The 262,642-nt window shown below is 46.4% G+C and overlaps 6 protein-coding genes and 1 pseudogene across 23 annotated transcripts; 4 read left to right on the forward strand and 3 right to left on the reverse strand.

Moving 5' to 3' along the window:
- Positions 1–4,446: 4,446 nt before the first annotated feature.
- On the forward strand, positions 4,447–15,216 carry LOC137232139 (ubiquitin-like protein 7). Of its 2 annotated transcripts, none has more exons than XM_067753415.1 (6): positions 4,447–4,585; positions 4,845–4,894; positions 5,140–5,307; positions 5,890–6,012; positions 13,927–13,971; positions 14,896–15,216. In XM_067753415.1, exons 1-6 carry the CDS (start codon positions 4,555–4,557, stop codon positions 14,983–14,985), a joined length of 507 nt encoding a protein of 168 aa, XP_067609516.1. In that variant the 5' UTR covers positions 4,447–4,554; the 3' UTR covers positions 14,986–15,216. The 2 variants fall into 2 exon arrangements, with proteins under 2 accessions (XP_067609516.1, XP_067609526.1); XM_067753425.1 differs by having other exon boundaries at positions 4,454–4,585; positions 14,840–15,216.
- A 13,304-nt stretch (positions 15,217–28,520) lies between these two features.
- Positions 28,521–29,037, reverse strand: LOC137232518 (large ribosomal subunit protein uL11-like; annotated as a pseudogene).
- Positions 29,038–42,026: 12,989 nt separating this feature from the next.
- ARID3B (AT-rich interaction domain 3B) lies at positions 42,027–110,266 on the forward strand. 10 transcript variants are annotated; one of them, XM_067753462.1, is made up of 13 exons: positions 42,027–42,151; positions 44,744–45,392; positions 74,097–74,168; positions 74,378–74,450; positions 87,134–87,317; positions 88,542–88,822; positions 88,941–89,195; positions 90,627–90,728; positions 93,482–98,911; positions 100,729–100,805; positions 102,543–102,670; positions 105,019–105,224; positions 108,309–110,266. In XM_067753462.1, the coding sequence occupies exons 2-9, from the start codon at positions 44,823–44,825 to the stop codon at positions 93,643–93,645; spliced, it is 1,701 nt and encodes a 566-aa protein (XP_067609563.1). In that variant the 5' UTR covers positions 42,027–42,151; positions 44,744–44,822; the 3' UTR covers positions 93,646–98,911; positions 100,729–100,805; positions 102,543–102,670; positions 105,019–105,224; positions 108,309–110,266. The 10 variants fall into 10 exon arrangements, with proteins under 10 accessions (XP_067609563.1, XP_067609545.1, XP_067609572.1 ...); XM_067753444.1 differs by lacking the exon at positions 102,543–102,670; XM_067753471.1 differs by lacking the exon at positions 100,729–100,805.
- A 4,177-nt stretch (positions 110,267–114,443) lies between these two features.
- On the forward strand, positions 114,444–128,790 carry CLK3 (CDC like kinase 3). Of its 4 annotated transcripts, none has more exons than XM_067753543.1 (13): positions 114,444–114,591; positions 118,240–118,391; positions 119,113–119,329; positions 121,210–121,306; positions 121,584–121,650; positions 123,939–124,055; positions 124,711–124,877; positions 126,134–126,228; positions 126,319–126,448; positions 126,700–126,782; positions 127,351–127,430; positions 127,622–127,712; positions 127,921–128,522. In XM_067753543.1, exons 2-13 carry the CDS (start codon positions 118,240–118,242, stop codon positions 128,179–128,181), a joined length of 1,557 nt encoding a protein of 518 aa, XP_067609644.1. In that variant the 5' UTR covers positions 114,444–114,591; the 3' UTR covers positions 128,182–128,522. The 4 variants fall into 4 exon arrangements, with proteins under 4 accessions (XP_067609644.1, XP_067609653.1, XP_067609635.1 ...); XM_067753552.1 differs by lacking the exon at positions 114,444–114,591 and adding an exon at positions 114,597–114,634; XM_067753534.1 differs by lacking the exon at positions 114,444–114,591 and adding an exon at positions 115,163–117,451.
- A 413-nt stretch (positions 128,791–129,203) lies between these two features.
- On the reverse strand, positions 129,204–181,381 carry EDC3 (enhancer of mRNA decapping 3). 2 transcript variants are annotated; one of them, XM_067753579.1, is made up of 8 exons: positions 181,247–181,381; positions 180,440–180,534; positions 164,348–164,558; positions 161,084–161,400; positions 151,242–151,577; positions 137,947–138,100; positions 134,099–134,316; positions 129,204–131,628 (listed from the first exon to the last, which is right to left on the reverse strand). In XM_067753579.1, the coding sequence occupies exons 3-8, from the start codon at positions 164,509–164,511 to the stop codon at positions 131,294–131,296; spliced, it is 1,524 nt and encodes a 507-aa protein (XP_067609680.1). In that variant the 5' UTR covers positions 164,512–164,558; positions 180,440–180,534; positions 181,247–181,381; the 3' UTR covers positions 129,204–131,293. The 2 variants fall into 2 exon arrangements, with proteins under 2 accessions (XP_067609680.1, XP_067609672.1); XM_067753571.1 differs by lacking the exon at positions 180,440–180,534.
- A 31,781-nt stretch (positions 181,382–213,162) lies between these two features.
- Positions 213,163–221,087, reverse strand: LOC137232195 (cytochrome P450 1A1). 3 transcript variants are annotated; one of them, XM_067753600.1, is made up of 8 exons: positions 219,944–221,085; positions 219,612–219,711; positions 216,244–217,108; positions 215,562–215,688; positions 215,384–215,473; positions 215,167–215,290; positions 214,935–215,021; positions 213,163–214,771 (listed from the first exon to the last, which is right to left on the reverse strand). In XM_067753600.1, the coding sequence occupies exons 3-8, from the start codon at positions 217,078–217,080 to the stop codon at positions 214,486–214,488; spliced, it is 1,551 nt and encodes a 516-aa protein (XP_067609701.1). In that variant the 5' UTR covers positions 217,081–217,108; positions 219,612–219,711; positions 219,944–221,085; the 3' UTR covers positions 213,163–214,485. The 3 variants fall into 3 exon arrangements, with proteins under 3 accessions (XP_067609701.1, XP_067609693.1, XP_067609709.1); XM_067753592.1 differs by lacking the exon at positions 219,612–219,711 and having other exon boundaries at positions 219,944–221,084; XM_067753608.1 differs by lacking the exons at positions 214,935–215,021; positions 219,612–219,711 and having other exon boundaries at positions 219,944–221,087.
- A 12,931-nt stretch (positions 221,088–234,018) lies between these two features.
- LOC137232557 (cytochrome P450 1A2) lies at positions 234,019–240,754 on the forward strand. Of its 2 annotated transcripts, XM_067754853.1 has the most exons (7): positions 234,019–234,084; positions 235,385–236,224; positions 236,809–236,929; positions 237,401–237,490; positions 237,773–237,896; positions 239,049–239,135; positions 240,069–240,754. In XM_067754853.1, exons 2-7 carry the CDS (start codon positions 235,394–235,396, stop codon positions 240,364–240,366), a joined length of 1,551 nt encoding a protein of 516 aa, XP_067610954.1. In that variant the 5' UTR covers positions 234,019–234,084; positions 235,385–235,393; the 3' UTR covers positions 240,367–240,754. The 2 variants fall into 2 exon arrangements, with proteins under 2 accessions (XP_067610954.1, XP_067611046.1); XM_067754945.1 differs by lacking the exon at positions 239,049–239,135.
- Positions 240,755–262,642: the final 21,888 nt, after the last annotated feature.

The raw sequence follows: 262,642 nt of genomic DNA on the forward strand, positions 1-262,642 counted from the left end.
CCCATGCTCCACAACAAAGAGAAGCCACTGCAGTGAGGAGCCTGCACAGTTGCAAAGAAGAGTAGCCCCGCTCGCTGCAACTAGAGGAAGCCTGTGCGCAGCAATGAAGACCCAATGCAACCTAAATAAATAAACAAAATAAATTTATTTTAAAAAAAAAGTATGCTTAAAAGGAATTGGTCCTGGGGTTCTTGGTAAAGCAAATATAAATCCTTTTTGGAGCAACACTACCAAAACTCATGCCATCCAACAGGAAAGAAGAAAGCTAAACTGAAGATTTCACAAAAAGAATTAACAAATATTCATGGAAGAGAGAGCAGAACAAACAAGTCACAACACCAAAAATGTTAGATATTAGGGAGTCAATTAAAAAAGATGTAAAATAAGCATGAAAAAATTTATTAAAGTCACTGAAGAAGCTATCAGGACTTTAAGAAAGAATAACACATGATAAAAAAAAGAACAGGCAGATTTGAGAAGAACCAAAAAGAACTTTTAGAAATAAGAAGTACTGTCACTAAAATTAAGAACTTAACAGATGTAAGTCCTTGTCAAAAATGTATATTGTGAATATCTTCTCTCAGTTCGTGGCTTGTATTTTTATTCTCTTAATGGGATTTTTAAAAAATTTCTTGAAAGTCTAATTTATGAAATTTTATTTTGATGGGTAGAGCTTTTTGTGTCCTATTTTAAAAATCTCTGCCCTAGGGCTTCCCTGGTGGCTCAGTGGTTGAGAGTCCACCTGCCGATGCAGGGGACACGGGTTCGTGCCCCGGTCTGGGAAGATCCCACATGCCACGGAGCGGCTGGGTGCGTGAGCCATGGCCGCTGAGCCTGCGCGTCTGGAGCCTGTTGCTCCGCAACGGGAGAGGCCACAACAGCGAGAGGCCCACATATCGCAAAAAAAAAAGAAAAAAATCTCTGCCCTAATTATGGAGATATTTTCCTATGTTTTCTTCTGTAAATTTCATCTTTCACATTTAGGTCTATGATTAATTTCATATTAATTTTTATGTATAAAGTGAGAAAGGAATCAAGATTCTTATTTTCCATAGGGTATCAATTGATGAGAACTACTTTTTTTTTAATCCCATCCCCACTGAATTTTACTGGCAGCTTTGTCATAAATAAGGTGACTGTTATCTATTGGTCCATTTCTGACTCTATTCTGTCCCACTAATGTATTTTTATATCCTTATGCCACTAACTGTGCAACTTGATTTCTGTAGCTTTAGAGTAGGTCTTGGCATCTGGTAGCATAAGCCCTCCAAATTTATTTTGCTTTAACATGGCTCTATCACTAATAGAGGACAATTGTTAACTTTTTTAATGTTTCTAAAAATATAATTTTATTGAATTAAATAAATTTTGTATTCAACAAAATTTAGATTATACTGCATATGTTAGTAAACTGCATAATTCACTTAACTTGAATATTTCCCCATGTGCTCAAATCGTCTTTGAGAATGTGATATTTTAAAATACTTTTATTTTAAAGTCGTTTCAAGTTTACAATAAAGTTGCAAAAATAGTATGAAATAATTCCCTCTTAACCACCCAAAGTCCCCAACTGTTAACATTTTATAACATTTACCTTATCATTTTTTCTCACCCTCTCTCTGTATATATTATTCTCCCACCCCCATCCCCAAGCTGTTTGAAAGCAAGTTGTAGATATGATGCCCCATTACCCTTAAATATTTCAGTGGCTATTTCCTGAAAACAAGGACACACTCTCCTACCTACCACAGTACAACCCATTAGAATCAAGAAATTAATACAGTTCTACCATCTAATCCACAGATGTAATTTAAATGTCATCAACTGTCGCAGGTAGGTGGAGACTGATCACCTCACTGCTGTTTTCATAAATTATTTGGGAGATTTTCACAAAGTTGGTCATATCAGTCATTAACCCAAACACTTTTGGTTTCTTTTAGTGGTGAATAGTATTTAGAATCCAAGTCTGGGTGTGTTTATTGTCCCTGAGATGTCATTATTTCCAGTTCCTCTCAGTGGATAGACCTATGAAATACATATTTACACACACAAACCCATTCATCTATATTTCTGTTTCATATATATGTTACATATATGAAATAATATGTATATGTTCTTTTTTCATTAATTTTTGTTGGAGTATAGTTTGTTATATATGTTCTAATACCAATACTTCAAATTCCAATTCAGCCCTACATAGTCTTTTCTAGTCTTCCCCTCCTCTATAATTTTACCTTTAGTCTCCAAAATGGCTCCCATTTTCCACAATATATTTACCTGCATTTGCTTATATTGAAAACCATGGTAACCATCACAGTGGAGCCTCTTCAACTTGTGGCTGAGTCATTTTAACACTTAACCTAAAATTTTCTAATCATTGCCTTACTATCTGGCATGACAAGAGTTCCAGGCTCATCTTTACATTTCCTGCCCCAAACACAACAATGAGCCATTTCTTCAAAAAGCTCAGATGGGGACTTCCCCAGTGGCGAAATGGATAAGAATCCGCCTTCCAATGCAGGGGACACAGGTTCGATCCCTGGTCCGGGAAGATCCCACATGCCGTGGAGCAACTAAGCCCACGAGCCACAACTACTGAGCCTCCGTGCCACAACTACTGAAGCCCGCACACCTAGAGCCCATCCTCCACAACAAGAGAAGCCACCACGAGGAGAAGCCCGTGCACCACAAGGAAGAGTAGACTCCACTCGCCACAACTAGAGAAAGACTTCATACAGCAACGAAAACCCAACACAGCCAAAAATGAATAAAATTAAATCTTTATAAAAATAAATAAATAAATAAAGCAACTATAGGGCTTCCCTGGTTGCGCATGGTTAAGAATCCCCTACCAACGCTGGGGACACGGGTTCGAGCCCTGGTCCGGGAAGATCCCACATGCCACAGAGCAACTAAGCCCAAGTACCACAACTACTGAGCCTGTGCTCTAGAGCCCATGAGCCACAACTATTGAAGCCCGCGCGCCTAGAGCCCGTGCTCCACAACAATAGAAGCCACCGCAGTGAGAAGGCCACGCACTGCAAGGAAGAGTAGCCCCTGCTCACCGCAACTAGAGAAAGCCTGCGCAGCAACGAAGACCCAACGCAACCAAAAATAAGTAAATAAAATAAATAAATTTATAAAAAATAAATGAAGCAACTATACACCAATTTTTTTTTATACCCCAATTTAAAAAAAAAAATTTTTTTTAAGGGTACAGTACACTAACAGGTCCGAACTGAATTGCAGTTCCAGGTTCACATGTGAACAAACCTTCACCCCTCAGTGAACCAGAGATTCTAGGGATCCAACAGGCTGAGGTTAACCCAGGGCCAAATTGAACATTCAGGGCAGTTAGCAAAGTGTTGAGCTTCATAGCCTGAGCATATACATCTCTACACGTGGATTAGAGCCTGATCAGCTCTAAAGGGGACGGGGGGGTGGGCGGAATAAAAAAAAATTTTTTTAATTTAAAAGCTCAGATGGGTTTTAGTGGGAAATTGAATTTCAAGAACACAATCTGGGCACTAGGGATGCTTATTTCTACTGGATTGGTCATTATTTCTAAGCTGCTTCAGTGGAGAGAGCTAGGGAGAGAGATAGATCTATATCTATATATAGATCTATGCTTATAAAGATAGAAATAGAGGGCTTCCCTGGTGGCGCAGTGGTTGGGAGTCCGCCTGCCGATGCGGGGGGCGCGGGTTCGTGCCCCGGTCTGGGGGGATCCCGCGTGCCGCGGAGCGGCTGGGCCCGTGAGCCATGGCCGCTGGGCCTGCGCGTCCGGAGCCTGTGGTCCGCGGCGGGAGGGGCCGCAGCGGTGAGGGGCCCGCGTACAGACAAAAAAAAAAAAAAAAAAAAAAAAAAAGATAGAAATAGAAATAATTTATAGTGCTACTTCAAATTCAAGACTACAGGGGTTTATGTAACCTTTTGTATATTACATGTTTCTTTCCTTTTCCACACTGAGAATCCTAGTTCTCAAGAAAATAGGGGATTCCCACTAGCTATTTTACACATGGTAGTATATTTAAAACCTAATCTCCCAATTCGTCCCACCCTCCCCTTCCCCCACTGTGTCCACATGTCCATTCTCTACGTCTACGTCTCTATTACTGCTTTACAAAAAGTTTCATCTGTACCATATTTCTAGATTCCACATATATGCGTTAATACACGATATTTGTTTTTCTCTTTCTGGCTTACTTCACTCTGTATGACAGTCTCTAGGTCCATCCACGTCTCTGCAAATTGATATTTTGTATACCAAATTATAAATATATTTTATACTCTGCTATCTGGAAAGGTAGGAAGCGTGGCGCAAGTGGCGGGGCGCAAGATTAGATGCTGCCTGGGTGAGTGAGGAGTGTGCGGCGCCGCAGGAAGTGCGTGCAAATGGCTCTGCGGGTCCCGGGCTGTTCCTACGGGGAGGGGAGCGTGTGGGTCTGGGTGAGTGTGTGAGTGTGCAAGCTGCCACGCCAGAGAGAGCTGTAAGGCTCAAAGTACGCCGGGAGCCAGTAGCCACAGCACAGGGGCGACTCCTCTTCCCGGGGCATGCCCTCCAGCTCGTACCGGGATATGCCAGGTGAGCCCCAGGACAGTGGAACGCAGGCCCCCTCGGGAGCGGGCAGTGGTCCAGGGGTTTGCTTTACTCAGCAGCTATGTATAGTGCTGGCAGAGGGCGTTCCTTGGGAACTCTCAATTTGAGTCAAGGAGTGCATCTGTCCTGTAATTTTCCAAGGGGAGAGATGAAAATACGAATTTGGAGAGTAACTGGAGCTGCGATTCTGGAGCTGCGCCTCTGCCTCTGTTCTTCCTCCTGAAATCTGTTCTCCCTCCTCCAGGTGGCTTCCTGTTTGAAGGGCTCTCTGATGATGAGGATGACTTTCACCCAGTAAGTGGCCTGGCTGCCTGCCATTTGGGGGGGATGGCGCTGGGGATGCACCTCTCCCTGGGACCTGGCACGCCCCAGCTGGGAGGTGATCGGAGGCCCTTTGGTGACCCAGCTATGTCATACTATTGCTGTCTGAACCTGGCAGGTTGGGGAGGTTCCCCAAGAACTGTTCCTGGAACGGGGGTGGGCTTCATCTGAGAGCGTCACAGGCTGCTTCCCTGATGCTTGGTGCCTCTCTTGTTCAGAGCGCCAGGTCCACGCCCTCGAGCAGCACACCCAGCTCCCGCCCAGCTTCCCTGGGGTACAGTGGAGCTGCCGGGCCCCGGCCTATCACCCAGAGCGAGCTGGCCACCGCCCTGGCCCTGGCCAGCACTCCGGAGAGCAGCTCTCACACGCCAACTCCTGGCACCCAGGTATGGAGAGAGGGCGGGAAGATCAAGGCCAGGCCCCTAAGGGAGAAGGTCCCAGTGGTAGAATGGATTGACCTTTGCTGATCCTGGTGCTGGATCTGCTTTGAGCCGAACTCTACCTGGAGCCTGGTGGGTTTCCCGCTGCAGCTCAGGCGACCTCCCGTCACCAGCCTTTAGGGCTTAGAAGTCTGGGCCTGATTTCATCACGGGCCTGATTAACTCCTGCCAGCACTTTGGAAGAACCTTCCGTCACATAAGACACCCTTACTTGTCCCTGAAAGTGGCCAGACGTCACAGGCTTAAGCGTTCCTGGTGACGGTCACTCCAGCTTGCAAGGCCATGTCTCCCAGTGCTGGGTCCTAGGCTAGGTCGGGGGCTCCATTCCATCTCCCTGGAGCAAAAGAGAACAGAACCTTTCCCGCCCACATAGCTTTTGGGTACCTCTGTGTGGTTGTCTCATGCAGGCCCCTGCTGGGAGGCAGTCGTGGGGCACCCAGGGGCACCCTGGGTGATGTGACAGCAGTGGGTATGTGCTGGGAGACTGAGGTGTCTCTGAGCGTGGTGCTGACCCTGGTTTGTCTCTAGGGCCATTCCTCAGGGACCTCCCCGGTGTCATCCGGCGTCCAGTCAGGGACGCCCATCACCAATGATCTCTTCAGCCAAGCTCTCCAGCATGCACTGCAGGCCTCCGGGCAGCCCAGCCTTCAGGTCAGTCTTCCCCACTCCTGATGTTCACATGGCTTCTTAGTTACTTTGGACACTGAGCTTTCTTCTGCTCTCTGGAGGCCCTTCCCACTTGGCCTGCTTTGCTCCAAGAACAGCTGGGGCGTGGCAGTGTGACAGGAGAGGATGCTCCCAGCACGGGCAGTTGTCCCTGTGGCTTCCACTCCTGCACCCAGTGACCACGGCCTGGCTCCGCTGACCACCTGGCTTGAATACTTGTGGCAGTTTTAATTGAAGAGACAACTCATCCATTCTGTGAGCGGTGACTGAGCCTTGAGCACATATATACCGGGCCTGGGTCCAGCTCCTGGGGTAGAGACGAGCCAGTGCTCATCCCTGCCATGGAGGGGTGCCAGGCAGTTGCTGCAGTGAGGGAGCAACAGGGCGAGAAGCCCAGCCCAGGCTTGAGGTGAGGGCCTAGGTCAGGGAAACCTTTTCTGAGGAGGGGGTGTTTGGACTGACTGTCAAAAAATTAGTTAGAGGTTAGCCAGTCAGGGAAGGGGTGTTTGGTTGAGGGGGCATGGTGTCCAGGCAGAGGCAGCCAACCTTAGAAATGGCCTGTGTCAGTCCACCTATGACATTCCACCCCAGAGACTAGTTTGAAATCATGGTGTCTGCCACACTCTGGATATTGTTGATAGGGTTAATAATGAAGCTTGGCTTAATGTCTCATCCTATATCTAAATTCTCAGCCAAATTTATCACCCTCAGAAAAGTAATTTTTTTTTTTTTTAAATTTTGGCTGTGCTGGCACGCGAGCTTTGTTGCCCCACGGCCTGTGGGATCTTAGTTCCCCAACCAGGAATGGAACCTGCGTCCGCTGCATTGGAAGGCAGATTCTTAACCACTGGACCACCAAGGAAGTCCCCTCAGAAAAGTAATCCTTATTTTTTTCCTGGTATCATTATCAGAAAACTCTGGTGAAAGTTAATCAGGCCATGAGTCTTAGCTATATGGTCCTAATGTAGCTATGATTTTTTTTTGGCTGCGTTGGGTCTTTGTTGCTGTGCCCGGGTGGGGACTACTCTGCGTTGCAGTGCATGGGCTTCTCTTGTTGCGGAGCGCAGGCTCAAGGCACGTGGGCTTCAGTAGTTGCAGCTCTCGGTCTCGGTAGTTGCAGCGCAGGCTCTAGGGTGCAAGAGCTTCAGTAGTTGCAGTGCATGGGCTCAGTAGTTGTGGCACACGGGCTTCAATAGTTGTGGCTTGTGGGCTCTAGAGCGCAGGCTCAGTGGTTGTGGCGCACGGGCTTAGTTGCTCTGCAGCATGTGGGATCTTCCCGGACCAGAGGTTGAACCTGAGTCCCCAGCATTGGCAGGTGGATTCTTAACCACTGCGCCACCAGGGAAGTGCCTCATCTCACTTTCAGATTGAGTGTTGAGGCACTTTCCACCCCAGAATTCCATACTTGGGTGGAATTTGATTTGCACATTACTTCTCAATAGCCAAAAGGTAGAAGCAGCCCTAGTGTCCATCAATAGATGAATGGGTAAACAAAATGTGGTATATACATACAATGGAGTATCATTCAACCTTAAAAAGCAAGGAAATTCTGCCACATGCTACAACATGGATGAACATTGAAGACATTATGCTAAGTGAAATTAGCCAGTCACAAAAAGACTGTATGATTCCACTTCTATGAGGCACCTAGAGTGGTCCAGTTCATAGAGACAGAATGTAAAATGGTGGTTGCCAGGGGCTGGGGAGCAGGGAGAATGGGGAGTTGTTGTTTAATGGATACAGAATTTCAGTTTGGGAAGATAAAATAGTTCTTGAGATGGATGGCGGTGATGGTTGCAAAATAATGTGAGTGTACTTAATGCTACTGAACTGTACACTTAAATGGTTAAGATGGTAAATTTCATGTTATGTATATTTAACTGCAATATTAAAAAATACATAGAAGACAACCCAACCACCACCAGAAAAAGGGAACACATCAAAATTTGAATGATTCCACCCATCTCTCTGCTGGAACTCCTCCAGCCCTTCGCTTGAGTGGAGCCTATTCTGTAACGGAGATTATGAGTTCACTAAAATGGTTGTAAAATATAAAAATATGTCTTGCTGCATATGTGGGTCTCTTTCTTCTCCTAGAGCCTGAAATAAAAATGGGCAAAGAAGAAATTACTACCTTTATGGCTGAACATTTATTTCACAAATGTTCAAGTGCCTACTTTATGCCAGGAGCTGTGGAAGGTGTGAAAATGAAGCATATACGAGAAGTTCACGGTCTAGAAGGGGAAATGTCCATGCATAAATTTTTCCGTGAATAATTTTAATATCAGATATAAAATGTGCCCTTTTCTGCGCCCTTAAAGCACCCTGTACTTCTCTCAATTATCGTTTATGTTTCACTATATTGTCATTAACTTGATTTTTCTTTCTCCCACAAGTTGTAGATTGTGTTGATGGCCCAATTCATCATCCTCCCTAGATCCATGCCCTTTACCACATAACTTTGCAGTGCCCGTGAGCGGAGTAACCTGCCTTCCCCTTGATTCTAGCTTTCACCACATGACTTGCTTTGGCTAATGGAATGTTAGCAGGTATGATGAAAGCAGAGGCTTGAAATGGACTTGAACATTGGGAGCTGCCCTTTTGCACCACTGCCATCACCAGGAGAACACACCTGGGTTAGCCTGCTGGAGGACACGTTGCAGAGCTGAGTCTCCTAAACTGCTCTAGCAGAGGCCAGCCTAGGTTAGCTGTCTATCAGACGACCTATAGACATGTCACTCAGCCCAGCCAAGAAAAGTGTACAAATTATCATTTGTATAACCAGATGAATTTTTTACAGAGTGTACACATCTATATAATCACTACCCCCCAAAAAATGAGAATTTAGCAGCACTCAGAAGCAGCTCGCAGGCTCCTTCCCAGTCATTACCCACCTCCTCCTCCAGAGGTAACCATTACCTTGACATCTAACCATAGATTAGCTTCTGCCTGGTCTTGAACTTCTTCTAAATGGAATCATACCATATATAGTCTTTCGTGTCTGGCTTCTTCCATTTAACATCATATTAATGAGATTCTTCCAGTTTGCTGTGAATAGCAGTAGTAGTTCCTTCATTTTCATTGCTTTATAGTATAACATGGTTTGGATATAACACAATGTACTTATTAATTCTACTGTTGATGTACTTTTGGATTATTTTCCAGTTAGAACTATTAGGAATAATGCTGCAATGACTATTCTTACATATGTCTTTTGGTGAGCATTTCTGTTCCATACATAGTTAAGAGTAGAATTGCCAGGATATAGGATAAATGTATGTTCAGTTTAATACATATTGCCAAACAGACTTCCCAGGTAGCTGTACCACTTTACACTCCCAGCAGAAATGTTGAGTCCCACTTTCTCCACATCCTTGCCAACACTGGGTATTGTCAAGGCTTTAAAAACATTTTTTGGAACTTCCCTGGTGGCGCAGTGGTTAAGAATCCACCTGCCGAGGCAGGGGACAGGGGTTCGAGCCCTGGTCCGGGAAGAACCCACATGCTGCGGAGCAACGAAACCCTTGTGCCACAACTACTGAGCCTGCGCTCTAGAGGCCACGAACCACAACTACTGAAGTCCACATGCCTATAGCCTGTGCTCTGCAGCAAGAGAAGACACTGCAATGAGAAGCCCACGCACCACAACAAATAGTAGCCCCCGCTGGCTGCAATTAGAGAAAGCCCGCGCGCAGCAACAAAGACCCAATGCAGCCAAAAATAAATAAATAATTAAATTTAATTAAATTAAAAAAAAATTTTATTTTTGGCCACACCGTGTGGCTTGTGGGATCTTAGTTCCCCGACCAGGGATTGAACCCAGATCCTCAGCAATGAGAGTGCAGAGTCCTACCACTGGACTGCCATGGAATTCCCAAGTCTTTTTAATCTTAGCCATTCTGATGGGTATGTAGTAATATCTCATTTTGATTTTAATTTACATATCCCTTATGACTAATGCGCATGAGTATATTTTCATATGAACATTTGAATATCCTCTTGTGTGAAGTGTCTGTTCATGTAAGATTCAAGTTTGTACTGCATAGACTCTTCTACTGTAGGATCAAAAGGGCAGCTAGGCGGGTCATGAGGCTCACAGCAAGAGATCCTGAAGATGAAAAAGAACTTTGCATCAGCTCTAACCCAGCCTTTGCATCATTCCAGCATCAGGAATGATACAGTGGGATTCCTGCATAAGACCCTGAACTCTAGGAAACCTCAAATCAGTAAGCAAGAAGTAGACAATGTGGGGATCTTCAAGGAAAACCCATTGGCTTGTTGCTAATAGACTCACAAGTTGTCAGATGTTCTGGAAACACCAGGACTTCGGGGTCTGGTCCTCAGCCACACAGGCTCAGAAAAGAGCTTTTGCTGACACAGTGAGTCAGCAATTAATGAAAAAATCAGAATGCTGAGGAATTCCCTGGCGGTCCAGTGGTTAGGGCTCTATGCTTACACTGCCGAGGGCCCAGGTTCAATCCCTGGTTGGGGAACTAAGATCCCACAAGCCGCACAGTGCAGCCAAAAAAAAAAAAAAGCAAATTTAAAAATCAGAATGCTGATGTCTTAATTCCCATCATGAACCAGAATTGCCAAGCATTCCAGTCTCTGATTAAGATACTCCCTCCCTGTAAGAAAACAACTTGGGAGGTCAAATATAATCAGAAGCCTGCATGGTGAGCTGGAGCCAGAGCACCAGAATGGGAGTGGGGGGCCGAGAAGAGCAGGAGTGTGCTTCCAAGACCCTCACAGTAAAAATGGATCTGCCACTGGAACTGGACAGGATATGACCTGGGATGAGACTTCCCTGTCCCCAGCCAATGCTCAGATGAACACTGACAATGTCGCTTCAGAGACCCTCCTTTTTTTCAGTGTTTCCACTGTTAACTAATCCCCCTTCTGACTGACTCCTTCTTCTTTAGCTACCCTAAGGACATATGTTGGTTGTCTTCTTATTATCCATTTCCCCACCTCCTTCCCCAGAGGTCCCTGGCCCCTTTTCAATAGACCATACTTTCCATTGGGGAATCCGATCCTTGCAGTTCCTGCAATGGTTCCATCCTAGATGTAGGTTTGGAGCTCACCACCTAGGCCAAGCCAATCCGTGCATTCCATCCTCTGAGCTCAGTGATGGGCTGAGCATGTCAGCTACAGATGCTGGGGTGCTGATAGTCTATATTTCCCACTGGGCATGAATGAGAAAGCTTGTGGCCTTGGGAGCCATCTGAGGACCACAAGGGGAATCAACCTCAGTTCATTCTGACATGGAGGAAGGCAGAGTGGAGAGCTGAAGAGAAACCGGAGTCTTAGTGATTTTCTTAAGCCATTGGATCAAGTAAGCACAGCTTCCGGACTTTTTAGTTACTTGAGCCAAGATATTCCTTTTCTTGTGTAAAACAGTTTGAATTGGTCTGGCAGAACTAACTGATTATCCAATATCTAGTTTCTCTCTCTCTCTCTCTTTTTTTAAAAAATAAATATTTATTTATTCATTTATTTATGGCTGCGTTGGGTCTTTTTTGCTGCACGCGGGCTTTCTCTAGTTGCAGAGAGCAGGGGCTACTCTTCCATGCGATGTGCAGGGTTCTCACTGCGGTGGCTTCTCTTGTTGCAGAGCACAGGCTCTAGGTGCACGGGCTTCAGTAGTTGTGGCTCGCGGGCTCAGCAATTGTGGCTTGCGGGCTCTAGAGCGCAGGCTCAGTAGTTGTGGCGCACGGACTTAGTTGCTCCGTGACATGTGGGATCTTCCCGGACCGGGGCTCGAACCTGTGTCCCCTGCAGGGGACAGGCGGATTGGCAGGCGGATTCTTAACCACTGCGCCACCAGGGAAGTCCCTAGTCTCTTCTTCTTTACTTACAGAACCCCCTTTTTATTCGTAGTTTAAAAATATTTGTCTCCCCTACTTCCCTGGAGCTAAGCGTGGCAATGTGGCCAAGAAGATACTACTGAAAGTCCCTGGTAATACTTCTGGAAAAGTGATTTATTTCCTGATTAAAAAAGAAAGAGGGCAGATTCAACTGGCACATGCATTGTGCCTTTCCCAAGCCCCTTTTTCCTGCCTTCAAAGCAGGAAGAGTAACAGCCAAATTATGATCTTGAAGCCGAAAGACACACTAAGGATGGCAGAAGAAGATAGAAGGAGCCTGATTCCTTGAGCAGCTGTACCAGTTCCCAGACTGCCTATACCAGACTCCTTGCAACATGAGAATAGTAAACCCCTTATAGGTTTAGCCACTTTGTTGGGTTTCTGTTAAATGCAGCCAAATGCATACTGACTTAGAGAAGTCAGTACACTGAAGTGGGATGCTGCAAGTAATATAATCTGAAACGTGGATTTGTTGAGTGGCAGAGAAGGGCTTTTGGGTTCTGAGTGTACGTGCGTTACAGACTGGAATGCCAATGACCTTGCTAGGCAGTGGTGGAACATTTGGTCAATTTGTTCTTCTATGGGAGATACCCCACATGCCAATCAAGTCTGTTGTGTTAGGGAAAATAGCTGGAATGATTCAGATTGTTGGCACGTGCTGGTGACTTCGTTCTATTTTCAACAAAGTCCTGAGAGAGACCAATGAGCTAGAGTTACGCAGCCTGAATAAAAAAGGTAAGGAAGTACCGCTTCACTAAGGAAGGCTCTCTGGCTAGGGCCTGCAAATTTCCTTTGAGTGAACATCTCATAATTTGGAGACTTGCAGGGCTGAAAAAGATCATTGCTTCTGTTCTCCAAATAGAAGATGAGACTGGTATCCTGGGCCTTTCCTAAGCACCTTCCTTTAAGAATCACCACTCCACAGAGGAAGTGGACTCTGCAAAGTGTTCTCCTCCTCCTAGAGACTTTTGTTTCCAGTTGTCTCAAGTCAGTGAGCATTAAGTTGAAGGCTAGAAGGATAAGCAGAGCACAGAGGCCAACACGTAATAGAGGAGGGTTTTCAGGTTTACAGACTATGGCTACATAGGAGCTTCCGCTGTGGTTACTCACACATAGGATTGAAGAAGAAGCAAATAGACTGGAAGCGTACAACATTTTTGAGGGAATCATATCACCAGCAATGAAAATGTAAGGACCTGACCCGCAAAACCTTATCATTTTTCAACCCCAGGCCCCCGAACACACACAACAGAAAGGGCATCCACCCCAAAGTTACACTTCAGATATGGTTCGAGTGGATAATACACAAGAAGTCATCTCAAAAGCAGACGGAACTTGGACCATGGAGCACAATCGAAAAAGTTCCACCCAAGAGAGTAGGTTGGCTGAGTAAGGAAATTACTGTCCGGCAGGGAGTCCTGGCTGCTCCTGTCTAGCAGAATCCGGTATTTGCCCATAGCTCTAATATTTGCAGTAGCTTTGATGTGTTTCCCATTCTTCCCTTTCCCATGTGGGAGTTTAATTTTGTTCCTTCTCCAATATTATATATGGGATATGTTGGGGGAAGATAACTTGGCTTTTAGTTTGTAGGTTACTGGACTTTGTATAAGGATTCACATCAGGGCTAAGTGGAGAAAACTGCATATGGGATAGAGACTCTGGTTTTTGAGATGGATGCAGTGTCTGGCTGAGACTTTGGAACTGTCCACGTCAGGGAGGGAGCATATTCTGTATATGGAAGGATGGATACCCTAAAGGGTGGACTGTGGCTGTCACTGCTTTCTTTCTACCCAATAAGCAGCCACTGCTTTCTTTCTACCCAGTAAGCATTCTCCATGTCTTCTTTACCATCAGAACCCTGAATTTGTTTAGGAAAGCAACGTGCCCATCTAAACATCACATCCAAGTTTTCTGGCCATTGAGACATAAGCAAAACTCTCCCAAAGATATCTCGAAAAGCTTTGCTTTCTGGTTATAAGTATCACTACTTCTCTCCTTTTCACTTATTTCTCCTTTTCTTGCCTGGAACCAGATGGAAACTTTAATCTTCAGGAAAGAATGCAGAGCATCGGAAATGGTAAATATGTGGATAAACGTCAAAGACTACTCTTCCCTCTTGATTTCTTTAAATTGCATGTGGCTATTTAAAAATAATGTGGGAGTTTCTTTTTTCTGTGCTCTGGAACTTTTTAAGTAGCTTTGAAGGTTTGGTAGATTCTCCTATGAATTCTTCTGGGCCTTGTGAATTTTTGAGGAGTAATTATTTAATTTGTTTAAATTTTTTATGTTTATTAGGGTCAATTTTGGTAAACAATATTTTCCTAGGAAGTTATCTATTTAATCTACATTTTCAGATGTCTTTGTCTAGACTCGTGAAAAGTAGTATCTTAAGATTTTTAATTTTTCTTCTCTTTCAATGGTTATTTCCTTGTCATTTCTTACCTTGCATACTCATGCTCTTTCCCTTTTTTACCTGATTAAGTTAGCTAGTAGTTTGTCCATTTGACTGATTTTTCTTTTTTTTCTAAGAACCAGCATTTGGATTTATTTATTCTTTTTATTTTATTTTTCTGTTTTCAAACTCATTAATTTCTGCTTATATCTTTAATAGTTCCTTCATTCTGCTTTCTTTTGGTTTGCTTTGCTTTTATTTTTGTAGCCTTTAAATTGATGTTTAATTCTACCTAGATATTTAGTGTAATACTCTTCTAACAACTACTTTTGCAGCATCACATAGATTCAGATAAGCTGTGTTTCCATTATTGCTATTTTATAAAATTCTGCAGTTTTGGTTTATATTATCTTATTAACCCAAGAGTTGCTTAATACAGAGTTTTAAAATTTTCTAGGTGAAAGTTACTTTTTACTTTTAATTTTGTTATTAATTTATACTTTTATTGCATTGTGATTGGAGAATGCTGTTTATATTATTGCTCTTTTTAAAGTTATTGAGGACTCTTCCCTGGTGGCGCAGTGGTTGAGAATCTGCCTGCCAATGCAGGGGACACAGGTCTATCCCGGATCCGGGAAAATCCCCCTTGCCGAGGAGCAGTTAAGCCCCTGTGCCACAACTACTGAGCCTGCGCTCTAGAGCCTGCGAGTCACAACTACAGAGCCCACGTGCTGCAACCACTGAAACCCGCACGCCTAGAGCCTGTGCTCCGCAACAAGAGAAGCCACTGCAGTAAGAAGCCCGCGCACTGCAGCGAAGAGTAGCCCCCGCTCGCCGCAACTAGAGAAAGCCGGCGCGCAGCAACGAAGACCCAATGCAGCCAAAAGTAAAATATAAATATAAATAAATAAATAAATTTACTGAGATTTTCTTTTGTGACCTAATATGTCATCAATTTTCACGAATGTTCTTTTCGATTACCAAGTAGCCAGTGCTCTGATCCACCGAGTCTCAGACCTGACCTCAGTGTTTCCCCTCTCACAATAGGATTTTCTCCCTCTGGGATAATTCTAGCTGATGTTGTGGCTCTGCTGGTTTCAGATATTTCTCTCTCCATTTACATGTAAATTGAGGCTCAAGGTACTCTCCCTCTCCTAGGATGCTGTAGTGAGGGCTGGGGTGATGTAATTTGCTTTCCTTGTTGATCTGTGTGGGTTTTGGAAGATTGTGAAGGGATTTAGGCATCTGCCATTATTCTACAGGAATCAGGAAGTTCTTTTTTATCATATCTCTGCTGCTTTCTCTTCATCCCTGCCTTCCACTGGCTGAAATTTTCTCTTTTGCCCTTCCCTTCTCATTGACATTGAAGTCACAGTTCTATTTCTGTTCTCTTAGTGGTAACCCTGAAAAATGTAGCGTGCACATTTAGCTTAGCAAAGTCTAAAATTAATCAATATGCTACCTTCCTTCCAAACAATATAAAGACCTTAGAATGCTTTAACTCCCATCAGCGCCCTCTCATGTTATTATTCATTCACCAAACAATTTTGAGTTCCTACCGTGTGCCAGGTTGATATAATAATGAACAAAAGGTATGTGTCTGGCAGGTGCGGGGCACAGGGGTCCCTTTTCTAATGGGTTTATATTTTAGCGGGGAGACAAACAAGATACAAATTAAAAATATAGTATGTAGTATAGCAAAAACTACTACAGTAGAAGCAAAAAATTAAGCAAGGTAGGGGTATATGAAGTCTCGTGTGTGTGTGTGTGTGTGTGTGTGTGTGTGTGTGTGTGTGTGTAGCTAGTCATGCAGATATCTTGGGGAAAGAACATTCTAGGCAAAGTGAATAGCAAGTACAAAAACCCTAAAGGACTTCGTGACATGTTTAAGGAATAGCAAGAAGGAGTGTGAGGGGCTTCCCTGGTGGTGCAGTGGTTGAGAGTCCGACTGCCGATGCAGGGGACGCAGGTTCGTGCCCTGGTCCGGGAAGATCCCACATGCCGCAGAGCGGCTGGGCCCATGAGCCATGGCCGCTGAGCCTGGGCATCTGGTGCCTGTGCTCCACAACGGGAGAGGCCACAACAGTGAGAGGCCCGCGTACCGCAAAAAAAAAAAAGAAAGAAAGAAAGAATGTGAGGCTACAGTGAAGTGAAAGAGGGGAAAAGTGGTAGGATTTGAAGGTCACATGCAGAGCTAATAAGGAAACCAAAGTAGAACCTTACAAGGACTACAATGTGGCCTACAGTACATATTAAGGATTTTGGCTTTTATTCTAAGATGGGCAGCCATTAAGGGGTGACAGAGGAATGACGTGGTCTGGCATATGTTGTACCAGGATCACTCTGATTGCTGTATTGAGAACAGATTGCTGAAGGCAGGCCAGTTAGGAGGTTACTGCACTAACCACATGAGAGATGACGATGGCTGGCCCAAGATACAGCAGAGGTGGTGATGGGAAGTGGTTGAATTCTGAGTGTGTTTTGGAAGTTGAGCTGATAGAATTTGATCACTGACCGGTGAGGTTTGAGGAAAAGCAAGAGAACAAGCATGACACCCAAAATGTTGTCCTGAGCAACTGGAAGCCTAATTCTTAGAACGTCCCAAACGCCCCTTGCCCTGGTATAATCCCCTTTGAATGAGCTCACTCCTGTGATTATGTTATGTTATATGGCAAAAGGAAGACTATCTAGGTGGACCTAATGTAATCACAAGCCCTTTAAAGGCACGGGTTTTTCCAACTGGTGGGCAGAAGGGGGAGTCAGAGAGATTCAAAGCGTGAGGAGTTTGGGGGCACACGAAAAGGAGTCCAGGCAGCCTGTAGGAACAGAGAGCAGCTCCCAGCTCCCAGTCAGCCCAGAAACAGGACCTCGGAGTCGTAGCCATAAGAAACTGGATTCTGCCAACAACCTGAATGAGTTTAGAAGCAGGTTCTTCCCAAGAGCCTCCAGGTAAGAGCCCAGCCCAGTGGACACCTTAATTTCAGCCTTGTGGAACCCTGAGCAGAAAACCCAGCCAAGCCCAGGCTTCTGACCTACAGAGCTCTGAGATAATGAGTAGGTGTTTTACGCTGCTAAGCATGTGGTAGCTCGTTACACTGCAATAGAAAATGAATACACACACCACTCTCAAGGAGGCCGGGAAATGGTGTCTGCGGTGGGACATCCATGTGCATTGTTAAACTTGGGGGGGAAGGAGGGGGCGGGTTTACAGTGAAAGAAAGAGAAAAATGAGTACTGGGGAGATGATAAGATGTCTTTCCACACACTGAAAATCTACACTATCCAATACAGTGGATACTAGCCTCATGTGGGTATTGAGCACTTGGAATGTGGCCAGTCCAAACTGAGACCTGCTGTAAATGTAAAATACACACTAGATTTTGAAGACCTAGTATGAAAAAAATGTATGTAAAATGTCTCATTAAGTATATATTGTTTACATTTTGAAATGATAATATTTTTGATATATTGGATTAAGTAAAATACATTCTTAAACTTAATTTCAAACTATTTTTTACTTTTAAAAATTTGGTTACATGTGTAAGTTAAAATTTAATTACATACGTGGCTCCCATTAGAGTTTTATTGGACGGTGCTGCTGTAAATTCTTTTGTCTCAATTTTTCTTTACATGTACATAAATTTTTAAAAACATTATTTCGTTTTCTTTTCAACACTATAGGTTTAGAGAGGCAATGTTCCCAAAAGAAATAATGGCAAAGAAGGGAGTTCCTAGTCACAACCAGTGAATCTGTTCTCCCAGATGCCTTAATAAACTAGTTGATGCATGTACGTGTATAGGAGAGGTTGATAGAGGGAAGGTCTTGGAAAGAAAAGAAGGTTAGGACATTAGATAACAGCATCATGGAGATGGAAATGGTGCTTATACCATCATGACTCATCCTTTGAGGCTGGGCACTCCACAGTCTCGAATAAAATCAAAAGGGGAGGGGTAGCTGTTATGTAGGTAGATACCACAACCTATCATTATGGGAGGGTGAAGGAAGGACCGGCTGTCACAGCTCCGCCTCACCAGGACACGTATGTAGTGCCCTCTGGTGGACTATGGCGGCACTTGAGTCAGACGGGTCAGAATCCCCCACTTTTTTTTTTTCTTTTCTTTTTTGGTTGGCGCTACGCGGCTTGTGGGATCTTAGTTCCCCGACCAGGGATCAAACCTGCGCCCTCGGGACTGAAAGCTCAGAGTCTTAACCACTGGACCGTCAGGGAATTCCCCAGAATCCCCCATTTCTTGCCACCTCTGTCACCCTTGTCCAAGTCACCATCATCTCGAGTGAGAATTATCCTAAGAGATTCCTAATTGGTCTCCTTCCTTCCACTCCTGTCCACCAGAATGATCTTTTATTACTTTCATCAGATCATGTTACTCCTTTGCTCAAAACTCAGGAATCACTTTTCTTCTCACTCACAGTTAAAACCAAAATCCTCACAACACAACTACCCCTTACTCACTCACTGGGCTTCTTGCTCTTCCTCTGATCATATAACACACCAAGCATGCTCCTGCTCTTACGTTTGCTAGCTCCTCTGACTGGAATGCATGGATCCCTCTTCAAAGCGATACTCAAATGTCACCACATCACCTTATCACCCTAAATAGAAAAGCAACCCTCCTCCCAGCATTCTATATCCCTCTTAACTGGATTCTTTTTTTTTTTTTTTTTGGCAATAGCATTTAACACCATCGGATATATTACATATTTACTTGTGTTATGTATTATATATTTGTTTATTACCTGTCTCCCCCTACTAGAATGCAAACTGCAAAAGGCAAGGACCTTGTCTGTTTTGTTCACAGCTGTATCCCCAGCATCTAGAACAGTGCTTAGCATGTGGTAGGTGGTCAACAAAAGTATATGTTGGATAAAGAAATGAAACAAGATCTGAACAATGAACAGGCATTGAATGCCTTCATTGTTTCATTCTTGGGTATGTCACACAAAGGTGAACTTTACAAATTTATGTAAAATTAATAAAATTCCTATATAATCCCCACATATTTCTTTTTAATTGGATTAAATTATCCTAAAATTCATTTGGAAAGAATAAAGTACCTGTGAATAGCCATTAAATGTAGGAAGAAGTACACTAAAGGTGCACTTGGCTTACCAGATATCAGAGGACACTATAAAGTTACCATAAAAAAATCCATATGATAGGGATAGACAAATGATCCAGTGTAACAGACTAGAAAATCCAGGAACAGATATCTGATTATAAGAATATAACATATGAAAGATGAATTTTTAATTCAGTGACAAAAGGATGATTAAATAATAAACAGTGCTGGGCTTCCCTGGTGGCGCTGTGGTTGAGAGTCCGCCTGCCGATGCAGGGGACGCGGGTTCGTGCCCCGGTCCGGGAAGATCCCACATGCGGCGGAGTGGCTGGGCCCGTGAGCCATGGCCGCTGAGCCTGCGCGTCCGGAGCCTGTGCCCCGCAACGGGAGGGGCCACAACAGTGAGAGGCCCGCGTGACGCAAAAAAAAAAAAAAAAAAAAAAAAAAGCTAATTTCTTCTTTCATCAGCCCTGGTATACAGAGGAGAGCTACCACTTAACTTTTTCAGAGATTCTGGTAGCCTCTCACCAGCAAATTTTTTATGGCCTTGGTAAATAGTGTGTCTTTGGGTTCTTTTCATAGAACATAATTATCTGGCAGGTCTAGTTATCCATAGTCTATTCAGCATTCTCACTTATCTGAGCCTTTTAACCCCACCTCCATCAACTTCCACAGCAGTCCTAACTTTAAGCTTCCTTTAGCATGGGTCATCGCTTTTTCCATGCTTCTAGGATCCATCCTAGTGGTGAGTTTGCACCATCTCCTGGTTTTTGCCAGGACATTGAATCTTGTAACTCAAGAGAGGGATCCCAAGTCAATAAACTCTTCCATTTCCAATTTTATGTTGCTTCCCCCTTCATCAAGTACCCTCAGAATCCAGTTCCATATCTATCCTCTCTGGCTCCTGGGTACATGCTGGCTAGACCTTGCTGTTCCTATGGGTCACAATTCCTTTCTTCCCTTATCAGGCTCAGCACTTCCATAGCTCGGTTATGCTGCAGCTAACCTAGTATAGGTCAAGTGGCTAGGAAGGGAGTAGGGGCAGATCATGACAGGGGTACTTGTTGCTTTGTGAGGGAGGGGCATCTGCACTGTCTCTCAGCAGAAAGGGAAAGTTGGCTCTTACTAGAGAGAAGTGGGCCACTTCTGCAGGCTCAGAAGATTCAAAGGAATTCGTGGAGTTAAAATCTTTAGGGATATCCACCTTGATATCTCCATTCCATGTGCCAGAATTTCAGGTTTTTCCAACCAGGACCCTGACTTTAGCATGAGATGTGCACATCCAGTTGGATTAGCAATACATCCAATCCATCATCCGTATAGCACTATTCCCTCCACACAGCTCAAGCATCTGGTACATTGTGCCCTCTATTCCATTGGATAGAGCATTCCATTCTATCGTTTCACCCTCCCAATTCACCCCTGGTTGTGCTCCACCTACCTCCAGTAATGGGGTTCTCCTTGTCAGATGGGTGGTCATCAGTTTCCAAAAACCCATCTTATCATCAGCTTTCTCATCCACTTCTGGTACCAACTGTCAAAGGTCAAGTTCTCAAGAAGGAGATGCTGAGATAGAGTTTGGGGTGTAAAATGCTTATTAGAGATCTACACCTGTGAAAGGAAGGGAGTGAAAGCAGGATTGGTAGAGGGAAAGTCAACCTGTGCTGCAGACTCAGAAGAGTCTCAGCCAATCAGCTCCTCACTCTGGAGTAAGAAATCCCATCAGATTTGTCTAGCATCAAGTCTAAATGGTTGGACCTTTATACCCCTACTTTGCTCAGTCACCAGATTCAGGCTGCCCAGCAAGGGGGTGATCTCAGGCAAGGCGGCCCTCCGTAGGCTCTGAGAGAATTAACAGCTGGAGACTCTCTGCTGACCACTCTTGCTGCAGCTGGGCAGCAGGTCCTTCCTCGCAGGGCGATCTGGAAAACACACCACCATGCATGCCACAATAATATATATACATAGAAGTGCATAAATCCCAAGTGAACTCACCCAGGTGACCATCACCCAGCTCAAGAAACAGAAATTACCAGCACCACAGAAGCCCCATTCATCCCTCCTTTCAGTCAGTCTCTCCCCCAAGGTAGCCACTATCCTTCTATCACCATAGATTCATTTATCTGCCTTTTTTTTTAAACTGTGGTCAAATACACATAACATAAAATTTACCATCTTAACCATTTTTAAGTGTTCAGTAGGGTTCAGTACATTCACACTCTTGTGCAACCAATCTCCAGAACTCTTCATCTTCCCGAACTAAAACAACCCATTAAACAACTCCCCATTCCTCCCTCCCCCGCAGCCCCAGGCAACCACCATTCTACTTACTGCTTCAATGACTTTAACTACTTTAGACCTCATGTAAGTGGAATCATATAGTATTTGTCTTTTTGTGATAGTCTTATTTCACTTAGCATAATATCCTCAAAGTTCATCCATGTTGTAGCATGTGTCAGAATTTCCTTCCTTTTTAAGCCTGAGTGATTTCATTGTATGTGTACACCACATTTTGTTTATCCATTTCTCTGTTGCTAGACCCTTGGGTTGCTTCCACCTTTTGGCTATTGTGAATAACACTGCTATGAGTATGAGTGTACTCATTTACCTGTGTTTGAGCTTTATATAAATGGAATGAGTTACAGCATGTGTATTCTTTTGTGGCTGGTTTCTTTCTCTTGACATTATGTTTGTGAAGTTCATCTATTTTGTTTTGTATAGTAATAATTTCTTCTCTCTCATTGATATATAGTATTTTGTTGTGTGATCACAACTCAATTTTCTTATCCATTCTACCATTGATGGACACTTAGGTTGTTTCCAGGTCTTAGCTATTATGAAAAGCACTGCTATTCACGTTCTTATTCGTGTCTTCTACTGTACACATGTATGCCTGTCTGAGGACACATACGTAAGAGTTAAATTGCCGAGTCATAGACATACATAGTTTTACTAGGTACTGCCAAATAGTCTTCCAAGTGGCTGTACCAGTTTACCCTTTTAGAAGCACTGAATGAGTGTTCCACTTGTTTCACATTCTCAGCAGCACTTGATATCATCAGTCATTTTAATTTTAGCCATTCTCATTGGCATAAAGTGGTATCTCATTGTGGTTTTAATTTGCATTTCCCTGATGACTAATGAGGCTGAAAACTTTTCATGTTTGTCAGTCAATTGCATATCCTCATTTGTGAAGTATTCATGTACTTTGCCCTTTTCTTAATCGAGTTGTCTAGTTTTTTTCTTATTGATTTTTTTGTATTGTAGCATGTGTGTATATTTTTCAAAGGGTGTTTAATTCTCCACTGCAGATGGCATGGGTTTGCTCTAGAACCCCAAGGACCCTTCTTGGCTTGCCACAAATTACACAATTACAGCATCTTCTCCCATCTTCCCCCCACCCCCACCCCATGCACGTATACGTATTGATGTGTGTGTGTGTGTGTGTGTGTGTATGCACGTGCTCTTGGTGTCTGTTGTCAGATATATGTATTGCATGTACATATATGCAATATATGGCTTGCCTTTTTGCTCACTGAATGGAGTCTTTGATGAACAATAATTCTTCATTTGAATAAGTTTGAATTATCAGTTTTTTCTTTATGCTTAGTGCTCTCTGTGTTCCTCTTACAATTTATTTTTTAAATATATACATAAGAATAAACACGTCTTTACTGAAATAAAAATATACTTTTGTGACCCACCTAAGGTTAAATTGTGTAACATCATTCCTTCTCACACAGCATGACGTTGCTAACCCACCACCCTGCCTTTGTATCAGCAGTTCTGGAATCAGCAGCGTGTCAGGGACCAATGCAAAAACTCCTTCTCCTCTTTCCCACCAGAGCCCTGATTTTGTTCAGGTGCCGCCTCCCTCCATGTAGTCCTGTGCTTCAAGGGAAGATGGCCCCACTCTGAGCTCCAGGAGGGGCATCGTGATTGCTAGTGACCTTGGGTGAATGACGTAATGTGGACATCCTTGGTGGATTGTGTGTGCAGGGCCAGCTTCATGGGTTAGTGGCTTGTGCTGTCACATGAAGCCCCATGCTCAGTAGGATCCCCTGCTTGGTATAATGTTCTGCTGTTACTGTTTTGAAATTCTTAATAACTTATGAACAAGGGGCCCTGAATTTTCTTTTCACAATGGGCCCCCCAAATTATGTAGCTGGTCCTGGCAATGTGACATTTCTCGTCTCTTTGTTTTTCTTCATTTGCCCTCTCAATCTTTGAATCTTCATAGCTTCATCTTCAAGACTCTAGTCTAGATGCCTCATCTGCATAACCCACCAGCTTAACTAAAATGAGGAGGTTGGACCATTCATCAGCTGATCCCTAAGGAGACTACCAGCACTGCTAAGAATTCAGCTTCCCCCATCCCATTTTGGTAAGCAACGACTTTTCAGTATCCCAAAAGTGACTTTTACAAGGCAAAATCCAAGCCCCTTTGCCTGGCATTCTGTATCTTTTTCTTTTTTTTTTTAATTTAATTTTATGTATTTATTTATTTGTATCTATTTGGCTGTGCCGTGTGGCTTGTGGGATCCTAGTTCCCTGACCAGGGATCGAACCCAGGTCCCCTGCAGTGGAAGCTTGGAGTCCTAATCACTGGACCGCCAGGGAAGTCTCATCGGTATCTTTTTCAAAATTAAAAGGTTTTGTCTTTTTCTCGTGTCACTCTTTCAACCTCAACCTCTGTTACTCTCCAGTAGGAATCACCCACTTCAGCCAAAATGAACATAATAATAATAATGAAAATAATGTATTCACACATAAACAATGCAATAATGACAACAGACTGTATTTATACATATTACAACATTTGACCCTCACCATAAGTCTGTGAGATATAATTTTGAAATAATTACTCTGCACCTTTATTCTATTACAAATAAAATTTGATGATCAGCATTATATTTAGAAGTCACAAACTTAATAAGTGTAGTTAGTTACTGGTCACTTTTACAAACTTTTTATTCTTAAAGAATTTCAGACTTACAGAATGGATGCATGAAAAGTACAAAGACCTCCCATATACCTTTTATTCAGATTCTCAAAATGTTAACATTTTACCACATTTGCTTTATTGTTCTTTCTTTCTCTCTCTCTCTCACATATATATGCATGTATGTTTATGTGTATATAAGTATATATATATATATATATATATATAAAATATATAACTACTTCCTGAACCATTTGACCATTTGGGAGTAAATTGCAGATATGATGCCCTTTCACCCCTAAACACTTGAGTGTATATTTCCTAAAACAAGGACATTCTCTTATATAACAATAGCACAATTATAAAATCATAAAAATATCATTGTTACAATAATACCATCTAACCCACGGATTTTATTCAGATATCATTAATTGTCTCAATATTGTCCTTTGTAGCAACAAAGAAAATAGTATTTTTCTGGTTCAGAATCCAATCCAGGGTTACATATTGCATTTAGTTGACTAGTCTCTTTAGTTCCTTCAGTCTAGATTCATCCCTCAGTCTTTCTTTGCCTTTCATTACCTTGTCACTTGAAGAATACAGGCAAGATATTTTGTATAAAGTCCTTCAATTTAGGTTTATCTGTTTTTTCCTCATGATTAAGTTCAGGCTATGCATTTTTGGCAGGAATATCACAAAAATGATGCTGTGTTTTTCTCAGTTCATTAAATCAGGAGGCACAAGATATCTATTTGTCCCATTACTGGTGATGTTTTTTAACTTTGATCCCTAAGTTAAGGTGGTGTCTGTCGGGTTTTCCATTGTAAACTTATTCTTTGTCCATTTGTAATTAATAAGTATCATGTGGGGAGATATTTTTATACTATACCTTATTCCTCATAAAACTAGTTTCAGTATCCCTTGATGCTAAAGTTAATAATTCCTTGCATTGAAAAAGTATACATGACCCAATGGTTAAAAAAAATCCAAATAACATACATACTTAATATACAGTGAATATAGTGAATAGTACTGTGAAAAGTAAGTCTTCTGATTTCAGATCCTCAGATTCCCTCCTCCTGTTACCTTTTTGTGTATGTGTCCTGTGGCAGAGACAATGTCAACATGACATTGAAACCCATTTTGTTTTCTTCTTCCTGGGCATGAAGAATGACAATATTTCCTACCCTGCCTGGTAGTGAGGCAGGGCTCATGAGACTAGTTCTACTTCAAGAACTATAAACAGAAGTGATATGTGCCCTGCTGAGCCAAAGCATTTAGTGCTAATGTGTGACTCTCCAGCTCTCTCTCCCCATGCTGCAGCAATTGTGGAAGCCATGCCTTTAGGTGAGGAAGCCACAAGATGGAAACAGCCTGGATCCCTGAGTTACCACATGGAGAACAGCTGCCCTAAAAGAGTTGCCTGTCTCTCAATGGACACGTGTATGCACCAGAAATATAAGCCTTTTCTGTGGTAAACAACTGAGATTTCAAGTTTAACATGTTGCTACAACATAATTTAGTCTATCCCAATAAAATTACCCTGGAAATGTTCCTCATGTATTAAAAAACATGTAATTATGTGTAATTTTATTGTATGTAAATAGGTACATTATGAAATGTTCTGTATCTTCCTTAACAACATCTTTGAGATATTTCTACATCAGAATTTTTAGTTCATTCTTCTTAAGAGTTGGAAAGTGCTCTATTGCAGGAATGTACTTCAATATACATTTAGAAGATTAATTTCTTAAATAGCTACTACATATATATATAGTTTAAAATTAAAACAGTTCAAAAGAGTATATGTGAAAAATTCTCCCTCCCACAGCTTCCCTGTGCCAACAAATTTCCCTCCAAAGGTAATGAATATTTTCTGTTCCATCTGTATACTTCCAGAGATATGTATAGATAAGATGCTTAAATGAACCTCACTTAGTCTCAGATTTGGCTGAGACCCCAAAACAGTAAGGTCATATTCAAAGTTAGATGCAAATTCACCAACACAGGATTTGCAGAGGGAGAGTGTAGAAAACCAGCTTTTTACTCTTAGTTCACCACCTACCTCCAGCTTACAAAAGGCATTGGAGAGGCTGAAAAAAAAGATAGGAGAGTCAAGGTTTTTAGAGGAAGCTGTTGTACTTTGTACTGAGTCATTGCCACCATCCTCAACCTCATCCTGAGGTGTGTATGCCCTTTGCCTCACTCACACTGATGTAAGGAATTTTGCTGGGAACACACAGCAATATGTAATATTGCTTCCTATCTGAGAGACATGGTGGCTGACGTCTGAATTACATTTGGGATATATAAAAGGTAAAGGACTGGCTCAGGCATCCTGTGGGGTAGAGATGAGGCTATGGTTTGGAATATAACAGAACTGCCAACAATAGGTCAAAGGAGCATGTTTTCTCTAGTCCAAATGTGGTACATACATGCAAGAGCTCTGGAGAAGCATTGTCTTGGATCCTGTTCAAGAAAGCTGCCAAAAGAAGTGAGTGGACTTCAGCAGAAGGAAGGTGCAGTCGTATCACCAGATGCCTGGGGTCTCAAGAAAGAATTGTTAACAAACAACCACAAAAGCAATGTACTCATCTATGCAAAGGAAAGTACAGAGATGAGATCCCCAAAGATGGAATGATGGAGTTTTAAAGGACTCAGAGATACAACCTGCAAAAAAAAGAGTAAGCTTTAAACCTCTGCAAACCCCAGAGAATGTAGATGCCACTCATGACAGTACTGGTCAAGTACAAACATTACGGTCTCCCTTGTGACTTCCTCCATATGTTCCAACCTTAACAGGCTTCATGGTTGTGTAAGTTATTCACTGAAAATGGCACCTGACTGTAGGTGCTAATGGGGGCTGAAATCCAACCTGCTTTCCACTCTCCAAACCATATGCCCTGGCACGGGGTTGTGTCTACTTGGAGGAAGAGTTGCCTTTTCCTACTTCACACAGAGGTGCAGTTCTCTCACCATGGGGTTGCATTCACCCAGAAGGGAGAACCTTTTTCTAATCTATCCAAAGACACCAGAGGAACTAGCAGCCACCCAGCTTGGAAAGATTAGAGACAGTAGCAACAAGATGAGGAAAGTGGAAGCATTGAATGAAGAAAGAATGAAACTGATCACACACGCCTTTTCCATAGGAGGTGACTCACATCCTAGAGGCCCACGCTGGGAGACAGGAAGAAGCCTCAGTCTTAAATCAGTTTTAGAGTGATGACTATTAGAGGGGGCTGGGCATTTCTGTTACTTAACTGATGTTGTTTGGGAGCCTAGCATTTCAGGAGGAATCTTAATACGTAAGAGTAATTAGCAAAGTTGATGGATTTGACCAAGGTGAAAGGGGCAAGGGAAAACCAGCCATAGAGAGTAAACTAAAGGCCAGTGGAAGACAAAAATTAAGGTGCTTTCTGATTTACACCCTGTAATGGAGACCTCTAGCTCCCTACTTATATACATTCTGTCCTTTACAATTTGATATAACCTCTAGACTAAATTCTCTGTAAGGGGATGTAAGATGGATTAAGGTGTAATCGATGGGTGCCACTTCCAGGACTGGCCTAGTAAACACCTCCCCCCATACCCACACACAATGAAACTCTTTCTTTCCTCTCCTCCCAGATGGATGCAACTGGTGACAGAGCCATGAAAGATGACAGACAGAAGGAATCTTGGTCCATGAGTGACAGGGAGGATGAGAGCTGCCCCACCAAGCTGAACACCTGTTCAAGACTGCTAGGTGAGCAGAATCTAAACTTCTATTTTGTTAATTCGTTGCATTTTAGGTTTGCTTGTATTAAAGGAATCACAATTCTTTCAAATCTAGAAAGAAAAACAAACACACAAAATTATTTATTTAAGAAATTATTTCTTTCCAGGCAAGGGAGAACTGTAAGGAGACAGATAATCTCTGTGAACAAAGTAAAAGATAGGGTTTATATAGGGCTTGGGGGAAATGTGGGGTTTAAGTTAAATATGAATGACTGGCTATGACTGGCTCAAAATGAAGTGGGGTTAGTCATTGATTAGGTGGATTTCAAGAGCAGACCTATTGTAGCAGGGTTTGGTTTTCTGTGGGTGATTCAGCCCAAGACTGATATTGAATGGTCTTTCCTTTTCCCGTTTAAATACCTGAGGACATGAGTAACGTTCTTCAGGCAAGAGTAGAATTTTCTTTTTTTTGGTTGTCAAATAACCCTTTATTTTTCTTTGCAGTTCTTAACTAGTTGGGCATTCCACTGCACCACTGTTGATGTCATCTATGATGTGAGGGTGGCGGCCATCAACATTGCAGCCCACAGACTGGATGGCCCCCAGGATCTATTTAATGGTTCCAGAGAGTTCTCTAGCTAAAGATCGATACCGCATCTGTCAGGCAATGTTGACAATCTCATCAAAAGTGATGTTTCCACTGTGCTTAATGCTTTTCTGCTTCCTTCTGTCTCTTGGCAGTTCCTTGGGGCATTGATGATCAATCCTCAACCTGGGCTTGTCTGTTCTGAATGGTCAGTTTCACAGTAATCCTCAGACCCTTCCAATCACCAGTTGCCTTGGCGATGTCATCACCAACCTTTTTTGGAGACAGACCCAGGGGGCCAATCTTGGGGGCCAGGGCAGATGTGGCACCGACTTCCCCACTGGTGCACCTCAGGTACACAACTTTGATCTTGTTGGGGTCAAACTTAGGCAACATGGTGGCAGCTGGTGTCGGATGAACCCGGATTCGGGACAACTGAAGAAAGTTGCACCTTGGCCTCCTCTGAGCCAAAAGGTGGAAGTCTTTTTCTTTTTTTTTAATTTTTCTTGAAGTATAGTTGATTTACAATGCTGTGTTAGTTTCAGGTGTACAGCAAAGTGATTCAGTTATACATATACATGTATCCACTCTTTTTTAGATTCTTTTCCCATATCGGCCATTACAGAGTATTGAGTAGGGTTCCCTTGTGCTATATAGTAGGTCCTTGTTAGTTATCTATTTTATATATAACAGTGTGTATATGTCAATCCCAATCTCCCAATTTATCTCTCCCCCTACCCTTACCCTGGGTTAACCATAAGTTTGTTTTCTACATATGTAACTCTATTTCTGTTTTGTAGGTAAGTTCATTTGTACCCTTTTTTTAGATTCTACATATAAGGGATATCATATGATATCTGTCTTTCTCTGTCTGACTTACTTCACTCCGTGTGACAATCTCTAGGTCCATGCATGTTGCTGTAAATGGCATTATTTCGTTCTTTTTTATGGCTGAGTAATATTCCATTGTATGGAATATTACTGGAAGATGTACCACATCTTCTTTATCCATTCCTCTGTTGATGGACATTTAGGTTGCTTCCATATCCTGGCTATTGTAAATATTGCTGCAATGAACATTGGGGTGCATGTATCTTTTTGAATTATGGTTTTCTCTGGTTATATGCCCAGAAGTGGGATTGCTGGATCATATGGTAGCTCTATTTTTAGCTTTTTAAGCAACCTCCATACTGTTCTCCACAGTGCTGTACAATTTACATTCCCATCAAGTGTAGGAGAGTTCTCTATTCTCCACACCCACTCCAGCGTTTATTGTTTGTAGACTGATGATGGCCATTCTGACCAGTGTGAGGTGATACCTCATTGCAGTTGTTTTTTGTTGTTGTTGTTGTTTTGTTTTTTTTTGCAGTTGTTTTTTAAAATAAATTTATTTATTTTAGTTTTGGCTGCATTGGGTCTTTGTTGCTGTGCGTGGGCTTTTCTCTAGTTGCGGCTCACAGGGACTGCTCTTTGTTGTGATGTGCAGGCTTCTCATTGCGGTGGCTTCTCTAGCTGCGGAGCATGGGCTCTAGGCGCACGGGCTTCAGTAGTTGTGGCTTGTGGGCTTATTTGCTCCGCAGCATGTGGGATCTTCCCGCGCCAGGGCTCGAATCCATGTCCCCTGCATTGGCAGGTGGATTCTTAACCACTGCGCCACCAGGGAAGCCCCTCATTGCAGTTTTGATTTGCATTTCTCTAGTAATTAGTGATGTTGAGCATCTTTTCTTGTGCTTTTTAGCCATCTGTACGTCTTCTTTGGAGAAATGTCTATTTAGATCTTCTGCCTATTTTTTGATTGGGTTTCTTTTCTTTCTTTTTTTTTGATATTGAGCTGCATGAGCTCTTCATATATTTTGGAGATTAATCCCTTGCTGGTTGCTTCGTTTGCAAATATTTCCTCCCATTCTGAGGGTTGTCTTTTCGTTTTGCTTATGGTTTCGTTTGCTGTGCAAAAGCTTTTACGTTTAATTAGTTCCCACTTGTTTAGTTTTATTTTCATTACTCTAGGAGGTGGGTTGAAAAAGATCTTGCTATGATTTATGTCAAAGAGTGTTCTGCCTGTGTTTTCCTCTAAGACTTTAATAGTATCCGGCCTTACATTTAGGCCTTTAATCCATTTTGAGTTTATTTTTATGTATGGTGTTAGGGAGTGTTCTAATTTCATTCGTTTACATGTAGCTGCCCAGTTTTCCCAGCACCGCTTAAGAAATGGTCTTTTCTCCATTGTATATTCTTGCCTTCTTTGTCATAGATTAGGTAACCATAGGTTCGTGGGTTTATCTCTGGACTTTCTATCCTGTTCCATTGATCTACATTTCTGCTTTTGTGCCAGTACCGTACTGCATTTTTTTTTTTTTTTTTTTTTTTTTTTTTGGCTGCGTTGGGTCTTCGTTGCTGTGCGAGCTTTCTCTAGTTGTGGCGAGCAGGGGCTACTCTTCATTGTAGTGCACAGGTTTCTCATTGAGGTGGCTTTTGTTGTGGAGCACAGGCACTAGGCACACGGGCTTCAGTAGTTGTGGCACGTGGACTCAGTAGTTGTGGCTCATGGGCTGTAGAGTACAGGCTCAGTAGTTGTGGTGCACGGGCTTAGTTGCTCCGCGGCATGTGGGATCTTCCCGCACCAGGGCTCGAACCCATATCCCCTGTATTGGCAGGCGTATTCTTAATCACTGAGCCACCAGGGAAGCCCCATACTGTTTTGATTACTGTAGCTTTGTAATGTAAAGAGTGGAATTTTCCAGTCTCAGCTCCCTTTTGGTCCTCATTGACAGATCATGGAAGAGGCTATTAAATATTGTGTAGAACAAGAATGGGCAATTTTTTAAAAAGGTACAAATGAACTTATTTACAAAACAGAAAGAGACTCACAGACATGGAAAACAAAAGTATGCTTACCCAAGTGGGGAGTGATATATTAAGAGGTTGGGATTAACATACACACACTACTATATATAAAATAGATAACCAACAATGACTTACTGTGTAGCACAGGGAACAATACTCAATATTTTGTAAAACTGATAAGAGAAAAGAATCTGAAAAAGAATATACATATATATATGTATAACTGAATCACTGTGCTGTACACCTGAAACTAACACATTGTAAATCAACTATACTTCAATTTTAAAAAAGATATTAAAAAAAGAATGTTAAAATAATATGTGCACAGATATGATAGGACACATTTTATTAAAAATCAGAAAAACAGAATGGTCAATTATTTTTCCTGCAAAGGACCAGAAGGTAAATATTTTAGGCTTTGCAAGCCATCCGGTCTCTGTTGCAGGTACTCAGCTCTGCTGTTATAGCACAGAAGCATCATGGACAATATGTAAACAAATAAGTGTGGTCATGTTCAAATAAAACTTTATTTACAAAAACAGGTGGTTGGCCAGATTTGATCCACAGGCCATAGTTTGCTGACCCCTAGTCTAGAATTCTAGATCTAATCTATCTAGGTTAGATATGGTTTTGGTTTTCCCTGCTGGGTGAAATGGTGGTTGTAGTGATCATCATGATTTCATTTTGTTTTTGACTCAGGATCATCTGTTGCACTATCTGATGAGGCAGCCACCACATAGTAGAGTTTAATTCCAACACCAACTACGTAGAATATGACTGCAACATAAATATACAACTAGTAGAATAAGGAGGGACTGGAAAGTTCACCAAAGTCATAATTCACATTTTCACAGATTAAACCGCCAGATAAGATCTTCTTCTTCTTTTTTAAAAAAATATTTATTTATTTATTTATTTATTTTTATTTTGGTTGCGCCGGGTCTTAGTTGTGGCACTCGGGATCTTTGCTGAGGCATGCGGGATCTTTAGTTTTAGCATGTGGGATCTTTCTTTTTTTTTTTTTTTTTTAGTTGCGGCATGCAGGCTTCTTAGTTGCAGCATGCATGCGGGATCTAGTTCCCCGACCAGGATAGAACCCAGGCCCCCTGCATTGGGAGCGCAGAGTCTTACCCACTGGACCACCAGAAAAGTCCCAAGATCCTCTTCTTGACCTAAGTTATGGTAATAAGACAAGGAGTATAGACCAGGTTGTTACCTTCTGAAATTTTTTGAAGTTTCTCTCACTTTTTTGATAATGTTAAAACCTGTCTGAGAGAACTTTGGGAATACAAGCTGCTTCAAAGCAAATAGATCTGAAGTTTCTGAGGGAACTGTATTGCCAAAAAACCCCACAAGCCTGGCCTGAATAAATAAGTAAAGCCATAAAACAACACTTGGGTCTCCAACCCTGCACCATCGGGAAGCAGGCTGTCAAAGCTGTATAGTCCCCAAGGAAGGCATGCTCCCACTTCACGTACAGCCAGGGAGAAAAATGGCTGAGGGAGGACTTGCCAGAGGGCAGAACCAGGGTAGGAGAACAATGACAAGAGAATTCTTCTTCGAGAGCAAAATTGGGTCTAATATGAGAACTTCCTTCACTGCCCAGAAAGGGTGTCTTTTTTTACCCGCCCCATTTAACTTTTTGTTTTCATTGAAGTATAATTGACCTACAACACTGTGTTAGTTCCAGGTGCACAACATGGTGATTTGATATTTCTATACATTACGAGATGATCACCACGATAAGTCTAGTTACTATTTGTCACCATGCAAAGACATTACATAATTATTGACTATACTCTCCATGCTGTTCATTTTATCTCTGTGACTCATTTATTTTGTAACTGAAAGATTGTACCTCTTAATCTCACCACCCATTTCATTTATTCCCCCCCCACCCCCCGGCAACCACCTGTTTGCTCTCAGTATCTATGAGTCTGTTTCCATTTTGTTGTTTGTTCATTTGTTGTGGTTTTTTTTAGATTCCATATATAAGTGAGATCATACAGTATTTGTCTTTCTCTGACTTATTTCACTTAGCACTATACCCTCTAAGTCCATTCATGCTGTTACAAATGGCAAGATTTCATTATTTTTTAGGCCGACTAACATTACATTGTGTGTGTGTATGTGGAAGGAGATATATATATAGAGAGAGAGATAGATATATAGATAGATAGAGAGACATAGACAAATAGATCCAAAACACGACTCAGCAAAATAGTTTATTTCTCGTTCACCTAATAGTCCTGAACAGATATGGTTGATTTACAATGTTGTGTTAGTTGTCTTTTGATAATACCTATTCTGACAGGTATGAGGTGATACCTCAGTGTGGGTTTTTTTTTTAACTATTAAACTCATTGTGGTTTTGATTTGCATTTCCTTAATGATTGAGCATCTTTTCATGTGTTTCGTCCAGGCTAATTAGAAAAGACTGTGATCCAGATATTGATATGAAATTCAATAATTGAATGGGACTTTTGTCTTCTCCCTTGGGGGAAGGGTGAATATATTTGGTGACCAGAGAGGCTGACTGTAACAGAGACCTTGTCTGTCTACCGAAAGCTATTAGTCTCTGGGACTACTAGAGTAGCTTCCCATATTCCCATTCAATTTGGGTGTAGCCATATGACCAAATTTTCTCCAATGGAATGTGAGTGGAAGCAATATCTACCACTTTCTGGGGATGGTAGACCACAAGATGAACAGATCCAAGGACCCTGAATGACAGCAATGTAGGAAAGCTTCCTCCCTGACCTGAATAACTGTCCAGGGCTATTAGGTGAGCAAGAAATAAACAATTTTGCTGAGTCGTGTTTTGGATCTATTTGTTGCAGTAGTTTAGCCTGCATTAACTGATATACACCCCATGAGTCATGCTTGTTCAACATAATGATTATATATATGCATCCTCTTTAAACATAATTATTAATAGTATCAAACTAAACATCCTGTAACGAGCCTTGCTTTTTTCATTTAATGTCTTGGAAAGTGTTCCATATTAGTACATTAAAAACTTCATTTTTATATTCTTTCCTGTTTGCCTTTTGACAGCTTAAGTACAATGTTACCTAACCAGTTCCCTACTGATGGACATCTAGGCTTTTTCTAATCTATAGCTAGTGTTCTATGTTGCAGTTCTTTCAGCTGGTACTCTGCAAATGCAAGGCACAGTTCAGCTTCAGGTCCAGCAGTGTCTGGTTTTACTCTCTGAATTAGGACTTTACTTAGTTTCTTTTAGACAAATTACAAAGCTAATATTTGACCATATTGATTCTCTGTGGCCTACTATTGTAAAATTCAAATGGTTACAAATTCAAATACTTACATTGATGGGAGGAATATAGCATGGTGGTTAGTAGCACGAATTACAGTCAGACAGCCCTGGATTCAAATCCCAGCTCTGCTACGTGTAACATGTAACTTAACCTTGGGCAAGTTGCTTAACTACTATAAGCATTAGTTTTCTCACCAGTAAAATGGGGGTTATTTTGAGGATTAAATGATAATGTAAGTGAAGTGCTTAGTGCATGACAACCATCAGTTAATAAGCACTGTAGAATTTTCCTTAATGTACAATTTTTTTCTAATTACCAAAGAAAGCAAAAATTAACCCTGAGTCTAAGGTTAGGACATGTATCATAACTATCTTTATTGTTAAGATGGGAAATTGTTTTTTAAAAGATTACATCATTTTTCCTTTTTCAAAATGATTTTATTTTACATACCTTTCTGTAACTTGCTAGTCTCTTTTTAAATTCTACAACTGACAACTTCCTATGTCAGTAGAAATGTACTGACTTCATTCTTTTTAAAGCCTGTAATTTGGGGGGTGGGGGATGATTCATTTTTATTGAGGAGAGACTATTATTGAGGAGTGACTATTCATTTGAATTTTGTATCAAACTGTCAGGGTTAGATTGTATTGGGTCCAGGCTGATGCTATATTGCAGGTTCAGGAAATTCAGTCATTGCAGATGCCATAATTAATGTTAAAGCAAACAACACAGAGGCTTCATTGAGTTGGAGAGTGAGAGGGAAGTAGCTACAGAAAACATACACAAACGTAAATGCCATTCTCCTAGCACTTGAATTCCAGAAGTGAAACTGGAGGGTTCGACTGTCCATATTAGGAAATGACTGGTTGCTTGATGACCACAGTGTTAAGCTAAGTATTTTGCCCTATTTACTGTGAGGGTAGGAGGAGGCATGAAAGGGAATTGGTCAGGAGGACATTATTAGTAAATCAGTTTTAGTAAAACTAACAATTTTATAACCACTCTATTCTCTTCCAACCTAATCTCAGTGCAGTTATAAGCATTATAAAATCAAACTTTCACTTTAAGTGGAGAGACTGAAAACCGAGCTCAGTTCTTTAAGACGAAGTTTCTGAAACAGATTCCCAAATGGGGTTATCTCCTATTCCCTGAAATTGCAGCAGAGTTAAGAACCTGTGTTAAGATTGGTTTGAATCCATCAAAGCCTTCAACATGTGCTCTTGCCATAAAGTAGCAAATGAAGGCATGGAGAACAGACAACCTTTTCAACTTCTCTGGCACTGAATATATTTCACCTTAACAAAATGTCAGGAACTCCCATTAAACTATACTTGGTTTCCTTTAGCTCAGATTCAGGATTAACTAGCATTAAGCTTGCAACAGAAACACAGCTGTGGTGCACGTGCTGTGTGGGAGCAATACATGATGAACCCGGTGCCCAAACATCACAAAAGCAAGTGCTCCCCTCCCTATATTTGGGAAATTTCTTTTCCACTGAAGTTTCTTCAGTATACCTTGCATCTTCTGAGCTCATGTTTCCAAGATCCTTGCCTAGTCTCCTCCATAACATCTGTACACTTGTCTTGATTTTTTTTCTTTTAACATGGAAAGGACAAGAGTCCTGGCCAACCTTGACAATAGAAAAATGTATATTACTATTCTTGAGAACTCAACCTTCAGTGCAGGTGCTTGGGAGTAAAGATTTTTGATGGATTAAAGCCCCCGGGCATGTGTAGGTGTCTGTGGACACATTTACAGGAACCAGTTGGACCCACAATTCTCCCAGCCAACCAGCCTCACTGGCCGGCCAACTTCAGCTTGGGCACCCTCTCCTCTTAGTCTCACCAGCACTTGATGGTGTCTGGTTTATAACAGCTCTGTTGGATGCGGGGCCACATGGCTCCCAAAGAGCCCTGACGAGAGGCACAGACCTGAGACCAGATGTCTCGTTCTAGGACAGATGGCTTGAACGGCCTCCTGTTCCTTTTTGCTCTGGAAGTCTACAGGACTGCTGAGTGCCAGGGCCACCACAGAAATCTGGGTGCAGCTTTGCAAAGACAGCTTTCAATTCAGTGTCAACAAGAGTGAAATGATCCAGTGTTTTCAAAGATGAAGCAATTGCCTTGGAGGTCTGACCTCTTCTATTCCCAGGTGAGGGAAAGAACTACATAGTCCAGTTCACCAAAATGTTGGCAAATCCCAGAATCACAGGGTTGGAAAGGACCTTTGTGGTGAGAGCAGGCTGAAAGGGAATGTGGCAAGAGAGCTGCTTCCTGAAGGGGAAGGCTGGCTGCCCCCCCCCACCCCCCAGGAGTCCTCAATAACTAGATGCTGGCAGTTCCTCAGCGTTGCCTGGCTTGTGGAGGCTGACACATCACAACTCGAGACATCAGACACCAAATACCAACTATCTGATTTAAAAGATGAACAACAACAACAACAAAAATACAAACAGTTCTGTGAAATAAAGGACCCAGGAGTCAGCCTGATGGGCATACGCCCCTCTGTAGGAAAACACATTGGAAGCCCAATCAGGCTGCAGGTAACGTTACTGGTACATCCACCACCACAACAGCAAGGTCCCCTCATGAGTGTGTGGACTGGATATACCTGCCTTCAGCCCCCTGGCCTTGGACTGTCACATTCTTTCCTTATACACAGTTAATACCAGTTACTCATGAGAGGCTTTACACGTGCTAATTGAGGTTCCTGAGGCTATACCTTGATCTCAGTACAAGAAGAATCTTAATCATCTGTTACATTTTAATTTCCTATTACAGTAAAATGTATAGTAACTGCCTCACTGCCCTTCTGCCTTACCTGAAAAACCTCTTGTAGGGCCAATGCAAGTCGAAAACGTAATCACTGTTAATTTCAATGGGAAAACATTTTATACGTTTCAAGTCCCCAAACTGACATCCATTCATGTGAAAACACCAGATCTCTTTAAGATGGACACAATTACATCAATAATTAACATTGGTTATCATAAACACATAAAGGCATTTTCTCTTCATTAATTATTACTAATTACACTATTATTCTATAATATGGCCATTTACCTGTTGTTTCTTAGCTTTTATGCCCTGTACTATTTAAGACTAAATTTATAACAAAACATACATACAAATGATACCCAATATTTATACAATTCAACTTTTATTTTTAACAAGAGAAATAAAATCAATGAAAACCATGCAAATGATATCACCTTTATTGAACAGTTGAAATAAAAGAGACATGATGTAAGATTATCCCTGCTATATTTAAGCAAAACACTAAGAAATGTGATGGGAGAACCTAAGGTAACATGGGCCAGCTATGTGAAGATGATACACGGTGACTCTCTTCTTCAGCTCTAAGAATTACACCAAGTAAATCCAACCTGATAGATGCAAAGAAATGCCTTGGGTATCAGTTATCTTTCATTGCAAAATAAACCATCTCAAAACTTATTGGTTTAACTTTAAAACAATAAACCTAATTTTTCACTGGTCTATGGGTTTGTCGATGGGCTTCTTCTGGTCTCGGCCAACAAAGCTGGGCCTAGATGGTCTACAATGGCCTGGCTCACATGTCTGATGGTTGGCAGGCTAGTTGGTCTACGGAGCCACACTCATATGTCTGGCAGTTGCTTAGATGTCAGTTGGGGTGATGACCACATGTCTTTCATCATTCATCAGGTTAGCCAGGAGTTTTTCACAAGGTGGTGGAAGAGTTCTCAGCAGCAAGAGAGAGCAAGCTATAATTGTAAGCACTTTTTAAGACTTCTAGTATCAGAAGACTGCTAATATCCCATAAAACAAAGCAAGTCACATAGCCAAGCCTAGATTCATAAAATGGAGAAACAGACTCCACCTCTCGATGGGAGAAGCTGAAAATACTATGGCTATTCTGTTCAATGTACCACACCTTGGAAGCCAAAGTAGCGAGATTAAATGATATTCCTTGTAACCAGAATGGGTGAATATCTCAGGATTTAAACACATTACTATGAAAGGGGAGGGGGGTGTTTCTGTTTCAACTACTGAGGTTATCTAGTAAGGCTGCCCTCTTGGGTCCTCTACTACATGTGAGGCAAGGAAATAAAACCAAAGAGGTAGGCAGAGGCTAGGGCTCTGCAGGCCACATGATGGAATTTAGGTCTTGATCCCAAGAGTAATGGGAAGCCATAGAGTGTTTTAAGAAGAGAGATAAGATCACTTGGGCTGCAATGAGGGCAGTAATTCTAGAAGCTTTGCCAGGAAGGGGAATCTTGAGATAAGGCTTTAGTCACAGAATATGGGGTCAAAGGAAAGGGTTTTTTTTTGTTTTTGTTTTTTCAAAGCAAAAGATGGTTGAAACTGATGGAAGGATCCAATACTACAAGAGGTTAAAGGGAGAACCCTGAGAATTGGGAAAGGAAACTTAAGCATGCATGGAAAGTTTGGTTTAAAAAAATTATCATACAATAAAATTGATTGTATTTTTCTTATACAGTTCTATGGATTTTAACACATGTATAGACTCATGTAACTACCACCACAGTCAGAATACAGAAGAGTTCCATCACCCCAAAACCCTTCTTTTTGCTATCCCTTTATAGTCACTCCTCCATCCCTAATTCCTGGCAACCACTGACTTATTCTCCATCACTATAGTTTTAATATTTTCAAGATTTTCATTTTGAGACTAGCTTCCTTCATTCAGCATGCCTTTATTGTTATGTTGTTATAACGCCAAGTTGTTGGGTGTATCAATACTTCTTTCCTTTTTATTGCTAAGTAGTATTCCATTGGGGTCAGCTTCTGATAGAATTCCCCAGGTAGTAGTGATATCACTATTCTACCAGTTACTTGGGGCAAAAACCTTGATCACCCTTGACTCTCTTCTCTAACCTATACATAATCCATTAGTAAATCCTGTGGCTTTACTTTCAAAATACACCCAAAATCTGACCAGTTCTTACCACCTCCAATGCTGTCATCTAGTTCAGGCCACCATCATCTTCTGCCAGGACTAGTGCTTCCACTCTTACTTCGCTACCCTCATTGTCTATTCTCCATACGACAGCTAGAATGAAACTTTTATTTTTTCATTTATTTATTTTTGGCCATGTGGCATGCGGGATCTTAGTTCCCCAACCGGGGATCAAACCCATGCCCCCTGCAGTGAAGCTCAGAGCCCTAACCACTGGACTGCCAGGGAATTCCCTCAAATGAAACTTTTAGAGACTTAAATCTGGTCAAGTTAGTCTTGTGCTCAAAACTCTTCAGTGGTTTAAGCGGTAACGATCTGAAGTTGTCACCATGGCCTACAAAGTCCCACATGACTGGGCCCCTGGCTACCTCTCTGATGTCATCTCCTACCACTCTCCCCCCACTCACTCTATATCAGCTATAGTGGTCTCCTTGCTAATTCTATAGCATGTCAAGCACGCTCCTGCCTCAGAGCATTTGAATTTGCTGTCTCCTCTGTCTGGAACATGCTTTCCCTAGTTATCCACATGGCTTACCCCCATCAAGTCAGTTCCAGTTTCTGCTTAAGTGTCCCTTATCAATAAGTCTTTCTCTGACTAATGTCTAAAATGGCAGCCACCTGAGACCAATGTCTAACCCTTACCCTGCTTTGTTCTTCTTAGAATACATATATATATATATACACATATGTATAAAAACAAATATATATGTATTGTTTTTCTGTCTCCCCACATTAGGAAGATCCTTGAAGACAAGGAATTTTTTTGTTTATTGCTGAACAAGCACCTAGATGAGTACATGAGTGCCTCATCTGGCATACAGTGGGAGTTCAATGAATTTTTTTTTTTTGGCCGCACCGCACAGCATGTAGGATCTTAGTTCCCCGACCAGGGATGGAACCCGTGCCCTCTGCAGTGGAAGCATGGATTCTTAACCACTGGACTGCCAGCGAAGTCCCTCAATGAATAGTTTTGATTGAGTAACTTATAGGAGGAAAGGACAGATGGGAACATATGTAGATTTCTAGATTTTAGGGCATTCTACATTTTCTATTACTTATACAGTAAGATAATCAGGGGAAGGGGTACGGGAAGCATAGGGGATTAGAGACTTGCCGATAGTGGAGAGCAGGTTAACTAGAAAAATATAATGAAATTTCCAGGCACTGTTCAAAGCCCATTTAAGGCTGACATTATTATATTTAGTGATGCCAATCTGTTCAGCAGGACAATTTACTATGACAAGGTACAGGCATTGAGAAGCATGTTAGTCCACCCGGGGTGGAGGACTTAGTTGGGGAAAAGAGGAGGGCAGGCTTAAGAGTAAGTAAGAGGGGGATTGTAATGATGTACCATTGAATCTAAGATGGATAAGGAGGGAACTGAAGAATGAGAATTAAGTAGAAGCTTTCAACAGATTGGAGGTTCTGATAAAGTAAAAAAGACAGTTATGGTGAAGTTCTTAAGCAGTCAAGCTAAAGGTTATCAGGCTGTAGTTGGACAGAGGGATGTTCAAACTACTGATTCATAACAAGATAGGGTTTCTAGTGACAAGGTCCAGGTTTTTGACTGGGATTGGGAGGTTGATGTAAGGGATGAGGCCTGCATGTTAAATGAGTTGTCCACAGTGACTCTGAATTTATCAAGATGGAAGATGGTTAGAGAAGAGAAAGTAAGACAAGGACCTGGATGCACATATTAGCAGATCATCTCTACAGAGGCGGTTAAATGGGCGGCAAAGTCTTACAAGTAAGCGTCAGAGAAGCAAGGGTTTTTACAAGAGGTGACAGTATATGGCACCTTGCCCCCACTTTTGGAACCTGGGAAGCGAGAATACTAACCCATGTGAGGGAGCTCCAGGGGACGCAGCATCCTTAGAGAACAGAGAAAAGCTGATCTGGAAGCGGGAATCTCAGAGGAAGATCGGTTTGAAGGTAGGAGGTTGGGGAGGCGACCGAAGCAGCAGAAAACCCTGACACTCCTTGTCCTTTATTTACCTTCCTCCCAACCTACCGCCCGCCCACGCTACACCAACCTCCACAACTAGAAAACACTCAGAAAAGAGTGTAAGCACACCGGCTCTTTTCAACTCCCCGCGGAAGTACTCACACCGGAACTCCTCCATGTCTGCGCTTCCCCATTGGCGGAAGCTTCCGCCAGCTTCTACTCACTTCCGCCCACGACTCAGTTGGGCGGGGCTTTCCCTAGAAGTCACTTCCGCCCGACCCCGCCCCTCGTTCCCTTTTTGGCCGTTTCCGGCCTCAGGCCCCGCCCCATACCGTGTGACCCCGCCCCCTTCCCGCCCCGGGCCGGCAACCCGGCCCCGCGGCGCCGCTTCCGGTGCGGGCCCCGCCCCGGCTGTGGCCCCCGGCTGCGGAGAAGTCCGAAACGCAGCTGCCGCGCCGGGCCCTGAGTGGCTGCCTCTTCCACCGCTGGCGGACCCGGAGCGCCCCGTACAGGTAAGCCGCGCGGTGCCCAGCTCCCTCAGCCTTGGCGGGAGCGAGGGCTGTGGCAGGTGGAGGGGACGGCGTAGTAGGAGGAGAGGCAGGTGTGTAGGGGAAGACGTGAAGACGCGGGCCAGTGGAGCACGGGGGCCAAGGAGGAAAAGTGAGAGCGCTGGGAGGAGCCCGGAGGCGCCCTCGCCCATTAGGGTGATATGAGATAAAGGGATGGGAAGAGTGAGGGGCCCCTGGGAACTGAGAGGGCTAGAATAGGTGGGGTTGGGACAATCTAAGAAGAGCCGGCGGATTGGCTGGGAGGGCTCAGTAGAGGTAAAAGTGATAGAGTTGGGTTGTGGGGGTATAAAGAATGCCGGGGGGTGGAGGTGTGGGGCTTAAAGGGGGCTGAGGCCAGAGGGATCCGGCAGCGAAGGTAGAGGGAATGGTGGGCGAGGCCGGCTTCAAAGCTGCAAGGAGTCCGTTGCGCCGGGCTTAGAGGTTCGGGAACTTTAGGGGAAATGGGGGAGGGAGCCGTGTGAAAGGATGGAGTGGTTTAGATTTCTGAGACCCAAGTTTTCTAAAAGTAGGCAGGTGGTATTGTTGTTTGGATCAACTAGCTGCTTAGGGACAAGGGAAAGATAGGCTCTTTGGGGGAGGGTGTGTGTATCGAGTTGTAGAACTGAGTCATCTCAGTCTTAACTAAGGAGGCTGTGAGACACCACCCCCTCTGCTGGGGACAGCATACAGAGAAGATGGTGCCACAAGATGAGAAGCAGTTGTTCAATGACTGGCAGGACTTGCATGAAAAATTATCCCGCTTGTGATTGATTGATGTTATAATGTTGTAAGGAGAATTAAAATGACCACGGAATTATTTTCTTTATTCTTTGGTTTACTTTTCTTTGATGCAAATTGTTTTTATTTTAAATGAACACTTTTGGCAACTGGATTTAATGTGGGTGTAAATCTTTTCATGCTTTGTTACACTATAAAAAGGGCTATAGCAGAATGAAAGTATTGCTTCCGGCATAACTCACTTTCTAAAGTGCCAAGAGAGGAAGTAAAGGGAGGAAGAGGAAAATTGGAATTTGAATCTTTCACAGAATGCAAAAGACAAAAGCAGTGCTTCTAAGATTAAACAGAAAATGAGGATTTAAAAATTTCTACTTTTTTGCCTAACTTTAAAAGTCCTACCTTTTTTCTCTAACCCGGTTTTTAAAAACTGCCTAAATCCAAACAGTTTTTATTGCTAGGAGTGTGATTACTTCCCCATGAATTTTTGAAGATACCTAGATATTTAAGTTTTTGGGTTTTTTTTTTTTTTAAATCTTTCTACCCAGTCCTAAAACAGTGGAACAACGCAAATATCAAGTCCCAACCTGTGCAGTGCAGCTTCTTCTTTCATGTGATGACAACATTGTACGCCATGTTGCAAGTCCTGTTAACCTAAAATTTGCCCATGCATAGTAATCCATTCAGTTATGGAGACTTGCTGAGGAAGCATAACTCAAGTGAGGTTTGCTGGGGATGGGGGCCTGGAAAGGAGGAAGGGAAGGGGGGTTGGTTAGAGGAGGAGAGGGTGTGAAAGGGGTGTGTGTTTGGAGACTGATTGGTAAGAATGCTGATAAACCTGCCCCCAGAATACTTTTGGCCTGAAAGCCTTTTCTTTTTGTATTCGTCATAGAATGTCATAGAAGTGAATCAGAAAGAAAGGGGATGTGAAGAGATTTACTAGGCTGTTTATAAAAAAGAAGCTTTGCCTCGTTTACACAATATTGATACCTGTTTCCAATTAATTACCTTAAAAATCTCCAGAGGAATTCCCCCCTGTTTGTTTTTTGAGTGCCCATTGCAATTTGAAACTCTTGCCTCCTTGCGTGTTTCTTTCTCTCATGTTGTTGAAATTGGATTCTTTTTGAGGCTATAATGTCTGGTTAGCATTGGCTCAGCCCACTCAAAAAGCAGGCTTGGCGGTTTGATCTGGGAAATTTTAAAAGTTTAAACCTAAGAGCAGTTTGCTAGGTTCTGCTTTTCTATGAGAGAAATCTTGCCGTCTGCCTGATAGCTCTGTGTCTTGCTTAGATGGTAATACCTTTCTCTGATGGGCCTGGGAACCTAAGCAATATTCTCTTTCTTGTAGGCAGGCCCTTCTTTCCCTTTTTTTAAATGATGGTTTTCATACTCGCAACCTCTGTACAGTGTAAACCCAGTTGCTTTTTCAGTAGTAAACAGATTAATGTTTGATAATGTTGAGGAAGAGAGATCAGAACACAGATGTTTGCAGACTCAATGTCATCTGGATTTACTTCGTTTTAAACCCACAGTAGTCCACCGCAGCTGAGATTCATACTGTATTTCTCCTCTTAAATCCTGTTCCTCTTCTGCATACTTTTCCTTACCCAACTCCCACCACCCCCTACCCTGCCCTACCCCCACCTCAAACTCCCACCACTTACTCATCTTAAAACTCAGGTTTACGGGCATATGTTTAATGCTCAGAACTCATACCCTTTACTGGAGAAAAGAAAACCTTTTTATACCTGCTTTACATTGTTGGTTTTTTTTTTTTCCTTTTTCTTTTCTCCTTCTTTGTGGTTTCTATTAATCACTTAGAGGTTTACACCCAGTGTGCCTGCCAGGCTGTGCCCAGGTTCAGAGCCATGCCAATCGGTGGGTGAAGCTTGAGGCAGTGATGGAGCCACTGCAGCCTCAGCAGAAGCAGCAGCCGCCGCAGCAGCAGCCACCGCCGCCGCCACAGCCACCACACCTGGCTCCTCTGCAGATGGATGCCAGAGAGAAGCAGGTTCAGCAGATGAGAGAAACTCCGTTCTTGTATGCCCAGAAGCTGGTGACACAGCAGACTCACCTTTCTGCCACACCTGGGAGGCCTTCTGGCAGCCCTGCCCTGGGTCCCTTAGCCAGAGTTCCACCAGCCCCAGCAGTGGCCCGAGTGTTTGAACGGAGCAAGGTGAACTCAGAGCCTGAGAAAGAGGAAGGAGGTTTGGAAGATGAGGATGGGGATGATGAAGTTGCAGAGGTGGCTGAGAAAGAGACCCAGGCTGCTTCAAAATATTTTCACGTGCAGAAGGTGGCTCGCCAAGACCCCAGAGCCGCACCCGTATCTGGTCTGCTTCCAGCGCCAGGGCTCCCGCCACATGGACAGCAAGCTAAAGAAGACCATACCAAAGATGCTCCTAAGGCCTCAGCTTCAGTCTCCACAGCAGGGCAGCCGGGCTGGAATCTGGATGAGCAGCTCAAGCAGGTCAGTCTTTCTGGTATGGGGGCATTATTTGTTCTCCCTAAAGGCTAGCCAGGGAGAGGTACTGGACTGCCAGGGTCTGTGCCAGTCTGTGCCTTCTCAGCCTACTTCAGTGACCAGCAGCCTAGACGTGAATAGACTGAGTTTTTTCCTCATAGTTGTTTTCTTGATTAGAGCAGTGAAATGTGTAAGTTACTCCTAATATAGATTGTTCCAAGTTTAATATGAAAGACCAAGTACAGTCTTCTTTTGTTTAAAGGAAGAATGAGGTTGCAACAGTGTTATGAGGGATATCTAAAAATGAGATGTGTGGCTCTAATTTCAGTTTTTCTAGTAGTAGTTTGATAAGAGAACAGTCTTGCCTAACACAGTGTCTTAGCTCCAGGCTAACCCAGGATCATGCTTTTTAAGGTCAGTTTTGCTGTTTTGCTCCTAAACATAACTGATGAGAACCTTTTGCATTGTGTATATTTTCCAGCAAAGAGCCTTTAGACATGATTTCATTTCACCCTTGTATCACCTCCTTTGAAACAGGGCAGGGTAGACCTCACAATTCCCTTTTAATTTTTTTACTTTTTTTTTTGCTGTGCTGTGCGGCTTGCAGGATCTTAGTTCCCTGACCAGGGATTGAACCCAGGCAGTGAAAGTGCAGACTCCTAACCACTAGACCTCCAGGGAATCCCTCACAATTCCCTTTTGAGCCAAGGCAAGCTTTGGTGATTCCCAAACATGGCAGAGCATCAGAGTCATCTAGGGAGTTTTTAAAAATATAGATTCCAGGGTCCTAATGAATTATCCTAGGGGGTAGAGCCTAAGGAACCTGTGCTCTTTGCCTTCTAATTCTTCTTGTGTTTCTGACTTGCCATGCCGCTTTTCTTCACCCAAAGAATGGGACTGATGATCAGTTCTTCCAGGCTAAGTGACTTGTTGGTGATTAGGCAGGGAGTTCATAATAAAGCCGGTAATATTTGGGTACTCCCCATAAGCACATACACTCCATGTGGTCCAGTGGTGCTGTTGAGGAATTAGTTGTGAAGGGCTATGGATTTACACAGGGCATCCGAGAAGTCATATGAGAAAGGTCCTTTGCAAACTGAAAGCTCAGCATCTTTCTATCAAGGCGCCCTGCCTATGCAGTTGATCTGAGTTTCACAGTAGCAGTGTTTGTAGTAGATCCCAGAGCCAGCAAGGTGGGGTTCAAATCCCATCTCTTCCATCTATTACCCTTGTGATCCTTTGGTAGGGCTCAATTCCTTTGAGCCCTCTGTGAAATCAAGATAACGAAGCCTACCTCCAAGGATGTTGTGAGGATTAACAGAACCAGCATGTGGTGGGTAGTAGTGCTCCAGGTGCTCTTTCATGCAAACAGTGCCATCCTCTGCTGCACCCACACAGACATGCTCGGAAGCAGGCGAGACGCTGAGACGCACAGAGGTTTTCCCTCAGATCACCAGGGAGGTAGTGGCAGAGCTCGGACTAGGATCAGAGAATGCCAGCTTCCCCGACAGCAGCAGCCTGGCCGCCAGCCCAGATCCGCCTCCCGGCTGATTGCTTTGGTTTAGCAAAACATCTGTGACTTGCCGGCAGCCCCCGCACTGCTGTGTGGTTGGCAGAGTTCCATGCTGGCCGCTGAGTCAGCTCCTAGTGGGATCCCGCCCTGACAGCACTGGGAAAGTTCAGGCCCGAGGTGGCTGGGCTGCCCCCGCCTTGGCAGCTGGCCAGCCTCTGCGTGTGTGCGGTCGTTCCTAGAAAGTACAGCCTCGTGCGAGGAACAAGTGGAGCTCCAGAGCCTGTCTGTCTTCAGGAAGTGCAGCAGGTGTTGAGGTCAAGCCATTAGAGCTTTGAAAAAAGACACTCTGCAGAAGTGGCGTGTGTGTGCACACACGTGTGCGCCATGCAGGCACCCAACACTGGTTCTAGACAGCATCAGCCCCGTGGCTGCACAGCTCAGTGCTTGGGAGGCTGGCTGTTGGCTTCTGAAACCCTTTGAGTTCATTTTAAGTTTCCGAGGCATACTCACTAATTATAGACTGCCTGGCAGGGCACCTGCCAGAATGTTTTTAAATGCCAGCGTAGCTGAGGCCTAATCTCGCACCCTAAATTTACGCTCCCCCTGGATTTGGAGATCAAGAGCTGGGTTGGGGGTCACTGGGTAACGATGACTTTAAACCTTAGATGTGTACCTTCTTTTCTCCTTTTGAATTTAATTTTTCAAGATTGATTTGGTCTGTGCCCTCCTCCTTTATCTAATCCTTCTCCTAACAGTGGTAAATAGTGTGCTTGGGGATTTTTTAAATGTTTTAGTTGTGCTTTGGAAGGGGGACTAAAAAAAAATATATCCTAACGGAGAGCCTTTAGAAACTACTACAAACTGTGAGACTAGCTTTTCTTAAAAATTATTCAAAGTCTTTTGTTTCTTATGCAGTTAACTTCCAGAGAGCGGAAAAAGATCTTATTAATGGGTGACGGTGTCCATTTCATTCTTTCACATAACAAACTTTTATCGAGGCTTCTTTAGGCCAGGCCTCTGCTCCAGGAGCTAAGGCATGCTTCTCCCTTGAAGAGCTCACCAGCTAGGTTTAGCAGAGACAGTGTGGGAACTCAAGGGGGATTGAGTCTTGGGTTGCAACAATTTTGCTCTGTCCTGACTCAGTTAAAGCCCAACTGTCCAGTCTGAGCTATGCTGCAGATATTTTAAAACAGAGTTTTGTTTCAGATATTCATACACCAAGATAAAGTTGATTTTGTCTACAGCATAGCTAACATAGCTTGGTAAATCAACAGAAATACTCAAAAGTATTTACAAGATTTGGGGCTGGTGTGGGGGCCGCAGTGGGCATCTGCCAACTGCAAAGCAAAATTTGGAACGCTTAAGGGCTCCACAGATTATCTTTTGTTTCTGAAATCACATTCTTATAACGTGTAAAGTCAAAATTATTTCATGTTTTCTCCTTGAAGAAACTCTTAGAAAGTAATTTGCTTCTCAAGGCCTGGATTGTTAGAAAGAGTGTGGCATCCTCTGACACCAGAGCGATGGGAAGATGGATAACGCCATTGAGCCAAGCTTCTAAAACCCATCAGATTTCGATGGGCAGAGTAAATAATTGTAAAACAAGACAGCAGAGAGCTGAGTGTCCCTTCTCTCAAGGGAGATCAGTAGAAGCCTGTCAACATACAACCAGCTAGGGGTGTTGCTGGCCTGTTAGGGGTGGTCTTCTGTCCTTCTGGAAAGAGAGCAGTTCAGGCAGTGCAGGCTTTGTCTGTCTTGAGCCCATTAATGGAGCCAGTTTTCCAGAAGGGCATAGACTCCTTCCCATAGGATAGGAAGGAAGATGAATGATGGCTTAATGGGCATATGAGAGCCAGAGAGTGTGTCTGATTTTCTGTGTATGTTGGCAGTCTCTTGGATTACTGAGTGTGAGAAGGAGGAAGGTTGACTGACTGCTTGGTCTCCAGAATCCATTACCAAGAGTAATGAGGTAGTAGTGAGGTGTGGTCTCTCGGGCTAGGCCTACTTTTCTGGGTACGTACTGCATGTCTTTGGAACATTTGATGCTTTTAGTAAAGATTGTGCAGACTATTACCTGAAAATAAATAAGATCATGAGCTTTCTCCACTTTCTTTGTAAGTCTACTTTGCATGGCCTTAGCTCCGATATTCATAGTGGAATCCATCTAGATCAGTGTTTCTCAGTTGGAGGTGATCTCCCCAACCCCTCCTTCTCCCAAGGGATATTTGGCAAAGTCGAGAGATATGTTTAGTTGTCATGACTGGGGCAGGTGGAGCTGTGCTGCCGACATCGCGTGGGTGGAGGCCAGGGATACTACTAAACGTCCTGCAATGCACAGGACAGTCCCCCACAACAAAGAATTTTCTGGCCCGCAAATGTCAGTAGCGCCAAGGTTGAGAAACCCTGCTTTAGACTGTGTAATTAGAACGAGAATATATGCTGTGCTTTCAGACACTGCCCTAGACTCTTCCTTTGTGTTTTGGTCCTGGTAACTGAAGTGTTTGGCAACCTTGAGTTTTCTTCACTTCTGTTTTCAGTATCCGTGTTGAGTTTGTGTCTTCTGTCGTCATCTGGTGAGCAGACTGTCCATCACTTGGGGGAGGATTGGGACCTAGGACTTGCGCGCTCTTATTTGTCTCTGTCAGTGGCTCTTCAGCCTGGTGTTCCATGATATCTAAGATGTCAGTGGTGATTTGTGAGAGCGCTCGGTCGCCCTTCTAGACTTTAACCCCAAAAGGTCAAGGCATAAATACTCAGCAAACTTGTTATGTAGTAAAAGATGTAATTATTAAGTCAGCATTGGTTTTGGAGCCAAAAGATGTGGATTTAGATCCTAACTCCACCACTTGCTTGCTATAGTGCTTGGCACAGATGTCCTACCCTACCTTTCTGAACCCATGCATACATCTCTCCCAGAGGATGATAATCCTCTCTTGCCATCCTCAGGGAGGAATTTTAAAGATATTACAAAGATGGAAGAAGAAAATGAGTGTGAAAGATCTTTGTAAAATGTATACCATTAGGCAAAGATTAGGTTGAATGGTCATTAGCACCTAAATACTTTTTGAAACTGTAATTTTTCAATTTTTACTATCTTTGTAGGGTAAGATGTTCCGTAAATCTTAGTGCTCTAAAGCAACTCCTTTTCAAATTTTCTGGAACTGTGACCAAACTCTAGTATTCTAGGGTTCTCTGAAGCATTTCAGGATTATGTGAGTTAAAGCCATTGCACTCTTGAAGCTGCTTCTTTCCATATTAAAATAGGGATATTTCTCCTTTAGGTAGAAGTAAGCTTTGTTTATGTTGAATTCTTATAAATACATGATTAGGGACTTAACTTGGGTCTTTATCTTTCTTAGCAAAGACTAATCCCTCCATGTGTGTCCCAGATCCCATCCCCTCCTAATTTTCAGGGGCCTGCTTCATCAGTGAACCCATTTCCCTGACTCTTGGAACTCTCTTCTGAAGTTTATTCCACACTAACACATGTTCTACTATCCCCAAATTAAAAAAAAAAGTCTCCTTTTAATCAGTAAATCTGCCTGATTTGATTGCTACCAGGAAATGAGAAGTCAGTTTTTATTTTTTTAATTTTAATTTTATTTTTTTTTGGCCATGACACTTGGCTTGTGGGATCTTAGTTCCCTGACCAGGGATCAAACCTGGACCTTCTGCAGTGAAAATGTGGAGTCCTAACCACTGGACTGCCAGGAAATTCCCGAGAAATCACTTTTTAAAAACTTTCCCTTGACTGCGCATCTCTTTCTAGCATGTTCTGTAGTCCTGACTATCCACGCACTTACCACAACAAAGCCTCTCGGAAATCGTTTGCACTCCGTACCTCCACTTTGTCACCTTCTGCTCACCCTCAACACACTTCAGTCTGGCCTCTCTCTCTTCCATATCCCTGAAGTTCCTCTTGGTAAGGCCTCCTAGTGATCACCATGTTTCCAAGCCCCGCCAGCTCTCAGCTCATTTGATTTCTCTGCAGTATTGAATTCAGTAGACTCCTCTCCTTGAAACATTTCCGTTTCTTCCTTTCTGTAGCCTCTCCATTGGCTTATTTTCTTTAACCTCTTTCTCTTCTTCTTTCTAACCTCTAGAACTCCAAGTTCCCCAGGGCTCAGTTTTAAAGCCTCTTCTTTATATGCTTTCCCTGGGCAATTTCTTTTACTTTCATGGCTTTAAGTACTATCCGCAAGCCACTGACTCAATGTGCATTGTTTGAGCCCATGTTCCCATTCTGAGTTCAATGGATATATTCCCAACTACCTTCTTGGGATGTTTTACTTAGATGTTTTACTGGCACCTCACGTTTAATACATGTAACTCTTAATTTCCAACCTACTCCCACGCAATTATTTCCTCTATTTTCCTTCTCTGTAAAGGGCATTTCTACCCACTTGATCATTCATATCAGAAACCCTAGAGCTGACTATCTTTGTATACCTCCTACTCTGTCGCTCCATCTGGTAATGCCCAGTTCATCGCCAATTCTTATCAGTTCTCCCATCTAAATATCTAGAATCCTGCCACTTCTCTTCTCCACCATCACCTACTTGACCCACGCTTCTTACCTACTGTTGTAACTGTCAACAAGTTTCTGTGTCTTCCCTCCTCCATTCTCATTCTCCACACAGCAGCTGGAGTGATCTTCTAAAAACCAAATCAGATTATGTCACTACTTTAATGCCCTCGAAGTTTGTCATCAGTTGCTCTAATTGTAAAACCCCAAATCTGCATAATCTGATCCCTGCCTGCTTCTCCAGCCTTATTTTTGCCAGTATCCTGACCTGTCACTGTACTCCAGTCACCCTGGCCTTTGCAGTGCTAGTCGTTCTGCCTAAAACACTCCTTCAGGCTCTTACCCCAGCTTCCGTTTTTACCTTAAACATCACTTTCTCAGAGGCACTGTCTTCACCTTTAGTGTAGGTCATGTTACAGGCATACCTTGGAGATATGGCGGATTCGGTTGTGTGTATCACAATAAAGTAAGTCACATGAATTTTTGGGTTTCCCAGTGCATATAAAAGTTATGTTTACATTATACTGTAGTCTAGTAAGTGTGCAAATAGCATTATATCTAGAAATACAGTGTACATACCTTAATTAAAAAATGCTTTATTGATAAAGCATACTAACCATTATCTGAGCCTTCAGCAAATTGTAATCTTTTTGTGATAGTAACATCAAAGATCACTGATAACAGATCACCATAACATATAATAATAATGAAAAAGTTTGAAATATTTCGAGAATTACCAAAATGTGACACAGAGACATGAAAGTGAGCAGGTGCTACTGGAAAAATAGCACCAATAGGTGTGCTCCAGGGAGGTCTGCTCGGTGCTTTGTGACGGCCTAGAGGGGTGGGACAAGGAGGGTGGGAGGGAGGCTCAAGAGGGAGGGGATGTGGGGATGTATGTATACTTACAGCTGATTCACTTCGTTGTACAGCAGAAACTAACACAACATTGTAAAGCAAGTATACTCCAATAAAGATAAAAATTTAAAAAATTGGTGTGCTCAACGCAGGGTTATCACAAACCTTCAGTTTCTAAAAACAATGGAGTACCTGCAAAGCGCAGTAAAGCAAAGCACAATAAAATGAGGTATGCCTGTATATGTTGTCACTGAACATTATACTTTGTGTGGTTTATTTGTTTGATATGAGTCCTGTAATAGATGGTAAGCTCTAAGAGGACGGGGACCTTGTCTGTTTTGCTCATCATTGTGTCCCAGCACCCAGCAGCATAATGTCAGATAATAGGTGCTGCATAAATATTTGTTTCCTCTGCTTTCTTTTAATTTGCCCTGGTTGTTTTTTTTTTTAATGTGAAGAGCACCATTTCATTTCTTTAAAAAAAAATGCTTTTTTTTTTTAAGAGCAGTTTTAGGTCACAGCAAAATTGAGCAGAAACTACAGTGATTTCCCATATACTCTCTGCCCCCACGCATGCACCGCCTCCCCCCTATCAAAATCTGCACCAGAGTGCTGCATTTGTTATAGTCGATGAACCAACACTGAACCATCATTATCACCCAAAGTCCATAGTTTACATTGGGGTTCACTCTGTGGGTTTTGACAAATGTATAATGACATGAATCTACCATTATAGTAACATACAGAGCAGTTTGGTTGCCCTAAAAATCCTCTGTGCTCCAGCTATTCATATCAACCTTTTCAGATTGACTTCTTTCACTTAGTAATATGCATTTCAGTTTCCTCCATGTCTTTTCATGGCTTGATAGCTCATTTCTTTTTAGCACCAAATAATATTCCATTGTCTGGATGTGCCACAGTCTGTTTATCCATTCAGCTACTGAAGGACATTTTGGTTGCTTCTAAGTTTTGGCATGTATGAATAAAGCTACCATAAACATCTGTGTACAGGTTTTTGTTAGACATAAGTTTTGAACCCATTTGTGTAAATAACAAGGAACATGATTTCTGGATTGTATTCAAAGAGTATGTTTAGTTTTATAAGAAACTGTCAAACTGTCTTCCAGAGTGGCTGCACCATTTTGCATTCCTACCAACAGTGAATGAGAGTTCCTGTTACTCCACATCCTTGCCAGCATGTCGTGGTGTTAGTGTTGGGGATTTTGGTCATTTTGTTTAAATTGAATTTTCACTGAGATAATTGTATATTCACGTGCAGTTCTAAGAAATAATTTAGAGAGATTCCTGTACAGTTTGTCCAGTTTTCCCCCAATGGTAACATTTCATAAAACTGTAGTACACTGTGACAGCCTGGATATTGACATTGATGTGATCCACTGATCTTATTTAGATTTCCTAAGTTTTACTTGTACTCTGTGTGTCTGTCCTGTTTTTAAGCCTATTTAGTTGTATGTTTAACACATCTGAAATTCTTTTTACTTAACAAATGCGTTTGAAGCTGCAGATTTCTCTCAAAGTTGCTCTTTTGCTGTATCCCACAAGTTTTGATATGCAGTGCTTCCATTGGTTAGTACTAAACGTTTCAAAATTTCAGTTGTGATTGATTCTTTAACCCATGAGTTGTTCGAAAGTATTTTTTAGTTTTCGAATACGTGGGTTTTATCTTTTTAAAAAATATTATGGCTTATAATTCAGCTCTAACCACCGTTGTTAGAGAACTGGTGCGTTATCAGTTTTCTGGAATTTGTTGTGATATCCTTTGTGTTGGCCTTGTGTATGATCAGTTTCTTTAAATTCTCCATATGTGCTTGGAAAGAATGTATATTCTATATTTAATAGAGGTGGGGTTGTATATCTGTATGTTGGATCAAGCTTTTTAATTGTGTTATTCAGATCTTCCTTATCCTTACTAAGTTTGTGTGATCACTTTCAGAAAGAGGTGAATTTAAATATTCCGGTGTAAGACTAGCTTTCTTTCTTTCTTTCTTTCTTTTTTTTTTTTTTTTTTTTGCAATACGCGGGCCTCTCACTGTTGTGGCCTCTCCCGTTGTGGAGCACAGGCTCCGGACGCACAGGCTCAGTGGCCATGGCTCACGGGCCCAGCCGCTCCGCGGCATGTGGGATCTTCCCGGACTGGGGCACGAACCCGTGTCCCCTGCATCGGCAGGTGGACTCTCAACCACTGCGCCACCAGGGAAACCCATGACTGGCTTTCTTTTGATTAGTATTAGTGCATTTTTTCCTTGTACATTCCAGTCTTTATATATTGAGACCACATACAAAAGACCTATAATCTGTCTTTTTTATTAGGTTAATTTAATTTAATCCATGTAGTTATTAGAACTGGTGATACATTTGGACCTATTTCTGCCCTCTAACTTTGGTTTTCCAGTTTAACCATAGTTTTTCTTTGCTTCTTGTTTTCTCCTTTCCTGTCTTTTGTTCGTTTGATTGAATATTCTTTTCTTTTTTTTTAAAGTAATGAATTTATTTATTTTTGGCTGTGTCGGGTCTTCGTTGCCGTGCGCAGGCTTTCTCTAGTTGGGGCGAGCAGGGGCTACTCTTCTTTGTGGTGCACAGGCTTCTCACTGTGGTGGCTTCTCTTGTTGCGGAGCACAGGCTCTAGGTGCACGGGCTTCAGTAGTTGTGGCACGCAGGCTCAGTAGTTGTGGCTCACAGACTCTAGAGTGCAGGCTGAGTTGTTGTGGTGCAGCAGGCTTAGTTGTTCCACAGCATGTGGGATCCTCCTGAACCAGGGCTCGAACCCGTGTCCCCTGCATTGGCAGGTGGATTCTTAACCACTGTCTTTTTCTCCTTTACTGGCTTAGAAGTTATGCTTTCTGTTTCTATTCTTTTGATGATTAGATTTAAACTTTCATTGCTGACTTTTTATACTGCTTTCTTTTTTATTAATTAATTAATTAATTTATTTATTTGGCTGCACGGGGTCTTAATTGTGGCACTCGGGTTCTTTGTTGCTGTGTGTGGGATCTTTGTTACGGCATGTGGAATCTTTAGTTACGGCACATAGGATCCAGTTCCCTGACCAGGGATTGAACCCAGGCCCCCTGCATTGGGAGTGTGGAGTTTTAACCACTGGACCACCAGGGAAGTCCCCTACACTACTTTTAAACAATATTAGGATCTCAGAAATTCTAATGTAGCTTCTGCCTCTCCACTTCCATCATCCAATATTCCAATTTGTTTTACCCCCACCCCCAAATTAGGGTTTTTTTTCCCCCTACCAGTCAATAGTTATTTAAACTTCCCAACAAGTTTATCCATCTTTTTTTTCACCATTACTTCTTATATCCCATTCTTTCCCTTTGAGTTCAGTCTTCCTTTTTTAGTAACTCTTTTAGCAGAGATTTGTATATAGTAAACTCAGTCTTGGTATGCCTGAAAATGTTTTTTAAATGTATGTTTTTCTTGGGACTTCCCAATGGTTAAGAATCTGCCTGCCAGTGCAGGGGACACAGGTTCAGTCCCTTGTCTGGGAAGATCCCACATGTCACGGAGCAACTTAGGCCGTGTGCCACAACTACTGAGCCTGTGCTCTAGAGCCTGCGAGCCACAACTCCTGAGCCCACGTGCCGCAATTACTGAAGCCCACGTGCCTAGAGCCCGTGCTCCGCAACAGCAGAAGCCACTGCAATGAGAAGCCCGCGCACCACAACGAAGGGTAGCCCCCACTTGCCACAACTAGAGAAAGCTCTTGAGCAGTAACAAAGACCCAATGCAGCCAATAAATAAATAAATAAAATTAATAAAAAATAAAAATAAATGTATGTCTTTCTTTATCTTGCCCTTATTCTTGTACGATTGTTCACAGCTTTAGATTCTAGATTGACCATTATTCATCTTAACGCTTTGAGGATATGATCCCATTTGTCTCCTAGCAACTATTTTTGCTCTTGAGAAGTCTATTATCAGTTTAATTGTCACTGTTGTGAATCTTTTTTTCCTCTTTCGTGGCTTTAAAATTTTTACTGACTCTGCTATTTTGCACTTGTACTAGTGTTCTGGGTTTGAACATATTTTTATTTACCCCACTTGGGCCTTGATCTGCTCCTTCAGCCTGATTTGTGTCATTTTTTTTCTTGGCTGCTATTTTTCCTTGACCACTGTTCCTTTTTTTTTTTCTCTTTAAAAAATATTTATTTATTTGGCTGTGTTGGGTCTTAGTTGCGGCACACGGGCTCTTCGTTGCGGCACGCAGGCCTCTCTCTAGTTGTGGTGTTTGCGGGCTCCAGAGTGCGTGGGCTCAGTAGTTGCACCCTGTGGGCTTAGTTGTCCCACAGCATGTGGGATCTTAGTTCCCTGACCAGGGATCAAACCCATGTCCCCTGCACTGGAAGGCAGACTCTTAACCACTGGACCACCAGGGAAGTCCCTTGACCACTATTGTAACAGAAGTATTTGAACCTTCTCATTTAGCCTTCTTTGTATCCTTTCTTTTATAACCTTATCTCTTTATGTCTTTCTCCTGCATTCTGGAATATTTTCATATTCTGTTTTCCAGTTTCTAATTCTCTCTTCAGCTCTGTCTATACTACTTAATCACTTTGAAAAAAGTTTATCTTAATATTGTGTTTTAATATCTGTTCTTTTTTAGTTTTAAAAAATCTGCCTCTTCTTAACATATGGTTTCTATTTTTTCCTTTAGCTCTTTGAACATCTTTAACTTTTTTTTTTTTTTTGCGGTACAGAGGCCTCTCACTGTTGTGGCCCCTCCCATTGCAGAACACAGGCTCCAGACATGCAGGCTCAGTGGCCATGGCCAACGGGCCCAGCCGCTCTGCGGCATGTGGGATCTTCCCGGACTGGGGCACGAACCCGTGTCCCCTGCATCGGCAGGCGGACTCTCAACCACTGTGCCACCAGGGAAGCCCTGAACATCTTTAACTTTTAAAAAACTTTATATGGACTTGTTAAAACTCTTTATTATGGGAATTTCATATATACAAAAGAAGAGAATGGTAATGAACCACCTGTGTCCTTTGCCCAGCTTTTAGCAGTTACCGACCAACATTCTGCTATTGTTTAAACATGCTTGTTTTTTTTTTTTTAAATAAATTTATTTATTTTATTTATTTATTTTTGGCTGTGTTGGGTCTTTGTTGCTGCACGTGGGCTTTTTCTAGTTGCGGCGAGCAGGGGCTCCTCTTCATTGCAGTGCGCAGGCTTCTTGTCATGGTGGCTTCTCTTGTTGCAGAGCATGGGCTCTAGGTGCGTGGGCTTCGGTAGTTGTAGCATGTGGGCTCAGTAGTTATGGCTTGCGGGCTCTAGAGCACACAGGCTCTGTAGTTGTGGCACACAGGCTTAGTTGCTCCACGGCATGTGGGATCTTGCTGGACCATGGCTCGAACCTGTGTCCCCTGCATTGGCAGGTGGATTCTTAACCACTGAGCCACCAGGGAAGCCCTAAACATGCTTGGTTTTTATTTTTTTGCGGTACGTGGGCCTCTCACTGTTATGGCCTCTCCTGTTGCGGAGCACAGGCTCCAGACGCCCAGGCTCAGTGGCCATGGTTCACGGACCCAGCCACTCTGCAGCATGTGGGATCCTCCCGGACCAGGGCATGAATCTGTGTCCCCTGCATCGTCAGGAGGAGTCTCAACCACTGCACCACCAGGGAAGCCGCAACATGCTTGTTTTAAAGATGCTTTTAGAATGTGTGTATGTGTATAACTGAGTCACTTTGCTGTACAGTAGAGATTGGCACAACATTGTAAATCAACTATACTTTGATAAAAAAAAAAATTAAAGGTGCTTTTCGATTATTTTATTATTACCTCTAATTCTTGGGGTGCAAGTTATCCTTGTGTCATGTTACTCTCCCCTTTGATGGTTTGTTTCCTCTTGCAGTGGTTTGTTTTTGTTTTTCAGTGTAATCCTATTTTGAGTTGGGATTTGTTTCCATGGGAGTCCCATGTGTTTTGGATTATGGAAGCATTCCTAAGGGGAGCTTTGTTTTCTCCCCTGCTGGGGCCCTACAAGTTTAGCTGGTTGCCATTGGTTTGGGGTATGAATTTGGAGTTTACATTTGTACCTGGTGAGAGCCTGGGTTTCCATTTCTTATGGACCCTCTTTTTCCATGTGGACCCTAGCAGATGGCAATGTTCGTCACTTCTTCTCCAGGTTGGTGGGCAGTTTTTTAGGCCCTAGTTCATGGGAGGGTGGAAGCGTAGTCCTTCCTGGCCTCTGGCTTTATGCATTTATCTCAGCTCTGGTTCCTGGCATGCAGGAGGCCTGCAGCCTGGACTCTTCTCCCATAGGGGTGATTAAATCCCCAGTCCTCAGCCCTCAGCTGTTAAAAACTATATCTAGGTCCCTTTTCCCTTGAGCCCTTCAGCTTCGGTGCCTGCTCACTGCTCTCTGATTCCTTCCTTTTTGTTTCTGGCACTGTGGGCTCTTGGTTTCAAGCTTAGCTATGTGTGTAAGGGGTGTGGAGTGTTAAATTTTATCTAGCATGTCTAGTGAGGTTTTCTTTGGAGACGGGGAGGTGGTAGAGTTGCTCCACATCAGACTATCTTCGCTCATGATTCTGTTTGCTACTTTGGTTTTTTGCTTGTTTGTTTTTGATTTTTAATAGCTTGGACTTTTTAAAATCTCTCCTGTGCTGGATATTTGCCTTATTTCAATGAGTTGTGTGAAGTAAGCCCTGATATTATCCCCCCTTTACATGTTTGTTTTATTTTACAGATGAGGAAAGAAGGGTGAAATGGGCTGCTTGTGGTCTCGGAGTTGGAAAGCTGGGCTATGAACACAGGTGGTCCGACTTCTGCCTCCATGCCTCTCCTCTTCCTATTCCAGAGAGAGCAGGGCAAGGATAATCTTTTCTCAGTGGTTTCATTACTCTAAAAGTAACTGTATTTTTTCTGATTTTCCAAGTAATTCAGACTCATTTTAGAGAATATAAAAATTTGTAAAGAAGAAAATATAATCACCACAACCATATAACTTAGGTGTAAATGTAAACATTTTCTTGTATTTCCTTTGTGTTTTGTTTTAAATGCCTATTACAGACATATTTTTTGGGTTTTATTTTTGTGCCCAACCTTTATTACCTAACAGCCCATGAGCAATTTTTATAAAGTGTTTATTATTTTAAAGTGTTATTTTAAAATAGTTTAATTTTTAAAAAACATAATACCGAAGTTATATTGACTCAAATAATTTTTAAAGTACAGAAATGTGTAAAGTAAAAGTCGGCCTTACTTTCCACAGGTCATTGTTGTTAACAGTTTGGCCTATACCTTTTTAGAGCTTTTTCTTTTCACAAATACATTTGCTTGTTTTTAACAACTTACTTTTTTATTCAGGAGTTTTACAACTTTTTTACTCAGTATTATGACTGTACTTTGATGCGTGTTTATAAAGATTTATTTATTAATGTTTTTATAAACATTAATAAATGTTTATAAACATTTATTAATGTTTATAAATAAATGAGATATAAACATTTCATATCTCAAAATTATATAAGTAATGTGAGTAGATCAATATCTACTCAAATATCTCAAAATTATATAAGTAATATGAGTAGATGCTCATGAAAAATTGAAACAATATAGGAAAATACAGAGTGAAAACTTACAGTTTTAAAACATATTGTAGTGTTCTGTTGCCTACTCTGCTCCCTCCCATCCCAGAGAAGGCCACAGTTAGGCATGAATCAGCTTCTGTGGCTGTTTCTGTATATTTACCTATTTAATGTGTAGTCAAAGAATGTGTGAGAGTATGTGTGTTTAGCATAAATACAAACTATCTTTGTAGATGTCATTTGACCCTTTGCCATTCTGTCTGTATTTCTATGGTAGGATAGATTATTCTAGAAGTTGAATTTGCTGTATCAGAGGGTATATGTATATTACTATCTTTTCATATGTTTATTTACCTTTTGTGTTTGTTCTGTGACTTAACCTGCTTGTAGCCTTTGCCCATTTTTCTTTCTTTTTTTAACTGTGAAAAGCACATGAGATTTACTCTAACAAAGTATTACGTGTATAGTTCACAGTATTAACTGTAAGCATAATGTTGTACAGTAGATCTTTAGAACTTTTCCATTTTGCATGACTGAAACTTATACCCATTGAACAGCAGCTTCCCATTTCCCATCCCTCTCCCCTCAGCCCCTGGCAACCACCATTATACTTACTGCTTCAGTGAGTTTACCTACTTTAGATACTTCATATAAATGGGAGTGGCTTATTTCACTTTATTTACATTTATTTAAATTTTTATTGACATGTTTACATTATTTAGCATAATGCCCTCCAGGTTCATCCATGTTATCACATATTGCAGAATGTCCTTTTTTGTGACTGAATAATATTCCATAGTGTGTATAAACCACATTTTCTTTATCCATTGATCATTGATGGACACTTAGGTTGACTCTATATCTTGATTATTGTGAATGGTGCTGCAATGAGCATGAGAGTACAGATATCTCTTCAAGATCCTGACTCCAGTTCTTTTGATTAAATACCCAGAAGTGAATATTGCTGTATCATATGGTAGTTCTATTTTTTATTTTTTCAGAAATCTCTAGACTCTTTCCCACCAACAGTGTACAAGGATTCCAGTTTCTCCACATCCTCTTCAATACTTGTTAATTTCTAGCTTTTTGTTAGTTTGTTTTTTATAATGGCCCTCCTAGCAGATGCAAAGTGATATCTTGTGCTTTCAATTTGCATTTCCCTGATGATTAGTGATGTTAAGCATCTTTTCATATACATATTGGCTATTTGTGTGTCTTCTGTGGACAAATATCTATTCAAGTCTTTTGCCCACTTTTTACTTGGGTTATTGGTTTTTTGCTGTCAAGTTGTAGGAGTTCCTTATATCTTTTGGATATTAATCCCTTATCAGATGTATGGTTTGCAGGTATTTTATCCCACTCTCTAGGTTTCCTTTTCACTCTATCTCCTTTATCTCCTTTACTGTGCAAAAGCTCTTTACTTTGATGTAGTCGCATTTGTCTATTTTTGCTTTTGTTGGCTGTACTTTTGGTGTCATATCTAAGAGCTCATTGCCAAAACTAATGTCATGAAGCTTTCATCCTATATTTTCTTCCAGGAGCTTTACAGTTTCAGGTCTTACGTTTAAGTCTTTAATCTTTTTTTTTTTTTTTTCCTTAAGATTTTTTGATGTGGACCATTTTTTAAAGTCTTTGTTGAATTTGTTACAATATTGCTTCTGTTTTATATGTTGGTTTTTTGGCCATGAGGCATATGGGATCTTAGCTCCCCGACCAGGGATCAAACCCACACCCCACACATTGGAAGGCAAGGTCTTAACCACTGGACCGCCAGGAAAGTCCCAAGTCTTTAATCATTTTGACTTGATTTTTTATGTGTGGTGTAAAATAGGATCCATTTTCATTCTTTGCATGTGGATATCCAGTCTTCCCAACACCATTTGTTGAAGAGACTGTCATTTCCCCATTGCGTATTCTTGGCATCCTGTCAAAGATCAGCTGACTGTATGTACGTGGGTTTATTGCTGGGCTCCGTATGCTGTTCCATTGGTCTATTTGTCTGTCTTTATGCTCATACCATACTGTTTTGATTACTGTAATATGTTTTGAAATTAGGAAGTGTGAGGCCTCAGATTTGTTCATCTTTCTCAAGATTGTTTTAGCTATTGGGGGTCCTTTATGGTTCCATAAGAATTTTAGAATTGTTTTTTCTCTTTCTGTTAAGAAGTGCCCTTGGGATTTTGATAGGGATTGCGTTGAATCTACAGATCACTTTTGGGTAGCATGGACATTCTAACAATATTCAGTTCTTCCAATCCAATCCATGAACATGTCTTTCCATTTATCTGTATCTTCTTTGTTTTCTTTCAGTAATGTTTTGTAGTTTTCAATGTACAAATCTTTCATTTCCTAAGTTAGATTTATTGCTAGGTATTTTGTTCTATTTGATTCTATTGTAAATGGGATTGTTTTTCCTAATTTCCTTCTCAGGTTGTCTGTTGTTAATGTACAGAAACAAAACTGATTTTTGTATGTTGATTTTGTATCCTGTAACTTTCCGGAATTCGTTTATTAGATCTAACAGTTTGTGTGTATGTTGTGTGTGTGTAATCTTTAGAGTTTTCTACATATAAGTGCATGTCATCTGCCAACAGAGGTAATTTTATTTTTTCCTTTCCAGTTTGGATGCCTTTTTACTTCTTTTTTTTGCCTAATTGGTCTAGCTAGGGCTTCCAGTACTATGTTGAATAGAAGTGGTAAGAGTAGGCATCCTTGCCTTGTTCCTGTTCTTAGAGGAAGAGCTTTTAGTTTTTCACCATTGAGTATGATGTTAGCTGAAGACTTTTCATATATGGCCTTTAAAATGTTGAGGCCATGATTCTTTTCCTAGTTTGTTGAGTATTTTTATCATGGAAGGGTGTTAAATTTTGTCAGATTCTTTTTCTGCATCTATTGAGATAATCGTGATTTTTATCCTTTGTTCTGTTAATGTGGTATAGCACATTGATTGATTTTTGTATGTTGAATCATCCTTGCATCCCAGGGATCAATCCTGCTTGGTCATGGTATATGATCCTTTTAATGTGCTCTCAAATGTGGTTTGCTAATAGTTTATTAAGGATTTTACATCTGTATTCATCAGGTAGTTTTCTTGTAGTGGCATTTTTTGGCTTTGGTATCAGGGTAGTGCTGGCCTCATAAAATAAGTTTAGAAGTATTCCCTCCTCTTCAATTTTTGGGAAGAGTTTGGGAAGGATTGGTGTTTTAATTCTTTAAATGTTTGGCAGAATTTACTTGTGAAGCCATCTGTTCCAGGGCTTTTCTTTGTTGTGGGGTTTTTGATTACTGATTCAGTCTCCTTACTAGTTATAGGTCTCTTCACATTTTCTGTTTCTTCATGATTCGGTCTTGGTAGGTTGTAAGTTTCTGAGAATTATCCATTTCTTCTAGACTATCCAGTTTGCTTGCATATAATTGTTCACAGTAGTCTCTTATAATCCTTTTTATTTCTGTGGCATTGTTGTAATGTTTCCTCTTTCATTTCCGAATTTGTCTTCTCTTTTTTTCTTAGTTTAGCTAAAGGTTTGTCAATTTTGTTCATCTTTTCAAAAAACCAACTGTTAGTTTCGTTGATGTTTTTCTGTTCTCTGTTTTGTTTATTTCTGCTCTAATCTTTATTATTTCTTTCCTTCTGCTAACTTTGGACTTCGTTTGGTCTTCTTTTTCTAGTTCCTTGAAGTATAGTTAGGTTGTTTATTTGACATCTTTCTTGTTTTTTAATGTAGACTTTTATTACTACTATAAACTTCTCTCCTAATACTGCTTTTGCTGCATTCCATGAGTTTTGGTATGTTGGGTTTTTGTTGCCTTTACCCGGCTTTCTATTCTGTTATCTTTTTCTTATTGATATGTAGTAGCTCTTTTGCATAGATCCTTGTCTTTGTGTTTCAAGTATTTTTCACACTTGTTGATCTTTCAACTTGATTTTAGTTCTTTCATCAGGTAGTTTAAATTTTAAATTTTTGATGTTGCTAAATCTATTGATTTTTTTCCCTTGATGGTTTCTGTCATACTTAAAAAGGCCCTCCCATCCCCAATATTATAAAATATATATAGTTATTATTTTATGGTTGTATTTTTTATATGTAGATATTAACTCCATCTTGAATTAATGGGAAGGATGTGAAGTAGGGATCAAACTCTTTTAAAAGGCAGTGTTAAATGGCTGCACAGTGTTCTGTCATGTGGATAGCACCTTCATGTGTTGCCTGTGCCCTTGTTGTCACACCTTTAGGCTATTGTAATTTTTTGCTATTAAAAATACAATCGTCCTATATTTCTAGTTGCTTCTTTCAGGTAGATTCATAGCACAGAATTACAAGATCAGGAGAGACTAAGAAAGTAAGGCAGTTACAAGCAGGGACTTGAAGGTGCACTGCCTGCATTTGATTCTCAACTTGACACTCTTGGATCACTTTGCAGCCTTCTTCAAGTCACTTCCTTGTGTCTTCCTTGTTCCTTGGTTTTCTCATCTGAAAAATGAGGGTAATAATAGTACCCACCTCAGAGCATTGTGCTGAGGTTTTAACTGTTTAATGCACGTAAAACACGGATAGGTCCTGGCACGTGGTTAAGTATTCAATTATTATTGGTTGTTGCTGCTGCTGTTGTTTTTATTGTGATGGGTATTTTAAGGCAAGTGACTTTCAGAAAAGGTCATGGTATTTTAATATTTCCCTATGGGAATATAGGAGATCCCATTGCCCCAATCCTTGTTATCATTGAATATTGTCATTTTTGTAAAGCTTTTCTAATTTTACGTATGAATGACGGGCTCCTTCTTTGCCAGCCCGGGAGAGGGGGTGCACTCTCCTCTGTGTATCCTCTTGAACCTCAACATTAAACTGTTTTCTTTAGGAAATGGCTTATATTGCCTTCTAGATCCCTTTTATGAAGTTGTGTTTTAGAACTTGAAGTCCACCTGCTTTTCAGTATGTGATTCCCCCCCCCACCCAAATTCATCAGTTAGCCCGCAGCAGTTCTCCTAAGTTCATTCCTGTGGCTTGTTCTTCAGGTACTGATATTTATTTGAGCCCCTACCATCTGCCAGGCCCTGTGCCAGGTGCACAAGCCTCACAGAGGAGTAAGTTACTGTCTCTGTATGAGAGAGACTTAGCCTGGGTGAGGCAGTGGGCAGCACAGGGGCAGCTGGCCTCAGAGTTGGAATGTGTATACCGTAGTGCTGTCCCCCAGGGTGTGGGGCTGTGGGGTTGGGAGAAGCCCTAGGAGACGCTCTCAAAGTTGTAAACGGGGCTGACTCGAAACACAAAGTGCACCTGTGTGTTCTGCCTGAGGAGACTTTCTCTGTGGAATCCCACACTTGAAAAATTTTTTTTACTTTATAAAATAATTCATCATAGCATTTTTTTTTTTTTTGGTACGTGGGCCTCTCACTGTTGTGGCCTCTCCCGTTGCGGAGCACAGCCTCCGGACACGCAGGCTCAGCGGCCATGGCTCACGGGCCCAGCCGCTCCGCGGCATGTGGGATCCTCCCGGACCGGGGCACGAACCCGTGTCCCCTGCATCGGCAGGTGGACTCTCAACCGCCGCACCACCAGGGAAGCCCGGAAGAACACCTTTTTTAAAAATGCTATGATGGGGCTTCCCTGGTGGCGCGGATTCGTGCCCCGGTCCGGGAGGATCCCACATGCCGCGGAGCAGCTAGGCCTGTGAGCCATGGCCGCTGAGCCTGCCCGTCCGGAGCCTGTGCTCCGCAACGGGAGAGGCCACAACAGTGAGAGGCCCACGTACCGAAAAAAAAAAAAAAAGTGTCCTTCCTATACATTTAAAATATGTAGTTTGAAGAAAAAAGTTTGATGACAGTTTTCTGAAGCACCAACTTCGGGCAGGTTTCTTGACTTCTCTTCTCAGACGAAGGTCAGATGAGGTGTTCTCCCACTCAGCTCAGCTATGGCTGAGCTGAGCTCTCGAGCTCTGGCTTTCTGAGCTCTGTGGTATGAAGTGATGTCAGCAACCATTATGGATGTTCATGTGGTAGGTAGTTCACAGGCTGGAATAAGCAGTGCTGCCAGCTCGAATTCTGCAGATAAAAGGAGCTGGGACTTTCCTCTGTGGCGCTCAGACTTAGACTTGGCTGGGCCACTTCACTCTTTGGCATAGAGGTGTCCTCATCACCAACAGTGCATTTTAGTTTTTCTTCCTCCTTTTGTAGAAACACCCCATTTCTGGGCAGTCTTCTTGATTATTGCATGGAGTGATTATATGCCTAGATGGAAAGGTTGGACTGCCACCCTCTCTCCCCTCCCCCACCCTTCCTCCTTTCTACTGCTTAATCAGAAAAGTGTCCCTTGGCTCTTTCCAAGCCACCGAGTTTGAATTGATCTTTGTTGCTTGTAAGAGGTGGGGAGGCACTTTCTGGTTCCTGCTAAAGTTACCTGACAGCGGAAGGTGTGCATCTGATAATTATAACTCTAGTGCTTCCAAGGCCTGAGCGATTGAGCTAAGAGCAGTAATCCTGATCTTATCAGGAGGGTTTTGTAGTCCAACAGTGTTGCTTATAACAGTATCTGTTTTACTTCCTGGGGCTCCCCTCTCCTTTTAGGATTCTCCTATAATCCTGCCCATTACCCCCTTGTGCATGTCTCATTTAAAACTGGGGGGAGGGCAGAGATGTTTTTCTTTTCTTCCTCCTGAGATCTGGGAATTGGACTTTTAACATTACAACATCATCAACCCGTCCAGTAGTAGGATAGTCACAAATGTGGTATAGATAATACCTACAGAGCCACAGGTGTAGCCAAAGAAAAGGTAGTTTATGTGTTGCTTATTAAAAAAATAATAACAATACTAACAACAGCACTTTTCAGCCTGAATACTTTTGTTACACTTCGTATTTCAAAGTTATTAACTGATATCCATGAGCTTGGGATCAGCCCTTTGAAGTCTAGTGATTTAGCTAATGACTACTTTGAGGTTCAAGTCCCAGGAATTTGCCCAGATCCGAACCTTGGGTGGGATTCAGAATCTATTAGATTATGGAGAGTAGACGGAAAGGAAACACATGAATGTTTGTGTCTTCAGAGAACACTCAAGAATCTCTATAAAAGTTGTGGTGTGTGTGATGGTGTTCTAAGGATGGGGCAGTTTCTGAGCGGTTTCAGAATATGGGGAGCTCAAGTGAAGAGTTAGTAGCTTAGCCTCTGCGCTTTAAACCTGAAGGAAGGGGTTAACTCTTGCCTTGGGGAGGAGTGAGGAATGGGAACTAAAATTGCTTTGGACATCTGAGCTGTGCTTTAATAAGATATTCCAGGTGGTCAAGGAGTAATCCTAAAATAGCCTAGATACTTAATTGCTTTTAAAGTCAGGCGCTCCTGTCTCTGGGGAGGTACAGCTCTAAGGAATGCAGTACTGGCTCCTAAGATCTTAGAGGCGTGGTCTGGTTGGGCCTTTTTTTCAAATTCCAGTAAAAAAGCCCAAGGTACCTTTCTTGGGTCAGGAGATGCTGGTTAAATGTCTCTCTTCTCACTGGAAGTTTGGCAATAAGCCTTTGGCTCTTGCTGCTGCCAGTTGCCATAACCTGGCGTCCTCCAGGGCTGTGGGATTGTTCTTGTCACCCCTGATGCAACCCCGGAGACAGTGATCTATTTTCATTAGTGCTCAAAGACCTCCTGCTTGATCCCCTGCCCAGCGTCTCTCCATTTTCATCAGAACATACCTTTCTCACGATACGATTCAGATTCATCCTTCTCTTTCTCTTTCATCCCCTCAGTCCAGATCCGGTTGATTCTCTGACTTGGCTGCTTCTTAAGACAGTCATTTCTCCCTGGTTCTACTGCTTTCCCCACCCCCAACCCAGATTATCAGCGTGGGCTACTGCATAGCTGGCCAGCCCCAGTTCTGGCTTTCCCTCTGAAATCTTCCATACCGTTTACAAAAGTAATATGTTAACGTTGTAAATCATTACTGAGGAGCATTAAAAATATATTTTATTAAATGAAGAGTCATATTGCTCTCTTATATTGTGATTGTGTCAGTTCACTAAACTATTCTGTAATTTCAGTGCAGTCCGAATTTTCTTTGTTGCAGGGGGTGGGGAAGAAGCCAGTGATGGGTCTTGACAAATGATTCAGACGTTAATCTAGAAAAAATAAACAGTTTTTTAAATCGTCTCTCTCTCCCTCTCCATTAGACTGTAACTTCCAAGAAGTCAGAAGTTCTTATCTGTCTTGTTCTTTTTCCCTCAGAACCTTTCACAGTATCTAGTATATACTAGTGATCAGATGTTTGTATGTGAATGGATGTAATGAAAAAATTGAAAAGTGAAAATCCCCCATGATTCCAATCCGATTAGGGGCCTATATACATTTGTATGTATATATTATGTATTTTCCAACAAAAATGGGTCATTAAAATCATCTAAAACACTGATTTAATCATTTATTTTTCTGTTCAGAAAACATCCACCGCCTCCCCCCTCTTCACAGTTCAGAGTTTAAATTTCCTCCTGGTATTCAAGGCATTTCACAGCCCGTTTCCACGTTAACTATTCAGACTTGCATCCTCCCTGCCAAAACATGCCTTGTTTATCCCCCACTCCATGCTCATTGAGACTGTAAATCTCTCAGCCCATTCTTCCAGGCCAGCTTCATCTCCACCTCTGGGCCGCCTCCTTTCTTCCACCTCCTGGGCACTTTGTGTTTTGGTACTTTGACTTGCTCTATCTATTAAGTGCTGTGTGTGTTCAGCTTGTTTTTCCAACTCTGTGGTAAAACTCCTGGTGGTGGGAACCACTTTTTGGGGAGAGTGGGTAATTCTTCTCAGCAGCTTGCACAATGCTCTAACTGGGGTGGGTTCTCAGGAAATCAGCATTGAATGAATTTGTCCTAGGCTCTTTGCTTCTCAGGACAGAAAGGGCCCCTAGGGGCCCTCTCATCCAGTCCTATCTCATGTTGGAATCCACACCATGACATCCCAGACAGATGGTCATCTAGGGACAGGAAGCTGCCCACCTCCTGCGAAGTCCCACTCCATTATTGGGCAGTTCTGATTGTTAGAAGTCTTTCTTCTAATCGACCTGAAATCTTCTCCCTGTTAACTTTTGCTCAGTGACTCTAGTTCTGCCCTCTGGGGCTTTAGAGAAAAAAGGAAAAGGGAAAAAAAAAAAAAAAGACAACCCTGCTTCCTCTTCCACAAGGCAGCCTTTTAGGTTTTCAAGGATAGTGACTACATTTCCCCTTCCAGGGTTGAGGTGTTGAGGAAGCACTATTTAAATTTTGAGTAGCAGTCAGATTAGACTTCGATTTGTTGTTTTTTCAAGGCCTTTTATTTGCATGCTGGCCGTGCTAGGTGCCATATTCTTCTAGTCCCCTAAGAGGCATAACCACTTGTCTGTCTGTCTGTCTGTCTCCCTTCTGAGAGGAATGTGGGGGCTCCTCTTAGCCAGGATGTTCTGTGGAGGTAGTGGTAAAAGGTTAGCAGTTTTTGTTTTTTTTTTCCTTTGCTGTACGCGGGCCTCTCAGTGTTGTGGCCTCTCCCGTTGCAGAGCACAGGCTCCGGACGTGCAGGCTCAGCGGCCATGGCTCACGGGCCCAGCCGCTCTGCGGCATGTGGGATCTTCCCGGACCGGGGCACAAACCCGTGTCCCCTGCATTGGCAGGCGGACTCTCAACCACTACGCCACCAGGGAAGCCCAAAGATTAGCAGTTCTTATTCCAGTACCCCCAGTAGCCCCAGATAAGTCTCCTGGGCAGATGCTGTGTGAGGGCTGGTTTTCTGTTGGGCTGCACCTCCCAGATGAAGCCAGTGAGAAAAATCAAGGAGCAAAAGAATCTCCCATTGATAGAGCCGTCCAAGGCCAAGACTTGGCATTTGTAGACATTCTGTGTACAGAGGACATTATTCTTCTTTTCCTCCCTTTCTCCCTTCCTGATGTCCCCACCCAGAACACTCTCTACTGTTCTTTCCACCCACGAGGCAGGGTGGTGTAACAGAGAGCCAGGCAGACCTGGGTTTTAATGCTGACGCTACCACTTGGGAGCTCTGAGACTGTAGGAAAGGTAACTAACCTACTCTTTGAGCCTTTGTTTTCCTATCTCCAAATAAGCACCTCTACATTGTAGAATTAAGGGAGAAAATGTTGGTAAGCTCCCAGTCTAGTCCTTGTTACACAGAAGATGCACAAACACTAGCTTCCTGCTCCGCTTTCTTCTTTCCCCAGCCTTCTTTCACTACCAATTTTGAGAGATTTACAGGCAAAACACCCGGTGGCCTCCCTGGGGAAAATGAGCTGAATGTGGGTATGGCAGCCAAAGCTAGCCGTGGGTGGGTATTTGGGAACAAACTGTCAGTTTCCTGTGAGCTCCTGGTGAGATCAAAGCCGTTAAATCTAGCTCTCAAGTAGGAGAGGCTGAGAAGGTCGTAAATGGCAGTGAGCGGCCGCTCTGGCTACTGTTGATCCCACACGTTACTCGGCGGTTGAATGCTGCTGCCTGCTGCCCACAGGGAACAAAGCCTCTTCCCCCGGCTGGTGGACTTGCACGTGGCGACCCTTCAACTGAAGCGCTAGTCTTGGGGACCCCTCTTGATCTCTAAACTGTTGAGTGGGGTGCGTTTTCCCCACACTTGCTTCTACCACTCCCTCCTTTCCTCCACCACTACAGTCTCAATCAGGCACATTCTACATTCAAGAAATTCAATCATTTCTGAGCTGATAACTTTCTAGCAGGCACACCCACACCCCGATGATAGGCCAAGAAACCTGCACATAAACTTGAAGTGCATAAGTGAGCTGTGTTATACAGCAGTTGATCAGAGTTAAGAGCCAAGAAAATAACTGCTGAAGGCTGTAATCCTCCCAATGAAAGGAGGAGGGGAAAATAGGAGTTGTGGGGTTGGAGGTCCCACGGGGGAGCCCATCCCTGTCTCTGAGCAGATGTGTCAGTGCTTTTTGTGTGCTGGGGGCTGGGGATACCCTGACAGGGTGCTTACAGACTGGGGACACAAGCAGGGGCACAATAACCAGAACATGAGGTGACACAGCCCAGAGGAGAAAGACACTGGTGGGCAGAGAGGCTGCACGGAGGAAACAGCATTCCAGCTAGACGGGGAAGGGTGCGCAGGGCTTAGGAACTACTCTCACCTCAGCCAGAAGATCCTGTGAATCAGGGTTGAAGTTTAATTGCCTCAAAACAAAGTAATGCAAAGAGAGTGGACATTTCCCCATCAGCCCCATCTGAATGTTTTAAATTGTATAATGGCCCAATTTTGCCTTGGACGAAAGAAAACACCTCCGCTCCTGGGCAGCTCTTTTCCTGTGTTTTCTTTAAATAGTAGCTGACACTCCTATCTGTGTAATGGGTCAAACAGTGGAATTGCTCAAAGAATGTAGTGTCCTATTTCCGTCCTGTTCTGACAAGTCTCCCTGTCCTCTGTGGTCACTGACGTACTGCGTGTCAAGCTAAAATCCTGTCTCTAAGCAGATTTTGAATCTGAGTGGTTCTTACTTAGTGGGCCGTGGCTAGTGCACGGTCTGACCATCCCACTGCTCGGACTCTGCTGAGATTTGGGCAGAGCTGGTGAAAGCCACGGGGCCACGACGACCCCCATCCCCTTCCTACAAGGCATTCTCCTCCGTTCCGGAGCTGAGCCCTCACACTCGGGTGTTTATTTTCACACGTAGGCATACCCGTGATGGCACTGGCACTGGCGTGCTTGTTTTTACACTCCCTTACTGCTGTGGAAAGCCCTGTCTGAGATTCTAGGCTGTGGATTCCATCCTCCCCACCCAACTGAGTGTTAAATAGTTTCTGAGTGAGCATTCAGAATGCCTAGAAGTTACTGTGATTAGGAAAAAACTGTGTTTTCATCCCTCTTGGTGACCGATAAAGAATCCTCCTGTGAACAGAATCAGCTTCAGATCTCCAGCTAGAGAGTTGGGAATTGAGCTGCCACAGTAAACAGCTGACATAACAGAAGCAGCAATGATCCCCCATTAAATGTCTTTCAGCTGATAGGGGCCCCAGGGATAATTGACTTTCCAGCAGGAATTACTGGCTCAAACAAAATCACTGGGCATTAGGGTGACCTACTGCAGCCTTTGAAAGGGGACTGTAACTCTGTCTGGTTTTGCTGAGCTGACAGGCATAATTCATCTTGATTATTCATTGTGCTAGTTGCCAGCAGATGACACCAGATTTCTGTTGACTGTAATTACAACGTGGGGGTGGGTTTTAGCTTTTTTTTTTTAAATAGTGTTCCTCCTGCTTGGTTGTTGGCCTCCCTGAGCTGAAGGTGCTATAGGAAGATTTCTACAGCATCTGCCTGGGGAGATGATGTGTGCACAGTCAGATAGCATTTCCTGAGCGCTTCCGTACACACGTCTTTTACTAGATAAGCAGGGAAACAATTTGATGTAGCCTGTTTCATGTCAGCTGACAGGGTGTCACTTCTCTTGGTTATACTTACCTCTGTGTGCGCTAAATTGCTGCTCTCAGAAACTGGGTCTACATCTCAGAGCCCACTTTGAGTAGGGGAAGCAAAGTATGGCCCCAGAATTTAACTGAATAACCTCCTGCTTTCAGGCAAGCTTTACTAAAGAGAGAGGATGGAATTAGAGCACACTTTCATTTACTGGCATGATTTTACGAGATCCTTAAGCAATCCAAAGAATGTCCTCCCAAGAAACCTGCTCCCCAACCCCAGATGTCTCTCCCCAGCCACTTACACACCCCAGCCAGCTGGGTAGCACACGTGTGTGCTTGTGCCTATGGGCACCTTTGCTCCTGGGGGAGAAATGAGAGAGTGATGGTCTCAGTGTGTCCATTCCCATCCCTGGGTCCTCCACTGACAGGTGGGATGAGGTGAACAGGCGACTTCTGCTCTGACATTTCATACTCCCCACTAGCAGAGGGCCTTTTGGACTCTTCTGTATGATATATATGTCTGTTTTTTGTTGTTGTTGTTGTTGTTGTTTTTTGTGGTACGCGGGCCTCTTACTGTTGTGGCCTCTCCCGTTGCGGAGCACGGGCTCCGGACAGGCAGGCTCAGCGGCCATGGCTCACCGGCCTAGCCTCTCTGAGGCATGTGGGATCTTCCCGGACCGGGGCATGAACCCGTATCCCCTGCATCGGCAGGCGGACTCTCAACCACTGCGCCACCAGGGAAGCCCTGTCTGTATATTTTTTGAAGAGCTGCTTAATTGGTTCAAAAAAAAGGTTAATGCCTTTTAACAGTGATTATAGTTCATCAGGTATTCACTGGAGCCTTATAAGTGTCAGGCAGTGTGCTGCGTGCTAAAGGTACAAAGATGAATAAGACACTGCTCTCAAGGAGCCTACAATATGTGGGGATGACAAATAATTCCAAAATAATATGTGAAATTCTAAGCTCGAAATGTACAGAGAGTCCTTCCGGAGTACTTGTGCAGCTGGGTGTGAAGGGAAGGCTTCCCATAGCAGATGATGCCTGATTTGAGAAATAAGAGTTACCCAGCTGAATAAAAGTGGGAAGCAGATTTCAAGAACATAAACAAAAGCATATTTGCCATTTCCTCCTGTTCAGTTGAATGGTGTTGGTTTGACCTAATCAAGTGAATTAGGTTTAGGTTTTCATTACTTCTCTAATGAAAATGAACTTCACCCTAGTGTCACAGAGTCTCTGTGCCTTGGGAATAGTCTCAGGCCCTGAGGGCCCTCATATCACTAGGCAGTTCTAATCACTAGAGTTAGGGTTTCTGGTGGTGAGGCTTGGCTGAGAGACCACAGGATCTTTGAGATCTTCGAGATCTTTGTCTTGCTCCCTTTGACCCTTTATCTTCCACTTAGAGTGTTGTGTGGGAGGCCAGGCTAGGTATCTTCACAACATACCATATAATATACAAACACATCATAAAACATGCAAACATATGCCGTATAGAACCTGCAGGAAAGTGGTACATCTCAGAGTGATGGCTCCCAGAAGATGAGCTAGGTTTGAGCAGGTTCTCAGAAAACTGGGCCTTTGTGTCCTCCTCCTCCAGGATTATCAGGTATAAGTAACACCCACCCCCCTCCAACAAATGGAGAGGATTCTTCCACATGACTCCCTCTGGTTTTGGAACCATAATTGAAAGCATAAAAACAAGATGTCCCTGTTAGGGTGGCAGGGACAGTTACTCGAGCCGTCAGTCTTTCATTGTGAGCCAGGAAAGCACAGTTGCTAAGGGTCCTCATCTGCACCCTAAACGATTGCCTTCCCCTCTCTCACTCTCTTCCTACTCCCTTCTGAACGCTGTGCTTTGTTCCCCTTTAGAATGGTGGTTTGGCCTGGAGTGATGATGCAGATGGAGGCCGGGGAAGAGAGATCTCCCGTGATTTTGCCAAGGTCTGTAATGTTTCCTTTGTGATAACGAAAGGGGCAGTTCTGCAGTGGGTCATTGTATCTGATCCCCAAGGAATAAGGATAGAAGTGGCCAATGAGTCACATTTGTAGTCATTCAGATGGTTGTGTATCACTGGTGTAAGACTTCCTGCATAAGATGGAATTTTTCATTGTGGTGTTTTTTTTCTCCCCTGGGGGCTTTGGGATTGCAGCTGTATGAACTGGACAGTGATCCAGAAAGGAAAGAGTTCCTGGATGACCTCTTCGTCTTTATGCAGAAGAGAGGTGAGTGTTCAGTCTACTCATCGTTTCAATTCACTGAATATTTATAGAGTGCCTACTGTGTGCAGGTCACTGTTAGCCATCCTCCCTGCAGAGTGCCAGCATCTTAGCCCAGGAGGACGAGAGCCATTTACTGCCAGTTGGTCCCATACTTATCAGAATAATTGACAACCAGGTTGAAGGGGGCAAAGAGAGCCTGGGTAGAAAATGAATGGAATGATCGTCCAGATTTGGTCCTGCTTTATTTTTGTCACTGTTCTGATTAACTGGTGTCTGGAGTCATTTCAAATTCAATTATACTTTTTTCTTAGCTTATAGCAGTCCTGGACATCACTTAAACTGGTATACGGGGCTTCCTGCTGTTGCGTCTAGCTTAACAGAGTCTTAGGAGGGCCAGTGAAAGAATAGAGGCCCTTCAGGATTTGTTGGGAGGATCTGAAATGATCCACGAAAAGGAAAAGCTAACTCTTTTTTTCTTATCCATTGGCTCTTTGATTTTTGCATTCACTGGCTTGGTTGGGGTGTTCCTGCAGTTTAAGTATAGGGCACATGGGCATCTGCCTTAAAATGCACCTTCCCACTTCCCTGTCCTTCTCTCCTTCTCACTCTTACCCACCCACCCCCAGCCATCTCCACTTTGGACGATGGCATGTCTGAGTCTTGAGCCCAGTGACTCAACTTCCTGGCTTTGTATCCTGTCACAGCAATGGGTTCACCAGCTGGGTCAGCCCTCAGGAAGCATGGGCAGAACCCCAGCCTCTCTAGGAGATGATCCTCTGCAACCTGTGTAGCTCCATCTTCTTCACCTCAGGACAAAGCTGTAAGGGAGAGCTGCTCCTCCCAGCATGTTCCCTGGGATCCTGCCTGATCATGTATCCCTTGGTTTCTGTGTCAGCTCCTTTATTGAGACCTGGGAATGAAATCCTCCTCTTTATCCTGGGCTGAGCTATAATGACAGCCCCCAGCAACTAAATATGCTGAGTTAACTCCTCTCCCTCCCTCTTCCTCTCCCCACCAGCCCCATCCCTCTTTCTCTCCCCCTCCGTCCCCTTCCTTTACCTTCCAAAGCCTTATTGCCTTCTTAGTAGCACGCCTATTATTGCTGGTTTGCTTACAAAGGCAGTCGAAAGTTTTGAGTCTCCGTTTCCCCCATCCCCAAGCCTATCAAAGCAGTCTAAGCAGCTCTAATTAGTTTACTCCTCCAAGTGTTATCTGGAGCTGCATGTGTCAGTAAAAAACAAGAATATAATCCCGAAAGATAATGTAACTGGCAGCAATGAAACTCCCTGGTTGCCCTGAGAGAGAGAAATCCACTTAATACTTTGGTCTCCCCCTCCAATTACCTTTTAATTATTTACAAGCTCCACAGGCCCAGCTGGTGCAAACCCGGGAGCTGATCTCATCTCAGAGGGGCTGCTATAACAATATAGATTTTAATCAGCAGTGTGGCTCCACTGCTTTATAGTCTATTGATACTTTATTGTTTTTCTCCCTTCCCAAAAGGATTTTTAGTTATATCAGCCTAGCCAAGAGTGAAGATCAGTAGTTGTTTGTTTACTTCTATATGTCCCCACTAGACGAGGCGCTCCTTGAGGACAGCCACTTTGTCATTTCTCCAAGTCCCCAGTGCTAGCACAGGGCAGACCTGGAGGCGGGTGCTGCTCAGGACGTGTTTGCTGTAGGAGCAGTCCTGTTGGTTTTCCTAACTCAGCTGCCCCACGCAGGGAAGCTGAGCTTCCCCTCCCCCACCTCACTCCCACCCACAGTTAGACAGCGGCCCGTGATTGGAGGTCAGCAGTAGAGAGCAGTGTGTGCTGAGTGTCCCGCCATTGCACAGCGCTGGGGCTACCAGACTGCCATCTAGTCTATTCCACCCAAAGCAGGAGTAAGAAACTCTCTTTGATCATGTCAGTTTATGGTTATCCAGGCCCTGAGTAAATCTTTTTTCTGTCTTCAGCACTTATGTTAGGTATTTCACTATTTGCTGGCATCAGCAGTAGAAGGGAGATAGTCAAGTCAGTTTTGCTACTTGTTAATTACTCTAGTATAAGGTTTCTCAGCTCTAGCATATTGACTTTGGGGATTGGATAGTCCTTTGTTGGGGGTGGCACCCCCCAGTCTTGATAACCAAAAATGTCTGCAGATATTGTAAATGTCCCCTGGGGGACAAAACTGTCCCCCTGATATGGGGTACTTTACAGAACCCTTTCAACCCACTATGGCAATAGAAGGATAGGAAAGAAGGTGAAGATCAAAAATTTCCTCTGCAGAGAAACTCTTCAGGGAAATCATCTTATCTCCACTCAGGTAGCAATGTTGAGGGCGGCAGGGCCCGTGTCGGGCAATAGGATGAACTCCCCGTCCGTGGCTGAGTGCCAAAGGGATGGGTGCTGGGGCCCCATCCTAGGCTGGAGCGTAGGGACCTGAGAGTTGCTGTAGCTCCAGCATAGGGAGAGTGGAGGCAGAAACGCGGGGCATGCGTGGTGTACGTGGTCCAGGCATGGCTGAAAGAACCCTTGTCTGTGGCCTGGATGAATCAGCTGGCACCAGACTGTGAAGAGCCGTGTTTGGCCAAGAAGTTAGCACTCCTGTCTGTGACATAGCTGAGTTATTGAAGTTAACATATGAGAAGTAGCGCCAGAGCTGTGCTTTCAGGAGGTTTGCTGTGGCAAACAGTGTATAGTTGGGCTGAAGAGGGAAGGCTGAGGCAGGGAGACTGTGGAGGTTGTTCCCTTTAAAATCACAGTGTTCTCCTCCCTGGAAAACTCATGGTTGATGGTCTAAATTAGAATGGGCAGTTCAAGGGGACTGGGAGCAGTTTGCGCTTCTAACCATGGGAAGCTTGCTGTCTTTACTCTTCACAGAATGGGGAGACCAAGGGCCCCCGGACATTTGTGACTTGTTTGTCACTCCCAAATTGGAGTGTCTGGGACACTCAGGAGCCCAATCTTGTTAGCTGGCTGGGTGCAAGGAGAAGCCTCATAGACCCTGGCAGTGGGTCAGCAACTCATCCTCCAGAGCTAATATGAAGGATAAGCAGTAGATTTCAAAGGAACCACTGAAAGCAACCTGAGTTTGAAAGGCCCGGTGACGCCCACCTGAGCTGTGAGTGGGCTGGGCAGCTTTGACGTGGAAGGCTCCACTGCAGAGGAAGTGGACCGGGCTCCAAGGGTGGCAGGACACAGCAGGCGGCCCCAAATGACTGCAGCTGCAGGTGATAAAACGGCTGTCCAGTGGGAGAGGGGCCCAGCCGTAACCACTGCTTTGTGCTGGGTCTCTCTGGCTTGTTAACATGTTTGGGTGAATTGACTGCAGCAGATGGGCCTTTCAGCTCGAGGCACCTTGGTTTCTAGGCCAGACCGGGTGACTTGCACCTCGTGACCCTCCCCCACCAGCAGAACAACCCGGCCCAGAAGGCGCCTGAGAAGAGGCCGAGGCAGTGCCCAGTCGGGCTCCCTGTGTCCTGCCTGCCTCAGGAACGGCTGCTGCAGCCTGTCGGGAGGCATGCGGAGGGGGAAAGAGCTCTGGACTGAGGAGTGTGAAGCCAGTGCTAACATCCCACCCTTCTCCACGATCCTGAGCAAATCCTTCCTCTTCTGGGGGCCACAGTTTCCTTATCTATAAAATGCGCAGGTTCAGTTAGAGTCAATCTGGAAGTTTCTTCCAAGTTCTCTGTTCTGTGTTATGTATCCCTGATTGTGTCTGTTGAGCTACAAAACAGATAATGAGCCACCCTCAATAATCAAAATAGAAGAAAAGCCCCTTGAGCAATTTTCTGTCAAAATAATTGTGTAAAAACTACACCAGGGACCCCCAGAACCAAATGCTTCACTCCTTTCCTTGGTGAATCATGTGTTCCTTTGGCTGACTGAAGCCAAACTGAATTAAACAAATTTCCTTTGATTGTGCTTCCCCGACAAATGTTTCTGTAGAAAGATGGGTTAGATCTCAGAACACCCATGCCTCTTTTCCCTCACCTTTTGCCATGTGCACGTGCACGCACATACGTGCACGTTTTTGTGTGTGTGTGTGTGTGTAAAACACACACACACACACCTTTCTTTGTTCAAAAAACAAAGCCAAACATTTGTAAATAAAATTCTTTGTCTAATTTAACTCACGGTGGGTGATTCCTGAAGTATCATTCCCTGGTAGATTTTCCAGGGGGTACGGAGAGGGGGTGGTGCTAGTTTGGAAGTCTCATAAGCAAAGGCTTGTAAACAATTCCATTCTTCCTTCATCACTAAGGAAGAAGAGCTTGTTCTCTTGTTCCCCAGGCAGTGAAACGGAAGTGTGGTTTCATCAAAGAGGAGGGAGATGATTTTGCTCTTAATTTTATTATTGTTACCCCATGTACTTTACAGAACCCTTTCAACCCACTATCTGATCTGCTGCTCCCCACAGCTCCAGCTCCGTGGGGTGGAGAGAGCAAAGGTTATCACGTTAGCCATGAAGAATCAGCCCGCACGTTAAATGACTCACCTGAGGCTACAGAGCCACTTTAGCACTTGGTCTCCTAATCCCCAGGCCAGGACTTTTTCTCCTCGCCTGCACTGCCCTTGAGAAACTTGGCCCCTGGCACCAGCAGCTCCATCACCTCCCGCTGGGGCAGCGGACAAGCCTCATCTCTCCTTCAGCCTTCTGAGCCCCAGAGACAGTGGCCCGCCTCCACAGGTCGGTCTCCAGTAGGGTCTGACAGCATCTAACTGATTAACACGAGGTAGAACTCTTCATGCAAGAAGAGTCTTCATCTCAGGGTAAGGCGGCTTATCTCTCAGGGAAGGGCAGATGTGACAATTCACAGTGGCTGGCACAGAAGCTGCCATCTGTCAAGGCAGGTTGGGGTTGGGGGCACGGGAGACAGAAGCCCTAACGGTAGCATCTTGCGCACACCCGGAGTGCCCACAAGCAAGGATCTCCCCTCCAGCCCCCGTCCCAGCTCGGCACACCAGGCTAAGGACCTGCTTGGTCATGTGGAAGACAAGTTTTGTCAAGACCTCACCGGAGAACTGCCGTCCCTCCCCCACCAGTTCTGTTCAGGGCTGCAAACTGACCTTGGTTTTCCCAAATGGATTGTTGGATCTGTTTTTGATGTGTATATACAAAGAATTTACTGTGGGAAAAGGGCTTGGTCTGCCTCGAAGTGCAATTTGAGTGTTTTTCCTTCTGTTGTGTGCTTATCTATCCATCTCAGGCAAGGAAATGTTCGTGACATATATTGCTTTGCCTTTTGGTGGAGGGAGTTTCTTGTATATTCTTTGTATCTTGCTGTAAATGGTCTGTGCCATGGCCACTCTTCCTGATAGACTAAAATATGTTTGTCTTTGTCAGATAAAATAGGCTTCGGGGCTTCATATTCTAACTTTACCCACAAATGAAAGTCCAAAATGCAAATCTTTGTCTTAGGCCAGATCCTTTTCTCTCCCCAGGTGATCCAACCGCTGTTCAAGTACTGGGGTTTTTTTCCCCCCCACTTTTAATAGTCATTTAAATACCTTATAACTACCCAGTTATCCATGATAATGAGAAGGGCCCCTGGTTTTTGAAAGGTGTGATTAATTTGAATAGCTCACTTTTGTCTTTAAATTCAACCTCTTCCCCTTCAAGGTCATTTATTGGTACTTCTAGCACTTCGTAAAATGGGGTTGATAGTTTTGCCTCCTTTTTTCCAAGGTGAGCCAATATTCAATAAATCGTCCTAAGGTTGGCGTAGGGAAAGTTTGAAGGGAGAGTTTGACCCAGTTACACTGTGGGAAAATCTACTAGGTCTTGAGAGGGAGGGGCATGGATTGGCAATGGAAGCTCAGACACCCATGCAGTGCTCAGGCCAGAACACCCCTGAGTTGTTGCACCTCTCCCCGGCCAGCCTTCCACCCCCTCTCCTGGAGACTCGGGCCAGGTCTGTTGACCAGCAGCAGGCGAAGCAGAGATGACCCAACGGTCCACCTCCTTCTAACTCCTTAGCCTACTTCTCTGAATGTAGTTTTTATGGAAGGAAACAGCACAGCCATAACCATAATTTTATTTTATTATTGGCCATAGTAGAGTACAACACTGCACATACTGTTGAACTTCACCTAAAGCAATTAGTCTGAACTAGAGTATCAAGAAGGGTAATGGGTTTAAAATTAGCCTCTCAGGTTCGGTGCCTCCAGAACTCCCATGCATTGCTGGTGGGAATATAAATGGGCATAACCACTGGAAATCTGTTTGGTAATATTTACTAAAGCTAAACATATGCCAACCCTGTTACCCAGCAGTTTCCCTTCTAGGTGTATCCCCAGGAGAAATGAGAGCTTATGTTCACTGAAAGACACATGCGAGAATTTTCGTAGCAACACCATTCATTATAGCCAAAGAGTGGAAAGAGCTCAAATTTCCATTGGTAGTAGAATGTATGACTAAATGTTGGCATAGTCCTGTAGTGGAATACCACACAGCGATAACAAAGGATGAATTGTTGCTGTACCCAACTGGGATGACTCTCACAGGCCTAACGTGCAACAAAAGAAGCCAGACACAGAAGACTGTATACTGCATTCTTCCATTTATGTAAAGTTCAAGAAAGTCACCTATAGTGATACATGTCAGGATAATAGTTACCTCCTGTCGGGGCGGGGGGATAGGGGATGGATAGTGATTGGGAATGGTAATGGAAGAGTTTTCTGGGTGCTGGAAATGTTCTGTATTTTGATCTGAGGAATGGATACAGGGGTATGCACAGCAGTGAAGATCTGGTGGGCTGTATACTTAAGATTAGTGCACTAGGCTCTGTCAGTTAGACACCCCCCTCAGTGGGAAATCGGAGGTGAGGGCTGAAGCATACGTGTTGGTATTAGGATATTTGCGCATCCTTGTCTCTGCCCTGACCTGTGGAACAGTCATCTACTCACTGCATGGCACACCACCAGAGCCTGCTGCCCAGTTTCCCGGTGGGAGGTATTTTCTACGTGAACAAGTCAGGGGGAAAAAAAATCACCAGTCATTCCTCTGCTTGTTGCTGGGGAGCAGGACTGGAGCAGGGCGGGAATTAATATGCAGAGGAATAAGCAGGAGGCCTGCCTGCCTGTCTGCCTATGCACATTCCCTGCTTAACGCGGGACTTAACTCTTCTAGGCTCCCTGGTCAGCCGCCCAGCTCTCTTGACAGGCTATGGAAATGATTAATGATCTTGTTCAAAGTCAGGAAAAAGCAGCGAGGGTCCTTGGCAGGGCCACGCCCTGGGTCCTGGGCCCTCACCCCTGACCAGTAGGCAGGAAGGCAGCCATGCGACTCTGTCTTGGGTCCCTGCCCCCTGATTGCTTCTGGTCTTGACTGGAATGTGCCCATTCTCTGTGGTGGGGAGGAAGTGGCCCTCCCCCCAACATTCCTGCCATCTCCCATCTTTGTCTTTAGTGCCAGAGGAGGCTATCTCCCCACTCTGCCCTCACCCCCACTAAGCTCTGTCTCCACGGTCTGAGTGCTGGGCAGACGAAGACGAGCCAAGTGCCAGGGAGCAGGTTTTGTTCAGCTCCATCTTCGCTGAAAGCTCGCGATCCCGGCTTTGGCCTGCGAGCGCCAGTGCCCAGCGGCATTCCCACCTCCAAGGGTTAAAGCCCCAGGAGCCCCCACAGCTTCGCTGGGTCCCGGCCTCATAAAAGCCTTTTCCACATCTCCCTCGGGCTGCCTCAGGCTCCCCCGCTGAAATCTGATAAGGGGCCTCTTTGTTGGAACTGTCAGTCTCCTTTATTGAGGAGGGAACTGGAGACCAGCGGCATTTCTTGGGGTACAGATAAGGCCCTGGATTGCTGTCAGAGGGAGCATGATTAATTACCCTCAATCCTAGCTCCTGCTTTGATAGCAGTGACTGACAGTCCACAGGCTTCCCCATCAGGTGCTCCCGCCCCCTCTGGGAGGTGTGATGGGGGCGGAGATTCGGCCTCCTGCAGGGGCGACACTGGTGACCCACCAAGAGCTCCCTGCAGTGGCTGCTGGCCTCCTTCCTGGTTCTCTGCAGGTTGCATTTGCATTTATTGTGGACTGAGGCCTGTCCCCTCTCAGGTGAAGAGCCTCTTTAGAGGAAGATGTAATCCAGCCCAGAGAATAGGCCAGAGACTCCCCCACTTCCCCACAATGCTAGAGAAAGAACCATTGCTTATGGACTTGAACTTCACAGACCTGGTCCTGAGCCACACAGGCGCCCTTCATTGGAGAAGATCCCAAACCGTCCATCTCAGGGTCACCTGGCAACATTATTTCGTAATTCAGGCAAGCTCCTAAAATCAAGTTACCTCCCTTGGTCATAGTCACAACTATCCATTTTTTTAAATTTAATTTAATTTAAATTTTGTATACAGCAGGTTCTTATTAGTTGTCCATTTTATACATATTGGTGTATATATGTCCATCCCAATCTCCCAATTCATCACACCACCACCACCACCACCAAACTATCAATTTTTGTTTTTAAGTTTTTATTCATAGACTCACAGGACTTTAGAACTGGACGTCATCTGGAAGCAAATCCCTTGCTTCAGACTGACAGGGAAACTGAGGCCTGAATATTGTCGATCCCCCCCATCCCCACCCCCAGCGTGATGTATTGGTTTTCTTTCTTGTTCAGGTAGGGAAACTCAGCTAAAAGGCCTTCTCCCCTTCTCTTCATAGTTGAGTCTCCTTGGGACAAGGGAGGTGGCTACCAGGCCCACTAAGCACAGGGCAGACTGCAGAGAGAGACCAGCCTGAGGATCCTGCCTCTCTCTTAGTTGTCAAAAGAATGGAAGCCAAGGCAGGTTTTGTGTCTGGATTGGCTGCATAACGTGAGAAAACCATGATGTCATGTAGAGCTGGGTCTCAGAATAGCTTCAGCTTTGTTTCTGAGGGTACTGAGGGGCCCGCCTGCACTGGGAGCTACTTTTAGCAGTTTCGTGGAGGGCCAACCATGAGGAAGAAAATGCCCATTCCCCTTACCCACTGATCCTGGAACCGGCGTGCCCGGCCAGGCCATAGGGGCCCTGGTGAGAGAAGCTATGACCTCCCACGTGCTCAGAGTGGGGCTGGGTTGCGGAGCAGCTCTGGCCTGTGTTTTCTCTCCAGCGGTGCTGAGAAGAGGTCACTCTGGGGATTTGAAATGCCACTTTGCTCCTTCCTTGTCTTCTCAGGTCCAGTATCTACCTGTTTCCCTTGCCCCTGAGCAGTTCCCAGCCTAATGCAGCCACTCTCTGTGTGACTATAAAAAAGGCTAATTTTTAATGAAATTTCTACATCTATGACATTGTTGTCTTTGAAAGAAGCCATCTCAAATGACTAGCCATTTAGTCTAGTGACTACTCTGAGCAAATCTATAATTCCTCTCTGGGGAGCTGCCTTCAGAGGCAGTTTGAGCCACACTAGATAATCTGTCGTGGTTTATGGCCACACCTCATCTTCACACAAAATCAGTATAAACAGCCTGGTCACTTCATCCTATTTTCCTGGCTTGTTTCCATGAATGACCATTTCTAAAAGTAAAACACATCCTTTACCTATGAAGATTTACCACCCTTGGAGAGAATCAAATGAAAATAGTGTAAACTCTGAAAGCTCTTCACAAACGGAGCGGTAGCTGGCTCTCCAAGGTGACAGTTCTGAAGGACAGCACTCCCCCGGCTGGACATGCCCTGCTTGACGGTCACTCACTCAGCCACACCTGTTCTGTGGGCATCACAAACCCAGCCCCCTTGCCCTCTTTAACACCTGTCTCCCCTTCTCTTTGGCCCCACTGAATGAAGTCATGGTTTCTTTACCTTCTCAAAATCCCCAGCTCTCCATCCATTCCTGTGCTGCCAGTCCTCTTATTGTAGGACTCAGACACAAAGGGCTTAACCACTCTGGGCCTCGGTTCCCCAGTCTGTTTAATAAGGGTCGTGACCCCCCTAATGAACCTGCCAGGACCTGAGAGGAGAGGGTGACTTCTGTTCAGGGCTGTCAGCAATTAGACACTTAGAGTTAGTGACAGACCCTGGTGGGCACACCACAGCAGGAAGAAAGGAAATGCGTTTAATATTCCCAGTTGGGTTAACACAGAGCTGGTTGCTTTGACTCTGAGAAGCAGGTTGGTTGGTTGGTTGGTTTAATCTGCATGGTAGTTTAGCTTATTAAACATTCTAATATTCAAGACATGATGAAGGAAAAACAATTCCTGCCTTCATTGAGCTTACAGTCCTCCTGGGATACCAGACGAACATATGTGAAACAAGTGTAACTATTTGCTGAACTTGTAGTGATTATATAGAAATTCTGAGAGGAAAGAAATCCATGTGAACTGGGGTAGTTGGAAAATTCTTCCTGGAGGGAGTGAACGTTGAAGGCCAGTGTAGAGAGGATTTGAGCGCAGACAGGTCATTTTAGGCTTGATGAGGAGGGACAGTAAAAACAAAAAGTAGAGGAGAGAGGAGCTTGGCTTTAGGGGTGAGGGTGAGAAGACCCAACTGATTGGAGTGAGAGTGAGTTGTTGGGACATGCTTAAAATACATCGTACGTAATCTTCTAAGGAGTGTTGGGGAACCCGAGTCATGAGATTGAACCTGTGAGGTGGGCTGGGTTGGCAATAAGAGTCATTGTGGGTTTTTAAACTAGGAAGCAAGTAATGGCGTGAAAGTGGTGTTTTCATTAGATGGTCTGGCAGCAGCGTGCAGGTTGATCACGTGGATTCAAAGCTGCTGGGGGCATCTGACGGTGAGCCAGCAAGGGCCTGGCCCAGGGTGGTGGCTGAGGGCCGGAGAGGAAGATGGCTTTGAGAGGGGCCTCAAAGCAGGAATCGGTGAGCCTCCCGACAGCCTAAAGGTGGGTGAGAGAGGAGGGAGAGGAGCCACTGCTGCCTCGGAGGTTCCTACCCAAGACCTCAGAGAATGATGGTGCTGCTGGAAGAAGAGGAAGTGGTGGGAAAAGGTAGCTGGCCTAGGGGATGAAGCTGAGCTCACTGTGAACATCTGACCTGGAAGTGAACAGGTCACATGTGTAAAGATGTTCTGGAAGCTTCTGGAATTGAGAGCTTTGGGGACTTGTGTTAGGGGGCCTTGGGAGTGGTCCTCCCAGACTCTCCAGGTGATGCCCTGAGGGTATGAACTCGCCAAGGCCATGAGCGTGCTCGGGCAGACAGGCCTGCGAAGAAGGGAGACCTTAGCCCTGTCCTGCCAGGAGACCAGTTCTGCTGCATGAGACTCCTGTGCTTATGACAGGAATAAGGTCTACTGTCCGGAACAGCACAGGGAGAAGTAGTTAACCAGTGCGCAAGCTGTCGTGCCAGCAGTCCTCTGATATTTTACCAGTGAATCTTTGAACTTAACTCTATGGCCCCTTTGTCCTTGACCCTCCGAAGACCAGCCGGTCAATACAAAGGTCTTCAAGACCTCTAGCTCCCTCCCCACACTGAGAAAAGAGACCCGGTCCCACCATAGCAGTGCCACGTGTTCGTGCTCACGCTGCTTCCTCCTCATAAACGTGGCACCCTTCACTCCACTCTGGCTTGAATTACCCTATAAAAGAGTTGGTGAGGCCAGTGATCTAGAGCTGAGAAGAAAAATGCCATTCCTTGAGGGGAAAGAAGCAGGAGGAGCTGAAACAAACAGCCCTTCTCTAGTCAAGCTGGCGTAACTCCACCAGGCAGGCAGTGAGACCTCAACAAGCCTGGGGTGCGGGCGGGGGCAGCCGCGGCACAGGAGGAGCAGCCTATGTACAGTAAAAGGACTTGCCATCAAAAGGCAACAAGTCTCATACCCTGCCCTGGACGGTGACCCTTCCTGCTGGAATTCTCCCCTCTGACCTCCAGATCATTAATCCCGAGGCTGCCAAATGACAGTCATCCATCACGCCTCCTGACGAGCATCCCAGCCACCGAGAAAGGAGCCTGGCCCCGCCCTCCCTGCCGTCCCCCGGTGCTCATTAGTGGGCCTTCCTGCTCGGTGCCAGGTTTCCTAATCAAGTCCCTGGCTCCTCTCACTTCCCTTCGGGGCCAGTGGGCGGAAGCGGCTCTGACCCTCCCTCTTTCAGAGGCCAGGGAGGGGTTGGAGTGAATTGTTGAGTGGCTTTTCATCCCCCTGGAGACCTGTGTGCCCAGCAGCTCCTTTGACATGGTGGGTACACAGGAGAGAAAAAACCATTTCTCTGCCCTGTAGCAGGAGAAGAGATGAAGAGAAAACAGGCAGTATGCAAATAAAAACACGGTTATAAACCGCACTGAGAGCTGCAGAAGAGAAGCCAAGGAAGCTCTCCAGGTGGACAATGGGGCAGGACCTCACCTGTCTTGGGAGTCAGGGAAAGACTTCCCTGAGGAGGCAGCTGAACAGCTTCTGAAGCCTCCAGAGGACTGAGTTGCCAAATCATTAGGAAAGAATCTGGAATCATACTGCTAGCAAAAAAAAAAAAAAAATCTTTGAAGTCATTTAGTCTGGCCCTCTTATTTACAGGTGGGAAACAGACCCAGAGAGGCTGTGTGTTTTACCCAGGGCCACACAGCCTGTGAGTTGGACCTGTCTTTCTGTTCTTCCCAAGGAGAACTGGCAGCTAGTCTGGTAGCTTCCAGGCTTTGAGAGTTCGAGTCAAATTATACTTGTAAGCAGATTTATGAACATATTTCCAGCTCAGCAAAAGGGTGGGCATCCACAGATGTCTTCTTTCTCTGCATGGTAATGACACAACCCTCTGTTTCTCTCTTTGCACAATCACAGGGACCCCCATCAACCGAATCCCCATCATGGCCAAGCAGATCCTGGACCTGTATATGCTGTATAAGCTGGTGACGGAGAAGGGGGGCCTGGTGGAGATCATCAACAAGAAGATCTGGAGGGAGATCACCAAAGGCCTGAACCTGCCCACGTCCATCACCAGCGCCGCCTTCACCCTGAGGACCCAGTGAGTGGCCAGAGCCTTGGGGAAAGGAAGCTAAGGCTGGAGAAAGGGGATGCTTTAACCTAGAGGAGAGGAAGGAAGGAAATTCCACTGTATAGTGAACAAGATGGGCGGAATTCCTGAAAGGGCCTGGAGCTTTCTGAGATGAATCCCTCCCTAACCTAAGTCATCCTGAGAGCGCCCCTTCCCAAGCATCTCCTGTGTGCTGCTGCTTCACTGTTCTGTTTCATTCAAACCTCACCAACAACCCCGTCAAGAGGTTTTTGTCCCTGTTTCCCAGACCACAAGAACTAAGTCTCAGAGGTTAGATCGTTTGGTCAGAGCCATACCAGCTAGTAAGTGGTCAGGCTGAAGAGTCACGCCTGGGCTTCTGTCTCTGAAATTCACGCTTTTTCCAGGACGTCATCTCCCACACAGCGCCCCTACCCTAAGCCTGGCCCTTCCTACCTGACACTTAGCTTGCCCAGCAACAGCGGACCCAGAGGAAGGCAGGCACTGGGATCCCACTGGGATCGGCGACCTGTTTTTCTACCCATTCGAGTTAATTATAAGGGTGATAGAAGCAGTGAGAACAGGAGGAGCACTGGCGAATGAGGGCCAGAGGGGAATCTGTTCTTTCAGAACTCTGGACGTTGTTCTGTGAAAAATACGGAAAGATCAGCCATACATAGGTTAGGTGACATGTTAAGGCCTTGTTGAAACTGTTCCAGGAGAAGTTGGGAACAGAGCAATATCCAGCATAGCAGTCCTTCTCCCAAGGTTCTTGGGTAGCGAATTGCTTCTTGGGGCATCTGACACAAAGAGGGACATCACTTCTAGGTCCACACACAGTGGGAAGAATTGCTCCTGTCTGACCAGCCTGACTCAGAATGGTTAGGAGATCAAGGAGCCAGAAAGACATTGCAAAACATGGCATTTCTCATTTCTCCCAGGACACTAGAAAGGCGCCACAAAAACATGAAACGTTAGCGAAAGTATCTATTTCCCTAATGAACTGTGCCTCCACTTCGAGCTGCGTTTAGAATTGGGTAGCAGTTAGAGGGCCTGGGGTGGGGCTTCGCTGTCCGGGAGGTTCCTCTTCTATCACATGCACCAGGTTGTGCTCCTTTGTCCTAGAGGACAGAGCCTGCCCCACAGAGCCCGCTTCCAGAGGCCCATCGACTTAAACTGGGCAGCCCTTGTGCCACGTTTTGGATGACTCTGGCTTCCTTCCTTCCTTCCCTCCAGGTATATGAAGTATCTCTATGCCTACGAGTGCGAGAAGAAAGCCTTGAGCTCCCCGGCCGAGCTCCAGGCAGCCATTGATGGCAACCGGAGGGAGGGCCGCCGGCCCAGCTACAGCTCCTCCCTCTTTGGCTACTCGCCCGCTGCTGCCTCTGCCGCTGCCGCTGGGGCCCCTGCCCTCCTCTCCCCACCCAAGATCCGCTTCCCCATCCTCGGGCTGGGCTCCGGCAGTGGCACCAATGCCAGTGGCCCTCGGATATCCCCAGCAACCACTCTCAGGAAAGGTCTGCAGGGCCCTTGTGAGGAGGAAGGGCAGGGAGGAAGGGCGCCAAGTTCCCTGGGTCCAAGACCCAGGTGGGAGGGTGGGTTATGGGTTGGGTCCAGCTCTGGTGCCGTTGTCAGGTGATGGAGTCCCAGTGACAACCGTGCCCGTGCCAAATCGCCTGGCTGTGCCTGTGACCTTGGCCAGCCAGCAGGCCGGTACCCGGACGGCCACGCTGGAGCAGCTGCGGGAGCGGCTGGAGTCGGGGGAGCCCCCTGAGAAGAAGGCGTCCAGGCTGTCAGAGGAGGAGCAGCGCCTGGTGCAGCAGGCCTTCCAGCGCAACTTCTTCAGCATGGCACGGCAGCTGCCCATGAAGATCAGGATCAATGGCAGGGGTGAGTGCCGGGCCCAGGCACCAAACCCCGGCTCCATTCGAGGGCCCGTTTACGTCCCGGGGACTGGGGTGGAGCCCCTCCAGGTTCTGCCCCCCGGCCCCCAGAAGGATCTAGAGGCCAAAGAGCCACCTGAGGCTTTGGTGGCCACAGAGGTCTCAGTTCACCAAAGCTGAAGTCATTTTGCAGGGGACCTGCAGTTTCCTCAGGCGTGCCCTGTTCTCTAGCAAAGAGGAGAAGCAGTTGTTCAAGGAGGAGCAGGAGGCCTTGAGGGACAGCTGCCGCGTCTTCCCCATCCCCTCCTGCCTTTTGATCTGTCTCAATTAAAGGGCTCGCCCTTCACCCCAGTGCCTCACCATCTGGGAGAAAGACAGCACCTCCTTTCCGGAGGCTCAGTGAGGGGCCAGAGCTGCCTCAGGCCAGGCTGCCAGTGACCCCCGGGAGAGAGGGGAGGAGGAAATACAAGTTTGGCAGCATAACTGGCATCTTTTCCCTTCCCCTCCACATTTTTCAGGTGCCCCACCTTCTCCCCGCCCCTCCCCCCACCCGCAACCATGCACTCCACATCCCTTGTTCCCCTTGTTCCCCTTTCCCCCTCACACACATTTTCTTTGCCATTCTTGACTCTATCTCAGAACAAACATGAGCGGGCTCGTGTTGGGAAGAAATCAGGTGTGAAGAGAGCTGTGCGTGTTTCCAGGCAGCCCCTCCCTGTCCCACTCCCCCCCTGGCGAGGAGCCGAAGGGAACTGGAGGTGACAGCCCGGACAGCAGGGCTCTGCCCTCTTGACCCACTCAGGCCAGGTGCCCCTGGCCCTGCACAAGCCACAGGCTAATAGATGAGGCAGCTCATCTGGAAGAATTCCTGGCTCTCAACGTCATGAAAGGGCAGAGTCTCGGGTGAGCCAGGCGAGGCCCTGTGTGCCAGCGCCTGCAGCCTTCCACAAACCACGGAGGACTCAGATGGAGAGGGAGTGCCAGGTGCTGGGCAGGTAGACCCTCTCCTTGGGGACCTCCCAGCCTGGTTAAGGGGAGGAGGAGGCAAGGCAAATCCTCAGAGGAAGGGGCTGGGTCTTAGTGACCTCTGACGCCCCACTCGGTGGATAGTGGGTGCTCAGGGTTTGCTGAATCGTGTTGAAAGCATCAGTGCGCAGCTGCGAGCTGAGGTCAGCCTCCTTGCCTATGTGATGCCTCTTCTCTGAGAGCAGAGGGAGTTGGGAAGGTGAAGTGGTTCAGTGGAGAAAGCAAGCCGTAGGACATTCACCAGCCTGGTTCTCCTGCCACACCTTACGCTTGGCAGAAGGTTATCCAGGTGCTTTCTAACTCTGGGAGGCCTCAGCCTGTTGTGGCCAGGCCGGGAGGGTGGGAGAGCCTTGAAGGGAACGACAGAAATGCTGGAGGGCTTGACCGGGCCTGCTGTCTCCCTTGTCCCCAGCAGAGGACAGAGCAGAGGCCTCGGCTGCAGCGGTGAACCTTACCACGAGCAGCATTGGGAGCATCAACATGTCTGTGGACATCGATGGCACCACTTACGCAGGTGAGGCTCTTGGGGCTCTGAAGGAGGCGGCAGGGTGGCAGCCAGCCTCAGTACAGCTCCCTGCAAGACCCCCTTGTCACCCTTCTGTCTGAACATCTTCCCAGGGGTGGCTTCCTTTCAAGGTTCCAAAGGTAAAGTAGTTCTTCCGGATGAGGAGGGCTGAGGATTGCTAATAGGATGACAGATCCCCCTCCACCATTTTTTTTTTTTTTTTTGCGGTACGCGGGCCTCTCACCGTTGTGGCCTTTGCCGTTGCGGAGCACAGGCTCCGGACGCGCAGGCTCAGGGGCCATGGCTCACGGGCCCAGCCACTCCACGGCATGTGGGATCTTCCCGGACCGGGGCACGAACCCTTGTCCCCTGCATCGGCAGGTGGACTCTCAACCACTGCGCCACCAGGGAAGCCCCACCACCACCACCTTTGATAAAGTGATGGAGACCCCTTGTCTAACCCTTTTTCGACCAATGGTTGGCTCGTTATTTGAAAAAGTCATTTAACGTAAAGAATCATAATCAACTCTATCCACACCTTTAACATTGTATTATAAGTTAAATCAGTGTCCACCATTACAGTCTTTCAATGCATGTGTCTCCTTTCTTTGACTGGTTCAGCTCTTCTCTTCCTGAACATCATCTGTCATGGTCCAAGAACTGACACAGGCAAAGGAATCTGAGCACAGCAGAATCAGCCTATATTTTCATGATTTTCCCCCCAGTCTTTTACGATTGTCTCTTCCTAGATCTAATTTGGCAACAGTTTTTTGTTGGTTGGTTGGTTTAGCACCTTTACGAAGACTTTCCGAGGTGTTCAACTTAGTTTTCATAGAAACAGCAATCCGTTTCCCACTCCCATTTTGTTAGTGTAGAGATGAGTTTGGGGATAAAGCCAGCTGACTGGTGGTTTTTTGTTTTTTTTTTGGCTGCATTGGGTCTTTGTTGCTGCGCACGGGCTTTCTCTAGTTGCGGCAAGCGGGGGCTACTCTTCGTTGAGGTGCGCGGGCTTCTCATTGCAGTGGTTTCTCTTGTTGCGGAGCACGGGCTCTAGGCCCGCGGGCTTCAGTAGTTGCAGCGCGTGGGCTTCAGTAGTTGCAGCACACGGGCTTCAGTAGTTGTGGTGCGTGGGCTCAGTAGTTGTGGTGCATGGGCTTAGTTGCTCCGCGGCATGTGGGATCTTCCCAGAGTAGGGATTGAACCTGTGTCCCCTGCATTGGCAGGCGGATTCTTGACCACTGTACCACCAGGTAAGTCCCTCCAGCTGACTCTTGTTAAGCACAGCTTGATGAGTGGGGGCCCCAGAGCACGGGCACACTGGCCAGTGGCCTCCTGCTGGGAGCCTGGGCATCAATCACCTGTTTTAGAGGGGGCATGGGGAGGTGCCCAGTGGAGGGGGGTTAGAGCTGCACCTTCTGTCGAAACCAGGGGCATTTCCACAGGGCATGCTTTGAGTGCTCCTGCTCTGGGGACTGGGGCCAAGGCCGCTCTGGATCTCTGCCGGGCCACTTGCTGGGGGCATCACGCTTGGGGCCAGGGAAGGGGCAGAGTTCCTGGAAGCAGCCTGCAGAGAAGCAGGGATGCCAAGTTGCCTAGCCACTCACCACAGAGTCAGTGCTTCAGAGACCACGCCACGTTCAAAGGTCTCTGCCTAACACAGACCCCTCAAGGAGACTGGGCGAGCTGGCGGCTAGGGCCTGGATGCCCTTTGCCTTCTGGTGGTGCCGTGTGGTCGAGGAGGTTTGGGGGTTGGGAGTGGGTCTGTGTGGAAAGCAGGGAAGGGGGAGATCAGTGCCTGGCTCTCCATCTCCTCTCATCCTTTCTCAGGAGAGAGGAGGATATGCCTCCTCTCCCTCAGCATGGGGAACAGTCAGAAGAGAGTTGAAGGCTCCCCAAACCTCACTTGCCTCAATCCTGTCCCACCTGTGTCCTTTCTCAGTGGCTGTGCAGTCACCCAGGTCCGGAGCTTGGAAGTCATTCCTGAGAGCCCCTCAGGCCCATCACCCACCAGAGCTCAGCAGACGCCACTGCTCTGCTGCGTCCCCGCCGCATGGCCCTGGTTCAGACCTCTCTTCTCCCCTGTTAGAGTAGCTCTGACTTGCAGGCTTGCATCCACCCACATCCTCCCAGCCCCACAGAGAGCTCTGAAATGCCCGTCGCGTGATGTCTGTCCCCTTCTTCCCCTTAAAACTTCAGGGGCTTCACAAGCCCCACAGGGTACGACCCCGGCAGCCTGGAGACACGCAGGCCTCCGTTTCCTCGCGCTGCCACCTCTCCAGCCTCCTGTGCCGCACGCCTGCCTTCAGCTCCCCCCGGGCCTGCCGCGTTGCTGCACCAGCCTCCAGCACGTTCGCCGCCTCTCTCTGTTCTTTGTTCTCTCAGATTTCCTCTGCCTGCCACACCGTCTCCTCCTCGTCGTGTGGCCACTTTTTCTAAAAAGTCCAGGCATGCTCTCCCGCCAGAGCTTCTCCTGACCCACTTTCCCCTGCCCTCCAAAGCCGCCTTTTTTCCCCACAACACGCTGGGTACACTTCACTTAGAGCCTTTGTGACATTTCAGCAAAATGACTCTGTCCGTCCCCCTCACCAGCCTGTAAGCACCTGCAGGCAGGGCAGTGTCGGCACCTAGCGCAGCGTCCAGCATGGAACCTCCTCGCCCAGAGTTAGGCGGCAATAGATACAGTGGAATGAACTGAATCCCTGAACCTGTCCCTCCTCTCCCAATGTGCTCACACTTGCTTCTCCCCGCCCCCACTCGCTCAGGTGTGCTGTTTGCCCAGAAACCTGTGGTTCACCTCATCGCAGGATCCGCTCCCCAGAGCATCGGCAGCAGCGCCAGCAGCAGCAGCAGTTCTCACTGCTCGCCAAGTCCTACCTCGTCCCGGGGCACCCCCAGTGCAGAGCCCTCCACCAGCTGGTCCCTCTGAGGGGCAGGACCCAGCTCCCAACTCCCTCCACCCTCCCATCGAGAGTGGAGGAAGCTGATGCACAGAATTTACCTCATCTCATGGAGCCCACATCAAACACCATTTGGCCAGATGTTGAGAGTTTGGACCTGTCCGTCTGTCCAGGCTCCATCAGGTCCTGCTGTACTCTAGAGGCAAGGAGAGGCTGGAGGGGCCTGACAGGGCAGCGTTGTCCAATCAGGGATTGTCCTGGAGAACTGGGCGGGGTCTGTGGGCGTCCAGCTTCCTCCAGGGCTCCCAGGCCACCTCCCATCCCGGGCACAGTGTATTGACAATCTGTAAGCTGACACAGGGCTGGAGGCCCTCCACATCCCTTCCCCTTTAATTTATTTCCCTTCCCTTGCCTTCTGCCGTGACCCCAGGGTCACTGGTCTCTTCCCCTGCTCAGTCCCCCAATCTTTGACTCCAGTGTGGGGCTGCTAGGAGCCAAGAGCATGTCTTTGTGGCCCTTCTCTGCTGAGCATGGCATGGGGTCCTCCCAACCCACCTTGCCTCCCATGTTTGGTTCTTGGGGTGTGGGTCTCTCAAATTCAAGTCTTGAAGCAGTCCTCAGGGCCCCATATCCCCCTTTTAATGGTCCCAAGACAGGGATCATGAGGGCAGTCCTCAGGACCCAGGGCCTGCTGGGCATCTGCTGAGGGAGAGGCAGAGCCTCAGGGGCTGCCCAGGCAGGCCCTGGCACCCACTCCACTGACCCTTTTCTGACCCTGCCAGACCTCACGTCCCCACTCATCCCTGTTGGCCAGCTCTCCCAGGAAACAGCCCACTTGTCCCTTGGGCCCCTCTTCTTCTCGTGGGGCCCAAACCTGCCAATGTCAGGTTCATTGAAATACCTCAGATTTGTAACTGTTGATGTTTGATTCTTCAGGAAGTATTTGCATCTCTGAAATCTTTTTTATATGTGTTTGCTGACTTTTGTGTTTTTTTTTACTTTAAAATTTTTATTGTTGTTATTGTAGCACCAAAGAAATGAAAGCAGATCACCCCAAAAGCCGAGCAAATGATTTGGTACCCCAGCCCCTCCGGCCCTTCCCTAAGACCCCAGTGAGGGTGCGAGCGAGGCAGCAGGAGAGACGACTCAGGGATCACAGTGGCAGGAGGGGGTGGAACGGAGAGGCCCGCTCTCACGCAGGTTGGATCGTGAAACCACACCGGTTCTCAAGATGGCCCTTGACCCATTTCCCACCAGAGCAGGGCAGTCCCAAACCCCAGCGCCCAGTTCACCAGGGTGGGGGCAGGGCATCTTCCCTTCACTCAACATTCCCACCTCAGGGCAGGAGTGGGCTGTGGAGGCCATGGACCTTGGAGAAGTTGAGCTGCCCCAGAGGGTGAGGAGATGCTGAAAGAGCTCTGTCTCTCCTCTTGGACCCTGGGGTGGAGTGGGCTGTTCCTGTGTCCTAAAGAAGAGGTGATTCTCACACAAGGCGCGCCTCTCAATCGAGTAAGCCCTGCAGTGTTCAGTGGAACCCCACCTGCTGTGACATCATCGCGCTGTGGTGGTGGGAGACCATGGTGGCACAAGCCCACGCACGACTAACGCTCAGTCCATCTAGGAAAGGAAAGGGAAATCATACGCTTGAGCACAAAACACATACCTCAGCCCAGTGAGCTGCAGCTGCACTGACTGCATCTTCTCTCCCTTCCCTAGCCCTCCACACTGTCTCACACTCACACATACTCACACACACAGCCCCATCCATTGGGGACTGACCCTCTCCTGGCCTCACCAGGCCGGCGCAGGGCCTGGCAGAGAAGGGCGTCTGAGGTCCGTGTCAGGGAGGAGCCCGGTTGGCTGGCGCTGGGCCCACTTGAAGGCATCGCAGACATTTGGCCAGTGTGTCTTTCTCAGGGCTTTGGTCACAAAGGATGGACTCTTCCCACCTGGAGGACACAGGGGTGGTGCACTGTGTCTTCCTGGTTGTTGGATCCTCTCCCTTTCCTCAGGCAGCTTGCCCAGCTTGCCCTCTCAGCAAGCCCTCGCTGCCCTCAAGGGCAACAGCAGGGTCTCAGCCTGAAAGCCCGAGGGTGGGAGCGCCGGCAGGTGCCCCCAGAATGGGGCCCTGGGCCAAGAGGAGCTCTCCTGACGGTGCAGCCCTGAGGTCACATGGCAGCCATTGGCCAGGGCCGCTCCGTCCCCTCCCCCTCCCCATCTTACTTGTATTTAACCAGGAAAAAATGTGATAGCACATGGGTAGCCTAGGCAGTGGATAAATACCTCAGAAGTCCTCTTGCAGCAAGTGTCTGTATATGTTGTGGTCATTTTCTATCTTACATGTTCTCGAATGTTTATATTTCAATAAACCTCTACCTCTTCACACAAGCAGGTCTCGCAGGCGCTTTCAGTGACTCTTTCATTTGACAGTACTAGGGAAGAGGCGAGGACCTTCAGAATGAAAGGGGCTAAGTGAACTACTCCTCTGATCCCTTGATTTTTCCTAACCCTTCTCTTCGCTGCTCACCCATCGTTTTCCCAAAGCGCTTACTCTCAGCCTGTCTTCTGTATTAGCTGGGCACCGCTGATATTGCATGATCACCAAAACTGACTCCCCTGGTGTCACGTCAGGGTCCCAGCAGGCACAGGGCCAGGGGTCTCCTCCATGAGCAAGCCCTCTTTGAGCTCCTGCTGAATAAGTACTGTCCCCACGCTCACAGAGCTCACACTCTTGTCTGGGAGGCACACACGACTAGACAAAAACCGAGTCTTTAGAATACAGCATGACTGGGACCAGTGGGGTAGATAAATGCTGGAGCAGCTCACTAGGGAATCTCTGGAAGGCTTCCCAGCAGCGGACATTTCAGCTAGAAGAATGAGGTGGCCAACTGGAGACGCGAGGAAGAGCAGAGGAAGTGATACATGTGGAAGCTCGGTGGCATCAAAGGACCCGGCATTGGGGAACTGTGGGCAGTGCCTAGGGTTGGGGGGTGCTGGAAAAAAGTGTGGCTGGGGCCAGGATGGAGCCCCAGCTAAGGAATTTGGGCACCATCCTCTGAGCATCGGGACCCTGCTGACATGTTTTAAGGAGGACATAGGCTTAGAAAGAGGCTTTTCTAGAAGGGTGATCTGGAGCTGGGAGACATTCTAGGCATGGACACCCTGGGACACTGCCACTGAAACAGGCCTATACCCAGACTGCTCAGCCTTTTTCTCTGCCACGATGCGCATCGTATGGGCACAACCTGGTTTTGGCAAAACCAAAAGAAATGGGCAGAGAGGTAAAGCACTGGGTGGGTTTGTGATTGCCCATCTCCATCCATAACAACATACACCTCGCCTGTCTGCAACCTCTGAGGCATGGGGAGGGGGTTCTCTCTGCCATTTTGAAGTGCTAGAAAGTGAGGGTGACACTGGGACAGTCTTGAACCTCTCACTGACTTTTTAAAATCTTGTGAAAGAAATAACCAACCCTTTATTACTTTAATTACTAACCAATAGTTGGGATCACACGTCACAACCTCCTGTGACACACCAGGAGGCTGCCACATGGAGATTCAGTGGGCCTGGTATGGGAGGAGGCCCAGAGATGAGGAGAAGCAGGGTCCAGAGACATTTGAGTTAGAAGTATGGAGTGGCTGTGAGGGGACGCTGAGGGAGAAGTGGCAGCTGAATAAGCCTCCTGGTAGAGATGGAGAATCTGAGAAGACCAAGGCACTGAGCCACTGCAGTTCCATCCCACTTTAAATTAACAGAAAAAAATATAGGAGAATATCTAAGACCTCGAGAAAAGGAAGAATTCCTCAGACTAGACCCTCCGAGAAAAGTTCATCAAAAGATACCATAAGATAAAAAGACAAACTGGGAGGAGATGCTTGTAACACACAACTAGTCAGAATTTCTTTCTTTTTTTAAAAAAATACTTATTGTTTTTTTTGTTTTTTTTGCATTACGGGCCTCTCACTGTTGTGGCCTCTCCCATTGCGGAGCACAGGCTCCGGACGCGCAGGCTCAGCGGCCATTAAATGCTTATTGTTAAGACAAAAGCAAAAAGAAGGATTGAGGAGAGGGGGCAAAGTCATGAACAGGTGTTTGGCAGAAGAGGAAATAAAATGGTCCTCATTAGTAATCAGGGAAATGCACAAAAATCCATTCCACACCATCAGATTGGCACAAACTGTAGTCTTAAAATACCAGGCCTTGGTGAGGATGGGGAGCAATGGGAACTTTCACAGATTGCTGGGGGTTGGGGGGGGATAAATTAGCCTAACTCTGGAAAACACTATGGCTGTACCTAGTAAAGTGGAACGTGCCCATGCCCTGGGGCCCAGCAATTCTGCTCCCAGGTTTGTACCCCAGAGGAACTCTGAACGTGTGCCCCAGGACATGGGATGGCACTGATGGTAATAAGGAGACTGTGAAATTACCAATTACTGAACACTGGTGTATCCAGGTGTGGTTTAAGTTCTTTGCATGAATTAACTCGTTTGCTCCTCTACACATTTATGAGTTTGGAGGCGCAGAGAGGTTGAGTAACTAGCATGAGGTCCCAGAGCTGTGAGAAGAGCAGTCGGTGGCTACGGAGTCCAGAATCTGCCCTAACCACGAGCGAGGCAAAGCACTCTGCTCAGTGTCTCATTTAACACTGCACCCATAGACCTGTGAGGCAGAGACTTCGTTCATTTTACAGATGAAGAAACTGAAGAGCAGAAATGTGCACGAGGTCACAAACGTAGTGAATGGCAGGGCTGGGAACGGACTCTAACGCAGCTGTCCAACTTCTCCCGCAGATACCTCTTTTAAGTTAGGGCAGGGGTAACCCAACGCGGTTACGAGAGGGAAGCAGAGGACGCGGGGAGGGGAGTCTGGTTATCCCACGTCTCGGCTCTGGCCCCACTCGACTCCCCGAGCCTCGCACAGCAGGGTGGGTCACCTGAGGGACGTGAGCATCTCCGGGACCAGCTTTCCCAGCCGCGAGCCGCAGCTTCCCCCACCTCATTGGCCAGGGCTGGGCATGTGCCCTCCGCGCAGCCAATGGGGCGAGCGCGGGGTGGGGGGCGGCTGGGAAGGGCCTGGGGCCGCGCGGCGCTTGGAGGGTCGGTCCGGCGCCGGCAGCGTCTCTGCCCGCCTCCCTATGAAATGAAGTGCCGGTTACTGCCCGGAAAGGAGGGGGAGTTGGTGGCTTGGGACTTATGAAAGAGAAGGTTTGTAATCACCACCGGAAGGAAAGGGAGAAGGAACCGACCAGACCAGCAGGACTGGGAAGAGTGGGAGCCCCCGCTGCGCTTGGAGACAGTGAGTACCAACCCCGTCAGCAGCTGGCACACAGGGACACACAAGAAGGCAAAGGGGTGGTGGGGTGGCCTTCTGTGCCAGGGGAACAAACCGGAGCCGGGTCTGAGATAAGCCGGTGGAGGGCAATGCTCCGCCTACCCGGAGGGCCTTTGGGACAGGGTGGGCAGCCATCTGGTTTGGAGGCATTCCCTCGTAAGGGACCCAAATCGCTCAGGCCCATATGAGCAGACAGGAGGGGTATTTATTCTCCGACATCAGGGTATGTGGAGGAGCCCAAGGGCAATGGGACCTGGGGCTGGCCTCAGGAAGGGTCTGGAACCCAGAAGCGCTGCCCGTGGAAGGTATTCCTCCCCTCCTGAAGACCAGCTCAGCCTGACGCCTGAGCTACAGAGCAAGGTGAGATGACCATCCGAAAGGTCAACTTATGTCTTCTGCATGCATGAGACCCCCTGGGCTGAACCAAAATCTCTCCATCCCAATTTCAGTTTCTGGGAATCGTCAGCTCCATTTACTCTTACTGAAATACCCCTTTTTCCGCAGAGAAAAACGGCGGTTGACAGCTCCCCAGTTTTATGTGTCCAGTTTTCAGCCCAGGAAAGATTACTCTTTTGTTCTAAGTCCAGTGACCCCAGGAAGGAGACCATTGGTTCAGTTGGGTTCAGCACCCAGTGCTGGACCAATCAGTTGAGAACTTGACAGCCCCCACAGTAGCCTGTATATGGCAGGGAGGGCAGAGGACATTTTGTGGAGGACGATGCTGGAGAAACAATCCCAAAGATGTTCTGTCCCATTGCCCTGCCAGAGTCCCCCTCTGCAAAACCCTGCTTCACTTAAGGCAGTAGATGGGGGGAGCGTTCAGTGACAGCATCGAGGATGGTTCTGGGGGGCATGTGGCCCAGCTAACAGAGCTCTGTAGGGGAAGGAAGCACAGAGGAGGGTGGGGAGGGAAGTTCAGAAAAAGAAAAATGGCCAGTTGACCTTGAGGGGGATGTCAACCCTAAGCCGGCCTGGCCTGTGGCCATTAAAGATGGTCCTGCTATCAAGCTCAGAATAGGCAGTGTGAAATGAGAAACCACTTTTCTGGGACAGGTTAGGGAACCAGGGAGCTTAGCTGCTGTTTTGCTGTGTGACCTAGGGCAAGTTACTGCCCTTCTCTGGGCAGTTTCCTGTCTGTGAAATGGAAACTGCAGAGTGATTTGAATGAAGCACAAGTAAATGAAAACTCACTTTGAAAAGCCTAAAGCCTAGTGCCTAAGGCCTTCACCAGTAAGACAGAGGGTCCCAGCCATCACTCTGCTGGCACTGGGGCAATGAGTGGGCCAACCAAGCCCCACGAGGACCCCAGCATCCCCACTTGGCCACTCCCTGCCCAGCTCTACTCTGAGCCACAGGGTCCCCCTGGGAAAGAGCCAGGTGGCCTCAACCACTGAGAGTCAGGAACCCTGTGCCGGCGTGAGCATTTCAGGCCCCGTGGCAGGTGGGGGACAAGGACAGCCTCTTACTGCAGCCACCTACAATAGGCCTGACAGAGACTTTGGCCTTGGGGCCTAAAGGCATAGCTACAGGGGCCTCCCCTCTCCCCAAGAGTCTTTTTCCCCACTTGGTTTCCTGAGGCCTATCGATCCAGGCCCTCTGTGCCAGGACTGCCCGGCTCCCTGGGGCTGGGCCAGGGGCTGACCTCAGTCTCTTGTGCTGCAGAGCGAGGCTGTGAATCTGTTCCCTCGTGGCTCTGGGCCTCAGTCTCCACGCCACCTTTCTTCCCCAGCCTGGGCACTGCCCCTGGCTGCTTCTCAGATGCTCCTTTCCTCTGGTTCCAGGGCTGTGGCTACGATCTGGAAGCAGATGAGGCAGAGGCTGACCCCCACAGAGGGCGCAGAGGCAGGGCAGGTACCAGGTATGCGGTAGCTCCAGCTCTGCCAGGGAAGGGTGGGCAGTTGAGGAATCCAGGAGAACCAGCAAAGGTCCAAGCTGGAGGGACCCTTCGAGCCTCTGTTTCCCCCTCCAACTTGTGGATGGGGAGACGAAGGCAGAGAGAGAAACTGGGCCTGGGTCCCACAGGGAGGCAGGGGTCACTCTGCCTGTCCCTCTGGAGAATCCCCAAATGCTACCTTCAGGAGTTGAGAGGCCGATGGAGGCTCCTGTCTTCCCGGCGCTGGAGCCCATGATGCTCGGAGCTGCACCAGCTCCTGTTCCCTGTGGACACAGCTCCCAGCCTGAGGGTCCACTGACAGATCTGCCCCGCTTCCCTCGGGATCCCCAGAGAGCAGCTGAGGCAAAAGACAGGATCCCCCACCCCGTCCAGCTCCTCCACACAGGGTCATAAAGATGAGGCCCTTGGTCAGAGTGAAATAGAATCCAAGCACTGACAGTATTCAAGCTCCTGGTCGTGGGCATTGTCTATCACTGGTGGCTGCACATTATATCAGATTGTTTCCTGAACTTAATAAGAAGTGTAGACAATGCCTTGTTGGTGGAACAATGGATAGACTTTGTGACTGAAGCCCCATACACAGTTGGTCTTGGGCACATCTCTGTGGTTTTATGGCTTTAATACTGACTCACCCAAACTGGACCCCAGGTATCAGGAAGCTTAGGGGGACTGGAAACAGGCACTGTGCTCCATGCACTGTCTCGTGTAATCCTCACATCGTCCTTTGAGGTAGGTACTGTCAGTACCCCCATTTTGCAGATGAGGAAACTGAGGCTTAGAGAAGGCACACCTGCTCATACTCACCTAGTTGGTTGGTGGAGAAGCTGACTCGAGCACAGGACTTTTCAGCTCTGAAGGCCACTCTCCTTCAATCTCTGACGCCAGGCCCAGGAACCCAGACATCCTGACTCTCTGTGCCCCCAGAACCCACTTAGCCACGCTCCCTCCTGCTTCTTCCCCTAGGTTCCCCTTTTCAGAGAAGAGAAGGCAGACAGGGCGATACATCAGGCCCCAGGCCCATCACTATCCCCCGAGGGGATGAGAGGGCTCACTTAACAGCGTGTCCCCAAACGCCCCCTGCCACCTGCCCCAGATTCTCAGGGGCAGGGGAAGAGCTGTGGGGCCTGGTGAGCATCTCTGTGAGGGAGGGGGGTTTCTCCCCCAGAGCCCCTCAGATCCGGGTGCCCCTCACCACCCCCCGCATGGTCCTCACTTTCCCACCAGCTCCTGCTCCAGCCTCAGCTTCTCAGCAAGGCTCTCTGCCACCTTGAGGGGGAGTGGGGAGAGGCAGTGAGCACATTCGAGGGCTTCAGCCCTGTCGGAAAGGGGGCAGTGAGGGCTTGGGAGGGACTTGACTAGGGAGTCGAAGAAGGGAAAGCCAGTGGCCACAGTGTGACCAGGAATGGGCAGGGGAGACTGTGGGTCCCTCGTTGGGCATGCAGGCCTGGCAGCGGCACAGAGGTGGGGGTGAGTTGAGCCCCTGGTTCTGGGCACCCTCCAGGGCCAGCTGCTGAGCCTCCAGCTCTGAGGCTTGAGCTTTCAGCACGTCCCAGGCTTTCTCGAGCTTAGGCCGCGTCTGGGTCAGCTCGGAGCCCACCTCCTGCAGCGAAGTCTGCAGGAACTGGGGGTGGGGGGACGGTCGTTGACTCCTATCTCAATCTGGTGCTTCCCCGAGGACATCACCCCACTCCATTCTCACAGGGGCCTGCCTGGGACTACGCCTTGACCCAGAGAAGGAACAGCTGACTATCAGGTGCTGGGAGAAGCTGACGGAACAGCACTAGGGGGAAGGAGCAGGATGGCCTCTTTCTTCCCCTCCTAATTTTTAGGTGACTAAAAATTTCCCTGAGTCCAAAAATACTGATGGGTGAAACTCCCTCAGTGCTCCCTGTATGACTAATTCCTTCCAGCCTGAGAGCTTCCTGAGGGCAGGCCCCGGTCTCCAAATCCCCCTCTGTCTCCAGATCCTCCGCTCTCTCCCTGCACTGGGTCCCTGTGCACCAGGCCGGGCCCACAGAGCCTTGACTGTGATGCACTTGCTTTGTGTTGACTGGTGAGCCCACCCTGCCAAGGAGCGAGTGCCTGGTCCCCACCCAGGGCCACCCCGAGACCATGCAAGAGCAGGGCAGCCTGGGGTCCAGCCTGCAGTGGGTCTAGGCTCAGCTCTTGGCCCTCGGAGGAGACATCCTGATCCCGATTCACTGGTTCCAACAAGCTTTCCCCTCCCCGCCTCCGGAGTTCACCCTACCTTCACCTCTCCAGGTGGCCTCGGCCTCAGTTTCCTGGTCACAAGGACCCAGCGTGGTGTTAGAGGGCCCGGTCCACACAGCTGCATCCTCTGCCTGGGAGGCCCTGTCCCCAGCCCTGAGGGAGGGCAGCCAGGACCAACCCAGGCCAGCTCTCACCTCCCAGTGGGGCTGCAGTGACTCTGCCCCTGCCTGCTCCCAAGCTTTCCCCTCTGCCCCTGGGGGGGCCCCCCGGACACTCCTTGGGTTTCTCTGCAGGCCTCGGCTCTGGCAGCCCCTGGGGCAGGCCTTGCCCACATCCCATTCTGTATGTCATTAGCCCCACCAAGGACAGTGGGCCACTCCACTGGGACACAGGCCCTAAAGATCTGGAGAGTATGACCCAGGGACAGCAACCTAATGGGTAAACCAAATAGGGTCATAGTATCACTGAGGGTCAAGAACCCCTCCTGAGTCCTGCCGACACCAGTCCCAGTGCACAGATGGGGACCTGAGCCCAGAGTCAGCAGAGGGTTTGTCCAAGGCCACCTGGCCACAACCCCATCTCTGTGTTCTTGGAAACCCTGCTGCCTGGGAGGCCCAGGGAGGATTCCACAGTGGCTTCCCCTGCAGACTATGGGACTGGAGGCTGAGGGGAGTGGGCTTGACTGGTGCCCACTCATTAAGTGCCAGTCTGGTCCCCAGAGAGAAGCCAAGCTGGGCCCAGACCTACACAGGGGGCTGGGGATGGGGTGGAGTCCACCTTGCATGCACAGACTCATAGCCTGCCTGGGGTCTCTGCCGGGGCCCGCACCTATGGGAAGAGGGTGGGTGCCTAGAACTCGGGAACACCTGGGCGGCTGGCCTTCCTTCTCAGCCGGCTGGACTGTCCAGGTTCTTGTGTCCCTGTCCTGGCGTGTGGGCAGGCCCGGGCCACACCCACCCGAGGGCACCAACCCTTGCCCCTAGTAGCTCACGCTGCAGGTTCCAGTGCCAGCTGCACCCTGAGTCCTGCTCCTGCCCCCAGGCATCCAGCTCAGACTGGAGTGAGAGGCCCTTATCCATTTGTGGACAGAAGGGCTGCCTTAGCCCAAGAGGCCCCACACCCTGGACCTGAGCCCCCAGGTACTACAGGGGCCAGGACATGGAGTTTGGGACCCATTATACAGACAGGGAAGCTGAGGCCCCATGAGGGGAAGGGGCTAGTGCCTGTGACAGAGCCCGGGCTGCTAACTTTTTTGCACTAGGTCCCTGGTTTCCGGCTTGGGGAAAACTCTAGGGTCATCAGGAAGGGCTTCTGAGGGCCCTGACCCCAGGTGGGCCCCAACTCCCCCCACCCCAGGCAGCCCCTAGCTCCTCCCACCTTCCACCTCTGGATCCTGGCAGTCATCTGGTTGTTTTTTCTCTCCAGAGCCTGCGTCTTGCTCCTGTCACTGGCCAAAGCCAGGCAGTGAAGCACAGATTGCAGCCCCATCTGTGGGGAGCCCCACCCCCATCCTCTCATGCCCACAGACACCCCCACACAGGCTCTTGAGTCTGGGCAGGGCCCCGCCTGCAGAGAGGAGCCCGATTTCCAGCCTGGACCCCAGTCCACCTCCCTCACCCGAGGTGCCTGGGGGCTCACTGAGCGGCCCCTCCCATGGACACTCCAGCCCCTCTGCAGCTGTGCCAGGGTCCTGGGATTAAGGGAGGGGAAAAACAAGACAAAGAACAGCTGGGTCCCCAAGATCCCAAGTCACACCCAACCCACCCAACAAGAAGGTAGCAGGAAGCAAATTGGAGGGTGTTGTGGATTGAACTGTGTCCCCCACAAAAAAAGGTATGTTTGCATTCTAACCTCCCATACCCCAGAATGGGACTTTATTTGGAAACAGGGTGTTTACAGAAGTAAATTTAAAATGAGCTCATTAGAGTGGGCCTTAATTCAGTATAACTGGTGTCTTTATAAACAGGGGAAACTTGAACACAGAAACATACACACAGGGAGAGTCCTTTGTGAATATGAAGGCAGAGACTGGGTGATGCGAATGTCCAAGACTGTCAGCAACCACCAGAAGCTGGGGGAGAGGCGGGAACAGATGCTCTCTCAAAGCCCTCAGAAGGAACCAACCCTGCCGACATCTTGATCTCGGACTCCAGCCTCCAGAACTCTGAGACAGTAAGTTTCTGTTGGTTAAGCCCCCCATTTTGTGGTCCTTGGTTATGGCAGCCCTAGCAAACTAACACAGAGGGTGAATGAGATCAAACCCCCATGGCAGCTCTTTGGCCCCAAAGGGACCCTGATTCAGAAGGGAGACTTTTGCCTGAAAGCGGCCAGGCCTGCAGCAGCATGAAGTGTGTAACGATAGCAGCTAACATTTCATGACTACGTGCCACGTGTCCAGCACAGCACTGAGCTTCTTACATGCTTGTCCAGTTTAACCCTCACAGCCAGCTGCTGGGGGAGGAAAGCTGTTACTGTTCTTGGTTTTTACAGATGAGGGCCAGAGAAATGGAGTAATTTGCCCAAGGGCACACAGCTAGTATAATGTGGAGTCAGTGGTCAGACTCCAGAGCCCACAGTTTTAACCACTATTTTGGGGACAGTGAAGCCCACAGAATCCTGGGATTGAAGAGGAAGAAAGACTGAGGTAGAGACCCAGAGAGGGTCAGGGTGGAAGGAGCCTGAGGTGGGGGATGGGACTAGAGGTGCAGAGTGCTGGAGGCCCTGGGTGCCCCTCACGTCCCCTGCAGCCAGATGTTGATGCAGCATCAGACCCTATCCAGCTGCTGCCCCCTCTCCCTGCTGTGTTTGGCCCATTGGCTGCTCTACACAGGACCCCTGCCCACGATGTAGGGCCAACTTCTAGGTCACCTTTCCTGGACAAGCACAGGGCCTGGGGCACCCATTCACTCACAGGTGAGTCCTAGTCCTGGGAGGAGCTCCCAGGGACTGGAAAGAGGGAGAGAGGGCAGGGCAGTCCCTGAGGGGCACGGAGCTGGGAGACCCTAGAGCTGGGGCTCACATCTGCACTGGTTACGGGCCAACTGCATGGTGTTTGCATAGCGCTCCCCTGGTACCACCTCCGGCCTTCCCGGAGCCTGAATCTGACCAGAGGGCCTGGCCCTTGGTCACTGAGTGCCCTACCTTCTCGCTGACATGATCCACTGCACACCCCATAAAGAACAGAGTCCCTCCAGGCCCCAGGGAGACAATCTCCGACCCTCAAGAGTCTGGGTTGAGAAACAGACAAAAAATGAGATTTTCTGTACAAATGTGCATTTGCAGACTGTTACTGCAAATTTGCTTCCTTGAGGAACTAACAGCCCTCTCAGCCCAGCTCTGGACCCCAGTTTGAGGTTCACCAGTTTAGACCAACTCCACCTTCTGTGAGGCCTGGGCCAGCTAAGCACTGCTGCTGAGACCCCTCTCCCTGTGCTTCCAGCCATAGCAACAGATCACCTCTGGTTGGGGTCCTGCTGCACAGCGTGGATCCCATCCAGGTCCTTACAGCTCTCCATCACTGTGGCTCTGAGCCATCTCCTCGGTGTCTATCTATTTCTCTGCATCTCTGTGTGGGCACATCTGGGAGCATGTGCACATGTCTCTGGGTGAGTGTCTGATGTATATCTTGGTGTGTGTGTGTGTCCAACTGTCTGTCTGCCTGTGCACACAGGCATTTGGCCAGGAGACTAAGGGAGGGTGCTGGCCAGCAGAAGGCCTCCTCCAGGAGGAGCTAGAGGTGAAGTCGGGTGGACAGGGCCTGGGACCCCCGAGCCCTTGCTGTGGCCCCCACACTTCACAGCAACTCCTCACCTCCTCCACTTCTCATTTGGGTCAGGGACTATTCACAACACCCCCGCCTCCATGCCTCTCCTCTCTGGGCCTTTGCATGAGCTCTTCCCTCTTGTTGAAATGCCCTTTTTTCTTTTGTTCCTTGAAGATGCCCGTTCATCCCTCAGCGAAAATTTCGAGGCTCAGAAGCCCCCTCTCTGGGGAGGACTCTGCTATCTGCCGCCCCACCCATAGCTTTTATAGTGCCTCTCCCCTCATTGGGCACATTAAATTATAATTGCCCGCTTGATTCTCCCCCCCACCCCCAATACCAGAAGCACCTGGGGACAGGGAGTGGTCGGCTCCTACTTTGGTTCTACTGTGTACAGAAGAGGGCCAGACAGGTAGCTGGTGGTTTGTAAATGCATGCTGAATGAATGAATGGAGACTGACGGAGCACGATGAGGAAGAGGCAGAAGGGAGAGAAGTGGAGGACAAAGCCGGGACATCCTGAGAAGGGGGAAGAGATTCACTGGCATGCAGGAGGAAGGACAGGGCGGTGGGGAAGAGAACGGGGAGGGAGAGGAACGGGGTGGACAGAATGCACCAACCTGGGGAGGTCAGGCCTCATTCTGCTTCTGAAGTCTCTGTAGTTCTTCCTCTGAATTTCAGAGCAACTGCTACCTGGTGCCAGCATGCCTTCCAGTACTCAGCCACCTTCTCATGAAGCCTGGGATGTGATTCTTTCTCCTCCAGCTCTTTCCCGAGGGGCACTGGTACCTCGTGGACCTTGAATGTGCTACTAGAAATGGGGTGGTCTGGGCACAGCATGGACCTCAGATCACCCACACCTTTTTTCATACATTTTCAATGATTCATTTCCAAGTTGCATGCATGTCCTCACTATGTCCTGATGGCAGGGATGGGGACTGGGAGAGAGGACGCTCCTTCACGGCTCCCTGTACACATAAAACCCTCTGTCCTGAGCACTTCCACTCCCAAGCATCCTGACTTGAGCTCAGCAGCCAAGGTTATCTCACCTCCCCTGAGCCTGGCCCTGGGCCAGCAGGAGGGGCTCAGCCATGTGTCAGGGAGACAGGACTTGTTGAAGCTGACATATTTCCCACATGCTCCCATAAATGAGCCAGAATGTGACAACCAGGAGTGTTGATACCTGGGGAAGGGAGTCTGGCCTTGGCCACATGATTTAGGGATTGGGGTTCTGGGCTCCTCTCCTTTACTGGCTGTGACAGAGGCTGGCCCACCTCCTGCCCACAGGCCATCTCACCCAGTGTGAGAAAGGGACCCCCCCCCACCCCAGCCCAGCTTGAGCACTGAGGGGTGGGCCCGAGCAGCCATTTACCAGGCCTCCTGGCCCAGGGCTGCCCTCAGTGCTGCTAGCAGCACCGACTTCTCCCCAAGCAGCCAGACACGCTCTGCCTCCAGGGCCTGCACGTGGCACTCCAACACCGTCTTCTCTCCTTGCAGCTGCTGCAGCTGCTCCAAGCAGGCCCCTAGCTGCTGGTGGCTCTGGCCCAGCTCTTCTGAGTCTCTTGTTCACCTGTGAAGACCCCGCTCCATCCTGAGTCATGGCTCAGCCTCCCCTGGCTGGGATCTGTCTGCTTGAGCTAGCCCGTGGGCCTTTACCCACGCAGCTCCCTCCTCCCGAGTTCCTGACCTCCGCATCCTCTGAGAGTCAACCCTTCCAGGAGCCCTTCTCTGACCACCCCAGCCCACAGAGGCTTCTCAGAACTCCAGGCTTCAACTCTGGACCAAATGATTTGAGGCTGGACAGTCCCTGGCTTCCCACCAGCAGAGGGTGCTGTTTTGGTGGACAAGGATGTGAACGGTGCTCACTGGAGTTGGGCTGTGTGGGGGCCCGGCTCCAAGCTGTCCCTCCTGGTCGTTCTCTTTTCCATGGGCCACTCAACCTCAGAATCCCCCAAGGACAGGGCCCAGGTTCCCCTGCTTCTCTGCTCCCTGGCACAGGTGGGCATAGCCTGGCTCATTTGGTACCCTGGGTTCCCTGCAGGACTGACCATTTCCCTGTCTTGACCCACCTGGGTGAGCATCAGCAGCCGTTCCTGCAGGAAGGTTGTATCCTGAGCCTGTGCAGGGGTCTCAGCTACCGCCATCGAGAATCCATCTGGGCCCTGAAGTGCCTGGGCCCTGTTGCCATCCCAACTCTGCTCCTGGCCTTGCAGGCCTGGCACCAGCATCTCCTGCAGGTACACTCAGTCTAGGGGGCTCCTCCTAATCTTCAGACCACACTGTTATGACCCTGAACAAGCTTTTCCCTAACCATCTGGACTGTTTTCCCATCTGAACCGTGAGAGGAGTCAGCTGGATGATCGCAGGGTCTTCCCAAATGTTTGGGAGAGGGGCGTCCCTCTTGGGCGGAACAGAAGCCCCTGCACTGGCCTCCTTCCCCAGCTACTGCTCCAAGAATGAAGACCTGGGAGTGAAGTGTAGGGAGGGCCGAATGCGCAGGAGGGCCAGTGTTCAGGGCCCTGTCATGCACCCACGTGGATGGGGGGCTCTGGTCATCCCTACCTCAGGGGGCCCCAGGCTGAGCTCTGGGCCAAGAGACTGTCGGCCCATCTGGTCCAAACACTGCTGGGCCTTTTCCACTTCTGTCTGCAGTAAGTAGCAGGATCATGGGGGCAGAAGGGACTGTCTGCCCGTCCTCTGCCCCTCTGCCCCTCCCCCATCTCTAAGCACCCTCACTTGTCTTCTGCGTCCTGGTCTGGCCTCCTCCACTCCTCCTGTCTCTGGGAACCCCACAGCCTCTCCTGCTCCAGGTGGGCCACAGAGCATTTCACCTGCTGGGGGGAGGGCTGAAGGTAGCACAAGCCCCTGGAGAGGGCTGGCCCAGCCTCACGACACACATCCCCCACCCCCCGCAGGGCAGCGTCTGCAGCCCCTGATAAAGCAGGCTCACTCCACAAGCCCCTGCCTGCTCCACCAGCTGTGATAAGCCCAGCTGGGGGCCCAGCATGGACCTGGAGCTGCACAGCTATTATCACTACTGGCTCTAGATGTAAAACCCTCCACCTCCAGCTGGACACAAGACACATCACCTTCTCCAGCCCAGCTCCTGATGGCTTTGGAGCTCCAGCAAGAGTACAGGGGCTGGGACTTCCCTGGTGGCGCAGTGGTTAAGAATCCTCCTGCCAATGCAGGGGACACAGGTTCAAGCCCTGGTCTGGGAAGATTCCACATGTCGTGGAGTAACTAAGCCCATGCGCCACAACTACTGAAGCCCGTGTGCCTAGAGCCCATGCTCTGCAGCAAGAGAAGCCACCACAGTGAGAAGTCGGCGCACTGCAACGAAGAGTAGCCCCTGCTCGCCGCAACTAGAGAAAGCCCGCCGGTGGCAATGAAGACCCAACACAGCCAAAAATAAATAAATATATTTTAAAAAAACAAACAAACAAAAAAGAGTACAGGGGCTGCTGCTGTGGAATGCTGGAGAGTGGGCAGGCATATCAACTGGGTTCCCGGGGTCCTCCCTGGCTGGTAGGGAGCAGTGGCTCTAGGAGGGTCAGCTGTGGGCTGAGACCACCAGGTCACATAAAGGCTTAGGTATCTAGGCCATCACAGGGTGGCACTGTCCACACTCTCACATGCGGCAGGGATGCTGGGTACCTCCCCTAGAAGCCTCAGGGTGTGCATAACCCTCCCTCCCTCCCTGGGGACTGAAGCTTCACCAGGGGTGATTGGGCTTCTGAGGAAACTCCTCTGTCCACTGAGCTGAAACCAGCCACCTCCTTCCCTCTTATTCTACCTGGGAGGGGAAGGGCAGAGGTTCCCTGGTCCTTCCTTTGCCTCTATCCACTGCTCCCAGCCACACCAGGCAATGCACTGCACACCTCCAGGGGGTGCCATTCACAGAGATGACACTTTCAACATGGTAGCCCTGTTGGGGACTCACGGGGAGAGGACCAGAGCCTCACTTTCTGCTTCGGAGCCAGCAGCTCACACTGGGTCCTGCCGAGTCTCAGCCTGCGTCCCTGCTTCTGCAGCACCTGTGCTTGCTCAGACAGGGCCTCCAGGGCTGCCCGCAGGCGGCCAGCCAGCTCAGCCCGCTGCTACCTGCTCTCTGCCAGCCACACCCGCAGGTTCTTCTCTGACCACTCCCAGCTTCCCTCAGGGGCCCCGTCAGAGCACCTGCCAGGAAAAGGGCAGTCAGGCTTCGGCCCAGGCCCCAGGGACTGCCATGCCCAGCTTCCCCACACTCACCTGCCCTCCCAGAGCACCAGCCTCTGAGGCCTCGCCTCAGATATGGAAACAGGCCCTGGGGCTGAGTAGGCACTCAAACCCTTCAACCCCAAACTTTCGCCCAGGATTCTCCCTGGTGATTCGGATTTCAAATAAACACCAGCCTCAACCTCGCTAAACAGTTCTAAGTTCCAACAGATTCCATGATCTGTGGGTGCTATGGCCCAGCTACTTGCTGAACAAACACGGGGTCATTTGATCCTCCCGGGTTGGGGGTGGGGGGACTGAAGTTCAGAGGGGAAATCAGTTGCCCCGAGTCACGCAGGTAGTCAGTCCACTGCAAACTGGGCCCACATTCCTCCACCTGCTGCTCTCCTTCCCAGTGTGGGAGCCTAGAAATGGCCGGGGCCAGGGAACATCTGGGGAGACGCTGTATTTTAGCTCTGATGTAGGGGGTCAGAAGCCCTCAAATCACGTCACTGCTCTAATACCTCTCTGGCTTTCAGAGCTTCAGCTGTAAGGTGGGGGCCCTGACCTGTAACTGACCTGCCTACTCCTCACATTCCCAGACCCGTCCCTGCTCAGGATTGTAGCACCACCCACCAGGCCCTCTCCCTTCTGGACACCTCGACTCTCTCCTCTCCCCTGACTCCAGGCTCAGGTTACTGTAGCTCCCTCCTGAGCTGTCTCCCTCCATTTTACCAGCACACAAGGCCTCTCCAAAATGGACCATGAGGACCAGTCCCTGCCCCCCTCCTTTCACACCCTGCATAGCACCCACAATTTCACACTGGCTGGGTGCTCTGTCTTTCCCACTTAGAGGCAGGGGCTCGCTATGGGCAGCCCCCAGCCCTTACTGAGACTCTGAGCTTGCCTGGCTTGGTTTGGGGGGGCACTCATGGTCTACCGGAGTGGGGAGTGGTACAGGTCAGGCTGTTGAGCTTGCGGAGCCAGCGCAGAGGGAAGCACAGCCACCAAGTGCCATGGCAGCAGAGAGAAGGGAGTCACACCCTTCCTTGGGGCTCCCAGAAAGGCTTTCCAGGGTGACCCTTGGGTGAGTTAACTGCCCTGGAAAGGGCAAAGATGGATGTGGCAGATAGAAGAGAGCAAGGGCAGGAGGACAAGGAGGGGATCAGAGAAGGTGGGGCCTGGGGGGAGGGGTGAGCTGAGCCAAGAGCACAGGGGGGCAAAAGGGAGATCAAGGGGGCCATAGTTGCTGTGGGGCTCAGGTGGCTGGTGGCAGGGCACAGGGCAGAGGCATCTATCTCCTTGGTGTCCTCAACCATCACAGAAAAGACTTGGCGGGCACATGGGTTGAGGCCCAGAGAAAGAGCGTGGACCTGAGGGGCGGAGGATGTGAGCAAACCTTCTCTGAAGGTGGTCCAGGCCCTTGACCTCCCCAGCCACCAGTTGCCAAGGTCTCAGCCATCCAGCACTGGAGGAATGAGGGAGGTGGGGTGGGGTGAACTGGGGGTGGTGGAGTTACCCATACTTCACTTTTCTCAAGTGCCTCTCTTCTAGGTGTGAGTTCTTAGAAACAAAGAGACAAAAGAATGAGGCTCTAAGGTAGAATTTCAGGCAGGACAGCCGCTGGACTGAAGATTTTAGAGGGGGAGCTGGGAGATGGCGCCTATCCTACTTCTAAAAAAGAAAGCTCTGCTTCTTTACTGGGAGGCGGGGACTCCTGTGTTCTCGATGGTGGGAGGGCTAGCGGGAAGAGGGTCCGACTTACCCCCTCAGAGCCTGGCGCCCAGGTCAGGGCTAGGGACAGGAGCCTCTCTGAGCTCCTCCACCCTCAGCTGCTGACGCGATCGCGGCTTCCAGGAGCCATGGAAACTGCGGGCAACACCAAGCGGTGGGAGGAGGAGACACCAGAGTCCTCCCACCTCGTCTGAGTGGATGAAACCCTTAGATGAAACTCGGCTGGTACGGCTGCGGACCATAGGCCAAGCTTTCGGGCCCAGGAAAGAATGGCAACTCAGAAGCTCCGACCCTTGAGGCAGGAGCCTAAAGGGGCGGGATCTAGGGGCACAGACAGCCGGGCTCTTGGTCATCAACTCCACACTAGAAGCGGCTGCTGAATTTCTATACTGGGGGGAATGGGTGCATTTGGTTGGCGGGGGACCGGGAGCCGGTTTTGAGGCTGCAGTAGTGTAGCAAGCATCCCGTTTTTACCTAACTTCTGTTTACTTCCGGTAGGGGTGGTGGAACTAACGGAGATTTCGGGGGAACCAAGCACCCGCTCAAGCCACGCCGTCAGACCCCAGTTTAAGGGGGAGCCAGAGGCTAGAGACTGGAGAGCCCTCCCTAACTCCCGAGGGGGCGGCTCCTCTCCGACAGCGCCTGGGTGGCTGGGAGGTGACGACTCGCAACAGGGGCGTGCCCAGCCTCATTGGGGAGGGGCCGGGGGCGGGGACGGGGAGAGGGATGGCTGGCGGCCAGGCCCCGCGGTGCTGTCCCGGGGAGGGGTGGGGTCTGGAGGGATGCTCTGTCCCCGGCGTGGCGCGGGGGCAGTTAGAGGACGCTCCCACCCGCTTTGCTGAGAGACGCCAACTAGAGCCCGGGGGCGGGGAGTGTGGGGACCTCACAAACAGTGAAGTCTTCCAAAGGACCCGACCTAGGTTTTCTCATCTGGAAACAGGGCCTCGTTATTCCGCTCTGACCACCCGCGGGGCAAGTAGGTGGGCGGGGCTTTGGTGAGCCCACGCTCGCGGCCCGGGCAAAGGGGTCGCCGAGTGACTCCGGGGAGAAATGGCAGCCGGGTCAGCCCGCGGCGGGGCACAGGGCTTTTGTTTGGCGGGGGTTTACAAGCTGAGAAACGATGCCGGTCCGCTTAGTGCCGTCCTCCAAGGATGCTCAAGGGAAAGGAGACACCCCCTCCCCCTCTTCCAGACCCATCCCTCCAGAGGCCCCGCCTACGTGACTCTCCGGTATCTTCTCAGAAACTGCTGTGCACATACGGCTTGCCGCCACGGCTTAAAAAAACCTCCACACAAAGAGAATATGGTCTCATTTGCTTCTTCCACATAACTGGGAGTCGGGACAGCCTTCCCGAGCCTTCCGTGATCTTTAGCGCCCTCCTGGGCCCCGGAGCCAGGCGGGCGTCAAGGCCCGCCAGGTTTTCACTGGGGCGACAGCGAAACAATGCCCTCCTCCCGGCACGCAGGAAAGGGACAGGCAGGCACAGGCGGGGCTGGGGCTCCACCTTTGGGCTTCCGGCGCCGTCGGCCGGGGACGCCCCCGTCGCGTCTTTGGGGCCTACGTGCGACGCGACACGGGGGAAGGCGGGCCGCGGCCGGGGACTTCCTCTCGGCCCTCCCGGAACCAGGCTCCGCAGTTGCCTCACCGACCTGCGCTGAGAAGGCGGGTCCTCCAGAGCCTTCGAGTCGAAGGCTAGAGCGGCCAAGCCGCCGAGCCGGGTCGAGCCCGGGCTGGCGACGGCTGCGTCACGCAAGGGGCGGGGCTGCCACGGGCGGAGGCCGGAGCCGGAAGCGGAAGAGGCGCTCGAAGCGGAGAGTGGGGCCTAGCTGCAGCCGGAGCCTGGGAGAGGGTGAGTATGGGGTCCGGGGCCGCGACGGGAGCGGTGGCGGGCGGTGAGTCGGAGGGGTGGGCGCGCTGGATGTGGATCCCAGGGCTCCCGGATCGATCTCAGGCTACTCTCTTTCGTTTACTTCTCGGTCTACTTCAGGCCGCGGACCCGACCTCTCACCCCTGACCCGTCGCTTCTCCCCCAGAGGGCGGTCACCGCAGACCCCGATCTCTCGATCCCGCGTGTCGGAGTCCGAGCCTAAGAGGCCTCTGAGGCCCCTGCAGGGATACTGTTTGGGCCCTGCACCCGCCCGCGGAATGGGATCGGGGTCCTACCTGGGATAGCCTGGAGGGGCTTTCGGACCCCTCCCCTACCCCCGGCTCGAGGCTTAGTTCGCACACTCCTCTTCCCCGCGCGGCTTGGGAGTTTGATTCCGGCCCAAGCTGGCCTTCCCCTCCTCTCCCTCCCCTCCCCCTCCCCCTCCCCCTCCCCCAGGTCTCCCCTCGCCTCCACTGGCGGCGGTTACGGGGGACGGGGCTCTGAGATCTCTGGAGAGGCGTCAGGAGGGGACGCGAGCGAGGACCTCAGGCCCCCTGCGTGTTTTGTTGTGATGCTGGATCCGCTCCAGCCCGGAGGAGGGGCCCGGCCAAGCTGACAGTACAGATGCCCGGGCTGCTCCTCGGTCCGGGAATCTCTGTCCTTTAGTTCCGGGTGCGGGTGTCCTGGTGTGGAGCTGGGGTGGGAATCGCCTGAGCCAGGGCTCCGTCGAGGCGGAGTTGGCGGCCTTCCAGCTTCCCTCCTCCATGCCCTTGAAAAGGAGGAGCGTTTCACCCGATGGTGGCGGCTTGCAAGGTGGCAGGTTTGAGGTTGCAGCGGTGGGGCAGCGTCAGCCAAAAATAACCATGGGGCGCTGGGGTGGCTGGAATCCGGGAGGGCAGCCACTGACCTGGCTGGCTGCTCTTCTTGTCAGCCCAGTTCTCTGGCCAGGACCAGCAAATGAGAAGACGACTAGGCCCGTGCTCAGAGAAAAGCTGGCATCCTCCGCCTGGTTTCCTTCACCTTACCTTTTTCTTCATTGTGCAGAGGCAGAGCCTTCCAGAGCATATCTTAACAACCTGTTTTCTGAGGTCTCAGAGAATCAGAGATAATTGATGAGAAATGGGCCCTAGAGCCGTAGCTGGGAAGATAATGAGGAGCATCTGGTATTCCCAATATTTCACTTGCCTAGAATGTGTTAAAGGAGAAGTTATATCCTCTATGATTGCTTTGTGTGTGATGTCTCATATAGCTTTCATACTTATCATCTCCTTTGCCAAGTTGGCTGGGGGGTCGTGTCATCTCCATTTTCCAGGTATGGTAACCAAGGCCCAGTGTATAAGGTCACGAGGCCAGTAAGGCAGCACTGGGATTTCGTTCAGGGTTTTCTACCCGGATCTCTCTCTTCTCTGGTCCCTTGGAAGGGACTTAAAAATGTCCTTAATACCCTTAGGGCATTTAACACAGACCCCGAGTTGTTTCCTGGAAACTTTTTTTTTTTTTTTGCGATACACAGGCTTCTCACCGTTGTGGCCTCTCCCGTTGTGGAGCACAGGCTCCGGACACGCAGGCTCAGTGGCCATGGCTCACGGGCCCAGCCACTCCACGGCATGTGGGATCTTCCCGGACTGGGGCACGAACCCGTGTCCCCTGCATCGGCAGGCGGACTCTCAACCACTGCGCCACTAGGGAAGCCCCCTGGAACCTTTTTAATGTTGCTGATGTAAAGCTGCCTTCAGTACCTCTTGTGGGCCCAGACCTGTGCTAGGCCTTTGACCTAAAGGCATGTACTAGGCATGTTACTTATAGGAGTGATATAATTTAATCTGCACAGAGTGCTGTAAGAGATTATTATGCCCTTGTTGCAAGAGGAAGTTGAAGGTTAGACTTGTTTAATAACTTGCCTAAAGGCACAAGCTAGAAGTGGCAGTGCCAGGATTCAGATTGACATCTGAAGCTGTGCTCTTTCCACTTGCATGAGCATATATAAGAATCTTCTGGGTCCCAGGAGAGAGTCTTTGGCCTGCTGTAGACTAGACCATGTCTTCCAGGTCTGGTGCTTTGCCCAGTGAGGATGGGCAGGGTCTTTGTCCTGGCCATTGGAACATCTTCCTTGTCACTTATTGAGATGTGAGATACTGCCTTCATTCCATCGCTTAGGCACCTGACCCAGCCATAATTGCAGGGAAACAGTGAAATATTAGTCAAAACAGAACAGCTCTTGAGGAGCTGTTACAGAGTATTTATCTCCAAGGGTTGCTGTGGCCTGGGCTTCCAGGTAGAGGGCAGAAGACAGCTGCTAGCAGGGAGATTGAGGGCAGTGACTTTCTCAGGATTGCAGACAAGCTCCCAGGGGTTTTGTCAGCTATGCCTCACTGACCTGCTCATTTAAGGAGAGCCATTCCATTCTGTTCTCCTCCAGACAGACCCTTATAAGATGAGACAGCCTCAGTGGATTTGTCCAAAATGTGCTTGATCAGGCAAGCCCAAGACTGACCACCATTGGTTGGCTATGGCCAAGTGAAAGGTTGGGAGGAAGGCTGGCTACGGTCTCTGGCCCAGCCCTTCTGTGGAGGCAGTGTCAGGGTTTGGGGTTTGGGTGGAACAGGGAGCTGGCCTCACATAGCCATCTTTCTCAGCTGATGGCTGATCCAACCTGGCAATTTTCTGTGGTGGGTGTAAGTCCCTACTGAACCAGGAATAGTGAGATGGAGCCCTTTTGGCCTGCCTCCCCGAGCCCAAAGCCTGCCAGACAGCCAGGCTTCTGACTTCTCCTGAGATGGGCACAGAAGAGGATACTGGAGCAGGGAATCTAGAAGAGGGCACAGTGATGGTACTGTTGGAGGTAAGGCACTGCCTGGCATGGCACCAGTGGCAGGTGGTCTGCGGGTGCTAAATAGGCCTCGGGCAAGTGACTTGGTTGCTCTGAAGACCCTGGCATCTTTACAGATACTAGGACTGACTGTAGACCAACAAGGGCTGGATAGACCCCCATGTCTGCTTGGCCAGACCCTCAGGTAGCCTAGGGAATGTTTGTGGGACCCTCTTTGTCCAAGGGCTGGTCTTCTCGATTCTGCTTGTGGCTCCTCACACTGATTTGTGGTCCTTGAGCAGAGCACAGTTCAGGGCCTCAGCCAGGCAACCTGGCTTCTCAAACTCGAGGGCCTTCACCCCTTGCTCCTGTGTATTGGCTCCCTGCCAGCAGCCTTTTGACTCTGGCCTCTGGCTCGACAGAACAGGCACTTCATAGGACCCTACAGACAGGCAGGAGGGAATTGAGCACAAGAGGCTCCCTTTCTACTTGGCCTTGGTCTCCTGTGATGGTGCTCACCAGCCCCTCCCTGCATTCTGCCTCGGCACCTGTCCTGGCTCTCCAGGTTCCCTGAGTGCTCAGGCCACCAGGCCAATGATGCTGTGCTGGGGAGGCAGCTGCTTGTTTGTTCTCTGGTGAAGGGTGTTACCCATTGTCTGCTGTTTGACCAGTGTGACCTCAGAGTTCTTCACTTCATAAACCCCTGGGAGGGGCTGCCCCCAGACAGAACAATGGGCCTCTTCTTTAGGAGCGCCTAGGCTGCCCGGGCAGCCCTGTGGCTGGCTGCGTGTTTAGCAGGGCTTTTATTTCTCATGGCCTAGATGCATCACTGTAAGCGATACCGCTCCCCTGAGCCAGACCCGTACCTGAGCTACCGATGGAAGAGGAGGAGGTCTTACAGTCGGGAGCATGAAGGGAGACTGCGATACCCCTCTCGAAGGGAGCCTCCGCCCCGGAGATCTCGGTCTAGAAGGTGAGAGGGAACTAGGTCGGAAGAAAGGATTCCTTTCCACTTCCGGGCTAGGGAGACAGCCTGGAGGCTTGGGGCAGCCCTGGGCCTCAGTTCGCCGATCCGGCACACCAGGTGGTGGACTGCCGCCTCTGCCCGGCTGCACATTGATCACTGCCCTGTCCTCTTCAGGCTCTTCCCCTGATCCCCCTGCAATTCCCCTGCATTCCCTGGCCTCAGTTCGCCACCATCCATGCCACCCTTCTTTCTCTATCTTTGAGTCTTCCTTCTCCTGACACATTCCCCCGTTTTCTAGGCCAGCATCTCCCCTGCTAACCTCTGAGCCTTCCTCATTTTGGATTGGGAACATAACCTCAGCCCTTTCCAGATATTGGTCCCTGGTCTTATCTCAGTCCCCAGACCAAAATAACAGTCTCTGCAGGCCTCAGAGAGCTCTGGGATGGGGGACCCTCAGAGGTCCTCCACCATGCTCACCTTTCCCAGTGCTCTGCCTCCTGTGGCGCTGGAGGGGTGCTGTCAGGAGCTGGGGTTCTGGAGGTTGGATTTCACGCACACGTGCCCACCCCCCCCGCCCCCGCACTTCCCCTAGTCTGGACGCCTCTGCTCCCACAGGCTACCCTTGTGAGCCCTTTGCAGGGGCCCCACCACATGAGTCTTGATTAGTAGCAGGAGCCCAGTTTGTGGGAGGAAGCTCTGACCAGTGTCCCTATCCCGGTCTTGGCAGCCATGACCGCCTGCCCTACCAGAGGAGATACCGGGAGCACCGTGACAGTGACACGTACCGGTGTGAAGAGCGGAGCCCATCCTTTGGAGAGGACTACTATGGATCTTCACGTTGCCATCATCGTCGGCGGTCACGGGAAAGGGAGCCATACCGGACCCGCAAGCATGCCCACCACTGCCACAAACGCCGCACCAGGTCTTGTAGCAGCGCCTCCTCGGTGAGTGGTGGCCAGAGTGTGCTGGCTGGGGCTTAAAGGCCTCGTCTCTTTCTAGCCTTCTCTCAGGCTGGCTGGTCTGGGTGAGTACTGCCAGCTCTGCGCACGTGCATTTGGTGTGCCTGCATGTGTGTGTGTATGTGTTGTCTGGTCCAGGTGCAGGGCTGGGCAGGGGCCCGGCTCCTCTATCTTCTGGCCCATGGGCAGTGGCAACTTAAGGGCTCTGGTTCCGGCGCTGGCTGGTCCCCAGCCTATCTGTGTTTCCACACCGCTCCAGGACAGGCCACATGCGCAAGTAGACAAAGACACTTCTTCAGAATCCTTAATAGGGTTGCTGGTACGTGGTCTGGGGCTGTATGGCCTGGTCTTCCCCACCCAGAGATTGCCCCACACACACAGCTGAGTGCTCCGACTGGTATGGACTGCATCCACCTCTGCAGTCTCTTCTCCACGCCCCTCACCAAAGGCCTGGAGGCTGGAGTGCCCACGGGTAGGGGAGGGCCCGTCAATTAGCATGGACTGGGACCTTCCCTCTGACCTCCAGTCAGGTCCTCTGCAGCCTAGCCTCTTCACGTGAGGGGCAGTCAAGTCAAGGGGGATGAGCTGCCTGTGTGGTGGGGCATGTGAAGAAATGGCAGAAAGGCCCGCAGCTCCAGGCCTTGTCCAGCTGCAGGCCACATGCCCAGAGCAGGGCCTGGAAACATCCTTAATGTGAAGGGTTGTACAGAAGGGTCTCTGCTGAGACCAGGAAACCACACTGTGCTCAGACCTCTGGGAAGGAAGGCCAGTTGTGTATCTCTGAGGGTGTATGCTGTCTTCTCTTCTCTTCCCCAGCTCTCTTCCCTCCCTCACTCGCTCCCGGCCGTGAGGCCCCTGAGGAGTAGTGGTGCAACAGTGGAGGGGGGCCAGGCGTCTTCTCTGCTGAGCTTTCCCGTGGTTCTTTGAGTGGCCACGGGTTGAGGTTGACTGGGCACCCGGCATGGCCCGGTGGCCTCTCTGCACACTGCCACAGGATGGTAGTGCAGGTCTGTGGCTCTGCTTCTTCTCTTTTTGGTGCCCTCTGTCGTCATGAGGCTCAGGATGGGCCGGGCCTGGCCTGTGAGTAGCATAGGTGCCAAGGCCAGGGCAGGAGCTGGCTTGGGGCCTGTGTGGGCCATCGTGGTGGTAGGCCTTGGAGAGTCAACTGGCCCAGAGGATCCAGGGCTCCTTCCCTGCTCAAGGCTGGTGGCACAAGGGCTGCTGACGGAAGGCCGTTTCTGCTGGTGATGTTAATTAAGTCTGGCCACGGATGCTGTCTAGGGACAGGTGGCAGCTGTCGGGCATGTGCAAGGACTGCGTGGGCGAACAGAGGCAGGCAAGGACAGGCTGGGCATTCTGCAGCTGAAGCCAGCCAGAGTGGCCTCTGACCATTCTGGATGATCGGACCCAGGCTGGGCCAGCCATCTTCTTGCGCCGTTCTCACTGCGTCTCCACCCTAGCCGAAGCCATCATGGGAGGGCCCGGGAGGGGGAGACTCAGTGGAGGAGGGAGTCAGGCCTGTGACTCTCTACACGGCAGCCCCTCAGCAGCAGAGGCTGGTTGTCTTTCTGAGCATTTGCGGCGCCCTTCTCTTAGATAATGTCCGAGTTTTCTTTACATACCTGTAGCTGTTTTTACTTTTCTGTTTTTGAAGTCAGTTTGTGTCTTGACGTGTCCCTTGCAATATCCCTATCGTTATATATGCTGTGTGCCTTATGAAATGCTGGGATCTGGAAAATCCAATCAACCAACCCACCGGCTCCTCACCGTCTCCACCTCTGCCTTTGACTGACACCTCAATCTGTCAATCGGAACCGCCTACCATGCGATTGGTCGGATGGCGTTTCGGGGGGCGGTGCATGCAGAGAAGCCAACAGAGCAGTAAGCGCAGCAGCCGGAGTGTGGAAGATGACAAGGAGGGCCACCTGGTGTGCCGGATCGGCGATTGGCTCCAAGAGCGATGTACAGCCACCTTTCGTAAAACTTTACCTCTCTACTTTCTATCCCCCTTGTTAGACGAGACCTCTCCTGCCTGGAGGGGCCTCTAGTGCGCGTGGCGCCTTAGCGGGGCCACCAGTAATTGCCTGAATGACACAGACGCTAGCAACTTCCGTTTTTAAGAGTGTAGCAGTGAGAGAGAAACCTTTTTTGTTTTTGAGAATTTGAATGCTGTGAACTTGCAGGAGCTGCCGATCCTCTGTCCTCCAGATCCTCATGCCCTGTTTCTTTTCTCTCCTAGATGAGATCGTGGGGAACCTGGGTGAAGGCACCTTTGGCAAGGTGGTGGAGTGCTTGGACCATGCCAGGTGAGCCATCTTCCTGGGAAGAGTTGGCCTGAGGTTCTTGAAGGTGGTGGCAGAGCTTAACCTCTTTCTTTTTGAAGGGTAGCACCAAAGCAGAGTTCTGACCTGTGCATATTGGGGTTGTGCTGATCCCCTGAATTAGGGAGAAATTCTTGGGATTCCATAGGCATGTGGCATCTCTGCCCAAGAACTAATGGTCAGTGAATGGCGCTGCCCCAGTTTCCCCACTTCCCCAGGACTGTGGTTGCGGATATCAGAACAGGGCAAGGCCCTGGCTCCTCCGTGGTCTGGATCTGCTTCCTGTCATCTCTTAGGGTCTGGGCCTGGCAGGGGGTTGAGAGTACTGCTGAGCCCGACTCAAGCATGAGCCCTCACCCTCTGGAGGTCTGCCTGAGAGGCCGTGCAGGCCCCCGCTGAGAGAAGACCCTGGGCTTTCTCACCAGGCAGGCTGCTGCCTTCTCCAGTGTGGCTAGGGTTGGGCCTCTCTGAGTGTGCCGAGGTAGAGCAGGGGTGCACCCGTGTGTGTAGGGGTGCTCCTGGGGGTACCTTGCTCCCTTCTAGACTGAGCAGTGAAACACATTTCTGTCCCCTAGCCATTCCTCAAGACCAGAAAAGCCTTGCCTCCTCTACCTTAGGCTGGGAGGCTACCTCCTGGGAGCCCACTGCCTTCCCGCCTTAATGGCCCTCTCTTTGGTTTGGCGCTTTGACCAGAAAGTGCTTGTGTCCTTGCTGTCTCATTTGAGCCACGTGCTGCCCGTATGTGACTTGTGCTATTTTAGAGATGAAGAAACACGCTTGGGGTCTGACTGTATCCCCCAGCTGTTGAATGGAGGAGCCGGGTACCGCTGTGCTCGGTTCAGAGGATTGCTTGGAGAGGACAGTTAGGCCCAGCAGTCCAGCCAGCCATGTGGCCCCAATTTAAGGTAGTGCTTATCACTGAGGAAGCCTCCCTGGGCGCCCAGTTCCCATTTAAACACCCCTCAGACCCCATGTGGCCCAAGAGGTTAGGGCCGGGACCAGTGGGCATAGGGACATGTAGACTATACAGTGACGAGAGAGAGAGAGGGCAGGTCTGAGAGCTGTGCCACATGGGGGCTCTCTGGGCTGTGTCACTTTGAGTAGCTAGATGGAAAGTGAGCCTTTGAAGTCACTAATGGGTAGGCACAGGGCTTAGGGCACCTATAGGGAGTCCAGAGGGAGTTGGTCAGTGGGCTTCAGCTCAGCAAAAGGAAGGGCCGTCCAAGCCTGGCAGTAGTTGTGTGGAAGTGACGAGCTCCCTGTGTCGAGGGTCGGAATGCCCTTGAGGGATCCTGTTCTAGGAGGCTGGAGTGGTGGTTTTTCCTCTGAGGTCCTCTCCCGCCCTGAAAATCTGGGAAAATGGGATAGGGAGAGAAAAGCAGGGTGTTCTCTAGAAGATGCCTCTGCCCTGGGGCCTGTAAACCTTTCCTCAGGCACCAAGGCCAGCTTCCCAGAGGCTTCAAGGCCACACGTTGCGGGCCAGCGCTTATCACTCTAGTTTCCCCCTGGGCATCTGAACTCTGGCTTTTCCTTCCTGACAGCAGTTGGGCCTAGCAGGCTAACCTCAGCAGATATTCTCTGCTGAGACTCTGCAAGTGGCCTACAGGGCTGGTGCTGGGGGTTAGGGTGGAGGGTATGGAGCAGGAATTATTAAAATCCTCATGGACACTGAACAAAGGTTCCTGGCAGTCAGTGGTCTCTGATAAATGCTGTGGCTGGTAGGCAGGCAGGTGGGGCCAGGGTGGTGTGCTAAAGGGATCGGCCCTGGGGTTCCCAGGGAGAGGAGCCTGCTGCTGGGGCCTTTACCCTCTTGCCAGGCCCTCACTCCATCCTGGAATCCCAGGAGGAGCAGTTTGCCCAGACTTGTAGATGTGCTCTGGAAGGTCAGGAGGTGCCGCAGAGGGTTCTGAGTGGGACCGCCTGGCCAGGGTCAACGGACTGGCCTACAGGTTGGGTTACTGAGTGAGCTCTAGGGCTGGCGCTGGTCAGCAGGATAGGGCTCTACTCCTCTGCCTACGTCCCCGGGAGCTGGCAGTGGCTGAGATCATAAAAGCCTAAGACTGGCACGGATGCGAACAGCAACTTGTTGTTATGAGGGTAGAGGTTTAGTGTTACAGGGGGTAGGCTGGGCATCAAGAATCTGCTGTCTTCAGGGCAGGCCCTGTTCCTGGAGTCCTGAGTAGTGTTTGCCAGGAGTTGCTGGGTTGGGGCGGCGGGTGGGGGGAGGGCTGCACAGCTTCTCATGAGAAATTCTGCTTCCTTCCCTGGTCCAGAGGGAAGTCTCAGGTTGCCCTGAAGATCATCCGCAACGTGGGCAAGTACCGGGAGGCCGCCCGGCTAGAAATCAATGTTCTCAAAAAAATCAAGGAGAAGGACAAAGAGAACAAGTTGTGAGTGTCGGCAAGGAATGGGAGGGAAGCTTCCTAGGGGGCAGCGTCCACTCCGGCCCCAACTGCCTGGACCCACTGGGGCTGAGCAGTGCCCTTTCACCTGGTTGGCACCATGCCTTCTGCCGACAGCCAGAGCCAGGGGAGTTTGGCGAGTGAGTCTTGCTGGAAGGAACCTTTGGATTTCAGTCTAGGCCCCACCACAACCAGCTCTGTGTTCTGAGGCGGGCCTCCCCGCCCTGAGTTTGTGAATTGGGGGCTTCATTGGGTTGTGGTGGGCATTAGACAAGATACAAACCCAAAGCTGTTTGGGGCTCTCATGTAGTCAGAGATATCCGAAGGAGAGCCACCTTTGGCACACAGACACTGAGCATTCCCCCTCCAAGCACTGTGCTGAGCCCTGCAGGATCTCAGGAAGCTCAGCTGAGGGAGTGGAAAAAAGCAATGCTTGTTCTGTGGAGTGTACTGGTGTTACTCCACCTCGTTCTCTGAGACGCAGGGATTGTGCCCATAATTTTCTTTCTCTATGTGTATCTGCATCCTGCGTGGGACCCAGCAGCCTGGGAGGGAGTGGGGACTGGCGTCACCTGAGGAGATGGGGTGAGGCAGCCAGCCCCCCCAGCACAGACCCTGAGCCCCATCCATCCTTCTCCTCCAGCCTGTGCGTCTTGATGTCTGACTGGTTCAACTTCCATGGTCACATGTGCATCGCCTTTGAGCTCCTGGGCAAGAACACCTTTGAGTTCCTAAAGGAGAATAACTTCCAGCCTTACCCTCTACCACATGTCCGGCACATGGCCTACCAGCTCTGCCACGCCCTTAGGTGTAAGTTTCCACCCTCAAATGGAGCATGGTCGGCCACATATCTGCAGCAGAGTCACCTGGTGGTCCTGCTCTCCATCATTCGCTCTAGCACATCGTTAACTATTCTTCTGGGCCAGAGAGACCATGGCCCCTTTGGCTGAAAGGCCTTCAGGTAGGAATCTGTGAGGATGGAGAGGCTGCAGTCCCCTCCAGGGGGCCTCCTGAGCTGGGTCTGCCCCCAGGCACTCGGGAAAAATGAAAGAGCCGCTCTAGAATTAGCCCCGTACCACCCCGGTTCCTACCCTCCTGCATAGGATGAAGAGGTCAGAGACTGACCTGGCTGGTCCCACCCACAGATCCTGTCAACATAGACACCCTCTGTCTCACCGTCATTTCCCATCTGTCTGCCAGCCTTTGAGAGCATATCTGGTGGTGCCTGTGCTCAGCACTGCAGGATTTGCAGTGGTTGGAACAGGTCGGGAAGGCTCGTTGGAGAGGAGGTGGATAGACCTAGAGCTAGACTACAGGGTCTGCATAGATGATGGGACGGGAGTGTGTTCCAAGCTAGGTGAGCACTCAGCGACGGCCCAGAGCCTGGCATGTGCTGCAACTCTTTCTGGTGAAGACAGGGCCCATGTTGGGAGAGATGGGCCACACCCGTTGTGAGGGTCTTGAGTGCCAGATGGGAAAAGTGATGAGTGGCAGGGTACCACCATCGGTGGGATAGGAGTTGGAGGAAGAAGGCAGACTTCTCGGCGCTCGGGGCTGGGGATGAGGAGAGGCAGGACTGGCTTCATTGTTTTGCTTCATAGGGGGCTCTGTGCTTGGTTTAATACTCTGCTGCTACCATCTTGAGATTCTTAACTTTTGAGTAAGACGGCCTGCATTTTCATTTTGCCCTGGGCCTTGCAAATTACGTAGCTGGTGTTGGGGAGAGGGAACCACCCCAAGGCTGATGCTGCAGCTCTGGTGAGAGACAGGTTGAGGAGGCCTGGTCCCCTGCAGACAGGTAGAGGGAGGTTTTATAAATGGAAAAAGTCTCCCCTGCCCCCTCAAGAATCAGAACCTTCCAAGGCCCTAAGCACAGAGAACTCTAGAGAGGGAAGCCAGTACAGAGGCAGTTCAGTCTGCTCCCTTGGCCCACTGCTGAGGTTAGGGGCTGTGAGGGGCTCTGGCAGGCTGGCTTTGGAGGGGGGAGCTGGCCTAGCGCTGGCAGGTGCACCAGAGAGGAAGCCCAGGTTTTCAGTGTCTGCTTCCCTCCTCTCCTGCTTCCCCAGTTCTACATGAGAACCAACTGACCCACACAGACTTGAAGCCAGAGAACATCCTGTTTGTGAATTCTGAGTTTGAAACTCTCTACAATGAGCACAAGGTATTGGTGGGGGAAAAGATTGAGGCCCTGTTCCAGGGGTGTGTACCCACCAGGACAGACTCGACCTGGCTCACCTTCCTTGCCCTTCAGAGCTGTGAGGAGAAGTCGGTGAAGAACACCAGCATCCGAGTGGCTGACTTTGGCAGTGCTACCTTTGACCACGAGCATCACACGACCATTGTGGCCACCCGTCACTATCGCCCGCCTGAGGTGATCCTGGGTGAGTGTGTAGCTCCCAACCCTGATAAAGCGGGCAGTTGTTGGGAGGGTATAAACAGGGAGTGAGGTGCCTGTCCACCACCTGAGGCCAGTGTCCTGAGTCACTATGGCTGTTGACTTGGCCTTACCAAGAAAGAGACTTCTACTGGCTTTGGGGCAGGAGCCTTGCCAGGCAGTGTGGTAGCTACACTGTGACCTCTAGGCTGGGAACACAGGGCTGAATCTCATAGCCTGTCCCATCTTGGCTTTCAGAGCTGGGCTGGGCACAGCCCTGCGACGTCTGGAGCATTGGCTGCATTCTCTTTGAGTACTACCGGGGCTTCACACTCTTCCAGGTAAGGCCTCTCCCACATCACCCCACTACCCTAAGCGCTGCTACTCTGACAGGCTGCAGAGGCCTAGTGTGGGACCGCTGCCCACCAGTCAGCATGTTGTGAGATTGTCTCCTGAGGGCTGTAGATGCTCAGGGGAAGGAAGAGGTCAGGGTAGCTGGAACACTCAGGGACTCTTGTGGTCAGCCATCAAGGATGGAGGATTGGGGTGGGAGGAGTGAGCATTCCAGGCAAGGGGCACCGCCTGAGTGAGGGCATGGAGGTGGGCTGGGGCAGGGCACCTTCTGGGGAGAGAGTGAGGAACGTAGCCAAAAAGAGGTGTGTAGTTATACAGTGCACCTGAAGGGTCAAGGAGTCTGACCGTGACCCTGAGAGAACAGGCTGGCCTCATCCCTGGTCCCAGGCTGCCACCAGGTCAGAAAGGCTGGGACTGCTATTCCATTGGTGGGTTTGCATCTCCCGGGGCAGGAAGGGAACTTGCCCATCTTTTTTGTCCTTTATTCCCTGAGGGACCCTAAGGGGGCAGAGGCTGGCACTGACCCCCACTTGCTGTGTCCCTAACCTTCCACAGACGCACGAAAACCGAGAGCATTTGGTGATGATGGAGAAGATCCTAGGGCCCATCCCATCACACATGATCCACCGTACCAGGTAAGGAGTCCTGGTTGCTCCCGCAGGGCTGGCCTAGGGGCCTTTCCCATCTTGGAATGACCTGGCAAACCTGTTGCCGAGACCTTCCTGCTGGGTCAGGCCAGGATCCCCTGCCTTGCTTTGCTGCCATTCCTCAGGCTGCCACTGTCTTTCCCATTTAAGACTTGACCCTTCCTGTCCTTTGTTTTCAGGAAGCAGAAATATTTTTACAAAGGGGGCCTGGTTTGGGATGAGAACAGCTCTGACGGCCGGTATGTGAAGGAGAACTGCAAACCTCTTAAGGTCAGTTTCTGGCTTCCCCCAGCTCAACTTATGCCAAGGAGACCCCAGGCACTGGGCAGACACACAGCAGAGAGACAGGCCAGGCGGCTACAGGCTGCTTCCTGGTTCCGGCCCTATGGGAGGCTGTGCCTAAGGTTGCTGGGTGCTGGCAGTGGGGCTTCTTGCAAACTGCCCCAGAGGGGCCCTTAGCTCTACCCCTTCCCCACAGGGTGGCTGTGAATGTAATTGGGGAACACCAGAAGAGCCAGATGTCAGAGACCGTGCTACTTCCTGCCCCATCTTCTCTCAATTTTGGGAAGAACTAGGCAGGACTGAGGTGAGGGGTAGGGAAGACCTAGACATGGCCAGGAAGCCTCTGTCAACTGCATTTGGTGCTTGGACAAGTGAATTCCACAGAGGTGATTTCTACCCACCTGTCAGAACTTTGCACGTGGGGGCAGAGTCACCAAGCCAGCAAGACACCCAGTAGCCTGACAAGTTCAGAGCAAACATTATTACAGGCACAAAAAGAAAAGAGCTGCTCATTGTCCAGGAGGGGAGAAGTAGTCCTCCAGGGAGGCGTCCCTGCCTCCTCAGCCACGCAGCAAGGCTTCCCAGAGGCAAGGGGACCTGCTGTGGCTTCCCACGACCCTGCCATCACACTGAGACACCTTGTGTCCCTGAGCAGAGTTATATGCTCCAAGACTCTCCGGAGCACGTGCAGCTGTTTGACCTGATGAGACGGATGTTAGAATTTGACCCTGCCCAGCGCATCACATTGGCGGAGGCCCTGCTGCATCCCTTCTTTGCTGGTCTGACCCCTGAGGAGCGGTCTTTACACACCAGCCGCAACCCAAGCAGATGACAGGTGCAGGCCACCACACTGGGAGATGGAGAGCAGAACTGGGCTGCCCGGCCCCTTTTCTCCAAGCTCTACCACCGGCCCCAGGGCCAGAGCCACCCAATGAACAGTGCAATGTGAAGGAAGGCAGGAGCCTACAGGGGAGGAGACTTGATGCCCAGCTGCCAGAAAGCACAGATTTGACCCAAGCTATTTATATGTTGTAAAGTTATAATAAAGTGTTTCTTACTGTTTGTACCCCCTGGTACCAGTGTGTCCATCTCCAGGCTCCTTGCCTTCTCCCTTCCCCACCTTATTAATAAAGTCTTTCTTAGCAGTTCAGCTTGTGGAGAGCTAAGTGTGAACTGGGCCAGGCACAGAAGGGCTAGCCAGAAGCTCCGGTATCCCTCTGGGCCCAGAAGAGCAGTGGTAGGTCTGCTGAACAGTCCTAAAAGGGGACTGCAGGCCCCTGTACCTCTCAGCCCCAAGGAGTATAAGGGAAATGGCCCACTGGTTTTACCTATCCTTCCGGCCCTGTCTTTGGCTGGGACTTTAGACTGTTATGTGCCCGATAACTTTAACGAAGTGTGAGAAGCAAACGCAGGCTCCTAGGGCTGGCGATGCAGTACTTCACTGCAGCATACCGAGCAATTTACCACAGAGCACAGGACTCCGTCATTCAGCTTTATTTTCGTGCTGGTTTTTGGTTCCCCAAGAGCTGCATGAGTGATCGTCTTGGCCACCTGACGGGGGCTCCCTAGGACTGGGCACTGTGGGCAGGATGCCTCTGAAAAGAGCTGAAGAGAGAAGAATCATGCTTATCTTTACCACCACTGGGGAAGGCCCAGGCTGAGAGCAGGAAGAGGCTCCAGGGCCACCTGGGGAGAAAACAGGGAGAGGCTTGGGCACCAACTCCCAGTGGCCCCTCAACACAAGGCCATCACCCCCAGGGTCACTGTGACTTACTGGAGCAAGCACAGTCTTCTGGGCCAGGGTTCTTCTAGCTCGTTTCTCACTGTACCCAATTAGGAGACCTCACTGCATCAACAGGCAGCCAGAACCTGTTTAATGGCTGCTTACTAAAATGCCTGTAATCCAGCACTGCTCCTCAGATTATGGCCCTGCCTCTAAAGAGAGGGCCCCATTATGGGAGCTCCTTGGCCCTGAGAGTGAGCAGAGGCTCAGGAAGGATACACAGCACGGGATTCACAGTCGCTGGCCTTCCGCTGCTGGAGACAGTTTAACATCTGAGGGAAGATGAGAGGAAAGGAGGGACCAGCCCTCTCTCCCCTGCCTCATCGGCTCCTGCCTATGCTCCTATAAGAAAAGTGGTAAGTAGCCTGAAACCCATGGTACCAGGGCCTACCCTGTGTCCACGATCCACCCCCTTAACCAGAGTGGGTGGGCACAGCAGAAGGAAGCCTGAAGCCCTGAAACAGGCTTTAAAGCACAAGCCTTTTGCAAGGGCCCCTCTCAGGAACTTCAGGGCATGGCTCCTGTTCTACCAGCCTTCAGGGCCTGGGCCTGTGGACATCTGGGGGCTTAGTGCCTTAGGATCTGAGCAGCAGTGTGTTCCTAAGGCTGAGCCCCACCAGCTAGCTCATCCAGAACTAGCCTCATTTTGGCATCTTTGAGACAGGGTGCTGGCCCTGAGCCCACTCATCTAGAGAAAACAATCATAAAGGGTTCAAGGCCCAGGCTGTAAAAGCTGGGGTAGAGCCCACATGGGAGGGACGTGCGCCCTGCTCTGGGATCACAGCTGCTGGGGACTATTTCAGGGGAAAGGCAGAGGGGGCAGAAGAGCGTAGGGGGTGTGTGCGCAGGCAAGGAGGGGTGGGGAGTGGTGGCTTAGGACGGAAGCACCAGGGAGCCTCTTCTGGCTCAGCACCAGGCTCCCCCAGGGGCCTCCCCAATACTGAACATTAAAGCTGCACCCTGAGGGGTCTGGCCCCAGACCAGGCAAAGGCTCAGCCCCCAGCTATAGAGTATGGGGTTGGGGGGCACTGCTGGCAAGATGGGCACTGTGGTTCTACAGTAACATAACCTTATACTATCTGTGCTGAAGACAACAGAAAAACAGTAAAAAAAATCCCAATACAGTAACACCATTCTGATGCCATTCCCCTTCCCTGCCTCCCAGAGTGATGGAGTGAAAAAAAAAACCCCAGCATAAAACCTGGATCAGCTCAAGAGAAAGGGTCAAAAGCCCCCAAATCAACCTGTGGCGGGGCTGAGGGAAGGCCTCAAAGCCCTCAACGGAACGGAGACTGCAAGTCTGCCCTCTAGTGGACAACTGCAGTGCAGCCAGTTCTACGTGATCTGAGGAAGGGCCGCTTAGCTGGGGTTGTGAGGGAAGCAAGGGAGACAGAGCCACAAGCTCGGCACCAGAGCCAGCTCAGGCCCCAAACAGGGCTGCCCCACCCCGCGAGGCGCTCGCCCAGGCCCAGAGGCTGTAAACGTGACACACAGTCTGTGAGCTGCCTATGTCTGTAAACGAAGCCCCACCTGATCACGCAGGGGGCCGAGTGTAGCAATGCCTGGAGCCACTGTGCGCGGAGCCTGCCACTCGCCCCGCACACCCAGTAAGAAAGCTTTCCCTGGCTAAGGGCAGGTGGCAGGTCTGTTTTAAATATGAGCTGTTCTCTCAAAGAAAGAAACCAAAAAGAGAAAAAACAACAAGGTCCATGAAGCTTCACATCCTTAAGGCGTTCGTTGGCAGGAGCAGCAGGGGACCGCAGGGTCCAGCCTGCCCAGAGCCCTTCTAGGCAGAGTGCAGTGGGATGACAAACTTGCAGCCAAAGGGTGAGTGGTAGCTGATGCCCACCTCCTGGAATACCTGCTGGGGAATGCCGATGTCGCACAAATAGACACGGCCTGCGTGCTCCCCCAGAGGCAGAGGTAAGCCCAGAGCCAGTGACCACTTGGCATCGATGCCCTGTTCAACTTCATGCACAGGAGGGTCTATGCTGAGTACTGGTGCCCGGTTCTGGTTGGCCCAGGCCACGGCTGCTTTGTACCAGGGCTGATCCCGCAGGAAGGCATTCTCGGGACAATCCAGGCAGTTGATCACCAGGTCCACAGGGCTGGTGGGCAGATCTGTAGGTGGAAAGAGTGCCATCTGAAAACCCCTATAAAGTAGCAGCCCAGGCTGGGCCTAGAACCATGGTGGCCCCCAAGAGTGTCTTGTTCAGACACCACTCCAATGCCTCTCCAGAGAATAGCCTTCTCAAGGCTGGGTCAGTACTCAGGCCCCGGAAGTTCCAAGGCCTGGTTAGGCCGGGTGCTAGAGACCAAGGGCGTGTCAGCCTGATGGACCACTGTCCTCATGGAGCTCCCAGGCTGAAGCACTGTCCTGCTGGGTGTGCAGAGCTTCTCAGGACACAAGGCCCTTGCCTCCTCTGCATATCTGACTAACTCCCTGGTAAATTATAGGCTCTGGGAAGGTGGGCTCTACTGCCATGTCAGCCCTCACAGGGAGACCGTGCCTAGGGCTCAGGAGAAATGGGCTGACTGCCATTTGCTGTCTGGCCCAAGAAGTGTGAGCAGGCAAGAGCATGCTCATTCTACACCAGGCTGTCCTGCTTCAGACTGCCTGGCCTTGCTGGCCCCTCTCACTATCATGGAAATAAGTCCTCCTTGCAGCCCAACCTTAAGAACGGGGAAGGAATCTATCACTTCTCTCAGGTGTTTTAAAAGGCTTCTCTGCTCTAACCAGGCCTCTGGGACAGTGTAAGAACAGATATCTCAACAAGTATGTAAGTCTTGACCAGCCCAAGAGGTTAAACTGAGACTAGTGGAAATCAGACCAAACTCAAAGGTGAGCATCCTCAGACTTGCCTCCTGGGGCAGTTGGGATAGAAAGGCTTGTGGGCAGCTAGAGGAAGAACCAACTGCCTGGCAAAGGGCATCATGTTATAGATCTGAAGGGGGGAACCCACATATGAGAACCCCTCCCCAGGTCTCAGCCTTAAGTAATGACATATCTCAATTAGAGACTGATGGCTTTCTTACTCAGAACAGGCCACTATGGATGGAGGTGGTGGTGTCCCTGTGGGCCCTGAGGCTCTCAAGAGTGGGAGCGGCATCTTATCTTCCGCATGCCCACAGGAGGAGCCTGGCCTGAGAGTAACGGCAACCTAGAATGGCTTGCTGACATAGCTGAACACACCGTTCTTTCCTTACTTGCCTTTCAGGTACCAGGCCCTCCGGGTTTTCCTTCTCCTTCACTGACCACTCTTTCCCTGTCTCCTTAGCTGGTCTCTCAAGTCCCTGACTTCTATACAAAGAACTCAGTCTAACAACTTCTCTATCTAATCTCTCTTCCTAGGAGACATCTTATCCAGGCTCATTATGGCTTTAAATACCACCCACACACTTGTAACTCCAGACCAGATCCCTTAACTCCAGACTCTTCTCCATCAATCAACATTTCCACCTGCATATCCAACAGGCATCTCTAACTGAGCTTCTGCTCTTCTTCCCCAAATCTCCCCCGCCAGCTCTTCCCATCTCAGTGATGGGACCTCCATCCTTCCAGTTACTCAGGCCAAAACCCTTGGAGTCATTCTTAACCCTTCTCTTTCTCTCGTCCCTTACACCCAATCTGTAAACTCTTATCTTCAATATTGCTTCAGAAACTAACCACCTTTCATCACTTCCACGCTGTCTTAGCCACCAACATTTCTCTCTCCAATTATCACAAGAGCCTTAATAACTCTCTTTGTAAGCCTACAGTCTGCTCTCAAACAACAGCCATAATGATCATTTGGAACCCGATTGGGATATCTTTCTTCTTCTAATTCCTCCAGTGACTCTCCATTCTCACCCAGAGTAAAATTTCAAACCCTCACAGTGATCCACAGGCCCTTTATGACTGGACCCTGAAATGTCTAAGTCTGCTACCCTCCACCCAACCCTCCAACATTCCGTCTTCCTTCCCTGCTTTATTTGTCTCCGTAACACTTACTGCCATGTGACCCGAAAGAGATATTACTTGTCATCTGTCCTAACCAGAATGTAAGCTCCACGGAAGCATGGATTAAGAAAAAAAATCTGGGACTTCCCTGGTGGCACGGTGGTTAAGACTCCATGCTCCTAATGCAGGGGGCCTGGGTTTGATCCCTGGTCTGGGAACTAGATCCCACATGCATGCCGCAACTAAGAGTTCACATGCCACAACTAAGGAGCCAGCGAGCTGCAACTAAGGAGCCCGCCTGCCACAGCTAAGACCCAATGCAACCAAATAAATAAATATTTTCTTAGGAAAAAAATCTATCGCCATATCCCCAGTGTCAAAAACAGTGCCCGTTCTGTAAATATCTGTGAAATGAATAAATAGGTCCCCACCTCTCCATTTGAGTAGTGGGAGAAGGAGGAGGGTGAAAGGGATAGGAAGTAGGCAAGTGGACACCAAAGGTATTTATTTCCTTAGACACTAAGACTACTTACGGGCAAAGCATTCTTTACACTTGTGCTTTTCCACCTGTCACCACTGGGCGGCACCGCCAGACCAATGAAAGCACCGAGGACGGAGAGGGCCTCAGCCCAGCTCTGTGCAAGTGCTCACCTTTGAGGCTAGACACTTGTTGGCCCTGGGTCTTGCTGAAGAGAGAGAGTTCGTTGGTAATGGATTCCAGCATCTTCACGAAGTTGGGCAGGAAGAGGATGACCTGGACATCATGGTTGGCTAGGTGCCTCCCACAGCTGATACCCTGAGCCCCCTTCACATGGGGCCCACATAGCAGGGCCACCGTAGGCCTCTGGTGAACATTTTTGGGATTCAACCTGGAACAGAAGGCAAAGAAGCGTTATCAGCTGCAGACTTGCCAATCCCTTGCATCATATACCAGGCAAGTGCGTCTCGGCACCTACTGCTCTCAGAGTTCTCGCCAGTCCCAGGTTCCAGAGGGGGATGGACAAAACCCACTGAAGGCCAGGTTTACAGGGTGGCACTCCCACTGTCCCACATACCGGTGTCATGTCATCTGCTGGGTCCTCTCATTAGGTAGTTCACCCAGATCTTGTTCCATATAACACTGTTGCCAGAACATTGCTTTCTGACCAAGAACACTTACTGTTCTCACCGTATGACCTATTAGGTCCAAACTCTTCTTAGCAAAGAGGCTTTTCTACCTCTGCAGCCTTCTTTGCTCTTCTTCCCCAACATGCCTGCTCCACTGCAGGAACACTGGTCTCATCATTCTCTGCTGCACGTGTAAGGTTCTTTCTTGCTTCTGCTCAACCTATTCCCCCTGCCCAGAAACCCCTTCACTTGTGAAACTCTGACCCACCCCTTTTACGATTACTCTGCCTCAACTCCTAAGACACTCACAGCAAGTACCAAAGACGGTAGTTCTAAATCATCCTCAATCAGTTGCCAGTCCAAGTTCTCTTTACTGAGCTGCCAGTAAGCTAATAAGGGCAATGGTGTAGATACTAATAGTACCTATTTCATAGGACGCTGGGTGGATGAATGGATGTAAAGCACTTGTAACAGGAACCGACACACAAAGTACTCAATCGATGCTGGCACTGTTACACTACTGGTCACAGAGGAGGCAGCAGGCAGGCTAGGGGCTTCCCGGCCTCCTAGGCTGGTAGCGGCCTTGGACACCCACTTCCTGATGAAGTCACTTCCAGCTTCCTGCCGTTCAAAGCTGAGACCTCTCTGGTCTCAGAGAAGCCACAAGTAAGGAGGTTTAGAGGATTAGCCCTAGAGCTGTGCCCGACTCAGTCTGCCCCCAGGGCAGGAAGGGAAGGGGGAGATGAACAGCAAGAAAGAGGCTTAGGCCCCTGCTTAGGGGCGGAGCAGTGACAGTCACTTACTCTTTTTCCCCAAAGAGAGGAAGACAGATGTTGTCAAGCCAAAGAGGAAACCCGCACTCCCCAAATAAATTTGGGGCAATCTGGTAATGTACTTTACATATACACCGAGTCATTCATTTCCCTCACCATGTTTGCATCTTATGGAAATATGACGAGTACTTCTCCCTTCACGCAGATACTGCGGAGTTCTGGCATCTGACTCACCCGTGTCTGTTCCCTAAATGGACTCTCCCTCTCACAGAGGCATCCCCATCAGAGGACTCAAAACGGACCACGGCACCCACGTACCCAACGGCAGGGTCAGAGTATAGGCACTGGAGACCTGGCCCCACCGTGAACCAGCAATGTCACGTGGGCCAAGTTTTTCTGCTCTCTGAGCCTTAGCTTTGCTCATCTTAAAACCTGGGTTACTATTTACCTTCGAGGTGAAGCTATGAGGATCAAATTAAATGCTGTTGTGAAAGCGCAGTGAAAAAATGCATGGTACTTGACATACATGAAACTGATTGCCGTGGTAACTGCTGCAAACGACGGGAGATGGCCCTTCTGAGAGTTCAGACACTGAAAGAACAGACAGGCACAAGGACAGCCACCTCCAAGAAGCTGACTAGAGGAATGTGACTTGGGGAGGACATTCAGATCCTGCCCCCAAACTGCTGGGAAGCCACTTAATGGCCTCCAATACTCCCAGGAAGAGGTTATTCCTCAAGTTGCCCCAATGGCTGCTCTGAGAGAAGGTTCTACGGTCATCAGACCCAAGGGCAGGATACTCCTTCAGAGAGCAGCTTGCACTACTTCCTAGCCTTTGTGGTCTCCACTGGCTCTTTCCTGGCAGAGGAGAGGCCAGGGAACCAGGTTGGGAAGCAGGCCTAAATCAAGGGACAAGGAGGAATGAACACAATGCTATAGGGTGAGGGGAGAGGAGAAGCAAGGAGGGGAAATCTCACAGCCAGCGTGGATCACTTTAGACACCACTCCCCCACAAGGCTACCAAAGTCCTCCACTTTATTGACAAATACAGCAGATACCTATCAACTCTAATTGTGCCTGCTCTCTCAGCATCGCCATTGCTGACCATCCCTTTATTCCTCAAACACCATTCCTTTGGTTCTTAAACACTACCCTCTCGGTTCTCTTACCTCTCTGGCTTTAAACTTTCTTAGCTAGTTTGGAAGGCTCCTCATCTCTTAACTCTGCTTTAATGCTAATGTTCCCCAGAATTCCACCCTAGGCCCTTTCATCCCTTTACACCCTCTCCTTAGAGGAGCTTGCCTATTCTTATACCATGTATCAGATAATGACTTCCAGATCTTTATCTTCCGCTCAGACCTTTTTCTAAACTTCAGATCCCGACTGCCAATGGTTTACTGGATGTCTCACAGGCCTCCTAAACCCAACATATCCAAAACAAAATCCACCATCTCCCCCAAACCTGCTCCTCTTCCCACGTTCCTTATCACAGTGAATGCTATCACTATCCAACCAGATGTCCATGCTAGAACGCTTTAAGTTCAGTGATCACCCACACTTCACTTTCTATCACCTTCCATATCCATTCAATACCCTGCCCTGCTGATTTTACCTTTAAAAATTCCCTCATCCACCCACTTCTCTGTTCCCTACTTCCCTGCTTGGGGCCACCATCACCTGGCCCCTGGCTCAGTTTTCTAACTGGTCTCATGGCCCCAGTCTTGCCTCCTCCATTAATCTACTTGGCCAAAGTCGCCTTTTTAAAACACAAGACTAACCGTGTTACAGCACTACTGAAATCCCTTTAGCAGCTCGCTACCTCTCAGCTGTACCAAAGCCCTACTTTCCAGCCACACAAAATGACTTATGGATCCACGGTCTCCTGATCCTTTCTGCCCTCGGCACACGCTTGTTACTTTTCCCCCTTGCTCTGTAGGACTCAGTTTGGATGTCACTGCTCTAGGAAGGGTGAGTGGCTTCTCCAGCCTGGAGTAGAAATGTGGCTTCCTGGAGAGGCTTCTGTTTCCTCTACCACAGCACTGGACTTTCTGGAGACCTCACTAGGCTACTGGAGGACAGGAGCAGTATTTTCTTATTCTTTGTATCCCTAGCCCTAGCACAAGGTCTGGTACATGGTATCAGTAAACATCCACAAAACTAAGCACTGCCCCTGATATAGCAGCCTAAAAGGGCAAGTGGAAAGGTACCAAAGTCTAGCTCTTATACCCAGTTGTCAGGGTTGTTCTAGAAGCTCTCAGGTATGGAACTCAGGATTGATTTTTACCCCAGCCCTCTGAGTGAACGGCGAGTTCCAAAGGCTGGGTCTCTGAAGGTTCTTAGAAAGCAAGCCTCTGGTAGTCAGCAGGAGTCTGAGAGTCAGCTGTTACCACGAAGGAAGGATCAAAGGGTGGTTTGCTGGGAGAAGAATGAGGACTTCCAGGACAAGGGTGAGAGAGGCAAACAAAAACCTTGTAGCATCCAGGAAAGTGACTTCACAGAGGTACTCACGTTAGAGGAGCAGCCACGGTCTGATGAACTCTGTGTGTGACGCACTGTGGTGGTGCTGAGGCAGAGCAGCATCACCCCACACTCAGCCCCCACCGGTCTGGAGGCATTTACCTGTTGGGTCCTCCGAGTAGGGTCAGTGCCATCTGACTGGCACACACGCCTGTCATCTCCAGTCTCCGCTCCAGAGTCAAGCCATGCTTCTCAGCCACAGACAACAGCTTTTTATGCAGCTCATAGGAAATACTTGGGACAACCAGGCCAGAGTCTGCAGTTTGAAAGGAGGTGAGGAAAAAGGGCAAGTGATTACAGGAAACCAGCTCCACAAATGGGTGTAGTTGATCTGTGAAAGCCAAGACTTTAAGACTGACCCTCCCCAGCCCATCTGCCTAATCTGGGACTTAGGCATGCTATGCAGCTCTCCACAGAGCTCAAGCAGTGCGTGGGGAACTAAGTAACAACCCGTTCAGGTTACCACAGAGCAGGGATGAACTTAAACTCTCTTAGAAGTGTAGCTTTAGACCACAAAGGCCAAATCCATGAAGATGTATTTGGTACTATCAAGAAAAGGCTGCAATCTATCAACCACATTAGAAGAAAACATGCTTTTCTCAAAGTGGGGGAAATGCCATTCCTGGCAGTGAGGTTTTCCTCACAAGCAGACCCCTTATCCTTCCCCAGAGTGGAACAGACACTAGTTAACCCTCCTGACCCTCTTGGTCCCTGCTGTTCAATTTCAAGGCAGGATGACTTGTTCATCCCATCTGCTCCCCACATCTTCTTCCTCCTACTGTCCTCTACTTAGCCCTTCCTTTTGGCTGAAGAAATTCAACTAGGAACTTGCTTTCTTAAATAATTTTGTCATTTTCTCCCCATTTGGGGTGACTGTAACCCAATACTCTTACCACAGGGAAAGAGTACACGGAAAGTAACCTATGGCTTGCTTTAAGCTACTCAGAAGGATCTTTTACTCACCATAAACAAACAGAACTCTATAAAGGGTAGGGAGAATCACAGTCATTGAAAGTACACCATGGAAAGTACTGATACCTGGTTTTACAAGGTCAAAGTCTGCAGCAGCTGGGTATACTTGAAGGAGTCCATAGTATTATACGTATCAGTAGCAAGGTGCCGTTTCAGGGCCCAGAAAACCAGGACAGGAAAGAAACAGCAAAGTCAAAAATTGTGATCTTTTGCCTTGACAGCTAATGCCGTCTTACAAAGGCTAGAGTCACTGGGCTGGCCCCAAGGGAGCAAACCCTCTGCCAAACAGCCCCATGTGGCCTCACTGGCAGACCAAGAAACACAGATTCCAATCAGCAAGTCATCGTGGGATTGCATGTAATTAGTTTTGTCTGGCTGGATCACATGCCTTTTTAGATCCTGTGTCCTCATCTATACTGGACTGTAAACTCCTCAAAGTAGGGAAATAAGCCTCTTACCTCCTCAGCCCCCACCTCAGTTATACTGTGCCAGCTGTAGTTATTTACCAATAGAGGCAAGTTCTCATCAGGTACTCAAACGTATAAATGATGCAAACCTACTGCTATTTCTAGTGTGGCTTACTTAACTCTAAGGCAGAAGTTTTCAGAAAGTGTGTCATCATCCTGTTGGTTCCAGAGCCCTGTACAGAAAAACTTTTCTTCCTCACTGATCCTTTCGGGAGAAATTTCTTGAGGTTCTTTCTATCAGATATCCAATCCTTCCTACATGGATTCTTAAAACCACACAGAATTCGGCTGTGGCTGTACATTTTAACAACAGAAATCCAAGCATAAAGACTGAACTTAAAGCACCCACATCTGTATCCTCTCAAGGGAAGGCAAAATAATAATAACTTAATGTAATAATAAAATAAAAACCATCTCCATGTCAAAATTCACACTATCCTGTCGGTTAATTGACCCCTTCCACCTGTATGAGTCCTACTCCTGCCTGGGGCAGACAACGAACAGTGAGCTTTGCCTCTCCCCTCCCCCTTTGTGAAATGTCAGTCATTGATATCCCGGATGCCGGTGCTGGAGGCTGTAGCCTGACCCTGACCTTGCAAGTCAACCACTGATTAAAAGAGCCATTTCTTATGGCCTGCTCCAGACAAGCACATGTTATCAGAACTAATCAGGAACCACTGATAGCAGTGTGAAAAAGCTGAATGAATTCTCAGGAGTCCTAAGCCACTAACAACCCTAAACCTGTCAGACAAGTCATGCACCTGCCTACTTCAAACACCCTCTTCACCTGCAGAGTCACGCAAGGGAGAGCTTTCCCTCAAGTCCGTGCATTTCTTCACCTACGTACTCCCTTCCTGGTGAATTTGAAACAGGTCAGGGCAGTGAGTCTTGGGCCTGCCACCCCACTAATCAAACTTTCTTTCTGGGACTAGGTCTCGTGCTGTGTGTATAGGACCCCCTCTCCGGTTCTGAGGGCTCTCTGGGGGCAGGCTGAGTGTTTTCTGCTACCTTTCTCCTCAGTCTTGGGGTACAAAACTCATGGCACAGGCGGAGAGTTTACTCCACTCTGGCTGGCTGAATGCTGCAGCTGGAAACTGTGTGTCTGTTACATCTCACTGATTTGTGCTGCAGGGAAGGGGTCCTGTTGATGAACTGGCATGTTTGGTAGCCTAGGGAAAGATATGGCCAGGAATCCTTTCTGCTTAGTCTGCCGGTCGCAGGGTCTAGGACTTCACTGTATTCTACTCTGTATCTCTGACAGGAACATGCTAGCACCACAAAATGTTCCTTTTCAACATTTACACACAGAGTCCAACCAGTCAGACTGGCTTATCAGAAACAGGCAGAGGGAATAAAATAAACTCCAAAGGAAGGGAACCAAGAACATAGCGTGTAAACTGCGGACAATAACATCACCAAAGCCTGAACGTGGGCCAAGCCCAATCATGTTTCCGTTGGAAGGTGGATCTTTGTTGTTTGGGAACCAAGGCAGTAACATTAGTTGGTAGGGCTTCTCTTAATATTAATATGTACTTTAGAGCTATCAGTGAAACAAGAGATAGATATAATTATAGCCAGTTCGTGACAAGCAGAGCACTTCTTAGGATCTGATTAATCTTAGGATATCAAGGAAAACGGCTTAAGCACACCCAGTACAGGCCAAGAGAGAAGATGCCTCCTCCCCGCACAGCTCATTCCACAACTTGAAGCAGGGCCATGGAGCCTCGTGTGCTGCCCCTTCTTCATGTCTTTCTCACTTCCGCACTGCTCCTTACAGTACATACTATTTGGGGCCTTTCCCTCCCTTACGGACACATATGCATGTCCTCACATCCTCCATCGCACTTCCCCACCCTCAAGACACCTTCCAGCACCACGTCTAAGCCTTCCCCTGCAGCCTCTGCATGTACATTCCCTCCCTGTCCTTCATACCTCCCAGCCTTTCTGTTGTGTAACAAGGCTCCCACAACAAAGTGTCATCTCAAATCCAAACTCAATCCTCACACTGGCATGGACTTTTAGTTGGAAAGGCTGTGTGTATCCTATGTCTTATCAATGAGGAGCACAGCCCATTACTGCGCATGGGGATTTCTCCAGACTATGAATTCTGATTCCATTCTGTGGTGGTCACACAACTGGGTGGCGATATCAGACGAGTTCTTTTTTGGAGTATAAAACAACTGGTAAACTCATACCTTTAGACCCAACGTACAGACAGCCCCTGTAGATTTATATTAAGGTTGCCACAAAACGCAATTTGGTGTCAAGAGTACCTCTGAAAGAAGAATTTATTACAAGAAACCTAAATACCCCTAGTACTCTTTTTTTTTTTTACCCCTAGTACTCTTTACTGGGGTCCACAAGGCATCCCGTGATCTGACCCCTGTGTACTTCAGCCCCTTTACCTCGGGCCTCAACCTGCACCACGCTCTGGGCATCGGGGCTGCCTTCTGGTTCCTCAGTACTCCAGGTTCCTCCCAGCCTCACATGCTTTCCCTCTTCCGGCACTCTCTTCTCTCTTCCAATGCTCCCTGACACCACACATAGCAGGTTCCTCATTCTTCAGGTCTCAGTTTAAATATCCCTCAGCCTCAGCATGCTGCTTACCTGCTTCACTGTACTTAATACAATTTGTAAATAACTCTTTTTTCCTTTTGGACTATCTACTTTGCTAAACTGTAAGCTCCCTGAGGGCAGTAACTGTGTCTGTCTTGTTCACTGCTGTATCTCCTTCCTCTCCACTGTGCCTTCAGCGCACAATGCCTAGTGGAGGGGCTACATACATATGTGTTGAATTAAAGAATGAATGTGAAGGAAACCTGTGTAACAGCCTCAGGGCATTCCTCTCGGCATCTGGGTAAGAGTCCAGCTGTAACCAAAGGCAAGTGTGGCTAAGATGTTTCTGACTCTTTCCCCACTTCTTCCTTCCCCCATTAACAACTAGAACAACCTCCTATCCACACTGGACCTCATTCCCTCAGGTTAAAGCTCTACTGGAACAAGCTTTGGACTCAAGAGGTAAAGGACTTCCTGACAAGATTACTCACTAATTACAAAGGGGAAAAGTATCTTTACAAGGAAGAAATCTGTTGGACAACACCTTACCAAGTGATCAAACTAGCCTCAGTGATGGGACAAAGTGACGCTGTGTACTGTATGATGTAATGCTCCAAGAGAGACAGAGTCCCACCAAAATCCTGGAAAAAAGGTTTAACGCGAATCACATCAAAAGGAAACAATCAATAAATCAAAACCAATGGTTATTCTGCAAATCAACTGGCCTAGACTCTTCACAAATGTCAATATCACAAAAGACACCAGAAGTTGTGGGAACTGTCCTGGTTAAAGGAAATGAAAGAGATCTGACAACTATATGTAATATGCAATGGCTGATTAAAAATACAACTATAGGGACTTCCCTAGTGGCGCAGTGGTTAAGAATCCACCTGCCAATGCAGGGGACATGGGTTCGAGCCCTGGTCCGGGAAGATCCCACATGCTGCGGAGCAGCTAAGCCCATGTGCCACAACTACCGAGCCTGCGCTCCAGAGCCCACGAGCCACAACTACTGAAGCCCGTGCACCTAGAGCCCGTGCTCTGCAACAAGAGAAGCCACTGCAATGAGAAGCCTGCGCACCGCAACAAAGAGTAGCCCCCGCTCACTGCAACTAGAGAAAGCCTGCGCACAGCAGTGAAGACCCAACGCAGCCAAAAAATAAATGAGTTAAAAAAACAACAACAACAACTATAAAGGACATGATTGGGACCACTGGAAAGCTCTGCATATGGAATTAGATAATACTTTTGTATGAATTTTAAATTTCCTGAGAGCAATCTTGTAGTGTGCCTGTAGAGAGCAACATCCTACTGAGTACATACGGAAGTATTTAGGGGTGAAATGTAATGAGTGCAGCTAAATCTCAAATTGTTCAGGGGGGTGTGTGTGTGCATTTATATAAAGTAAATGTGGCAAAATGTTAACTGGTGAATCTAAATGAAGGACATATGGTTGTTCATTATACTATTCTAGCACCTTTTCTGAAAGTTTGAATTTTCTTTTCCATATAAAAAGTTGGAGAGAAAAAAGAGTAAAGTGCCTCCAAATGTGATCAACAAATGTTTGCAGAGTAATAATACATCAAGCCAGTGGGGGGGAATGGCAGGAAACAGAATAAATAAAAAGAATACGAAAACAAACCACATTCCCAGTCTTACAACCTAGCTGGAAACAAAAAATATATATGTGCAAATATCAGAGGAAAAAAACTGTTAACCTGAGCACAAGTGTAAAATAGGAATTTCAAACCAGGAGCTGCAGGTAGTGTCAAATCCTCAATCTGAACCATGCCTCGCAAGACAGACAGAATTACAGTCACAATGATAGAAAAGGGAGGTGGCGGAGGAACCATGAACAAAGTTACAGAGGCTGGAAGGGTGTGACATCAGCAGATGAAAACTACCCTGCTTGGAGCCCAGAGACTGACGTGAAGGATAGTTTAGAGTAGTGGGCAGGGCCAGACTTCAGAAGGCATTAAAAGCCAAGTTGTTTTATACAGGATGAAGTTGACAGGGCTAGAAAATGAGGGCAGAAGGCCATGTAGAATTGATTTCAAGGGACAAAGGGAACCTGTGGTGTAGCATAAAGAAGTAAAAGGTCGGGCTTCCCTGGTGGTGCAGTGGTTAAGAATCCTCCTGCCAATGCAGGGGACATGGGTTTGAGTCCTGGTCCGGGAGGATCCCATGTGCCGTGGAGCAACTAAGCCCGTGCGCCACAACTACTGAGCCTGCGCTCTAGAGCCCACAAGCCACAACTACTGAAGCCTGTGTGCCTAGAGCCTGTGCTCTGCAACAGGGGAGGCCACTGCGGTGGGAGGCCCGTGCACCGCGACGAGGAGTGGCTCCCGCTCGCCTCAGCTAGAGGGAGACTGCACGCAGCAACAAAGACCCAACGCAGCCAAAAATAAAATTAATTAATTAATTAAAAAAAAAAAGTAAAAGGTCATGACAATTTCAAGGACCACTGAGGAATAAGAGAATCCAGAGTCAGAATGAATACTGAGGATAAAGGAAAACTCCTTGTCAGAAGGAATCACTGTGTTATTAAATTAGAAAAAAAATGGCCTCCAGGGTTCTTTCTAGTCATGATTTTTTTTTTTTTTTTTTTTTGGCTGCGTTGGGTCTCCATTGCTGCACGTGGACTTTCTCTAGTTGTGGCAAGCGGGGGCTACTCTTTGTTGCGGTGTGCAGGCTTCTCATTGCAGTGGCTTCTCTTGTTGTGGAGCACGGGCTCTAGGTATGCGGGCTTCAGTAGTTGTGGCACATGGGCTCAGTAGTTGTGGCTCACGGGCTCTAGAGCACAGGCTCAGTAGTTGTGGCGCACGGGCTTAGTTGCTCCGCAGCATGTGGGATCTTCCCGGACCAGAGCTCAAACCCGTGCCCCCCACATTGGCAGGCGGATTCTTAACCACTGAGCCACCAGGGAAGCCCTCTAGTCATGAATTTTTATGAGAAGTAAGAGGCAAAGATGGCCACAAAGTTTCAGGCTGGACACTTTAAAAATGGTGATTCCACTGAAAGAAATGGGAATGCTAAGGAGTCAAAGATATGCGAGGGGGTGAATGACTGACTTAGCTTTGATATGTTGAATTTAAGGAGGATGACGGATACACTGAAATCAAACCCCTTCCTTGCTCTGGCCAGACGCCTGTGCCTGTGAAATGGCAAAGGGCACATAATAGCTAAAAAGTCACATTTGCAGAGACCAACTCAAGTTTCTAAAATGACCAATTGGTACCTTCAACAAAACTCAGGTGTCAGGCCATAATGTGCTGGCTCCAGATCCCCCAGCCCTTAGTTTGAGTTTAAATTCTTAAATTAAAAAACTCTGGCAGCAAGTTGCCATGAGACCTTTTCCAGTAGGACTGTAGGAAGCACAAGTGTTCATTACTGCGGGAAGAGTCTAAGCCAAGACACCTGTCTCAACGGTACTGCTCTAAAACCTCCTGAGTGCCAAGGACTACAACCAAGCCCTTCAGGCTGATGACAAGTGTCCACCTGATTATCCAAGCCCAGAAACTCTGAAGGATTCCACATTAAAAGAACTTACTATTCCCTCCACTCCTGGCACTGGAGGATCTGCTAGAACCTGAGGTTCCCAAAAGTCAACCAAGTCACTGTCAAGGAGGTCTGCCTGCAGAGACACAATTTCAGAAACCAGGCTCATCAGCTCTGCTCAATGAAAAGCTGTGGCGGCACTTGGTGCAGGAGCACAGGTATTGTTAATGTAGGTTTTCTGGTCCAGAACACCTTCTAGAATTTACCTCCTCATGTCTCCCCTGTGGCTCTCTTAGGATAAGAAATGTAAAAGAGGTGCCTCCCTGGGAATGGCATCCCTGTAGCACAGGGTCTAATCTGTAAACACAGGAAGGGGAATGAGGGTTGAAGGGAGATCAAGGAAGAACCCATGTGGGTTGGGTCAATGGTTTGAAAAAGCAATGGGATCATGACCATTTCCACTGCAGCAGACACTCGAGTCTCCGCGTGAGAAGGATCCTCCTCGTGAGCACGATAGCCACTGAAGGCAGTCTTCACTATCCTCAGGGTAAAATTCTTCAATGGCCACTTCTAAGCTCAAAGATTTCTTTCTTTCTGAATCCCTTTTGAACACATAAACAAACCCAAAACAGATTTCCTGATTACCTGTGTTTCAGGAGGTAAAAAACACTCTCATCTTGAAAGCATTAGGACACATCTTGAGGGACTCTGGGGACAAGAAGTAGAGGAAGGCAGACAGGGCTCAGAGGCAGAAATGGAATGCCAGCTGTGGAAAACAACTGACAGCCTGGAATGGTGAAAGCAGAGCTTGTCCTGAGAGCAAGATACATCGCTACTGAAGCTCAAAGAGAAGAATAAAGAGGCAAGCCAGAAGCAGCAGAAACAAACCAACTGTGGCTTCACCGGCTACTCCCCTTCAGAATAGAACTAGAACTGCTTTTACTGAGAAAAATGAGTATGGGTAAGTGGTGCTGAACTAAGGGAGCTCAAACCAGAGTGCCTCACTCAAACTCTGACTTGATCCTTTTGCAAGACAGTAAGCAGTAACTCTACTTCAGGTCATCTTCATACACTTGCTACTCCCCAAACTTCAGCAGACACATAGGGTGGAGGCTGAGGAACATCCTTCAGGCAAAGCTGATGGGACAACTGTGGAGATTCAGTGCCTGTACCAATAGCACCCTGTTGCCTCCCATCCAGCTTCTATATACTTGAAGACAAAAGAAGGCTGCACAGTGGAAAACAAATGGCAGAAATTAAATCAGAATTCTACCTAAAATGAAGGGGTCTTGAATAAATGAACCTGAGAAGAATTTATTAGAACCCAGGGGATGAAGAATTCTAGACACTTTAAAGTCATTCCTGGTGAAAGATTTAATGAAACACTTAACTCCAACAAAATGAGGATAATAACAAAAAGGGGATAACAATGCAACCTCATAGAGATGCCATGAAAATTAACTGTGATAAGCATGTGAAGTGGTTAGAATGGTGCCCAGGACATAGTAAATACCCAATGAACATGCACTATTATGACGGTGATCATAATGTTGTTTCTCCTGAACCAGGCACTTACCCTTCCTTTTCTGCCACCTCTAAATCTTGTACACACTTCCATTATTTGTCTGGTTACCCTGTGTAAGGCCCCCGAGGTGATGGACAATGACTTACCCAGAGCATCTAGAACGGTGCCTGGCACACAGTAAAAATTTTATAAATGTTGATGCTTTGAAGTAACTTTACTGAGACAGCCTTTGCACTTCACATTAAAGTCAAATATTGACTGAATAATAATTATAAGCCAGGCATTGCACTCGCTATTTTCCACATGATCTCATTTAATTGCCAAATATTATCCCACTTTACAGACAAGGAAACAGGCTCAGTAGTCCCCACATGGCTACGTAACTCAATTCTCTGACCCTACAGAAGCCTCCTCATTGAAGCCTTTAATATTGAATAGTTAGTAAGTCCCTCAGTGTGGCAACTCTACTAATTGCTTTCTCTGGGCTCAGCCACAAAGCAATGCAAGAAGAAAATCACAAAAACTTGGCCCATTAAAACCTCATGCAACCTAACTACAACTGGACTCGCTGCCATTCTTCACACCCCACAGATTCAATGCCTTTGAATTGTTGTTCACTCAACCCTCTTCAACCTGTCTTCAATCATCAAATCCTATCAAATTCCCCTTTGTCACTTCTCTCACATCTCTGTCTTCCTTTCCATTCAGAGGTCCAAACCCCTGGCATATTAGCTATGTCACCAGTCTAACTTATCTTCCTGCTCTGGTCTCTCTCCTCAAATTCTACCCTGAATTCTATCATAAGACCAGTATTCCTAAAGACTAACAAATCTTCCTAAAGGAGATTTTGGATCATGTCTTTTTCAGAATCCTTCAGTTGCTCCTGATGGCCATAAAACAAAGGACAGCATTAGCACACAGGCTCTCTGTGCTCTGGTCTAAAGCTATTTTTAATTCCTGCTATTCCCCCACACAAAAATCTCTGCCCTGGCCAAACCAGCCACTAGCCAATCTCCCACACAGCCCTTTATCACACTACACAGCACCTGCCCAGCCTACCCATAAGTATCTTCCTCTTCCTCTCTGGTGAAATCCTGCCCATGCTTCAAGGCTTCTGTCCTGCTCCCTTTGTGAAGCCTTCCCTGATCAGCCCAGCCTTCAGGACCTCTCATGCCCCTCAACACCCAATGCATTTAACATCCACACTCTCACTGGACTCCAGGCATATATGGTATCTTTCCATTTCCTAGTACATCTTAATTACCTGGATGCAAGGACTGTCTTAGAGTGACTTACATGTAGTAAGCACAGTGTTCCGACTGGCCCACACGGTCTTAAAAATTACTTTTATAATATTATGTATGTTGAGCAAAGATTCTTCTCTGAAGCCTTACCACTCTCCTAACCGGTGTTCTTTGAGAACCTCTCACCTCTGAACACAGAGTGCTCACATGCATCTAGCATTTTATAGGCAAACTTAACCAACATGTATGCAACCACAGGATACAATTATTTAGCAGCATAGGTCCAAGCTGGAGGAATGTCTGACCATCTGTTGGAGATAGTAGCACTGTTAAAGGACCCAAAGGGGCCTTCCAGAGAGAAAAGATTTGGGTTAGACAAAGAGCTAAATTTAGCTGCTTCCTGAATGTGTTTTCCCAATCAATAGACCTTTTATAACACTGCCCCCCCCCATGCACACAGTTGGCAAAGAGTATTGCCGAGAGGAATATGAGCAATTAGAGAGTAACAGCTTAGAAACTGTTGACACCACTCAGCATGCAGTCAATGTGTAGGGCACCAGCAGCAAGCTGCCAGAATCCCGAGACCCAAGCCATTGCCAAGTGGGTAGTAAACATGTTGTTCTTTTGCTACTCTGGGAATTAGCAGAAAATAAGTATTTGGGGTTCTAGGACATGAATGACACAAGGCTAGATTGGGGAGCCAGCCAAACCACTCTCTACAACTGCAGATCTAAGCTGGTCTATTCCTGACGGAATACTAAAGAGAAAAGACTATGTAGTCTAACGGCCATTAAACTGCCCTTCCCTTCTTATATCCTTCTTTCTCTTTAACATATCTGTATTCAGAAAGGAAAGGAAATGTGATCGATAAGGTTTATAGAGACTTTAACCTCTCTGGACCTCAATGTCCTCAATCTGTTAAATGAGAAAATTATACTAGGTGATCAAGTAACCTAACACTAACATTTTTTTTTGTCCTAGCTTGTTTCCCCACATATTCCAGATAGCTTGCCTCATTCCGATACTAACGTTTGGATAGTAAATCCAACTGGAAAAGTGTCCCCAGCCAGGCACTACGTGAATAACATTGAGTAAAAACCTGCTTTGAGACTTGTGCCTTGGAGCTGGAGCAGAGACAAAATCACCTGCAGAAGCTGCTCAGCAAGATAACTGCTTGCTTGCTCTATTTCCAGCATAGATCCTGCTTGGCAAAAGGACTTCATTTCCACTCCTTATCACTGCTGAGAACAAAGAGGAAAACCAGATGGCATGAGGCTATAGGGCCTCTTGTACCCTCACTGCCATGCTTCAGTGAAATGCAACTGGTTGCTACACACCACAAGCCGCCATACCCGAGTTCTTGGCCAATGCCTAGCACATGTGGTTTGTAGTATGTCTGTTAATGGCAATTCTGGAAAAATATGAGAGGAGGGAACTTTCACTTCTGTCATTAAACAAAATGCGAACATTAAGCTGGGGAGACAGGGTATGTAGGAAGAAAAAATTCCCACCTCTCCTGTTGTCTACTTTGGCAAATGTTTTCTTAGGCTCTTTTAGATCTGAGAATCTTTCCTGATTCTTATTGCTATTCTCCCTCTGTTAGCCACTTCACTCCAAGGCAGGCTATAATCTCCCCAAGCTCAGGAATTTCAGGGAAATCACATATGGCACAACCCAACCACCTCAGCTTCCAGAGAGTGACCTGTAAAGGCAGCTTATTTTGCCACTGAGGGCAGTAAAAAGGAGAGCAGTCAAAAGGGGATGGACGGTGTATGTATAGCTGATTCACTTTGTTAAACTAACACACCACTGTAAAGCTATTATACTCCAATAAAGATGTTAAAAAAAAAAAAGTGGATGGACAGCAGGATCTCAGTATACGACCAGACCTGATGGACGATAGCTGCCTTTGAAAAGCTTAAAACCTGGCAATTTAAATTAAGCCTGATTCTGAGCTAGGTTGTTTGCCTTAACATAGGTGATAAAAATCAAAGGAGTTCAGCAACTCACACTGTCAGTGTCACTTAAGGAAACTACCATAGTAAAGAGGCGTGCCTGCCAGAGTCTGATAGTGAAAGGCAGAAATTACTAGTCTTTCTTAACCTGACAATCTGTTTATTTCTTTTTTTTCACATGGAAGCTTTTACACTCAGCAAAACCAAATACAACAGAGCCCTACTGATGTTTACAAAAATGCCATGCCATATCTCTGATTTTCCCCCATATGTAACTAAGCTGTCTCCATAAATCTCCCTGTAACTGCTACTAGCATTCAAGGTTTATATTCCCTATATTCAAGACTCCAAGACTTCAGATGATTATTATACTCATTAAAATGATTGATTCCTCCTAAGGAATTGATAGCTCCTAAGATCATTTAACAACAATAGTTTCAATCTGTAATCTAAGAAGCCCAGTTAATAATAAGTTTGGGGGGAAGGGACAGAGACAAGGATGAGGTAGACCACCTGTCCTACAGCTGCCTCAAATGCCATGTTTGAAGAAAAGATCCAAATGCTAAAAGAAAAAACAAAACCACAAAATTAAAAATCACTGAGTTAACAGATTAGGCTATCATACACAGTGACCTACCTAATTACCTAGGCACTACACTGTCACATAAGCATTATGACTAGCCAACCCTCAATGACCAGGGCTAGCAGGAGATGAGGACAGTGTAGTAAACAAATGTAATTTATTGAAACCCTAATTTTAGCCAATGGTTTCAACTACTCAGCTCTATTTCTTACCCCAGCAAACAACCAGTGAAACAGAGTTGAAATTCTAGTAAAATCTACAGGCAGTAACAGTGAAGCCAAAGTGAAAATAGAGCTGACTATGTCAATCTAGATAGTCAGCCTCTATGCCTTTAGTTGTTAACCATAACATACTTAACAGCAGACCAGATCCTGCCAGGTATAGGATATAAATGGACATGTAGAGAAATCAGCCTCCACCCTAACCTAGTGGTAGGTAGGATGGCCACAGTCTCTAAAAGACAATATAATGGGCCAACCACCATGCCCCTTGAGTTAATTCCTACTATAAGACTCTGACTCAGAATCTGGGTCATTCTGTTTCAAGTAAAAAAAAAAAAAAAGGAAGAGCAGCCAGTGGGATGTGGGGTTAACTTACCTGTGCAGAACTCCTTGCCCATGTTGTGGGGCACTGTGATCCGACGATAGACGATGGGCTCTGACTCCAGGATGTTCTCATCATGGCGGTACCGAGTAGGCCTCTCACTTGGGATGCCCCGGGAACGGGTACCACTTCTCCTCTCATAAGTATCAATCTCCTCAAACACAGCTGCTTTGTCAAAAAGGGCCAGGTTCCCTTCAAAATCAAAATCTGTATCTGGGATCTCCTCAATATCATCCCCAAAGCACTCGTCATCTTTATTCTTCATCTGGCCGTTCTTTAAGCCACTCTTCTTTGGAGTTGCCTGATTTGGGTGCCTGCTACTAGACGACCCTGGAGAAAAAAACAGGGACTAAAGTCAGTGTGCCCACAGAAAGTGCTGAGTATAAGTGGAAAATACATTAGTCCTTTGTGGACAGTGTTACAGGAATCAATGTGAAAATGGTATAAGGCAAAGCTATTCCTAAACCCATAAAGTAGAAAAAATTACCACAAATCTCATGGAATCATAGATTTTGTATATTACCCAACTAACAGTGAATATGAAATAAGCAGTACTCCTGGAAATCTTAAGCTCTGCTCTTCATAAGGGAATTAGTAATGACCGAGGCTTTTTTGACAACTGAATATATCAAAAAAGTGGAAGGGCAAGAATATAGCAGTCTCCTCCCACAGGTCTGGGTGGTTTGATTCTGAATGTCCAGCAGTTAATTAACAGAGAAATACCCCCAGGGTAAAAGAAGGCCAAATCCTCATAACCTGAAGCTCATAGGAAGATCTCACTCAAGTGGCTCTGAATTCCATGCTTACCAAGCAAGCAATCTTCTGATTTTTTAACTCAGTTTCAGGCTAGACCCCAGTAGGAGGGAATCCCTGGGTTTAGACAGATTCCAGACCTTGAGCCAGATATACATCTACCACTATAAGTTGATATATTTTGATTTACAGGCCTGTTTTTAGATCTTTTGGTTAAGGTGATCTCTTTTCTCAAAATTTTACCACTTTTGGGTAAGCAATTTCTGAACCATCAAATGATGACAAGGACCATACTGATCTGATCCTGTAGAGGGCACACCAAGATGCATATTAACACCACAGCAGTCAGTCACTCGCTGTCTCTGAAACTCTATTTGGCCACCACATATCAGTCAACTACTCCTCTAGCAGCCAAGGCAGAAGACCCCACAGAATTCTCCAAACCATCCCTTCCCAGAGAATCCTGAACTGAGTTAATAGTTTGATCCCCATCTGATCATCCTGAAAGGATGGACCAGGTGACTGGTATGGTAAATGGAACTGCCAACATAGTCTGGATAAACATAATGTACTTCCTTTTGTGAGAACAAGCTCCTCAATTATTGAAAATACTCAAGAAGAGGTTAGAATGATCATGAGCAAACCCCCTCACACATATCATCCCAACTATACTGCTCTAACTTTACTCACAGCAACTCCCTTCTATCCAATGGACCGTGCATGAGTCACGAGACCTAGGATCTATCTGCATGCTGTATAATCTTATACCTATCACCCAACTTCTCAATTTCCTTGTATGTAAAACGATCACTGTGGTACCCCCAGCAGGGTGTCTAGTACACAGCAGTCAGTCAATAAATATGTTTAATGTTATCAGTCAACATCAGCAAGATCAATTACAACAATTATTCTGAAAGATGTATACTGTGCAAAATATAACTCATGTCTAAGTCTTCCTAATGCCAAATATTGGTATGGAAAAGGGCTGTACTGGCAGTTAGGATGAGATTTAGGCCTCTGAAAAAAACCTAAGGCTGACCAAAATTATGAAGGGGAGGAAGAGCTGGCTGAGTCACCATAAACAGCTGAGATTACGAACCACTGAGAAGCTTGTCAAAGTCTGGGTTAAGTTCTAGTTCCGATAATTTGATAAAAACATTTAGTGAGAGCATGCTGTGTGCCATAGCCAGGTACCAGGAATACAGTACATAACCAAGACATGCTACCCAAAAAGGAAGGAGGAGAGATATATAAGCAAATAACTAAAATACAATATAATGAGAATTATAATAGAAGTTTATATAAAGTGCTACAGAAATATGGATGAGAAACAGAGCTGGATTAGGAATGCGAGAGCAAGAATGAAAATACAAGGTCAGGATAACACCATTAGCAATGTATGTAGGCGAGGGAAGAACTAGAGAAAAAAGTCCAGTTTGCAGGATTATCAATGTACTGCCTCAATATTAAATCAATAGGGACTTCCCTGGTGGCGCAGTGGTTAAGGATCCACCTGCCAAAGCAGGGGACACAGGTTCAAGCCCTGGTCTGGGAAGATCCCACATACCGCGAAGCAACTAAGCCCGTACGTCACAACTACTGAGCCTGCGCTCTAGAGCCCATGTACCACAACTAATGAAGCCCATGCACCTAGAGCCCATGCTCCACAACAAGAGAAGCCACCGCAATGAGAAGCCTGTGCATCGCAATGAAGGGTAGCCCCCGCTTGCCCCAACTAGAGAAAGCCAACACACAGCAATGAAGACCCAACACAGCCAAATAAATAAATATATTTTAAAAAATAAAAAATATTAAATCAAGATTATTAGGAAATAGGTCTCTGGCCCAGGGGTCTCTCTCCAGTGGTTGTGTGCATACCCAGGAGTGCAAAGGATGATCCACTGGGATGCAGGGAGAAGATACTGAATATTTTATTTACTTTCTTTTAACTAAAAACAGGAAGAAATTAAGCCTTATGAACTTAATGTACAGATGGAAATTGGCACCCTTATGAGGTTTCATGCCACCCAATCACTGCCAGTATTCGAACTATCTGAGGAATGAATGAGGTTCCATAACAAGAAGTGTGCCCATGCAAGTGGATTTACATCAGAATTTTTAAATTGTGGTTAAAATATACATAACATAAATTTACCATTTAAACCATTTTTAAGTGTACCGTTCGATGACATTAAGTACATTCACATTGAGCAACTATATACATTTTTAACTACTAAAGCATACAAAAATGAGGGCTTCCCTGGTGGCGCAGTGGTTGAGAGTTCGCCTGCCGATGCCGGGGACGCGGGTTCGTGCCCCGGTCCGGGAGGATCCCACATGCTGCGGAGCGGCTGTGCCCTTGGGCCATGGCCGCTGGGCCTGCGCGTCCGGGGCCTGTGCTCTGCGGCGGGAGAGGCCGCAGCAGTGAGAGGCCCGCGTACCGCAAAAAAAAAAAAAAAAAAAAAAAAAAAAGCATACAAAAATGAGTAAGTGGCTTTAAAGGATTCCTATAAAAAAGCTATGTATTGGGACTTCCTGGCGGCCCAGTGGTTAAGACTCCATGCTTCTAATGCAGGGGATGCGGGTTCAATCCCTGGTTGGAAAACTAAGATCCCACATGCTGTGCAGTACAACCAAAAAAAAAAAAGCAGCTATGTATTAAAGATAATACTAACAATGCAATTATAAGTGAACAAGAGAATGGCAGACATAACACTTCCTCTATTTCCCTTATAGGCTTCTTTAACCAGACTGTTTTAAAAATGTAATCTAATCAGATCTAAGAAGACAGCCTCCCAAATTAAAAAGTAATCAAGGTTATTCCAAACATGAATCCATATGGACTACCACTGATTAACTTCACCCTAAGTGTATACTCTACATCATAGCCCTGGGGCCAAATCCAGCCCAAAACACTGCCTGCTTCTGTAAATAAAGTTTTACTGGAACACAGTTACATTCATTTGTTTACATATTGTCTAAGGCTCCTTATGTGCTACAAAGTTAAATGTTTGAAACAGAGACCTTATGGCCTGCAAGGCCTAAACTATTTAATATCCGATCCCTTACAGAAAAAGTTTGCTCAGTCTGCTCTACATCATGCCTCTCACAGGTATTCTCTCCAACTATGACTGCCATTAAAATAAAAAAAAATTTTTTTAATTAACTGAATGTAACCAGAATTCTTTGAATCTCTGTTCTATTCAAGGTGTTAAGTGTGTCACTTGCCATTCAGACCTGTCAGCCAATACTATGCCTGGTCCACCATAAGTAAACAAGAATCTCTGCTGAATTATGAAATCAAAACAGCCATACCAAAAAACAAAACAAAACAAAAAACCCCCAAACAACAAAAGCCTCTAAAGGGGTTATAAAAAAAAAGACAACTTGAGACTGTGAGAAAGAAAGGGAACCATCAAAAACTATGCCAAGTGTGTTGCGTGACTGAAAAGGACAGGAAGATGAAGTCAACAATGATACAAGAGGGAGTATGAGGCAAGGGCTTCACAGGAAAGCAGTTCAGTCATGTCCATTATGAACTGACAATGAACTATCCTGGACCTATCAAAATGACAGATGAAGACAAGCAGTTTATCAATGGTAGAGAAGACAGTAAAAGAAGCAAAACGGGAAATCATTTTTGGCTTGGCCACAGACTCTACAAACATAACTTACAAACCCACAGTTCTGACTTTAGAAAGTATCAAGTATTTTCTCATGCTCCCTCTGACTAAAGATCTTCCATTCATTCATTTGACAAAGATACACTAAGGATCAGCTATGTTCCAAATACTGTCAGGAAAGCAGATAGTGAAAAAAATTTCCAAGAGGAAATACTGACACCATAGGTCAGCAAGAAAAAGGTAAGAGAATATAAAGTAAATGAAAGGCAGGCTAAAATTCTCAGTTGTCTCTTATTCTTCCCTTTCCTCATACTTTAAAACAAATATTGGGAAGTCCTGGGTGAATAAGCTGTCTCAATACTTGGCTTATTCAGCCCAAAGGGCCTGGCTCTGTATTAAACTGGCCTTTGGCCACTAGGAGAGAAAAGCACTTCCTCTGGAAAAGATAAACAATGCTTCCCAGATTTCTTTACCTTTCAATTACAAGGGCCAAGTGTGTGTTAAGACTAGAGGCTGGCTGCCTTCCTGTGCCATTTTGCTGCCAGCCTTTGGCACAGAGGCCCTTTGGCCAGGACAACTTATAACAAACCCATTGTTGTGTAACACTCAGTGCCACTTATTTATTGGTTTTTGTCACACACATATTGTAAAGGGGAACTTTGTCCTGCACTTACAGCACGCTAAAGGGCACATGAAGGTCAAATTACAAATGTTTTAGTGTCGGACTCAATGGGCTTTGTGAGCAGGTTCCTGAGAGTATCTGGTACCTTCTTTTCAACTCCCAAATTCCAGGCCCTGGTAATCAGTCAACTTCTTGGGCTCCAGCAGCAGCACCAGGTTTTTCAAGTCTGGTGGATAAATGAAGCACATCCAAGGAGGTTAAGAAGTCACATTAGAACCGCAGAAGGATCATGAAAACTTAGCAAAAAGTAACTTTAAGGCCTCAGATGGTGGGATCACTGTTACACTAAACAGACCATATAACAGGCCTCAGGAGGTTTCCCTCTGCTCCCTGGGACTGATGCTCCATTCATCCACTTGACAAATATTCTAAGTGGTCAGTTCAACGACCAAAGTCACAGGAACTACTCTTTATAACCACCCTCCCACCCCCCCTTCTTTTACAATCTAAAAGAAGAGATTAAAATCTGCTTGTGCTAAAGCTCTCATCAGTGTTGGATTAGGTAACTAGAACCAACAAATCCGTCAACAACTTATTACTAACTCTGAAAGAACAATTAAAAGCCAGAATCAACGAGAGATTATATTCCTATAGCTTTATCAATCTACTAGTCTCAACATCAATGTACATATACCAGAGAAAATTTGATTTACAGATCTCTAATAAGAAAAATACTTAATCTCTATTTCTCACTTATCCATGAAACAAACATTAATAATCTACATTACAACTGTGGTGGGAAGAAACCAATCTACTTCCTTGGAATCCTTAAAATGCTACATAAATGCTAAGTCAGTCAATCTCCGGCAGATCTTTCTACTTATCTTACAGGGTTCACAGATCAGATAAATAAATGTAACTCTGTTTTCTATCACAAACCAATTCTGAGCCACATCACATCATCCAATTCCCAGGCCACAGACATCTTCCACACAAATCTGGATTCAAAAGAAATTCTCGAAAAGAGAGTCTAACAGTTTACTGCCCATGACCTTATTTACATGCACTTAATAATATAGGAAAGGGGAATGGATCAAACAGCGAAAGCAGAAGAAGCATCAACCAGAGTACACTTATTTTTTTTAATTTTTTTAAAAAACTTTTTAGTTTAATTTTATTTTTTTGGCTGCGTTGGGTCTTCGTTGCTGTGCGCGGGCTTTCTCTAGTTGCGGTGAGTGGGGGCTACTCTTTGTTACGGTGCACGGGCTTCTCATTGCAGTGGCTTCTCTTGTTGTGGAGCACGGGCTCTAGGCACACAGGCTTCAGTAGTTGTGGCGCATGGGCTTAGTTACTCCACAGTATGTGGGATCTTCCCGGACCAGGGCTTGAACCCGTGTCCCCTGCATTGGCAGGTGGATTCTTAACCACTGCACCACCAGGGAAGCCCAACCAGAGTATACTTTTGAGAGTGACCCCACTTTTTACTATATCAGACTTGTTAAAGATCAAATAAATTACTTGTTTTGAAGTTAACTGTACTCTTTCAAGAGAGTTGCTATAATCATTAGTAACGGGGGAAGAAAAGAAAAAGAAACAAACTGACAGTCTCACCACAACACCCATCAATCACACCCCCTAGGTATTTACCCAACTCACCTAAAAACTTATGTCCACATAAAACCTGCACACAAATATCTACAGCAGCTTTATTCATAATCACCAAAAGCTGGAAGCCACCAAGATGTCCTGATATATCCATACAATGGAAAATTATTCAGCAATAAAAGGAAATGGGCTACCAAGCCACAAAAAGACATGGATGAATCTTAAATACATATCAAGTGAAAGAAGCTAGTCTGAAAAGGCTACATACTATGTGATTTTAATTATGTGATATTCTGGAAAAGGCAAAACTACAGAGGTGGAGGGTAAAAAGATCAGTAGTTGCTGGGGGAGGGGGGCGGTGGGCAGTCCCTGAGGGAAAAGGAGAAGGACTGAATAGGCGAAACACAGGGGATTCTGCAGAGTACTGTAATGAGAGATACAAGATACTATGTACTTGTTAAAACCCACAGAACTTTAGAGCACAAAGAGTGAGCCTTAATGCATGCAAATTTTTTAAAAAATCACTGAGGAGGTTGGAGGGTCCAAGGATGAAATGCTGAATGTAAGGAAACAATCTGTTACAAATACATGAAACAAGTCAATGAAGGGGGTGGGAGTATGGATTAGGGTTAGTAATTCTGATACTGTATATTGGAATTGAATAATTTAAGTCAATGGATGGCAGATGGTATGGGTTTCTCACAGTTGGAGGGAGAGGTTACAGATAAGGAAGAGGCTAGAATGATCCATGTGGTAATATATTAGACTTGCAAACATCAGTATGAACTTATATTTAGCTTAATATTATAGTAGTGAAGGTTACATAAAGAAGTATTTACAGATATGTGTACATACACTGGTTGAGTATACACATATATATTTTCCTGCTCTGTCAGCTGAAGGGCGACACCCAGTAGCAATGAGCACATCTAGTGGCTAGACTGTGGTTTGTAATACCATTCTCTAGTAAAAGGAAACAGGGCTCCTTGGAGACATGGCTGATTCTAGGGCTGGGGCAGGAAATATAAAAGATAAACCTGGAGCACCTTGTAGTGCCAGAAAGTAAGGAAGTAATGGGGGAAAAAAAACCCCACCCACAATGATGGGAGCATGTCAAAGGTACACAGTAGCCAACTGGAAGAGCTCTCAGCGTCCAAAGCTGAAAGAATCTGAGTACCAAAATAAAGTGGTATTGAATTATAAGCCAAAGTATAAAATAAATACTTATAAGTCCATACTGATAAAAATAAATGATAAAAACAAATGAGAGAGAAGAAACAAATCTCTGGTGCAGAAGAATTCCAAGTAACTTATGTAGATACTCTGCATAAGTCTCCATTCCTTAGGTGTGGGCTGTACATACTGACTTCAGAGGAGAACTCTGACACACACTACCTCAGCCAGGCAATCAAGGTCAACATCAAAAGTCATAAACCATGGTGGCAGTACGTACTCTTGATATGATGTGATGAAAATGACACTTTCTCTCTGTGGTCTTCCTCCCAAAAGCATACAACCCCAGTCTAATCATGAGAAAAACATCAAATACCAATTGAGGAATATTCTACAAAACAGATGACCGGTGCTCATCATAACTGTCTAGGTTATCAAAAACAATGAAAGTCTGAGAAACCGTCAGAGCCAAGAGAAGACATGACTACTAAATGTAATGTGGTATGCTGGATGACAGCCTGTAACAAGGACATGAGGTAAAAACTATGGCAATCTGAATAAAATATAGACTTTGGTTAATGTATCAACACTGGTTCATTAAATGTAACAAATGTATCATAGTAATGTTAAGATGTTAATAAAGGGGAAAATATGTGTGAAAAATGTAATTTACAAATTGTTAATGAAGATTATCTACAAGTACATGAGAGATTATACACTGCTTGAACATTCGAACTTAACAAAGAGTCAATTTTTTGGTAAAGAAAAAAATTTTTTTTTTTTTTTTTTAAAGGGCAGGTACATCAACTTGGAAGCTCAGTACATTGGTTCTACCTTTCTTTTTTTTTTTTTTTTTTTTTTGCAGTACGCGGGCCTCTCGCTGTTGTGGCCTCTCCCATTGCAGAGCACAGGCTCCGGACGCGCAGGCTCAGCAGCCACGGCTCACGGGCCCAGCCGCTCCGCGGCATGTGGGATCCTCCCGGACCAGGACACGAACCCGCGTCCCCTGCATCGGCAGGCGGACTCTCAACCACTGTGCCACCAGGGAAGCCCCTTTTCTATTTATTTAGAAAAAAGGTTTTGTTTTTTTTTCTTAAAGAGAAAATAAAGCAAAGTACAGAAGGTTGAAGTCTAAATGGAAAAAGTCATTTTGTATCCAATAATTCTACAGTTTTTCAAAGGATACAGAAGAACTAACAACTCAATTTCAGTCTCAGATCTTCAATCATTGTCAATTCAGATAGTTATTTAAGAAGCACTGAAGGAAAAGTGCCTTGAAATACCTTTTTTTTCCCTCAAAATTCCAATAGTTTAGTCACAGAATCAAGCATTTTCAAAACTTAAAAATGTTGGCTTCTGAAGGGCCACACAGATTCTAGTGAATCTTCTATAATTCACTATTATAACTTTATTCTAGTAAATATTCAATATGTTAAAGAGCATACCTGATTCTTGTGAATTAACTACGGTTCTATAATGAGCAAATGACATTCAACAATTTGTCGGTACCAAACAAAACTGCGCATTAACACACACCAGTGTATGCCCTCCTTGGTGTGCCGGCAGGGACAGTGAACACAGCAAATTTAAAACTGTCAATCTGTCAGAAACTGTAAGATCACAGAGATGCCTAGGCCCATCCCTTCCTCTCCTCTAACTGAGGATGGGAGTCAAATCACAAAAAGAGAAGTTATTCAAGAATCCCCAGAACCGCTTTAGTGCAGGTTCAACCCAGACTTCACTACTACCACCAGTCACCAGATTAAAAACAACATCACTTTTGTCTATGTGAACTCTAGGCAGATCACTGACTTTTTTAGAAGGAAGGGAAGTGGTGGGAGAGGGCAGGGAGCTGGTGTGAGTCTCTAACAGCTCATTTCCTTTCCCTTTAATATCTTGAGGAACTAGATCCAGAAGAAAAGAAACATGCTATATTTTTGCTAAGCTCTGCCAGCATCCTTTTTTTATTAGGGTAATAAATGACTTATTTAAAGAACAGAAGTGGATAAGTGGACAGGAAACATCAGGTTAAGAAGAAATATTAACTTGATCCAACTTACAAGAGTTGTGCCGACGACGGAAACTTTTGGACTGAGTCAAGGATTCCATGTGCCTGTCCACATAGCTCTTTGAGCACTGCTGCTGGGGAGAGACTGCAACATCTTGGCTCTTCACATCTGTCCTCTTAGGGATGTTCTGAGGGGCACTGCTGGAAGAGGCTGGCTTCTTGACCAACTTGCCCGTGCCATTCTGATTGATACCTACTTGGCACCCAACACCAGAGGGGCCTAATTCTGTCTGATGAAGGTCTCCAAAATGTTGGTTTTCTCCAGGACCTGGTATCTCCAGAATTTTTAATTCCGTTATGTCACCTGCCCTGAAATATACAAAAGAGTCCAAGTCTCAAAATTATAATAGTGATAACAGACATGTAACTGGGATCAAGAGCAACCAGCTACACCTTTGCAGGGCTGCATTTCAATGAGTCATCAGAGGCAAAACCTAGAAAAGGTAGTAGAGCACTTAAAGACAAGGCTCAGCCACTGACATTCAACTGACACAGCACTGGCCTTTAAAGAGACCTATTGTTAAAGGGGAGTTGGGGAGGGGGAGGGATGGAGTGGGAGTTTGGGGTTAGGAGATACCAACTATTAGAATGTATGGACAAGGTCCTACTGTAAAGCACAGGGAACTATATTCAGTGTCCTGGGATAGACCATAATGGAGAAGAATATAAAAAAGAATGTATACATATGTATAACCGAGTCACTCTGCTGTACAGTAGAAATTAGCACAACATTGTAAATCAACTATACTTCAGTAAAAAATATAGAGATCTATTGTTAATCACAAAACTATCATTAACATCTTAGATTTCTAGACTGCTTAATAGTTTTTTTTCATTCATTCACTCACCTGCTCATCCGATAGGTATACACAGAGTACTTACTATATGGTAAGCCCTGTACTAGGAGTGGGGTATATAGCTATGAAAAGCATTACATGCCCACAAGGAACTCACAGTCTAGTCAGCAGAAAATTCAAGTAGGTAATCAAAAGTGTTAAATACTATGACAGACGTATGTACAGGGGACTAGAGCTCCCCAAAGCAAAATATATGCGAGTCTGGCAGAGATGGATGAAGCACTTAAGCTAAGTCTGGTGGGGGAAGGAAAATAAGAGTTGGCCAAGCAGAGTATGGTAGGGAGCGGGGCATCTTAGGCCAAGGCTCAGAGATTGAGAAAATTTGGGCCATTTGAGGACCTGCAAATGTCACAGTGTTACTAAAGAGTAGAATGCTTATGGAGGGCCATTAGGAGCTAAGGCTGTGGAGGAAATTAGGGATCAGATCATAATCACACTGGATTTTCCTGGTGGCTGTAAGGAAGGTGGAGAAACTAGACGCAGGGTCACCAGTTAGGAGATGAGGCAAGAAATAAGAGGGGATGAACAGGGCAAGTGACAGTGCAAAGACAGAGGGGAGGACAGAACCAAATAACATTTGGAATCCACAGAATTTGGTAACTAACTGAACATGAGGATGAAGAGAAAGAATTTATTATGACTCCTAAGCTTCTAACTTGGGTGAAAGGTGTCGTTAGTCACTAATTAAGGGTACACCTTGGGAGGAAGAAATCTGCAGATAACATAATGAGCTCAGCTTTGAAAATCTTAAATTTAGGATATTCTGTGGGATATCCACCTGGAAATGACCAGTAGACAATTAAATTAAAGTGTATGGAACTCACATAATGGGTCTAAATTAAAGATTTGGGATCTCACTAATGTGTAAGAAGATACCCATAAGACTGTCTAAAGAGAATACAGACTCAGAAAAGAACCACAGATAGAACTTTGACTAACCCCATCTTAGAAACTGAGAAGAAAAGGAATCTGGGGGGGTGGGGTGGGGGAAGGTGTATAAAGGAATGGAGGAATACATGGCAAGAAAACCCAAAGGGTGACAAAGAAACTAAAAGAAGAGGCCATTCCAACAGTTAGGGCACATTTGAATAAGATTAGAATTGAGACACTCCACTGAGTTTGGCACTTGGCAAAAGCTACTTCAGCAAGATGGTAAAGTTGGAAAAAAGACAATGGTGGAGTAGGGAGGGCCTAGAGGGACTAGGCCACAAAGGGAACGAAAGCAGACTACAGTTGACCCTTGAACAACAGTTTGAACTGTGCAGGTCCACTTATACATGGATTTTTTTTTCCCACTAAACACATTCTATAGTACCACATGATCCATGGTTGGTTGAATCTGCAGAGACGGAACCATGGATACTCAGGGTCAAATGTAAAGTTATACCTAGACTGTCGATGGTGCAGGCAGTTGGCGCCCTAACCTCCTCATTTTTCAAGGGTCAACTGTATTTTGCTCTGAAAAGAATTATGAGTACAAAGAGAAGGGAAATGACAGGGCAATACCTAGTGGCAAATGCAAGGTGTGTGTGTAGGGGGGGCAGGGGGGAGTGTTTTTACCATGGGGGAGGCCTGGGAATGTTAGAAAGCAAAGAGAAAAGAGACAGTATAAAGGTTGCAAGTGAGGACACAAAAGAAAAGAAGTAGGGCCTCAAAGGAGATAGAAAAGGATAGCACATAAAGCATACGTGCGATAAGGTTAGCCCTGAACACAAAGGATATTTCTTCCATGAAGACTTCAGAGGAGATAAGCAATAAGAATGGATACACCTACAGAAAAGGTTACATGTGGATGCTGTTTAGGAAGTCAAGGAAGCTCTTGCCAGACAGTCTCTTTTTTTAAAAAAAAACAAAAAAACATAAGAAAGGGAGGTTTCTGTCAAACTTGTGAAAAGAAGGAAGTGGAGACATCTAAGGTTGAGATCTGTTAGCAAACACTAAGAAAAATACATTCCTGTAGCTAAGAACTTCAGCTACTGGCTACAGTGTGCCTCTGGAGATAAATAATATAAATCTACAAAGAGAGATAGTTACATGGTGGGGTGGGGGGATCAATAAAGACCTTAGATGTAAGAAAGCACAAATAATACAAAACTGAGAAAGGAAATCTGAAACCAGAAAACAGAAATATTATTCTGAATTTGACGCATTTAAATATAATATTGCATGTTTGGCAGAGATAAGAAAAATGTTTCACAAACCCTGAATCATTAGCTGAAAGCTAATTATGACACAAAGTCTCTGCTGAAACAGTAGAACTATAAGATCTAAGATTGCAAAATCTCACCCCTGATAAGACTCTACTCAAAAGTAGCCCTATGCAAGAGAATACTGGCAATGAGACCTAGGTCAAGCTCCACAGATCACCAGACTGGATTTGGAAGAATCAGGATACTCACCTGAAAGTGACTTCTGGCACAAGGCACTTCACTCCATTGTGGAAAGGCCGGGTGAGAGAAATGGTCTGGCTGACCTGATCCACTGCTGATACTCTTCCCTGATAGACACCCAAGCTATCTCCACAGTTGATGGACACAATACTGCCCAGCCAATCCGCAGCCATGTTTCAGATGTGAGACCGCCGTGGAGAGAAGAAACAATGTAGTGTACCTTGAGAAAAAGATAAATCTTTAATAAAATTCACCAAACATTATACCAGGTCTGTACCAGGTGTTCTTAATAATATATATTCTATCATATCCTTAATTGAGGTAATAAAGCATAAAAAATAAAGCTTTTTTTTTTTAGTAGGAGTAAGCATACTAATGAATAAGCAATACCATTATATATATAGATCTTACAACTGCTTTAAACCACATGCACTGGATATTTACCTGGACATCATATCACAAAAACTATCACTTGTTTTATAACATTATATATATATATATATATATATATATTTTTTTTTTTTTTTTTGCGGTACGTGGGCCTCTCACCGTTGTGGCCTCTCCCGTTGCGGAGCACAGGCTCCAGACGCGCAGGCTCAGCGGCCAATGGGCCGCTGGCTAATGGGCTGGCTAATGGGCTCTAGAGCGCAGGCTCAGTAGTTGTGGCGCATGGGCTCAGTAGCTCTGCGGCATGTGGGATCTTCCCAGACTGGGGCACGAACCCGTGTACCCTGCATCGGCAGGCGGACTCTCAACCACTGTGCCACCAGGGAAGCCCATATAACATTATATTTTAATATATCTTCCAGCAGAATGTTTTCAAAGAGAATAAATAAGAAATAATATATAAAAAAATAATGTTGGTAATGTCACAGTAGCTCATATCAGACTAACCCTCTTGCTGATGACAATGAAAAATTGTGGACAAAATTTTTTTTTAAAAAAGCTGACTGAAGGCATTAGAGAACACTACACCTAACTACAGAATAACATTCTTTTCAAGTCCACCAACACATGCTGGGCCTTAAACTAGTATCAATTCATTTCAAAGGACTGAAATCAGACAGAGTATGCTCTTTGTTCATAACAGAATTAAATTTGAAGTTGATAATAAGATATTTCAAATATCCCAAAATATCTGGAAATTAAGCAAGACATTTCTAAATAACCTATGGGTCAAAGAAGAAATCAAAAGGGCAGTTAGAAAACAGTTCAAATTCGGGACTTCCCTGGCAGTCCAGTGGTTAAGACTCTGTGCTTCCACTGCAGGGGGCGTGGGTTCAATCCCTTGTCGGGGAACTAAGATCCTGTACGCCATGCCACGTGGCCAAAAAACAGAAAACAGTTCAAACTCAATGAAAATGAAAATATAACATATCAACATTTATGGGATGCACTTAAAATAGTGTTTGAAGGGAAATTTATATATTTATCTATTTCTAATATAAATGCTTATATTAGAAAAGATGAAAGGTTTAAAACCAATGATTGGGCTTCCCTGGTGGCGCAGTGGTTAAGAATCCGCCTGCCAATGAAGGGGACACGGGTTTGAGCCCTGGTCTGGGAAGATCCCACATGCCGCAGAGCTACTGAGCCCATGCGCCACAACTACTGAGCCTGCGCTCTAGAGCCCATTAGCCACAACTACTGAAGCCCACGCACCTAGAACCCATACTCCCCAACAAGAGAAGCCACCGCAGTGAGAAGCCTGTGCACCACAATGAAGAGTAGCCCCCACTCGCTGTAACTGAGAAAGCCTGCGTGCAGCAACAAAGACCCAACGTGGCCAAAAAAAAGAGAAAAGAAACAAAAGGGTTGCAACAGAAATGTCATAAAAAATTAAGGCAAGGGCTTCCCTGATGGCGCAGTGGTTGAGAGTCCGCCTGCCGATGCAGGGGACACGGGTTCGTGCCCCGGTCCGGGAAGATCCCACATGCCGCGGAGCGGAGCTTGTGCTCCGCAACGGAAGAGGCCACAACAGTGAGAGGCCCGCGTACCGCAAAAAAACAAAACAAAACAAAAAAAACATTAAAAATTAAGGCAAAAACACAGAAAGAGATTTATTTAATTCATGTCCATACATACAGGGTACAACTCACAAACAATATATATTACTATAATTCTCCATAGAGGTAATTTTATTGTATCAAAATATAATATAGACTATAAAACAAGTATATAAAATATTCAAGGGCTTCCTTGGTGGCGCAGTGGTTGAGAGTCCGCCTGCCAATGCAGGGGACATGGGTTTGTGCCCCGATCCGGGAAGATCCCACATGCCGCGGAGCGGCTAGGCCCGTGGCCCATGGCCTCTGAGCCTGCACGTCCGGAGCCTGTGCTCTGCAACGGGAGAGGCCACAGCAGCAAGAGGCCCGTGTACCGCAAAAAAAAAAAAAAAAAAAAAAAAAATGCAAGAATAGGGACTTCCCTGGTGGTGCAGTGGTTAAGAATCCACCTGCCAATGCAGGGGACACGGGTTCAATCCCTGGGCTGGGAAGATCCCACATGACACGGGGGAAGATCCCACAGCTGGCAGAGCAACTAAGCCCGTTCACCACAACTGCTAGAGCCTGAGCTCTAGAGCCTGTGAGCCACAACTACTGAGCCCACACGCCACAACTACTGAAGGCTGTGAGCCCTAGAGCCCAGACGCTGCAACTACTGAGCCCACGTGCCACAACTACTGAAGCCCGCATGCTACAACTACTGAGCTCATGCACCTCGAGCCCATGCTCCGCAACAAGAGAAGCCACCACACGAGAAGCTCACAGACTGCAACGAAGAGTAGCCCCCACTCGCCACAACTAGAGAAAGCCCTCACACAGCAAAGACCCAATGCAGCCAAAAAATTTAAAAAAAAAAAATTCAAGAATAATTTTTTAAGTCAACAGAAGAGAATTAAGACAATCTTCTTTGATGACTCAAGCAGCAGAACATAAATATTTTTTAAAATAAAATAACATAGATACTTAATTTAATAACTATATCAGGCTTCATATCCTCCAGTGAAAGAATACAATTATACCTTGCTTTTGTTGTTAAAACAAACGAACGGGGCTTCCCTGGTGGCGCAGTGGTTGGGAGTCCGCCTGCCGATGCAGGGGACACGGGTTCGTGCCCCGGTCTGGGAAGATCCCATATGCCGCGGAGCGGCTGGGCCCGTGAGCCATGGCCGCTGAGCCTGCGCATCCAGAGCCTCTGCTCCGCAATGGGAGAGGCCACAACAGTGAGAGGCCCGCGTACAGCCAAAAAAAAAAAAAAAAAAAAAAAACGAACGGTGTTGGAATAAATGGATATCCATCAGTAGAAAATGAACACTGACCTAAATCTCATAATTTATATATACATTTACTCAAAATGGGTCATGGACTTAAATGTAAAATGTCAAACTATAAAACTTTTAGGAAAAGCATAAGAGAAGCCTTCAGGATCTAGGGTAAGGCAAAAAGTTCTTAAACTTGATCCATTAAAAGAGAAACCGATCAGATGGACTTCTTGAAAATTAAAAACTTTTGCTCTGCAAGAGGATCCTTGTTAGGAGGATAAAAAAGACAAGTTACAGACTGGCAGAAAATATTTGCAAACTGCATTATCTGACAAGGACAAATGACTAGTATCTAGAATATATAAAGAACTCTCAGGACTTCCCTGGTGGTCCAGTGGCTAAGACTCCGTGTTCCCAATGCAGGGGGCCCGGGTTCAATCCCTAGTCAGGGAACTAGATCCCGCATGCCACAACTAAGAGTTCGCATGCTGCAACTAAAGATCCCTCATGCTGCAACTAAAGATCCCACATGCCACAACTAAAAATCCTGCATGCCGCAACTAAATATCCTGTGTGCTGCAACTAAAGATCCCGCATGTTGCAACAAAGATCCCGTGTGCCACAACTAAGACCCGGCACAGCCAAATAAATAAATAAATAAACATTTTTAAAAAAGAACTCTCAAAACTCAATGGTAAAAAAAACCCCAAACAATCCAATCCATAATGGGTAAAAGACACAAAATGACGTTTCAACAAAGAAGATATACGGATGGTAAATAAATATATGAAAAGATATTCAACATCATTAACCATTAGGGAAATACAAACTAAAATCACAATGAGATATCACTACATATCCACCAGAATGGCTAAAATGAAAAACAGTAACACCAAGTGCGAGCAAGGATGTGGAAAAACTGGTTTACTCATACACTCACACATTGCTGACAGGACTACTAAATGGTGCAGCCATTCTGGAAAACAATTTGGCAATTTATAAAAAATCTAAACATGCAACTCCTACGTGACCCAGCAACTGCATGACTGGTCATTTATCTCAGAGAAAGGAAGACTTAAGTTCACGTGAAAACCTGTACATGAATGTTCATATCAGGTTTACTCCCAATAGCCTCAAACTGGAACAGCCTAGATGACCTTCCATGTGTGAATAGTGAAACAAACTGTGGTATATTCATGCCAGGGAGAAAAAGTGAAAAAAAGCCAACCCCAAAAGATTACATCCTGTATGATTCCATTTGTGTAATATTCTTGAAAGAACTATAGAAATGGAGAAGAGATTAGTGGTTCCCAGGGGTGAGGGAAGTGCTGGGAGGCAGGAAGAAAACAGGGATGACTATAAATGAGCAACATGAGGGATCCTTGTAGTAATGGAAACATTCTATATTTGACCATATCAATGTCAATATCCTGGTAGTGATATTGTACTATACTTTTGCAAGACGTCACCAATGGGGAAAAACAGGTAGGGTATATAGAATTTCTATTATTTCTTACAAGTGCATATGAATCTAGTTACCTCAAATAAAAAGGTCAATTTTTTTAAAAAATCAGCGTCTTCCACCACATTAACAAAGTAAATGGGAAATCATGGATGGTCATGTTAATACATGTAGAAAGATAATCTGACAAAATTCAACATCCATCCATGATATAAAAAAGGGGCAGTGGCATCTACAAAACAATTAAAGCTAACATCATACTAATGGTGAAACAATGAATTCTTTCCCCCGCAAGACTGGGACAAGGCAAGAATGTCCACTCTCGCCACTTCTGCTTCTTATTCAACACTATATTTAGGTCCTAGCCAGTGAAATAAAAAAAGAAAAAGAAATAAAAAGCATAAATATTGGAAAGGAAGATGTAAAGTTATCTTTATTTGTAAGCTGTATTATTGACTGTGCATGTAGAAAACCCTAAGGAATGTACCCCCCCAAAATCCTACTAGTATGACTTTAGCAAGATCACAGGATACATGCTCAATATAAAATAAACAACGGTATTTTATATAATAGCAACAAACAACTGAAAATGAAATTTTAAAATACTATTTATAATAGTATTAAAAACCAAAATACTTAGGAATAAATCTAATGAAAAATGGGCAGGACCTCTATGATAAAAACTGAAAGACTGCTGAGAAAAATTAAAAGAAGATCTAAATAAATGGAGAGATGTACCACATTCACAGACTGAAGAGCTTAAAGCTGTCAATTCTCCCCAAGTTGATCTGTGGATCAAATACAAATATTAATAAAAATCCCAGCTGGCCTTTTTGGAGAAACTGAAAAACTGGTCCTAAAATCTATATGGAAATGCAAAATACTTAAAGTAGCCAAAATAATCATATAAAAGAAAAACAGAGGTAGTTGTTTTACACTATCTTCTTTCAAGTTTTACTATAAAGCTATAGAAAATCAGTGTGGTATTGGTGCGAGGATAGACAACTAGATCAACAGAACAGAGTCCAGAAATAGACCTACACACACATGGTCAACTGACTTCTGATCAAGGTACCAAGATAAATCAATGGAAAAATCAAAAAGTATTTTTCAGTAAACGGTGCTAGAACAACTGGATATATATGAGAAAAAAATAACGGTCTAGTCTTATCCCACATAGATACAAAAAAAATAATTTGAAATAAACTATCTAAACATAAAAGCTAAAACTAAAGCTACTGGGAAAACAAAAAAATAGAGTATTTTAGTGACCTTAGGGCAGAGAAAGATTTCTTTAGCCAAAACACAAATAAGTACTAATTATAAAAGAAAAAATCTGATGAATTAGATTTCATCACAATTTTAAAGTCTTGCTCATCAAAAGTCATCATTAAAGAATACAAGTTGGAAGAGGTATAAAAAAGGTGCAGGAGACCAGCTGGGAGGCAACTAGAGCAGCCCATTTAAGAGATGGTGGTAAGCTGGCATAGGCAGAAGCAATGAAGATGGAAAGAAGATGACAGATTCAAAACCTATATAGGTGATGGTTTAAATTTGGGGATGATTTAATATAGTAGGTAACAGAAAGGGGGGGGAATCACCATTAAGAAAACAAAAGGTTAATGGAACACACATAATCCCACAGCCTTTATACACATACCATCATATTGTGTAAGAGCAGCAGCAGCTAGCATTTATTGCACACTTACTATGTCTCAGGAACAAGCTAAAACTTTAGGGGCATTCTTTCCTTCAATCATCATGACAACCCTATGAGGCAGCTACCTTACTATCCCATTTTACAGATGGGGAATTTACAACAGAGAGATTATAATGGATATTTTACATACTTGTAACCAGAGCATAAAGGCAGCTTCTTAGTAAAATGGCATATTTTCCATGCTGTACATATTCCACTGCATTCACATATCACAGTTTTTTTCTCAATGGGCATTTAGATAATTCCATTTTTCACAATTATAGTTAGTGCAGCAATGATCAATTTCATTCAGTGCTTGTCTTAAATAATTTTCTCAGGATAGAGCCTCAGTCAGTCAAAAGGTAAAGCCACCTAGCTTTCATTACAATACTCCAGAGCAGAAAACTCTTTTTTTCAAACTAAATTATTTTCCACTTTTTCCCAAACCAAATCATTCTCTGGATGGGTTAAGACAGTCATAAATTTAAAACAAAGGTACTGTAATAAAATATTTAGGAAGGTATTCCATATAATCTAGCCCCATCTCAAAATCATTCCAATGAAGGCTACCTCCCTGGCAGCCAAGCATTTCAAGAAAACTCTCAAATTTATGATGGCAAAAAGATGTTTCTGCCCTCTTCTGTTACAATCACCCCGAAACAAGAAAAGAAAAAAAGAAAAGGTAAGTCACAGTCAAGGAGAACATATTCACAATAGATATATCTGATAAAGAACTTGTATCCAGAATATATAAGGAATGCTTACAAATCAGGAATAAAAAGGAAACACCACATTTTTTTAAAAGTAGGCAAAAGAAGTGATATGAATAGCCAATAAACATATGAAAAGCTGTTCAATTATCATTAATTATCAGAGAAATGTAAATTAAAATACAGACTTCCCTGGTCCAGTGGTTAAGACTCCGTGTTCCCAATGCAGGGGACCTGGGTTCGATCCCTGGTCAGGAAACTAGATCTCCCGCACACCGCAACTAAAGATCCCGTAAGCCACAACTAAAGATCCTGCACGTGGCAATGAAGATCCCGCGTGCCACAACTAAGACCTGGTGCAGCCAAATAAATAAATATTAAACACACACACACACACACACACACACACACGAGACAACCCAAACATCCATGATGGACGAATGGATAAACAAAACACGCTATACACGTAAAATGGAATATCATTCAGTCTTAAAAAGGAAGTTAGTTCTGATATATGTTACAACACAGATAAACCTTGAAGACATTATACTAAGTGAAATAAGACACAAAAGGACAAATCTTGTATGATTCCACTTATATGAAGAATTTAGAACAGTCAAACTCACAGAGACAGAAAGTAGAACAGTGTTTGCCAGGGGTTGGGGGAGCAGGAAACGGGGTGTTACTATTTAATGGGAACAGAGTTTCAGTTAGGTATGATGAAAAAGTTCTAGAGACAGATGATGGTGATGGTTGCATAACAATGTGAGTGCACCTAATGTCACTGAACTGTACACTTAAAAATGGTTAAAATGATAAATTTTATGTATACTTCACCACAATAAAAAAAAAATTAAATTGGGAAAAAACCAACAGAGGATACTACACCCACTAGTATGGATCAAAATTGAAAGCACCAAATGTGTATGACAATGTGAAGCAACTGGAACTCTCTTACACTGCTGACCGTTTAAAATGATACAAGCACTTTGGAAAAGTTTGGCAGTTTTTTACAATATTAAACACACACCTGTGATCCAAAACTTCATTCCTAGGATTTACACAGGAGAAATAAAAACATATATTCACAAAAAGACTTGTACACACATGTACAAAGTACATTGTCACAATATCCGAAAACTGGAAACAAGGAGAAGAGAGGAAACAATGATGGTGTAATTATACAACAGAACACTACTGGACAATAAAAAGGAACAAATTACTTATGCTACAACACAGATGATTTTCAAAAACTGAAAGAAGTCATACAGATACATTTATATGAGTCTATTTATAAGAATTTCTACAAGATGCACTACTTTATAGTGAGAAAAATCAAACGTGTTTGCCTATAGGGTGGAAAACTGACTAGAAAGAGGCACAGAGGCCTCTTTCTGTGCCTCCTGAAATGAAAATGTTCTATGTTTTTACTGATGCAGTAGTTACAAGGATGTACACATCTATCAAAACTCACTGAATTGGGCATTTAACGTCTGTGCATTTTTATTGTATGTAAACCATATCTCAATAAAAAAGGAGGAAAAGTATATGTAGCCAACATAAGCACTATATAATGCCACAGAATATTTAGCCATTCCTCCAATAAGATTAACTTCCTAGCAAGGTTTTCCATAAACGTAAAGATGAAAACTCACACATTGGACAGTTCCTACAAAGATGTCTGTCAGGCATCTCATAAATGCCCAAAATAGAATTTTTGATTTCTTTAGCCCCACACTCAACATCCCCCAATTTGTTCCTTCCCAAGCTTTTCCCATCTTAATAAATGGCACCAATATCCACTACACTGCTTAGGCAAAAAAAGAAATAAAAAAGAGTCAGAAGTCATCCTTGATTCCTTTCTTGTCCTTCATCCCATACTTTCAATTCATCAACAAATCCTATTGTCACCACCTCAAAGATAGGTCTATTTCTCTCCAGCTCCACTACCACCTTCCCAGTCCAAGTCACCATCATCTCGTAATTACAGGAAACCTCTAACTAGTATCTCTGCTTCCACTTCTGCCCCTCCAATTCTTTCTCTACAAAGCAGCCAGAGCAAATTTTAAAATGTAAATCACTTGTCATGATTCTGCTTAATAACTTCCTTTCCATGGACTGTAGGCCCTACATGATCTGATTTCTGCTAACCTCTACAGACAGCTTCATCTCTCACCACTCCCTTCCCCCTGTTCTCCAGACACACTAACCTTCTTACTCTTCCTCAAACATATCAAGTTTGTTCCCTCCAAAACTTTGCACCAGGTATTCTCAGAACACTCTTGCCCCAGCTCTGTGAACAGCTAGTTCTATCTTTTCTTTCTGGTATCTGCTAAAATGTCACCACCCCAAAGAGGCCTTCCCTGGCTATCCAATTTAATGCAGCTACTCCCCATCACTCTCCAACACTTTCTGTTATGATTCCAAAATGACTCACCATATGAATTATCTTATTTGTTTATGTTGCATGTGTTACCCCACTAGAATGTAAGCTCCACCAGGGCAAGGGACCTTGTCTGTTTTGTTCTGCCTAGAATGGAAGAGGAACTCAATAAATATTAATCCAATCAATGAATGAATTAGATATAATAAATCTGACAGAGGTTAATCACTCAAAATCTAGAGTACCTAAATACTCTAGATTTAAATGCCTTGGCTCTCCTTGGAAATGGTTCTAAAAATACAATATCCCTAAGCATATCCTATGCAAAATCCTATGTAAGATATGAAATCTAACACTGCCCTACACACAGAAGGAAGTCAGCAAACAGCAGATGAGTATATAAACATAACATACAACACTAAGTATAAAATGAAACACTGGCTTAGTGTTTCCCATGAAAAATAGAAAAGAAATAGAATAGCGTTTTAAACAGTTTTCAAATATTAATTTCAGAAATATACCTACAGAAAACAGAGTCTAAAAAAGGAAAAATAGCTATATATATATATATATATATATACACATATATTTAAAGGAGCAAAAAAGGCACTCCTGTGGTTAAAAAAAAAAGTATGTCTCATTAGAAATACAAAAACCTAAAGACAAACTCAGGTAGTTCTGTAGTATTTAACTGAGCAAGTATCACAAAACTGTGTTGACAGAACAGAAAATAAAAGAAACAATGCATTAGCAGGCTCATCCATCAATTTTTTTTTACATTTTATTATAGAAAATTTCAAACATGTCCAAACATAGACAGAACAGCATAATGATCCCCACATACCCATCACTGAGTTGCAACAGCTATCAATATATCTCAAAGAATTTAAGAGATCAGGTGAACTTCTAATGCAACACAATTTCAACACTGATGATGGTAAAAGGCACATAAAACACATGTTTTATGCTTATTTTCCCCTTCCTGATTGGCCTTTGTCTACTTAATGTCACAAAAGTATGGAGTTCCTTTCCTATCATCTATATTCCATCATAATCCTACTCTGATGCTTATTTTATTTTTGCCTTTTTCTTTTTTTTGGCCGCACCTCACAGCATGCCAGATCTTAGTTCCCCCACCAGGGATCAAACCCGTGCCCGCTGCAGTGGAAGTGCGGATTCTTAACCACTGGACCGCCAGGGAAGTCCCTGATGCTTATTTTAGATAGATGCAGAATGAAGAGCTGTAATAAGAATTTTAGAAATACCAGAAATTAATCAGATGTGAAAAGACTCTTTACTTCTTCATTCAACATATATCTTTAAGACACTGATATTAAACATTCAAGTTTATATTATGTTAATAATAACTAAATAGAATTTTAATAGTTTTAAAGAAAATTCCTTTATTAAATGAAAACAGTAAATCTAAAACAAGTGGAGGGGCTTCCCTGGTGGCACAGTGGTTGGGAATCTGCCTGCCAACACAGGGGACACAGGTTTGAGCCCTGGTCTGGGAAGATACCACGTGCCACGGAGCTACTAGGCCCGTGCGCCACAACTACTGAGCTTGCGTGCCTAGAGCCCATACTCCACAACGGGAGAGGCCACTGCAATGAGAAGCTCGCACACCGCAGCAAAGAGTGGCCCCTGCTTGCCACAGCTAGAGAAGGCCCGCATTCTGCAGTGAAGACCCAACACAGCCAAAAATTAATTGAATATATAAACAAATAAATAAAACAAGTGGAATGCCAACATCTGGGTTTCTAATCAGATGAACACACTAAGCGAGGAGGCTTCATCAATTACAGGGCTAACACCTTCATGTCAAAAGAAGAGCTACCACTGAAGATGATCTAGGAGCTACAAACAGACCAATCTTTTTCTTTTTTTGGACACACTGTGTGGCTTGCAGATTTTTAGTGACCGGACCAGTGATCGAACCCTCGCCCTCAGCAGTTAAAGTGCAGAGTCCTAACCACTGGACCACCAGGGAATTCCCAAGCAGACCAATCTTTGTTTTTTATCTTCTACTTTTCTATCATGGTATTACACAGATAGTAAGTCTACATATTTTAAGTTTACAGCTCAATGAATTTTTACATATTAATTTACCCAAATAACCACCACTCAATCAAGACACAATATTTTGAACACTCCAGAAGATTCCACTGTGTTCCCACAAAGGCAGTCATTATTCTGATATCTACCACAAAAGATTCATTTAGCCTGTTTTTGAACTTCATACAAATGGAATCATAAAGGTTCTCTTTTAAAGTGTCTGGATTCTTTTGCTCAATATTACATCTGTGAGATTCATCACCATGTAGTATTCTATTATATAACTATGCCTCAGTATATTTATCCATTCTACTGCTGATAGACAGTTGGATTATTTCCAGTTTGGGGGCTATTATGAATAAAAAATTAAACATTTTTGTATATGTCTTTGTGGTGGACAAATGTACCCATTTATGCTGGTCATACCACACACAGAAGTAGATATGGGATGATTTTGCTCAAATGCTATCAGGATTTCCAGACTACCGACTGCCACACTATGAGACTTTACTGAATCATTTCTCTTGTAACGTAAGTCAGGTAGACCTAAATGGTCTTCCACCCATTATGCAACTGGGGTAGTTGCCAAAATGATTCAAAGACAACTTGCCAATAACAGACCTACAAACTTCCATCTCATCTGCCACATCACACAGAACTCACAGCACTCAGATCCAAGAAGCAATCCCTTGGTCTGCTAAGGACAATTAAATCAACGGTTACGGATGAGTGGTTAGTTACGGATTTCTGAAAAACTAGGTATTTTTCCACACATCTATGTAGAAAGGTGTTTGTAGAATCAAAAGCTTGGGAATGGCAGAGATCTGAAAAGAAAACATCTAGTACAACCCTAGTACTAGGCCCCTATCTTCCACAAAAGGCAACATAGTGAAAAGGGCACGGACTTCTGAAGTCAGACATTACAGGCCAGAATTACAAGCAAATTATCCTAATCTGAGTCTCAATCGTCTCAACTATAAAATGGGAATTACAGTTGACCCTGAACAACATGGGCTTGAATGGCACAAGGCCACTTAAACGCCAATTTTCTTTACTAAATACTACAGTACTACACGATGGGCAGTTGGTTGAATCTGAGATGCAGAACCGCAGATACAGAAGAACCAGGTATATGGAGGGCCAACTATAGATTATACTCGAATTTTCAACTTTGCAGAGGGTTGGTGGCCCAATAGTTCAAGAGTCAACTGTATGCCAATTATACCACCACCTCACAGAACCATTGTGAAGATTAAATGAGATAATCTATACAATTTCTACGATACAGCAAATTTTATTTCAAATGTCTCTGTTTTTTTTTTTTTTGGGCGCAGCATGCAGCATCTTAGTTCCCTGACCAGGGATCAAACCTGTGCCCCCTGCAGTGGAAGCGCAGAGTCTTAACCACTGGACCACCAAGGGAAGTCCCTCAGATACCTCCTTTTCACAGAAAGAATACTGGCCAGATAGGGGATTCGAGTTATGGTCCTAGAAAATCATACTGTGAGGGCCCCTCCCATCACACCTGAACAAAACTACAAATTGGAATACACATATCCTTAGGGGTACACAAAGATATGCAAGCAAGGGAATCCATTTCCACCTTACTCTTTCATAAACCTGATCTGCCTAGATAACTGGATTATCAAATAACGTTTTCAGGCATAAAATTTATTATTTTAAAACAGGGGTCAGAAAACTACGGCCCACGTACCAAATCTGGCCCACTACCAATAAAGGTGTATTGGAACACAACCACGCACAGCTGTTTGCTTATGGTCTGTGGCTGTTTTTGCACTACAATGGGAGAACTTAGTAGTACTGACAGAGACCACATGGCCCACAAAGCCTACCACCAGGTCCTTTGCAGAAAAACTTTGCTGACTCCTGTTTTAGTATAAAATTCTGTGGGATAAATAGAATGGATACAAGTTCAAAAAGGAAAAGGAAAAATATGAAATGGACATTCCCAGAAGGATACAATTACCAAAACTGACTCAAAAAGTAACAGAAAATCCAGATAGACCTATACCAAGTAAAGACACTGATTTAGTAATTCCAAATCTTCCTACAAAGAAAAGCCCAGGCCCAGAGGACTTCACTGGTAAATTCTATAAAACACATAGAAAGAAATAATTAACAATTCTACATAAACTCTTTTAGAAAACAGAAGAAGAGGAACATTGCCCAACTCACTTTATGAGGGTAATTTTACTCTAATACTAAGGCCAGCCAAAGATATCATAAGAAAAGGAAACTTCAGACCAATATCCCTCATGAACATAGAGATGTTCACAAAAATTCTTTTTTTTTTAACATCTTTATTGGGGTATAATTGCTTTACAATGGTGTGTTAGTTTCTGCTTTATAACAAAGTGAATCAGTTATACATATACATATGTTCCCATATCTTTTCCCTCTTGAATCTTCCTCCCTCCCACCCTCCCTATCCCACCCCTCCAGGCGGTCACAAAGCACCGAGCTGATATCCCTGTGCTATGCAACAAAAATTCTTAATACTAGCAAATTGAATTCAGCAACATATAAAAAGTATTATATACCACGACTCAATGGGATTCATTCCAGGAACACAAGATTGGCTTAACATCTGAAAATCAAGTAATGTAAGACACCAATTATACATATCCATATCTTAGAGGGCTTTTTTAATATAAAAAAAGGTTATCTGAGGACTTCCCTGGTGGTCCAGTGGTTAAGACTCCACGCTCCCAATGCAGGGGGCCCGGGTTCGATCCCTGGTCAGGGAACTAGATCCCGCATGCCACAACCAAGAGCCCGCACGCCACAACTAAAGATCATGCATGCCGCAATGAAGATCCTGCGTGCCGCAACTAAGACCCAGCACAGCCAAATAAATAAATATTTTAAAAAATAAATATATCTGTATATTTTAAAAACATCAACTTGCTATTACATTTAGAAACTTTGTATTTATTTTTTAAAAGTCAATATTTACAACCTGTCAGAAATTACATCGTAGGGACTTCACTGGTGGCGCAGTGGTTAAGAATCTGCCTGCCAATGCTGGGTTCGATCCCTGGTCCGGGAAGATCCCACATGCCACAGAGCACTAAGCCTGTACGCCACAACTACTGAGCCTGCACTCTAGAGCCTGCAAGCCACAACTACTGAGTCCATGTGTCATAACTACTGAAGCCCGTGTGCCTAGAGCCCATGCTCCACAATGAGAAGCCCCCACAATGAGAAGCCCCCACAATGAGAAGCCCACACATCACAACGAAGAGTAGCCCCCACTCGCCACAACTAGAGAAAGCCCACGCACAGCAACAAAGACCCAACGCAGCCATAAATAAATAAGTTTTAAAAAGAAAAAAAAATAATTTACATCCTATACTATTTAAAATTAAATATTTAAACTACTTAAATTTCTGATGACCCTTCCATTTCATTAGACTGCACTGGGCAAATCTTGAGAATACCCAGATGATACTTTCTCTCTTCACTTCATAAAGGCAACAAATTGATAAGCACACTCTCTAGATAAGCCTTCAAATACACACTGTGTATAAAGAAAGTGACAGAGCCTCAACACTGATCACCAAAATCCCAGCTGTAAGTTGTGCCCACAAATCAAATCCCTACAGACATAGATGCTCAAAGTCATGATGTCATCTAATTTTACCACTATATGGCAAATCCCCCCCCCATCTCACCCACCAGGTCATCGGAAAAGACTCAAACACCTTGCCAAAATTCGGACACATTATCACTATGGATACTGCCCTCCTTTGAGATACTGATATGAATGTCCTGTCCTGTTGTTCTGGTGAAGAGCTCTAGTAACCCTGCTCCTCTGGTTGATAAGAAGAGAAAAATGACATATTTTCCACCTTGCATTACTTACAGAATCTCAGGAATCTCAAGAATCTTAATTAAACATTTTCTAGTCCAATGTTTTTCAAACTACAGGTCTTTAGAAGTCAGACCCATTACAGGTCAGAGTCAATTTAGTGAGTTGCAATCAACTTTTTTTTTCTTTTAATGAAATAGAAAATGTCAGAGGGCATCGTATATAGAAAGGGTAAACTTTTGTTTCCTGTGTGTGTACACACTCTGTGCATGCAGGGGTCACCCAGGGTCAGCATGTAAAATACATTAACTGTGGGTCACAGGTCAAAAAGTTTGCGAGACACTCTGCTAGTCCCACAGCCCTGACCCCTCAAGAAAGCTCCACCAGAAACTTCTTAGCAATTAAAAAGTTATGTTATTGGGTGGGTGGGGGATGAACTGGGAGATTGGGATTGACATACATACACTAATATGTATAAAGTAGATAACTAATAAGAACCTGGTGTATAAAATAAAATTCAAAAAGAAAATTTTTTTGTTATGTTATTTGTAACCATCTCCGTTTTATACAGAGAAACCAAAATATAAGAATTCTGTGTTCAGTACCCTTTATCTGTCATTCATAAAAAAAAGCCTAGAATCCATCTGAGGTTTCCAGTTGAAACAGTGACCTGCTTAGGGACAGTCACTTACGTTTTGATGGGACTGAGACAGATCGCAGACTGAAATCAGTTTAGCCTGTGGCTAGGGAAGAGAACAAAAAACATTCTGGGTCTCGAGTTCCTCACCTGTAACCACAGGAGAGGACTGTTAAGACTCCTAGCTCCAGAATTGGGAGGTTTACTGACAACCACCTGGCCAAGCAGGTGAAGACTATGCCTCCCACACACCAAAACACTTGAACTTGAACCATTCAACAAGTCAATTACTGATCAAGTCAACTAATATCGCACAAAGACTACCGATAATAAGAAGCTAAGACTTAACACGAACTGCAGTAAACAATCAAGGGGAAGTCCCCAGGATTCAGCAGAAGCTGCACCTTAGCAGGTATCATTATTTCTCAGCCACCCTTCCCTCTCAGAGTCCAGTTCACCTCTGTCCTCCAGCTATCAGTCATGGATGTGGCACTCGCGCTCTTCCCTGCCACCGTACTTCATTGTGCAAAAGTAAACTGAAGCAGGGAGCAATGAGTGGGCGGGCTGCAGGAACCATCAGCAAGACTAAACTAAGAGGCTAGGCGGCTAATGCCTCACACCTCCCACAATTCCTCTACTATTTAAAATCCCGCTCCCCTCGGCCTCCACCTCAAACCATACCCCAGAGGCAAGCCTTAGTAATGGGGCCCCTGCGCACCCGAAGCGGCCCCCAGCTCGTGCCCGCCTCTAAAAAGGTCTGCAAGGCCTGGAACCACGAAGCCTAAAAGCAAACCCTCCTGGCAACCCCGGAAGCCCCCTCCCACGAGCGCCCACTAGTCACCCGCCTGCCCCTCGCTCCCACCTCCACGCCGCCGGGCCTGCGCCTCCTGCGCACACCACACCAACACGGCCCTGAAACACCGCAGGACCCAGAGACCACGGGGCTTCTTCACATCCACCCCGACAGCCGCGGCCGCCGCCGGAAGCGCCCGCGACCCCACGCCGCCGCCATGAGGTCACTTCCGGCGCGACGCCTCGGAACCTGGAGGGCCGGCCGCTGAGGGGCGGGACGCCCGAGAAATTTGAGAGTTTGGGAAGAGCACTACTAGGGTCAACTCTATGGCCTTCCAGAACCGCACCTGCTCTCCATTTTGCATTCCCCGCCTTCTTATATCGGGGGGAGTCTGGGTTCGAGCTCCCCCGTCCTCGGCTCAGATTCCCGGGGAGCTCCCCTCTCTCGCGTAGTCTTGATAAAAAGCTCCGGCTTTCCCTCCAGTCCCTCTTGGGCTAATAGCCGAACCAGCGCGGAAGACTTCGGCGTGGAGGGCGCCTGGTCACGTGGCCCCCATCCTTGATCAGTTGCAGCTGTGGGGTGCAATTAGTAGGCCCCCGTGATGGATTAAAGGAAACAAAAAATTCCCTTCGTGGTTGGTCTTCAAAGTTTATCAGCTTCAGCTCGTTTTTGGCCTAGTGTCAGCCAGTCTGAGCTTGGCTGCATTCCACCATCCCCATCCCCAGTACTCCGTACACAGGAAAGTGCCACTCTCCTTCCCGTGGCATTTTAGAGTCTTGGTAGTCTTGATTTTGAAAAGAGCAGGCGTTTAGGGCCAAGACAGTGTAATGAGGAATTTTGGAGTTTGAGTTTGCAAGGTTATCTTGAAGCAAGTTGCAAGGTTATCTTGAAGCCTGACACCTGGTTTAGGAACCACGGCTTGGTCAGGCAGCATACAGTAAGGCCGTGGTTCCAAATCTGGCTCTGCAAAATCAGTCTAAGAACTTTAAAATTTTTTTCTGTTTTCAGGAACTCTCCCTTCCCTTCCTCCATCAGTAGAGATTCCATTTTAGTAGGTCGGGGGGGGGGGGGGGGGGCGTGGCATCTATTATTTTAAAGGTTCCTTCCAGTCAATTCTTAGCACACCCCAGGTTTGGGAACCATTGGTGTATCAGACTCAGAGTTGAATCCTTGCTCTACCTTTTCTTTTTAGTTATTATTATTTTACAAAGGAGCTGTGCAACTCTGGAGATAATAGCTAACAAAGTTGCTGTGAAATTAAATGATATAATGTGCACCTGAGCATGATTGATAGTCCAAAAAAAGGTGGTTAATTCTCTTATGCCTCCCTTTGGTTCTATGGTTCTATAGTCCACTCCAAATGATTTTTTAAACTCACAGGAGAGATTGGAAATCTTCAAGATGGCAGAGGAGTAAGTCGTGGAGATGACCTTCCTCCCCACAAATACATAAGAAATATACCTACATGTGGAACAACTCCTACAGAACACCTACTAAGCGCTGGTGGAAGACCTCAGACTTCCCAAAAGATATATATTTTTTTCCTTTTTCTCTTTTTCTGAGTGTGTATGTGTATGCTTCTCTGTGTGATTTTGTCTGTATAGCTTTGCTTTTACCATATGTCCTAGGGGTCTGTCTTTTTTTTTTTTAGTACAGTTTTTAGCACTTGTTATTGTAAGGAACGGCACCAAGAAACGGAGGAGAGCTTAAACAAGCTTTATTTGGGAACACTCCCAGGCGAGGTTCACCGGTCCGAGAAAAAGGGGCCAGAGAAGTCGCACCCGGGTGTGGGCGCGAACAAAATTTATAGGGGAAGAAGGGAAAGGGGTGTGGTGAATCCAGGAGGGCGCAGGTTATTCCTTATTTGGTGGTCTCTTCGGGTATCGTGGCAATATCCGGTGCCAGTTGCATCAGTCTTGGGACCGTTAGTCCCGCCCCTCGAAAGGCGGGAAGGCTGGGCCGGGTGGAAAGTCTCCAGGTCAGTTTCTGGAACTGGGTGGTCCGGAAAGTTTCGGTCTGATGCAACCTGTGTATCTGATTGCGTTCCCCTGCCTCGGGCCAGTTGGCCTTACAGTTATCATTGGTGGATTTGGTTGGTTACCCTCTTCTTTTTTTTTATTACTTTTTAATTTTTAATAATTTTTTATTTTAATAGCTATATTTTCTTTTTCTGTCTTTCTTTTTTTCTCCCTTTTCTTATGAGCCATGTGGCTGACAAGGTCTTGGTGCTCTGGCCGGGTGTCAGGCCTGTGCCTCTGAGGTGGGAGAGCCAAGTTCAGGACATTGGTCCACCAGAGACCTCCTGGCTCCAAGTAATATCAAAAGGCAAAATCTCTCCCAGAGATCACCATCTCAACGCTAAGACCCAGCTCCACTCAAGTACCAGCAAGCTACAGTGCTGGACACCTTATGCCAGACAACTAGAAAGACAGGAACACAACCCCACCCATTAGCAGAGAGGTTGCCTAAAATCATAATAAGGTCACAGACACCCCAAAACACACCACCGGACGCAGTCCTGCTGACCAGAAAGACAAGATCCAGCCTCATCCATCAGAATACAGGCACTACTTCCCTCCACCAGGAAGCCTACACAACCCACTGAACCAACCTTAGCCACTGGGTGCAGACACCAAAAACAACAGGAACTACGAACCTGCAGCCTGCAAAAAGGAGACCCCCAAACACAGTAAGTTAAGCAAAATGAGAAGACAGAGAAACACACAGCAGATGAAGGAACAAGGTAAAAATCCACCAGACCAAACAAATGAAGAGTAAATAGGCAGTCTACCTGAAAAAGAATTCAGAATAATGATAGTAAAGATGATCCAAAATCTTGGGAATAGAATGGGGAAAATTCAAGAAACGTTTAACAAGGACCTAGAAGAACCAAAGAGCAAACAAACAATGATGAACAACACAGTAAATGAAATTAAAAGTTCTCTAGAAGGAATCAATAGCAGAATAACTGAGGCAGAAGAACGGATAAGTGACCTGGAAGATAAAATAGTGGAAATAACTGCTGCAGAGCAGAATAAAGAAAAAAGAATGAAAAGAATTGAGGACAGTCTCAGAGACATCTGGGACAACATTAAATGCACCAACATTCGAATTATAGGGATCCCAGAAGAAAAGGAGAAAAAGAAAGGGACTGAGAAAATATTTGAAGAGATTATAGTTGAAAACTTTGCTAATATGGGAAAGGAAATAGTCAATCAAGTCCAGGAAGTGCAGAGAGTCCCATACAGGATAAATCCAAGGAGAAACATGGCAAGACATATTAATCAAACTATCAAAAATTAAATACAAAGAAAAAATATTAAAAGCAGCAAGGAAAAAACAACAAGTAACACACAAGGGGCTCCCCATTAGGTTAATAGCTGATCTTTCAGCAGGAACTCTACAAGCCAGAAGGGAGTGGCAGGACATATTTAAAGTGATGAAAGGGAAAAACCTACAACCAACATTACTCTGCCCAGCAAGGATCTCATTCAGATTCAATGGAGAAATTAAAACCTTTACAGACAAGCAAAAGCTAAGAGAATTCAGCACCACCAAACCAGCTTTACAACAAATGCTAAAGGAACTTCTCTAGGCAGGAAACACAAGGGAAGGAAAAGACCTACAATAACAAACCCAAAACAATTAAGAAAATGGTAATAGGAACATACATATCGATAATTACCTTAAATGTAAATGGATTAAATGCTCCAACCAAAAGACATAGACTGGCTGAATGGATACAAAAATAAGACCCGTATATATGCTGTCTACAAGAGACCCACTTCAGACCTAGGGACACATGCAGACTGAAAGTGAGGGGATGGAAAAAGATATTCCATGCAAATGGAAATCAAAAGAAAGCTGGAGTAGCAATTCTCATATCAGACAAAATAGACTTTAAAATAGAGACTATTACAAGAGACAAAGAAGGACACTACATAATGATCCAAGAAGACGATATAACAATTGTAAATATGCACCCAACATAGGAGCACCTCAATACATAAGGCAAATGCTCACAGCCATAAAAGGGGAAATTGACAGTAACACAATCATAGTAGGGGACTTTAACACCCCACTTTCACCAATGGACAGATCAACCAAAATGAAAATAAATAAGGAAACACAAGCTTTAAATGACACATTAAACAAGATGGACTTAATTGATATTTATAGGACATTCAATCCAAAAACAACAGAATACACTTTCTTCTCAAGTGCTCATGGAACATTCTCCAGTATAGGTCATATTTGGGTCACAAATCAAGCCTTGGTAAATTTAAGAAAATTGAAATCGTATCAAGTATCTTTTCGAACAACAACACTATGAGACTAAATATCAATTACAGAAAAAAATCTGTAAAAAATACAAACACATGGAGGCTAAACAATACACTACTAAATAACCAAGAGGTCACTGAAGAAATCAAAGAGGAAATTTAAAAATACCTAGAAACAAATGACAATGAAAAGACGACAAACCAAAACCTATGGGATGCAGCAAAAGCAGTTCTAAGAGGGAAGTTTATAGCAATACAATCCTACCTCAAGAAACATCTCAGATAAATAACCTAAAGCAATTACACCTAAAGCAATTAGAGAAAGAACAAAAAAACTCCAAAGTTAGCAGAAGGAAAGAAATTATAAAGATCAGTTCAGAAATAAATGAAAAAGAAATGAAGGAAACAATAGCAAAGATCAATAAAACTAAAAGCTGGTTCTTTGAGAAGATAAACAAAGTTCATAAACCATTAGCCAGACTCATTATGAAAAAAATGGAGAAGACTCAAATCAATAGAATTAGAAATGAAAAAGGAGAAGTAACCACTGACACTGCAGAAATACAAAGGATCATGAGAGATTACTAAAAGCAACTACATGCCAATAAAATGGACAACCTGGAAGAAATGGACAAATTCTTAGAAAAGCACAACCTTCTGAGACTGAACCAGGAAGGAATAAAAAATATAAACAGACCAATCACAAGCACTGAAATTGAGACTGTGATTAAAAATCTTCCAACAAACAAAAACCCAGGACCGGATGGCTTCACAGGCGAATTCTATCAAACATTTAGAGAAGACCTAACACCTATCCTTCTCAAACTCTTCCAAAATATAGCAGAGGGAGGAACACTCCCAAATTCATTCTACGAGGCCACCATCACCCTGATACCAAAACCAGACAAAAATGTCACAAAGAAAGAAAACTACAGACCAATATCACTTATGAACATAGATGCAAAAATCCTCAATAAAATACTAACAAACAGAATCCAACAACACATTAAAAGGATCAGATAACATGAACAAGTGGGGTTTATCCCAGGAATGCAAGGATTCTTCAATATACGCAAATCAATCAATGTGATAAACCATATTAACAAACTGAAGGAGAAAAACCATATGATCATCTCAATAGATGCAGAAAAAGCTTTTGACAAAATTCAACACCCATTTATGATAAAAACCCTCCAGAAAGTAGGCATAGAGGGAACTTACCTCAACATAATAAAGGCCATATATGACAAACCCACAGCCAACCTCGTTGTCAATGGTGAAAAACTGAAACCATTTCCTCTAAGATCAGGAAGAAGACAAGGTTGTCCACTCTCACCACTATTATTCAACATAGTTTTGGAAGTTTTAGCCACAGCAATCAGAGAAGAAAAAGAAATAAAAGGAATCCAAATCAGAAAAGAATAAGTAAAGTTGTCACTGTTTGCAGATAACATGATACTATACATAGAGAATCCTAAAAATGCCACCAGAAAACTACTAGAACTAATCAATGAATTTGGTAAAGTTACAGGATACAAAATTAATGCACAGAAATCTCTTGCATTCCTATACACTAATGATGAAAAACCTGAAAGAGAAATTAAGGAAACACTCCCATTTACCACTGCAACAAAAAGAATTAAATACCTAGGAATAAACCTACCTAGGAAGACAAAAGACCTGTATGCAGAAAACTATAAGACACTGATGAAAGAAATTAATGATGATACCAACAGATGGAGAGATATACCATGTTCTTGGATTGGAAGACTCAATATTGTGAAAATGACTATACTACCCAAAGCAATGTACAGATTCAATGCAATCCCTATCAAATTACCAATGGCATTTTTTATGAAACTAGAACAAATAATCATAAAATTTGTATGGAGACAAAAAAGACCCTGAATAGCCAAAGCAGTCTTGAGGGAAAAAAACGGAGCTGGAAGAATTAGACTCCCTGACTTCAGAGTATTCTACAAAGCTACAGTAATCAAGACTGGTACTGGCACAAAAACAGAAACATAGGTCAATGGAACAGGATAGAAAGCCCAGAGATAAACCCACGCACCTACGGTCAACTGACCTATGACAAAGGAGGCAAGGATATACAATGGAGAAAAGACAGTCTCTTCAATAAGTGGTGCTGGGAAAACTGGACAGCTACATGTTAAAGAATGAAATTAGAACACTCCCTAACACCATACACAAAAATAAACTCAAAGTGGATTAGAGACCTAAATGTAAGACCGGACACTATAAAACTCTTAGAGGAAAACATAGGAAGAAGACTCTTTGACATAAATCACAGCAAGATCTTTTTTGATCCACCTCCTAGAGTAATGGAAATAAAAACAAAAATAGACAAATGGGACCTAATGAAACTTCAAAGCTTTTGCACAGCAAAGGAAACCATAAACAAGATGAAGAGACAATCCTCAGAATGGGAGAAAATATTTGCAAACGAATAAATGGACAAAGGATTAATCTCCAAAATATATAAATAGCTCATGCAGCTCAATAGTAAAGAAACAAACAACCCAATCCAAAAATGGGCAGAAGACCTAAATAGACATTTCTCCAAAGACATACAGATGGCCAAGAAGCACATGAAAAGCTGCTCAACATCACTAATTATTAGAGAAATGCAAATCAAAACTACAATGAGGTATCACCTCACACCAGTTAGAATGGGCATTATCAGAAAATCTAGAAACAACAAATGCTGGAGAGGGTGTGGAGAAAACGGAACCCTCTTGCACTGTTGGTGGGAATGTAAATTGATACAGCCACTATGGAGAACAGTATGGAGGTTCCTTAAAAAACGAAAACTAGAATTACCATATCCAGCAATCCCAGTACTGGGCATATACCCAGAGAAAACCATAATTCAAAAAGACACATGCACCCCAATATTCATTGCAGCATTATTTACAACAGCCAGGTCATGGAAGCAACCTAAATGCCCATCGACAGATGAATGGATAAAGAAAATGTGGTACATATATACAATGGAATATTAGCTATAAAAAGGAAGGAAATTGAGTCATTTGTTGAGGCGTGGATGGGTCTAGAGACTGTCATACAGAGTGAGGTAAGTCAGAAAGAGAAAAACAAATATTGTATATTAACGCATGTATGTGGAACCTAGAAAAATGGTACAGATGAACCGGTTTGCAGGGCAGAAGTTGAGACACAGATATAGAACAAACGTATGGACACCAAGGGGGGAAAGCCGCGTGGGGTGGGGATGGATGGTGGTGTGATGAATTGGGTGATTGGGATTGACATGTATACACTGATGTGTATAAAATTGATGACTAATAAGAACCTGCTGTATAAAAAAAAATTTAAAAATTAAAAAAAAATAACGAAATTATGTATTTCACGTCCCATTGTATGGGTGAGGGCTTAGCAAATTAATGGTGGATTCAACACTGGGACTCAGGTCTCCATTATTTATATGTAGAGAGAACATATGTCCCAGTTTTCCTAAAACAGTCCCAGTTCACACCTGTTACTCATAGTAATTATTATCACCTGCTTTTATTTATTTATTTTTTTTTAATTTTTCTTTTATGTGATCTCAAAGGTTTACGTGTCTTAAACTCTTACATGTCATTCTATGAGAGGTAACGTACATGAAAGCAGGTCCCAGACTATAAAATGCTAAACCAAGGTCAGGATTAAAAATGGTAATAACTTTGGATTAGGCAAGAGTTTCTTAAATATGACACGAAAAACACGAGCAACAGAAGAAAAAATAAATTGTACTTCGTCAAAATGAAAAATCTGGGGCCTTCAAAGGACATATCAAGAAAGTAAAAAGATGACCCATAGAATGGGAGAAAATATTTGCAAATCATATATCTGATAAGGATCTAGTATCCAGAATAAAGAACTCACACCTCAACAACAAGAAGATGAACAACTCAATTTAAAAATGGGCAAAGTACTTGATAGACACCATCAATTTTATCATGGAAGTTAATGGGGAAATGGATTTATCTCATAGAACCTTGCCTTGCCATCAAACTTGTTGCAGTTTTCTCATCCCATTAAACAAGAAATTTCCAAAGAAACGAACCCAGATTTGTCAAGGGATAGCTTTGCATTTTTGACTGAAATCATCTGAGAATTGCCTTCCCTTTGTATCTCATTTTGGTGAAATCAACTTAGGCATGAAACCGTAGTCTGTGCAGTAAGCAGGGCTCCTGAATCACTGCAGATGAGGTTGGACTTGAAGGGTCATCCCAAGGAGTCTGTGGTCCACCCAGCCACAGCAACAAACCTCTCTCCCTCAATGCAATGTCCTCTCTTCTCTTATACCTCTCCCACCACACCCTGTAATCTTTACCACGTCCTTGGTTTTCTCTTTCAAGCTTCTTTCCCAGTGTCTAAACTAGAGAGAATTATCTTAATTTTTAAAATGGGGCAGGGATAGATATTGAGCAAAGAACAAAGGGCACCTAGAACTGTGCTGGGTAATAGGGGAGGGTGTGTTGCCTGTCTGAAAAGATGTCCAAGGAGAGAACAGACGACAACTGTCACTGGCGTGGCAGTAGACTTGCCTCAGGTGTGAGGTCTCTCCCAGCTCCAGCCGCTCAGCCTTGGTGTCCTCCCTCTCCTTCCCCTCGGATACTCAGAGAGAAACCGGTTCAGCAACAATCAGGCTTTTCAGATGCTGCCTCTGAGTTGCCACTTCTTACTCCAGTCCTGGGACTTTAGTTTCAGGAATGTCAGCGTCACAACTCTCAGGTTCCCAGGCAAGCCTTAAGAGTTGCGTGCAGACACAGAAGCTCCTGATTTTCCTCAGCTGGACCTGCAAGCTAGCTAGTAAAGTGTTCAGGAGAGGTGATCTCACTGTGCAGACACATAGGTGGACCAAACAGAAGCCCCGATGTTGGTGGGGAGAGGATTGGATGGGAAAGCCTCCTAGCTCACCATGGCTAATAGCCCAGAGCCTGGGCTCCCTTCCAGGTGCAGTGTGCTCCTGGGGACTTAGAAGCTAGGTGTCCTCCCCAAGCATATCTCAAGGATCAGACTACTGTGCAAAATGTTTAGGAGTTCAGGACACTTGTGCATGTTCCCCACGGCCCAATTAAGTGAATACTGCAAGCTGGATCTCTCCTTGCTCCCTTGCTCTCCTCCTACACTACCACTCACCTTAGAGCCACATCCTGACATATCTGATGTTCCCCCTGCAAGAGAAGTGCTGAGGGCTTTCCTAGTGGCGCAGTGGTTAAGAATCCGACTGCCAATGCAGGGGACGCAGGTTTGAGCCCTAGTCTGGGAAGATCCCACATGCCGCAGAGCAACTAAGTCCGTGACCCACAACTACTGAGGCTGCGTGCCACAACTACTGAAACCCATGCGCCTAGAGCCCGTGCTCCGCAACAAGAGAAGCCACCGCAATGAGAAGCCCGCGACCACAACAAAGAGTAGCTCCCGCTCGCCACAACTAGAGAAAGCCCGTGCACAGCAATGAAGACCTAATGCAGCCAAAAATAAAAACAAATAAATAAATAAATTTATTTTTTAAAAAAAGAGAAGTGCTGGGAAAAGTGGGAAGTAAATGAATAATTTCACATACAGTGTAAAAACATTTAAACAAAGTGATAAACCCAAGAATGCTTTGGGCTGTTTTGCAAGTGTGCATTTTCTTCTTCTCCTTCTTCTTCCTCTTCTTCCTCTTCTTCTTCTCCTCCTCCTCCTCCTCCTCCTCCTCCCCTCCTCCTCCTCCTCCCCTCCTCCTCCTCCTCCCCTCCTCCTCCTCCTCCTCCTCCTCCCCTCCTCCTCCTCCTCCTCCTCCTCCCCTCCTCCTCCTCCTCCCCTCCTCCTCCTCCTCCCCTCCTCCTCCTCCTCCCCTCCTCCTCCTCCTCCTCCTCTCCTCCTCCTCCTCCTCCTCCTCCTCCTCCTCTTCCTCTTCCTCTTCCTCTTCCTCTTCCTCTTCTTCTTCTTCTTCTTCTTCTTCTTCTTCTTCTTCTTCTTCTTCTTCTTCTTCTTCTTCTTCTTCTTCTTCTGTTTTTTAATAGATTCAGAGTACTCTATGGAGGACCCACTAAGAGATGTTCAGGAAAAATCCCAACAGGTAAACATATCTTTATTTACTAATCATCAGATCCTTTGGAAAGATCAGACAGAGGTGTGAACAAGAGAAAAGTAAGCCCAGAGAGGCAAACGAGATGCTCCAAGTCACCCATAAAGTTATTAGGGAAGGCCTGATTAATCAACAAGTATTTATGGTATGCCAACCATGTGCTCAGCCCCAGTGCTAGAAGATGGGATGGAGGCAACAAAGAAATAGGCCTGCCGTTACTGTTCAGCCAGGGAAACCAAATTAACACAGTGTATCAATTTTTTTATTGCTGTGTAACAAACTCTCCCAAAATTTAGTGACTTAAAATAACAAGCACTTATTTAGCTCATTACTCTTTGGATTAGTTGGATCGTTCTGCTAGTTGGGCTAGGCCTGGCTGATCTTGGCTGGACTCACTCAAGGAAGGTTGACTAGGGTCTGGCTGCTTTAAGGTGACCTTGACTTGGTTAACTGCTTTCTGTTTCATATGGTCTTTTATCCTCTAGCAGGCTAACCCGGATTTGTTCTCATGGTGGTGACAGGATTCCAAGAGAGGACAGAAGTGTGCAAGGTTTCTTGAGGCCTGGGTATCACTTCCAATGCATTCTGTTGACCAAAGCTGGTCACAGACCAGCCTAGATTCAAGGGCTGGAGAAATAGACTATATCTCTTTACAGGAGGAGATGTATAAAGTCACTTCATAAGGGAAATAGATATAGGAAGGAAAGAAAAATCGGACCACTGTTAACTGAAAACTCATAAGAAGTAACAAGCAAAACAAAACAGTAAATGGCTAAGGGCTACTCTGTGCTGGGGAAAGTTTACCAGGTACCAGGCCTAGACCTGGACATGACTTCTAGTCAGAAGTCAAAGTAGCAACCACTCATGTGCAGCTTCACACTATTATGCTCATAGGGTCTTATTGCTATTGTCTGGGTGCTTTTATTGATTTATAACCCAGATGCCCAAAACAGCCAAATAAGCCATTGTTTCAGTCAAATTTGTTAAAATGCTAAGACCTACTTTTCAAGGGGGCACCCACTTGGAAAGGATACTCCAAGCTCTACATCCCAGTGAGCTCGAGAGCTCACTGCTGGAGGTGACATTGCCCCAGTCCAAGACCTCAAAGTTGGAGATGTCTTCACCTCCTGTGCCAGAGACAACTTCACCCCAGACACTAAAACCTCCACCCCAGCAAAGCTTATGGACTGCTTCTCCTAAAATTCATATTGGACACAGGACATTTCTGGTTTTCTTCCTTTGATATTAGAGACGCTATTATATTCCCAAGCTTTCTGTCTGCTTAGCCCATGATCCTGGTATATTCCTTGCCAAAACACACCCCTACAACTCTCAAGATGAAAGAGAAATCTGGTAGAAGTTAATACTATCGGTGCCATTCTAAAACAGTGGACATTATGGAGGCATCTGCCTTCGGTCAGTCAACCCCAGGGCCTCCCTGGGAAGAGGACTACTCCCTCTGCAGTGCCTTCTCCTACTACTCTCCTCCAGCTTTCGACCACAACTTTTCCACCACAGCCATCACAACTACTCCCTCCCCTGGTTACACACACCACCACTAATCTTTATGTTTCCTTTCTAACTTATGAGTTCATATCCTCCAACAACATAACTGCCAGACCTACCACCTTGAACTGAGCATAGTTCTAACACACTCTATAATTCCACCAAGATATTGATAGAAACTCCAAAAATTTCAGATCTATTTTCTTGGCTAATGCCATGCAAATGGGAAACTTAGTTATGGCCAGCCTACAAGGATTCCTTACACTTCTATTTGTGTTCCTCTTTTCTTATCCCCATAATAAAAGGCTTTCTATGCTGCTTAGGGCAACTCATGCCCTGCTATCTAAAAGTCTCTATTATCATTACTGAAAAGTTCCCTTAAAATGATGCCGAATAGCCACAGAGTCGATTGTTCTGTGTTTTCTTAGATTCTGTATCTTTCTATTGGTTAATTACATTAACTATATTTTCTTATTTTTTCGTATCCTTTATGCTCTGACATTTATGAGCCTTACAGACCCTGGGAAATACTGCCCCTCCCAGGGCTAGTCAATTCTTCCAGATAGCAAAGGGCTTGACCAAAGCACACTTTTTACATACAAACCAACAAATCCAGAGTCTATATCCCACAACCAACTCCTTACCTAACTCTCACACACCAAGCAAGTATTTCTCCAGCCTTAAAGCATCCCAGGACCAGGTACTAGGCAACTGGAGAACACTCTATGCCTCAGAGCCTGCCAGAATTATTCAAACTAGGCATTCCTAAGATGTTTACCTTGTCCTGACTTGTCTTTTCCCTGGAAACAAAAATAAAGCCTCTGGCCTAGGCTTTTCTCTTGTTTCTGTCTTCTGCGCCTGACCAAAACCTAGCACTTCCCCTACGGCCCTGCATGGCATGCAGTGACCCCCTCTCTGGGACCCATGGGGGAAAAAACATTTCTTTCAAGCCTTATTCTTGATTCCTCCTGTGGCCTCACCAACTTTACCATTCTATATCCAGTATGTACATTCTTAGAATAGGTAAGAAGAAATACCTCATTTTATAATTAAGAAAATGTGAACTGAAGGAGCTCATGTCACTTACTGAGGATCATATAGTAAATGAAGGAGCTGAGGTTTGAACTCAATTCTCATGGTTAGGTCTTGGAAAAACTTTAAATTATGGTTTAGAGGTGCTTTTCACACCCTCATTATAGTTCTAATTGGTATTTTTACCTCAGGGTCTTGAAAGCTACTGTACAGCCACTATTTTGAAAACTGATTCATCAAATGACATTGCAGAGAAAGCAAATGGATCAGTTATGGCATCAAGTCAATTTAAACACCTGATGATCACCGGGACAGAAAGAAGGAATATACAGTGCTGTGAAGATCTGGGAACATGAATCAGAATATTGTGTTCCCTGGTGGTGCAGTGGTTAAGAATCCACCTGCCAATGCAGGAGACACAGGTTTTATCCCTCGTCAGGGAAGATCCCACGTGCCGTGGAGTAACTAAGCCTGTGCGCCACAACTACTGAGCCTGTGCTCTAGAGCCCACGAGCCACAACTACTGAGCCCACACACCACAACTACTGAAGCCCGAGTGCCTAGAGCCCGTGCTCTGCAACAAGAGAAGCCACCACAATGAGAAGCCCACGCACCGCAACGAAGAGTAGCCCCTGCTCACCGCAACTAGAGAAAGCCTGTGCGCAGCAACGAAGACCCAACACAGCCATAAATAAATAAATAAATAAAAGAAAAAAACTTATTTAAAAAAAGAATATTGTGTTCTTTTCTTATGTTAGATTTAAAAAGATCAAAAGGGAGATTTTAAGGGAATTCCCTGGCAGTCCAGTGGTTAGGACTCTGAGCTTCCATTGCCAGAGGCCCGGGTTTGATCCCTGGTCAGGGAACTAAGATCCCACAAGCCACATGTGGCCAAAAAAAAGTGTGTGGAGGGTAGATTTTAAAAAGGACAAACAGGGTGCTTCTTCTGTTATATGTATCAAGGGCATAATATTAGGAATCATGTTCATTGAAATCATACCAACATCAAGGACAGTGCTAAGGAATACTGTTCTTTTAAATAGTAAGACCCTGAGAAACTTGCTGTTTAACTCATATCGGGGAGAAAAAAGAATAAAGTTGGAGGAATTACACTTTCCAATTTCAACACTTACTACAAAACCACAATAATCAAAACAGTGTGGTGCTGCCATAAAGACAGGCATATAGGTCAATGAAATATAATCGAGAATCCAGAAATAAGTCCATATATCTATAGTCAATTGATTTTCAACAAGGAATGGGGAGTGACTGCTTAATACAAGCAATGTATCTGAAATATTTGTTGAACTATTATAACTAGTTTTATTTCCTCAATTTAATCAACCTGTATGATGTACTTCTTTTTACATTAAAGTTATTAATTGTGCACCAATCTGAAACAGAAATTAATTTCAATGAATGAGCCTAATCATAATTGCAGCTGGTGGCAACTTTAGTAGAATACACTAACAGAAGAGATTTCACCAGTATTCTTGGATACCCAAATGGGAAATCCAACAGTGAGTTAAATTTCCTGAGCTAGCTAGTATTGAATCTAAAAAGTGAGCTGTTTCTATATAAAAAGTTAGGCCTAGAATCAGGATGGTCAGAAAAATTAAAAATAGTTAAAAGAATTAAAAGATAGATCAGTAGACCTACTCATAGGCATGATCTCGATTGAAAAGTCTTGGAGTTGAACTGTCCACTTCCATGAAGTCCCTGCCTCTGGACTACACTGCAGGGGGCACGGGCTTGGTCCCTGGTTGGGGAACTAAGATCCCGCATGCCTCACAGCAAGACTGAATGACTTTGGCTAACTTATTTTAATAATAACAAAACTAGTAATACAATACAATGAGGAAAGTGGACTCTCTGTTGAGAATAATACACATCAATCTATAAAGCTTTCACCAGTCATTTATAGCATCAAGTGTCTTTATGATTGTTCCCAATAGAAACAGGTATTTAAACTTAGAAACAAAAATTGTTCATTAATTTGTGTACAGTTATTGTTTCAGTTGTTGTAGGTGAACATGAAAATGCCTATTCTCAAACTAAAAAGTACATAGTCCGTGAACATATTTATATTAATATCAAAACTGAACTTCTGATGTGTCAGATTTTAATTTCTTTTCATCATGGTTATGGAAAACAAAAGAATTTTCTCACTATGTTGAATTAAATAAAATATGGAAATTAGCAACAACCCAAAAAACCTATTATTCCTCCTTTCATGAGAAGAAACAAATCTCTGTGGTTCCCCAGTGACCATCTGGGAAACGTCAAAGTCAGTTTAGATAGGAAAGACTCTTGTTCTTTTTTAAATTGTGGTAAGATATATATAGCATGAAGTCTACCATTTTAGCCTTTTTTAAGTGTTCAATTAAATGGCGTTAAGTGCATTCACAATGTTTTATAATCATCAATCACTATCCCAAAGACTTAATATTTCATTATCTTGAATTTTGGAAAGGCAATCTCAAAAAAGTTGTTAGAACAGATTAGCCACAAGAGCAAGGAATAAGTTGTTATCTTCGTTACCTCATTAATCAGAATGATAATAATGATATTTAAAATAAACATAATAAAAGTTTACATGATAATCATTAAGAATTTTAGTCCTTCCTGAAGTGAAGAATCCTTGTTGCTTTATTTTAAAAAACCCTAGGAGCATAGTAGGAGGCAGCATAGAAACACACAAGAAAGGTAGATTTTTGAGAATTGAGAGTATGCACATAGGTGAGACAAAATAAAATTTTGTTGTCTGAGTAGAGTATGCAGAGAACAAAGATTATTATTTATTTCTTCATATCTAGAACAAACTGTATATTCCAGGCCATAATATTTCTTTAGCTATAAGTCCCCTTTTCTTATCATATTAAATTTTTTTTTATCCTAACATTATTATGTGAATACACTTAAAGATTTAGTCATACCCTACAATGTTGGATGACAATATTATTTAAAGTTTAAATTTTCAACTTAAAAATATAATTAATTTTATTAAATGTTGTTAGATAGTATATATCACATTGGCTTTGCTATTTTATGTTAAGCCCTATGTGAGATAAAGACTTTCCAAAACAAACAAAAGCTAGGGGAGTTCATCACTAGTCTTGCCTTACAAGAAATGTTAAAAGAATTCTTCAAGCTAAAACAAAAAGATGCTAATTAGTAACATGAAAACATATGGAAATATACAACACACTGGTATAGTAAAATGCAGAATACTCTAATACTGTAGTATGGTGGTGTGTTAAGAAAATTAACTCTAGTATAAAGGTTAAAGGACAAACAGATTAAAATAGTTAAAGAATACACAATATAAAGAGATGTAAATTTTGACGTCAAAAACATAAACGGGGAGTGGGGAGTAAAAGGGTAGAGTTTTTGTACGTGATCAAAGTTAAATTGTTATCAGCATAAAATAGACTGTTATAACTGCTTTGGGAGAGATCCCAGGTGTCTCCTTACTTGCTGCAAGTGATAAATCCTTCTTTCTCCTGCAAATTAAAAAAAAAAAAAAGACTGCTATAAGATGCTTTATGTAAGCTGCATGGTAACCACTAAGCGGAAAACCTACAGTAGATTCAGAGAAGATAAAGAGAAGGGAATCAAAGCATACCACTATGGAAAATCATCAGTTCACAAAGGAAGGCAGCAAAAGAGGAAGAAAGGAAAAAGAGTAAAGCAAAATAGCCAGAAAACAATGAGCAAGATGGCATTAGCAAGTCCCCACCCTTCGACAATCATTCTAAATGCAAATGAATTGAATTCTCTAACCCAAAGATATAAAGTGGGTGGATGGTTAAAAACAAGACCCAACTACAAGAGACTTACTTCAGCTTTAAGGATACACATAGGCTCAAAGTGAAGGGATGGAAAAAGATATTCCATGGGTAGTTATCCTTATATCAGACAAATAGACTTTAAGCCAAAAACACTAACAAGAGACAAAGACAATCATTATATAATGATAAGTGGGTCAGTTCATCAAGGAGATACAATGATTATAAATATACATGCTCCCAACATCAGGGCACCTTAATATATTAAGCAAATACTAACAGATTTGAAGGGAGAAATAGACAGCAATACAATAACAATCAAGGTTTCCAATACTCTCCTTTCAACAATGGATAGACCATCCAGAGAGAAAATCAACGAAGAAATATTGGACTTGAACCATACTCTAAACCAAATAGACCTAACAAACGTATACAGAACCTTCCACCCAACAACAGCAGAATACACATTCTTCTCAAGTGCACATGGAACATTCTCCAAGATAGATCATATGATAAGTCACAAAACAAATCATGGCAAATTTAAGAATATTGAAATAATACCAAGCATCTTTTCCAACCACAATGGAATAAAACTGGAAATAATTCAAAACAGGGAAGATGGAATATTCACAAATATGTGGCAATTAAACAACACACTCCTGAACAACCAACAGGTCAAAGAAGAAATCAAAAGGGAAATTAAAAAAAAAAATCTTGAAAGAAACAAAAATGGAACCACAACATATCAAAACCTATATGATGCTGCAAAAGCAGTTCTAAGAGGGACATTCACAGCAATAAACACCTACATCAAGAAAAAAGAAAGATCTCAAATAAACAACCTAACCTTATACAATAAGGAACTAGAAAAAAAGAACAAAATAAGCCCAAAGTTAGCAGAAGGAAATAAGAAAAATCAGAGCAGAAATAAATGAAACCAAGACCAGAAACACAATAGAAAAGATTAATGAAACTAAGAGCTGGGTGTTTTTTTTTTTTAAGATAAAATGGACAAACTCTTAGCTAGACTAAGAAAAAAAGGAGAGAAGACTCAAATAAATAAAATCTGAAATGAAATAGGAGACAGGGAATTCCCTGGTGGTCCAGTAGTTAGGACTTGGCACTTTCACTGCTGGGGCCCAGGTTCCATCCCTGGTCAGGGAACTAAGATCCTACAAGCTGCATGGCACTGCCAAAAAAATAAAAAAGAGGAGACATTACAATTGATACCACAGAAATACAAAGGACCATAAGACACTACTGTGAAAAATAAGATGCCAACAAGTTGGATAACCTAGAAGAAATGGATAAATTCCTAGAAACATACAAACCACCGTGACTGAATCATGAAGAAATAGAAATTCTGAACAGACCAATAATGACCAATAATGAGTAAAGAGGTAGAATCAGTAAACAAAAACCTCCCAACAAATTAAAGCCCAGAACCAGAAGAATTCACAACTGAACTCTACCAAACATTTAAAAAAGAATTAATGCCAATCCTTCTCAAACTCTTCCAAAAAACTGAAGAGGAAAGAGCACTCCCAAACTCATTTTACATGGCCAGCATTACCCTGATACCTAAACCAGATGAGGACACTATAAGAAAAACAAATTACAAACCCATATCCCTGCTGAACATGGATACCAACATTCTGAACAAAATACTAGCAAACTGGATTCAACAGTATATTGAAAGTAACATAGGGAATTCCTGGGTGGTCCAGTGGTTAGGACTCGGCACTTTCACTGTCATGGGCCCAGGTTCGATCCCTGGTCAGGGAACAAAGATCCCAAAAGCCACATGCGATCAAAAAAAAGAAAAAGAAAAACAAAACACAACAACAAAGTAACATACACTGTAGTCAAGTGGGATTTATCCCTGGGATTCAAGGATGGTTCAACATACACAAATCAAAAATATCCAGTTAGGGTTAGGGTTAGGGTTAACAAAACGAAGGATAAAAATCATATAATCATTTCAATAGATGCAGAAAAAGTATATGATAAAATACAACATCCTTTCATGATAAAAATGCTCAACAAATTGGGTATAGAAGGAACATGACTCAACTTAATAAAGGCCATATATGACAAGCCCATAGCTAACATCAAACTCAGTGGTGAAAGGTGAAAAACTTTTCATCTAAGATCAGGAGCAAGACAAGATGTCCACTCTCACCACTCCTACTCAACATCATACTGGAAGTCCTAAGCCAGAACAATCAGGAAAAAAAAAAAAAAGAAAGAAAGAAATAAAAGACATTCAAATAGGAAAGGAAGAAGTAAAACTCTTCGTTTGCAGATGATATGATCTCATATATAGGCATAACTTGGAGATAAGTGGGTTCAGTTCCAGATTCACAATAAATCAAGTCACATGAATATTTTTGTTTCCCAGTGCATATAAAAGTTATGTTTACACTATATTGTAGTCTATTAAGTGTACAGTAGCATTATGCCTAAAAAAGCCATATACATACCTTAATTTTAAAATACTTTATTCCTAAAAAAGGCCAACAATCGAGTCTTCAAGTCATAGTAGTAACATCAAAGATCACTGACCACAGATCACCATAACACATGTAATAATAATTTAAAAGTTTGAAATACTGCAAGAATTACCAAAATGGGACACAGAGACACAAAATGAACAAATGCTGTTGGAAAAATGGCGCCAATAGACTTGCTGAAAGCAGGGTTGCCACAAACCTTTAATTTGTAAAAAACATAATATCTGTGAAGCTCAATAAAGAGAAGCACAATGGGCTTCCCTAGTGGTGCAGTGGTTGAGAGTCCGCCTGCCGGTGCAGGGGACGCGGGTTCGTGCCCCGGTCCGGGAGGATCCCACATGCCGTGGAGCGGCTGGGCCCGTGAGCCATGTCCGCTGAGCCTGCGCGTCCGGAGCCTGTGCTCCGCAACGGGAGAGGCCACAACAGTGAGAGGCCCGCGTACTGCAAAAAAAAAAACAAAAAACAAAGAGAAGTACAATAAAACCAAGTATGACTGTACAGAATATTCTGAAGATTCCACCAAAAAACCGTTAGAACTTATAAACAAAGTCAGTAAAGTTGCAGGATGCAAAGTCAACCTACAGAAATCAGTTGCTTTTCTACACACTAACATCAAACAATCTGAGAAGAAAATAAGGAACACAATCCCATTCACAATAGCATCAAAAACAATAGAATACCTAGGAATAAATGTAACCAAGGAGATGAAAGAGCTTTACACTGAAAGCTCTAAGACTTTGATGAAAGAAATTGAAGAAGACACAAACAAATTGAAAGATATCCCATGTACATGGATCAGAAGAATTAATATTTTTTAATGTCCATGCTACCCAAAGCCACCTATAGATTCAGTGCAATCTTTATCAAAATTCCAGTGGCATTTCCCATAGAAATAAACAATCCTGGGACTTTCCTGATGTTCCAGTGGTAAAGAATCCGCTTTCCAATGCAGGGGACACAAGTTTGAAGCCTGGTTGGGGAACTAAGATCCCACATGCCACAGGGCAACTAAGCCCGTGTGCCACAACTACTGAGCTTGCACGCCTCAACAAGACAGCCCGCAAACTATAGAACCCATGCACCCTGGAACCTGCGTGCCACAACTACAGAGCCCACACACCCTGGAGCCCACATGCCACAACTAGAGAGAGAAAACCCACACACCACAACTAAAGAGAAGCCCACATGCCACAACTAGGGAAAAGCCTGTGGACTGTAATGAAGAACCCACACGCCATAACAAAAAAGATCCCACATGCCGCAACTAAGACCCGATGCAGCCAAAAAAAAAATCCTAAAACACACACAAACACACACGCACACACACCCACACACAAAACACAAAAAAGCCAAAGCAATCTCGAGAAAGATGAACAAAGCTGGAGGCATCACAATTCCTGGTTTCAAACTATATCAAAAAGCTATAATAATCAAAACAGTATGGTACCAGCATAAAAGCAGACACATAGACCAATGGAACAGAATTAAGAGCCCAGAAATAAACCCTCACATATCTGGTCAACTAATATTTGACAAAGGAGCCAAGAATTCTCAATGGGGAAATGATAGTCTCTTCAATAAATAGTGTTGGGAAAACTGGATAACTACATACAGGAGAATGGAATTGGACCCCTATTTACACCATTCACAAAAATTAACTCAATACTGGTTAAAAATGTAAACATGGGGGCTTCCCTGGTGGCGCAGTGGTTGAGAGTCCGCCTACCGATGCAGGGGACACGGGTTCGTGCCCCGGTCCGGGAAGATCCCACATGCCACGGAGCGGCTGGGCCCGTGAGCCATGGCCACTGAGCCTGTGCGTCCGGAGCCTGTGCTTCGCAACGGGAGAGGCCACAACAGTGAGAGGCCCGCAAACCGCAAAAAAAAAAAAAAAAAGTAAACATAAGAACTGAAACCATAAAACTTCTGGAAAAAAACAGGGGGAATGCTCCTTGACATTTGTCTCAGCAATTATTTTTTTGATGTAACACAATAAACACAAGTAACAAAAGCAAAAATAAACTAGTGAGACTACTGCACAGTGAAAGAAACAACGAATGAAAAGACAACCTACAGAATGCGAGAAAATATTTGCAAATCATATATCTGATATTTTGGTTAAAATACAAAGAACTCATACAACTCAATATCCAAAAAACGAACAATATGATTTTAAAATGGGCAGAGAAACTGAATAGACATTTTTCCAAAGAAGACATACAAGTGGCCAACAGGTCATGAAAAGGTGCTTGACATCAATAGTCATCAGGGAAATGTAAATCAAAACCACAATAAGCTATCACCTCACACCTGTTAGAATGTCTATCACTAAAAATACAAGAGATAACAAGCGTTGACTAGCTTGTGGAGAAAAGAAAACAACTGTGCACTGTTGGTGAGAATGTAAATTGGTGCGGCCACTAAGGAAAACAGTATGGACGTTCCTCAAAAAATTAAAAATTGAGCTACTATATGATACAGCAATCCCACTTCTGGGTATATACCCAAAAGAAATTAAAACTGGATCTTGAAGAGATATCTGCACTCCTATGTTCATTGCAGCATTATTCACAATAGCCATTATTCACAATAGCCAAGACAACCTGTGTCTGTCAAACAGATGAATGGATAAAGATGTGATATATACATACAATGGAATATTATTTAGCCATGAGAAATAAGGAAATCCTGCATTTGTGACAACATGAAGTGGACCTTGAGGGCATTATGCTAAGTGAAATAAGTCAAACAAGGAAACACAAATACTGAAATATATCACATATATGAGGAATTTTAAAAAGCTAAACTCATAGAAACAGAGAGTAGAGTGGTGCTTACCAGGGGGTTGGGGGTGAGGGAAATGGGGAGATGTTGATCAAGGGTACAAATTTTCAGTTATAAGATGAATAAGTTCTGAGGATCTACTGTAGAGCATGGTGATTATAGTTAATAATACTGTATTATGTACTTGAAAGTTGCTAAGAGAGTAGATCTTAAATGTTCTTACCAGAAGAAACAAATGTTGATTATGTGATGTGATGGAAATGTTAGCTAATGCTATGTGGTAATGATTTTACAAAATATAAGTGTATTAAATCAACACATTGTACATCTTAAACTTATATTATAGGTCAGTTATATCTCAATAAAGCTGGAGAAAAAGGTTAAGCTTTATAAAGGATAACTGTATTTGTATGTAGCCAAAGGATAAGAAAAAGCTATCATCTTAACTCCATACATTTGTTCTCACTGTCCTATAAGTTCTAATTTCCTTAGGTTATTTTATACTTAAAAATTAATAATTAATAACTTTCAAGAGCTCAAAGTCAGAGATCTTAAAAACTAAATTTTAGTTTAATTTAAAAACAATCAATATTAATATAAAAATTAACAGAAAAAAAGACATTTTAGCATTTACATAGAAAGCTCAAGTTTCGATTTAAACAATTTACAGTACTGTCTGAAGTTACAAAAGTCTATCTTTTTATGAAAACATTAGTTATCATTTAATTTAGTTGAACACATAGGTTTACAATTTTATTTTATTTTATTTTTTAACATCTTTATTGGAGTCTAATTGCTTTACAATGGTGTGTTAGTTTCTGCTTTATAACAAAGTAAATCAGCTATACATATACATATATCCCCATATCTCCTCCCTCTTGCGTCTCCCTCCCACCCTCCCTATTCCACCCCTTTAGGTGGTCACAAAGTACCGAGCTGGTCTCCCTGTGCCATGCGGCTGCTTCCCACTAGCTATCTATTTTACATTTGGTAGTGTATATATGTCCATGCCACTCTCTCACTTGGTCTACAATTTTATAAATAATAATGAAAGCAATATTAGCTTATCTGACCAGTAAATCTAGTATAGGAAACTTAAGAGATTCAAACTACAGTTATTAGGCTTTCTCTGAGAAATTAAAACCTTTGCATCACCTAGAATAGTGCAAGAGTTTCTAAAATTGTGATAAAATCAGGATTAAGTCATATTATCAAACCAGACTAATTTCTGAGGATTCATTTTAACTAGAAATACTGCTTTATTTTTTCCTTTTATGGTAATATTCCGATTATTAAATTACTTAAGTTGGTTAAAAGCTCTGAGTGACCTATATTGGTTTTTACATTTCAACTTAGTAACCAAGGCCATTAACTTAATTCAATTATTCCTTGTTTTTCCCTTAGGAGTTCAGCTTCAGCTAGACACACACACACACACACACACACACACCCCAAAAAAAAGTCTTTAAAGAATCAGCATATTTAAAACACTATAAGTTAAAATCATCTCTTTCTTTTAGAAATTCTTGAGTTTCCTTATTTTAAATTCACACAAGTCCTTAGCAGATAGCACAGAGGCCTTACAGATTCTAAGGAACCTTACAGTAACCTGATTTAGTAGTTTTCTCTTTTTTTAATGTTAGATTTGTCTAAATGGATATTCCTAAAGTGTACAAAAAATGAAAACCTTTATCACCAACAAAAAGACTGACTATTGTAGACTGAGTTTTTGTTTTCCTTTTTGCTCTAAAACATTGGGGAGGTATAAACTCATAAAATTTAAAAATTCCCCAAAGTTCCCTGAAATGGCCACTGTAACTCAAACTTTCTTTAATAAAAAACTGTTATTTTACCAAATGGGCTCAGGAATTAGGGTTACAAACAGAGAAACAATAGGAAGCAAGAATTCAACGAGGAGGAGTTTGAGGTTAGATGCTGACACACCCAAATAGATAAGAGAAGAAAATACCATGATTATAACAAGGTATGGAGGTTTGAACCAAGCACACAGCTGGGCTGTACCGCACTGATGCAGAGACCTCTGACTACACTTCCAGCAGCCACCATGTTATCCTACAGCAAGGCTGTGGAGGAGGAAATACCACACTCTTGCCACCAAGGCATTCCTTTCCTCCAGACAAGACATGGAATGCCCCGCACTATATGTCCACAAGTCTGATGGACCTACAACCATAAGGATTGCTAGATTTAGCAAATAAAAATATAGGATGCCCAGTTAAATTTATATTGCAAATAAACAATAAATTTTTTTAAATATAAGTATGACCCCAAAGTTATTAGCGTTCTCGAGGGCCAGTTTGGAAAGAGATTTATTAGGTCTGTGCCTCTATCTGTTCCTTAAAAAAGATGCTCCCTTGTAACAATCAGAACAAAAATTACCAAGGAATGGGGAAAAAAATCATTTGACAAGTCAATTAAAAGTCATAGAAGAGGGACTTCCCTGGTGGCACAGTGGTTAAGAATCTGCCTGCCAATGCAGGAGACATGGGTTAGAGCCCTGGTTCAGGAAAATCCTACATGCCACGGAGCAGCTAAGCCCGTGAGCCACAACTACTGAGCCCTCGAGCCACAACTACTGAAGCCCGCACACCTAGAGCCCATGCTCCATAACAGAGAAGCCACTGGAATAAGAAGCCTGCGCACCACAACAAAAGTAGCCCAATCCCACGCGCAGCAACTAAGACCCAACGCGGCCAAAAATAAATAAATAAAATAAATAAATTTTTTTAAAAAGTAATAAAAGACAAACAGGTTTAGTAAAGGATTGCCTAATGCTCTCCAAAGTATTAACCAAGAGAGGAACCATGGATATCCTAGGATATCCTAGGATAACAAAATACAGCAATGAGAACGCAACAGAAATACCTGAAGTTCAATATTGTCCTTGAGACATACCCAGCAGCAAACCGGAAGAAGGCCACACAACAGTTCAGAATTGAGCGCTTAAGATTTGAGGGTCCTGTGGGGTTGCCATGATGTGGGGGTCTTTATTTATTTATTTATTTATTTGCGGTACACGGGCCACACTGTTGCGGCGTCTCCCATTGCGGAGCACAGGCTCCGGACGCGCAGGCTCAGTGGCCATGGCTCACGGGCCTAGCCGCTCCGCGGCATGTGGAATCTTCCCAGACTGGGGCACGAACCCGTGTCCCCTGCATCGGCAGGCGGACTCTCAACCACTGCGCAACCAGGGAAGCTCGGGGTCTTTATTTTGATGAAACTTCCAAACTATTAAAAATAAGGAGACCAGCTAAAAGAGAAAGCTGAGTTTATTAAACCTGCCGAGCAATAGACACACGCATTCATTTGGAAATACAGTCTTTCCCAAATAATTCTTCAGCCGGGCTTCTATCTATTACACTGAATATGCAGAGAGAATTCTGATTGGCTCTAACAGAAGGGGGAAAGATCCTGATTGGCTCTTACACCGAATAGCGACAGCTTCAACAGTCTATAAGACTGGTTTACTCTGGCCTCCTGGTCCCTGATGTGCTTTGCTAAATTGAGATATATGCAATATGTATACCATAATATTGACCCTTTAAAGTGGGCAATTCAGTGGCTTTTACTATATTCACAAAGTTGTGCAGCCATCACTGCTAATTCCAGAGTGTTTTCCTCACCCAAAAAGAAACCCTGTACCCATTGGCAGTCACTCCCCATTCCTCCCTCTCCTTAACCCCAGGCAACCACTAATCTGCTTTCTGTCTCCATGGATTTGCCTACTCTGGATATTTCATATAAATTGTATCATTTAATATGTGACCTGCATATAATGTGTGGTCTGGCTTCTTTCACTTCGCCTAATGTTTTCAAGGCACATTCATGTTACAGCATGCATTACTGCTTCATTCCTTTTTATGGCTGAATAATATGGATATATCACATTTTGTTATCCTTTCATAAATGATTAACATGTGGATTGTTTCCACTTTTTTGGCTACTATGTATAACACTGTTACGAACATTCATGTGCAAGTTTTTGTGTGATATTTTGTGCCATATTTTCACAACATTCATGTGAAAATTTTTGAGAATGTTGGGCATAACGAAGAATGGAATTTCTGGGTCATAACTATGTTTAACCTTTTGAAGAACTGTTTTCCAAAGCAGCCACATCATTGTACATGTCCACAGCAATATATGAGTGTTTCTTTTTATGGACACTTAAGTATATCATGCTTCCTTAAAAAGACACTCAGAAGCCTCCAAAATGAGGCAAGCACAGATTATTCAGGAGAACTTCCAAGGGGAATAACTGAATTCCTCTTCATGCATACTCTGCCAACTACAATTCCTACAGTGGGAACAGTACAGCTAAAAAACGTTTAAAGCTTGTCTCTGACCTATCAGAAGTCATATAGGACCCCACTGCTCTGAAAGCCCACAAAGTACTCTAAATCCATTAACAAGAGTTGTCATGAACAATCATATAGCCCGTGATTTCCTCTAGTCCACCAAGTCAACATTGCTACAGCTATGTAAATACGACAGGGCAAACAGAAAAAGCAACCTGACTCTATAAAATAGGCCCAGTTGGATTCTGGGACATGTTTTGATTGCATGTATTGAATAATCTAGGTCCTTGGCTTCCAGACCTATCAAAAGACTAATAGTCACTTTGATCCTGATAATTACCTATGTTACAATACGTACCAATACAGACTATCCAGAATCTAAGTACCATTGGGGCCCTACTAGTAGGGCAGCCATTGTCACAACAGATGGTCCAATAACTCATCCTACAACAGAAACATAAAAGATTAATCCTGGTTCAATTATAGACTACATTCAGTGGATGGCCTTCTTAATCAGCAAATTGATCTTAATCAGCAAAACCTTAGCAATGATGAAAATCTGGATATAATGTATGAATGTCCTGAGACTTAACTTTGTTCTTTTTATTATTATTTTATTTTATTTTATTTTTTTGTCTGCATTGTCTTCGTTGCTGCATGTGAGCTTTTCTCTGGTTGCGGTGAGTGGGGGCTACTCTTTGTTGTGGTGCATGGGCTTTTCATTGTTGTGGCTTCTCTTGTTGCGGAGCACAGGTTCTAGGCTCACAGGCTTCAGTAGTTGTGGCACGTGGGCTCAGTAGTTGTGCCTCTTGGGCTCTAGAGTGCAGGCTCAGTAGTTACGGTGCACATGCTTAGTTGCTCTGCGGCATGTGCCATCTTCCTGGACCAGGGCTCAAACCCGTGTCCCCTGCATTGGCAGATGGATTCTTAACCACTGCGCCACCAGGGAAGCCCTAACTTTGCCTGTTCTTGACCTAAAAGGAGGATGGAGAAAGAGCAGCTCCTGACAGCTGGAACTGATCTGGTGCTCACAGCTGGACCACAGTATTATTACAGGCTGTTCTGACGCTCATAGGCCATTTTGTTCTCCCCTTCTCTGGTTCTTTTCTCACAGAACACCAGCTCCACACAGGTTATTCTGAGAAGATGATAAAAATGAAACTCTTCATAGAGACAGAAGTAGAATGGCTGCAGGAAGGAGAAAATAGGGAGTTATTGCTTAATGAGTACAGGGTTTCAGTGTTCCAGCGCTATGGATATGGATGGTGGTGATGATTGCCTAACACTGTGAATGAATTTAATACCAGTGAACTGTACACTTAAAATGGTTAAGATGGTAAATTTTATATTATGTATATTTTACCAACATTTTTAAAATTTATTTTTAATATTTATTTATTTGGTTGCACCAGGTCTTAGTTGTGGCAGGCGGACTCCTTAGTTGCGGCATGTATGTAGGATCTAATTCCCTGACCAGGGATCAAACCCAGGGCCCCTGCATTGGGAGCGCAGAGTCTTACCCACTGTGCCACCAGGGAGGTCTCTTATCGATGTTTTTTAAAATTTATTTATTTATTTATTTTGGCTGCTGTTGGGTTTTCGTTGCTGCACGCGGGCTTTCTCTAGTTGCAGCAAGCAGGGGCTACTCTTTGTTGCGGTGCTCAGGCTTCTCATTGTGGTGGCTTCTCTTGTTGCAGAGCACGAGCTCTAGATGCGTGGGCTTCATTAGTTGCAGCATGCAGGCTCAGTAGTTGTGGTGCACGGGCTTAGTTGCTCCGTGGCATGTGGGATCTTCCCAGACCAGGGCTCGAACCCGTGTCCCCTGCATTGGCAGGTGGATTCTTAACCACTGTGTCACCAGGGAAGCCCTCAATGGTTTTTAAACAGAAAAAAACAAGGCTAGTTTATAACTTTGTCTGAGCACAAATAAAAGCAAGGTCACAATGCTACCCACCAAATACCTTATCATAGAATTGTCCCCACTTTCTGACAATGTCCAACCTAGAGCTAACCCTCCCCTGTATCACTCAGCCAAAGCCCAAATCATTTAAGTTCTTTCTGACATCCTCTTATTGAGACCCCTACAGTTCCCCATGGTGTGTGTTTTACCTTACTGTGATGAATAAGAAACCTAGCTTGTTTAACTACAGGTGTGTTCTTAGTGGTCTCTGACTGAAGGGCATTGACAACATATATAAATTATATTTCTATAAAGCAATGAGTGATACAAGTTATTTCTGTTATTCCCTTCATTTTTATAAAACAAGTTTTCTTGAACCACACCCAGGTTAAGAAATAGAACTTTAGGCTCCCTGACTTCAGACTATACTACAAAGCTACAGTAATCAAGACAGTATGGTACTGGCACAAAAACAGAAATATAGATCAATGGAACAAGATAGAAAGCCCAGAGATAAACCCACGCACATATGGTCACCTTATCTTTGATAAAGGAGGCAAGAATATACAGTGGAAAAAAGACAGCCTCTTCAATAAGTGGTGCTGGGAAAACTGGACAGGTACGTGTAAAAGTATGAAATTAGAACACTCCCTAACACCATACACAAAAATAAACTCAAAATGGATTAAAGACCTAAATGTAAGGCCAGACACTATCAAACTCTTAGAGGAAAACATAGGCAGAACACTCTATGACATAAATCACAGCAAGATCCTTTTTGACCCACCTCCTAGAGAAATCAAAATAAAAACAAAAATAAACAAATGGGACCTAATGAAACTTAAAAGCTTTTGCACAGCAAAGGAAACCATAAACAAGACCAAAAGACAACCCTCAGAATGGGAGAAAATATTTGCAAATGAAGCAACTGACAAAGGATTAATCTCCAAAATTTACAAGCAGCTCATGCAGCTCAATAACAAAAAACAACCAACCCAATCCAAAAATGGGCAGAAGATCTAAATAGAAATTTCTCCAAAGAAGATATACAGATTGCCAATAAACACATGAAAGAATGCTCAACATCATTAATCATTAGAGAAAAGCAAATCAAAACTACAATGAGATATCATCTCACACCAGTCAGAATGGCCATCATCAAAAAATCTAGAAACAATAAATGCTGGAGAGGATGTACAGAAAAGGGAACACTCTTGCACTGTTGGTGGGAATGTAAATTGATACAGCCACTATGGAGAACAGTATGGAGGTTCCCTCTTCCATTCAGCATGTTTCTTCATCCACTGTATTACTGCAAATTGACAGCTGGATCCAGAGGCTCGGCCAGACTCTGGTTCAGTCCCTTTGGCAATACCGTGGGCAGTGTTGGCTTCTTTTATCATGAGGCACATATCTGGTTTTCTCCCTTTTTATGATGCTGGTGTTTGTTGGATGCAATGCCCAGATCCATTCATTTAGTGGTGGATACAAAATAGTGGCATTCCAATTCTATTATTTCTTTTTCATTTATTAATTGGAATACTTTCATTAAGAGATGCTTCTTCTTATGTTCTATTTGGTTATCTGTAAGCATAGTTCACATAGGGAAGGTAGAATGAATGCTTGCTTCTTTGCCTTTGTTTTTCATTTTTTAAGGTAGTAAATTGGTTTTTCTGAAGATGAACAACTAATTTAAATATATGTGTGTGTATATATATATATTTTATATATATATAAACTCATGGATTCAAAGGTATTTGATAGGTTTTAATCAATGGCAATTATTATTATTGACAGTCAAGTTGTCCTATCTTTGGCCTCTTGGAGCCTCTACAGTTGGGCTCCTGAATGGCTTGATCCACTCCTGGTGGTGTTTGTGGCTTCTTTGATATCTTGTATGAGCAACTGTTCCAGGCTCATCTTTTATATTTTCTGCCCCAGTTCTGTAACCAGCATTTCTCCAAGAAGCCCTGGATGGTAATCTAGGCATTAGGGATGCTCATTGCTATGAGTTGGTCATTGTTTCTAACATTTAGAAAAATATATACATAATATATATTATATATAATATAATAATATACAATACATATCATATATATATATATATATATATATATATATATATATATATACACACACAACATATTTTTTAACTCAAACTTTGATATGTTACATGTGTACCTCCTTTTTTCCACGCCAAAGATCCTGGTTCTCAAGGATAGAAGGGATGATGAATTAGAATACTCTCATTATTAGTTGCTCTTTGTTTTAACCCACATTACTCTATAGTCTCAAAATAAAAATACTAATATTACCATTACCAATATGATTAGTGAGAACAGTTCCATAAATTGTTTTGCATATGCTGTCCCCATTCCTCCCTTTTTTTTAGAATAAAGATTGACATACTTTTTTTTTTTTACTGTTTTAACTATTTTAAACTGCATAATTCAGCAGGTTTTAGTATATTCACAAATTTATATAACCATCACCAGATCTTATTCCAGAATATTTTCACCACCCCTAAAAGAAGCCCTGCACCTTCCATTCTCCCTGCCCATATCCTCTGCAATCCACTAACCTGCTTTCTGTCTGTCCGGATTTGCATGCCTTAGACATTTCATATAAATGGAAGCATACAACATGTAGCGTTTTGTGTCTGGCTTCTTTCACTTAGCATGATGTTTTCAAAGCTCATCTACGTTATAGCATATAATACAAGTTATTTTTTAAGTCAGTACAGGAATGATTGGATGCCGAATTCCTCATCTTCCTATATAAACAGGGTTGCTCCAGCTGACTTCGGCTCCCTCCTTGCAGAGGCCTGAAACTCTTGGTGAGTGGGAGCTATCCACTCCTGCCAGAAAGCACAGTGCATGAATGGCAATTCCTGGCCACTGCACAATGCTTCAGGAGGAAAGGTGGGCTGTGGTCACAGTGCATCTCTCCTCAGTCCCTTAGCCAGACTAGCTCCTGACTATGTGGGTCCAGCCTCTGCCCCGACTTGGCACCACTACTCTGCCATCCCAGGTGGAGAGGGATGATCTCAATGTGGAAATCTGGGCAACAGTCGGCCTATGGGGCCTGATAATCAAACACTTTGTTCTCCATCTGTGACCAGTTCTGCGTTCTAATAGGGGTGCAGGACCTGAACCGGGCATGGCTAGTGAGGAGCAGACCATGACTTCTGAGCTGAGAACCTTTCCCCTCCCCCACACCATGACCAGAGTCCACCCGTTGGACCTGAGCATCTAATGCTGTGAGACCCAAATGAGTCTGCCTCCCATCCTCCAAGGAGGGCCCCACGCAGATATCCCCAAGACCTAGTAACCTTTCCCAGCACCCACTCCCCCCGCTCCCACCCAGCCCCCTCTGGCTCTGGGCTTCACCCTCCTGTATGTATCTGTCTGGTAGAGACCTGATCACAATGAATTGGGTGATGTTTTAATGAGTTAGTTCCCCTGACTAGCTTGGGAAGCTCTTGAAGGAACCGTGTCTTATTCACTTTATCTCCCCCCGTGCCTGGTCCAGAGAATGTTCTTCATCAATGTGTGATCAGTTAGAGAAGGAAGAACCCAGTGAAGTGATAGAGTCTTGTGCCCCAGCCAGACCGTGAGCTGCCTGAGAGCAGCAGCTTCACCTCTCCACCGCCTCCTCCTCCCCTTCGTCCTCCCACAGTAAAACCCAACATGAGATTGGGCTCAGAGTGGGCACATAGATGAGTGATGGCTTCACTCAAGATTTTAAAACTCTCCACCTATACGACTTTTGGATAATATCTTTATTTAGCTCAGGTAGATGCTTCCCACACATTTCTGGATACTTGGGTTAGAATTTTTTCCATAGCACTCAATAAATTGTTCTTAAGCTCTCATATATGGTAAATGCAAACATACGAGTACAATACAGGCTAAAATAAAAAGGCCCTTGCATACAAACATTTTTAAAAGACGTTTTAACACAGGGCATAGGGAAAGGAGACCCAGTAGAAGGTGACTGAATTACTACCCCTTCCCTCCTGCCCTGGTCCTGGTGCCTGGATTTGGGCACTCCCTCTGCTCTCTGCTCCCCTTAAACACAAGTCCCCAGCCCATCCTGGACAGGAACAGGGAACTTGCAAGGCCAGGAGGCAGACCTGTTGCTGCCTGCAGAGAGGAAGGCGATCTCCCAGGCACGGTGTCCCAGACCCTAGTGGTCAGATTGCTCAGCCTTGTATAAGCGGGGAGACCACCACTGTGTCGGTATCCTGGACTGCCTCTCCCTTTCACTCTTTTTTTTTTCCCCCTAATAAATTTATTTATTTATTTTTGGCTACTTTGGGTCTTCGTTGCTACGCGCAGGCTTTCTTTAGTTATGGTGAGTGGGGGCTACTCTTCGTTGCGGTGCGCGGGCTTCTCACTGCTGCGGCTTCTCTTGTTGCGGAGCACAGGCTCTAGGCATGGGGGCTTCAGTAGTTGCAGGACGCGGGCTCAGTAGTTGTAGCTCATGGGCTCTAGAGTGCAGGCTCAGTAGCTGTGGTGCACGGGGTTAGTTGCTCTGTGGCATGTGGGATCTTCCTGGACCAGGGATCGAACCCGTGTCCCCTGCATTGGCAGGCGGATTCTTAACAACTGCGCCACCAGGGAAATCCCTCCCCTTCACTCTTGACGGCTCCCAATTGTCAAAGAGATTGGACAGGCCCTGGTGTTGCCTGCTCTAAATGTTTCTCAAGCCAGTCAGCCTGAACAGAGAGCCAGCCAGCTGGTGAGCCCAGGGGCTTCCAGAGAGCTCTTTAGAGGTTTCCAGAGGCCTGAGGACCCCCTATCCCTTCCAGGCCTCCTAGCTTAAGCACAACTTCGGAAGGGCTCCATCAGCTCCTGTGTGACCCCTGTTGTGTCCACTGTCTGTGGTCAGTGCACAGAAGGACAAGTCCAGGGTAGGGGGCAGGTATAATCTCTCAGGTTTGCCCACAGCTCAGACAGCAAAAAGTCAGCCAGACAATATCTGTGCGTTTAGGCCAAAGTTTAGACTCCCTGGGTCAGCCCCCTGGCCTGGCTGCCCAGACAGGCCAGTAGAGAGTCTAGGCTGCAGGGCTCTCCGTCCCCTAAGAGCGCATGTGCACCTGGAAGTGCTCACAGGGGGCATGCTTCATGGTCAGCCCGTAAATGGGGGTCATGTCCACCTTCACACCCGGGGTCACACGGAATTCCAACTGCTGCAGGAGGATGGCCAGGAAGAGAAAGACCTCCCCGCGGGCGATGGTCTCACCGATGCACTTCCGCTTGCCCAAACCGAAAAGAATCACCTTCTCACTGAGAGCTTTGTTAATGGTGCCACCAGTGGTGAGAAACCGTTCTGGCCAGAAAGCAGATGGATTATCCCACAGCTTCCTGTAATTGAAGAGAGGCAGCTGAAGTAGCAGCTTGGGGGCTCAGAACCATCAGGTGGGTTGAGCCCCAGCTCAAAAGAATAGGGTTTAGGCAAGTAGCTCAGGGACAGGAGAGTCTGAAGCTTAGGAGAGAGTGAAGCTTCCCCTGCCCCCTCTCAACTTACTGGTCATGGTTGCTCTGCCACTGGTTTACAAAGACACAGCGCCCCTTGGGGATGTAAAAGCCATTCAGACTTGTGTCTCTTGTGGTACTGGGGAGGGGGGAAGCTCAGTTAGGCTCAGGGCCACAAGGAGATCCCCCTGCCTCCCATACCGTGTCCCTCCCGCTACCCTGATCAGGTACATGAACTGGAGTAAGGCCCAGCAACAGACAGCAGCGGACCCGTGGAGCCTCACCTGTGGGGGATGGTGAAGGGCACGAAAGAGGAATGTCGGAAGGTCTCCAGAATGAACGCCTCCAAATAGGGCAGCTGGGGTCTGTCAGAGAGCCGGGGCTGCCGTGCGCTGCCAATCACTGTGTCTGCAGAACAGAAAGGACCAGACAGATGAAGCAGCCACTCAGACCTTGGCCGGACCTCCTGCCTTGAGCACACTGAAGGAAGCCACCACCTACCCAGCTCCTCCTGAATCTTTTTCTGCACCCTGGGGCTTGTCACCAGGTACATGAGGCTCCAGGAGATGGCGGTTGTGACTGTGTCAAACCCTGGCCAGGGGAGAATAGAGGGCAAAGTTAGGTGGTTGGTGGGTCAGGACAGCTGGGAAGAGGAAGGGCACAACGGGGTAGCTCATACCAGCTCCAAAGAGGTCCATGACGACATTAACGATCTTCTCATCTGACACCTGGATATTGGCATTCTCGTCCAGTCTCTTGTCCTGACAGTGCTCAATCAGGCTGTCTGTGATGTCCCGAATGTGGCCCTGGGTAGGGAAGGCCCACGGGTGAGCAAGATCCCAAAGCAAGACTTGCCTCTCATCCAGGCCTGGTCCCTTCCCATCCCTATAGCATCTTCCTTCAGCAGGTGACTGCTCCATGCCCGAGGCCACCACTGCAGCTTCTCTTGCCTCTCCAAAGCTGTCTCCTGACTCAGGATACTAGCAGCCCCAACTCGAGGGACACCTGACACAGAGTCCAGTACCATCATCATCTGGACATGTTTTTTACCCTTTTCTCTCCCATGAGGCCGGAAGACCAACTCTTTAACTCTTTCTGGTCCCCACAATAACTGGCCTAGGGTCCTGCATGGACAGGCTATTCAGTAAATATTGCTGTCTGATGGAAAGATAGAAGGGCTGGTCAAGAAAAAGTTCTATCTCCCTGCCAAGGATGGAGTCCCCTCCACTACTGGCTTCAAAATCCCAGGGTGAAGGCCTGCGAGAGCCTGCCAAACCCTACGCTGCTCCAGTTATCTCTGACCTCCTGACCCCTGACCCTACCCACTCCCTACCACTCATCTGCCCCTCCCCAGCCTGTACCTTCTCAAACGTTTTATAGTGTTCCTTGAGCATCTTCTGCATGAAAATGTAGAACCTCTGATTCAAGTCCTTGAAGACATCCAGGGCAGTGTTGGGCAGGTAACGGAGGATAGGGATGAAGTCGGCTAGGTTCCCAGAGGCAGCCACCTCCCCGAACTCATTACTCAGAGTGAGTATGCTAAGCAGCTCTTGGCTCTCATGGTCATAGCGTCGGCCAAAGCACATGGCACAGATGACATTGGCCACTGACACCACTACATACCTGTAGGGGTCAAAGCGCCCAGACTCTGCCATCAGCTCCTGGAACTTGCTGATGAGGTGCTTGGCCTCCTTGCTCACATGCTCTTCCAGGTAACAGGAGGATGAGGAAGCCGGGTCTGAGGCAACGGAGAAGGAGTTGAGAGCATTCTGGGCCAGGCGTCGCCGGGCAGCCCACACTGGTCCAGAGTCTGGGTTGAAGGTCATACTCTGGCCATCACCGACTAAGGTGAAGCTGTAGAGGTCAGGCCGGCCCTTGAAATCATCACCCTGCCGCACCAGGGCCTGCCGGATGGTGTCCAGGCCGCTGAGCACCAGCACGGGTGTGCAGCCAATGCGGATCTGCAGCACGTCTCCATAGCGCTGGCTCAGCCGCGACAGGGCCAAGTGTGGGCTCTTCCCCAAGGTCAGCACGTGCCCGATCAGGGGCCAGCTCCAGGGCCCTGGTGGACTCTTCAGGCCTTTAGGGACCCGAGGCTGCCAGGCCCTGACCACCCAGAATACCAGGCAGAAGGTGGCAGAGGCCAGGAGAAGCTCTGTGGCCGAGATGGGGATGGAGAGTCCAAACACAGAGAACATGATCGGTGTAGAGATTCCAAGGTGGCCGCTGAGAGGTGGGATAGGAGGGAAAGATCAAGACATCAGATGGGGAGCTGGGAGGAGCCAGTGTCCTAAAGTGTCAGCACACTGGTCAAAGAAATGGAAAACCTCATCCAGAACTGTTCACTGGACATGAAGGGGAAGAGGAGGTAGGAGAAGCTGTTTGTTGAGCTGCTACTATGAGCCAAGAATTTTAGTTATTCTTCATTCAGTCCTGGCCACAGCCTATGTGGTAGACTGCAGTGAGGCTCAGAGAAGGTATGTGACTTGCCCAAGGTCACACAGCCAGGACGTATAGGATTCAAATCCCAATCCAAATTTGCCTAATTCCAGAGCACTTCCTCTTAACCGCTGCACCAATCTAAACATCAGCCTGTGATTTCCATAGAGCACCTATACTATTACTTACTTCGTATTTTTCTAAAATCAACTTTAAATCCACACAGTTAGCAGCATTCCAAACCATAATATCTGTGTGAAAGTACAGGATTTTTTTTCCCCTAACATATATTAAAATAAACACATAATCGATGTGTATCACCCAATTCCCCGTGAGTACTACCCACCCAACTAGGGAAAACACTGTCAGAGAGCAACGGATCATCCACTCCTTCAGCCTTATTTCACATTTGGGGAAACTCACCTCCAGAGGAGGCACTGACTTGGCTAAAGCCACCCAGCACTCAGACAGAGCCAGGACTCAGACCTCTTAGGGAAAGTTCCCCGGGAAGTTTCCAGCTCCTGTCATAGGCACTTCCCTTGGAAGAGTGGTCAGATCAGTCGATGAAAAGGGATTTTCCCAGAACGCTCAGTTCTCTATTGCTCAAACCCAGGGTCTAGGGAATCCTGCCAGACTCTGGGACAGGGTGGGGCAGGGACAGGGGACTGCCCCCTTACTTACTGTCTAAGCCACTCTGCCCTCATCCCCAGCTCTCTGGGTTCAACTGACCCACGGTTTAAAAGCAGCTGGAGGCCAGCTAGATTGAGGCTCCCGGTCACAGAATTCCAGGCCAGGGTTTTCACTGGGCTCAATTCTCAATGAATGAATAGTCTGGGCCTCCCCCATTTGCCAGTCACAAGAGAGCTGTGAATAAATGGAAGGCTCCCACCAGGCAAAGGCTGCAAGAAAACTCCAGACTGGAATCTGGGAAACTAGGAATGGAGCTGAGTTTAACAGAGGCTGAGACAATACTTTCTCTCTAGGTTCGGTCTAGAAAGGGTGTGCAAATTCATGGACTACTCTCTTCGAGGCATGGGGCTCGGACTGGGACATCTTACTGGTGCCCTGGACCGGTGGTCAGGACACCCAGTGTTCCAGGCTCTATGATGTGGCCTTGGATTCGTCGGTTCATTTTACCCTTCTCACCTCCAGTCACATCACCTGAGAGAGGGAGTGTGACATGATCTCTGATTCAGGGTGCCCAGCTGATCTCAGAGAAGAGAAAACCCAGATCTGACCTGGGGAAACTCACAGTCTGACTAGTGAGGTTTCCCCACAGAAGAGCCAGCCAAGATGGGGAGGTTATATGGTTCCTACCTCAACTACTATAGCCATCTGTCTAGGGAGGCTTCCTGGAGGAGCTGAATCCCAAAGCACACATTAGTCCCAGTTCCTTGAGTGAACTGGGGATACTGCTAGGCCTTGGTGTGCCATGGTTTTCCCTTCTGCACAGTGGGTGCCCCAAAGACCTCTAGCCTTCATAAGATGGTAGGAGGCCAATCGTCTGATCAATTCTCCTTTGATTTGGATATGTTGAAGTTTTGTTGAGAAGGAGGTTAGAGAGTAGATTAGCAAAGTTCCAAGAGCAAAATTACAGTGTGTTAAAGTGTGGGGGGAAAATTAGTCTTATTTTTTCCCTACGTGGGATACAACACTGTGAAATTCAATCTTCAACTGAAGGCCCAGCAATTCTCCTAAAACACAGTTCTTTGTTTCTTTCCTTAACAAGGTTTAAGCTAGTGTTAATAAATTAAAAAGAGAAATTGCTTTTCTGTCCACTTCAGCTTTGTTTTATGCCCATTTCATATTGTTGTCTCTGTTGTAATTCATACTTTTATACCATTTCTGATGTGTAAAATTGGTTGTCTTGTAAATATCTTATAAAGAGTTCAATGGTAAATAAACTATTGTGGCTGTTAATTTTGAAAACAAAAAAGATGGTAGGAGGCCAAGAGAGGTGTGACTGCTGAGTTTTCAGGGTCAAGCTCTCTGCAGCGGGCAGTCTCTCACATTGACTGCCCCCAGCAGAGGACAGAGACGACAGTCAGTCAATGGAACAGGGTAGGCCTCTCGGCAGTGCCCAGGACTTCCACTCAGACCAGCCTCCCATGTCGGGCCAGCACACCTCAGCACTGACAAGCTATGCCTTGGGAGGGTGTCTCCAGCCAGGGGTAGCTTTTAGATAAGTCAGGGTACAGCTAGTAAGAACCCAACCTGCCCCCTCCATCTACCCTGACCACCCAGGAGAAGCCCCCCTCACACAGCCTGAAGGAGGGCTGCACTGGCTCACCTGTGTCCTTATGCCAGCCTCCCAGGTGACCCTCATGGGGAAGCCCCAAGGCATTCATGGAGTCAGTGGGAGATGGAGCTGGAGCCTGGGTCCTGGAGCCCTGAGAGGGGAGCATCTGCATCTAGAGTTCTGATACTAGTCGTGGGACCTCGGGCAAGTCCTGCCCTTCCTCAGGCTTCAGTTTCCCCACTTAGTGAGGAAGTTAGACTGCCTCCTCACTAAGGACACTCTTAGCCTCCTTTTTTTGAGGTGCTACACCAGAAAGACCTTGATGAATCAAAATTTTCCTTTGGGGGGAGGGAAGGGACAACCCAGAAGCCCCCAGCACTCACCTGCGTCTGCGGGGGGGCGGGGTGCAGAGCTGAGCTGGGAAGAGTGGTCCCTGGACTCAGGGACCCCCCGAAGAAGATCAGGGAAGGCTCCAAGGAACTGTCACCTTCAGGGTGAGCGTGAAGGCACTGCCACCTTTATAGGCGGCCTTGGCGTGTGGCCACTCCTCCTGGAGCGCTGGGATGGGGCGGGGGTGGGGGGGGTGCGGCTGGCGAATGGTCGCTCTAGGATGGAGAGAGGAGTGGGGAGACAGGACGCAAGGGGATAGGTAAGAACACACTATGGGATGCCTCAACCAAGTGCCGGCACTTAAAGGGGTGTACCTGGGACCCCCAGTTCCGAGGTACCCCATGGATAGGGCAGAGCCCAGCTGAGAAGGTTTGGGGGAAGTAGTCCCATGATAGCCCGAAAGAGGGTATGGGGGTTCTCTATCCCCGGGCACGGGGACCCCTCTCCCTCATTTTTGCACCCACTGAAATTTGGGGGTGCAATTGCTTCCTCCTCACTACTAGCGGATGGGAGCCAGGCAGGCAGGGAGGGGCGGAGCTGCGGGTGATGACATCCTAACCCGGGTTATTGAGTCCATGCTCGCGTGAGAAGCACGACGACCCCAGCCCCGAGGTCACCGGGGCCGGAAGACCAGAGGCGCCGATGGGCTGGCCCCTTCCCCCAGAGCCCTCCACCCCCCCAACCCCAGAGCCCGGACGACTAGCAGAAGTCAGCGTTCCCTGACGGAGGGGCGGGAAGGGATGGAGAAAGTGCAGTATCGCCGAGCGCGCACTAGCGGGGATACGTTGAGGCGCCTCTAGGGCCACTTTGGAATGCTGCAAACCAAGGGTACTTCCAGTCAGGACCCACGGGCCCTCGAAGTTCCCAGGGTTGCTAGCGCTTTGGCATGGCAGAGAAATCGGGCAGCGAGTGGATCTCCTGGTGGCCGAGAAAAGGGTTAGAGGGAGGCCCTTGGGCGGGCAAGAGAGGGGGCCCAGGGATTAAAGAGGGGGGCGCCCGGCGCACATGCCTCCCCAGGCTAGCGTGCATGAGTCTGGCACATCCCTCCAGGGGGCAGAGGTCACGCGGTCCATCCCGGCCCCACCTGGCTAGGGGCGCGGTGCCCAGAAGTTGCGTGAGAAGGACCCGGAGGCCCGCGCAGCCACCCAGCCGCCCAACTCCCGGGCCCGGTTTGGTCCCAGCACAGTCACGCGAGCGCGGGCGGAGGGTAGGGGGGTGTGGGGTGGGGGGAGGAGTCGGGAGCGGGGCTCTTAAAGGGCCAGTCTCTAGTGGAGCGTGGGGGTAGAGGTGGAGGGAGAGGAGCCGCCGAACCCTCGTAGGTGCGTGATTGGATGGGGCGGGCGGGGGGGGGGCGTGCAAAGGGCCTAGGTTTGCGTGCATAGCTGGGCTTTTGCAAGCAAGCGGGCTCCTGACTGTGTCCTTATTTTTGGTCCACACCTGTGGCGGGACATGCAGCCCCAGCACAGCCCGGGTCGCCTGGCCGGCTGCCTCCGACACTGTCCTCGTCCCTGCCGAGGCTTCCCGATGTAGGGTGTCCAGGCGTATTTGCGTGTTTAGCTCAACGTGTCCCCAACTAACCACATCACCCGCCCTCGCCGCCGCGCTCCCCAACCCTACGAATAGCACTGCCATCCACTGGCCCAGACCAGAAAACGGAGCCTCATCCTGCCCCATCACCTTCCACAGCAGTTGGATGCCACCTCGTGCACTGCACAAATATTTACCAAATGCCTACTGTGTGCCAGACACAGTTCTGGACGCTGGTGATTGATATAGAGGTGAACAAAACTGACAACCTCCTGCTTTCCTGTAGCTTACATTGTGAGGCAAGGGGGGTGGGAGGTGGAGACAGAAAACGCAGAGAGTCTCAGAGGGTGAAAAGTGCTATAGAGAAAAATAAGGCAGAGGAGGAGTAGGAATCATGTGGAGTCAGACTGCAATTCAAAAAAGGCTGGTTGGGGAAGGCCTCACTGAGAAAATGACACCCAGCCCAGGCAGGAGGGTGAATCAAGAATCAAGGCGGGTATCTGGAAGAAGAGTGCACCTGGCAGGAGGAACAGCAAGTTCAAAAGCCCTGCACAGCGGTCCTTGGGAGAGGGAGCAGTACCAGGGGCACTGGAAATATGCAGTGTCTTGTGACTGGGGAGTTCTCCTGGAATTTAGTGCCCCCAGGGAGTGGGATGCTGGGACGGGGTGGGGGTGGGGGCACGGGAGCCCTGCCCCAGGTGCAGGGAACACCTCCTGAGACACATGGGACTTTCTTTGTGTGAGATAGAGACATTGTGGTGTCTGAGTCAAGGAAGATCACTGGCTACTGTGCTGAGAACAGACTGAAGGGGTAAAGGACATATTTCTCCACTTTGGTATCTGTCCAGCCCCCCTGCCACAACCTCATCCAGGCCCCCATCATTGCTCCCTCGAGTACTAACAGCCTCGAAGCCTGGGTACCATCTGCCTTTCACTCTCTCCAATTCCTTCTCCACCCTGTGGCATCCAAAGTGGTCTTTTCAAAGATGCAAAATCTCATTCCAACACCACCTTGCCCCTTCAGTAGCTCCCATCTGAACAGAAACCAGAATCTTTAGCAGAACCTACCAGGAATGCCCACCTCTACTTCTAATCTCCCCTACTTAAAGTCTCAGCTAAAACATCACTTCCTCTGAGAAGACTTCCTGGATCCTTTCCACAGCAAGTTAGATTTCTCCTGGTCTGTTTCCAGCACTATTCCATGGTAATTCTCAGGACATTTGACTCTTGCTAGTACCCCAACCCAACCTGTCACTCCATCCCCCATGCTCTAACACAGAAAACCAGCCTGTGGGAAATTGATCTAATAAGCCAGGTCCTTGCAAGATAAAGGACTTGGTAAAGGAGTTAAACCCAGCTGTATTACGAATGGGGCACATGACCAGGGTGTTGAGCCCAAAGTACTGATGCTATAATGGTGGAGTTTAGGTAGCAGAACAAGCAGGAGGCAAGGGAGGTATTGCTGAGCTTCCATTCTGTGCAGCATCCTCCCATTCATTTCACCTTTGCATCTCTGGCTCAGCCTGAGAAACTCCATGGTACCCAAGAGAGGTCTGTCCTTTAATCCCAACTGGGGCTAGAGCCACAGAGAGTGGAAAAAACTTGTGTAGAAGCCATGGCAAGGAAGTGGGAAGCAAGGTACTCCCCAATCCATCACCTGCTCTGCAGCCCAATCTCTCCCTTTGCACTCAGAGTCCCCACCAATGCCCTAGCTCTAGAGAATCATGGCAGCCTGCTCGTCATGACTGGAAGACCATCTGCTGGGGTTCCTGACCAGGACACAGAAAACCACTTCTCTTGGTAGAAGATACGCTTCTTTTCTCACATTCTCCAAGGGGCTCTTAATCCCAAAGAAATTCATTAGCTAATTAAGCCAATTCCTCTCCCACTTCTCAGCTGGAGAGACCGATGCCAGAAAGAAGAAGGCCTGAGGACAAATGACAAATCAAAGCAGAGCCCGGAACTCTAGCCCTTTGCTTCCAGGCCAGGGCTCTTCCCACCATGATTTATTGTCCCAGACTACCAGCAAAGCCCCAGGGCGCCAAAGGTAGACAGGCTCAGCCTCTAGGTCAGGGCCCCCCATCGCCCCATCTTCCTGGACAGGAGTCTGGGGTACTGGGGTTATGGGAGGCCCTGCACTTCTCATCACCAAGCCCTGACTTGGGGAACAGCTCTCAAGATAGGAGGGGACCCTCAGGAGCATGGGGCAGAGAAAGAGGGAGACAGGCAGGAGGTTAGAGGACCTTGACCCGGAGCTGAACAGCCAATCCTGGGTCAAAGTTTGTATGCCTTTGCGTGAGAAGCCCTTTGGCTAGGATTCCCTAGCAATCGATACCAGGAACACAGAGGAAGGAGTGGGCAGTGCAGAAAGGAGAGGGCTCTGGGCTGGAGGGAGAGAGACAGCTGAGGGTTTTGGCCCAGCAGAGTGACCCAGCTTAGAGTCTTCAGTCAGCACTGCTGAGGGCTACATGGCAAGGGGATGAGGAGACAAGACCCAGAATAAAACCCCTACCCCAAGGTGGAAGCAGGAAGCAGGCTGAACAGAGCCTATGCTAAATCTGGAAATGCTACAGGAGCTGTGAGAAGGCTGAGACCCCTGGGGGAGAGCAGAGGACTAGAGAAGGGTCCTGGTGTATGAGGAGTACAGGAAGGGCACACCTGGCATAAGGAGGGGCCATAACTTGAACAAGTGGGAGGTGGAGGTGAGGCAGTTTGAGAAGAGTAGAGTTTGAGTGGATGTGGAGAACTGGGACTTGTCTTCCAATGTGTCCTCACCCCACCAAGCCACCCTCCACCCCACCTGAGATCTGAGCCCTGAGCGCCTTCTCCTCTCCTACCTGTGCCCAGAGAGCCAGAGAGATTTGGTTTGCAGGATCCAAGGCTCAGATGGGACAGCCCCTGGCTCTCTGGCTCTTGGCTGCTATAGATAGGGTGACGGCTCTTGGCTGCTATAGATAGGGTGACAATACTTTCCTAGGATAGTCTTGGACTAAGCCTGTTGTCTTGTTTATTAAAAGTACCCTCTGGGGGCTTCCTGGTGGCGCAGTGGTTGAGAGTCTGCCTGCCGATGCAGGGGACGCGGGTTCGTGCCCCGGTCCGGGAGGATCCCACATGCCACGGAGCAGCTGGGCCCGTGAGCTATGGCCGCTGAGCCTGCGCGTCCGGAGCCTGTGCTCCGCAACGGGAGAGGCCACAGCAGTGAGAGTCCCGCGTACCGCAAAAAAAAAAAAAAAGCCCTCTTTCCTTCTCAAAAGAGTCCTGGCTTGGGCAATAAATTATATGGTCACACCAGTGATAGTCGACATGTGAGTGGTTTCGTGTGCCCAGCATCCATCCTCTCTTCTTCTTGAAATACCACTTCAATTGTCCTTTGGGGACCACCCCACCCCTACTCTTAGCCAATAGGCTTGGTGGAACTAACCCTACCCCAGGCTACCAGGCTGACACATGACTCAGACCAAGCCAGTGAGAGCCCTGTGGGATTTTAATGAAATTGTTGGTAAAGAAATGTTCTCTTTCTGCCAATGGTGGCTAAGCTGGTTAGAAAATAATTCTGGACCTACCAGTGACCATTTTTTGAGAAGCCCATTAGAGGAAAGAAGAACTGGGAGATGATGGGAGGGAGGGAAAGAATTGATGACATTGAGCACCTAGATCCAGTTATTCCTGAAGCCAATGAAGTACACCATAAAACATCTCCGTTACGTGAGTCAATAACATCACCACCTCCGCCATCTCCTCCTTTCCCCCTTTTTCCTTCTTCTTTACTGTTTCCTCTTTCTCTTCTTCTTTCTCCTCCTTCTCCTCCTCCTCATCTTTCTCTTCTAGTAGGAGTGGATTTGGGGATTTGCAACTGGAAGAATTATAACCAAAACCTGCAGGCCAGAGAGGCTTACCCAAGAGCATTCTCTGAGTGATTAAACCTCAGAACTTGAGACAGATCCAAAAAGGCCTGGGCAGGTTGGACAGAATCCTAAGAAGTTACTCCTATCTAATAGCTTCCCACTGGTTTGCCTCTGTGCCAACAATGCCACCATCAGCACCACTGTGAGTGGCTAGTTTTATCTTCAGAACACCCCATGGTGGAGGTGAGGAGTTGTTGGCTGGGAAGTGCCTGGAGAGAACCCACACTCGAGGCAGAGATCATCAGATGAGTCTGTGCCATCTCACTGCTCTGGGAGCAGAGTTCACACCCTGCTGGCTGGGATGCCCTGGGAAGGAAGGTGCCCCATTTGCACTCCCAGCTCCTAGCTGAGGAAGAGACCCCATCCTTTCCCCAAGTTGAAGTTTTCAGAAGGAAGTTTTTGAAGAATCTCAGAGGAAACAGTCCTTACAATGGCCTGCAGGGCCCTTCCAGATGTGGCTCCCATTATCCCTCTGACCTCCTCACCTGTTACTCCTGCTTCCCCGGCTCACTCCTCTCCAGGCACAAGAGTAGCCTGAGGTTCCTAAGACACACCAGGCAAGTCCCTCCCTGTATCTGTCAGGGTCAGCCCCTGCAGGAATCAGAGAGCCCCCTCAAACTAAGTAATTGAGGAGAATTTAATAAAGGGACCATTCACAAAGGTTCAGCGTTTAGGGAAATCAATAGGGACAATGCAGCAGTCCAGGGCTAGCAGCAGCAAGGCCAGAAGTGATGAGGGGAAAGAGCGGAACAGAACCCGGAGGAGGTGGCTGTGGAGAGGCTATAGAGAGGAGCTGTGGCCTTCAGTAGAGAGTTGCTGCTAGCATGCAAAGACTCTACAGGGAGAGAGCCTAACACTCTGATCTGGGACTTCCCTGATAGTGCAGTGGTTAAGAATCCACCTGACAATGCAGGAGACACGGATTAGAACCCTGGTCCAGGAAGATCCCACATGCCGTGGAGCAACTAAGCCCGTGTGCCACAACTACTGAGCCTGCGCTCTAGAGCCTACGAGCCACAACTACTGAGCCCACGTGCCACAGCTACTGAAGCCCGTGCACCTAGAGCCCGTGCTCTGCAACAAGAGAAGCCACCACAATGAGAAGCCCGTGCAACACAACGAAGAGTAGCCCCTGCTCACCGCAACTAGAGAAAGCCCACGCGCAGCAACGAAGACCCAACACAGCCTAATAATTAATTAATTAATTAATTTTTTAAAAAAGGGATGTATGACAAGAGATGCGCTCTTGTCCCTCTGGCCCTTGTCATGTCCGGATGTGATGGCCGGAACTGTAGCAGCCGTATTGTGACCTTGGGGAAAGGCTGATATTCCAAGGATGGTGGAGCAGAAATTTGCAAAGAACCACTTTATTATTCATGGTCCTTGCAAGAACAGAATCCATTCAAAACTGAATCATTGAGAAGAGTTTAATAAGGGGACTATTTACAAAGGTGTTGACAGGTTATAGAGAAACTAACACAGGATAGTGTGGTACCATATGACTAGTAACAGAGAGGAGCCCTTACTATCTTGAGCCTGAAGGGGCAAGAGGAAGGATCTGTTTCTGGAACCCAGAGAGAGAGAACTGTAAGGAGAGGAGAGCTGCCTGGCAGGAGCTGTGGCCTAGCATGGTGACTTTGCAGGGAGGGTCTGGAGAAAAAATACCCCAGACTCACTCTCCTCCCACCCTCCCATCTCATGCCCATGCCTCCCATTGACTGAACCCAACAAGTCACCAGAGGATGGGGAGCCCACTGACACAGTCTACTGAGGTCAGCCTCTCAGTGCCTAGAGTGGGGTGGAGAAGGGGGGGAGTGGATGTGGAGCACAAAGAGGATTTTCAGCACAACCTGGGTCTGCAATGATTTCATTCATCTGTTTGCTTGCTTGTTGTCCGTCTCCTCCACAAAGGCAAGGTCTGCCTTATTCACTGCTCTAAGTCTCCTCTGAGAACAGTGGCTGGCAACATAATTTATGCTCAAAGAATATGGCTGAACGTCCAGTATGTGACAGGTACTGTACTAAAAACTGAGTAAATAAGAACATAGTTTGCCTCAAGTTGTTCGCGGTCTAGAGAGGGCAAAGGAAACCAAAGCAATATGCCACCATGGTGTTTGTGCCACGGGAGAGCTACGCCCAAAGGAGGAGGATCTAAACCAGAGTAGGGGGTCAGGACACACCCCAGAGGAGGTGGACCTGGAGCAGAGTTTTGGAGGCTTTGTTTTAATGGAGAGATGAGAATGCTTTGTCATATATGCATCATAGTACTGCAATATAAGTAAGCATCTCTAACCTGGAAGCAATGCATTTCCATGAGAGTGTTTGTTGGATGGGGAAGAGGTGATTGAGAGGAGGGTAGGGTGTTCCAAGCAGAGGGAACAACACGTCTGAACGCACAGAGGCAGAAAACTAGAAGAATTCTAAGAGTTCCTTCTGACTGGTGGGAAAGATGCATGAGAGGGAGGGAGTCATGGGAAACAAAGTGAGAGAAGGGAGTAGGAACTGGCTCACATGCTGAGCTAAGGAGTTTGGTTTGGTTTTTGAATGTCTTAAGAAATTAGTACTAAGGGATTTTACAAAGGGATATGGATTGCTCAGATTTGCAATTTCAGGAAGTTCAGCTGGGCGGCACTGTGGAGCCCAGATTGGAGGGATGGGAGGGAGGGAGCCTAGAACTGTGCCATTCAATACAGTAGCCACTAGCCACATGCAGGTACTTACATTTAAAATTAAATAGAATTAAAAATTCAGTATTTCTGTTGTACCAGCCTTTTCAAATGCTCGGTACCCACATGTGACTGGTGGCTACCTTATTGGGTAGCACAGACTTAGAATATTTCCATCATCACAGGAAGTTCTACTGGGCAACACTGCCCTAGAGACAGTGATACCAGATAGGAGGTTCCTGCAAAAGTCCAGGTGGGAAGCAGAGCTGAGAATCTTCTCCAGGCAGCGCCACAGTGATGGAGAAATCGGTCAGACTCAAGAGGTATTTAGGTGGTAGAATCTTGAGAGTTTGGTGGGAGGTGAATAAGAGAAGGAGTCTTTGCGGATTCCCAGGTTTCTAGCTAGGGTGACGACCCAGAGGGAAGGTGTTTGGGCAGGGAGGTGACATCATCCATTTGGACATGTTGAGGAGGCAGGGGCAGGGACCCTCTGGGTGGACACATGCAGTAGCGGGTGACTGGATGTCCAGGACTGAATCTCCCGGTCCTTATATAATAGATTGTGAGACACACACCCGCCCCAGCTTTAATTATTTGCCTGTGCTTCCCACAGCACCTGTGTCCACCATGGTCCTTCCTCTCTGCCAGGTCTGGGCACAGAGATGAATGGGACTCAGCCTCTGTCTTCGAGGGACCCACAGTCTGATTTAGGGTTTAGTTTAGATGATGATTCAGCCCCAAACTACAGCTCTTTGTGGCTAGATCCACAAGAGAGGTGAGAATGGAATGATGAGGGGCACAGAGGAGGACTTGCCCCACAGAAGCAGGGAAAAGGCTGCCATTTACTGTGTTCTGACCACTGGCCAGGCTGGTGAATGTGCACTAGATAAACTTGTTGAGTGACCCTCACCCTAACCGTAGCCACACCCTTCCTCTCCCTGGGCTCCCCCCGGATAGTCAACTCTCAATGTGCCTTCTCTCATGATAGCTTCCTGATTTGCCCTCTCCCCTGCCCCGTGCCCACTGAACTGCTTTTTCCCCGTATTCTGGCTCTGGGGAAAATTACTTAACATCTTTAGGCTTTCATTTCATCAACTGTAAAATGAGGCCAATAATAGTACCCATCTCATAGTGCTGCTATGAAGCTCACAGAGACGGCCAGTGTTAAACATACAGCACAGATCTTGGGGCAGAGTGGGTACTCAATAAATTTCAACTGTAAGGATTATTACTTGTCATTTCTATAAAACCAATGCAGGAAAATGCTGAAAGCAGTCTTCACGAAACTCTTAACACAGGCTAGCACTCTCACTTGTGAACGCTAATTGATTCAACAAATCTTTTTCTAAATACATGCTGTGTGTCAGTCCCCGTGCTAGAGACTAGAAATCTGAAGAAAAGCAGAGGTTGCCTTGACCTTCAAGGATCTCACAGTCCATGGGGGAAACAGCATGATGGGGGCTGTCGAGGAGGGCAGTTTGGAGCCTGTGGGATCTCAGAGGAGGGGCTCAGACCCAGCCAGCATGGTGACAGCTGAGCAGCGTATAACATGATGAGCAGGAGCTGGCCAGGGAACACAGGATGGGGTGCAGGTTTCCAGTAAAGGGATCAATATATGGAGAAAGACAATGGAGGCGGGGCAAGTGGGATGTGGTGGCAACAAGGCCAGGGAGGTTAAGCAAGAGCTGCCGCGGAAGCCTTTGGGTGCCAAGCAAAGGAGTTCAGTTTTTATCTTGAAATCTATGGGGAACATTGAGGGGTTTTAAAAAGGGAAGTAGTCAACAGACACTCAAGGATGGCTGAAATCTAAAGATTAAAAACAATCCAATGGGGGCTTCCCTGGTGGCGCAGTGGTTGAGAGTCCACCTGCTGATGCAGGGGACACGGGTTCGTGCCCTGGTCTGGGAAGATCCCACATGCCGCGGAGCGGCTGGGCCCGTGAGCCATGGCCGCTTAGCCTGCGCGTCCGGAGCCTGTGCTCCGCAACGGGAGAGGCCACGGCAGTGAGAGGCCCACGTACCGCAAAAAAAAAAAAAAAAATGTTTGAAACAGTAAATTTTATGTTTTATATTTTACCACAATTTTTAAACGTGAAAGAAAATTCATAGAACTGCATAACACAAAGAGTTCATCTTAATGTAAACTATGGACTTTAGTTGATAATATTGTATTAATATTCATTCACCAATTGTAATAAATGTATCACACTAATGCAAGATGTTAATAACAGGGGAAACTGATTGGGGGAGGAGGCATATGGGAGCTCTCTGTACTTTCATTCCATTTTTCTGTAAACCTAAAACTGCTATAAAAATGAAATCTATTAAATTTTTAAAGTTCCATGCCAAAAAAAGTACACAGCATGATTTAATTTACATGAAAAACAAAAACTAACAAAACTAATTTATGCTATTAGAAGTTGGGGTCATTGTTATCCTTAGGGGAGCGCGAGGGGTTTCTAGGGTGCCGGTAACATTCTGTCTTTTGATCTGAGGACTGATTACAAGACTTTTGTTAAATCTGTAAAAAATTCATTGAGCTGTACAGATTATCTGCACTTTTCTATATGTATCTTGTAATTTAATAAAAAGTTTTAAGAAAATATTTAAAATAAAAAGATAAATCATCTCTTATGCAGAAGTCCAAATAATTTACACAGAGACTGTCCTCAAGGAGGGGAGAAGAACTCTCCATTTGTTGGTGTGGGCTGTGTACCTGACTCCCTTCCAAAGAGCACAGTACAGAAAGGGGAAAAGAGTAATGTTCCCATGGAGAAACCTGAAAAACACTACTGCAGTCAGCTGACCAACATCAACATCAACCTTCCTGTCAAGTTGATAGTATGTACCCTTGATATGATATGATGAAAATAGCACTTTACTCCTGTGGTCTTCCTACCAATAACCCATAACCCCAGTCTTACCATGAGAAACACATCAGGCAAATCACAATAGTGGGACATTCTACAAAATACCTGACCAGTTCTCCTGAAAAAAGAGTCTGAGAAATGTCTCAACCAAGGGGAACCTAAAGAGATATGGTGACTCAATGTAATGTGGTGTCCTCCTTGTTGGGACCCTGGAACAAGAAAGGACAAAGGACGTTAGGCAAAAACTAAGAAAATCTGAATAAAGTATGACTTTAGATAATTAGAGAGAGAGAGAGACAGAGAGGGAGAGAGAAAGGAAAAGACAGGAGGGAAGAGAGACAGAGAGAAATAGTCAGTTTTCTACAAAACCTACTCTAACTTCAAACCTTGACCTTTTTTATAGAGTGAGCTGAACCCAGTGAAGGTACAGAGAGAAAACATCTTTCCTTTCCTCTCAGCCACAGTCTTCAGACAGATTTGTCAGATTCCCCAGCCTTGCCCTTTGTTTTTTGTTTGTTTGTTTTTTTAAGTATTTTAGAAATTTATTTATTTATTTTTGGCTGCGTTTTGAGTCTTCGTTGCTGCGCGCGGGCTTTCTCTAGTTGCAGCGAGCAGGGGTTACTTTTCGTTATGGTGTGCGGGCTACTCATTGCGGTGGCTTCACTTGTTGCAGAGCACGGCCTCTAGGCACACGGGCTTCAGTAGTTGTGGCACATGGGCTTCAGTAGCTGGCTCGCGGGCTGTAGAGCGCAGGCTCAGTAGTTGTGGTGCATGGGCTTAGTTGCTCCACGGCATGTGGGATCTTCTCGGACCAGGGCTCGAACCCATGTCCCCTGCATTGGCAGGTGGATTCTTAACCACTGTGCCACCAGGGAAGAGTTCCAGGAACCAATCTCTTTTTATTTGGCTGGTGCTGTTTATCTTGCCTCTTAGCTCCGAATGCCCTTGTATGTAGCAGACATTCCACTGCCAGCTTTTCATCGAGTACCTTTGAGCCCCATTGTGTCCTCCACATCACACAGTTCCTAACATAGCTGCTGGGCTCTTGGCTGCCCTCTTGCACACCCCTCAGCTAGTTCCCGCAGGGTACCCCCTATAGCCCGTCATTGCGGGGTTTCTCACCCCTCTGTAGCCAGGTCTTATCCATGCAGTTCAAGTCCAGTTCCCTTCAGCATGTCCACTGGCCCTTCGGAGACTCACATCCTAGTAAGGCACCCAACTTGGGCTGTGCAGGCTGCCCTCTGCTGCCCCTGCCATGACAGGCTACTCTGCTCTGCCTCCATATGTCCACACATTTCCCCCAGATCCAGGGACACGTGTCAAGCAGGTGCACATAGTGGTCTGGAGCACAATCTTCTGAAGGTTTGAGCCCAACTCTAACACATTGCTATGTGACCTACAACAAATTACATAACTTTTTGTGCCTCCGTTACCCCTCATATTGTAATATGAGAATAGTATTAATTTCCATCCCATAGGATTACTGAGAATGTTTTTTTGTTAATAGATATAAAGCTCTTATAACAACGCCGGCCCATAAGCATAGGGCGTTGTAAAGTTTGTGATAAATATACGAATGCCACAGTCTCCCTCACCATGGTCCAACCCATCTGGACTCACAGCTGAGGAGTTCCCTTCCTGCAGCTATCCCACTCTTAAGGTTTGGGTCTCCTGGAGCTCCTTCACTTGGCTTTGTGAGATGAGGGAGGAGAGAAGCACCATGGGACTCCTTACCAAACAACAGCCAGCCCTCCACTTCAAAGCTCCCTTTCATACAACGGACACCCACGTACCTTCACGTAGGTTCTTAGATAGCTGACATCTGTCATATCTACTCTCTCTCTCTCCTCTCTATAGAGATACGCAGATAGATGTACATTTTTTTAAACAGAACCATTTAAAAGTAAGTTGCAGAAATCATGATACTTCACCCCCTAAGCACTACAGCATTCATCTCCTAAGAACATTAATCTCCTAAGAATATTTCCTGAAATATTCTCCCACATAATCATGATGCTAGGCTCATATCGAGAAAAATTAACATTAATCCCATAATATCATCTAATCTCCAGTCCTTGTTTATGTAGCTTCAGTTGTCCCAAAAATGTCTTTTTTAGCTTTTAAAAAAGTTTTTTAAATCCAGGGCCCAATCAACGTTCACACATTTTTTTTTTTTTTTTTTTCCGGTACGCGGACCTCTCACTGCCGTGGCCTCTCCCGTTGCGGAGCATAGGCTCCCGATGCGCAGACTCGCGCAGGCTCAGTGGCCATGGCTCACGGGCCTAGCCGCTCCGCGGCATGTGGGATCCTCCCGGACCGGGGCACGAACCCGTGTCCCCTGCATCGGCAGGCGGACTCTCAATCACTGCACCACCAGGGAAGCCCCAACGTTCACACATTTTTAGCATTTGGTGGTGTCTTTAGTCTCTTTGCTCTAGGAAAGGCCCTTGTCTTTTTTTCTTTCTTTCTTTCTTAATGACATTGACCACTTTGAAGATTCCAAGCCAGTTGCTATGCCCCCACAACATGAATTTTCTTCATTCACTTTTACCATCTCTCACCAAGAGGGAGGAGGCTGAGGGGGCCTCTCTTTACAATATAGGATCCTCATCATTTCTTGTTTTCAGATTAAGGACCAGGGCTGAAATTCAGAGGTGGTCAGAACATACCTATTTCTTATCTGGTTTCACAGGTGGTTGGAGGGGTATTACAGGGCACCTTTCTGGAGAGGAACAGTGAGTCTCCCCCGCTGATCAGCCTGGACTGAGTGCCCCCAGGCAGGGTCCCTCCTCGTGGGTGCAATGGGAAAGTAGGTTGGACTAGCCCAGAGAACTTTCACTCCCAGCACCCTGCCTTGCCCTTGAGAGAAATAAGCATTACCTCCAGACTCTGGACCCTGAAAGGAGCTGGACATTCCTCCCCAGGGACATAGTACCTATCCCCAGAAGAGCTGCCCCTGGGCCCTGGGAGGTAGGTGGAGCTGAGGGATCATGGCCCAAGGCCAAGAGCTGATCCTTTCAACTTTTTTTGGTGACTTTGATATCAGGTGACCAGGACAGCAAGGCCAACCTGATTGGGGTGGTAGTTATAAAAGGCCACTCACCCGGAGCCAGAAGCTCTGTATCAGCTTCCACAATCCTGCTGATCTCAAGCACCTGCCTCTACAGGTACCTTTCCTGGGCTCATTTCTTAGCCCTTGGGATTCCCCATCAAAAATCCTGGGAACCAGTGGAGATGGAGGGATGGGGGGAACACTGGGTTAGGTGTAGGAGGTCTGAGTTCTGGTTTGTTTTTTTTTTTTTTTTGGTTGCATTGGGTCTTCATTGCTGCACGTGGGCTTTCTCTAGTTGCGGCGAGCGGGGCCTTCTCTTATTGCGGAGCACAGACTCTAAGCACTCGGGCTTCAGTAGTTGCATGTGGGCTCAGTAGTTATGGCTCACGAGCTCTAGAGCGCAGTCTCAGTAGCTGTGGCGCATGGGCTTAGTTGCTCTGCGGCATGTGAGATCTTTCTGGACCAGGGCTCAAACCCGTGTCCCCTGAAATGGCAGGTGGATTCTTAACCACTGTGCCACCAGGGAAGTCCTGAGTTCTAGTTCTTGCTGCCCAGCTCCAGACTTTGGTTTCCCCATTTTTAAATGAGAAGCTTGGACTGGGCCACCTCTAAGGACCCTTAGTGTGACTGGATTGAAGAGGTGGGTAGGGCTCCCCACCTGGCATGAGGGCAGCCCTGGCCCTGGCTGCAGCCCAACCTCAGCCTTCCAGACTGTGAGAGGATGGGGCAGGGGGCTGGACTTCCCTGGTGGTCCAGTGGTTAGGACTCCATGCCTCCACTGCAGGGGGCACAGGTTTGATCACTGGTTTGGGAACTAAGATTCCCACATGCTGTGCCGCACAGCCAAAAAAAAAAAAAAAAAAGACTCTGAGAGAATGGGGACTTGTCCTTGGAGGAGGTGTCCTGGTTGGTCTTGATAAAGAATGCCCTGGGGAAGGGGGCATCAGAAGCCATTTGCATCAGCCCTGGGACCTTGATCCCATCAGTGTTGCTAGCGGGGAGCAGCTCCCTGTTCCGAGGGTATGAGGAGGTATCAGCAGGAAGGGTCCCCGCGGTACAATGCCCAGCATACACCCTGCACTGGGGTCCACAAGAGTGCTCCGTTTTGAAGTGATCACTCCAGCCTCAGAATTGGTAACAGGTGATGGGCAGAGGGGATGGCCAGGGCTGGGATTTCAGACGCTCAAGTTGGGAATCTCAGGGCTCTCTTCCAGCGCTCAGATTCTGTGATACACCATGGGTGAGCTCCTGGGATGAACAATCCATGTAATTTAGTGAATGCAACTTAGTCTTTCCGGTGTCCAGCTGGGAGCCCAGCACAGAACATGTACAAGTGTTTATTGACTGAGTAAATGAATGAATGAGTGGCTCTATCTCGTCCCTCAGTCTGGCTCCTCCGTTCTCTTCCCCTGTAGTTGGTACAAATGGCACTGTCCCAGGCCACTCCCTTCTCAGCCACAGAGCTTCTCCTGGCCTCTGCCACCTTCTGCTTGGTATTCTGGGTGGTCAGGGCCTGGCAGCCTCGGGTCCCTAAAGGCCTGAAGAGTCCACCAGGGCCCTGGAGCTGGCCCCTGATCGGGCACGTGCTGACCTTGGGGAAGAGCCCACACTTGGCCCTGTCGCGGCTGAGCCAGCGCTATGGAGACGTGCTGCAGATCCGCATTGGCTGCACACCCGTGCTGGTGCTCAGCGGCCTGGACACCATCCGGCAGGCCCTGGTGCGGCAGGGTGATGATTTCAAGGGCCGGCCTGACCTCTACAGCTTCACCTTAGTCAGTGATGGCCAGAGTATGACCTTCAACCCAGACTCTGGACCAGTGTGGGCTGCCCGGCGACGCCTGGCCCAGAATGCTCTCAACTCCTTCTCCGTTGCCTCAGACCCGGCTTCCTCATCCTCCTGCTACCTGGAGATGCATGTGCACAAGGAGGCTGAGGCCCTCATCAGCAAGTTCCAGGAGCTGATGGCAGGACCTGGGCGCTTTGACCCCTATGACCACGTGGTGGTGTCCGTAGCCAAGGTCATTGGTGCCATGTGCTTCGGGCAGCACTTCCCCCAGAGCAGTGAGCAGATGGTCAGCCTTGTGACAAACACCCATGATTTCGTGGAGACTGCCTCCTCCGGGAGCCCCGTGGACTTCTTCCCCATCCTTAAATACCTGCCCAACCCTGCTCTGCAAAAGTACAAGAGCTTCAACCAGAGGTTCCTGCAGTTCCTGCGGAAAATGGTCCAGGAGTGCTATCAGGACTTTGACAAGGTAAGCCCAGGGTACGGGAAGTGTGAGGGCACCCAAGAGTCTGTGTGTGGCCCCTCTTACCCAGCTCCAAGGTACCCACACACCTGGTATGCAGCCAAGGCCTAGGAAGGCTCTGGGACATCTCAGATCACCTGAGTGACCTGGAGCCAAGCCCTCTCCCTCTCTGGCCTCAGTTTCTTCATGCCTATAGCCTCCCTCTCAGGGCTGCTCAAAGCCCCAGAGAGATAAGGTCATGAATGGGGCCCTGGCAGAGCCCTGTAATGTGGGGTGCTGTTATCATGAGAAGGCTTTTGTTCTGCTGGAAACTGAACCCAGACAGAGACTAATTCCCAGCTCGGGTGTCACCTTACTTCCCTGTACTCACCCCAACCTCCCTCTCTGAAATTGGACCCCTGGGGTTATTGGGAGGAAAAGTCAATGGGGCATGAAATGATACTTTAAGTCCTACCTTGGGCTGCTACCAGCTCCTGTCGTGAGCTCAACCCACTGCCCAGAGGCCAGCTGGCAGTGCCAGATGGGATGGGGCAAGGTCCAGACTTCCACCCCAGAAGTGCTGGGGTGCTCCTAAGCTTGTGCCCCCTCAGAACAGAGTCCAGGACATCGTAGGTGCCCTGTTCAAGCACTACGAGGATAACTCCAGAGCTAGTGGGGGCCTCATGCTCCAGAAGAAGACTGTCAACCTTGTCAACGACATCTTTGGAGCCGGTAGGAGCCAGACCCCTGCCCCTCCATCCCTCAGTGCCTGCTGTTCACATACAGCCTTGCCCAGCCCCGGGGTCCATCAGATAACTCACCAACTACATGTCAGATGATGCAGGACACAGAGACCAGGCCCAGGCTCAAGGTTTGAGCCCAGGCTGTACCACCAACTCCCAGTGAAAACTCAGCCAAGTCCCTCTCCTCCTCTGGGCCTCAGTTTCCCCAACTAAACAATAAAGGCTTCTCTGGACTGTAAGTCTAGGCCCTTGTAATTCCAGCAGCTAATCATGAAAGCAGTGACTCAAGTTTGTGCTGAGGTGACTCCACCTCTGCCCTTAGAAAATTCAGGGTGAGGGGCTTTGGGGGAAAAGGAGGCAGAGAAAGACAATGTTTGCTACATACATGGTGGGTGCTTGGTAAATGCTGCCTTCTTGTTCCTGTCTTCCTTTCTTCCTCACCTTGCCCCATGCTGCCCAGGGCTTGATCCGATCACAACAGCCATCTCCTGGAGCCTTCTGTACCTTGTGACAAATCCTGAGATACAGAGGAAGATCCAGGAGGAGCTGGGTATGTAGTGTCCCCTAACCCTCTGGTGGAGAGAAGCCTTGGGGTCCCAGGTCATCTGTTCAATCTACATATAGCTGTTATGTATCTACTAAGTACAAGCCCTGGGCATACAATGGTGCCCACCCTTGCCTAGAGGATACTGGGGGGGGGGGGGTCAGTGGGTCTCAGACCTGTAAACAGACATAGTACCACATAGAGTGACACCTGGTGTGATTGGGGATGCAGATGCCATGGAGCAGTCAGGACAACCCCTAAGCCTTGTCCGTCCTCTGTGTTCTGCAGACACAGTGATTGGCAGGGAGCGGCGGCCCCGGCTCTCTGACAGATCCCAGCTGCCTTATTTGGAGGCCTTCATCCTGGAGACCTTCCGACACTCCTCCTTCGTCCCCTTCACCATCCCCCACAGGTGAGGCCTGCCTATTCTGCCCTCCCACCTCTGAAATCATTGCCATGTTTTCTCCCCAGCTTCTCGGCCCTGGCCCTGGTCAGACCTCAGCATCTCCTTCCTGGCCATGACACCAGATTCCTCACAGACCTTGGCCTCTACTCTGCCCCCATCCAGTCCAAACATGATCAAAGTACCCGGCTCTCAGGAGAAAAACCACACTTCTGACCTCAGCTCTCATTCACCTCTGCTCACATTCCCTCCCTACAGGTACTCTCAACCCCGCCAGGCTGGCCTCACCATCCCTTACAAGCATGAACCAGCCAGCCTCCAATTTTGCTTATGTTGGACCTTCTGCTTGGAAGGTCTACAGTCTTCTCTGGCTACCAGAATCCTATCCTACCTTATCCTGACACAAACTTCCTCTCCCCTAGAAGACTTTCTTGATTCATCCAGCTGGCATAACTTCATTCTGATATTTTGTAGGACTTACAGCCATTGGTCCTTGATTAGGTCCTGGGATTTTAACAATGCCAAGAGAGTTAGTGAACACTTACTTCAGCCCATATTTTGGTCTAGTTATGCCCAGAGGAAGAGGCCTGATGCCTCAGCCAAGCTGGGGACTCCCCAGGACTGGCCCAGACTGCCTGTTTCTTGGCTCCAGAGAATGGCCAAGGGCACAGCTGGGTACAGAGAAAAGTTTAGTAAACTTTGTTGAAGAACAGGATCTGAGAAAGGGGAAGAATAATTTCAACCCTTCCTTGCCCCTGCTATTCCCTCCTAGTGTATGGTATAGAAACCATGGTGGACAGGCTATTGGAGTGGGGTGAAGGAGCAAGAACCTCTGCGGGGGGGGGGTATAAATCAGGAGTTTGGGATTAATATATACACAACTACTATATATAAAATAGATAAACAACAAAAACCTACTGTATAGCAAAGGGAACTATATTCGATATCTTGTAATAACCTATAATGGAAAAAACCTGAAAAAGAATATATAGGTATATATATGGCTGAATCACTTTGCTGTACATCTGAAACTAACACAACATTGTAAATTAACTATAGTCAACTTTTTTTTTAATTGTTAAAAAGAAAAAAAACAACCTCCCAGAGACACATCCCAGTTTTCCAGCCCATGAGCCTGACAGAGCCCTCTTCCCTCCTTAGCACAATAAGGGACACAACACTGAATGGCTTCTACATCCCCAAGGAACGCTGTGTCTTCATAAACCAGTGGCAGGTCAATCATGACCCGTGAGTACATATCCCCCACTGAAAAATGTGTGAAGTTCAGCAGTCAGGAAGGCTGTTTGTCCCCCTAGGAACTGGTTATACAATAAGGGAATGGTGCCTCGATGGCTCTGCAGCCTGCTCTAAGGGACAAAATTTAGGTCCATGTTTCTCAAACTTTAGTGTTTTGACCAGGAAGTTGGTTTTAGATTTCGGTGCCCAGTCCCCAGAGATTCCTCTTCGGTAGGTAAGGTGGAGTATCTCAGGTGATTCTGATGTGAATGGCTTAGGGACCTCTTTGGAAAATCTCACTTTATAGGTAGGAGGATCATATAATTTACCATCCAAGCTAGGGCACTTCTGCATGTGAAAAAGGATGCTGTAAATAATTACTCCAAAACAATAAGCATAAACCAGGATGGACGGTTGATTCCCCTTGTATATTGAGTAGGATAGAGATGGACATGTGTTCCTTCTTTTAATTTCTTTTAGTTAAAGTATTATTTCTTTAAAATAAAAAATTAATATTAGGGCTTCCCTGGTGCCACAGTAGTTGAGAGTCCGCCTGCTGATGCAGGGGACACGGGCTCGTGTCCTGGTCCGGGAGGATCCCACGTGCCGCGGAGCGGCTGGGCCCGTGAGCCATGGCCGCTGAGCCTGCGCGTCCGGAGCCTGTGCTCCGCAATGGGAGAGGCCACAACAGCGAGAGGCCCGCGTACAGCAAAAATAATAATAATAATAATAAATAAATAAATAATGTTAAAAAGCACTATTTTCAAGGCTGGTGATTTTAGAGAGAGCTATGTAAAAGAAATAAACATCAAAATACAGTTTGGCCCCTTTCCCCACTCTCCTTTCATTGCGCTAGATCCACTCTAACACAGATGTCCCCCGCCCAGGCCTTTCCCAAAGAGCCTCCCCAGCCCAGAGATACCACTTCCTCTGTTCATCTCGCAGGAAGCTGTGGGAGGACCCATCTGAGTTCCGGCCGGAGAGATTCCTCACTGCCCATGATACCACCATCAGCAAGACCTTGAGTGAGAAAATAATGCTCTTCGGCATGGGCAAGCGCCGGTGCATAGGGGAGGTCCTGGCCAAGTGGGAGATCTTCCTCTTCCTGGCCATCTTGCTTCAGCAGCTGGAGTTCAGTGTGCCACCAGGTGTGAAAGTGGACCTAACCCCTACCTACGGGCTGACCATGAAGCCTGCCCCCTGCGAGCATATCCAGGCACGGCTGCGCTTCCCCATCAAGTGAAGAAGTTACCAGCATTCTGAGGCAGAGGGAAGGGTGGAGGTCACTGAGGAAACTTTGTTTCTTTTCTTTTCTTTTTTTAAACTAACAGCTTTATAGATATAATTCATAGACCATATAATTCACCTCCTTAAAGTATACGATCCAATGGCTTTTAGTATATCACAGAGTTGTGCTATCACACCACAATCAATCTTAGGACCTTCTCATCACCCAGTAAAGAAACCCATACCCCTCAGCAGTCACTCCCCATCTCCCCCAACCCACCTTCCCTACCCCGCTAGCGTTAGAAAACTACTAATCTACTTTCTGTGTGTACAGATTTGCCTACTCTGGGCATTTCATATAAATGCAATTATACAATAAATGGTCTTTTGTGACTGGCTTCTTCACTTAGCATGATGTTTTCAAAGTTCATCCATGTTGTAGTATGTGTCAGTAAGCCCTGTTTTCTTGAGTCCTGAGACTAGGCTCAGTTCACTATTCTTACTTCTTTCCTGTATGATTCACGTCTTGGAACACTTGAAGGGAACAGAGAGGAAGGGACCCAGCCTTGTAGGCCAAACGCAGATGGGTGAAGGGGGATCCCTCATGCCCTATCCTCAAAAGGTAGAGAACATCTGACCTCGCACAATGTTCTGATTTGTTCATCCATAGCTAGGGGAAGTAAGCCCCCCAGAAGTGCTTGGGTTACCTGCAAAAAGCGCAGGTCCCATCAAAAGGGGACTATCAAAAGAGTGAAAAGAGGGCTTCCCTGGTGGCACAGTGGTTGACAGTCCACCTGCCAATGCAGGGGACACGGGTTCGTGCCCCGGTCCGGGAAGATCCCACATGCCGTGTTGTGGCTGGGCCCGTGAGCCATGGCCGCTGAGCCTGCGCGTCCGGAGCCTGTGCTCCGCGGCGGGAGAGGCCACAACAGTGAGAGGCCCGCATACCGAAAAAAAGAAAAAAAAAAGAGTGAAAAGATAAGCCACAGAATGGGAGAAAATATTTGCAATTCACATATCTGTAAAGGATTAATATCCAAAATATATAAGGAACTCCTACAAATCAACAACAAAAAAAACAAACAACCCAATTTTTAAAATGGGCAAAAAAGTGGTGATCATTTTGTAATGTATAGAAATATCGAATCACTATGTTGGGCATCAGGAACTAACATAGTTTTGTAGGTCAGTTATACTTCAAAAAAACAAACAAACAAACTCATAGAAAAAGAGATTAGATTTGTGGTTACCAGAGGTAGGGGGAGGGCAGGGGAATTTGAATGAAGGTGGTCAAAAGGTACAAATTTCCAGTAATAAGATAAATAAATAAGTACTAAGAATGTAATGTACAATGTGATTAATATAATTAACACTGCTCTACATTATATATGAAAGTTGTTAAGAGAGTAAATCCTAAAAGTTCTCATCACAAGAAAACTTTTTTCTATTTCTTTAATTTTTTTGTATCTATACAAGATGATAGATGTTCACTAAACTTACTGTGATAATCATTTCATGATGTTTGTAAGTCAAATCATTATGCTGTACACCTTAAACTTATATCATGCTGTATGTCAATCATATCTCAACAAAACTAAAAGGAAAAAAGACAAACAGAAATGGGCAAAAGACTTGGATAAACAGTTCTCTAAAGAAGATATGCAAATGGACAAGTACATGAAAAAACACTCAACATTATTAGTTATTAGGGACATGCAAATCAAAAACACGATGAGGTACCATTTCACACCTACTAGAATGGCTACAATAAAAATTAAAAACTAGGGACTTCCCTGGTGGTGCAGAGGTTAAGAATCTGCCTGCCAATGCAGGAGACATGGGCTCGAGCCCTGGTCCAAGAAGATCCCACGTGCCGCGGAACAACTAAGCCCAAGCGCCACAACTACTGAAGCCCGCGCGCCTAGATCCGGTTCTCCGCAACAAGAGAAGCTACCGCAGTGAGAAGTCCACGAACCGCAACGATAAATAAATAAATAAATAAAAATTAAAAACTAGAGAGCTATTTGGGAATTCCCTGGCGGTCCAGTGGTTAGGACTCCGCACTTCCACTGCAGGAGGCCCACGTTCTATCCCTGATTGGGGAACTAAGATCCTGCAAGCCGCGTGGTGTAGCCAAAAACGAAAAACAAACAAACAAAAAAACCCGCTAGACTGTGATCATATGATCACCTCAATAGATGCAGAAAAAGCATTTGACAAAATTCAACATCCATTTATGATAAAAACAAAAACCCTCCCAACAAAGTGGTTATAGAGGGGATGTACCTCAACATAATAAAGGCCATATATGATAAGCTCACAGTTAACATCATACTCAGTGGTGAAAGCTAAAAGCTTTCTTCTAAGATCAGGAACAAGACAAGGATGCCCACTATCACCACTTTTATTCAACATAGTATTGGAAGTCCTAGCTAGAGCATTTAGGCAAGAAAAAGAAATAAAAAAGCATCCAAATTGGAAAGGAAGAAGTAAAACTGTCCTATTTGCAGATGACATGATATATATAGAAAACCCTAGACTCCACTAAAAAATCTGTTAGAGGGCTTCCCTGGTGACGCAGTGGTTGAGAGTCCGCCTGCCAATGCAGGGGACACGGGTTCGTGCCCCGGTCCAGGAAGATCCCACATGCCGTGGAGCAGCTGGGCCCGTGAGCCATGGCCGCTGGGCCTGCGCGTCCGGAGTCTGTGCTCCGCAACGGGAGAGGCCACAACAGTGAGAGGCCCACGTACTGCAAAAAAAAAAAAAAAAAAAAAAGATTGTTAGAAATTATAAACAAATTCAGTAAAATTTCAGGATACAAAATCAATATATAATTATCTGTTGTATTTCTATACATTGATAACAAACTATTGGAAAGAGAAATTAAGAAAACAACCTCATTGCTTCAAAAAGAATAAAATATCTACAAATAAATTTAACTAAGGAGGTAAAAGACCCATACACTGAAAACTATATGACACTGGTGAAAGAAATTGAAGAAGACAAATAAATGGAAAGATATTCTGTGCTCATGGATTGGAAGAATTAATATTGTAAAATGTCCATACTGTCCAAAGCAATCTACAGATTCAAGACAATCCCTATCAAACTTCCAATGGCATTTTTCACAGCTATAGAACAAACAATCCTAAAATTTGCATGGAAGCATAAAAAACATCCCGAATGACCAAAGCAATCTTGAGAAGGAAGAATACAGCTGGAGGCATCATGATCCCTGATTTCAAACTGTATTACAAAGATATAGTAATCAAAAGAGTATGGTATTGGCATAAAAACAGACACATGGATCAATGGAACAGAATAGAGAGACCAGAAATAAATCCATGCATATATGGTCAATCAATTTATTACAAAGGAGCCACAAATATCCAATGGGGAAAGGATAGCCTCTTCAACAACTGGTGTTGGGAATGCTGGACAGCCACATGCAAACGAATGAAACTGGACCACTATCTCACACAATACACAAAAATTAATTCAAAATGGATCAAAGATTTGTCCATAAGGCCTGAAACCATAAAACTCCTAAAAGGAAACACAAGTGGTAAGCTTCTTGACATCGATCTTGGTGATGATTTTTTGGGTTTGATACCAAAGGCAAAGGCAGCAAAAGCAAAGATAAACAAACAGGACTACATCAAACTAAAAACCTTTTGCATAGTAAAGGAAACCATCAACAAAATAAAAAGGCAACTGACAGAATAGGAGGAAATATTTGCAAATCATATATCTGATATTTTGGTTAACATCCAAAATATATAAAAACTCACACAATGCAGTAGCAAAACCCCCAAACAGTCCAATTTAAAAATGGGCAGAGGAACTGAACAGACATTTTTCCAAAGAAGACAGACAGATAGCCAACAGATAAATGAAAGGTGGTCAATACCACCAATCATCAGGGAAATACAAATCAAAGCCACAATGAGATATCACCTCACATCTGTCAGAACGGCTATTATCCATCCATCCAACGGTCCATCAACAGATGAATGAATAAAGAAAATATGGGATATATATATTATGATTATATATATTTATAATTCAGCCATAAAAAGGAAGTCTTGCAATTTACAACATGAATGAATCTTGAGGGCATTCTGCTAAGTGAAATAAGTCAGGCGGAGAAAGCCAAATACCATATCAACTCACTTATATGTGAAATCCAAAAACAAACAAACAAAAACCCCCAACACCCCCAAACAAACAAAAAGACCAAGCTCATGGGTATAGAGAACAAATTGGTGGTTGCCAGAGGTTCGGGTGAGGGCAGGGGGTGCAAAATGGGTCAAGGGTGTTAAAAAGTACAAACTTCCAGACATAAAATAAATAAGTAATGGGAATGTAATATACAGTATGGTGACTAGTGTTAACAATATTATACTGAATATTTGAAACTTGTTAAGAGAGTAAATCTTAAAAGTTCTCATCACAAGAAAAAAATTGTAACTGCGTGGTGGCTGTTAACTAGATTTATTGTGGTGATCATTTTGCAATATATACAAGTATTGAATTATTATGTTTTACACCTGACACTAATATAATGTTATACGTCAATTATATATCAATTTTAAAAATGGACATTAATGTGTTGGTGAGGACATGGGAAAATTGTGACCCTTGTGCATTACAAGTGGGAATATAAAATGGTACCGTCCCTGTGGAAAATGCTTTGGTAGTTCCTCAAAAAGTTAAGCATATAGGGGCTTGCCTGGTGGCGCAGTGGTTGCGAGTCCGCCTGCCGATGCAGGGGACACAGGTTCATGCCCCGGTCCGGGAAGATCCCACATGCCGCAGAGCGGCTGGGCCCGTGAGCCATGGCCGCTGAGCCTGCGCGTCCGGAGGCTGTGCTCCGCAATGGGAGAGGCTACAACAGTGAGAGGCCGGCGTACCACAAAAAAAAAAAAAAAAAAGTTTAGCATATAATTACGTATAACCCAACAAGTTCACTCCTAGGTGTCTACCCAAAAGAATTGAAAACAGGTGTTCAAACAAAAACTGGCACAGGAATGTTCATAGCAGCATTATTCTCAATAATCAAAAGGTGGAAACAAACAGTGTCCAACAACAGATATATGGATACATAAAATGTAGCCTAGACATACAATGGAATATTATTCAGCCATAAAAAGGAATGGCATTCTGATGCATTCTACAACACGGGTAAACTTTGAAATCATTATACCAAGTGAAATAAGCCAGGTACAAAAGGACAAATACCGTATGATTCCACTTACATGAGGTATCTAGATTAGGCAAATTTACAGAGAAAGAAAGTATTATAGAGGTTACCAGGGCTGAGGCAGGTGAGGTGGGGAGGGAAGAATAGAGAGTTATTGTTTAATGAGTGCAGGGTTTCTGTTTGGGACAATGAAAAAGTTCTAGAAATGAATAGTAGTGATAGTGGCACAGCATTGTGAATATACTTAATGCCACTGAATTACACACTTAAAAGTGGTTAAAATGGTAAATTTTATGTATATTTTACCACAAATTTTTTTTTTATCTTTTGGCCCCACCACACAGCATATGGGATCTTAGTTCCCTGACCAGGAATCGAACCTGCACCCTCTTCATTGGCAGCATGGAGTCTTAACCACTGGACTGCCAGGGAAGTCCCTTACTACAATTTTTTTTTTTTTTGTACATCTTTATTGGAGTATAATTGCTTTACAATGGCGTGTTAGTTTCTGCTTTATAACAAAGTGAATCAGTTATACATATACATATGTTCCCATATCTATTTCCTCTTGCGTCTCCCTCCCTCCCACCCTCCCTATCCCACCCCTCTAGGTGGTCACAAAACACCGAGCTGATCTCCCTGTGCTACGCGGCTGCTTCCCACTAGCTATCTATTTTACGTTTGGTAGTGTATATATGTCCATGCCACTCTCTCACTTTGTCACAGCTCACCCTTCCCCCTCCCCATATCCTCAAGTCCATTCTCTAGTAGGTCTGTGTCTTTATTCCTGTCTTACCCCTAGGTTCTTCATGACCTTTTTTTTTTCTTAGATTCCATATATATGTGTTACGTGTCTTTCTCTTTCTGACTTACTTCACTCTGTATGACAGGCTCTAGGTCCTTCCAACCTTACCACAATTTTTAAAGGCAAGTAACACAATAAAACATTGTGTACAATAAAAAACAAGCATCAAAACCATGAAAAGACATGGAGGAACTTTAAATGCATATTGCTAAGTGAAAGAAGCCAATCTGAAAAGGTTACCTATTTTATGAATCCAACTATATGACATCCTGGAAAAGGCAAAACTATGGAGACCATCAGTGGTTGCCAGGATTTCAGGGGTGAGGGGGTGGGTGGGAGGAGGGGGAGATGAACACGTGGAACACAGAGAGTTTTTAGGGCAGTGAAACGATTCTGTATGATACTGTAATGGTGGGTACACAGCATTATACATTTGTCAAAACCCAAAGAATGTACAACATGGGCTTCCCTGGTGGCGCGGTGGTTGAGAGTCCGCCTGCCGATGCAGGGGACGTGGGTTCATGCACCGGTCCGGGAAGATCCCACATGCCGTGGAGCGGCTAGGCCCGTGAGCCATGGCCACTGAGCCTGCGCGTCCGGAGCCTGTGCTCTGCAACGGGAGAGGCCACAACAGTGAGAGGCCCGTGTACCGCAAAAAAAAAAAAAAGAATGTACAACACGAAGCGTGAACCCTAATGTAAACTATGGACTCTAGTTAATAAAAGTTTATCAATACTGGTTCATCAATTGTAAAATAATTACCTACTAATGCAAGATGTTAATAACAGGGAAAACTGGGAGCAGGGAGAGCAGGTACATGCGCACTCTTGGTACCTTCTGCTCATTTTTGTATAACCTACAACTGCTCCAAAACTAAAGTCTATCAATTAAAAACTCAAAAGGCAAGTAATCCAATAAAATATTGGCAAAACATTAGGGAAAAAAGGCCCAGGCCTTACCCTCTCTTCCCATAGCCCTGGGGGTTGGAGCAGTCACTGTGCTCACTTCCATAGTGCCAGAGGCCCCTTTTCTGCTCCGAAGCTCCCTAATTTCACCTCCAGTGTTTCCACCTGAAAAATGGAGGCAAAGAGTTGAATTAGTTTATCTCATAAGAGCCCTAGATTCTAAGTGCATAATAAGTTTGCTTTGGTCTTCACAAAATGGAAGACCTGTTCATTATGTTTTATATGCATGAGCAAGGCCCTTCACCACTGAAAAAAATGGATACAGAGAAACAGAGCTTGAGGACGCTGAGATTTGGGCTTTGTCCTTTCCCCCACACACCTGAACTGACCACTGCTTCCTTATTGTCCCTCCAGCCCAAGGCTCTTTCCAAGGACATACCTTTATGCCTGGAGGGATCAACTGGGTATAGTGTGACTCCAAAGTACCCACCCTGGGGGTTGGGGATAAAGGAAGGAAAATGATGGAGGAATTCTCAGGGAGGGTCCTAGAAGGAGATAGAAGAGAATGACACAGAAAGAATGGCTGTGCCTGCACATCTATCCTGATGCCCTGTTTTCTGGAATCGCCTCATCCAGCCACATGGGCAGTAGAGCGGATCTCTGCAAAGTGAATCCTATTTTCCTATTGCCTTTTTTTTTCGATACGTGGGCCTCTTACTGTTGTGGCCTCTCCCATTGCGGAGCACAGGCTCCGGACGCGCAGGCTCAGCGGCCATGGCTCACAGGCCCAGCCGCTCCGCGGCATGTGGGATCTTCCCAGACCTGGGCACGAACCCATGTCCCCTGCATCGGCAGGCGGTCTCTCAACCACTGCGTCACTAGGGAAGCCCCGTTTTTGTTTTTTTAAAGGGAACTTTATTATTTGTTTCTTTTTTTTTATTTTTGGCTGCGTTGGGTCTTCATTGCTGCACGCAGGCTTTTTTTAGTTGCGGCGAGCCGTGGCTACTCTTTGTTGTCGTGTGCGGGCTTCTCATTGTGGAGACTTCTCTTGCTGCAGAGTATGCGCTCTAGGCACGCGGGCTTCAGTAGTTGTGGCATGCGGGCTCAGTAGTTGTGGCTCGCGGGCTCTAGAGCGCAGGCTCAGTAGTTGCGATGCACGGGCTTAGTTGCCCTGTGGCATGTGGGATCTTCTGGGACAAGGGCTCGAACCCGTGTCCCCTGCATTGGCAGGCGGATTCTTAACCACTGTGCCACCAGGGAAGCCCCGTCAGTTTGTTTTTGCCTTCTCTATTACTAATCAAGACTCGGCCTTATCTGTCCTACAAATCATGATTTTCTGAAATGAGATGAAAATGAGCCAGACCTCATTTTCAAAGTGTTCATCCAGTGGCAGAATTGCCTCAACATTCTGGAAATAATCACGGCTGTCTGTGGCTTTGAAGAAAATAATCAATTTAAGAATCAAATCAGCCGGATTCTGTGCTAAAGTCCTGGAGGGAGGAAGCACCTCACCTGAGCTCCACTTGTCCGTCCTCAAACCCAAAGCAAACTCCTCAAGGAACCCCTTGAGGAAACTCAGCTCACCTGTCAGACAAAGGAGGCTCAGCTCTGCCCTAGGGAACTCCAGTCTGAGGGGGAAGATAGTCCTCTCCTGGGAACCTGAAGGTGAGCCCGACGTGGCCCTGTCCTGCACGTCACAAGCGGAGCGGGGAGACACAGGCCTACCTGGGGGCTCCAGTCTGAGGGGGAAATGAACCCGCTCTACAAGTCCCAGTCTGATGAGGGGGATGCAGCTCATCCCCCGGAATCTCAGGAAACACGGCCCTGTCTGAGGAAGGAGACAAACCCTTGTTCTGGGAGCTCCAGTCTGCCGGGGACACGGTCCTATCCTTCAGAGCCCCTAACTAGTGGAAAATTCCATCGAAGCACCCTAGTGGCACACGTAAAGACCCCCAACAAGCAACAAACAGACATTACCATACTTCGTCAATCCAAGACTCAGCTCCCTGGGGAGTTTCAGGCCCAGGGGCCACTCAGGGTCACTGCCCTGTCTGGCTCCCTGTGGTCAGGAACTGGCCTGAGCCTTCTCACGCACACCTGGCCAATCTTTAACTCACTTGGGCTGGCTTAGGGCTCCCCTCTGGTCAGAGCCAAAGGAGGGGAAACTGGACATGGAGACTTTGCCCCCCACAGCAGGCTGGAGGTAGACTGCAACGGTTCTGTCCTGCCCCTTCCTGGGCAGGTCCTGGACACACACCATCCCAGGCTGTTCTCACGACAACCTCAGGAGGCAGACACCACTATAGCCCCTTTTGAGATAAGGAACGCAAGGCTCAGAAGCCCGAGCTGGGAAGTGGTTGGGGAGGGACTCAGGGCTGTGTCTCTTATACCCTGTGCAGGGTCTCTTCTCCTGCCTCACCCACATAGCCAGGACTGTTCGGATAGAACAGGGCAGCTCAGAAAGGCAACACGACCATTGAACCGTGTGCAGAGTTGGAAAGAACACTGGGCTGGAGGATTAGGAATCCTAAGCTCAGGTTTTACCTGTGGGTGACCTTGGGCAAGTCCCTCCCTTTCTCTGGGCCTCAGATCCCCCATCTTCAGCCACCTCTGAGGTCTTCTCCAGCACCATAAATCTGAAGATCAGGCCATTGGCTATGACCCCTGGTCTGCCAGCCTCACTTAAGACTGTGGGCGAAATCCCGTGAGAATCTGGCAAACTGTGGGGTGCAGTGCACTGGGAAGGGGTAATCTGGTTAAGATGAAATGATGGGAAAAGCCCTGGGTTGGGAATCCCACGAAATGGTGGGAAAAGCCCTGGGCTGAGAATCCCATGTCAGCCTCACACGGAAAATTAAGTGATTTCCCTAAGTCTCCCAGCTTGTTCAGTTCAGTCTCTCAACTCCTTTTATCTCAAGCATCCACCACTAACCAGCTCTTTGCTTTACTTAACTCAGTTCAGGTTCTTGAGAAAGGAGTTTGATTGAACCAGGCCATGTGTCAGTCAGTGTTGAGTCCCCTTGGAGCAACATCTGTGTCTGGTCCAAGTAGTCACAGCACACATGCCACCTTGGCAGGTGGACCCTGCACACCAGGCCCAGGAAAGACAGTGGCACAGGAGAAAGCTTACAGAGCCGCACAAAAGACTCCATTTGTTATTTTCTCCTGCCCTGCCCACCCCTCCCCATACCTTCAGTACAAAGCAATCTTGCCCTCATTCTCAGTCCTCCCTGAGACTCCAAAAGTTTAGGTTTCTTGACAAATTACCGAAAAAAAAAATCACTATTCTTATTTTGGCCCAGCTCATCCTTTTTCCGATAGGGACTGTGACACTGGGGTAGGTGGTCCTGCCTGGCTCCTTTTTCCCTCAGGGTGAAGGTGACCTCCTCCCAGGATCCCCTTGGTCCCTATGCAAATGAACCCAGTCACTGGGGACATCCCCCAGATCTGCCCAGATAACTCTTAGTCCAAAGGCAACTTGCTCCCCAAGGAAGGGTTTTCCAAGTGACAAAGGACTCTGAGGAGGGAGCAGACTTCTGAAAGAAGGGTGGTGAGTGCACCATCTGGGTGGGGGAAACCAGAGGCTGGATTTTCTTAGTCCAAAGTTTATATGGTTCAAAGACGCAATCCATGAGTCAGCCCTCCACCTTATCCCTGTCATTGGCTCCTGTCCCTGAGAGGGGGCTGCCACCAGAGGTCATCACACCCTGAGCCAAGTTCCCCATCCCTTAATGATCCCCTCTCTCAAAATTTGCCCCCCAAGATCCCACACTCTGGTTACGCCTGTACCACGACATAACATCAGGTTCGCAGGATGCCCCTGGAATTGGGGCCGTGATTCAAGGTTGTGCAACTGTAGCAGCGGCTCTCAGGTTGTGCAGGGGAGGGGGCATTTTTGGATAGGGAGCCTACCCAACAGCCCTCAACCTGCACTGATGAGGGAAGCAGCCTCTGGTCTCCACTGAGGCCACCTGTGCCCTCCCTGCCAGCCCTGCATGCCAGCAGATGTTTCTAGTATTAGAAGGACGACATGGTGATACTTGATATGCTTCCCCAAACCACCCCCTCACCTGTGTGCATCCTCTATGCTATCCTGGGCCAGTAATTAATGATAAGAGTCTAATCCCCAGCAGGGCCTGGGAAAGGGAAAGGGGATAAGGTAGGAGGCTGGCTCACAAAGAGAGGCCTAAATCCCAGCTCGCCCACTAATGCTGGGCCAGTTGCATAACCTTCCTGAGTCTAGATTTTCTCAGCTTGCAACTGGGGATGATAATCCTACCCCACAGGGTTGGGGAGGGCCTAATGAGTTGGAGTGTGTAAAGCGTCAGGTATTAAATCAATGCTACACACACACACACACACACACACATGCACGCACACCAGGAATGCTGGGAAAGGTGGTCTGGGGGCAGGACTGAACCCGCGACATGGGCATGGCATGTGCAGCTGTGCATATACCAGGTCCGTGTGTGAGCCAGCATTCCCAGGACCCCACACCCTCTCACTGGGGTCTTGCCAGGGCCTGGGCTCAGCCTACTTCCTTCCACTGCTCCCCCCACCCAGCAGCTGGGGAGGGCTGGGGGTGCTGGCGTGACAGGGAACAATGGACCCCCAACCCCTTCCGGCCCATTGCGTGAGAAGGAGCTGCCGGAAGGAAACTCACCTCCCTGTGGGACAGGCCACCACCCCCCTGATGACTGCCCCAGGGAAGACTGGAGACCCCCCATGCTGCTCAAGGGGAGGGCCTGTGCACTCTAGGACTCTCATTCTTGGTACATTCTGTCCTTGAACCTAGACTGGCCTCCCCCACCTCCTTTCAGAGGCATCCCTGACCCTCTCCCCAGGGGCTGGGCTGGGTCCTCCTGCAAGAGTCCAGGGCCCTGTTCTCATTCATCTCTGTGGCCCCAGAGTGGCCTGGCTAGAGCAGTCCCAATTGATGAGTGTTGACCAACTGAGTAAATAACAGTGCAAGAAGCCAGCCCAGGGATGGTCAGGGGCCAGGGGCTGAGCCAGGAAAGATGAGAGAGAGGGAAGGACCCGTCTCAGGGCTCAGCCAAAACGCCTACATTGCAGATAGGGATGAGGTCAGAGCCCCAGAGAGCCCCCCAGAGGGCACAGGGCACACTGCTGCGGGACCAAGGATGTCCTCCCCCCAGAAGTCCTTCCGGCACTCAGGGTTTCACTTATGTAGCAGCATCTTCACCTACACCCCCAACTTCCTCTCTCATGCACAATCACCCTCACTCCAGGTGGGTCCAGCACCTCCACCCTCAGACGGGGAGCCCTCTGATGTGGGGGGAGGGGGCTCTTCCCCTGTGCCTGTCCACACCCAGCAGGATGTCTCGGAGGGTTCACCCCTGGTGGGCTGCTGAGCAGAGGCTCTGGACAAGATGCACCCTGTCTGGGCCTCAGTTTCCCCACATGGCAGCCTGTGTGTGGGGTGGACTGGGTGGGACCATCCCCATAGCTGGGCCCTCCTGGCCTGGCTGCCCAGCGCACAGCTCTGTCTGATCTGCATCTCTCTCCGCTACTCCTTTTCAACACCACAACCCCCCAAAGCTCTGGGCAGGGTCTCAGCTCACCCTGTCCAGGCAGATGGCGTCACCAGGTCCAGGTCTCCAGGCTCTCAGGCGTGACCATCGTTAGCAAGAGGGAGGAGCAGAAACACGCTCCGCAAACCTGACTGGTTACCCCACCGGCGCCTCCCCAACTCCACCCCCACCTTGGAGGACGTGCTAACCTGGGGCCTGAGAGATTCCTCAATTCCCACGGCAAGAAGGACTCTCAGGCACGCGAGCAAGCAGCTCCCGTGGCCCTGAGGGCACAGGAGACAGCAGGCACACCTGCAAACACACGCCTGGCTGCAAGCACGCACATACCTGGCTGGCATGTTGACCCACCTGAATGCACACCTGGCAGGCTCACGCACAGGTATACACCTGACCACGCCAGGCTCATGCTTGCCCATGTGCACGCACGCACAGAGAGAGGGTGCCCCACATCTGCGGGCTTATCCACCCCCCAGGACTAGCCTTGACATGAATGCCCACCCCCACCCCACTCCCCACCAGCCCACTGGTACGCTTGGCTGGGCCACCCCACAGGAACACCACCTTCCTTTTTTTTTAACTTTTATTTATCTTTTTTTTTTTTTTATGGCTGCGTTGGGTCTTCATTGCTGCACGCAGGCTTTCTCTAGTTGCGGCGAGTGGGAGCTACTCTTCGATGTCGTGCGCGGGCTTCTCGTCGCGGTGGCTTCTCTTGCTGCGGAGCACAGGCTCTAGGCGCGCGGGCTTCAGTAGTTGTGGCTCGCGGGCTCTAGAGCGCAGGCTCAGTAGTTGTGGCTCACGGGCTCTGCTGCTCCGCGGCGTGTGGGATCTTCCCAGACCGGAGCTCGAACACGTGTCCCCTGCATTAGCAGGCGGATTCTTAACCACTGCTCCACCAGGGAAGCCCTCCATCTTCTTATGGACCCACACCATGTCCACTTTGGCAGTTCAGAGGATACTAGGGATAAGGCAGGGCTTTGGACATGAACCCCAGGCAGGGCCCACGGGTAACAATGGGGTCTAGTGCTGTGTAACAAATGAAACAGCAGTGAGTTTTTGTGCCCAGAAATGCTACCGATTCATTCATTCATTCATATAAGCTTTTACTAAAAGGTAACATTTCAAATCAATGGGGCAAAGATATGTTACTGAATAAATCATGTTGAAAATAATTGAAAAGATCGATCCTACTACATACAAGTAAATCATTTCTACATTTAAAAGAATCGTAAAGTCAAAAGACATACAACAAATGTGTGCTGATCTCTTCCATTTTGCCCCTCCAGATCCCCTCTCTACCCTTGTCTACCCTGCTCTCTGTCTTGTGAAGCTGGCCTGCAGGGGCCTCAGCCACAGACACCCTTGCCCCCTGGTTTCTAGTTGGTTTCCTGGAACCGAATCTCTAATGGGAGATGGGAAAGGTGACCTCTCAGGCATCCCTCCGCGTGCAGCTCTTTCCCTGGGCGGGCGGCGGTGGGGGGGGGGGGGGGGGGGCCGGTCTAGTAACAGCTCCCTCTAGTGGCATCCTTCAGGCAACTGAACTACCCGAGAGCCCCCACTACTCCCTGCCTATATAGCCTTGTAAATAATTCCTTATTAACCCTTCCCCAAATTAACCTGAATTGAGAATTCCATCTGTTTCCTGCTGGAACGCTGCGTGATACACAGATAAAAGAATAATGTCCTTAATATGCAAAGAGGTCCAACCAAAAAACAGCAATCCAATAAAAAACGGACAAAAAACGTGATTAACAGAAGAGGAAAATACAAATAAATTTTAAACTATAAAGAGATACTTATACAATATTGTACATCAACTATATCTTAATAAAAAACAAAACAAAAGAGAGAGATGCTTGACCTCGCTTATAATAAAAGACATATAAACGATATACAATTTTTCACCAATCAGATCGGCAAAGATGAAATGTCTGCTAACACACTGTGCTGGGAAGGGTGTTGAAAACAGGCACTCGTATTCATTTTGGTGAAGGTGCATTTAAGTTAAAAAGTAAACCTCTAGGGCTTCCCTGGTGGCGCAGTGGTTGAGAGTCCGCCTGCCGATGCAGGGGACACGGGTTCGTGCCCCGGTCTGGGAAGATCCCACATGCCGCGGAGCAGCTAGGCCCGTGAGCCGTGGCCGCTGAGCCTGCGCGTCCGGAGCCTGTGCTCTGCAACGGGAGAGGCCACAACAGTGAGAGGCCCACGTACCGCAAAAAAAAAAAAAAAAAAAAAAAGTAAACCTCTAAAAAATGAATCTGACAGTATTCATCAAAATTTTCAAAGTACATACTCTTTGACCCAGCAATTCCACTTCTAGAAATTGATCCTTCAGTTAAGCTTACACAAATGACAATAATATGTTCAAGGATCTTTGCTGCAGCATTCCATCGTTTCCAATAATCTGGAAATGACTAAGTAAATTATGATAGATCCATACAAAATAATATGTATGATATGGAAGATTCTCCAGAACAAAGTATCTAGTTTTGTTACCATTTATGTTTTTAAACACACTATACTAATACATGCAGAGAAGATCCTGCAAGGATGTATAAGAAAAAGTAAGTCTCTTCTCTAAAGAAAGTAACGGATGTCCAGAGGACACATGTTTGAGAGAGATTTTATCCTTTTGTAACTTTTGAATTTTGTATCATGTGTATAGATTTCCTATGCCAAAAAAGGAATTTACGGGCTTCCCTGGTGGCGCAGTGGTTGAGAGTCCACCTGCCGATGCAGGGGACACGGGTTCGTGCCCCGGTCCGGGAAGATCCCACATGCCGCGGAGCGGCTGGGCCCGTGAGCCATGGCCGCTGAGCCTGCGCATCCGGAGCCTGTGCTCCGCAACGGGAGAGGCCACAACAGTGAGAGGCCCGCGTATCGCAAAAAAATAAATAAATAAAAAATAAAAGGAATTTACATCATATTGATTGAATATCTACTATGTACTAGGTTCTGTGCTGGCTGGTGGAGACATAGCTGTGAACAAGATCAGCATATGGTTATTTCTGCTCCCATAGAGCTTAAAGTCTAGTGAAGAAACAGACTAAAAAAAGTAAACATACAAGTAAATACCCAATTACAAATTGTAATGAGATTTCTGAAGAAGAAGCAAAAGTGTAATAGAGACAAACAAGGATGATGGCTTTAGATGGTTGGATCAAGGCAGGCTTCTCCCAGGAGGAAGAATTAAATAGGAAGAGAAGAGGAAAAAAGAGTTCTGGGCAGAGGGAGCAATATGTGCAAAGGTCCTGAGGCAGGAAGGGGCTTACTGTGTGCCCAGGGCAAATCATCACCCTTCTCAGGGAAGCACAGCCTCACAAGTGAAATAACTCCATTTAAGAGATGGAGAGACAGAGCCTCAGACAGGGAAGACGGCTTCCCCAGGAAAGTTGACAAGGCAGGACCAACACCTGTATCTTTTGAGTCCATGAACTCAGAGCTATTCTCAGTTCATTTGGGGACTTTTTTGCAGGATCACAGAGACCAGGAGCAGAGGTAAAGAGGGGAAAAGTTGGCCATTCCCCTGGCTCTTTCCACCATCTCAGGGCCTGAGGGAGGGGGAAATCAGAGGCTTCGTGCATGTGCAAGTGTGTACACACACTTGCCATTGAGCACCAACCACACCCCGGACAGCTGAGCTGCTAACCTACCATGGTCATCTCAGGCCTCAAGTCAGATAAGCCCTCTACTTTGCCCCAGACTTTGAAATGTGACTCTTTTTAAAAAGTTTTTTTAAAATATTTATTTATTTATTTGGCTACGCTGGGTCTTAGTTGCAGCACATGGGATCGTTTTTAGTTGCGGCATGCAGGATCTTTAGCTGCAGCATGCAAACTCTTAGTTGCAGCATGTGGGATCTAGTTCCCTGACCAGAGATCGAACCCGGGCCCCCTGCATTGGAAGCATGGAGTCTTAGCCACTGGACCACCAGGGAAGTCTCGAAAGGTGCCTCTTTTAGAATGCTGCTTCTTTTGTGTACAAACCTCAGGGCACGCAAGTATGTGTGTCCTTGTGTATCTGCAAGCTTATGTGTGAGTATTCTCAGTGTTTACATTGAGCGTTTCCCAAGAACAGCATCCAGTTCCCATTTTCCTCGTTGTGTAATAATAATTTAATCAACAATCCTATGGGGCACACACTATTATTCACCCCTTTTTACAGATGAGGAAACTGAGGCCCAGATCATCACATAAGTTGTCCAGCAAGTAAGTGGCAAAGACTCAGACCCAGGAGTGTGGGATGGCAAAGCCCCTGCCCTTAGCTCAACACTAGATAAACATGCAATGAATAAATGAATAAGTGAGCCTCATGGCATAGATGGGGAAACTGAGATCTAGATAGGAACCTAGCAAGCTGATGTAGGCAAGGCTAAAACCCTAGCCTTCATTCTTCCCAGGCGGGCCCCCTCCCAGAAGCCACCCTCCTCAGGACTGCAAGATCCTGTCCTCCTCCTGCCGGGCTCCCACACAGCTGGGCAGGCAGGCAGTAGATGGGAACGGGCAGGATATCCTCTTTGCCATCCTGGGATGTAGCTGAACTCTCTGGCCCCTGCCCTGTACCCCCAACTTGCAGCCCGAGGGAGTCCTGGCCTTCTCTGCCCTGCACCCCCAGGGATGCACCGGATGATGAGTGAGTGTGACAAGGGGCTGCCTTCTCCCTAGGCTACTCCCTCACCCTATCTTCTCACCCAGAGACGGCCCCAGGCCCCACTCTGAGGGCAGGTGGAAGTCCTTTGCTTACCCACAGCTGTGCCTGTGCTAAGCCCATGCAGAGCCCAGGGGAGCAGCTGACCTGGGAGGAGGCCAGGAGCTCTGAAATGAGCGTACTCATTACACACAGGCCTGCTCCCTCCCACACCAGAGCCCCCCTTTAGCCTCCTTTCCCTGCAAGTTCTGTTTCCCTGGAGGGCTGTGCAAGCCCAGGATACTGGAAAGCCTGCACCACAGTCTGCCCTCCCAGGGGATGATGAGAGGTACTCCAGGAAGGGCTATAGCCCACAGCTCGCCACCGGCCATGCCTCCCACCTGGGGTCAGCACTGCCCTCGGGGCTTCTCTCCTCCTGTGCTCTAGGCCCCCTCCTCCCTCCTCTCAGCAGCCATAGGCTTACATTCTCCTTGCCCCAGAGGAGGGGGAATCTGTCCCTAGAGTGCCCCGCCCCTGCAGCTGTTCAATTCTGTGCCCTTCTTCCTGCCCCCAGATCTCGGATCAGGATCTGCCCCCATCCTCCTTCCTCCTGCTTGGAGCTGGAGCAGCGCTAATGCAGTCTGGGCTGCCCCCTCGTGACCACTCAGAGAAGCACATGCTTCCCGAAGCCACTGACCCATCACCTGCAGCCCCGGGAACCCCTTGCCAAATAAATAGACAATCTAAGGAAAAGTGAGTTTATTTCGCAAATGCAGCTTCAAGACAACTCTCAAGTCCTTCCTTCCCAGAAATTGCGGAGAAGCCACTAAGAATGGCCAGAGGACCCTCCTCCCAACCCTTCCCCATCATTCCCTGGCCTGGTCTTCAGAGACACACCTAAAGTAGAAATTCCCTGTCCAGCTTCCTGATAGGCGTTCACTTCCATTCTCTTACTTCCAGAGACAGGGAACTCGCCCAAGTGTGTCCCATCATCTTTTCTGTTCTGGGGCACCAGGAACACTGACAATGTAGACCCACCCCTGATCTCCTAGGACTCACGCTGCTCAGGTAAGCAAACAAGGGCCTCAGGTGCACTGATCAGCACAGAGATGGGCGTGGCCAGTGCTACAAGGACCTACACATTCACCTACCTCTTCTCAGGGGTCTTTTTGTGGTTTTTTTGGCTGCGTTGGGTCTTCGTTGCTGCACGCGGGCTTTCTCTAGTTGCAGAGAGCTGGGGCTACTCTTCTTTGTGGTGCTCGGCTTCTCATTGCAGTGGCTTCTCTTGCAGCAGAGCACGGGCTCCAGGCGCGCAGGCTTCAGCAGTTGTGACACGCAGGCTCAGTAGTTGTGGCGCACGGGGGCCTAGCCGCTCCGTGCCATGTGGGATCCTCCCGGACCAGGGCTCGAACCCGTGTCCCCTGCATTGGCAGGCGGACTCTCAACCACTGCACCACCAGGGAAGCCCTTCTCGGGGTCTTGGAGTCAGGAATTTAGCCCTGGAATCTTGAAGATATCTGGAGGCTGACTGCCCCCTTAATTCTGCTTGAGAATCAGCCAGAGTCCCCTGAGCACTTGCTCTCTGCCAGGTCCCTCCTGGCACTTTGCCCCACTTAGTCCTCACAGCACTGTAAGGGCAGTGCACTCGTGTCTGCTGGGCAGATGGGGATGGGGTGCAGAGCGGGAGGTCACGCAGCCAGGATGTCATGGCTAGTCATTTGCAGAGTTGGACTTGACCTCAGCCTTGCTGGTGGCTCCTGCAGCTCGTGCAGACTACCCCGCCCCAACGCATGGCGTCTGGGCCCAAGTCAGACCTGCTGAGAAGGTTCAGGGTGGACTCTGAAGCCAGAAGTTTGATCCCAGCCTGCCCCCTCATGCCCCTCCCTTCCAGCTCTGCCTCCACCAGTGCCCCCACCTTGAGGTCCAGGGCCATTCCAACCAGACCCTCCTGCCCTGCACCAGCAGCTCCTCTATACCTCGAGGGAGGACTGGCAGGCGGGATGTAAACATCCTCCCCACAGCTCACTGCCCCTTCACTGCCAAGCAAACCTATGGCCTGGGGACTCTGGAACTGCCGTCTGAGACCAACCTGATGGGGCAGGAGAGAGAGCCCAGGCTTCGAGGTGGTTCTGCAAATCACCTTCTGTGGGCCTCCCTGGCCATACAGATAAGATCTAGATGCTGCTGTTTTCCTTGATGGACAGTGATCAAATGAAATCCAATGTACAAACACCCAGCACACAGTAGGTGCTCAACAAAGCATGCCTTCCTTCTCGACCTTGCCTTGTTATTCGGAAGAATACCAGGAGAATCAGCAATGCTCAGGCCAGTCAGGCACCTGGGACCAGTGTGGTAATGGCCTTGGAATCAGAGAACAGTCCAAGGTGGGGGACCCTGGGGAATTCTGGCAGCCAGGACAGATCTGGCTGTCCCCCACCAGCATCCCATGTGGAAAAGCCCTTCCAGAGCCAGACAACAGCCACTGGGGGTGGTTTCTGGAACAGCTGGATTCTGCCCCTCTGTAAAGGGATGACCAATCCACCCATGCTTTCCAGAAGTGGTCTTATCTTCTCCCCTTCTAGCTTCCCTGGGTTCTCTGTCCTCATCTACCCTGGCCAGCCCTGCTCAGAACCCACCCTGTGGCACCCTCAGTTGGTGAGGGTCAGCTCTGGCTCTGGCCCTCGTTGAGCCCTGGACAGGGTCCTGCCCAGGCTTCTAGAAGCCAACTTTTTCAGAGCAGACACCGGCTCTACAGGTGAGGCCCTGGGACTGCTGGCCAGGACCTTGAGACTGCCTTGCCTCCAGCCCCATCACGTTCCCTTCCCCTTGGGATCTGCACTCTGGCCACCAGGAGGCGCTGTTCCCCCTCAGACCCGATGAGACCACAAGCCTCATCGTTAAATGAGACCAAATTCTAAGAGACAGCAAAAGGCAAGTCACAGCGGAGACTGCAAGGGGAAGACAATGGCCTTTGTCTGATCGCTGCTATGAGTCTGGTACTTCCCACGCAGGACCGTACCTCATCCTCCAGCCGCCACAGTGGGGGTGGGGTCGGGGGCACGGGGTGGGGTTCTGAGTCACAAACAACAGAAACCGACCTCTGGCTAACAAGCAAAAAATAAATGTGCCGTTCACCAAAACAACAGAAAAGATAGTCACTCAAAGAAGACAGCCAACATCAGGCCTCCAGTGCGGTTTGAACAGGATGCTGCTCCCAGCTGCAACTGAAAATAATCAAGGGTCCCTAGAGTTCGTGGCACTGCTTTCCTCCGTGACACACCCTCACCCTCGCTGACTTGAAGCTTCATGTTCCCTTGCACCACGAGCTCGGGGAAGCAACCAGCTCCTCCCAAGTTTTGATCCTATCACCCCAACCTTCATCCTTCACTCATATCAACATCAGGCACCCAGGACCCAGTCTCCCAGACTCAGGCAGGCCCGCCTTTCCTCTGAGGCTGCCACCCTCACTGCTGACTGGCCACACGGTGGAGGGCCAGTGGGAGGGGGGGGAAGGCTGGCTGCACTAGGTGTACCTGAAACTGGAGTTGCTTGGCCCCAGGGATGGGGGGGGGGGCGGGTCTTTGGAGATAAGAGGGCCACCTCTACAACCAGAACTGGCTTTGGCTGGAGAGAGATGTGACCTGGACCTCTATGTCAGGAGAGCGCTCCTGGAGACCCAGTGGTTAAGAGCAGGGGTCTAAGAAGATGGGCTGGGGGAAGGACAACAGGGAGGCAGGCAAGGCCCTTTTCCTTGGGACGGGAGCCCTGAGACCTATGGCAAGAATGGCAGCCAGAGACCCCAAGGAGAATTCGGTTGCTCACTTATTCACTCAATACACATTTACTGTTTGCCCCATGGAGAGACAATCCCTCTCCTCTCCACGCAGGCACCCGCTCTTCAGAACTAAACTCTGAGGGCCTTAAAAATCAAAGGGAAGGGACATGTCCCTCCAGGTGCCCATCCCTGTCTCAGGCAGCTTCTAAAAGCTCCTCAGCTCACGGAGGATCTCCTCCCTGCGCAGTTTCACCCCACTCTTCCAAAAGCTCCCCTGATCTCAGACACAGACACACAAGTTTATTCACAGGTACAACACCTGGGCAAGAGGATTTGCATGTGATTTGCAAAAGCTTGGCCTGAGGCAGTAGCAGCACCCAGCTGTTCTCCCTTTGCAGCCCAAGCCAGGCAAACCTCCTGCTGCTTCTCCTTGCCCACCCCCATCCTAGGCCAAGTTTCCAACTTTTGTACCGTGAAGAACCCAGAACCCCTTTTCGGCTTTCCCCCAAACAGTTCCCATGAGAAAGGCAGAACAACACCAACTGGGTTTCCAATCTGTGCAGTTGAGCCCGGGGACTTCTGGGTGGAGGCTGGTCCAGCTCAAAGATGACACGCGGCAGGAGACGGTCTCCAGGCAGCCTTGAGGGGGAAGCATCAAACTTTCAGAAGCTTTCCGAGCCCAGGACTCCGGCTACCAAGAACCAAGGAAGCTCTGGCTCTGCCTAACCCCAGGGGCTCTGGTGCCTGGGAAGTAGTACACATGCCCTCAATATTTGGGGAATGGATGGAGGAGGGTTACTGTTCACAAGCCATTGTGAAACTGTAGGCTCAGGAACAGACAAAAGCCTCAGGAAGCTGGACTTAGAGGACAGCAGGGGAGAGCCAGTACTACACAGCCTGTTTCAGGAGTCAGAGAAAAAAATATTCATCTCACTGCCAGTGAGTGCAAGTGTGCCTGGGGCCAAAGCACTGTGCTAAGTGATTAGCTTTTCTTCTTCTCTGTTTAGCATCACAAGTGAGGTGAGCCTCTCATTTTAGAGATCAGGAAACTGAGGCTCAGAAAGTTATATGACCTTTACTTAAGGTCACACAGCTGGGCAGGAGTGAGGCCAGGACTCTAACCCAGAAGCTGTTAAAATAAATTGGGTGAGAATGATACAATGGCATCCTGAATCCTTCCTCTCCTACGCAGGGTCTGGTGGCTGAGTTCCCTCATGGAATCCCCTTCAGTTCCTTTTCTGCAAAATGGAGAGAATAATGATACATACCTTGGAAATATATTACAAGGATTAAATGACACTTAAGACATGTAAAGTGCTTAGGACAGTGTCTGGCATATGGTAAAGCCTATATCGGTGTTAACTATTATTATTATTATTATTTATTAAAATTCACATCACTCAGTCATTCAACCAACATCTGAACACCA

The sequence above is a fragment of the Pseudorca crassidens genome, chromosome 1 (genome assembly GCF_039906515.1).
Source record: "Pseudorca crassidens isolate mPseCra1 chromosome 1, mPseCra1.hap1, whole genome shotgun sequence".
Classification (NCBI taxonomy): Eukaryota; Metazoa; Chordata; class Mammalia; order Artiodactyla; family Delphinidae; genus Pseudorca; species Pseudorca crassidens.

What these genes read in the sequence shown, in the direction of transcription:
- LOC137232139 (XM_067753415.1), top strand. Translation starts at nt 4,555, where the DNA reads ATGCCCTCCAGCTCGTACCGGGATATGCCAG. An exon ending in CTCGTACCGGGATATGCCAG is followed by an intron (nt 4,586 to 4,844) that starts GTGAGCCCCAGG and finishes TCCCTCCTCCAG; the next exon opens with GTGGCTTCCTGTTTGAAGGG. An exon ending in ATGAGGATGACTTTCACCCA is followed by an intron (nt 4,895 to 5,139) that starts GTAAGTGGCCTG and finishes TCTCTTGTTCAG; the next exon opens with AGCGCCAGGTCCACGCCCTC.
- ARID3B (XM_067753462.1), top strand. Translation starts at nt 44,823, where the DNA reads ATGGAGCCACTGCAGCCTCAGCAGAAGCAGCAGCCGCCGCAGCAGCAG. An exon ending in TCTCCCGTGATTTTGCCAAG is followed by an intron (nt 74,169 to 74,377) that starts GTCTGTAATGTT and finishes TTGGGATTGCAG; the next exon opens with CTGTATGAACTGGACAGTGA. An exon ending in GCCTTCACCCTGAGGACCCA is followed by an intron (nt 87,318 to 88,541) that starts GTGAGTGGCCAG and finishes CCTTCCCTCCAG; the next exon opens with GTATATGAAGTATCTCTATG.
- CLK3 (XM_067753534.1), top strand. Translation starts at nt 117,386, where the DNA reads ATGGGCACAGAAGAGGATACTGGAGCAGGGAATCTAGAAGAGGGCACA. An exon ending in CAGTGATGGTACTGTTGGAG is followed by an intron (nt 117,452 to 118,239) that starts GTAAGGCACTGC and finishes CTCATGGCCTAG; the next exon opens with ATGCATCACTGTAAGCGATA. An exon ending in CTTGTAGCAGCGCCTCCTCG is followed by an intron (nt 119,330 to 121,209) that starts GTGAGTGGTGGC and finishes CGGTGCATGCAG; the next exon opens with AGAAGCCAACAGAGCAGTAA.
- EDC3 (XM_067753571.1), bottom strand. Translation starts at nt 164,511, where the DNA reads ATGGCTGCGGATTGGCTGGGCAGTATTGTGTCCATCAACTGTGGAGAT. An exon ending in GTGCCAGAAGTCACTTTCAG is followed by an intron (nt 161,401 to 164,347) that starts GTGAGTATCCTG and finishes TGTATATTTCAG; the next exon opens with GGCAGGTGACATAACGGAAT. An exon ending in CTACTCGGAGGACCCAACAG is followed by an intron (nt 134,317 to 137,946) that starts GTAAATGCCTCC and finishes CTTCTGTTCCAG; the next exon opens with GTTGAATCCCAAAAATGTTC.
- LOC137232195 (XM_067753600.1), bottom strand. Translation starts at nt 217,080, where the DNA reads ATGTTCTCTGTGTTTGGACTCTCCATCCCCATCTCGGCCACAGAGCTT. An exon ending in AAAGATTCAGGAGGAGCTGG is followed by an intron (nt 215,291 to 215,383) that starts GTAGGTGGTGGC and finishes TCTGTTCTGCAG; the next exon opens with ACACAGTGATTGGCAGCGCA. An exon ending in CCCTTCACCATCCCCCACAG is followed by an intron (nt 215,022 to 215,166) that starts GTGAGGCTCCAC and finishes CCCCCTCCCCAG; the next exon opens with TACCACAAGAGACACAAGTC.
- LOC137232557 (XM_067754853.1), top strand. Translation starts at nt 235,394, where the DNA reads ATGGCACTGTCCCAGGCCACTCCCTTCTCAGCCACAGAGCTTCTCCTG. An exon ending in GAAGATCCAGGAGGAGCTGG is followed by an intron (nt 237,491 to 237,772) that starts GTATGTAGTGTC and finishes TGTGTTCTGCAG; the next exon opens with ACACAGTGATTGGCAGGGAG. An exon ending in CCCTTCACCATCCCCCACAG is followed by an intron (nt 237,897 to 239,048) that starts GTGAGGCCTGCC and finishes TTCCCTCCTTAG; the next exon opens with CACAATAAGGGACACAACAC.